Below are 271874 nucleotides of genomic sequence, written 5' to 3' on the forward strand. Positions count from 1 at the left end.
ACTGGGAGAATGGGGTAGTTAGCTGAAGTGGTTGAGGGGACCATTTGTGATAAGTGGGAAATCCGGTTTCGAGTCCTGGTGTGGCACAAACTTTCGTGTGTCACGAATAGGTAGTACATCTGTACCTAAAACAGCTGAGATCAAAGAATTCGCAATCAACGAATAAATTTGGATCATCAATAATGTTTGTTCCTTCACACATGCATATCTGAAGGAAACAACATTGTAAATTAAAATAAGTATTAGAACCCTGTAGCCTCATTCTTCCCGTTACGGGAATTATGTAATTTGTGAACACTAGGGGATATACTTATATGGATATGGTGTCTGTTCTTTCGGACATGTACAGTTTATTCGTTGGTGGAAAATGCTGTTATGAGTTTTATGTTTATTCCATCCTGGTATAAGTAAGTTCAGTCTAGATCTTGTTACATAGTCATAGACAGAGCTGTCTGTGCAACAATTATCAATGTTACTTTTAATGTGAACAGATGATTGATAACATACTCATGCTGTGCAGTTACAATCCCCATGGTTATGAATAGATCTTTACAATGAGCTCAGCCACTGCATTTCGTCATTACTTTTATGGCCCTTTACAGCAGTTTGAAAATTGTGTTCATAATTTGCGCATTTGTTCTCCAGAAGAGAATGCTGTAGCTAAGAATTGAATGCATACATGAATGGTATGTAACGAAAAGACACTGCTGATGCACAATGATGAAGTCCATAATATGCTGATGGCATTCTGTTTGGAACCTGTTCACACCACTTCAAATCAGAATTAATATTCATTGCTAGAAATTTTCGTTAGTTAGACCGTCTGTAGCAGTGGCCTGCAAATTTAATTTAACAGTGTCTTTTTCCTTCTTCAAACTGGAATTCATGGCATTATGTTCAGTGTCTCCGCATTGCTTACTGACCAGTTGTTAACTTCTTCCAGGGTTTAATCTGCTTGTTTTTTCAGTGACTATAATATTGATTGTCTTCAGGAAAGAGAATTTTTCCCCATGACTAACACTACTGGGGAAGTCGTTGATGTATATCAGGAACAGTATTGACCCTAACATGATACCACATGGAACTCCTATATTAATGTGGCTTGGTCCTGGTAAGTGCCTTACTAAAAATTTAGATTTCTTTTGGTTATGTCTTATCTCTAGTCTTCGTGCCCTAACTGCGTGGTATGAATAGAACAAGTCATTAGCTACCTCTCTTATTCCTAATACTTCTAGCATAATTAGTAGATTCTTATGGTCAGTAGTGCCAAAAATCTTAAAAGGATCTAAAAATATATCTGTGACACACAAATATTTTTCAGGAGCATCAATTTTGTGAATTCTACTATGGCTGATTTCGTTTTTTACCACTTCAGAAACCAAACTGTAATTCTCATGCGTAATTTTATTTATTCAAGTAAGTCATTACATGACTTTCATAACTGATTTTTTCTTACTTTTGAGGATGGTGACAGCAGGGAAATAGGCCAGTCATTTTCTTTAGTAGAGGTACAGCTCTTACCTGTTTCAAATACACTGAAAATTGCCTGATTAGAAGAATTCATTTCTTATGTTTGTTAAGAGAGTTTATAAACTCTCTATGCATTGTTTCAGTGCTGATATTGGTGCTTTATCTAAGCCTACAGATTGTTTATTGTATACATAAGACTGGAACATAGGACATTCACAGCTGAGAGGTATGATAATTAATTTAGAGAGATCTGCTTCAGTCAAAGAAATATTTGTTCAAACCACGACTGGTTTCGAGATTTTAAAATCCCATCTTCAGGAATATGAAACTGTAACATAAAAAGCAATATAATGTAAATATAATGCAAAATATTTGTAAAAAACCAAAAGAGCAGACTCCTGAAACAAGGCAAAATACTAACAATATTTCCCAATACATAACATGTGGACAAGCCAGTCAGTGCAAAAGTTATGATCATAGCATGTTGGCAGAACTACAAAAATGCGAAAGGGGGAGCCCAATAATCAAACTGACCTAAAAATGTAACGTCCATGCAGGTGTGACGAAATAAACAGAAGAAGAGAACACATACAGTACTTACACTGTCCACCACCAGGTGGCCACACAGTAGGAACGACAACCATTACTGTGTGGAGTGCCACACCAGAGGTTTGCAATTGTGGTGTGGCGCAGGTGCTAATGGTGTACAAGCAAGTAAACTGATGTTATCAGCGATGTTATAGGAAATCTGGACTGACTGGCCTGAGCGCTTACAATATTTCATTTAAGGATATAATAGAATATGGAAGATTTGTGGTACACCAACAAGCTAAATGACTCTCAAGCATGTGAGAATTTGTAACGTTTTTAGGCAACAGTACATAAGTAAAACGAATAAACAAGGGATAAAAACAGTGATAAAATGTAATGGTAATACAAATCATACAGAGCAAATCGTCACATTTATGATACATTATTGGTTTGAGTAACAAAAATAAAAATTAGTGTATAAAAACCATTACAAATCTAAAATGTGGGTGTAGTAGTGTAAGTATCGAAATAACACACAAAGCTGATTAGGTTGGGCGCTACATGTACACAAATGATTTTTTTTTATATGGAAAGATGGCCGAATGGAGCAGCAACTAAATGAATGGGAAAAGGTAAGTCTGAACCTCACAGACTAGTAAAAATGTGTGTCTTAATAGGAACAGCGCAATGGCAGTAGGCCAAATGACTCAAGACGGGAGTCTATAGTAAAAGCTGTTATAAAAATAATAGTAAGTTAAACTATACCAAGTGAGTCATCACATATGTAGAACACATTATTGGCTCGTGTGAGGTATATAAAAATGTATAAATATAAAAACCAGCATATTTTTTTCCTCTTATGCTGTATCTATTGATTAAATATGACTACTGTTTGTATCGAATATCCATTAGTATATGCTGTGTATCTAATAATTTTCAGTTCTTTTTCATAGTCTCGTATGCTGAGCGGTACATGGTTGGCCCATTGCAACATAGCCCATAATGCCGCCATCTTATGCTTGTGTGGGAGGCTGGATGAACTCTGAATGATAAAATTAATAGTTACTTCCTTTCTATTAGCGACATAATTTTATTGACTTTTAAAGTAACAAGGACATCCAAATACAGCAAGGAGAAGTGTTGTGGCGTATATTCGGATGCATGTTTTTAGATCCTGTTAAAATTCCTGGGCGTGTTCACTGGGACCATTGTACTAGAGCAGTACACCATCAACATCGTGTCAGTAACACACTATGTTGTGTGAAGATTTGGGTAGGACGCAAAGAACTGTATTCAATATGGCTAACGAAAATATTGGCGATTATATTTGCTAAATGGAAGGCTCTAGCCAGTCTGGAACCGCACACCGCGGAATTTGAATCCGCGCCAGACATCATGGACGTCGAAGACCCCTAGAGATCTCTGCACCATCGCGCCATAAACCGTGGCGGCGCGCGCCTCCTGGTCCACACTTAAGTGTGAGGGCGAAACAGTGGAACACATGGTCCCAGCGGCCAGTAGTGGCGCCCCCGATTGTGTATTTAAGCGCCTGCCTCTCGCTCAGCCGGCGAATCTAATCGTTGCGTGCGTCTTGACATACCGCCTCGACAACAGACAACGAGTTTACCGTCCTTGTTTTCATTACTAGTGGATGTCTTGGATTCGTTTGGTTGTCTCTGTCACTCCTTTGCTTCTTGCGTGTTGTCGTCGTAAGGTCTCTTTCGGTCGTCCGTCGTTGTTTCGTGTCCGTCCTTTCCGTTTGTTTGTTTGTTTGCGGGGCGCTCACCGTTTGGTCCCGCCATGTTTTCTCGGTCACCCCGCGATCGTTCCGGTCGCGGTTACAACAGTCAGCTTCTGGCTCTGAGCACTATGGGACTTAACATCTGAGGTCATCAGTCCCCTAGAACTTAGTACTACTTAAACCTAACTAACCTAAGGACATCACACACACCCATGCCCGAGGCAGGATTCGAACATGCTACCGTAGCAGTCGCGCGGTTCCGGACTGAGGCGCCTAGAACCGCACGACCACCAAGGCCGGCAGCCAGCTTCTCAGATTACCTGTAAACAACATTATTAAACTGGAAATAATATGACTCAGTACTAGCTTGAGAAGTGTTGTGATTTCATCAGTAACTTGGCAGTGAAGATATTCTCAATGATGAGGACCATTTCCTTAGTTGGTATATTGGTATACATTTTAGTAATGCCTAAGCTAGCAAGATATGTGTGTTTCATAATGGCAACCTCATCTGGGTGGCCAATGAGCTCATCCCTGGTTTTTTATGATGTCCATAGTTGAAAATTGGAAATATTTGCGGAGGAAACTATTCAACTCTTTAGCTAGCCAATAATTCGGAGAATCATAGTGTTTTTTTTCAAAATCCAATTTAAATTATGCTCAGAATTTAGAGAATTTCACATTTCCATTCGTTTCTCTGTGCACTTGATATCAGTTTTGGTTTGCTATTTCTTTTGAAAAAATCTTATGTTTTCATTTCTGATAAATGTCTTTTGTAATTCTGAAATTTAGGGAATTTTTTCATACCCTGTTTTACTGTTATTATTTGGCAGGATTGGTCTGACAATCGAAGATCTTTTACAGTTACATCACATTTTTCCCTGTCCATATTTGTGGCCACCTCAGCAATTACTGAGTAGTCATTATAGTAACACCTGATGCACTATTGACGAACAGGGACATGTCAAAACTCTGGAGGATATTTATGTGGGTGCTAATGCTTCATCTACGATATTTGTGTTTATATTTATGTTTCCAAACAAAATTGTTTTGACTTACATACTTCAGATTTTATATAGAAGTTCTGTTAATTTATCTGTCACTGGGAGATTGATACACATACAAAATAATTTATTTATTGGCTTTACGAAGCACCTGTTAGTTCAATAACTGATATTTCAAAGTGTTTGCCTTCACTTATTGTACTAAGGTCATGTCTTCATTGCAACTGTGTTCCTTTTTTTATATAAATGCGTGATCCTCCACACTCTGAAGTAGTTCTGCAACAAGAATCTCACCTTTCATACAGTGATAAAACTACGTTTTGGATTTCTTTGCCTCTATGCCAGTGCTTAGACACAACTACTGTCCACCTCAGAGACAGGAGCTCAACTCCAAACTGTTTCATTTCACAGTTTTCATTTATTGTATGTTTTGATAAGGCAGTGTCAAGGCTATGAAATGTCTCATGTTGCTTTTCCCAATGGTTTCCTTTCTTTTTACTTATAGCAAGTGTGTTATTTGTTGTTTTAGAACCTATATTGTGAGTGACTCTCTTAGAATTTTTTGAACTACTGTTGAGACTCTCTAGGCAGGGGAAGCTATTGTTTGGATTTATCTTAAAAATAACTACTTCTCCCACATGTGACAACTGATAATTGACCATGTGTGGCCAAGATCTTCCACCTATAATTTCATGGATCAGCTGTACCAACCTTCCGTTCCCTGTCCAGTATAGGCGTAGGACATGCCTAGTGAAACCCCATCTATTGGTAGTCCTGACAGGCATCAGAGCAACATGAGCAAAGTCAACTGCCAGCAGTGCCAGCTCTAATTCCATGATAATTTGCGTCACTACTCCATTAAAGTGTGACGATTCATGACACAGAAATAACTCAACAAAGTGTACATATATAGGAAGTAAAGTTACGCTAAATATTATAATCAATAAATACAAAAATTCAAAAACATGTTTGCAGTAGTGTACAAAATAATGTAAGAGCGAAAATACTTTGAATTTAGGATATATTTAAGAAGTCAATAAAGATGAAAAATGTGATACAGATATTGTAGGTTACACTGTGCTTGACTGGTGGAACACAGATATGTTTTAAACAGAATTTATAACATAAAATTACTTAAAACTAGTTACAAAACAATTATGAGATCAGAAATGACAAAAAAGATGAACAATATATTACACACATTGTAGTTTATACCACTAGTTAAGTGGTGCATCACAATCATGTTTAAATTATGTACCCTGATATAAAATTAATTGAACCTAGTTCTAAAATAATTGTGAGCTTAGCAGACATGTTAATTTTCTTTCAGAACTTCATCAAACTGTATAAAAATATTTATTCATTAAGCACTCTTTGAGAATTTGTTTAACTTTGTGCAGCTGTTTATGAAGAAATTAAATGTGTGATGAGACTGCTTTTAACTGCTTCATACCAGAGTAATAAACCCCTTTTGGAAACAGATTAGGACCTTTCAGTTCAAGGTGTAGTTTTAGGTTGATGTGGCGTAGTTGTGACATTTGCTGTTTCCTTTGCGGAGAAAAAAGTTATTATAGACGAAAATGAACATAGGAAAAGATATACTGTGAAATGGTGGTAAGGATCACCATCCTTCGAAACACATACCTACAAGAACGCCTAAGGTAGACAGCACTCATTATTCTAGTGTCTTATTTTTATGGAATGAAATTTTTTGGGAGACATTGTGAACAATGTGGAAGTCATAGGATACTCTTAGTAGTGCCAGTTGTGTTGACAGTTCAAGTGGCACGTACTATTGCCCAACGAATTTATAGCAGTTCTGAAACGAATGCCATGAAGTGTTTCCTTCAGTTCACGAATTGAGTTGAACTCATGAGAGCTTAAGTCGGGGAAGTGCTGTAGGTGCTGTAGCATTTAGCAGCTTGTACTGTATGTGCTTCAGCATTGTCCTGCAAAATGATGGACAGGTCCTGCAGAAAGTGTCATCACTTCAGTCTCTAAGCTGGTCATAGGTTGCGTTCCAAAAATGAACGAATTGAGAATTTTGAGGAAGTAATATGTGGACATTTGTGTCTATTTGCTTTAAAATTATTATGCATCAATTATAAGTTTATGATCTTTTGACTTTAATAAATGGACATTTTTGGAAATAAGGCACAGCCTAAAAGTCAAGCAATTAATGGACAAATAATAAAAGATGAATTAGAAGCAAAAATCGGAAGCCTAATTAAGCAATTCCATAAAGAGTTTACATGTTGTCTTTAAAGTGACTAAGGGATCTATTGATTTAGAAGGTAGATCAATTGCAACTATAAATGATCCAGTAATGGTTAAGATTCTGTTATTAAATAATATTTAGAGAACGAATACGTTGCAATACATGAATATACAAGTATTTTAACGCAGTTTAATAATTATGTCAGAAATCTAATCAACTAATTACTTTACAAAAAAGGAAATAGAAAAAGCTTTTGCAGCTTATTTCTCAAAAACAGATTTATCTCTATTCTTAAGCAATGAAGTAACCTTAAAAAAAGTATATGATAAAGAAATTGTTGAATTTACTTTTATGACTGGAGACAAACAAAAAACATAATTTCGAGTATATGTTTATTTATTAAAAAAGTTATTGGTTTAAAAGTAAATAAAGAAGTATCTTTTGATGATTTTGATATTGCAGTAAGTGTTTACTATAATCTTTATGAAATAGCTCCTACTAATCAGTCAATGATGGTAAATAAATCAAGTTATCTAACTATAAGATTAAGAGATTCTGTTAAAACTGTTCAAATTGATGTAAAGATAATTATATTTGTTGAAATAATTTTAATCTTATTAAAATTTTAGTCTATGTACAGGGAAAACCATATCTACTGTTTGAAATGGAAGACAAAGAATTGAAGGTCTTTGTACAGTATTTAAAACTGAGAAGTGCAAATTTTTTAAAAATTTTGTAGGAGAAGGTCTAAATATGCTCTTTGAGGATGTGCTTAGTTCTTCAGGATGTATTTGTGAAAAAATTATTAATGAATTACATAAACCAATGAGAAAAAATTTAAAAGAAGAAACGCAATTATTTTGGAATAGATGATTTATGTCAGGCTGATAACATCGAAATGGGCTCTGGAAAATTAAAGGAATTTCGATAATCAATAAAGAATATAAATATTTACTAACTATTACAGATTTTTTTTTTCAAAATTTTCTGGAACTATTCCCTTTAAGGATATAACAGATAAAAATATAGATCATTGTTTCAAAAAAATATTCATCACCAGAATACCAAGAAATATACAAACAAATAATTTCAAAGAATTTAAAATAAACATTTTATAGAACTGATGAAAAAATATAACATTAATCATAATTGAACTTTTAATAAATTAAAAGCTTCTGATGATGGACCATTTATCAGAACACTCAAAGAAAAAAGGTGGACGAAATTTGAAGAGAATTATATATGGGTTTACTTAGTTTCTAAATTAGTTGTCGAATATAATAACACAAAACATTCAACTATAAAAATGAAACCAACAAAAGTTAATTAAAGGTATTATAAACCCACTACCGTTGTGTCAAATGAAAAAGTGAAATTTAAAAAAGTTGATAAAGTAGGAATATGTAAAGTGAAAGAAATTTTTGAAAAGCATAAACTGCCAATTGTTCAAAAGAAATTTTTGAAACTGAGTCAGTGATTCATTATAATCCAGTAACATATAAATTAAGAAATTTGAATGGTGATGGAAAATAAATTTTTGTGAGGTTGCATTCCAGAAAACAGAATATCCTAATGTTTAACTCATTGGAAAAGTGTTGACGAAGGAATGTAATAAAGTTTAAGTCAACTGGTTAGGTTTCGATAATTCATGTAACAGTTGGGTGTATGAACATAATGTTATCTTTAAAAAGTTAGACCAATTTTTATCTGGATGCAAGTGCAGCTCATGGCTACAATTTAATTCCATATAAATTTAGACCTAGGTCTAACAGCAAAAAAATATTCTTTATTAATAAAAATTTTTATATGTAGATGTAGCAAACAGCACAATAAGAAAATTAACGCCTTCATTCTTTCTAGCCATATTTTATCGAAACGACAATGAAGATATAGACTCTAAATTCCTAAATCAGTAAACAGATGAAAATGTGTATTATGTGTACAGTATCAAGGAAGAAGAAATTTGTATTGTTTATGAATACATTGAAAAGCAATTTACCATGTTAAGTTAATTATTAAAATATATGCTAACTCTTTCCATGTCTTTATCTTCCCATTAATTTTACACTCCATTGATTCTATAACTTCTTTGAATCTTTCTGTAAACACATTATTTTTTCTGTTAATGTCTATTCTTCAAAGATTTCAGAAACAACAGAAGCCAGTTTTTCTTTAGATAAATCATCTAGCACAATCTGCAACTGTACAATAATTTCTTGTTGAATAATAATTGGATAGAACTCTATCGGATCTTTATTTTAACTATTTAATTAAATTGTTTCTCTAATACAATAAAATAGATCAACAAATTTGTTAGTATATTCAAAAAATAAAATAATATTTTAAATCATCAAAATGAATCTGATAAATTTCTTTCTCTTTAGTATCTTTATGTACCAGGACAACTAATAATTTGTCAACTATGTTTTTAACTGGTTTCTAATTATAACATTCTGAAATGTGTAAAAAATACAGTTTGTCATCATCCAAATTACCACTATTATAAGTCGATAAACGATATAACAAATGTAATTTTCATTTAACGCCACCAACTTAAAATAATTTTTTCTGGGGTAATGTTTAGTAGTTACAATATAAATTATTTCTTGCTTTTTCATTTCGACAGTGTAATTTACTGCATTTTTAAATGTGAACATTCTTTCTCTTTTTCTTCTCATTCTAGTTGTAGTCATTTTTCTTGTTCTTCTATTTTTAATTTATTTTCTATTCAGTGGCTAGTTGCTTAGCTTGAATAAGTTTCATACTCTTTTGTGTAGTTATGATAATCAACTAATATATCCTCAATTTCTATATAATAGTCTTTAATTTCATCAGCTACTTTAGTTCTTAAATTCATTATTAGTTTTTTAAACTTTCTAGCATATGGTACATATATTATATTGTGTTATATTTTGTATTCCATTTTGAATACAAACATATTCTAAGGCCAGAGGATCGACATGTTTTATTTCAGTATAATATAATTTATATGTGTTTAAAGATTCAATAAAATTCTTGTTAATTTGATTTAATGTTTCAGAGGTTGGCGTCATGGCCTCTGAAATAACAAGTTTAATAAAACATAAAATATCAATACTTATTAAAATATTTAAATCAAACATTGGGACACAAATACCTTTAAACCAAGAGCCTCATTTTAATTGCTATTTATGCTTTTGAATTAATTTAAAAAAATATTCATCATATGTGTTTCTGAACTAGTGAGAACTGCATTAGTGTCAGCTAAAGCAGACTTTTGCCTCAGCAAGTAGCTCACTTCAGTCTGCGACTAGATGTTGTTGGAATAGCTGCCATTTATTAATAATAAAATTTTATAGATTTTTATTTTTTCAATAAAAATCAGTGACTAAAACTTTTTATATATATTCAAGACTATAATTATTTAAAATTATATGAATTGAGTTTTTTCTTTATGTTTTCTTTTACATTTTTCAATTTCTTTGGATTCAGGATTTATTAAAAACAATTAATTACAAACAATTTTAAAAAAATTATTAATGCTTTCAATAGAATTTTGTAAAAAATGATTAATCATAAATATATCTATTTTTTCTTTTTATATTGTTGACAAAAATCTCAAGCGTTTCTACATGGATAGAAGGGTAATTAGGTTTTTCTTCTGTTGAAGGGACCGATGACCATGGCAGTCTGGTCCCTTTAATCCCCCAAACCAACCAACCAACCAATCTTCTGTTGATGTTAATTGTTCATAAAATTCTAGGGCTTTTCCTTTTTCAAATTCTTTCGTATATATCAAGTAAGTAATAACTATTTCTTCTAATTTTACATAATAATTTCCAATCTAACAGGTAATTTTTGTTTTTAAACTCATTCTTGTCATTTAAAAGAATCCACTTTTTAAAAATTAACTGGCGATACTTTCGAAATCTTATCTTTCATGTATTTATATTCTGATACCAATGGTTTATTGTATTTTATTTATATATAAGGGAGATTATAATTATTAAAACATTTAATTACTTTTTCTTAACAAGTAACTCATTTTCATTGACAATTTTCTATAGTTAATTCGTCACTAAAACACGTGTTTTTCGTGTTAAATCTGGCCTAGTCGATATAGTTTTTCCTTCTTTTTACTATCACTGTCAACTGTATTTTATAGATATGAATCTGTGTTTTCAGAACTGCTTGATAACTTTTTCTTCATTTATTATGCTACCATAATGAATAAAATATAATATTCGTTTTTCATTAAATATTTTTTCTTAAATAAAGGCACCCAAATGTCTTTTAACCAAGTTCCTAAATTTAATTGATAATTACGTTTTTAATAAAAGCCATCAGTTCTATAAATTACAATTTTTTCAAACATTATATTTTTATTTTTTTATGTATTCAATTAATTTATTTTTAAAAGTAATATTTATTTTTTCCATAACTATACTTGAAACCTAATGCATTAAGTATATCTTTAATATTATATTTGTTCTTTTACAAATACATAACATGATTGTTAAAAACAATTTGATAGGAAGATATAGTAAATTATATCCTTCAATTTTCTAGAGCATGGGACACCACTCACTGAAATTCCATAGTTAATGAAGTTTAAATTATCATTTGTAATTAAGAAATTTCTTCTTCAAAGAATGGATTAATTTTTTGAATTTTCATTTTTTTACAAATGTAACAAAAATCATTCTAATAAATGGTAAGCCTAAATAGCCTGAAAGTCAAAGGAATGAAAGATAGAGCGAAAGAATTAGGAGTTAGAGGTTACTCTAAAATGAGAAAACAGCAAATTATTGAGTTCATTAATAATCAAGAAATGACTAACAACAACCTCATTGATGTGAAAAATGTTGCACTGAAGGGATTAAAAGTTATAGCAAAAGAACTAGGAACGAAAGGTTATTCTAAAATGAATAAAGAAAAAATTAGTGCATTGATTAATTTTAATTTTGGAACTTGACATTTTAAGGAATTACATAAAATGTATTTGACAACAATCTAACATATAGATGTAAAATTGTTGTTTATTTAAAAATATTGATTCATATTGAGAATTGTGTGAAATTACATATAAGGACATCGTGAATTATCTGAAAAGTTAAAGCAAAAGAACTAATAGTTAAAGGATATTCTAAAATGGAAAAAAGAAAAACTAAGGACATTCATTAATTGCAATTTTGAACACATACATGTTAAGGAATTACATAAGATGTGTTTGACAACACTTGAATTATACAGAAATAAAATTGTTGAGTATATTAAAAATAATGATTCATATTGTGAAATTGCATGGAAATACATATCAGTACATTATGAATTATCTGTAGGTTTTATGATAGAATTTCAAGATACTCATAAATTAGATTTGGACCATGTGTAAAGTTTAGGATAAAATTTATATGAAGATTTTATTAGAGAAATTCAAGACAAAATTAACTGAGGTCTTTTGTCAAGATATAAAATATTATCTGAAGATTTTATATGAAAATTTCAAGACTATGGTCTCATATCGTATTCAAGAGAAAATATCAAGACAGATTATATTGGATCTAATAACAGAATTTCAAGATAAAATTGACTGGGATACAATTTCAAATCACAGCATAACTAAAAATTTCATAAGAGCATTTCTAGGTAAATTAAACTGGAGTATTATATGATCCACATCTGCTTGTGAAAGAACTTGCTTATGATTAAAAAGCAATAGATTTAATACAAAACAATGATGACAGGTACATTAGTTTTGGTAAGAGAACAGAAAGTTTAAAAATGATATTTATTGACAAATTTGAATTTCAGGCTTCTTCTCATGATAAACTTTCATCAAATTTGAAGAGAGATAATATGAAAAACATTAGAAAATTTTTCTCACAAGAGTTATTTAATTTAGTGGTCAGAAAAGATGTATATCCATTTCATTACTACATTCTTGGAAAAAAATTTGAAGAGACACTATTACCAGCAAACGAAGGACTTTACAGTGAACTGAATGACTGGGTAGAATGTGATGAAGATTATAAACATTAAAAATTTAATTGCAAAAAAAAATTAATATTAAAAATTTAGGTGAATACCATGATTTATATCGTAAAACTGATTTAATGTTATTTTCTGATGTATTTGTAAATTTTAGAAAAACTTGCATAAAAGCATATGATTTAGATCCAGCTGGTATTTTACGGCACCAGGATTACCTTGCGATGTAAAGTTGAAAATGACAAAAGTTAAATTAGAATTATTATATGATTATGATATGATTTTATTTCTTGAATAAGGAATAACAAGAGGAATAGCACATTGTTGTAAAAGACACATGAAAGTAAACAATAAATACTTCATGTATTTCGATATCTAGCATATTTAGATGCAAGTAATTTATATGCGTATGGTGTGAGTCAGTATTTACCGTGTGGTGCATTTGAATGTAGTAATCCAGATTACTATGATTCTACAAAGATTACTATAATGTCGAACACTTCTCCAGTTGGATATATTTATGAAGTAGATTTAGAATATCCAAAAGAATTACATGACTTACATAAAGATTTACATTATCTGCTGAAAATAAAATTGTACTAAACAGAGCAAATTGTTAACTACTTCAGAAAACAAAAATACATGTTAAGTTCATTATACAAATCTTAAACAGTAATTATCATTAGGAATGAAAAGACCAAAAATAGACAGAATTTTAAAATTTAAGCAATTAGACTAATTGGCGAAATATATAGTTTTTAATACTGAATTTAGAACTAAAGAGCAAAATAAATTTGAAATGAATGTCTAAAGGCTAAGGAATAATTCAGTATTTGGTAAGACAATGGAAAATATACGAAACAGAGTTAATATAAATGTAGTATCTGATGAAAGGAAATGTGATAAATTAATAGCTAAGCCAAACATTAAAGCAAGAACTATGTTTAATGAAAATCTTGCTGCTAATCATATGAATAAAACAAAAATCACATTTAATGAACCATTCTGTATTGGAATGAGTACACTTGATTTATCTAAAGAACTGATGTATGATTTTCACTACAGACTAACGAAAGTGAAATATGGAGAATATATTGAATTGTGTTATCAAAATACTGACAGTTATATCTATAGTATATAAGCTGCAGATATGAAATGGATGACTGACAAATTTGATACTAGTGATCATCCTGAAAATAATATTTTTAGTATTCCACAAATTAATAAGTAAGTTGTAGGAAAAATGAAAGATAAATGCAATGGAAGAATTTTGTGGCCTGACAGCAGAAGTGTATGCTCATAAAGTTGGTGATAAAATAGAGAAAGAATCTAAAGGAGTTAAGAAATGTACAGTCGAAATTAGAATAATGTTAGAAGATAATAAAGATTGTTTGTTTAACAATAGAAAACAATACAGAAGAATTAATTGGATTCAAATGATAACACGAAATAACATAGTTGTAATAAACAAGAAAGCATTGAGTCATCATGACGAGAGAAGATCTAGTTTGGAAAATAAAATAGATATATTACCATATGGTCATTCCAAATTATAAAAAAAGCTAATAAAATTTTTTCTGTATAAATAGAGACTAATCAAGAAGCTGAACAATGTAAGTGTTTCAAAAGCTATTAAAAAATTAAGTGAGTTAGAGATCCGTATTTTACATAGTGTTACTGGATGTGAATATTTATATACTAGACATGGAGAAAAATTTTGTATTGAGCTTAATAATGAGTTTAAGATTATTTTACCAGATAATTAATTACTAATTGGTATTTTCAGTTAATTAGAAATGAACTGATGAAAATGAAATGTAAAGCAATGAAGAAACTTAAAAACGGAAATAGTGAATTTCGTGATACTGAATTCATTCTGTGAAAATTTTATGAAAATTTAATTTTTCCTATAAAATTTTATGAGCTTCAAATGGACAATACCAAATGGCTAAAGCAGTGTGGTAACTGTCTAGAGAAAAAGAATATTTATGAATTTCATTAAGATAAGTATCAAAAAGATGTATTTGTTGGGTTTCCAAAGAATGTGTATCGAGACATCAGAAAATTAAAGTTGCTTGTCAATGTGGTAGAATTGTAGGTAAAAAACAGTGAAAAATCATGTACAATCGACAGTTCATAAAAATGTTATGGCTGCTCAAGCAGAAAGAATTAAAAAGGAATAGACTTCTTACTGTATAGGGTGGCAGCCAGACAAGGAATATTTTAGGGGAATTTAAAAAATTTAGTTCAAAGGCCCAGTGAGATCTTTACAAGTTTTCTACCAGGACCTAGTTACGCCCAAGAGAGCCTAGATATATCATCCAGCTCTGTTTCATTCGACAGCACAGATCTACAACCGTTTGTTTATGTACATGGAAAATTAGCATCATGGCAAATTAAAGGGCTTAATCTTCAAGTAAGTAAATAAATGCTTTCCAAGTGGCAAAATATTCTTAAACAGTGTGATAGTAATATCATCCTAGCATTCAGCATCTCCTTATAATCACTTATTTGTAACAGAGTAACACGTGTTAACTTACGTTGGTGGCCGGTCGTGAAAAGCAGAGCCAGAGGCTCTGCCTTCCAAAAACACATCTGTTCTGCTCGAGATCTGGATTACTAGAGAGAGAGGGGCAACTGTGTTCCGCACTGCAGAACATTCCAGCGTCCACAAACGTGACTTGCATCCCACGCATGCTATTGGTTAAAACCAATGGTGTGAATTTGCTAGCAGTTTCAGCAGAGATCTCAGGGCATCTCTTGTCAGCAGCTTTAACTGGACAGAACTGCCTTGGTTTTGAAAGACGGGCAACTTGTGTCACACAGGCACTAAGCTGTGGTCATGTGGTTGAAGGTAGTTATGTACGGGCAAGAGCTCAAGTGTGTGTTGTTGTAAGTGATGTTAAATGGTCTTTTTTATGCTGCCACCCCAGAGGTCAGAGCACAACCATTAACCATGATTCACTTTGCCACGTAATGAGTTTCCTGTTGCGACAATGTTTTTTTAGTTGTCTAAATTGTGGCCTATGGTCCCAGTGAACGCTTATTATAAGGAGAGACTGCATGGTGCAGACACGTGGACTGGCACAGCTGTCGCCTTGCGATAAGCCAGTCACGCTCCCAAACTCTACCACATCCCTCACTCTTCTTTGTGTGGTCTGTCATAAATTAAGTCTAATTTTCATTTGATTTGTAAGTCATTTATTGCGTATTTTTGAGTGACAGTATACTGAGTATAATGTATGGAGTATAAATATGAAGTTCATAGTATTAGGAGATAGATGGTCCAAGTCTATACCTCTTTGTATTATGTGAAAAGTTTGGATATATTTGAATATTTTGAGCTGTTTAAAGGTACCCTCTCCCAACTACTGTATAAGTATTTGTCATTTGATGATATGAAGCTATTTGCATTATTCAGCTTGGTTGCAGAATTTTTGTACTGTACTGTATTCCACTTTAAGATCTCCTTTATTGACGATGATTTTGTTTTGCATTTCGAAGGAATGCATTTTTATCCAATCAAGTTTTTCTGCAATGCTACTTTTTACGAGCATACGTCATGGAACGTTTAGTTTTGTTGTCATACCTAGAATGTGGAGTCCCTCCTTGCGGTGTCTATTCTATTTGTCTTTTATTGTTCAATAGATTGTGATACTTTGGATTTTCATCTAACTTATGGAAGTAATGCTCCACTACCTTGCAGATGAGCTAAGTCTACTGTCGTTTTGGAAGCATTTATTTCCCTGTTTTCTTTCAAGTTGCCTAAGATTAAAAATTGATTGTGAGTGTTTCATTCTCATGCCTCTGACCAGATTACAATTCTGACGGGAGTTTGGAAGCAAGCAACCTCCAGCTGATGTAATGCGAAGTGGAAACACATCGCAATAAAGAAGCGCTCCGTTATGGGGTGTCTTCCCGTGCACCGCCATTTAGTTTGGTGGCGCTTTGTACTTCCAAGCCTCCGAAGTATACTACAACCATACCACTTCTGTCTAGTCTGATGCATCTTAAGAACTGACTACCAGTTCTTTTCCAAATTCTTAAATGGTTTCACCATTACATACCCACCACAGCCCTGGATTATAGATATGTTGCGCTACATCAATAATCCCATTACATAAGATTCCTCTTCAGTCGTGATGCACGATTTCGTGAGTTAGCGATTCCGCAATCCCATTATGCGCAATGTTCGTGCCCAGAGCCAGAGTGGTATGTTAGAAGAAAGTGAAGCACCCGAGTTATCTACACTCATGCTCATAAATTAAGGGTAATTGCAGAATGTGGTGCCACACAATGTGGCACAACATAAAACTGGCGCTAATAGCATAGGCACATAGGGAACACATGACACAGATCTGTAAGTCCGCAGTATTGGTGATAAGTTGAGAAAACCAAAACACGTGTTACAAAACGCCACTGTTTCCTGCACACGTACCTCGACATCAATACGGGATATGATCACCATGCACACGTACACAGGCCACACAACAGGTTGGCATTCTCTGGATCAGGTGGATGAGCAGCTGCTGGGGTCTCCCATTCTTGCACCATTGCCTGTCGGTGCTCCTGAAGTGTACTAGGGGTGTGAAGACGTGCAGCGATACATCAACCGAGAGCATTCCAGACGTGCTCGATTGGGTTTAGGTCTGGAGAACAGGCAGGCCACTCCATTCGCCTGATACTTTCTGTTTCAAGGTACTCCTCGATGGATGGCAGCTTGGTGGGGCCGTGTGTTATCATCCGTCAGGAGGAAGGTAGGACCCACTGCACCCCTGAAAAGGCGGACGTACTGGTGCAAAATGACGTCCTGATACACCAGACCTATTCCAGTTCCTCTGTCAAAGACATGCAGGGATGTACGTGCACCAATCATAATCCCACCCCACACCATCAAACCATGACCTCCATACAGGTCCCTTTCAAGGACATTGTGGGGTTGATATCTGGTTCCTGGTTCACGCCAGATGAAAACCCCATGAGAATCACTGTTCAGACTATACCTGGTCTCATCCATGAACATAACCTGGTACCACTGTTCCAATGACCATGTACTGTGTTCTTGACAACAGGCTTTACAGGCTCTCCTGTGACCAGGGGTCAGTGGAATGCACCTTGCAGCTTTCCGGGCGAATAAACCCTGTCTGTTCAGTCGTCTGTAGACTGTGTGTCTGGAGACAACTGTTCCAATGGCTGGAGTAATGTCCCAAGCATGGCTACTGTAACGTCTAGTAAGAAACAAAAACAACATATTATGTAGTAACGAGAAAATTATATGTATCATATTGTGTTATTGTATAAAATTATGTATTTTTTTTCATTATTTATTTTTGAGAATATCTGCGTCGGCGAGTAATGAAACCGCCACAGACGATAAATGTCGAACAAAGATTAAAATAAGTAACTAGTATATAATACGTGACGAATAGCAATTTCTTTGTCGTCTTAATTTGGAAGTTGTGCGAGTAAGATCTCCTGTTGTTGTCGTAGAGAACGCCAATGTAGCATTCTTTTGTCGAGACTAAGCAATGTACGCCATTACGTGTGAATTCACAAAGGTCTGTAATCACTGAGATATTTAAAGGTTTTAATAGAGGTGTTTAAATGAAAACTTGTATTATTTATTGTTAAGCTTGCTTGCATATTATCCCATCCTGTTGAGACATTTTTCAGTTATATAAATATTATCTGTGGTGCTGAGCTGCGTGGACAACGAAGAGCCGCTGCCGCGGCGTATTTAAACGACTTACAATATAGTCGAGCATACCGCAAGGAAGCGGTAAAATAATAGTAAAATAATATTATTTCTTTTAGCTCCCAGACTGGCAGTGAAGATCAGCAGATTTTATGATGTGTTGCAGATTGACGCGGGCTGCTGATAGGATATAATTTACAGTGCAAAAAATTTAATGTACCTTCAGAATCTGATAGGAATCTTGCTGTGCTCCGATCTGATCTGGCAAACTTTATAGTGACAACGTATTTTTTAATGAGAGTCTCATGTTCTTGGGCTAGTCGTGGTATGAAATAGCATTTTAACGAGAAATGAAATCCACTGCGAACTTGTGTTTTTGAACGATCACACGAACTGTAACATCAGTGTTCATAACAAAGTAATTTCAACTTTTAATCACTATGAAGTAGGGAAGATATATTGATTCTTAGCATGAGTTGCAGTTATGAAAAATCGTTCCTTAAATTGTAGGCCAGATACAGAACAATAAGGCTTCCATACATACATTTTATTCCGCTAAAAGGTAATGACGATAAAGAAAAGCAAAGCACAGCATTGCTAAAAGTATTTCACGTAACTCTTTTCGTAAATGTGTTGTTACAAAGAGAATAAATAAACCAAAGAGCAACAATTTTACAATCCGCGAGAGAGTTGGACGTGAAACTGGCGCCCAAAAACGCGGGGCCCGAATTTGCAGTGGCCACAAATATAAAATTTTATGTATTTTTCTTTCAGTGTTGATTGTTATGTATGTGTAGATATATATGTATTTAGTGATAAATGTATGTATGTATATCATGATCAATGCTATGTTTTAATGAATGTGTAAATACTCTTTCATGACAAACCGTACTACTGCAAACGAGTCTGAGAAGACGATCCTGATAGTACTGAGAAGCTGTAACGACTACGTAATCCGGGGGCAGCCGAACCCCGAGATAAGATAAACTAAAGGTAAGACTACAGTGTAGTTGTCCTTTTGTAGAAGTCGAGCTCCAGTGAAGTGATCTCATTTCGCTAGTGGTGTGCATATTGTGCGTAGTTTGATGTTAGTGTTTGTGACAGGACAAAGTTGATGGTAGATAGTAAATTTTAGTGTGCAGTTAGTGTAGATAAACTAACGTATTTTGTGTGCAAGGGGCAAAACTGTCAGACTTTGTGGTTTAGTAAGCAATTTATGAATATGGTTAAGTTGCGTAGTCAACGTCCGAGCAATATGGATACTGAGGAACAACAATTAATTAGTGCAGGAAATGTGGAACCGGGTACCTCAAGTAGTACTAGTACTCTCTTTGAGGATATAACATGTGAGAATGTGGGGGCAGGGGCACAGGAAGTGGTGCCACCGCCCATTAGTCCTCAAGGGGATGTAGAGAAAGAAGTTGTACCACCACCAGAAAAGCAGGAACCAGAGAGTGGTAATCTGCCTGGTGGGTATTCGCTTCAGGCTATATTAGAGCGCGTGCTGAATTACCAGGCAGAATTTGCGCAACAGCAAGTCGAGCGAGACCGCCAGCAAGCTGAGCGAGATCGTAGGCTAGCAGAAAATTTACTTGCCCAGCAAGCTGAGCGAGATCGCCAGTTAACAGAAAGTTTCCTTGCCCAGCAAGCTGAGCGAGATCGCCGGCAAGCTGAGCGGGACCAGCAACTTGTGCAATCGTTAGAAAACATGAAAAAAGAGATTGCAGATATGAAACAGAATTATGAGTCGATACCTAAGGCCGTGCAGGAGCTGACTGAACAGGTCAACAACCTGCAAGTAGCAAACACTAACAGGGTAGACGAAATAGGTGTATTAGCCAATCGAGTAGAAAAGCTAGAAATAGATTCCACGCAGCTTGTAGAGCAGAAGTGGAACGAACAAGCAACTAAAATTGAAACAGAATTCAACTCATGGCTAGAAGTGAAGGAGTGTGAGATTGACAAGAACATTAATTCCAAAGTACAAGCAGCCATAGCAAATAGAGGCTCCGAATCGTTCAGTACCGCAGTGAATAGTCAGGTACAGAACGACGTGCAAACCATCAAACAAATACTCAGTGAGGATATTCCGCAGTGGCAAGTGAATATGAACAAACGGATATCCGACCTGGAGAAGGGTTTAGCACAAAGCAGAAAACATTTGGAACAGGAACCTCTGTCGCCAACAGCCCATGGTTTCGGCAACGCACAAACTTATACGCGATACAACAATGGGGAATCTGTAGTCGATAATGCGAAGAGCTGTAGCTTCGGTTCGGAGCACACAGCATATGTCCAAGGAGCAAAACCATGTAGTTCAAAAATATTAGTGGAAGAAAGTTTAATCAAAAATAGACAATTTCAAATGTTTACTACTGAACGGAAATCAGTACACCCAGTAGTATTCATAAAAAGCTTTAAAAATATCTTGCCCAGTGTGTGGAACGAAACACAGAAAATTCAATACGTAATGTCGTACATTCAAGGTGATGCAGCGTTGTGGGCTACAGAAGTAGCAGACAGCTGCATGACATATGAACAGTTCGAAAGGGCATTTCTATCGAAATATTGGTCGCCTTGTATACAAGAGCGGCTAAGAAAAGAAGTATATAATCCCGAACCGTACTCACCTCGTCTGGGGAATTTGAGACGGTATTTTGAAAAATATATAAACAAAACACGCTACTGGGACGAGCCTATATCACCAAGAGACATAATAAGACTACTAAAATCACATTTACCCATTCATATCAAAGAGAAATTAATACACGTACCAGAAAGCGATATGGAAAACTTCCTGTCTGTTCTAGATTCTATAGACTTGATACAGGAAGACGCAAAATCAGCGTGTGATCACTCGCGGAATAATGGGTCAGGATGTAAACATGACAAAAATAGTAGTGCACAAAACCACAACCATGGAAATGGTGGGGGTGGTAACAAGCGGCAAGAACATTCGCAAAATGGTAGTAATGGTAGAGGCCAGAACGGGTATGGACAAACAACCTATAACAAAAGGCGTCGATTTGACGACCGGTACGAATCTGGAATGTCAGGGACCAACCGCGGGAAAAATGCGCGAGGTCAGTGGCAGAGCAATTATAGTGATAGTAATCGAAATTGGCAGCAAAATCAGCGAAGAAGCCCAGAGCGACAGGGTAATGACCGGTATGACAACAATAGACCACCGCCGCAAAACGCGCCTATTGCGCAGCCGTGGCGGCCGACAAATGAGAGTGTACATATAGTGGAGGTCGCGGGCAATAGCCTTCCAAGTACTTCACAAGTAACTAATTCAACAAACTAGAATCGGCCTCGATATGCTCTCCATCGATGGCCGAGGGATGGAGTGAGAGCAACACGAGTGATAATAATATACCTGGGATACGTATGCTGCGATACAACGATGGTGTTAGTATGGATAAAGATCTACTGAACGAACCACACGAATGTAAGAAAGATAATAACGAAAATGTGCAAGCTATTATCGAAGCGAAAATCAATGATGTTGCAGTGAATATAATCATCGACACAGGTGCCTCAGTAAGTGTAATGAGTATGGAGTTATTTAAGGCACTGGGAAAAGGACATAGCATTCCGACTTTCCCGGTTAATAATTGTAAGGTGTCTGGAGCCATTGGTGCACAGAGCCAATCAGTTAAGTACCAGGTGCAGGTGGAGATTTGTAAGGAGGGCGAAGCCATAGTGAGCTCGTTCCTCGTGGTTAAAGGATTGAAGGTGGCCTGCATTCTGGGAGTAGATTTTCTCCGTGAGAGGGATGCATTGGTCGACCTCTCCTTGGGGAAATTAAGCATAGTTAATAGGGGTAGGAGGATTGAGTTATCTATGAGGAAATCGAAGGAGGTACTTGTGCCGTGTTGTAATCGAATCAATATCAAGGGTAGGAACCCTTGGGTACTACACCTTGATGATTTGTCACATGCAGCAGACCTCTATTACCCGAATTTAGAGGATCGAAATTTTGAAACAAATGTTGAGGCATTTCAAACCAAAGTGCAGGAATCTGAAGGTTTAAGCGGTAAACAAAAGCAACAGTTGACGCAGCTGCTATCGGAATACACTATGGTATTTACCGACCGACCAGGAATAGTCAAAGGGTACCACTATCACATAGAGGTGATGCCCCACAAAACATACTGTCGCGCAACTTACTCCATCCCTTGGTCGAGGAGGGAATTAGTAGCTAAAGAGATTCGGAAGATGTTACAGTGGGATATCATTGAGCCCTCCTTCTCTCCATACAGTAGTCCTCTTGTAGCAGTGGCGAAAGCCAATGGAAAAATCAGGCTAGTGTTAGATGCAAGGGACATTAACAAAATTATCATACCTGTCCGGACTCGCCCTGAGAATTTAGATGAGCAGATACAACGATTTCATGGAGCACAGTACTTGACATCGGTCGATCTGAAAAGTTCATATTGGCAAATTCCCCTTACACCGGAATCCAGGAAGTACGACCGAGGTGTAACTAACGAACAGAAATATAATGTAGGAGATCGAGTACTTATTCGTAACCACGCTAAATCCTCAGCCACCTTAAAACAGAATAGTAAGTGGCAATTGCTATATTCAGGGCCTTTTGAAGTAATAAGCGTGCCACACGAATGTAGCTATTTGTTAGCACATCCCCATACGGGGAAGATCAAAGGATTGTATCCACGTAAAGATGTGAAGTTATTTATTCAGTGACATATCACATATAAAGAGTAACAGTTGTAAGAAGATTTTAATTGTGTTTTAGAATATAAGTATGTTAGTATTAAGAAAGAAATTTGTGTGTAATGAAACTTGGAGGAAGTGGATTCAGAAAGTAGGCAATAGCTTACACGGGAAAGATTTTGTTTACAGACAATTAGAGCCATTTAAAAATTATAGGCTCATTAAGCAACGAACAATCTTCTTGTTGATAAAGTGAGGATTAATTTCTTGAATCATTATACAAAGGATTAATTTCTTGAACCATTTTCTATGTGTAGTATGTAAGTGCAATTAATGATGCAATCTAATTTAGTAAGGTAACTGTTGTAATTGTATTAGGATAAGGAACCCTGAGAGAGAGAGTCTTGACTAGCCAAACATGGACTCTGTAATATGCAACAATTATGTGATGTTTGCTGCCAGTAGTGATATGAGAACGACACTGGAGCATAAGCTAATCAAAAAACAAGCCCGTTCCGTGGAAAATCCGCTTTGTATATAACAATGCTTCAATTGAAGCCTGTGTACTTGGTACACGCCCTTGAATATTCATTACGCGATACGCGAATTAAGTCAACCAATGTGGAACCTACACTGTGGTCATATAGGAAAAATTATTAAAAATAATGCCAGTGCTAAATGAAGTATTTATTGATCAATATGCCCAAGTCAAGCTGTCATGCACATGGTAAAATCTGTTTGATAGATGGGTGATAACCAGGCAAGCTACACTGATAAGAAAATTAAAAAAAAATTTTACAAAAGGGCTGTATACGCCTAGTAACAATATGAAAAGTGTGTTGTGATAAGGTAAAAACAAATAGACGCCATGTAGATCAGAGTGAGTATGCGAAGAACAGTTAAAAGGTATTAAAAAATAAACTGTGTGCATAAACAATGGAGGAAAGGACGGAATATTGTGTGTAGCAGGGACAGAGAATGACTGTTGTATCTGCACCAATATATACGTCGATAAGTCTAGTGTTGAGTGACAGACTGTCCTAGTGCAGTGCTCAACGAACAATAGACAGTGTATAAAAACAGTAGTTATTGATCCGTTGGGAGTCGAGTTAAACGAACATCGCTCGACGGGGACATTTAGTATGTGTGTTACGAAACATTTTCACGTGTTGAAAGACGCTCTGGCAGTGTACCAACCGTGGAGTGAGTGAAAATGTGTAGTACAATGTGCGTGTGACGAACCTTGAATACCAGTGTCACAATGCCACAAGAAACCTGTTATCACGCCAAATCATCCTGTGCATACCAGTGAAGCGACGGCTTACTGAACAATAAACGCTTTTAACAAGTTGCATCTTCTTCCACAGCTAGTAATCTGTGTCCTTAAAGACAGTACACCGTTGTGGAATGTTTGTTTCATGCGCTACACCGGGGAGCCATGCGGAGAAGCCGAGACGAGTGCCGTGCCGCCAGCCAGCCGGTCGTGGTAAACCACTGCCACTCGCCGACATCGGCGAATGGTTCGCCGCGATTCGCGACTGCTTGGGCGCCACGTCAGCACGACGTCGCTGTTACTGAGAGCCGGTCGTCGAACCCAGCGGCCGTCGGCACGCGGCGTTCCAGACGACGCTACTCAACAATTGCTTCGCGCCGCCAGCTCCGTACAACATTGTTGTCATTCAAATGAACTATCAAATAGGTGTTTAATGCACTAACATGAATAGGGTTTAGTGGACACGAAATGACGTGACAAACATTTGTTTTTTTTCTTGAGTTATTCAATACGGACTCAAAGTATTCATTGGTTCAGTGATATATAGATATAATATGTTTTCGTCATGTTAATGAAGTCTACTCGCATGAATGCTGGACATTTTAAACCAATTGTCGCGAGTAAATGCAAGGACGATTCATGATACTACTGTAAAAGTGTGTAACAAGTGACTTTCATTACAATCCAAAACACAAATATTATATGGGTAACAAAGAGACTAAAGGTTTAACATGCTCTCACAAATAGCCTTTGTTATATGTGAACATTGGATAGAATCTGAACTTTTTGTGATCAAACTGGGTATTAAAACAAACCAGACGAGATGACCATGGCTCCGGCGCAGTTTTCCCAGGTTTTCTGATCGCACGTAGCCCGAATGGGGGAGCCAAATAAATGTAATGACCCTGGGACTAGGTTTATGGTCACCTCCAAAGTGTAAGAACAGTATAAAAAGTGTAATTAAACCTACAGTGTAAAAGAACTAAGAAGTTTAAAGTGAATGTTCTAACCAAGGTAACAGACAATAACCAAACAGACGTTAGTGGCAGCATATTGCCGAACATTCTTAACGTTAGTCAATTGCTGCCAGGGGGCATTGTAACGTCTAGTAAGAAACAAAAACAACATATTATGTAGTAACGAGAAAATTATATGTATCATATTGTGTTATTGTATAAAATTATGTATTTTTTTTCATTATTTATTTTTGAGAATATCTGCGTCGGCGAGTAATGAAACCGCCACAGACGATAAATGTCGAACAAAGATTAAAATAAGTAACTAGTATATAATACGTGACGAATAGCAATTTCTTTGTCGTCTTAATTTGGAAGTTGTGCGAGTAAGATCTCCTGTTGTTGTCGTAGAGAACGCCAATGTAGCATTCTTTTGTCGAGACTAAGCAATGTACGCCATTACGTGTGAATTCACAAAGGTCTGTAATCACTGAGATATTTAAAGGTTTTAATAGAGGTGTTTAAATGAAAACTTGTATTATTTATTGTTAAGCTTGCTTGCATATTATCCCATCCTGTTGAGACATTTTTCAGTTATATAAATATTATCTGTGGTGCTGAGCTGCGTGGACAACGAAGAGCCGCTGCCGCGGCGTATTTAAACGACTTACAATATAGTCGAGCATACCGCAAGGAAGCGGTAAAATAATAGTAAAATAATATTATTTCTTTTAGCTCCCAGACTGGCAGTGAAGATCAGCAGATTTTATGATGTGTTGCAGATTGACGCGGGCTGCTGATAGGATATAATTTACAGTGCAAAAAATTTAATGTACCTTCAGAATCTGATAGGAATCTTGCTGTGCTCCGATCTGATCTGGCAAACTTTATAGTGACAACGTATTTTTTAATGAGAGTCTCATGTTCTTGGGCTAGTCGTGGTATGAAATAGCATTTTAACGAGAAATGAAATCCACTGCGAACTTGTGTTTTTGAACGATCACACGAACTGTAACATCAGTGTTCATAACAAAGTAATTTCAACTTTTAATCACTATGAAGTAGGGAAGATATATTGATTCTTAGCATGAGTTGCAGTTATGAAAAATCGTTCCTTAAATTGTAGGCCAGATACAGAACAATAAGGCTTCCATATATACATTTTATTCCGCTAAAAGGTAATGACGATAAAGAAAAGCAAAGCACAGCATTGCTAAAAGTATTTCACGTAACTCTTTTCGTAAATGTGTTGTTACAAAGAGAATAAATAAACCAAAGAGCAACAATTTTACAATCCGCGAGAGAGTTGGACGTGAAACTACCTGCAGTACTCCGTGGCCGTCTGCAGGCACTGATGGCGAGATATAGGACTTCTTGTGGTGTTGTACACTGTGTACGTCCCGTACTGTAGCACCTGGATACGTTTCCTGTCTGCAGGAATTGTTGCCACAATCTTGAGATCATACATTTGCCGAGGGCCCATGCTATGATGTGCTGTGTTTGACCAGCCTTCAGTCGCCCTAGTATCCTACCCCTCATAACGTCATCAATATGTGTTCTTTGAGCCATTTTCAACACACAGTCACCATTAGCACAACCGAAAACGTCTTCACACTAACTCGCTGCACCGAACTCTGACATGTACCAATACACCTTTGCATGTGTGGACTGCTGCCAGCGCCATCGTGTGACGACCGCAGATCAAATGCACCACATGGTCATACCCGAGGTGATTTAAACCCGCAAACCGACAACCAGAGCGTTGTTTCACCATGTATCAGCATTATCCTTAATTTATGAGCATGAGTGTAAGATACTCAGTAGAGAAAAGTCGAATGCGCCCCTGAAGTTGAGAAGAAGTGCACTACCGTCTCGCTGCAGAGCGATAAGCGAAATAGATTTTATGATAGGATAAAACTAAATAAGTTTCACCCAAGTAAGTGTAGAATTGTAGTTCACACCCCATGTGCATCTTGCACATTTAAGAGTTCACCCAGACGAACACAAGTTTCGTTACTGTTCACCCTACTTCTTAAGAAGTAATCTAATGATGAAGTGAAGATGTTACGAGCGAGCACGGAAATCGGCACTGCTACCATTTGCATACAGTGCTCTGCTGTGTGTTTTATGAAGTAAGAGACACCCGTTTGTTTATTCAAACAATCACAAAATGGTTCAAATGGCTCTGAGCACTATGGGACTTAACTTCTGAGGTCATCAGTCCCCTAGAACTTAGAACTACTTAAACCTTACTAAGGACATCACACACATCCATGCCCAAGGCAGGATTCGAACCTGCGACCGTAGCGGTCGCGCGGTTTCAGACTGTAGCGCCTAGAACCGCCCAGCCACTCCAGCCGGCAAACAATCAAACACATGACGTAATAACATTGAGGCACCCCCTGAAATAAGCACTAGATTGTTGATGATTAACACCCATGATGTGACGTCATCACCCAAGCGCAGGAAATATAGTTACCAAGAGACTTCTGCCCTAATGAATAAAAGTGATTGCCGGCCGCGGTGGTCTCGCGGTTAAGGCGCTCAGTCCGGAACCGCGCGACTGCTACAGTCGTAGGTTCGAATCCTGCCTCGGGCATAAATGTGTGTGATGTCCTTAGGTTAGTTAGGTTTAAGTAGTTCTAAGTTCTAGGGGACTGATGACCACAGATGTTAAGTCCCATAGTGCTCAGAGCCATTTGAACCAATAAAAGTGATTAATGTACAGTGTCTCAGTAGTTCGCACCCCCCTTTTTTCGTAGCTCGCACTGTTACTCGTGGATTTTGGGAATTTTGTAGTAGTTAACCCCACGAGACAAAATCGCCCCTACGGGGACAGAGCACAGTTCCTCCCATGCCCATGCATTGCACTGGGTAACTACCATTGCTCTGATTCACTCGTCTATTCGTTCCAACATCAACCATTACTCTGTACCTCCCTCTTCCAGAGCTGTGTGCCTTCCACAGTGCAGTTACTGCCCACAGAGTGCCCAGCTGATCGGGTTATTCTTTCAGTTTTCGCTTTCATAAATTGATCGCCTACCTATCTCTTTCATCTGTGCATCATTGACACATCACGACGAGGCTTGCCTTCATCTGCACGCTGGTTGGTGGCCAATGCTTTTCAGACATATTGCCTCCCCTCCCCCTTATCGCCTTTCCTCATCCCTTGCGCATACCTCTCCGCTCTTTCCCCTCCCACAAGACGTGCCTTACGCCACAGATAATACCCCCTCCATCAACCTGCTAGAGAGGACGGCCATTTAAGTTTGTCGACGTCACACGCATATCTCTCCTTCCCCACTGGACAAGCCATGTGCTTCTCCCGTCAGTCAGAAGTCTGTTTACAAACAATGCGTGCGCTTCTGTCGCACAGAACCACATTCTAGGTGTGAATCTTTTCGTATTTAATGAACTGATTATAAACCCACTGCATTCTTTCTTTTTTTAAGTGAAGTTTTATGAATAGGACGAGGATAATGTTAGCTGTTTTTTCACTATGGACACACATTTTAATTATCTTTTGTAGAGTTTTGCCAGTGTGTCTCCATGCCTACAACTTTGTTTTACAAGCTTATTTAATGCCATATGACAGTACCCTGACAATCCCAAAACTGTCAACTCTAAGAAAAGTTGATTGGACATATATTTTTCTTGAACTTTGTCATTTTAGAGGAAAAAATAAGGCTGTAACCAATCTTCGCTGTCAATTGATAGTCCAAAAAGTGTTGTTTTGGTCCTGTCCTTCAAAATTTCTTGTTATAATTTTAGTTATAGAGAACAGTTTGTTAGTAATTATTGTAACATGTATGCAGAATATCATGGTTGAGTGGCACTGTTGGGAAAAACATTAAATCTGTGTGTTTCATGTTGAACACTAACTTATGAGAAATATTGATTACAGCTTTCCATTATGAGACCTACTGCATTTGTCGTGCAAACCAGAAACCATTTAGACCACAATGTGGTCACATTTCAACCTTGTTAATTCATATTTGCCTTACTTTTAACTAATTAATTTATGTGTAAAACTAAGTGATGTATATGAGCATTATTATTCCATGAGGTAATTTAAAATTGTTTTTAAATGAATAGGTGTGTCTTATCTTTTACTTTTCTGAGATTTTTCACTCCTATTTGGTTGTATTGGCCATTTCGAATGATGTATCCAATCTGAGGTAGTGACAGCACCTCAGAAGCTCTGGCTACTTTATGTTACAATTTTCACAGTTGAAACTACTGAGTAATTTTGACCCAGGTGTAATATTTCACTGTCTTCTTCTCTTACTCTGGCTCTGCTTTTCACGACTGGCCACCAACGTAAGCTAACATGAACCACTTCCTCTTCCATTGCCCATTTCAATTAATTATTCTATCTCCTAGACTGGCCTAAACCTGGTAACTTCCGACCTTAGGCGTGCCCCTTGTACACCATACATTGCAGTATATCCTCTCTATTGTACCTAATTTCTTGTTTTGTCATTTAACGGCAGCCCTGGATGCTCACTCTCAAATCCTGACCACACGACCTCTTGCATACTGGCGCCACGAGGCATATGTTACAACCTTCTCCCCCCTTCCCTGCCCGTATATATTAACATTGGGGACCAGAAGTGGGATCACATACTAACATTACATTCACGATAATTCATTTTATTTTCTTACATTCACCCTGTATAAAAAATACTAAATTTTATTTTCGTATGCTCCCACTTTATAAAAAAAATATTAAATTTTATTCTCTTAAATTCAACTTTTGTATCAAAAAACTGAATTATTTTTGAAAATTGGTGAACATGATTCGAAAAAATATTCATTTTTTAAGTGAGTTAGACCTGAAGAGTCCATTTTAATAGGATGATTCAGTAGGTTCTGGGTAAGTTTTTGTTTTCTAGTGAAAAGAAATAGTGAAAGGAGTAATTTTCAGTAGAACCTCCCGAAACATCCTACTCCTGTGTATCTCGCACGGTGGTCATCTTGGATCGCACCTATTATGTTGCATATTAAGCCAGGTTTCCACAGACATGAATTTCTCATACGTGCATCTCCCGAACACCACCATTACATACACAGCGTTAGCGTTTGCAGGGCTTCTTACGCTACTTTCAAGATGGCGGCAAGCGAAATCATTCATACTGGAGTTGTGCAGCTTTCAGCTGAAGGGCTATAGTGATGTTGATGAAGAGAGAACGGACCCACAGACGTTAGATATGGAAATGGGTATGTCGTAGGAGTCGTTTGGGAACACCAAATACGCTAATATTTGTTATCTTTCGAGGATGATGTTTCGTTCGAAAATCATTTTAGAATGAGTAAAATCAATTTTTTCCTTTTGAGCCATATTTATGGCTTTGTACAAACGCCTAATATTCTTATGCGAGATGCTGTGCAAGTTCGCATTAAATTAGAAGTTACACTGAAATATCTGGCAGCTGGAGTCACTGCAGTACAAGTGTTGAACTCCGAAGACCACTACTTCTATATTTTTGTATTATCTACATTACACTGAAAGTATACCGGAAAGTAACGTTTTTATCACAACAGTTCAACTTTAGTTTTGTTTTCAGCGTTACTTAAGTTTTGACCGGCGACGGGCTATAAATATAGGTTTGTTTCAGCAGTATGGTAATTAATTTTTTAAGCAAAATTTATACTACTGTGCAGATCAGTCATTACTCAATGACAGTGTCAATACAAAACTGTTATATTTATGTACGATTTTAATGAGGGTCAAGAGTAGTTTTAAATCTCTAGAGCCACCAATAAATTTCTGTCTCACAGTAATAATTACACCCAAATACCAAAGCAAAAAATTACTATAGCTATACTGAAATAACAATTACTTTTACGGTACTGACAGTTCTGCAGCAGTACGAACCTCAGCAAGTTCACACTCTCAGTTCCAATACTTTTTAATCCATTTCATTACTTCAAATTATGGTGTGTTACTCTGTTACCAATAAGTGATTATAAGGAGTTGCTGAATGCTAGGATGATATTCCTATCGCTCTGTGTAAGAATTTGCCACTTGGAAAGTATTTATTTACTCAATGAAGATTAAGCCCTTTAATGTGGCATGACGCTAATTTTCCATGTAAATAAATAAACGATTCTAGATCTGTGCTGACGAATGAACCAGAGCTGGATGATGTTTCTAGGCTCTCTTGGGCCTAACTAGGTCCTTGCCACCATATCATGTCTGGCTCTCTCCTGACAACTGCAAGTGCCTGGAACTGGACTCCTATAGTACTTAGACGCTTATTACGGTACATTAGGAAAATTTAGACTGTTAATATGTAGGTCCCCCCCATGAACCATGGTGGGGAGGCTTGCATGCCTCAGGGATACAGATAGCCGTACCGTATGTGCAACCACAATGGAGGGGTATCTGTTGAGAGGCCAGACAGACGTGTGGTTCCTGAAGAGGGGCAGCAGCCTTTTCAGTAGTTTCAGGGGCAATTGTCTGGATGATTGACTGATCTAACCTTGTAACACTAACCAAAATGGTCTTGCTGTGCTGATACTGCAAACGGCTGCAAGCAACGGGAAACGACAGCCATACTTATTCATGAGGGCATTCACCTTTACTGTGTAGTTAAAATGATGGCATCCTCTTGGGTAAAATATTCCGGAGGTAAAATATTCCCCCATTCAGATCTCCAGGAGGGCCCTACTGAAGAGGATGTCGTTATCAGGAGGAAGAAAACTGGCGTTCTACGGATCGGAGCGTGGAATGTCAGATCCTTTAATGAGTCAGGTATGTTACAAAATTTCAAAACGGAAATGGATAGGTTGAAGTTAGATATAGTGGGAATTAGTGAAGTTTGGTGGCAGGAGGAACAAGACTTTTGGTCAGGCAAATACAGGGTTATAAATACAAAGTCAAACAGGGGTAATGCAGGAGTAGGTTTAATAATGAATAAAAAAATAGGAGTGCAGGTAAGCTACTACAAACAGCATAGTGAATGCATTATTGTGGCCAAAACAGACACAAAGCCCACTCCCACCACAGTAGTACAAGTTTATATGCCAACTAGATCCGCAGATGACGAAGAGATTGATGAAATGTATGATGAGATAAAAGAAATTATACAGATAGTGAGATAAAAGAAATTATACAGATAGCGAAGGGAGACGAAAATTTAATAGTCACAGATGACTGAAATTCGATAGTAGGAAAAGGAAGAGAAGGAAACGTAGTAGGTGAATATGGAATGGGAGTAAGGAATGAAAGAGGAAGCCGCCTGGTAGAATCTTGCACAGAGCATAACTTAATCATAGCTAACACTTGGTTCAAGAATCATGAAAGAAGGTTGTATACATGGAAGAGGCCTGGAGATACTGGAAGGTTTCAGATAGATTATATAATGGTAAGACAGAGATTTAGGAACCAGGTTTTCAATTGTAACACATTTCCAGGCGTGGATGTGGACTCTGACCACAATCTATTGGTTATGAACTGTAGATTAAAACTGAAGAAACTGCAAAAAGGTGGGAATTTAAGGAGATAAGACCTGGATAAACTGACTAAACCAGAGGTTGTGGAGAGTTACAGGGAGAGCATTAGGGAACGATTCACAAGAATGGAGGAAAGAAATACAGTAGACGAAGAATGGGTAGCTTTGACGGAAGGAATAGTGAAGGCGGCAAAGGATCAAGTACGTAAAAAGACGAGGGCTCGTAGAAATCCTTGGGTAACAGAAGAAATATTGAATTTAATTGATGAAAGGAGAAAATATAAAAATGCAGTAAATGAAGCAGGCAAAAAGGAATATAAACGTCTCAAAAATGATATCGACAAAATGGCTAAGCAGGGATAGCTAGAGGACAAATGTAAGTATGCAGAGGCATATATTACTAGGGATAAGATAGATACTGCCTACAGGAAAATTGGAGAGACCTTTGGAGCAAAGAGAACCACTTGCATGAATATTAAGAGCTCAGATGGAAACCCAGTTCTAAGCAAAGAAGGGAAAGCAGAAAGATGGAAGGAGTATATAGAGGGTCTATATAAGGGCGATGTACGTGAGGACAATATCATGGAAATGGAAGAGGATGTAGATGAAGATGAAACGGGAGATATGATACTACGTGAAGAATTTGACAGAGCACTGAAAGATCTAAGTCGACACAAGGCCCTGGAAGTAGACAACATTCCATTAGAACTACTGATAGCCTTGGGAGAGCCAGCCCTCAACCATCTGGTGAGCAAGATGTATGAGACAGGCAAAATACCCTCAGACTTCAAGAAGAATATTATAATTCCAATCCTAAAGAAAGCAGGTGTTGACAGATGTGAAAATTAACGAACTATCGGTTTAATAAGTCACGGCTGCAAAATACTAACACGAATTCTTTACAAACGAATGGAAAAACTGGTAGAAGCCGACCTCGGAGAAGATGAGTTTGGTTCTGTAGAAATGTTGAAACACAGGAGGCAATACTGACCCTACGACTTATCTTAGAAGATAGATTAAGGAAAGGCAATCCTACGTTTCTAGCATTTGTTGACTCAGAGAAAGCTTTTGACAATGTTGACTGGAATACTCTCTTTCAAATTCTGAAGGTGGCAGTGGTAAAATACAGGGAGCGAAAGTTTATTTACAATTTGTACATAAACCAGATGGCAGTTATACGAGTTGAGGGGCACGAAAGGGAAGCATTGGTTGGGAAGGAGTGAGACAGGGTTGTAGCCTATCCCCAATGTTATTCAGTCTGTGTATTGAACAAGCAATAAAGGAAACAAAAGAAAAATTCGGAGTAGGTATTAAAATCCATGGAAAAGAATGAGGTTCGCCGAAGGCATTGTAATTCTGTCAGAGACAGCAAAAGACCTGGGAGAGCAGCTGAACGGAATGGACAGTATCTTGAAAGGAGGATATAAGATGAACATTTTGCTTTTGCAAAACGAGAATAATGGAATGTAGTCAAATTAAATCAGGTGATGCTGAGGGAATTAGATTAAGAAATGACACACTTAAAATAGTAAATGAGTTTTGCTATTTGGGGAGCAAAATAACTGATGATCGTCGAAGTAGAGAGGATATACGAGGTGCATTCAAGTCCTAAGGCCTCCGATTTTTTTTCTCTGGACTGGAAAGAGATAGAATCATGCGCATTGTTTTAAAATGAAGCCGCTTTCATTGTCAATACGTCCCAGAGATGGCAGCACCGTACGGCAGATTGAATTTTACCGCCAGCGGTGAGAATGAGAACTGTTTTAAATACTTAAAATGGCGACGTTTTCCTTACTTGAACAGCGTGCAATCATTCGTTTTCTGAATTTGCGTGGTGTGAAACCAATTGAAATTCATCGACAGTTGAAGGAGACATGTGGTGATGGAGTTATGGATGTGTCGAAAGTGCGTTCGTGGGTGCGACAGTTTAATGAAGGCAGAGCATCGTGTAACAACAAACCGAAACAACCTCACGCTTGCACAAGCTGGTCTGACGTCATGATCGAGAAAGTGGAGAGAATTGTTTTGGGGGATCGCCGAATGACTGTTGAACATATTGCCTCCAGAGTTGGCATTTCTGTGGGTTCTGTGCACACAATCCTGCATGACGACCTGAAAATGCGAAAAGTGTCATCCAGGTGGGTGTCACGAATGCTGACGGACGACTACATGGCTGCCCATGTGGCATGTTGCCAAGCAATGTTGACGCGCAACGACAGCATGAATGGGACTTTCTTTTCGTCGGTTGTGAGAATGGATGAGACGTGGATGCCATTTTTCAATCCAGAAACAAAGCGCCAGCCAGCTCAATGGAAGCACACAGATTCACCGCCACCAAAAAAATTTCGGGTAACCGCCAGTGCTGAAAAAATGATGGTGTCCATGTTCTGGGACAGCGAGGGCGTAATCCTTACACATTGCGTTCCAAAGGGCACTACGGTAACAGGTGCATCCTACGAAAATGTTTTGAAGAACAAATTCCTTCCTGCACTGCAACAAAAACATCCGGGAAGGGCTGCGCATGTGCTATTTCACCAAGACAACGCACCCGCACATCGAGCTAACGTTACGCAACAGTTTCTTCGTGATAACAACTTTGAAGTGATTCCTCATGCTCCCTACTCACCTGACCTGGCTCCTATTGACTTTTGGCTTTTTCCAACAATGAAAGACACTCTCCGTGGCCGCACATTCACCTCAGCGATTTTCCAGTGGTCAAAACAGACTCCTAAAGAAGCCTTCGCCGCTGCCATGGAATCATGGCGTCAGCGTTGTGAAAAATGTGTACGTCTGCAGGGCGATTACGTCGAGAAGTAATGCCAGTCTCATCGATTTCGGGTGAGTAGTTAATTAGAAAAAAAATCGGAGGCCTTAGAACTTGAATGCACCTCGTAAAATGTAGACTGGCAATGGCAAGGAAAGCGTTTCTGAAGAAGAGAAATTTGTTAACATCGAGTATGGATTTAAGTGTCAGGAAGTCGTTTCTGAAAGTATTTGTATGGAGTGTAATCATGTGTGGAAGTGAAACATGAACGATAAATAGTTTACACAAGAAGAGAATAGAAGCTTTCGAAATGTGGTGCTACAGAAGAGTGCTGAAGATTAGATGGGTAGACCACATAACTAATGAGGAGGTATTGAATAGAATTGGGGAGAAGAGAAATTTGTGACACAACTTGACTAGAAGAAGGGATTGGTTACTAGGACATGTTCTGAGGCATCAAGGGATCACCAATTTAATATTGGAAGGCAGCATGGAGGGTAAAATTCGTAGAGGGAGACGAAGAGATGAATACACTAAGCAGATTCAGAAGGATGTAAGTTGCAGTAGGTACTGGGAGATGAAGAAGCTTGCACAGGATAGAGTAGAATGGAGAGCTGCATCAAACCAGTCTCTGGACTGAAGACCACAAGAACAACAACAATATGCAGGTAAAGCAAACTTTCTGCACTAGTGGCATAAGAGGGAGATTTGATAACTCTGGTAAATTTTCGTGAAAGAATAGAATATCTTAGTTGCACCTCCGTGGTAAGCTTGATTATTCCAAGGATTGTGTAAGAAATTTAGACACTGTACAGCGTATAGTTCATTGTTGACAGCCATCTGAATAGGTCAGTTGTCGACTGTGATTGAAAATAGAGAAAACAGAGTTTGTTGCTGCTGTTACACATTTTAATTTGAAGGGTTGGACTGCCACATAAATCAAAACAGAATTGGACGAAGGTCACGTGTGCTCTGCATCATCATTGAAGAACATTTACTTTTCGATTAATTAATTTCGATGAAGTCAGACCCGCACAGAAGAGAAAGTATGCTTCAGCCGTCCAGTCGAGATCATCAAAAAGAAAACCATTGACAAAATATGGTGATGCCAGACCGCTGAATAAAATTTGTGAGATTGCTGGGACTGTAGATGTCTCCACTGAGCGAGTGCATAATATCCGACATGGAGAATTGGCTATGAAGAACCTGTGTACGAGGTGGGTGCCACGATTGCTCACAGTCGACCAAAAGTGCGTCTTGCACAACATTTCAACACAATGACTGGCGAGGTTTACAGCTATTCGTAAGACCTTTTGCGCTGACTTGTGACTGTTGATGAATCCAGGAACCATCATTACGCACCAGAGTCAAAACGGTAGTCAAAACAATGAACAAAGAATGATGAAAGTCCACCAAAGAAACCAAAAATCATTTTTTTCAGCTGGTAAGGCGATGGCCAATGTTTTTTTGGGATTCCCAAGAAATAATCCTCATAGATTACTTGGAAAAGGCAGAACCATAACTGGAGTCTATTATGTGTCATTGCTGTATCGCTGGAAACTTGCTTTGACTGAAAAAAGACTAAGGTTGGAACGCAAAAAGTGTTCTTTCACCAGGATCATGCACCATCTCACACATCAGCGCTAACAATAGCGAAAGTTCACGAATTGGCATCCATTCAGCTCATCAGACTCAGCCCCAAGTGATTTCTCTCCGTTCCGTAACTTGAAACTTTTGACTTTTTGGGGAGAAATTTTCATCGAATGAGGAAGTGATAGTTGCAGCCAACGAGTATTTCGAAGAGTTTGACAGAACTTTTTTCTGGTGGGATGAAAAAGCTGGACGATAGCTGGACGAAATGTATATCCCTCAAAGGAGACTATGTTGAGAAGCAAGGTGAGTTGTTTGTGAAACAAACTTTTTTCGTTGCTTTTTTGCCAGACTTATCAGACAACCTCGTATGTCAAATAAAGTGATAACTAGGTCTGCACTGCCTACGTTAATCAAACACTACCTAAAACGCATACGTAAATAGTAGTTATTATAAATGCAAGGCCGTAAGACATTTTAATATTGGTTTGTAAGCTGCATGGACAATACACTCTAGTAAACAGAAGCTACATACATGTTGCAACGCTCTACAAGAGTCGTACACTGATTCATAGCCAGAGGAACAAGATTCAATACACCTGGTAGTCTGATAGAAATAATAAGATGCTATGCCACTTGAAATTAGTATGTATGTGTTCAGTAAAGATAAGAAAGACATTTGTACATATATGTCGCTAGAACGTTCACTGTAGAAATAGTCTCTTATGGTTCGTTTGAAATACTAAATATTTACCTGTAAGGAATATTTATTTACGCATTTTTACAGTACTTTTGGAAAGATTGGCACAAGAAAGACGTGCCTTGATTACGAATTATTTGTAAATGCATAATGTGTCACGTCGCTATAAGGTAAAGATGGAAAGGTGACTTATTGTTAGTATTAATATTATTGGAAGCCATGTAAACAGTAACTTTATACATGTAACCAGAGTATGAATGGTTACATTTGTTTGGCCACCTCGTTAGTTCTACGTAAATGCTCTGCTCATATTTGAGCGTGTTTCTTTCTCCCCTTTATGTTTTTTCGGTTTTTCTTGTGTGGTTTTGGCTTAACAGCCTTGTACAAATGAAAATACAATGAAAATACAATGTTTCCTGGACTACACAAGTTCTGGAACACTGAGAATGCCAAGGCTTTACGAAATCAGGACAGAGTCGTAAAAGAAAAATATTTTGTAGATTGTAAACTTGGGAATTAAAGCTGTGAGGATGGGTCGTGAGTCGTACTTGGGTAGCTCAATTGGTAGAGTACTTGCCCGCGGAGGCAAAGGTCCCGAGTTCCAGTATCGGTACGGTACACAGTTTTAATCTGCCAGGAAGTTTCATATCAGCGCACAATCCGCTGCAGAGTGAAAATCTCATTCTGGAAACATCCCCCAAGCTGTGGCTAAGCCATGTCTCCACAATAGCTTTTCTTCCAGGAGTGCTAGTTCTGCAAGGTTCGCAGAAGAGCTTCTGTAAAGTTTGGAAAGCAGGAGACGAGGTTCTGGCAAAATTGAAGCTATGAGGACGGGTCGTGGGTCGTGCTTGGGTAATTCAGTTGGTAGAGTACTTGCCTGCGAAAGGCAAAGGTCACTAGTTCGAGTCTCGGTCCGGCACACAGTCTTAATCTGCCAGGAAGTTTCAGATTGTATACTTATTTCTGTACTGGAGTGTGGGTGTAATTTCTATCGAAGGGTGCACACAATTTTTCTATAAACATTTCACCTGTATTTTGCTTTACAAGAACGCTGACATCCGTGGGGGTAACACGAAAGCATGTATGTTACATAATATTACTGATAAAATGTGATGCAGTGAACTCGCAAGGGAAGATCACGATAGTTGTCACGGAGAGTAGGGAGAAAACTATTTATGTTTTGTTACTGACTAGAAAGAAAAACTTCTTATACAGTTTCAACTGCTATCCTGCAACGGTATTGACAGAAGCTGGAGGAATAGGTAGGAGGTTAACAGGTTTCCTTCTCTACAAAAGCAATCCACTTAACGTATCGCTCTGCAAGCAGCGCAGTGGTCGCATGGGTTTGTGTTTGCTATTAGTTTAGCTTTGTGGTGTGGAAGCATGTCTACAGAGTTATTAACAGCTTCAGACAGCAATTGTGAAACAGTTAGTGGAGTACTTTGGCATTGCGGAAGATGTACCTACAGGAGAAGTGCGAGTTATTTATGAACAAATAAAGCAACAGCTACAAAAGAGGATGCTGTAATAGCAGAGGTTACTACACTTTTAATAGATGAAGGGGAATCAGACGAAGAAATTGGCAATTAGGGATGAAACAATGTCTCCAGTGGTGGATTTCATATCAGCCATCACCTCCAAGAAAACAAACGAAGTTTCCAGAAAGATATCTGGCTGATGGGTAAAAGATATTCTCAAAACAACCAAGAGAAAAAGGTGGAAATGTTGATCCATTCCGTCTGTGTCGCCCTAGATTAGCAACTGATATGACACCGCACCTGAAAGGTACAGCAGTGTTGACACAGAAAACCAAAATAAAGGGCAAGACTGTGTTACAAAACTTGGAAAAAAAGGCTAAAACGATCTCACTCGTCAGACCCAAACATTCCGCAGGATACGATAAATCGTGAATTATGTGATCATTTTATAGCAAAGAGACAGGAAAACACAATAATACTTGAGCGCATGTTGAGAGTTCCAGCACTGAAAATAAAGGAACGAACTGACCTTCACAATTCACTGTAGTTCAAACCTTCTATCCCGTAGGCAAAGAAATTTAAATGTGAGAATAAAATTGTCTGTCGCAAAATAACCTACGAAGTTAGCAAGCAGTTGGTTGAAGGAGATTCCGATACTCAACAAAAAGCTTATCAATTCTTGAGAGACATCAGTTTTCCCATTGAGGAAAAAGTCTGTCACCAGACCATGTAACTAATTACGACCACCAATGATTTCATAAAGAGTTGCGATCTGGACGGACTCATGCAGTGAAGGGGAGCAAGCATGTTTTTGGTGCGGCTGGATCCATAGCGGCAAACGTATGCTCTTACGTGACAATACCTGGAACCATAGCGGCAACCGCACATTCTTATATGACAATGCTTGGGATTGTGATGGATGGTACGCTGCTACCCATTTGAGCGTCCTTGTATCGATGCCGATTGACCATTTTCCCGCATATATGAATAAAAATTTACTGAACAACAAGGCATTTGTTAGCAATCCCGCTAATAAGAGGAAGAGGGATTTAAAAGTCTTCCAAGAACAAGTATGTGGCTGGATATGCAAGAGAAAACTAAAGCCCTTCTTTTAGTTGACTCCTGGACAGCCAACAGAGAAGAAGTGTCGAATTCATGAAGAAGCTGATTCCAGCAAAGTGCACAAGCATTGTGGAACCTGCCGACCTTTCTCTCCTTCTCTCCATACAACAATTTTCTGAGGTTTATCACAGAGAGAAATATGGTATGTTCTGACAATAACATTAACATATGGTGTAAAGACCAGTTCTTATGCCTTTAGTCGTTTGTGTATTTCCAGTTCTCAGTGGCACGATTCTCCAACTTAATCAAATTTGCGTTTTTTGTATGTGGTTACACGAAAGACTCTCCTGGTTTATTTCAAACACCCTTGGAGTACTGCTTTGAAGAGAACTGTGACCAACCGACCTTCATCAATTGTGAACACTGCGAGAACCGTCTATGCACTGACTATGCTGTTATTGCTGACTTGCATATTTTTGCCTCCAATAGTGTAGTCAAGTAAACTGTTAGAGCGTGTCGTCATATTAGTGGCTATTTGTCTCAAATAATCCATTTGTGAACTAAATCACTCATACTTAAAACAGTATTCTTATCAGAACTTTGATGACTGTTATCTCCAGTTATAATAGGCCATATCAGCTACTAATTTTATAGTGTATTAATATTTTATTGCTACATTAACTGCGCTATGTACGAATATATTTTGCGCGACAACGTATTGCGACCTTCCCTTGTCAATTTCGAAAATGTTATTGTGTTAGTGAGTAAGCGACGAAAGAATTGGACACTGATGAACACATGGGGTGAAAAGTTAAGGCAAAGACAAACCAGCAATGTGTTACAATATGCTGAAATGGAAAAGCAGAAATAAAAAGCCGATGGTAGAACTATGAAGAATTTTGTGCTCACAAAAAATGAACTAAGCGATTTGTTAACTCCTGTGGCATAGTGCAACAATATGAAGTTTTCTTATATGAGACGGGATGATTTTCCTCACACTTGCACACACTAAGAAACTCAGATGATCGATGCGGTACCGATGCAGTGACTCAGTGACGTGGTTTACAAAATTCTGCGTGCCTCATCCCTAATCTGATTGTCAACGTGTAGTACCGTCCACACCGTCATTATTGATTTGAACTGTACATTCAAAATAATGAAAAATTGCCGACAGAGACCCTTACACAGTGTATGTTGTGGACATGAATTACAAGACTGATTTCGCCCCTAGAAAGTCGTTCATCACAAACATTGATGATTGAAATCATTGTGTACTGGACACTGAGCGATGCTTCATAGATGAAATATAAAAAAAAGGTCCTCCCACACTGAACACAGATCCTTTACTCTTTGTTTTTCTATTTATGTGAAAAATTTTACTCGTATATTAACAAAGATTTTCTTTCAGTACAACCTGTACAGATCATACATTCCGTTGTAGTAATTCGGTTGTAAAACTGTTGCATGTAACCTGATGAGCCAGTCGGTGTGGCCGAACTGTTCTAGGCACTTCAGTCTGGAACCGCACGACCGCTACGGTCGCAGGTTCGAATCCTGCCTCGGGCATGGATGTATGTGATGTCCTTAGGTTAGTTGGGTTTAAGTAGTTCTAAGTTCTAGGGGACTGATGACCTCAGATGTTAAGTCCCGTAGTGCTCAGAGCCATTTTTGTAACCTGATGACGATGGGCTGTATGTTGGCATCATGAGATACAACTAGAGATACGCTGACATGGCCTCCCTACTGTCTGGCTCTCAACCTCTGTCCGTATCCTGGCTACAGAAATGTACCCCCAAAACAACTGAAAATGACGCCAGCTCCTTGTCCTTGGGTCCATTTACTGCAGCACCATCCTACAACCGCCACCATCCACTTCTGACACTTGCTGTTGTGAAACATGAACTGTAATAGTATCTTACTGCACCTATCCTATGTATTATGTGTTACTAGTATGGTGCTGTTTGCGAGAAACAGTAAAAAAATAACAAGGGCATAGCTGTAAATACTGGATGATAATTTTGCTGAACGCTTCATTCTGACGAATTGTTTTGTCGAGAGCTTGTCCTCATGGAAATAGCACTGTAATCTATTCTGAACTGTTTTCACTACTCAGTGCTTCATAATATCTCTAACTCTGTAGGGTATTAGTGTCTGATGGCCCATCGCAGTTTTCTCAGGTTTTCCGTTGACTACGCCTATATGGGTGAGGGGGGCAAATATTCACTTAATAGTCTTGAGCTTAGCAATAATTACACACTTTAACACTACGTCACGATACCTTATCTTTTATACAAAACCTTAAGCAATCTGTTATGATCAAACTGCGTACATTAATATCATGATAAGGAAATCAACACGCTGATTGAATAAAATTTTCTTAGGCTTCCAGCCACGTCAAGTGATTAAAATTACACGACATTTTGCCTGAGCACTTCTTGGCCATTGTCAAGTGGTACGAATTCCAGTAGGCTGTTGGTACGCCCCTTGTATACACTAGCCGCCGGCTGTGACTTCACTGGTGCTAACAGCATCACCGTATATGAGCATACTCTGTGTTCGATATGCCTGCATCAACAGCATGATTGTTGGAGTCCATGCCATGCTAAACTGCAGGCCACCATCTCTATTTGAGGTATTATCAGAATTTCAGAAGCTGTTAGTGCGAACCACAATGGCTGTTTCATCAAATTTTACCCGATGTACATTTTTAAAGCATGGTCAGCTAAAGCCGACTTCTTGGGGTGGTGCAGACGATAAAACCTCTCAAGTACCTTCCTGCGTTGTTCCAAAGTGCAAATTGTTTGTCTGATGTAGGACTGGCCACACTCGCAACATACACTATGTGATCAAAAGTATCCAGGCACCTAGCTGAAAATTACTTACAAGTTCGTGACGGCCTCCATCGGTAATGATGAAATTCAATATGGTGCTGACCCACCCATACCCTTGAAGAGAGCTTCCACTCTCGCAGGCATACATTCAATCATGTGCTGGAAGGTTTCTTGGGGAATGGCAGCCCATTCTTCACGGAGTGCTGCACTGAGGAGAGGTATCGATGTTGGTCGGTGAGGCCTGGCACGAGTCGGCGTTTCCAAGACAACCCAAACGTGTCCTATAGGATTCAGATCAGGACTCTGTGCATGCCAGTCCATTACAGGGATGTTATTGTCGTGTAACCAGTCCAACACGGGCCGTGCATTATGAACTCGTGCTCGATCATATTGAAAGACGCTATCGCCATTCCCGAATTGCTCTTCAACAGTGGGAACAAGACGGTGCTTAAAACATCAATGTAGGCCTGTGCTGTGATAGTGCCACGCGTAACAACAAGGGTGCAAGCACCCTCCACGAAAAATTCCACAACGTTATAACACCATCGCCTCCGAATTTTTCTGTTGCCACTGCACACACTGGCAGATGACATTCACCGGGCATTCACCATACCCACACCCTGCCATCTCATCGCCACATTGTGTACCGTGATTCGTCACTCCACACAACGTCCTTCCAATATTCAGCCGTCCAATGTTTACGCTCCTTACACTAAGCGAGGCGTCGTTTTGCATTTACCGGCGTGAAGTGTTCGACCGCGAAATCCAAGTTTTCTCACCTCCCGCCTAACTGTCATAGTACTTGCAGTGTATCCTGATGTAGTTTGGAATTCCCATGTGATGGTCTGGATAGATGTATGCCTGTTACACATTACGACCCTCTTCAACTGTCGTCAGTCACCGTCAGTCAACAAATGAGGTCAGCCTGAATCCTTTTGCACTGTGTGTGTCCCTTCATGTTTCCACTTCACTATCACATCGAAAACAGTGGACCTAGGGATGTTTAGCAGTGTGGAAATCTGGCATACAGATGTATGACACGAGTGACACCCAGTCACCTGACCTCGTTTGAAGTCCGCGAGTTCTGTGGAGCACCCCATTCTGCTCTCTCACGACGTCTAATGACTGCTGAGGTCGCTGATATGGAGTACCTGGCAGAAGGTGGCAGCATAATGCACCTAATAGGAAAAACGTGTGTTTTTGGGGGTGTCCGGATACTTTTGATCACATAGTGCATCTTGTAGACCCCAGGTGTTTTGAGGTCTGCTGCATCTTTAACTGGTCTCAGTACTTGCCAGATTTTTGTCGGAGGCCTATAGACCAGTTTGAACTTGTGTCTTTTTAACTGGCGGCTTATGTTGCCTGACACAGAGCCACAGAATGGCAAGAATGCAAGTTTCTTTTCTTGCTCCTCTTCGGTGTCTTATTGTGATTCTTGCTTGAAATCACTTCATTTGTTTTATGAACACTATAGCCATTCTTCCTGAAGACCTTGCACACATAACTCGGCGTCTGATGCTATTCCTGCATAATGCATGAATGTTTGTAAAACATTGTGTTTCTGAGCCGAGTGATGATGGTTGATGCGATGCAAGTACACATCAGAGTGGGGGGCGTTTTCTATAGACACTGTGGCCAAGGCATCCATTTCGTTCATGATGTATGAGGATGTCAAGGAAGGGCAATGCATTGTCTTTTTCTACCTCTTTGGTGAATTGGATATTAACATTCATGCTGTTGAAGTGTTCCAAGAACTAGTCAAATTTCTCACGTCTGTGGGCTCAAATGGCGAATGTGCCATCAACGTATCAAGAGAAACAACTAAGATTTAATGGTGTCTTGTCTAAGGCAATGTCCGAAAGAACAGACAGCATATCCATATAAGTGTATATTTCTGACAATACCGGCCATGACCTTCCTCTTCTGTGCTGATGCACACATATTACCCGAAATATTACGGAACTTGGTAACAATGTCTTTCATGAGTAATGAGTGTGTTGTGTAGGGACACTACGAATGTAGTGTGCAGACATGCAGGGTTATTACAAATGATTGAAGCGATTTCACAGCTCAACAACTTTATTATTTGAGATATTTTCACAATGCTTTGCACACACATACAAAAACTCAAAAAGTTTTTTTTGGGCATTCACAAATGTTCGATATGTGCCCCTTTAGTGATTCGGCAGACATCAAGCCGATAATCAAGTCCCTCCCACACTCGGCGCAGCATGTCCCCATCAACGAGTTCGAAAGCATCGTTGATGCGAGCTCGCAGTTCTGGCACGTTTCTTGGTAGAGGAGGTTAAAACACTGAATCTTTCACATAACCCCACAGAAAAAAATCGCATGGGGTTAAGTCGGGAGAGTGTGGAGGCCATGGCATGAATTGCAGATCATGATCTCCACCACGACCGATCCATCGGTTTTCCAATCTCCTGTTTAAGAAATGCCGAACATCATGATGGAAGTGCGGTGGAGCACCATCCTGTTGAAAGATGAAGTCGGCGCTGTCGGTCTCCAGTTGTGGCATGAGCCAATTTTCCAGCATGTCCAGATACACGTGTCCTGTAACGTTTTTTTCGCAGAAGAAAAAGGGGCTGTAAACTTTAAACCATGAGATTGCACAAAACACGTTAACTTATGGTGAATTGCGAATTTGCTGCACGAATGCGTGAGGATTCTCTACCGCCCAGATTCGCACATTGTGTCTGTTCACTTCACCATTAAGAATAAATGTAGCTTCATCACTGAAAACAAGTTTCGCACTGAACGCATCCTCTTCCATGAGCTGTTGCAACCGCGCCGAAAATTCGAAGCGTTTGACTTTGTCATCAGGTATCAGGGCTTGTAGCAATTGTAAACGGTAAGGCTTCTGCTTTAGCCTTTTCCGTAAGATTTTCCAAACCGTCGGCTGTGGTACGTTTAGCTCCTTGCTTGCTTTATTCGTCGACTTCCGCGGGCTACGCGTGAAACTTACCCGCACGCGTTCAACCATTTCTTCGCTCACTGCAGGCCGACCCGTTGATTTCCCCTTACAGAGGCATCCAGAAGCTTTAAACTGCGCATACCATCGCCGAATGGAGTTAGCAGTTGGTGGATCTTTGTTGAACTTCGTCCTGAAGTGTCGTTGCACTGTTATGACTGACTGATGTGAGTGCATTTCAAGCACGACATACGCTTTCTCGGCTCCTGTCGCCATTTTGTCTCACTGCGCTCTCGAGCGCTCTGGCGGCAGAAACCTGAAGTGCGGCTTCAGCCGAACAAAACTTTATGAGTTTTTCTACGTATCTGTAGTGTGTCGTGACCATATGTCAATGAATGGAGCTACAGTGAATTTATGAAATCGCTTCAATCATTTGTAATAGCCCTGTATATGGTGAGAATGTGGGTCTCGCGGGAGGCGTGCACTCGGTGGCTCAGATTGATAGAGCGTCTGCCATGCAAGCAGGAGATGCCGGGTTCGAGTCCCAGTTGGGGCACACATTTTCACATGTTCCCGTTGATATATATCAATGCCTGTCAGCCGATGAAGGTATTAATATAAAATTCTAATTTCGTTCTAGAAGGCTGCAGGTCATCAATGGTGTCTGTTCTTTCGGACATGTCCGAAAGAACAAACACCATATCCATAGTAAGTATATATTTTCATGGGTTCATTATTCTCTTACTGTCATCATTGTGACACAACCTTGCTTCACGATCTTTTTTTATTTTCCTGTACTGAAACATTTAAAAAATTCACACCAATATGATCAAGGTAGCATTAAAATGTCCTCCAACACTGTCGTTCTTAATCTAAGTAGAACTAGGGCATTGCCTTGGATCACGATAATGAGCTACACATCAGGGCAGTTTTGAGCATGTGGTGAAACGATTCTACCATTCCGTTGCTCGCTGGATGGTAGCTTGTAGTGCAGAGGAGGTTGCGGCCATACAATAGTGAAAGTTCATCGGAAAATTGCCTTTCAAATTTTCAAATTGTCTCCGGTGATCTGTATTTATATCTTAGAGAATACAAAACCTGGAGAACGATGCATGAACTATTGCCCTCATGACTTATTCAGCATGTATAAATAATAGGTAATTACAATCCAATTATATTTCATCTAAAGGTACTACATCTAGTCCTCTGATTCTTTAAACAATGACATCTTTCATGTATTTTTCACCCTTTTAAATTGGTTGGAATTGGTCGGATTGGTGACACAATGATCATGCGCCATCGTACTGATATCCGTTTTGAAACGAATAGAATTTAGTACAATTATAACGACTTCTAGCCACGTGGTAAAACGATCGACGATTGTGAGAAAATAACATTGTCCTGCAGAGCATGGTAGTGATGACACTATGATGTCCAAATGTATGTGCAAATACCTCGCTGACAGTGAACAATATCTGTGAAGACATGCGTGCTGGTATTATTATGCTCACATGTCAGGCAGGTACGTGCCCATGCATGAAAATATTTTTGCACTCCTTGTCACATGACTTTGAAGGCAACTAACTTGGCTCTGGCTTGGATTCTGGGGATTATGCAGTGTATCGAAAATATCAGGACAATATTGCTCTGTTCTGTAAGGTCACTGTTTCCCTTTCACTATGTCACACCAAATTCCATCTGGCATATTCAGGGCTGTTCACAACTGAGCTGCAATACTGTTCACTGCTCCTCCATAAGATGGCACAGGGCGGGATCTTCTGCTGTATGAATGACATTTGCACTGGTCCAGTTTTTAACCTTCCCCTTCCTAATCAGCCTATTGGATTGTGATATAAATGACCATGAAAGCGTATGCCAAATGAAATTTTGTAATGAGTAAGGCTGTCGTTACCAAAGGAAAACAATACCGGTTAGTAGGAGGAAAAGGGTACTACAGACCCTTCTGGAGGAAGAATCTATTATATACCTAATCTAAATACTGATAATAATTTTGAAATGGGTGGAATTTAGTTCAATCACTCACGAATCGCACAGAGAGGGGGAGGGGGGGAGGGAGGGAGGCACCATGTAACATTTAATACAAAGTACTGATTTGCGAAAAAGGATAATTGAATGGTCGCCAGCCCACTACGGCAATGAATATACAAAATCCTAAGAAAAATGGCAAAGAAAATTAAGCAAATAGTCACTGGCGGAGCAACAGAAGGTATTCACGCTTTTCCCCAGCACTACAGTTCACAAGAAAATAAATGAATCAGAAAGTACTGAATTAGAAGTTACATTTTCTGGAACACTAAATTTAAAACTCTGTTAAGTAAACAATGACTTTCAGTAACCTCAGTGTAAAGTAAAGTAAAATTTGGAAAAAGGCAAACAATTTACTTTTAATTATTGAAAGATTGAATTGAATTTACTTTAAATAAGTGAGCAACTGATTTACATTTAACGTTAGGACAATAAAATACGTACCAAGTCACACTCAACGTTGCCGTTGAAAACGATCTGCCCTCAAACCACTAACCTGTAATACTATACATTGAGGAAACACTGCAGCACATGGAACAACACAGGATGTTGGACTACGGGCGTGCGAATTGGACATTGTTCAAGGAAACGCTCGATAGCCACATCCCACCCATACACGAAATTAACGAAACAGCACAAATTGACGAGGCAGTAGAAACCCTCACTAACGCCGTCCAGGACGCAATGGCGCGCACCATACCTATCCCACCCATACACGAAATTAACGAAACAGCACAAATTTACGAGGCAGTAGAAACCCTCACTAACGCCGTCCAGGACGCAATGGCGCGCACCATACCTGATCGCACCTCACAACAACACAGTGCGGCCGTGCCCCAGGAAATCCTTGGCCTAATCTCAATGAGGCCTAAGGAGACAATGGCAGCGCACCAGGCGTCAGTACTTCAAACGGCACATTAACAGGCTACAGGGCATTATACAGGATAAAATACAAACACATAGAACACAACAGTGGAACCAAAAACTCGAAGGGCTGGACACCGCGCGGCTTGGCGTGTGGCAACTAGCCCGACACTTCACCAGGGAGAAAATATACATCCCAACGCTTCAAGGGCCTGACGGACCTGCATACTCAGCGGAAGAGAAAGCAGAATTAATGGCCCGCACACTCGCAGCGTCATTTACACCGAACCTGGCACCATCAGATCCAGTGTTCACACTTGCTACTGACCAGGAGCTTACATGCATTTTAGCCCAACCATCGCGCGACGACATTCGACATGCTAGCACAGCCGAAGTCTCCTGGGCTATAATGCATTCCGCTGCTAGGAAAGCCCCTGGTCATGATGGCATTCAAAACTGTGTCCTCCAGGAGTTCACGGATAAAGCTACAGAGTACCTAACACACATAACGAATGCCATACTAAAACACCAACACTTCCCCGCCTTTTGGAAGACGGCCCTGATGTTCAGGAAGCTGGGGAAAGACCACAGCCTCACACAAAATTACCGACCCATCAGCCTAATGAGCTCGCTCAGTAAGAGTGCTGAGAAGGTGATTCCCAAACGCATCACTAGGCTCTGCATAACAAATGACATCCTGAGACCGGAGCAATTCGGCTTCAGGAATCACCACTCCACAACACAACAGCTCTTACGGGCCGTTGAACATATAACACATGGCTACAACGCAAACAAAGCAACAGGGGCCGTGTTCCTGGACATCGAAAAGGCTTTCGACCGTCTATGGCACAACGGCCTCATTCGCAAACTCAGCGACGCGGGATTCCCCGACGGGCTGGTGCGTCTAATACACTCATACCTCACAGACAGGACTTTCAACACTGACGTGCAGGGAAAACAATCAACACGACATGGTATACACGCGGGAGTACCCCAGGGAAGCATCCTAGGGCCCCTACTGTTTAACCTCTACATAAACCATCTCCCATCCACACACAACACAACGATGGCAATCTACGCGGATGACACAGCCATCCTCGCGCAAGATTGGAAACCATCAAACATTACGTCACGCTTACAGACTGCACTCAGAGTGGCTGAGGCTTGGTTGGAGAAATGGCGTGTTAGAGTAAACGTCGACAAGTGCGGAGCCGTTCTGTTCACTAGAAGACCTAAGCAACTGCGCAAACACCGATACTGCAGACCAATAACTCTATATGCTCGCCCAATACGTTTCCATGAGAAAGTCAAATACCTCGGTGTCTGGCTGGACCGGAAATTACTCTGGGGGGGACCACATACAACACATGACCAACCGAGCAAGCGCGAGGCTCAAACATCTCTACCCTATGCTCAACAGGGGTAGCACACTGAACAGAAGGGTGTCGAGGTCCATGTACATGACACTTATTCGACCCCTGATGACCTACGCAGCTCCTGTCTGGGGATACGCTGCGCCTACACACCTGCGCCGTCTGCAGCTCATACAAAACAAAGTACTCAAAATCATAAGCAATACTCCACAATACACACGCATCGCGGACCTTCACCGGGAATACCGACTTGAGACCCTCACGGAGGTAATCCACAAACTCACCACAAGACTATACAGAAACTCCAGACATTCGCAGAACCCGTTTATTCTGAATCAGAGGAACTACGACCACAACCATAGATGGAAACATAAAAGACCAAAAGACATACTTGTAAGGACCTAACATCTATGGCCAAGCACACGCAAACACAATGGTACAGGTGAACCCCTGTTAATCAGACGCCATTACTGGATAGCCAGCTGGAACACACTGCCGAATAACTGGCACCACGCAGGGAAGCCGTACCGTACACTGCATGCAGAGAAGCTCCAAACCCCCCCCCCCCCCCCCCCCCCCACTCCTCACAGTGAGATGATCCATGGCCGCTCTCCCACTACTATATAACGGTCTTGATTGTTCCAGGAATGTAGCGGCTGCAGCAACTGGGATACATCGCCATCGCTTGCCATGGTAATGATGCATGATACCCATACTAACAAACCCAACCTTGCATGAACTATCACACCTAGTAAGCCACTACTGCTCTTACTACCATCCCACTGCCGCAGAGGTTTTTTCCCACGGCACGAGCCTTGGCACTTTTTTCCCTCTGCTCTTCAAATTGCTACCCTCACTCGCGTTTCGTCCACTATCACCTGATGGACCGTCTTAATGCGTAATCGTACCCAGACACACGGATAACACCACAGCCCAGCATCCTGTGATCCACTTACTAGATAACTAACATGTTGACGGAGGTGACAGTAGAACTTTTGGTCTGGTCACCACGTTGTTGCGGGCGTGGAGGGGCCCCATCTCTATACCAAGCCAACAAAAGTCACTTTGTAACGTAGCACGTTATTACGAGATGACATTAGTTGCAATAAGGCACGCAGCCGTTTGGTCCGGTGGCTGCAGGATGGCTACGTTGTTTTTTTTTTTTTTTTCGCTTTGCTCACAGTGCAGTTGACGCTGCCTGCCGTGAGAACTGCATAGAGTAACATTCAGTCGGTACGAAATTTCATACCCTCTACGAATCTAAATAATGCATATTAGTTGCTATTCGATTTTGTTAAAATTTGGTACTAAACCTTTTGTTATTAATAGAATGATGCTGTCAAAATTTCAGATTTTCGTTTATTATAGTTCCGGAGATAACGAAAATTACCTAAAAGCCCTAAAACCAAAGCTTGTTTTTTAAAACCCTGTTAGGAACAAATACAGATTGACTTGCATTATCATTAGAAGCCATTACAAATTGATCAGTGCATAAAAACAATTAATTACAATTTTCTTTTCAAAACTTTAGTTACTTTACATTGTGTAATACAAAAATCGCTCGAAATTATTATTTGCTGATAATTTTTCTGTGTGAGTGCATGAGAATGATTGAGAGAGTGTATGTGGGACATACGTTAAACCTTAATATTTCATTCTATGTAAAGCCTTGTACAAGCGAACCATGGGAAAGTTATGGTGCAACCGTGATTCAGATGACGTATGTCGGTGTGAGCTTGCTCTTGTGTAAAAGGAGCCAGAATGAAAGTTAGTGGCGGAATAAGTTTATTTATCAATTTGGAGAATATTTTGAACTTCGCTTATTTTGATGAAACAATATACTAGAAATTGAAGTTTTAATGAACATTAATTACTATCACATTAGTGATTGGATAAGGCAAGTTTTGCTGCCAGATCTGGAAGGAACATTCTCATTGGTCGTTAGGTCAACAGCCAATCAGAATTAAGTTTTCCCGCACGAATATAGTGAGGTAGGTAGAGACTAGAGGAGCTCGAGATAGTCGCTTGCTAACTGGCCCACGGATAACACCATGTTAGATATCTCCGTAAAAATAGTCTGTAAGATGAGAAACTAGTGAGTTCATTTCGGCTAGAACGTCTTGTGGTGAAATAAATAAAAAAAATTAAATTTATTGCTTTTGAAAAGAGGAAAAATTGTGGACATGGAACTGTAACTTTAGAATTTTTGAAAGGCCTTTTTTTTTTTTTTTTTTTTTTTTTTTGTATTGACCGGCTTGAATGCGGACAAATTCAGTGCTGCGTGAAATATGCCTGTAATATAATTAACCATTCCAATTAATTACATTTTGAATTCTACGTCATTGTTGATTTAATCAGAGTTATCACCTTAGACGTAGAATTAATCCTTCTGCCACAGTATTAATTCATTAGTCGCCATCGGTGTTCTTCTCTTTGTTGACCGTGTGTATCTTCCAGGGTCGGCATCTTTTCACTTCACGAAGACGGTGGAAACCAAGGAATACAATGCTACGTCACTTTAAATAATTCTCGTAAAACTTAGATACTTCTCACTATTTTTTATTCACAACACAATAAAACTTGCTGTGCTCGTCGCACAAACCATAATTACTAACTATATAGCTGCCTTTCCGCACACTCCAAAAATTACGTCCATCCTCCACAAGGCAACAATCGAAAGTGTCCCTTGGCTCCTTCTTGGAGTATGAAACAAAAGAGAATCCAATGTGAACATTACAAAGATTATAGTCTACATGCCTCTCAATTTAATCTTTGGCGCAGCCTTTAAGGTATTGTATGTCTCTGCGTCGGAATGTGTCATTACAACTGCCCCCCTACTGTATACTGTCACTAGAAAATTTTATTTGGTTGACAGGATACAGTAGTCGACCTTGCAATTGATAGGTTTGGGGGTCTTTTATTTACAAACTTCATTTTGACTGTCTCATTTTCATGGCACTGTGAATTCTTTGGTATTACTGAGTGTGTGTCAGTTTTTTGGTATACTTATGCTAATATTTACAAACCTTAATCCTAATATACAAAGTTTTGGTTAATACTAAGAAAACGATATCATGTGGTAAAGTCCGTATAATAAAATATAGAATGAATACAACGTTATTTACAAATGTTTCCTTCCTCATCAGAGGTGAAAATTAAGTCCTTGTATTGCTTTCTGTATTTATTCTGGGTCGACGAGCTTTGTTCGCTAGCCCCAGTGTTGAATATGGGCGGGTGATACGCGCGCCAGATTGTTTGGTCGTCCGTTAGCGGGCGACGTTGGTTGAATGCGCGCGCCAGTGCACTGAATATACACTGACGTGCGGGTACCGTCGAGACTTCCGAACCTCAGCATGCGTGTGCTTTTTGTAGTTCCTTCCAGTCCTTAGACTGGATACGACGAGGTACATTGGAATATGTGCCCCGAAGAACACACCACACTATGTGCGAGGCGGAGGACGATCCCGTCGATGCAGGTCCAGGCAAGAAGCGTGCCATGTCAAACTTGTTTGGCATTGTCCTTTCTTATTGTGACGCCATGGGTCGTTTGACGATACCAGCTTCAATTTTCGATGTCACTTGTTTAAGCTCGCTGACACTTGCAACGTAGCACTACTTCGCACAATTTTAATTTCTACACACACCACTTTAACCGCGAGTATTGCGATCGAAACTTCCTTTTTCACTACACTTTTTTCTTCGCATTAACCCCTTTTACCTATTGTACCTAGATTCAATCCCCTCAATACTTCTGGTCAATGTACATAAGTAATCACAAATTTGTAAGTCACGGGACTTGGCATGAAATACAAAATACATCACATACAATGGAATAACATATAACACATACAATACACTGGTTACATTAATTACAGGAAAAAACTATCGACGAAAATTGAAAAATTTTTGACCACTCATAGTGGCTTCTTCGTCTTGGATTTTACTGACACACACACCTCTTTCCATTTCTGTTAGAAGGAAAAAGTCCTTTGTTCTCATTCCTGAACTCGAGTGTAAGTTAAGGTTTACCTTACGTTACGTATTCTTCATACGCAACGACATGCGTCAGCATCCAGAGAATACACCTGTAGTCGCTCCACTGAAGCTTGGGAAGGGAATTCTCTACCTTCTACATATGGTAATGGCAACGACTACGTGTATGCTACGGTTTTTACGTATAAAATCTGAAAATGCACGAAATAATCATTTATATGTAGCATAACCCTAATATGTACAGTGTTTTGTGTTTAATCACGTTCTGGTGTGCTTGTAAATCATTACCTCTAATAAAACTTCCTACATTAACATGGACATATAAACATAAAATCTTGAAGTTCAGGGTGTAGCTACTATTAGTATATACAGTGTTTCATAATAGCGGCACGCCCTTGTGTGCGTGTATCACCTTCAACTAAAATGCGCTTATAGGTGTCTTGTGTTATCATGGGAGAAGTAATACAGACATTTTAATGCATCGGTTGTCATGAAAATCTATGTACACGAATAATCCGACTTTCATAGCTTCAGTGCAGCATAAATTCTGTATGACGTTTTTGTTCATAATTCATTTTATAGACTATTCCTTTGCTTACAGGTCGTCGATTACACTACTTACCTTTTTCTCGTACAGCGGCGATATCATTTTAATTCTTTGTGACTGTAAATCGTGATATGTATGAAAGATATAATTTTGACATGATTATCATTTCATGTTTCAAGTGTGTAAAGTAATTCATACCTTCCTTCTGCATACATAAGTGAAGCATCGCTAATGTTGCACTGTGTATCAGGTTTTTCATATTTTCTCGTAAACTCATAGAGTCTTACGGTTTTAATTAAGTTGTTTCTTGACGTTAGGTATATATGTTTATACGAGGTTGTCTTAGTGTTTAATTTTCCTTATACACTTCTATGTTGTTTAGGTTCCGTACATGTACAGAGCTTCTTTCGCCTTTCACACATTCTTACATACTTTTATACACACAAAAAATATCTACCACTATAATATACACTTTGCTGGTGGGGCCCTTTTTCGGTACCCTGCACCATTCCTTCAATATTCCAAAATAATTCAGGGTGTGCTGAGCGTCGTCCCCTCTTACTAATAATACTTACAACTAAATATTTCTTCTTGCATACATACCTTACAGTCCATTAATGCGCAATCATTCCATATTTTCCTCCTTTACACTTTTAGCATTCGTACATGTACCCTCGTGTATAGCCTAGATATTCTACAAAGTTGTTTGCTGAGTGCTTTAGGTGTTTCCTAACGTTAATGTGTTTCTCTCTATATAAAGCCTAGGTATTTGTTTTGAGGGTGATTCAGTTCATTACTCACGCTGCATAGATTTGTTTATTATTTTCCAATTTTAAGGCTTGTGTCATTCTCTTCCTTAGTCACAAAAATTAACGCGTTAGCCTTGTTGTTCATTCTGAAAATCGCTCGCTACTGTGTAATGTAAATGTATGCATTATCTCTTTGCTTTCCTCTTTGCTGCTTTTTCCCTGTATGTAATTGTGTGTTGTTCTCGTGTACATAGCCTTTCTTCCGGTTATATATCTGCATTATTTATTTTTTGTCTATTGGGCTATTTTTTTTCCTTCCGTACAAGCTAAGATTTTACTCAATATAATATAATATTACAATACCGTCCATGACCAGTAAGTACTTGTCTGTTCACTTTTATTACATAGTACCAGCTTATGATTAAATTTTCTAAGCTACTATTTACAAGACTTGTGTACCCTTTTCCTTCTTGTTTTTGAATGACTTTCGTCACTGTGTCTCATAGTAAGCGTGGACTGAAAACTTTTAAACGTTCCGCGCATCCGCGCTTATGTACCATGAATGGACTGCAGGCGCGGGGAAAACTCTGCATTGTTGGTGAACATTATTCGTGATAGCCGCCATCGTGTGATATGAGTCACGTGTCGCCTGGACTCGACCGCGCATGCGCCTTCGCGCTTTGTATACACTCAGCTGATCGGACAGCTGCCTACAGCGCGGCCAATGCCCTCGTCTTGCCATGCCGCTATCGCGTGCTCGTCAGCTGAGCGTTGTATTGCAACTTTGACGCGTGGTTTGTTGCTCGTCTCAAGCGAACAAACTCAGACCTTCGCGCAAATTTGTCTTTGTTCCTCTCTCTTAAATAACTGAGTTAAACTACAAAAGTACCGTATGGTTTATTTTATAGTGTTAAGACTCACAGTAACACATGTTTCATTAGGTGTGGTTAACTATGCGTTTTTTAAGCTGGCATATGCCCCCAGTTGGTTACTAGTTTCAATGTTTAATTGAAATTTGAGTTATGTTCTCTAAAAATGTCTCGGTATTCATAAATAAGATCTGCTAGTTCATTTTGTTGAGTTTCTGAAAGACAAGTGTATTTTCCTACTTCTGGTGGGCGGCCTGTTCGTTAATTATTTCCGTTTCTAATTGTTCGGGGTAAGGAATATCTATCAATAACACTTGTGGGTAAACTAATTTTACTTCAGCTTGTTTCTGTAATTGACCATTGCGCTCTTTTGTTGAATTTACAAGATTGACCTTCACACTACGACTGCCCACTCGGAAATAGCAAAGTCCACTGCCTATGTCGATGTTTACTTTATACTGCCGGAAAACTTCCATACCTAAAATACAATTGACTATTAATTTGTCAACGATTAAGAATGTACAGTTTATCGTGACATCGCTAGTGGTAACAGGTATTTGCGTCTGCCACTTAATACTTTTTGACTTGTTACCTACAGCTGTCAAGATTTTACAGTTTTAAGTTGGCAACACTGGTACTTTTAATGCTTTCGAAACTTCTTTAAATAAACTGTTAGAAATAATATTCGTAGATGCGCCTGTATCTAAAATTACGTTGGTAATTATAGTTCCTATCTTTGCTGTTATTACAGCCTGCACGAGGTCACTTAACCTTGTTCAGTGCTTCCATTTCTTCTTCACATGGATCTTCTTCTACGGTAACATCCTGATCATATCTTAAAAATAATTGTTTAAGATGTAATGTGTGCTTGTTTGTGCCCCCTGTTGTCAAATCGGTCGGCCGGTGGGGGCTCATTGCGACCGATTATTGTTTACCGGGGGAGACAACGGCGTTGCTTCATTACTGTCCGTTACCTCTACGAAGTGTACTGTGTGGTTATTCCGTCGCCAATTAGTTTCCGGACCGCTGCGTGCCACATTTTCTTGCGACCGGCCGTCGCTATTTCTTCTTGGTCTGTCATTCCTATTACTGTAACTATTGTAGTTTTCATTTGTGTGCCGCCTTTCATCACACGGGCCTGACCAATCGTTCACGTGATTCTATCATTTCCATACCGGCGTGGACAGTATTCTGTATTATATCTTCGGTCTTCACGTCTCTGTGGCGCCGAATTCCTCCGATTTCCGTAATTCCAGTTTCCATTATTTGGCCTTGTCGCATACGGATGCCAAAAGTGTTGGTTATGTCCACTGCCATTAAAATGATTCCCGTTACCGTTGTTTTATTGGTTACGGAGTGTTCATTCCGATTACTTGTGCTCGGCTATTCTTCATATATTAGATCAATTGAGTCAAGCACGGAGAGAAAGTATTCAAGGTCGTTCTCCGGTATGGTTACCAATTTTTCGCGTAAGTTCGCGGGTAGTCTGTTTTTCAGAATTTTGAGAACATCTACGTGCGGTATTTGATTGTTCCAATAGGGCGTCTTATTCAAATACTTTTCGAAATACTTTCTCAACCCGCCGTTTTTTGGGTTGAACGGTTGTGGGTTGAATACTTCACGTCGCAGTCTTTCTTGGGCCCCAGTAGACCAATATTTCTCCAAGAAAGCCCGTTCAAATTGTTCGTAGGTGATGCACTGTTCAGCCATGTCTGTGGCCCACAAAAGTGCGTCGCCTTGTGTGAAGCCTACTTATCTAATCTTCTGTGCCTCAGTCCAGTTTCTTGGTAAGACATTTTTAAATGCTCTTACGAATACGACTGGGTGAGTTTTTCTGGATTCTGTGGAGAAAATTGGAAACTCTCAATGTTTCAACAGGCTCTAATCGACTAGAATCGTCGAGATGCAAGGCGACACGCCTACTGCCTGTTGCAGCACCGCGTTTGGCGAATAGCCATTGTTTGCCTGCGCCGGTGCGTGCACATACGGCGGACTGAGCGCGTGGAGTTGTGCGTTATTGACATTGTAATCTGGCACGAGCGAATAAGTGTCAGGCTGCCTGTTGCTTGACGTAGGCAAATCATTTGAAACCTTCAGTCTACCCGCAATTTCCTTACGTATTCTGTCCTCGGCTACTTTGATTTCATTACCAAATTTTTCATAAAGTTTTGTTTCCCGGTCAGTTATTGATTCATTTACATTAACGGTTTCCCAAGTTCCATTTATTTTGATAATGTCCGCCTTGATACGTCCAGTCTCCTGTTTCAGAAGACCAACTTCTTCACCGAGCGAGGTGGCGCAGTGGTTAGCACACTGGACTCGGGAGGCCGACGGTTCAATCCCGTCTCCAGCCATCCTGATTTAGGTTTTCCGTGATTTCCCTAAATCGTTTCAGGCAAATGCCTGTATGGTTCCTTAGAAAGGCCACGGCCGATTTCCTTCCCAATCCTCCCCTAACCCGAGCTTGCGCTCCGTCTCTAATGACCTCGTTGTCGACGGGACGTTAAACACTAACCACCACCACCACCAACTTCTTCGTTAACTTTTTTAACTTGGTCAGGTATTTCTTCACATGCGGACTGTACTCTGGTTAAATTTAATTAAGTAGCCTGTACGTTTTCATGTATTTCTTTTTGTACCGTTTGTGTTTGATTGTGTGTTTCTACGATTTCTGACAGTTCCTGTTCCTATTTGTTTGTAAGATCTGACAATTTCTTTTCTAAATCATTTGCCAATACATTGTATAAACTATTGACTGTTTTGATGACTTTGTCTTCGATCTTTTGATCGATTTCATTTGTGAGTTTATTGAATCGTTGATCGAAATGTTTATACATATTTTCAAATTGCGTGTTTACACTTGAAAACTGCTGTTGGAAACCAATTTCCATGTTTGACAATTTTGTGTTCATTGTGTTGTGACTGATCTTTAAATCAGATAATTGCTCGCTCACGTTTGACATCAGGCTATATAATGCCTCAAGCTTGTGTGTTTGTATTTATGCCATTATTTGTAGCCATTGTTTCTCTACCACGGTCTGATTGAATCGAAACCGGACTATGTCACTGATTTCGCGCGAAATATTTTCATCTGATCCGGTAATCGATGCTTCATCGACTGTTTACAAGGTTTCATTTGCAAGTGGTTCGTTATTGTTAATCCCTGTGGAGTGCAATTGAATTGTATTTACTTCTACATTATGTTGTGCTGAAAAACTGATTGCGTCATCATTTATGTCACTATTGTCAGAATTGGTGACGATTTAATCAGAGTTCTCACCTTAGACGTAAAATTAGTCCTTCTGCCACAGTATCAATTCATTAGTCGTCATCGGTGTTCTTCTCTTTGTTGACTGTGTGTATCTTCTTGAGTCGGCATCGGTTCACTTCACGAAGACGGTGGAAACCAAAAATACAATGCTATGTCACTTTAAATAATTATCATTTGTGGGGATTTCAGTGTTGATTCCCTGAAAGAGTGTAATAGGAAGAATGACCTTGTAGTATTACTCATTCTTTCACTTTGAGTTCCGTCATTGATTTTCCTACTTGGATAACAAAGAACAGCAGGACATTGATAGATAACTTTTTTATGGACCAAGATAAGTTTAAGGACATAAATGCTTATCCTGTTGAGAATGGTCTTTCAGATCATGGTGCACAGCTAGTTACAGTACATGACATAGCTCCATGCAGTATATCAAATCAGAATTTCAAAGCAGTGCGTTCAATTAACTATATAAATATTGCAAACTTTAGGGAAAGCCTACAGCAGCTAGACTGGGATGAAGTGTATAAGGAACCCGACGCAAACTTGAAACATAAGTTATTTCATGATACATTTTTAAGGGTATTTGAAAATTGTTTTCCCAAGAAAATAGTTAAACATAATTCCAAGAAAACATATAAAAAACCTTGGTTACCTAAAGGAATAAGAATATCTTGCAACCGTAAAAGAGAACTGTATCTAACAGCAAGAGGGAGTACTAACCCCAAAATTGTTCAATATTATAAAAACTATTGTGTGGTACTAAGAAAAGTTATTAAAAAGTCTAGAAGCATGTGTATCATGTCTGAGATCAGTAACTCTGATAATAAAATTAAAGCGATTTGGAATATTATTAAAAGGGAAACAGGGCAACCAAGAGCACAGGAAGACTTTAGTGTCATAAAACTGAATGACAAGTGTACTAACAAACAATCAGAAATTGAAAATATTTTCAATAATCATTTTTTTAATGTTGTGGAGAAAATAGGATCTAGATCTTCACTAGAAGAGGCAAGGCTACTAATAGAAGAGGCCATACCTGTGCAGTTTGAAACAACTGCATTTCCACTGTATTGGAGTGTGCCTTTCCGCACACTCCAAAAATTACGTCCATCCTCCACAAGGCAACAATCGAAAGTGTCCCTTAGCTCCTTCTTGGAGTATGAAACAAAAGAGAATCCAATTTGAACATTACAAAGGTTATAATCTACATGCTTCTCAATTTAATCTTTGTGCGCAGTCTGTAAGGTATTGTATGTCTCTGTGTCGGCCGTCTCGTGACTGAAGCGACTGAAGTTACGCACATTTTAATGAAAGTTTGGTGTTTCTACATTAAATAGTTTGAAAGCTATGAGCGAGTGAACTTTCAGGTCATAGTAACAATTCCATGTGGCATATTTCGTGCTCTGTATGGAGTACTTTGCCGAGCACTTCTTACTAAGAAGACCACTGAAACGACCGAATGTTTAACTTCCAAAGAGTGATGTGTCTGTGAATTTTAAGATCGTGAAAATTAGTCCGGTCGGGATTGCAAAAATTCTGGCTGCTTTTCGAGTGAAAATTTGTTGTACAGACAGTAAGTTTTGATGGGTAAGGTTTACCATATTAAATACGGACTTGATAGCCATTTCATGTGTTTCCATATGAAAAAAAATCAGATTCAATATAATTTTTAAATGCTTTCTGCAAGTAGACTTCATCCTCCGAACGCCCGATTTTTTTTAAATATGAGCTTGCAGGAACTGACTTTCAACTCGAGTTGCGCCCTCTCTGTGTGGTAGGTATTAGGTAGTGGTTTCATCAACGCTGCTTTACACTGCCTAGCACGTATCTGCTACTACAGAGTGAAGGGACGTCGGAAGGAAGGAATATCGAGGTAGATGGACTTTCGATAATTCAGAGAGAGAACGAAGATGACCGATCCCACCCCGCCGCAACTCGCTAAGGTAAATACAGAATAAATGAAAATTTGCACCCGTAATTTGTGCTGTATCTGTAGTTATTACTTTTACCAGTGAAATTTTACGTTATTTTAAGTGAGTTAAGTTAATATTCAAAATTGCTAAGCAGTTAAGCGTCTTTTATGCAATACGAGAATGAAGTTACTGAGGGAGAAAAATTTAGACTGAAACTGGTCATTAGCAAACAACCAAAACTGGCAGTAAATAGTTAATAAGTTTCATATTTTTAAGACACTCCGTGATTGCATGGAAAGGAAAGGGACCATGCTTGATAGTAAATGTCTGAGGACAATGACAACACAGGTGCCCTACAATTTTAACTACTGAAGATTATTATTCAAGAAAGATAGTCATTAAAGTTTATTGAGGAAATGCAATTGGATAATGCCTGTACAATACTAGTTATACTCTGTTAGTCAACAGTCTTACAATATTGTAGCTGTGCAGACAATGAACAATGTATCTGACGACAGTGCTAAGATGCTGCTGCTGCTATTGGTCGAGCACCACGAGTCGTCCCCAGAGCCACAGATAATTATGGGGCAGGCAGTAATCAGAATTGCAGCTTCCTCCACCTGTCCACTCTCAATACTCGCTAGTTAAAGAAGTAGCTGCGCCTACATTGCCGCGATCATCACTGTACACCGTGTTTGCAGGAGAACCCAACTAACACTTCCACATTCTTTCAAGACTCACGCTGCTATTTACCCTCTGCTCGCAGCGCAGCAGAGACTCCCCATACACAAAGTTACACAACACTACAGTTACTGCCATTTTGTCGTTGATATTGATATATTTAAGCAAAATTCCCTTGACGATTGCCCAGCAATTTAAAATATTTACATTACCATTACATTCAATTATACATGATCACAAATAAATATACTATTACATCCGTTACATATTAAATATAATTTCTGTAATGAAGCTTACAGATTCAGAAATAGCAGTATATTACAAGCTATCAACAGATATTAAACGGCGAAAATTTTTGGATCGTGTAGAAGATTTCTGCATTTTCGGTGCTACAAGATCCAAGGTAGGGAATCTGCAGCCAGGTTGTCTTTTCCTGATATATGTGATTCACATCAGTTGTGAACTGTGCGATATACTCGATCTACCTGCACTGATATGGTGAACTGATGTCTGTCTCACTGAAAACTAACTACTAACGGCTTGTGGTCTGTAAAAACTGCGAAGTGTCTCCCTTCGACAGATGGGCGGAAATGCTTGATAGATAAGTAAATAGCACTCCATTTTTGCTACTGGTGATTCGGGTTCTTAGAGAAAAATCGAGTGGCTGCCATTTGCCTTCAACTTTTTGTTGCAGAGCAGTTCCCACTCTGCTGTTTGGCTCGCATTTGCTTTAAGCACCAAAGAGGCACTCCATCCTGGCTGTCCCAGGAGCGTTGCCTATGATAGACGTCCATTTGGGTCACTGAAAGCCGCTTTGGTATTTGGAGTCCACAGTATTTTACGATTTCCTGTCATATTTCTGCCAGTGGATACCGCTGTGAGTGGCTCTTGGATGGCAGCTAGTTTACACAAGTGACATTAGTAATCCTTAAGGACGCCTAGGAATTTTTGAAACTCCTTGTAAGTTGTAGGAAGGTGCATCTGTTGTACTGCTTCGACTCACTTGGGCAGTGGTGACAGGCCTGCCACTGAGATCAAGATCCCGGGAATTTAACCTGAAGTTTTTCCAATGCATGCTTTGTTACATTAATAATTATGCCACACTCTTGCAGGTGGGGGAAAAGCTGCCACAGGTGTGCAACATGCTGTTCCACTGAATTCATCCACATAGCAAAATACAAATGGTGAGTCCTGAAGCACCTTACGCATGAACCGTTGCTAAGTTTGGGCAGCATTTCTGAGGCCAAGTGGGATAAAATTGTATTCAAACACGTCTAGTTGTGTGATCTCTGCTGTTCTGTTTGTGACAGATGGAGCCATGGAAATCTGGGAAAACGCCCTGGCACAGTCTTTCATACAGAATATTTTGGCATTGCTAATGGCTCTACTAAAATCAGTTACATTGGGCATATGGTAGTGGTCTGGAATTGTTGCGCCACTGAGAACTCTATAGCCTCCACAGACTTTTCTTATGAACCATGTGGACTGGAGAGGCCTACAGACTATTGGATCTGATCACAATACCTGCTTTCAGAAGTCTGTGGAAATTGGTTTGCAGCATAAGTAGCTTCTCTGGAGGTAGACGCCATTAGCAGAATGCAATGGGTGGATGTTGTGTCATGCAGATGTGGTATTGAGTATTGTCTGAGCATATCCTTCTGGCCAGATGGGTTTGGTGAGTGCTGGAAAGTCTTGAAGCAGATTACGAAAAAGTTGTGCCTCAGATAATGCCATGATATTGCCTAAAGAACTCTAATCGTTACATCATGGTTTTTTATGTAATGTGCAAATGTCTGCCTCACATTAATATGAGTTTAGAATCGCATCAATACACTCTTGTGAAGATAATATGATAGAGGTGCGGGACGTTTTCATGCAGAAAGCCACGAGCACATTGCAATGCACTTGTCCCAATGTAGAAGTTGCAGTAGGCAATGTCCTTTTTTGGGTACTGGCACTGATCTGCAGCTGTCCAGATGAGACACAAGTCGATAGTTATGTAAAACATCCACTGCTGGCACCATCTTCGAAGTTTGGGTAGTTGAAGGGCTGAGTTGCGCAGACTTGCCGGAACACCTATGATAACAGCAGCATTGTTCCAGCGAGTTTTATCCATTCTTTCAAACTATGACTTCATAGCTACTGTTGGTGTGTAGCTACTTACACATTGTGGTGCTAGCTCCTCCATGGTAGGTCTTGTCGATGCATGTTGCAGGTGCAAATTATTCATGCTTCTTCCAGGATCAGTGATGTCAGCTTCCACAATTATGCCCATTTCAGAGTCTTTGTCATGGCTGTTGTTGATTCTTGCGCATGTGGAAACTTTACTGAAGCTCTTTGCAAAGGCGTCTGTCTTCTCTGTTAAGACTTGCAATGGCAAGTCTGTTTGCACCACAATGACAGCGCAGATTTTCTCTGAAAGTTTACAAAGCCAATACACGTAAAGATGCTTCAGGCAGAAGTTCAGGTGCTACTAATGTCTGCAGAGCTTTGAGCACTTCTGACTGAATCTTGTCATGCATATTTTCGTCTACAACTTTTTTTGGTAATTATAGCTCTTGTGACAATATGTGACACCTCGATAACTTCTAAATCCAGATGTGAAACCATACTATTAAATCCTCCAGTGTTATTCGACACCCAACGTTTTTGAAATATGCATTCAACCTACATAAACCAGAACTGAGGTTGCATCACCCAGAATGCAGAACGCTTAACATTTCCAAGTCGTACATATGTGCAGCCACCTTCTTTATTTTCACGTATCATTCCATTTTGTTGCGAATTAATAGTTATGGATTGTGATTTTGGTTTGAGTTGTAAGTATTGTTCGTTCTTGATTATGGCTTCTGATGCTTGTGTTAATGAATCCATTATTTCCAACGATACATTCACACTGTTATTCTTTGCCTTGTTTTTTAGGGGTTATGACTGTAGGGACCCATATATTACATTTTATCCACATACAATGATTTCTTATTCCTGGCTCTACAGCCCTTGATGGGCCTACACGTGCTCTAAAGCATCGTTCCATTCATTTCTGTCCAATGTTTTGCATCTCTATCCCCTGACATCAATAACTGTTAGATCTTCTCGTATGTCATCCAAATATCAAGTCTTGGTCTTCCGCTGCTTCTTCATCCCAGTAGGTTTTGTAGCAGCGCTATTTTTATTGGAGTCTCATGTTCCATACGAATAACATGAGCAATCCTCTTCAGGAAGTTATTTTAATGAGCTTTATATAGATTGTTCAAAATTACATCGTCTACTCCATAATTCACCTCCATTAGTTGTCCCATAGGTCTTGCTTAACACCTTCCATTCAAAACATCCTACTAGCTCTTCACACTGTGCAATACTTCCTCGCTTATTTAACAAATAAAGTTAGTAAACAACTGCAAGCACGCTGACTTTGACTAATATAAAACATGGCGCCTATTTTAGATCGGGATATGTTAGTTCCGTACAAAAGTAAAAAAATAATGAGGAGAAGTGTTCAATATGTAACAAATTCTGTGTGTGTTATGACAGTACATGTATGCTGTGTTATATTATCCCAAAAGTAGTTGCCAAAAAAAACCTGGGAACAGGAAAATGTTACAATCAGGCATCTCATCCAGCAAGTACTTCGACTTTTTTGTGGGAAATGGTGATCTCTGATACAACATGCCACTGCAACAAACGTGTTGTAAACGGTGTAATGTGCTTATATTGTAAAACAGTTTTTCATTATTCATGTGTTAATGTCAATCCTAAAAGGAAACTATGGTTCTGCAATAGCTGTTTCAAAGGCGACTCAGGCCAAAATACTAATATGAGAAACACCAAAGACGAAGTTATCAATGCTCTACTGGAAGAGTTTTCAGTTATAAAACATGACGTACACAAACAGTTTGAAAAAGAAGCAAATAGGCTTAGCGATTTACCTTACGATACTATGTGTTGATAACAGCTCTGTTGTTTGCGTTTGTAGAAAGTGCGGGAAAAACACAAACAGTGGTGTTACCTGTAGCAAGTGCGAAACAAAACATCAGTCTAAAACTCCCGACCATTTTCCAAAACTTTACATTTTAGGCTATAGCCAGAGCCGCGGTGTTGTCTTACGAATAAATAAAACTTTAGATATGAAATCGAAGAGCTTTGTAAAGCCTAGGGCTCCCCTCTCAGAAATAAGAAAACTAGTTTTTTCTGAAAAGATAAAAATCTGTCTTCGAAAGATTTTGTAGTCCTCTTTGGTGGGTCTAATGATATTTACCAAAATGATACATCTAAAGACTGCTGCAAATTACAGAAGTGTTTATCTGAGCTAAGTCATACAAATGTTATCCTCGTAAATATACCACAAAGGTACGAGTTGATGACCTTGTCGTGAGTAAACAAGGAAATTAGTGTTGCCAATGAACTTTTTTCCAGTATATGCAAGCACCATAGAAACGTTTTTAATGTTAAAATTAATACCATTGGACACAGATTCTACACTACTCATGGACTGCACTTAAATGGCCTTGGAAAGCAAATGGTACATTAAAGCTAATGGAAATTATTAAGAGGCTGCAACACTTACCAACAACATCATCAGGGGTACCTGTATCATCACCACAGAAAGTATATCGAGGAATGACTAATGCAGAATCAGATACGGTAACAGAAAATGCAGCATAAGTACCTAAAGCAGCAATACTAACAGCAGTAGACTCAACAGCAGCGTCAGAAGAACCACCATCAGTAACAGCAGAAGTAACTCCTCCAGCATTAGAACTAGCTCCTACAGCAGCAGCACCATCTCCCACACCAGCAGTAGCAGAACCAACTCCTTTACCAGTCATAGCAGAAACTACTTCTCCACCAGCAGAAACTAAACCAACTTCTCCACCAGCAGGAACAGAACCAGCTCCTCCTCCATCACCTTCAGGGGTAGAAGAAGCGAATAGATCAGTCACAGTAAGTAAAGTATCGTCTTTGTCTCATGATGAAGTGGTACCAAATGGTTTGGGAAAACATGTTCTTACAAAACTTGTTGACAGTGAAGGGAAACAAACTTCCAACCGTATTTCAAGCAGGCCCAAAAAATTACCAAAGAGAAATGAAGATTTTTTATGGATTATTCCAAGCAAGCCCAACCGCCACCTAACATAGATTCCACAGCTGGAAAAACAATTAAATGTTCTCCACTGCCCCATAAAACTGTACTCCTCCCCTTCTGCACTTAAATATCAGGTCTTGGAAAAATAAAGCTGATGAGCTTGGTATACTATGAAAAAGTAACAAAAAATGATTTTATGGTTAAAGGAAGAAGATATATAACTGTATGTATCATCAGGTTTCAAAGTAGCTACATACTACTGCAGACCCAGTGAATCTTATGGGGGTTCATCCATATATGTTAGCAATGATCTAGACTTAAAGTTTTCTGTTCTTGAAGTTAGTGACTTTTGTATTAAAGGTGTTTTTGAAGCAGCTGCTTTGATTATACCTAGTATACAGCTCATAACTGTATCTTTATATTATACTCCTGAAAGTAATGTAGAACAATTTATAGAATGTTTAGAAAAACTTGCAATCAGTATACAAAATATTAGTTTTTGGGGATCTAAAAACAGACATTAAGGAAAATGAGAGCCAGAAACGTTAATTTAGTAAATATGTTAAGATCCTGTAATCTCTTTTGTACTAATTGAAAGAGCCTTCATGGAAATATGATCTCGCGTTCTTAGCAGATTTAACTAGCCATTTGAATGCTTTGTCATTTCACTACAAGGTAAAGATCTGCTAATTACTCATTTCATAGATAGAATACGAGCTTGTAAAATGAAATTGACACTTTGCGTGAGTCAGCTGGAAACAGGAAATCTAGCTCATTTTCCTAAATTATCATCCATGCAAGATGTACACAAATGCTGTGAACGTTATTCACATAGTTTAGTTGCCTTTAAGGAAGAATTTCATCAACGCTTTCAACTTCTGACAGCACTAGACAGTGATTTTGATCTGTTCTCCTCTCCATATTCAGCGAATATTAAAGAGATTCGTCCTGAGCTGCAACTGGAAATTATTGACCTGCAGTATGACAGAGAATACAGAGACAAATTTCAGAACAAGAAAAACATTTTGGAATTCTACAGACACTTCCCTCATGATAGATTTCCTCGTTAGCACAAACTGGCGGCTACAATAATATCAATGTTCGGTTCCACGTTTGTTTGTGAACAACTGTTCTCTGCAATGAAATGTAACAAGACGCGCCTGAGAAACGCATTGACTGATCGAAATTTAAACTACATGCTGTGCCTACAATGCACAAGAACAATTACTCCAAACATAGACGCAATTGTAAACGGCAAAAAGTACAAGATAACCGAGAATCCCACACTTCAGTGACACCTTTTATTGTGTAACAGTTCACAAATTAATACGAATGTAAAAGGATACACAAAGCTAATAAAATTATGTGGCACGTGTACATTCTCCTTTATTTGTTTCATTTGTTGCAGTAATAATTCGTGAGCGATATCCCTGCAGGTGGCCGCGGATTTACATTGACTGGCGGCAGCTATTGTGTGCCCCACGTGACTCTCCCCACTCTCTGCTCTGGTCCAGTAGTGGGGGTAGCGTACTCGCACTGCTCTGTGTTCGCGCCTTGCTGCTCACAGCTTGCTCCGCGAGCACATATGTTGTGAAGCCCTGTTTTATGGGGTAACTCCCCCAGAGACAAAAAAAATTTCACTTGGCAGAGAAAAGCAATTAGACATCTTTATGGAATCACTGACTACAAGGCCTCATGTAGACCTTATTTTAAAGACTTAAAAATTATCACAGCCCCATCTCTTTACATATATTGTTGCCTATTAAACATAAAAGGAAACATAAACCACTACATTGTAAGGAAAACTGTTCATCAACACAACACTCGACAAACAAATATGATTAATATACCCACAACAAGGCTTAAGAAAACCCAATCTAGCTATGAATACATAGGCATAAAATTATTCAACACTCTGCCCGTACAGGCTCGACTGGTTTCACTGGATATTTTCAAAAATAAAACCAAAGTGTGGATGAAGGAAAATACCTTTTATATTATAGAAGAATTTCAGAGTAGTTGTAAAGATGACTTAATTTATTGATAAAATAAGGCTTACTGTCATGTTAGGAGGTTGTTGGCAACACTGCGCTGACGCGTACTCTTCGAGTATTTGCTGCAATAAATAATTATAAAAAGCGTTGTTATTAAGCTATTTTTAAACGTTTACAAGTGTTATTTATATAATATACGTGTTGTTAAATTAGTGGAAATGTTAGTGAAGTATAAAATTAGATTAAACGGGGTTGAGAATCGTATTTTTCTTCTCGCGCCTGTAGCACGAATCCTAGGCCTAATTTCACGTGCGCGAATCGTAAGTAAGTAGTGAATAAAACTTATAGCTAAAAGTTTCCAGTTGTTATAAATATAAGTGTTGTTACATTAGTGGAAGTGTTAGTGAAGTGTTAAAGAAGATTAAACGGGGTAAGAAGTTTATTTTCCTATAGCACGGATTTTAGGCTTAATTTCACGCGCGCGTATCGTAAGTAAACAGTGACTTAAACTTATATGTAATCACCAGTTTTTTTATTCAGTACTCTTTCAATTTATTTGTATCTGCCTGAATAGTTTCTAGGCTCCTTTGTTTACGTTTTAGTCAGTACTTCAATCAGTTTATACGATTTCTGTTTTTACCATGAGTGAGAAGTGTGTGACATGCCATAGGATAGTTAGTTCCGGGGTATGGTGTGATGGGTGCTGTAGTTTCTTTCATTGGGGCTAATGTAGTGGCGTGGGAAATGGGGACATAAATGAGGCTCACCAGTGGTATTGTAGGATCTGCAGTAGAGATAGGAAAATACTGGAACAGGAAGGGAAAATTGCAGCTTCAAGCTGACCTAGACAAGGCAAGGGAGGATCTGGACATGTTAAAGAGGGAGAAGGGTGAACAGAGGTGGGAAGTAGCAACAGGTAGTAGGGGAACAGGCAAAGGAGAGCATCAGACAGCTTTGTCATAAATCTTGAAAATAGATTTGGCCTGTTGCCTCAGTCAGGATCGGATGAGCCTCATGTAGCTGAAGCTGTAGAAAGGGGACAACAAGATTTCAAGGACTTGACAAAGGTAGGGAAATTTGTAAAGAGAAAGAAAGTTCTGTTGTTAGGTAGTTCCCATGGTAGAGGTGTTGGCCAACTACTGCAGGAAAATCTAGGTCGAGAATACCAGGTCACAAACTTTTACAAGCCTAGTGCAGATCTGGGTCAGGCAACAGAAGATGTAGGTTCTTTATGCAAGGATTTCTCGAAGGAGGATGACTTGGTTATAGTGGGTGGTCCAGGAAATAGCATTGACAGAGACTCTGAGTATCCATAGAGAGTGACCTGCTGAAGATAGCATCAGCAACGAAGCATACGAGTGTGGGTTTTGTGTCTGTGTTGAGACACCATTATCGGCCTCATTTGAACTCTTCCATTGGGAGCATGAACTTGGAGTTGGAGTGGCTGCTTAGGACGGATATAGGGTCCCATATTGGTTTGATTTCTGTGGATACTATCGATAGGTGAGACTACACTAGGCATGGCCTTCACATCAATAGGAAAGGGAAGGGAAAACTGTCTGGGTTGATTGGAGAAAACTTAAGGGTGGACAATGTCACAAGTGGTAAAACACCAGTGGTCACAGGTGCCAGAGGGATGCCTTTTTTAGGATAGGGAAGGGGGAAAGAAAACAAGTTTTAAGAGAGATTGGCAGGTACACCCAGTTTGAGAAAACAGATGAACAGGAATCAGATTTTAGCATACAGCCTCCATTTAAACAATGTTGAACAGAAAGTAATCAGAAACTGCCAGTTCATCTTCGCCATAGCAGTTATAATCCCATTAGTATGCAGTATCAGTTATCTTTATTACACCAGAACATTCTGGGACTCAGAAATAAAGTTGATGAACTACTCATTTGTATAGATTAAATGAATTCATCTAACCAAATTGACATAATCTGCCTCTCTGAACATCAAGTGATCACTGGTATAGATATGTTAGACATTTCAGGATTTAAGCTAGCTTCCTACTTCTGCAGAGTAGATATGGATGGAGGAGAAGTTGCCACATTTATTAAAAACCGCCATAAATTCAAGAACATTGATATTTATAAATTCTGTTTTGAGCAGCATCTAGAAGCATGTGCAACAGAAGTAGAGTTCCATAACAGATCCTATATAATAGTAACTATTTACCGAGCACCTGCAGGAAATTATAATCTATTCATAAACTCTTTTGGGTTATTTAACAGGAAGAAACAAAGAAATTATGATTGCTGGTGACTTTAATACAGATTTTCTAATTCAATCTTCCAGTAAACATTTACTGCAGTTAGTAATTCTTTAGTCTTTCAATCTAACTCACACTGTAAACTTTCCAACTAGGATCACTAAAACCTCAAGGACAGCCATTGATAACATTTTTATAGACAAATCAAAGGAACAAAATCATATCATAAAACCTGTAATAAATGTCCTTGTTTTAGATGTAAATTCTAAGCAGATTATGAAGACTGCTAAATCTGAGTACAGGAGAGTAGTCAATCAACCAAAAATTGAGTGTTTTAGAAAACTGCTCAAAGATATGAGCTGGAAGGATGTTTATAGTGCTCATGACATGAATGAAAAATATAACACATCATGAACAATGTCAGTACGATGTTTGAAAACTGTTTTCCTCTAAAAGTTACTCAAATTAAGCAGAAGTCTATAATAAAACCATGGATTACACAAGGAATAAAGACTTCCTGTAAGACAAAAAGGAAAATGCATCTGTCGACCAAGAATAGCTCCAATGCTGATGATTTGTCTAAATACAAGGAATACTGTAAAATATTAAAAAAGGTAATTGAGACATCTAAACAAATGCACTATGAGAAGAAGATAGCAATGTCAGGGAACAAAATAAAAACAATATGAGATATAGTGAAAGAGGAGACTGGTAGAACCAGAAAGGAACAGGAGCAAATAGCATTAAGGATAGATGACACGTTAGTAACCGATGCGCATAGTGTGGCAAATCTATTTAACAAGTACTTTATATCCGTTACTGATAGAATAGGATTGTCAGGATCAGTAAATAGTGCCCTTGAATATCTGAAACTAGCCTTTACAAATAGCTTCAGGTACATGAATATGTCACTCACTTCACCAAAAGAAATAACTTCCATAATAAAATCTTTGAAAACAAAGCATTCCAGTGGTTATGATGAAATATCAACAAAGTTAATTAAGGCATGATCTTGTGAGTTTAGTACAATTCTAAGTTACTTGTGTAACCAGTCAATTATAACCGGGACATTTGCTGACTGGATAAAATATGCAGATGTTAAGCCTCTATTCAAGTAAGGGAATAAAGAGATACCATTAAACTACAGACCGATTTCACTTTTGCCAGCATTCTCAAAAAATTTAGAAAAAGTAATGTACAGGCAGCTTCTCAACCATCTGACCACAAATAACATATTATCAAGAATACAGTTTGGATATCTGAAGGGTTCTGATATCGAGAAGGCTATTTACACCTACAGTGAAAATGTACTTAATTCATTAAATAACAAGTTACAAGCAGCAGGTATTTTCTGTGATTTGTCAAAGTTATTTGACTGTGTGAACCACAACATCCTTTTAAATAAATTAGAATTCTATGGTGTCACGGGCAGTGCTGCAAAATGGTTCAAGTCATACCTCGCTAACAGGAAACAAAGAGTGTCAGTGAATTAAGTCATCAGTCATCATCAGAATGGGAAGAAATTACATGTGGTGTCCCACAAGGATCCATCTTAAGGCCATTGCTTTTTCTTGTGTACATTAATGATCTCTCATCAGTTACACTTCCAGAAGCAGAGTTCGTTTTGTTTGCAGATGACACAAGTATGTCGAGTGTAGTTCTTGAAAGATCTGCTAATGATATTTTCATGGATATTAATAAATGGTTTAAAGCCAACTCACTGACATTAAACTTGGAAAAGACTAACTATATGCAATTCAGAATCTGTAAGAGGTTTCCACCCAGCATATGCATAAAGTATGAAGAAGAGCAGATAGAAGAGCTTGACAGTGTTAAATTCCTGGGTTAACAACTTGATAATAAATTCAGTTGGGAGGAGCACACCACAGAACTGCAGAAACGCCTTAACAAATCTGTATTTGCAATTCGGGTGTTTGCAGACATAGTCGACATCAAAATGAAAAAGCTTGCATACTTTGCCTACTTCCATTCCATAATGTCATATGGTATAATATTTTGGGGTAACTCTTCAAGTCAAACAAAAGTTTTCAGAATCCAAAAGCATGTCATACGTATTATTTGTGGAGTAAATTCATGGACGTCCTATAGAAACCTCTTCAAAGAATTGGGTATACTAACTACTGCCTCTCAGTATCTTTACTCCTTAATGAAATTTGTCCGAAATAATATATCTCATTTTCCAACAAACAGCTCAGTTCATACATACAATACCAGGAACAAAAATGGTCTGCACAAGGACTTAAAAGCACTTACTTTAGTTCAAAAAGGGGTCCACTACTCAGGAACACTCATCTTCAATAACTTGCCAGCAAACATAAAAAAAATTAGTTACAAATAAAGATCAGTTTAAAAGGAGCCTGAAAGACTTACTAGTGGCCAACTCCTTCTACTCCATTGACGAATTTTTTAATAGAAACAAATGATGTATTGTACATATTCATACTATTAGTGTTGTTATTTCAGCATTAAAAAATTGACATGTTCCACATCCAGGAGGATCTCCTCAGCACGGATCTATGGAACGAAAAACTCATCTAATCTAATCTAATCTCGTGTATAGATATGGGTGTAGAGGCAGCTATAAGCTAATAGGATACAACACTGCTATATATTTTACCATGTAATATTTTGTGATATGAAACATAATGTACAAATAGCTGTAATTCTTCTGATGACATAGACTGCATGTTAATGCTGATAAAATAAGTCTTACTGTTATGTTTAGATATGAGTGTAGAGGCAGTTATAAGCTAATGGGGTACAACACTGCTATATTTTTACCATGTAATATCTTTCTATGTAAAACATAATGTAAAAACAGCTGTAATTCTTCTGACGACATCGATGGCATGTTAATGCTGAAAGATGGATAAAAAATAAATAAAGATACTTTTGTATAGTCAACGATTCATTTATTAATAAAGTATTCTCGTGTTTAAGCTGTGTCAAATGATTAACTGCCATGAGCTTTCTGCAGAGATCTCATCTACCATTGTCAAGTGGTTGGCTGTTGTGAGAATGCCGCTACCATGCCTATATAGCCGCCCCACCACCAGTGACACCACTGGTGCCAGGTCCCACACTGCATGTGGCAATGTTTTGGTGGCACTACCGCTGCGTCTGCTTCCGCTCCCCAATCACGGGATCCCAGGCCGTACTCAGCTGCAATTCACCGTCTTTATTGAGGGCGTTGTCATGTAATTTGAACTCTATTGCTTCATTTGTAGCACTATTCCAGAAAGTGTTGGTCTGTCTAATATTTATCCACTTGACAATGGCAGAGGAGAGCTTTACCGAAAACTTGTGAGCAGTTAACCACTTGACATGGCTTGAAACCCAAAGTATTTTGTCCGGATATCGTTGTGAGAGAGTGCATTCGTACTTAGCGATTGATTCGCTCAGTTATTGTGGCAAAGTGGATCAGTGATGTCGCCATACTTTAAATGGTCAGAAATGTAACATTGCACTCTTCAAAAAAACGAAGAAACATTGTATTCTATGACTGAAATATCAGTGAGTCACAACTAGAATCAGTCAGTTCACACAAACTGTGAAGGTAAAGGAGTCAACAGACCTCACTTCATTGGTATTACTACTAGGACAGAGGAGGTTTATGACAAAACACTCATATGGCTCAGCCTATAATATTGTTCAAGTGTGTGAAATCCATACCACATAGGACTATTAGAGGATATATAATGTACTGGTGCATAAAGAATACCACATGAACGGTGAGGGGTTTGTTTGACCTATGGGCGAACGTCCCGCAGTTGCTGAAGAACTTGAACGTTTAGACGCCTGAAGACAAGTGCCAACTATTTGTGAAAGCCTACTTACTAACTTTCAAGAACCAACTTCAAATGAGAAATCTATGAATATACAATATCCCTTCACATATTGTTTTTATAGAAAATGTGAAGAAAAGATTAGACTAACATCAACACACACGCGCGCATTTAAGCAGTGATTTGTATCGCGCTCGATACACAAATGGAAACGAAGAAGCCTAATACGTTGTAGAAAATAAGTGCGCTCCGCCAAGTACTGTAGAGACGTTTACAGGCAGGTATGGGCAGAGTTTCCTCCATGTAAGTATAATTTTTAATTGTTTCTTGATCTTGTGTTTTTGTTTGTTATAAATATTGGAATGGCGACCCTATCGTAACTTTGCCTCCTATAAAAATCTCTGATTGAGAGTGTTTTAACCATCGGATTCTGGATACTGAAAGCCACTTGAGATCTTACTTGTTACAAACCATTCGTAATGTGCGGCGAATAATGATAGAAATGAACGATTTTAAATATTCTACTACATTTCACTTTTGTCATGAAGTGTCAGTTAATTCTATATTTGATTATAGGCTACCAATTATAGGTTTGTGAAATGGAAAAAAATGGGTATCTATCGTCATCTTTGGATCACTTAATTAAGTTAATCTTGCCGAATCCAGGATCTTTGTTAGAAGTAACTTTGGTTGTGTCAGAATTTGAGCATGGTGGTTGTGTTGTGTATGATGGGGGCGTGATCAAATATTTAATTTAGAACATTATCTAGTTTTTTTTCCAAATTGAGTTTTGTAATTGTGTACAGTAAAATGCCGTCTATCGATGATATAAAAAATGAATATCCTATACATTGGCTTGTGTGGAATAATGACTACAAGGAATTGGACAGAGTACTGTCAAAAGATGCGGTTAGTAGTGTTTGGAGGGCGTATTATTGCTTCGATTGTCTCGTATTTTAGAGCTGATCTCAATGCAGTGTGATACTCTGATTGTGGGTGTTGTTTGTCATCCTGTACCTTAGATGTTTCTCATTTATTCATTGATGACGGCCGTGAATAATAAGCGAATAAATGATTATACCTTGGCATTTTCGTAATAGAATTTTGATGAGCAATTTCAAACCAGAACGGGTTGTCATGTTCACTTTTGCTTTTGGTGCGAGTGAAGAAGCCTGTGAAGTTATGGGATGAAGCCCCGCAAATGACACTACGTGTGTGTTCGTCACTAGAATTGTGACTTGGTTGTAACGTAATGAAATATGATTCTATTCTGCATAATATTAAATGGATCATTAGACTGTGATATGTTTAGAGCTTCGTTCGCTGACAGAGCTACTTGGCAGTAGACAAAAGCACCGTTTCATATTGCGCTTACATTAAAAAATGTCATTGCTGGTTGTTTCATTCTATTCTCATTCGGTGAAAGATTATTAGCACTGTTAACACCCGAATCGAGTGACGCGCGCTCCAGTTTCTAACCCCTCTCGACCTTTTTCGTCCATATACTTTGTGATGTTGCTGTCTAGCACATTTTGCTTTCGTAGATTATCTCCTACTGTTGTTGAGGAAAAGTCCAATAGATATTTATTCAGCTTACCGTCATTTTGATGGCTCTCTTGTGTTCAGCATTGTTTATACTTGGAAAACTAAGATTTACAGAATTAAAAGCATCAGTATAGCTTTACACATGAATTGATTTTTTTATCAGATACCTACATGTAAATCACAATTACTATATGCCAAGCCAAATAAGTTAAGAATGTAATTAACTCCCTTAGAAACAAATACTCTCGTCAAGTTGATAATAACTAAAGAACTAAAAATCTTGTTCTTCACCCATAAGCAGTCCATCACTATCACAGGGGATATGCCAGACAGACTGACATGTGCTGTTGCCAGACTGCTTTAAAGGAAGATTGTAATAGGTATTAATAGCTGCCAGCCTCACTAATTACCTCCTCCTTGAAGATACTCAAAAGAATTCTGTGCACAAGAACCAGGACACGCTTGTCTCAAAATAAGATACCCTCAAATTGGACTTAAAAAGGAGCTAACCATGTTGTTGTTGTTGTTGTTGTTGTTGTTGTGGTTGTGGTCTTCAGTGCTGAGACTGGTTTGATGCAGCTCTCCATGCTACTCTATCCTGTGCAAGCTTCTTCATCTCCCAGTACCTACTGCAGCCTACATCCTTCTGAATCTGCTTAGTGTATTCATCTCTTGGTCTCCCTCTACGATTTTTACCCTCCACACTGCCCTCCAATACTAAATTGGTGATCCCTCGATGTCTCAGAACATGTCCTACCAACCGATCCCTTCTTCTAGTCAAGTTGTGCCACAAGCTCCTCTTCTCCCCAATTCTGTTCAATACCTCCTCAATAGTTATGTGATCTATCCATGTAATCTTCAGCATTCTTCTGTAGCACCACATTTCGAAAGCTTCTATTCTCTTCTTGTCTAAACTATTTATCGTCCATGTTTCACTTCCATACATGGCTACACTCCTTACAAATACTTTCAGAAACGACTTCCTGACATTTAAATCTATACTCGATGTTAACAAATTTGTCTTCTTCACAAACGCTTTCCTTGCCATTGCCAGTATACTTTTTATATCCTCTCTACTTCGACCATCGTCAGTTATTTTGCTCCCCATAGCAAAACTCCTTTACTACTTCAAGTGTCTCATTTCCTAATCTAATTCCCTCAGCATCACCTGATTTAATTCGACTACATTCCATTATCCTCGTTTTGCTTTTGTTGGTGTTCATCTTATACCCTCCTTTCAAGACACTATCCATTCCGTTCAACTGCTCTTCCAAGTCCTTTGCTGTCTCTGACAGAATTAGAATGTCATCGGCGGGCCTCAAAGTTTGTATTTCTTCTCCATGTATTTTAATACCTACTCCGAACTTTTGTTTACTTTACTGCTTGCTCAATATACAGATTGAATAATATCGGGGATAGGCTACAAGCCTGTCTCACTCCCTTCCCAAACACTGCTTCCCTTTCATGCCCCTCGACTCATAACTGCCATCTGGTTTCTGTACAAATTGTAAATAGCCTTTCGCTCCCTGTATTTTACCCCTGCCACCATCAGAATTTGAAAGAGAGTATTCCAATCAACATTGTCTAAAGCTTTCTCTAAGTCTACAAATGCTAAATACGTAGGCTTGCCTTTCCTTAATCTTTCTTCTAAGATAAGTCGTAGGGTCAGTATTGCCTCACATGTTGCAACATTTCTACGGAATTCAAACTGATCTTCCCTGCGGTCGGCTTCTATCAGTTTTTCCATTCGTCTGTGAATTTGCATTAGTATTTTGCAGCTGTGACTTATTAAACTGATAGTTCCGTAATTTTCACATCTGTCAACACCTACTTTCTTTGGGATTGGAATTATAATATTTTTCTTGAAGCCTGGGGGTATTTCGCCTGTCTCATACGTCTTTCTCACCAGCTAGAGTTTTGTCAGGACTGGCTCTCCCAAGGCTGTCAGTAGTTCTAATGGAATGTTGTCTACTCCAAGGGCCTTGTTTCGACTCGGGTTTTTCAGTGCTCTTTCAAACTCTTTACGCAGTATCGTATCTCTCATTTCATCTTCATCTGCATCCTGTTCCATTTTCATAATATTGTCCTCAAGTACATCGCCCTTGGATAGTCCCTCTATATACTCCTTCCACCTTTCTGCCTTCCCCTCTTTGCTTAGAACTGGGTTTCCATCTGAGCTCTTGATATTCATGCAAGTGGTTCTCTTTTCTCCAAAGGTCTCTTTAATTTTCCTGTAGGCAGTATCTATCTTACCCCTAGTGGGATAAGCCTCTACATCCTTACATTTGTCTTCTAGCCATCCCTGCTTAGCCATTTTGCACTTCCTGTTGATCTCATTTTTGAGACGTTTGTATTCCTTTTTGCCTGCTTCATTTACTGCATTTTTATATTTTCTCCTTTCATCAATTAAATTCAATATTTCTTCTCTTACCCAAAGGTTTCTACTAGCTCTTGTCGTTTTACGTATTTGATCCTCTGCTGCCTTCACTACTTCATCCCTCAAAGCTACCCATTCTTCTTCTACTGCATTTCTTTCCCCCATTCGTGTCAATTGTTCCCTTATGCTCTCCCTGAAACCCTGTATGATCTCTGGTTCTTTCAGTTTATCCAGGTCCCATCTCCTTAAATTCCCAACTATTTGCAATTTCTTCAGTTTTAATCTACAGTTCATAACCAATAGATTGTGGTCAGAGTCCACATCTGCCCCTGGAAATGTCTTACAATTTAAAACCTGGTTCCTAAATCTCTGTCTTACCATTATATAATGTATCTGATATCTTCTAGTATCTCCAGGGTTTTTCCATATATACAACTTTCATTCATGATTCTTGAACCAAGTGTTAGCTATGATTACGTTATGCTCTGCACAAAATTCTACCAGGCGGCTTCCTCTTTCATTTCTTAGCCCCAATCCATATTCACCTACTACGTTTCCTTCTCTCCCTTTTCCTACTACTGAATTCCAGTCACCCATGACTATTGAACTTTTGTCTCCCTTCGCTACCTGAATAATTTCTTTTACCTCATCATACATTTCATCATCACCTGCAGAACTAGTTGGCATATAAACTTGTACTACTGTAGTAGGCACGTGCTTCGTGTCTATATTTGCCACAATAATGCATTCACTATGCTGTTTGTAGTAGCGTACCTGCACTCCTATTTTTTTATTCATTATTAAACCTACTCCTGCATTACCCCTATTTGATTTTGTATTTATAACCCTGTATTCCCCTGACCAGAAGTCTTGTTCATCCTGCCACCGAACTTCACTAATTCCCACTATATCTAACTTTAACCTATCCATTTCCCTTTTTCAATTTTCTAACCTACCTGCCCGATTAAGGGATCTGACATTCCACACTCCGATCCGTAGAACACCAGTTTTCTTTCTCCTGATAATGATGTCCTCTTGAGTAGTCCCCACCCGGAGATCTGAATGGGGGACTATTTTACCTCTGGAATATTTTACCCAAGCGGACGCCATCATCATCATTTAATCATAACAGTACAGCTGCATGCGCTCGGGAAAAATTATGGCTGTAGTTTCCCCTTGGTTTCAGCCGTTCGCAGTACCATAACAGCAAGGCCATTTTGGTTAGTGTTACAAGGTCAGATCAGTCAATCATCCAGACTATTGCCCCTGCAACTACTGAAAAGGCTGCTGCCCATCTTCAGGACAGGAACCACACATTTGTCTAGCCTCTCAACAGGTACCCCTCCATTGTGGTTGCACCTACGGTACGGGTATCTGTATCGTTGAGGCACGCAAGCCTCCCCACCAGCAGCAAGGTCCATGGTTCATGGGGGGGGGGGGGGGCTAACCATAGAACATGTGACTTTTAAACTCACGAATCAGATTGTGCAAAATTTAAATGAAAAAAATACTGCAAAGTGTTTTCCTAGAGAAGCGTAAATGTTCCTGTATCGTTGATCTGGTTTTAGTTCTGTCAAATTAAAAGGCTGCAAAGTGTTGCATTAAGAAACTTGGGTGGTGTACGCGATGAAAGAGCTTCAGAACTGGAAATAATTAGCTACTACAGTTATACCACTGCAGGTTCAATTTTGTGTCCATACTTGTTATAAATAAATGATCTTATGTCATATAGCCAAGAAACAGAACTAGGCCTAGTTCTCTTTGCTCATGCCGCAAGTATTATAATCAAGCCGAGTGGAGTAAGTTCAACAACGCAAATATTAATTTTTTTTAAATTAGTAACTGGTTCTCTGTAAGTGAACTGTCACTGAATTCAAACAAAACACAACACATTCAATTCAGTATTATATTAATGCTGAAGGGTAAATCAGCAAATGAAACAGAATTTTCTATATTGTTATATGCTTATATTCATAAGAACCGAAGGTAGAAGTCACATGTTAATGCATAAGCTCTGCAGGTTTTCTGTTGTAGATATTAATAATAATATCAGATTTTTGAGATGAAAATGTCAAAAGGCTTACCTGTGTTACCTATTTTTTTTGTTGTATAGAATCTTTCTGGGGATGTAATCATTAGGGAAGAAAGTGTTTGTTGACGAGAATGTGTAATGTGGATCATTTGTGGTGTCCCTCTAGAACCTCTTGCAGATATCTCTTGAAACAGTTGTGCTACTGACAACCACAGAACAGTACACCTACATACTTCTACAGTTTGTCAACAATCATTCTGAGTTTGGAAGTAACGGTGTGGTATTCATACGGTTGCATACCTAACTCAGTTCTGTGCCATACAAGGCTGATTGATGGATAGCATGTCATTTCCCATTAGTAGTATATCAATGAATAAGTCTGACCACCCACGCCACGAGTTAAGGAAATAAATATATAACAAAATTAATTCCAAACAAAAACCGAAATCATATCAGCTTGACAACCTTCCTACTCAGTAGATAGATTTCGAAGATGTGTGTGTGTGTGTGTGTGTGTGTGTGTGTGTGTGTGTGTTGATTCATATGACACCATCATGAGAAGTCACAGTTATGATCCATGGAACCTGCAGATACTTGACTTCTTTTGCGTATGTTAAAAAATATGTAATCATCTATGATAATTTCTGGTGCAGTGCGATAAAGAGAAGAGAGACACGAGAGGACGAACACCACTGATGTTAGCTGTTACACTTGGCCACCTAGAATCTGCACGCGTCCTACTGCAGCACACCACCAATGTCAACACAGAAAATTGTGATGGATGGACTGGTAAGTTTACATCATTAATAAATTAATTGCATTATTCTATCTGTTGCATGTACTGTGATATATAGTATAAAACGAGCTTTTCATAGTCTCAGGCAAGTAATAGTGGGAATTTGGTGTTTATATGTAAGTTGTTTATCTTAGTAAGTACAATTTTTACCTCTGCGAATCATAGTATGAACCTCCTTGGTTGGTTGTTCAAAAGACATGACTGTTTTAGTTTTTCATCCTTTCCCTGTTTCAGATAGGTTCCTTTCATTTTTAAGTGAAAGATTTCTTCTGGATGAACGAGTCACATTTAATTAATTTGTGACTAAGAGATTGCTGCTCATAAGTACAGTAGCAGATAGTTTTTACCCTATTGTTGCATTTATGTTACTGTGCTATTGTCTAATGTTTCTTACATCCACTCCATTTTCCAAGTTATGCTTACAGTCAAGTTTATAAATAATTTAGGATGAAAGACGACCAGTTACCAAATAACAGAAGCATTGCGTCGTTGAAAGCTCGCAAGAGAGGATGACAGTTGGTTAGTTTTTGGACAGATCCATTAATGAGTTAGAGAACACAAGTGCGCGCACCTCTGCAGAGGAGGTGGAGACTGTTGGGTAGAGGGTTAGTGGAGGATCGATGTTAGGAGGATTACGGGAGTGAAGTGTGTTTTCCAAGGGTAACTCCCATCTGTGTAGTTAATAAAAGGTGGTGCTGGGGGGGGGGGGGGGTGGCAGAGTGGGGGGAGGCAGTGGAGGAATCCAGATACCTAAGGACAACTCCCATCTGCGTAGATCAGAAAACCTGGTGTTACAAGGACGGCGCCAGATGGGTGCAGCCATCCGAATCCTGCCCCCCCACCCCCTCCCACTCCCCCCACCCAGCACCATCTGTTCTGAATTATGCAGATGGGAGTTGCCTTTGCAAAACATTCATCGTTCCCATAATCCTCCTGGCCTCAGTCTCTGCTAACGATTTGCAACCAACACCCTGTACCCAACAGTCCGCTTCCCCCCTCCCCCTCCTCTATGCCATTAACACACGCCATTCTATACCTTCCGTGTGTGCGGGGGGGGGGGGGGGGGGGCAGGTGTTGTAGTTGACATTGGGCATTTATGACTGGGGATAATTTTTCTAACACGTGAATTATTTGCTATATGACTTAATTTTTTCCCCATTACAGGATGTCATACAGTCTGTTCTGAACGAAACATGGCATTGCGACATGAGACACACACATTGAACCCAGCCTTTGGTATATATTTGTGTATATACTCTGCAAGCCACTGTAAAGTCCATAATGGAAGGTACTGCATATCAATTTTAGTTATATTTCGCCCTATTTCATTCACTTGTGAAGCAAGGGGAAAATAACCTTTATTTGCTTCTGAGTGGTATCTAATCACTATTGTGTTGTTCACAGGATGCCTGTACAAAATATATGATGGAGGTGGTAATCTTCCTTAAACAGTTTTCTTAAATACTTTTTCCACCAAATTTACCCTACAGGATTTTGTGAGGAGGAAGTCAATTTTCTTGCAAAGATTTCCGTATATTTTCTGGGCAACTACTGTATGTTAAACTTTGGTGTGGTGGTGGTGGTGGTGGTGTGGGACCAAACTGCTGAGGTCATTGGTCCCTCTTTGGTATGGGCTGTACCTATCTGTTGTATATCATGTCCACACACACACACACACACACACACACACACACACACACACCTCTGGATTAGTTTGAAAGTCAGCTATCATGCCAAAAGTGTTGAAAGAGACTACAGATGCTGGAACAGTACTCTTAGAATTATTAACATCTTGTACGGCATTTCCTTTGCAGGTACATCACACCTTCCACTCCCCCTCTCTGCCCTGCAAATCCTGGCAATGATTTTAATTTTTAATCGTTGATCTTCCCTATGATTTTCAAATGATATGTCGGGCACTAAAACGTTACCACATTTTCCAGTCGGGTATTTTGTATGTTTATAAGTATTTAATTATAGATACATAATTGATCATTATTTTGGCAAGCCGTCACAAATTAGCTTGGGCCGAACACTCAAAGAAATTAAATTCATGGGCTGAGGAAAACTTTTTTTCTTGAAATTGTAGGATTGATATTGAAATCCATTGTGTTTCTTAGCTGTATGAAAGTCCATGTGGAAATTATCTTTCCTACCAGCAAAAGGAGCCAAGGTAGTCATAAGAATTCTGACATATGAAAGCTGCATATTTTGGTATGCGACTGTATGCTTGTTACCTAAAACTGTGGATGAATGTTACATTCAAGTAATTTGTTAAACGGTTGGGTACAAAAGTGGTTGCTCGTAGAGGTACTTTGGATGTGAACACATTTGCTCATGGAATAAATACAACAGCAAGAAAAGCAAAATTTCACAATTTAATTGCATATAGTGATTTTCTTAACGTTCCACTAAATTCTAAAAGGAATATACTGCTTTGTTGGATTTCTTTCAGATAGACCTGGTACTGTACATTCCAGAAGCCACACAGTCCTAAATGTCTAGTAACTTCTGCTGCAGAGTGAAAGATTCATTTAGTTTACTTATAATAAACATGTATGTTGTCTTAAGATACAGATTATAAGGTGAAGCATGCACAGCTGTCTGTATGGCTGAATGTAGTCAAAGACAGTGGTCAGCCTCTACCACTGCCACCCCCCCCCCCTTCCCCCGATCTTGGCTAGTTGGCATGGGGAAGGGAAATTGAGAAGGGCTAACACACATACATTTTTTTTATTACACTACAAATCTGTGTTGAGGAACAGGTACACACAATTAAAATGAAGGATAGTCCATATCAGTTCAGGCAGGTTACGGAAAAGTCTTACCTTTATAGTCTCGGATGTTATTGAATTTAGCATGTGTTAAAATGAAGGACTAGGTAATGAAAACTTTTTTTTTTTTTTTTTATTCTCCAAAAAAAAAAAATTCTGCTCTAAGATGCAGCCCTTCAAGGATGACATTGCAAACACCATTTTGAAGATGCAAATTTTGGAAAAAAATATAAAATGCTGTATCTGTGGAACAGTTTTAGATATTTTGTTTTTTTTCTGTTCTATTTGGTAGATAGTTGCTTTATGATTACAAAGAAATCCTCCATTTTGACTTATCTTCCAAAATTCTTTTACTATAGCATTCCGAACTTTTTTTATAATTTATAGAATTTTTTTTTTTTTCAAAAATGCCAATTCATAAAATTTTGATTTTTTTTTTTTATTTTTTTTTTATTTTTTTTTATTTTTTTTTATTTTTTTTTTTTTTTTTTTTTTGTTGATTAGTACTATATAGTTCTACATTACCTGAAAAGGAGAGCTTCCACCTTTAGGTTGAGCAGATTTTATAAACACCCAATTGAAATTTTTGCCATACATTAAAACCTGTTTTATTATCACATAACAGACTCATAAAAATCAAAACCAAGCCTAATTTAACATGATTTTAGTTTTCAAAGATGAGTAAGAGAGTCATGCTTCAAGAATTTTAAATGGTTCCAAAATGTATCTGAAAGGTCCAGAGACTTAATGGTTTCAATTTATACAGCTTCTGTGCACTCTGTTTTGTACTAAAATTAGCCAGTCAATGAACTAAAAATGTTTTCCCTTGCTTCAGTATTTTCCTTTGATATAGAACGATACCTTCCTGTTGAACCAATAGGAACTGGAGCACTTACAGTCTTCAGAACATTGTGAAAGGAAGTGAGCACTGATTGTGTTGTTGCTGTCCTTCAGCTGGAAACCTATATCCAGCACCTGCTCCATGTGGTAGCATAAAGTTCACTATGATTTCATTTAACTCATAACTGGTGTCTGTAATCTCTATAGTCCACCAGTCACAGTCATACACAGCTCACAAACATCCCCCTTCTCAGGTTGTGAATCTGAATGTTATCCTGCTGTTTCTGAGGTGTTGGCCAAACGAACGAAATTTCTTCTTTCTTGCTCTTTAAAGTGCATGCAGTATGAGTTTGTCCATCACTTTGATTTCAACAATGTCTCTTCTGAATTCCTTTCACAACAGTAGTTTGTTTGGACCATTTTTCTTTTCTCTGCTCACGGACTTCTTCGATTTCCTCTTTGGACAAAACAGTGAGGGCTGTGGATGTGTAAGATTTTATTACCCTCATAAAATCCTCAGCATTCTGAATCACAGCTGTATTTGATCTGGAAAGATTATGCTTTGTTGCATGGTGCTTCAGCAGGCTGCCTACACCATCACAAGGCCACTTCCCATGACCAGTAGCACTGTATACCCTGTCAGTTGGCACAAGTGACTTACTCAGTTCAAACAGCTGGTAACGATTTTTAAAATGACTAGGAACACTATCAGAAATAACGATGATCACCCCTGTTTGCAGTTGAAGAATTATGCGCATTGCTAGCAAAGCATGTGCTAAGTCATGTCCTGTGTCACCCCTTGTAACTGCAACACTTGTGGTCTTGTATTGAAAATTTCACTCATGTAAAAATTGTAACTTGGTCATTAATCCAATGATACCTTTGTACTACCTGTAGGAGAATTACAGACCAGTTGTCAGCAAAATCACAGTGAAGCACTAAACATAGTTCTTCAGCCTGTATACACCCTTTCACTTCTGCAATGTATTGTAATTTCTTCAGATGCTGGTGTGTTACTGCTTTCACTGACCATTTACCAAGTTCATCAATGAAACTGTCAAAAGCAACAGTTTTCTTGATTAACTTATTGTCTTCCCATGTTGCATATGTATTTTCTGCATAGATATCTGCTATCTTTTCCAGGCCAAGTGTCTCCCTTTCCAGGACAGTTACCACATTCTTGAAACAATCAAGTTTCTCACTTTGTCACAGACTACTAATGACTTCATACATCCAACCAAAGTGTCATGTCACATGCTCCAGTAAGTTCTTCAAAGTTACCACACAAAGTTCCAAATTCACACAGTACACACGCAAATGGACAACTCTAGGTGGAGGAGGAACTACCCACTTAGGTCATAGTGCATAAAATTTTGATCTTCCGATATGTGAAGTTAGTTGCTCTTATAAGTTGCAAAAGTTTCTTTAATACTGCGAGTCATGTACCTCTTCACTTTCACAATTTTTTGACCTTCAACTGTTACAGTTACAGTTTATTTTTTGTTGGCACTCTGGCGAGAACAGTCCCGTTTGTCTTCCAGATAAAATGACTGCACTATTTGAACTTGAGCTGCTTCTACAGGATGACCGTAAAAGGGATCTGGTTTTCCAAAGACTCCTTTTACAGATGTCACATTTTTTGATTTATCTACCATGTGCTATGATACTGATAGAATGTGGTTCAAACTTGTTCCTTCAAAATGTCTCTGGAATAATAGTTAAAACTTGCACCTTTTCACAGTGAGATGCACAATATTCAACAGCTGAAATGATATGTGTGAAAAATTCCTGGCCAGAGGTGCAAGACTGTTTTGGTTCATTTTCTTCTGAAGATGAAATTTCTACTTTGAAGAGAGTGGTCAGTTTTGCTGTAGTGTATTCATCCATAGCTTTAGTAATGTCTTTGCGCTTTATGGATGCATAGAGCTTATGACTCAACTACACTGACCACAGTTTCTTAACCTACCTCTGTAGTTGACTTATTCAGGATGTTTAACTCTTCCCCTCTTAATGCAAAATCTGCATCACCTGCACCATAGGAGGTGTCACCTTGTTCAGATGCTATCATTGCTGTTATTCTGTCAAAACGTTTAGAACACAAAAAGTTCTCACTGGAAACATCTTCACTTTGAAACAAGAATCTTCAAATGAGAACACTCATTCCCAACCTGAACAAAGTCTGTATTTTTTGTTTTGTTTTATATGTCACTCTCTTATGGATATTCAGATAGTCAGCACACTTCACACTCCTGTGGCTCCAGTCAGAAGACATTTCAAACAGTCCTTTTCACAAAACACGCTGCAACTGTGTCAACTCGCAAATTCCTCGCAAAAACACAGAACTCACTGCATGGTCTCAGATTTCTTAGAAGCCTCTTCAGTAAACAAATTAGCACTGGACAACTACAACACAGAAACCTGCAATGAACAACCATGACAAAAAACCAACAAGAAACAACAACAACAAAATGTAAGAAATATCTGCAACAATGAAAGTGAAAAGAAATAACTGCAACAAAGACAATAGAAATAAACATTGTAACAAAGAAATTAGTAAAAAACAACTTTAGTGAAGACGTATATTATTCGTGAAAGTTAAAAAAAATGATTTTTAAAAACAAAACCTGTCCTACGGTCGAGGGTCAGTCGTGTGATGCAAATGAGTGACAATGTGTTGATTCCTGGTGAGGTACCATACGGTCCATAGTTCTCAGTGTGCTTCCTGGAAGTCTGGGCTTGTGCTTGATGTTCAGCGTGTTTGCTACAAAGTGTGCAAGCATCGCCTATTTTTTCCTGCACATTGTAAATGTCATGAAGGTTGCAGATGTTGCCCCTGGTCACCATAGCAGTCCTCTTCCCCACCAGTGCGTCAAGTGCAATGGCATACCTCGGACGCCTCAATGATGTAGGAGTTTTCGTCGACCTGGGGGTGGGGGATCTGGATCTACCTCCATTGGCTTGGGATGCGAGTCATGATGACCTGTGTGTGGCTTTAAGAGATATTGGGTTGGCGTGATTGCAGGTGATGGGAAAAGCACCTCATCCCGGGAATCTGGAACAAAACAAGATGTTTGAGTGTCCCTCAGAGGTTCCAATCTATGTCTTGCTTGGACTTGATAGATTTGTCAGCGGTTGCGACCTCCTCCTAGCAGCTGGGCTTCGACCATCACTTGTGTGATCAAGGGGATGAAGAAGGTGGGCTGCCCCTGCAGATTACATTGTTTGTATGTCGACAACAACACCGGATCATGTGGAGAAAACTGAGGCCATCTATTAGTCTTTGATGGTGAGGCACTGTTCTGGGGGTACAGCAGGGATACTTGTGATCTGCTTTAGCGGCCATGCAGTTCTTTTGTTGGTGAGGATCCATCCTGAGGAGATGCACCACAGAACGAAAGGAAAAATGTCAAGTCATTCTCAGTGGAGAGGTGTTGAGTTAATTTTTCCATTTGGGTCTCGAAGGTGCATACCAAGTTTGGTTTTACCATTTAAGGCAGGGTCAAATGGACCTAAGTGGATTAATTTGATCCCATTAGAGGTGCAGAATTCCTGGAACTCTGCTGCATTGGAGCTCTTGTCAGTGATCAAGGCTTCTGGGAGTGCTTCCAAGGCTAACAAACGTGGCAGCACCTGGATCATTTTTAACAACATTGTGGACAGTGTGCAAAACACTAAAGGAAATCAACTGCCCACATTCACAACCAAGAGCCACATAGAGTCAAGGGAAGGACCTGAAAAATCCAAATGTAGGTGGGACCAAGGAGTTGTCGTGGTGGGCCATGGAAAATAATGCTGGCTGTAGGGGGGGGGGGGGGGTGCCGCCCTATCATTTTGACATGTGGAGCACTCCCTCACCAGCTTGGTTACATCTTCATCTATACCCTGGCAGTGGACAGTAAACATGTTGCCCGGGAAGGCACTTCATCAGTCTCTCTCCCCAATGGCTGTTATGGAGAAGCTGAAGGACATTATGTCAGAGGGTGCTGGGAATGATCACCTGAGCATGGCCCCTGGTGTCCTCTAGCCTCACAACGCCATGCAGGACTGAAAGCTCGTGCTGCCTATTCCAGCATGCTTCTAGATCCAGGTATGTCATGAGTTTCTTGACCATGTGCCGTCCCTGTGTTGTATATTGCCAGGCTTCCGGGAGGACGGGGTCATTTGCTGTGTGTTGTCTTATGAAGTGCCTATCAATGGGAAGATTGGATGTGACATCTGCAGCCTCACCTTCCGAATAAAAGCACATTCCTTATCATCATCAAACTCTTGAGTCTTGACAGACAGGCAGTTGTGATAAGAGGTCCACATTAGCATGGGCAGCATTAGGATGATAATGGATATCATAGGCATATCCTGAGAGGAAAAGGCCCACAGTTGCAGCATTCATGCCAGTATTGCTGCTGATGACTTGAAGATCGGCAGTAGAGGTTTATTATCTGTGATGAGAGTGAAATGGTGGCCACAGGTATAATCATGGAAGGTTGAGACCAGGAGGGTTACAGGAATGTAGGATAAATTGCCAGGAGAGTTTCCACCTATGCAGTTCAGAGAAGCTGGTGTTGGTAGGAAGGATCCAGATGGCACAGGATGTGAAACAGTCATTAAAATGAAGAATCATGTGATGGGCAGCACATGCAACTGGGTGGTCCAGCTGTTTCTTGATCACAGTGTGTCAATTGCCATTAATGTCGGCAGACAGCTGGTTGGTTGTCATGACCACATTGAACGAAGCACAGTGGTTGCAGCTTAAGTCCTAGAAGGCATCGTGTACAGATAAATCCAGGATATGGCAATGAGCACACGCACGGCACTATCCTTTGCCAGTCTGTTCAAGGGCCATCTATAGGAACCCTCCCTAAACATCCAAAATCCCTTGTCTGATTCAGATTCATTGATGACATCTTTGTGATCTGGATTGAAGGTGAGGTCACCATATCCACATTCCTCCAGAACCTCAAGATCTTCACCCCCTTTTGCCTTACCTGGTCCTCCTCAACCCAACAAGCCACCTTCCTCGATATTGACCTCTGCCTCAAAGATGGCTGAATCAGTTCCTCCATCCATATCAAACCTACCAACCACCAGCAATACCTCCACTTCGACAGCTTCCATCCATTCCATATAAAGAAGTCCCTTCCACAGAGCCTAGCCACCTGTAGCCATCACATCTGTAGTGACAAGCAGACAAGGGCCTCACTGATGCTTTCACAGACTGTAATTACCCTCCCAATCTTGTACAGAAAACAAATCTTCTGTGCTTTATCTCTCCAGACATCCACCACCTCCCAAAATCCCACTGTCCAGCCACAGAGGAGCATACCCCTCATGACTCAGCACCACACAGGACTGGAGCAACTGAATGACATTCTCTGCCAGCGTTTCAACTACTCCATGTTGTACTCTGAAATGGGGAATGTCATGCCAACTATCCTCCTCCTCCCTCCCCCCCCCCTCTCTCTCTCGCAGTAGTATTGTGCCACCCACCGAACCTACACAATATCGTCGACCATCCCTGCACAACCCCCAGTCTTAACACCTTGCCTCATGGCTTATATCCATATAATAGGCCCAGACTTTTCCCATATATCCTCCCACCACCACCACAACCACAACCTGCTGCAGTCCGGTCACAAGCATCACATGTCCTATGAGTAGCAGGGCTATCTGTGAAGAAACCAGTTGTGATTTACAAGCTAAGCTGCAACCAATGTACTTCGTTCTGTGTGTGCATGGCAACCAACAAACTGTGTGCATGAATGGCCACCCTTCTGTTCCATGAGTGCAGCCACAGACTTTTTACTTCTCTCCTTTCCCATCCCCAATCTGCCTACTGTCTAACCTCCTGACTGCACCTAGCTGCCCTACCCCCTCTACACCTCATCCCTATATACTCTCACAAATAGCGCTTTACCATCTGCCATCTGTATGATGCTCTCCCTCCCCTCCCCAACCCCCAGCCTCCTCCTTACCCCCACCACCCAGATTGCTTCTCCCATCATTTGCAGTAGCTCATCAGCCAGAAACAGTGGTCATGCGTGTGTGAGCTGCATTGTGTATGTCGTATATGTCAGAAGAAGCTGTCCTGTGGGAAGAATAGGCCCGAGGTATTCCTGCGTGTTGTGAGAGGCGACTAAAAGGAGTCACACACGTTTCAGCCTTTATGTGATGGTCCCCTGTAGGGCTTGTCCTCCATATTTCCAAATTTTCGTGAAGGGTGAGCCAGTTAGGGAAGGGCACCGCATTGCAGTCCTGCTCATTGTCCATCTCTTGGGCGAGGATACATTCCTGGGTGCAATTTCCGCCATGAACTATGCAGTGTCGCTGTCTGCGCCTCCGACGACTGTGGACTTCCTTGCACCTGATATCCAGCATGGTAGCCAGTCCGTTGTGGTGGGGCTGCCATGTACGCTGTTGGTTGTAGCCCCCTGACAACACAGGTATCACTCTACTGATGCCTGCTCTGTAACTCCCCATGTATGCCGAGAAGTAGATGCCTATCTCCCTGGGGCATCAGGACTCCCGGCAATGGCCATCCTGCCAGATGGCCCTTGTTGCAGCTGGGTGGCACCCCTGGGGAGGCCCCTTGGTCAGAGTGGGTGGTGTCAGGGCAGATGACATGCAATGAAGTGTGGCACATCTTCTCTTGCTGGTGGCCAGCTGCCAGCAGTCTCTAAGCTTTCGAGGGCTCAGTTCAGTGTGCAGAAGTATGACCCCATATCGTTCCCCTCCCTGGCCACACCATGGAGGAGCGAAAGGCTAAGGATGGCAGCGAGATACTTATTCGCCCTGGTACCTAGTTTGTATGAGAGCTGATGGGGAGTCTTTCATGACGATGAAGCTCAGTTCTTTGTAGAGCATTTAGGGGACAAGTTTGGGGAGGTGCAGGTCTTGTCCAAAATGCGCTCTGGGGCAGTTTTGATAAAAACAGCATCTCTGCCGCCCAGTCACGAGCATTACTCGCTTGTGACAGGTTGGAGGATGTTTCTGTTACCATCACACCCCAAAGAGCTTAAATATGGTCCAGGGCATTATATTCCACAGGGACCTTCTTTTGCAGTCTGATGACGAGCTGCGTGCCAGTTTGGAGCAGCGAGGTGTTCATTTCGTCTGGCGTGTTCATCGGTGTCCGAGAGATAATCAGGTAGCCACTGGTGCCTTCATCTTGGCCTTCGAGGGGGTTATGTTGCCTGAGAAGGTCGAGGTGATGGTCTACCACTGTGACATCAAGCCCTATATCCCTCCCCCGATGCGGTGCTTTAAGTGCTGGAAGTTCGGCCGTATGTCTTCCCGCTGTACTTCCAGCCTCACATGTCGAGATTGCGGACACCCATCACATCCCAATACTCCATACGCTCTGCCACCCGTCTGTGTCAACTGCGAAGAGCATCATTCACCTTGCTCGCCAGACTGCAGGATTTTACAGAAAGAGAGGAAAATCATGGAATGTAAGTGCCTGGACCAACTGATCTACACTCAGGCTAAGCAAAAATAAAAGTGGCTCCATCCTGTGCGTATGACATCAACCTACGCCACACTATGACAACGGTTCTACCATCTCCCATTTCGCCGCATGCTGTTGGCTCTCAGAGCTATCAAACTCCACTTTCCCCTTGATGCTGGGGGGTACTTAGCTCCCTGTTGCTCCTGCACCATCTACTTCGGGAGCAACACCCTCCCCCTCAACCATTGGGGACATCAGTCCCCACTTCTCAGCCAGAGAAGTGTAAGTCTTCTTTGGCTCCTCTTGCCAGGAAGGGGTCCCTTGGGTCACTCCTTTCCCAGGGTCCGACCAGTGGAAAAGTGGACACCAGCCAGTGGCTGAAGCACCCACAGGGAGCTGGTCATAGGGCTTCACGGTCCTCCTCTGTCCCTGAGACTGACCCAGTGAAGCCCTCCCAGCCCGAACCACCGAAGGACCAGCGAGAGACACCAAAAAAGAAGGCACCCAAGAATCCAGATTTTGCAGGGGCACCCATACCACTGCTCTCTACAAGCTCTGTATCTGAGGATGAGGTTGAGATTCTGGCGTCTGCTGAGGACCTGGATCTCACTGGGCCCCCATACACAATGGATATCGATCGTGTAGGTACTCAGTCGGTGGCAGCAGGTGACGCAGCGGTGTAATCTGCCTCCTCGGTCCCTTCATGCCTTTTTCGGTGCGAACAATGTCATTCTCCAGTGGAATTGCAGCGGTTTTTTCCACCACCTTGCTGAGCTTCAACAACTTATCAACCTTCACCCTTTCTTTTGCATTACTCTCCAGGAACTTCGTTTCCAGCGATGCAAACCCCTGCCCTCCATGGCTATCGAGGTTATTAAAAGAATTGGGCAGCTTATGAGAGGGTATCTGGTGGAGTCTGTGTCTATGTCCTTAACTCTGTTTACAGTGAGTGTGTCCCTCTTCAGACACCTTTGGAGGCTGTCGCTGTTTGGGTGTGAACGCCTCAGGCTGTTACTGTCTGCAGTCTCTATCTTCCACTGGATGGTGATGTTCCGCAGCACGCATTGGCTGCACTGATAGCCCAACTGCCGCCACCTTTTCTCTTACTGGGCGACTTTAACACCCATAACCCTTTGTGGGGTGTATTGGTGGCAACAGGCCGAGGCACTGTCATTGAGCAAGTGTTGGCACAGCTCGACCTTTCTCTTTTAAATAATGGTGCCTCCAAGCATTCCAGTGTGGCACGTGGCATGTACTCAGCCATCGAATTTTCAGTCTGCAGCCCTGGCCTTCTACCTTTGTCCAGTGGGGTATGCATGACGACTTGTGCGGTAGTGACCACTTTCCGATCCTTCTGTCATGGCCCCAGGGTCACTCTCCTGGGCACCTCCCCAGATGGACCAAGGCTGATTGGGACTCGTTTGTCTCCATTGCCACTGTTGAGCCTCTTTCTCATGATGCCATTGATGTGGTATTTCAAACGATAACCACAGGCATTGTTTCTGCAGCGGAATCTGCAATTCCCTGTTCTTCCTTCCGGGTCACCTTGGCGGAGGACTGTGCCTTGGTGGTCACCGGAGATCGCCGAGACGATTAGAGATCGCAGCTCCAACATCATAAGTGGCACCCATCACTGGACCAACTCCTTACCTTTAAGCGGCTCCGTGCCTGAACCCGACTGACGCCTTATTCGCCAACGGAAGCAGTAGTACTGGGAAATGTATGTCTCCACCATTGGCATCCGTACCTCTCCATCGCAAGTTTGGGCCAAGATTAGGCGACTCTATGGATATCAGACCCCTGTCAGCGTACCTGGGCTTTCCCTGAATGGAGATGTCTGTACTGAATCAGACACAATGCAGAACTCTTAGCAGAGCACTATGCTCAGAGTTCTGCTTCGATGAATTACCCGCTGGCCTTCCGCTCCCTGAAAGAGTGGTTGGAATGTCAGAGCCTTTCATTCCATACACACCACCCCAAATCATACAGTGCTCCATTCAGTGAGTGGGAATTCCAAAGTGTCCTAGCCACTTGCCCTGATACGGCTCCCGGACTGGATTACATCCACTATCAGATGCTCAAACACGTCTCGGTGGACTGCCAGCGACACCTCCTAGACATTTTCTACTGTATCTGTGTTGAGGGTGACTTCCCATCTCAGTGGTGGGAACACATTATCATACAATTGCTGAAGCCTGGCAAGAACCCACTGGAGGTGAACAGCTAAATGCATGGTGAACTGGAGCTTGAGTTGGCTACTTGAGTCTCGTGTCCTTCTGGCTCCGTCTCAGGGTGGGTTCCGTAAGGGCCGCTCTGCCACCGATAATCTGGTCTGCCTGGAGTCTGCCATCTGTACGGCATTTGCTTGCCGTCAGCATCTGGTTGCCGTCTTTGTTTTTACATGCGGAAGGCATATGATACAACAAGGCGACATCACATCCTCACCATGCTTCATGAGTGGGGCCTTAGGGTCCCGTTACTGATTTTTATTCAAAATTTTCTGTCACTTTGTTCCTTCTGCATGCAAGTTGGTCCCTCCCATAGTTCCTCCCAAGTCCAGGAGAATGGGGTCCTGCAAGGCTCTGTCTTGAGTGTCTCCCTGTTTTCAGTTACTGTCAATGAACTAGCTGCGGCTGTGGGAACATCCGTATCAGCTTCTTTGTTTGCTGGTGGCTTTTGCCTGTGGTTCATTCCATGTCAGTTCAACCAGGGGCTCCAGCTCATAGTCTCAGATTTGACTGAAATTCAGTACACTAAATCTACCCTGTGTGGAACACTCGTGTACAAAGTATTGGTTTCCCCTGTCAATTAGTTCCAGAATTATGACTTGTGAAAGAAGGTGGCATGACCCGGAAATTGCAACCCACATCTGGCAATCTATCTTCAGACCCAACTTTAGGTCTTAATAACTTTGGAACAATTCCACACGGTCCAGTGAAATTTTTACAACCCAGTAACATCCACTTAGAGAACACGCTTCATGAATCAAAATACCAACAACATATTTCTGAGGGAAAATAAAAAATTCCAAAATTAATAATAAAAATGTAATACGTTAAAAGGTACATATTGTAGGTGCCCTGTATGCCAAATATAATTCACTCAAAAAGGGTATAAATTTTTTTGTGGTAAGCTTAATGTGGCCTAAACACACACGGAACTCATCATGCCCATATCAGTCACAAAAACTGAGTTACATGCACACGAAAATACAAAAATTTGAAAAATTACCTGAAAACATGGATTTTGTAAGTGTGGTAGCACAAAAGGGACAAGTGGTAATCCAAGCCAAATTTCACACACTGCATAAGTAGACCATAATGATATATATCTCAAAATTTCAGCTTGTTATTGCAAGACATTTGTGTACAATGGAAGTTGACAGATGTAGTTGGTGATGTGGCCATTATTCCACAACACAATTTTGTGAAAACATATCATAAACTGTTCTGCCTCTTCTTATCCTCTCCCACAACTGTTTAATCACTAAGCAACAACATATAGACAAATTAACACAACCTATCATTAATGTTTACTGCACGTTCTAACAACCCTACCACAACAAAGGTAAAAAGTTAATTATGATTTTAGTGTTGCTCACGCTGCTAAATATTGCATTTTTGGGCAACAACAAAGTGATATTATGTGGCACGTGTCATTAAAGCACAGTTAATAAAGTAATTTCTTAAAATAATGGATAAACTAGGCACTCATCTTTTCGTGTTTCCCATGCTGGTCTCGTTGTGAACTCATGGCTCAATTGTCGAAAATCTAGGTAGTGATGATTCCAAGCTCGGATGCAAAGAGGCCTAGGTGTTGTTCTGCGATATTCAAAAGTTTTATAGATGTGTTTCATAAACCATTCTTGAAGATTAAACTTTTGCAAGTTAGGACAATGGTGATGTAAAAAAGTAATCAGCACTCCGAATTTAAGTTACACTTCTTTTTTATTTCTTTTGTTGCAACTTCACAGTATAAAACATACTTGAAAATATCTTCCTCACTGTTAAAGTTCACATTTCTTAAACTGACTACAACTTGCGTCTTTTCAACATGACGACCAAGACTTGACTCCCTAATAACCGCTTACGTGCCCAAAAATCAGAGTTACAAGTACGTCAGAGATCATAATGACAAAAGAAAGAATACACATATGAATAATATCATTGCAATATAAACATATCAATGTATCAAAGTACCTCTACATTAGTGAAATCAAATCTGAATGTTGTCACAGAAATATGTTAACTAGTTTACAGAAACACAGTAGAATATTGCTGGTATCGAGAGGTTGAGGTGAGGTGCCGTAATGGTTACGTAATTCAAGTACCATTACAACCTTAACTGCTAAAAACCAGTCAGTTGTGCTTCGAACAGAAGTTCTCCCACACTTTAGCTACTGTACTCTGTACATTTAGTGGCAAATTGTACTGTCTTCCTGACACTGTGGTAGGAACTGGAACTGTCATAAGATTATGTTCAAAAGGAATCCAATACCTGTCTGCCAAACGTGGCCAATGAAATGATCTTGCTGGTCCTGCTGGTGCCATGAAGTTCACAGATACATCACCTTCTGCTTTGCAGCACTTTGCAACACATCCTAAGTACCATTTGTCATCATAAACAGCAATAACATAGCAACCTGGTTGTATGTTGCTGCCTTTGCTTCTGAATCCTTAGTCAGACGCACTGTGTAGTAAATCGCAAATGGCTGGAGGGTTGCTTGATTGTTATCCCAATGATATTCTTGGATGGCATCTTGAACTATAAAGGCATAATTTTCAGAAAAGTCTAGTATTACTATAATTTCATCTTGTTTCAAATTATCCTTACAAAACTGGAGGTAAGCTGATTGTGCTGTTGCTGTGAAGCTGTGTGTGGTCAGTTTGTCCGTTTTTTGACAACACGTTTCAACAAAATCTTCCACTGTACTTTGCTTTGTTTCAAGACTTGTGCAATCCATGTGTGTCCATTGTTTATAAGAAACAAGTTCGTCATCCATAAGGAGTTCACCATACAGTTTGTTATTCATGTGTTCTGCAAGATTTGCCTTACCAGGACACTTTTCACACCTGTGTACCATGCACTGGTAGGAACTGATGCCACACACTAGCAGCTTCATTGCACCTTTGTAATCCAGACCAGAATCCTTTATAGCAGCAAACATCAGCTTAGCATTTTGATGGGTGTCACATACACAAACGTTGTGTGTGCCCCTTGCACTTACAGGCACAACCCATTTTGGCCGAAGATTGAGAAATATGATAAACCTACTTTGGTATTGGGATACTTTTCCTTGAATTCTACTTATAGTTCTGATATGTTGCATAGCAACAGTCTGTTTTGCATCTGTACACATACATTTCCCATTTTCACTGTTACGTAGTCTTTTTTTCCAGGCATTATTCAGCTGTAGTCATTATTTTCATAAAACTCCGACACTAGCACCTTTATTTCTCAACTCAATTGCTTACCCTGAGCCTGCTGAAGTCGTGGAAGCACTCCTTGGGTTGCTTTTATTTCCCTAGCTTGCTTTACATATATGTAGAAACATTGAATTCCTTTGCAGTGTAGTCAATAGACCAGCTGGAAGGTGCAAGGGTAAGAATAGCTACTTTTTTCTGGCGTGTTGATATGGCACATTTTTCTTTCAAATCGTGCACAATTTTGTCCAAATCTGACATGATTTCTGTTCCTTTGGAGCAGATAGTTCTTCCTCTTCCACCATTAGTGTGTCAGCTATTTTTTGTTTTAATTCCATTTGAGCTTCTTGTAGTTTTCTTCTACCATAGCTGGGCCTGTCTCTTTTCTCAACTTTGTGTGTATTCATGGGAGACAAGCGAAGAGCAGTCACTGAAGTATTTAATTGCTCATCCGCTGTGGTTGTAGGTGGTCACTGTCATGTAAATTATCAGAATATTCTTCATTTTTTAGCAGTGTAACACACCTGGAACCTAACTTTTGTCCTGGTTTCATGTTAAGTCCCATGCACTGATTCACTTTCAATCTGATTTTATACCAGTTTCTCTGAGGAAACACTTCACTGTCTTCTTATGAATTCGAAATGGATCAAAACAACCTCTTTGTAGGAGAGAATACTTATCCAGAAACACTTTCATATGATGATAACAAACACTTAAGTTTCCTGGAACTGTACTTCTTGTGCCCACAGGGTATATCCCGGATCTCCATAGCAACAAATCTTGGTCTGATTCATCCAGATCATACAGTACAAAGCAAATGCCACATTTTGTTCCATATGTTGTTTTACGACATTCAGATGCTTGTGCTCTACCAATACTGCAACTTGTTTGAACAAAAGCACCACTAGTACACTCTTCTGCCTCCATACTGACTTTCCACAACAGTACTGACCAGTCTGAACTAGAATCTTAAAAACATGAGTAACCTGTAATTGTTGCTTGTTTCCTTTGTTGTTCCTGCCTAACAATAACTCATTCTGTCCCTGAAAATTACCATTGTTTAACTTTCTGTTGCCTAATGGTTCCCAACAATTGCTGCAGCTTTATCTGGAACAAGCTGTCTGCATCATCACTATTACTTGCTAAATAGTGTTAAAAGAAACGTAACCAAATTCATCTCTGTCAACTTTTATTGTACACAAATGCCTTGGAATAACAAGTTGAAATTTTGCCACGTATTATATTATGATCTACTTATGCAGTGTTTGAAATTTGGCTTGGGTATCACTTGTCCCTTTTGTGCCACCACACTTGGAAAATCCATGTTTTTCAGGTAATTTTTCAAATTTTTGTATTTTTGTGTGCATGTAACTCTGTTTGTGTGACTAATATGGGCAAGATGAGTTCTGTGTGTGTTTAGGCCACAAAAAAATTTATACCCTTTTTGAGTGAATTATATTTGGCATAGAGGGCACCTACAATATGTACCTTTTAACATATTACATTTTTATTATTAATTTTGGAATTTTTTATTTTCCCTCAGAAATATGTTGTCGGTGTTTTGATTCATGAAGTGTGTTCTGTAAGTGGATGTTACTGGGTTGTAAAAATTTCACTGGACCGTGTGGAATTGTTCCAAAGTTATTAAGACCTGAAATTGGGTCTGAAGATAGATTGCCAGATGCAGATTGCAATTTCCGGCACGCCGCCACCTTTCACAAGCCATATTTCTGGAACTAATTGGCAGGGAAACTTAAAATTTTGTATATGAGTGTTCCACACTTGGTAGCATTGGTGTGCTAAATTTCAGCCAAATCTGAGACTATCAGCTGGAACATTTTCTCAAATTGGTTGAATTGACATGGAATGACCCCTGTACTATAGCTCTACTGGCATTGCGGTTGCTGAACGGCAACTACAGGGCACTATCTGCAGGCCGCAGTCTTGGGCCATCATACACGGCTTCCAGTTCTAGGCTGCCAGGACTTGCGACGTGCATTTCTGCCGGTGTTGCACTGTTCATCCTGAGCCACAGCTTTATCTTGACGGTGAATCTCTTGCCATGGTGGAGACGCATCGGTTTTTGGGCTGGCTTTTTGATACCCAATTGACTTGGCACCCTCATATTCGGCAGCTTAAACAAACGTGCTGGCACCATTGTAACGCTCTTCGTTGCTTGAGTCACACCAGCTGGGGTGCCGATCCGTCTACCCTTCTACGACTGTATCAGGCATTGATTCAGTCTCATCTCAATTATGGGAGCCTGGCTTATGGTTTGGCTTCACCTACCATGTTGTGGTTGCTTGACCCCATACTTCCGACTCACAACTGTGGCTTTCCTCATAAGCCCTGTAAACAGAATACTTGTGGAGGCTGGTGGCCCTCCATTGCGGATCTGGCACCAACAACTCCTAGCCACTTATGCTGCACGTGTTTGTAGCTTGCCCGGGCATCCAAATTACCATCTCCTGTTCCCCAACTGGGTCGTCCATCTTCCCAAATGGCGGCCCCGGTCAGGGTGTCCGATTGTGGTTCATGTCCGGTCTCTTCTCTCTGGGCTTGAGTTTTCCCCTCTCCCACCTCTTTTCTGGGCCCATATGCATATATCCCTGTGGTGTGTGCCTGAAGGACTCAGTCCCTCTTGAGGCCCTCCGCCGATGCTTTCTTTCCATCCTTGCCGCGTTTCCCGGCTCTGCCGTTGTCTGTACCTACGAGTTGATGGTTGCTGGTCGCGTTGGTTATGCCTTTACTCTTGGGGAACAATCTGAACAAAGCTCATTGCGTGATGACAGCAGTGTTTTCACTGCAGAGCTTGTAGCCATCTCTCATGCCCTAGAGTATATCCGCTCCTGCTTAGGTGAGTCCTTCATTATCTGTAGTGACTCCCTGAGCGGTGTACGAGCTATCGACCAGTGTTTTCCTTGCTCTCATCTGGTGATGGCTATCCAGGAGTCCATCCATACTCTTGCATGTTGCGGCCACTCCTTGATGTTTGTGTGGACCCCGGGTCATGTTGGCATCCCGGGTAATGAACATGTTGACAGGCTGGCCAAACAGGCTATCAGTTAACTGGTGCTGTAGATTGGCCTACTGGAATGTGATCTCCAGTCGCTATTGTGGCAAAAAGTCCTTGGTACCTGGGGTGATGAATGGCACACCCTGTCTTCACCCAACAAACTTTGTGTCATCAAGGAGACTACAGGTGTGTGGTGCTCTTCCATGCGAGCCCCTCGAAAGGTCTCAGTTATTCTCTGCCGGCTACGCATTGGCCACACCTGGCTGATGCACAGTAGTTTATTGTGCCGCAAGACCCCACCTCTACGTTGCTGCAGATCAGCGTTGACAGTGGTCTGCATCTTGTTGGACTGTCTGCTTTTAAGTGCGCTCAGGCAGACTTTTGCATTGCCTGATACGCTCCCTGGTCTTTTAGCGGATGACGCTGCAATGGCAGGCTTAGTTTTGAGTTTTATTCGAGCAGGGGGCTTTTATTGCTCAATCTGAGGGTTTGTCTCTCTTGTGTGTTGTGTCTGGTCTTTGGCCTACGTTTTTAGAATGGTGTTTTTAATGTGTCTCTTGGTGGTTGGCTTTTCGTTTTTTTGTTTCCATGTTCGTCCAACCACTGTTAAACTCTGTGTGCTTTTAATTCCTGTTTTTTCTTTGTCTGTGTCTTTCTTGTTCTGTGTCGTCCCTTGTCATCTCCGTTGGTTGTGTTTATTCCCTGTGGGTATTTCATGGTAAGGGAAAAAGGGACCTATGGCCTTTGTAGTCTGGTCCTTTCAACCCCATAAACCAACCATCAGAAGGAGGCCTTCTGGTAAAAAGTTTATGTGTTAATAGTCTTTTTGTTGTGCCTGTCTGTGACTCAACATCTCCGCTGTATTGTGAGTAGCAGTCTATCTTTTTCATAATATTGTCAGTATTATTATTATTATTATTATTATTATTATTATTATTACTACTATTACTATTACTACTACTACTACTACTACTACTACTACTACTACTACTCACTTACTTATGCCAATTTTTAAAAATATGTTTCGTGTACTTCATATTAACCTTGCATAGATGTTCTACACAGTTAAAATTATGCACAACTTTGTGTTGTGTAAATATTTTCACATACCAGACTACACTACACTACTCTGCACTGCTTTCCATCAGCACTAGGCTCAGGCAGCCATTTATGTAATTAGACAACACTTTTTTCTCTCTGCAGTAGTGATTAATACATGCTGTGTTCTCTGCAGCTTTATACTCGAGAGCGCAGATATTGGCCAGAGCTATCCGACCTACACATCATGTTGCATAGGAGACTGTCATAGCATGAGGTACTCTGCATTGTTTATGAAAGGATACAGAGTTTGTAATTGGGTGTAAAGTGCACAGTAATAACCGTCAGTGAGAACAACACACTAGAAGATCAGTTTGTATCCAGAGAATAGATTACTACTCATTGAGTATGTGAGACATTGATAACAGGCAGGCACAGTGAAAAGTATTATTATGAGTTGTGTTTTCAAATTACATTGTCAGAGAGCTGGTAACAGCTAAAGCTCACAGACTTTTAAGCCTTGCACTTATAAATTTCCGACTGCTGGGGGCCAGCTTTAGTGAGTATGTTCAGGCACAGAGAAGTAAAGCAGCCGGCACCTATGCAGAAAGTCAGGAGGCATGTTGGAGAATGCTAAGAAAATGTATTCTGTAGGACGATTCAAGGATAGAATAATTTGAAAAAATTTATGGGGAAGTTTGTGAATAGTGTGCCTCAGAGAGGTAGTTTAGAGGTTGAGATCCAGATATACAAGGGCAATACTATGTTTAAATGCATATGTTGCTGTACTTTGTATTTATATTAACTTTTTTACTTTTAGAAAGAGATTTCTTCGGGATTAAGATATTTATTATGCTCAGTAGAACCTAGTCTGTCATTTCTGCATCCCATAGTAGCTATGTTGGATGACTTCTACATGTAGACAATTCAATGTAGGACTACATTTTTCTGGGGCTGAGTTTGGAAGCAGGGGAATCGGGTTTGAAAAAGGCTGCCTCAACTATTGTTCTGCACATTTCCCTTTGGCCGTATGTGTGTGTGTGCATTGAAGACTGGTTCTCCTGAGAACAAATAGCTTCTTCATGATAATATAACACTGGTACATATGATAAAACTCCAGTTCGGCATAGACTTCACATGAGAAGGGTTTGGTTGAATGTTACAACAGTGTAGACAACTTTCAGTTCTTTTATGTGCCATCTTTCAGTTTGAAACAGCTGCTGGGAAAAAACCTGGGCAGATGTGCAAAGAATATTAGTTTTACTTTTCTGTAGATCAAATTATAACCATTTGTACCAACTTTACAGTATACCTCACTTCCACATGATGAACGCATCTTTTGATCCTTGCATTTGCAAGACGTTTTATTTGACTTCCACATTTGAGAATATTTAATTTAAACAATAGTATTCTATCAGAGCTTGCAGGGCGAGTATTATATATATATATATATATATATATATATATATATATTCTTTCTTAGGGGGGTGGGGGGGTGGGGGAGCAAGCAAGCTTCACCGAGTAAATGCATTACTGCAGCACAGGAAATGAGGGATGTAGCTGGGGCAAGCTCTTCCTTCCTGATGCAGAACGACCACCGTACTTGTGTTTTATGCTTTATTATGAGCATATACAAAGTAGAGGAATGAGTGTAGGGGGAACAGATGCAGGAATTCTGAATTACTGCTGTTCATGGCAAGGTCCTAGTGGAGGTGGTTTGCTGTTGCCGTCCTCTGACTAGTTCGGAAGTGTAGAGCGTTTATCTGTGTTGGGTGGATGACTGTGACAAGTGCTTGTACAGTGTAGTGTTGGGTTTACGTTGGTATGGATGAATCTGAAAATTGTGAATTTGTAATTGTTTGGTATCTGACTTTGAACTGGAAATTAAAACATTGTTGAAAGATTTGGAATCTCTGGGACTGATACCTTGCCTGTACCAACATTGGTAACAGGCAAAATTCCTCAATTGTCAGAACTGATGAACTGTCTATATACATAACTAGCTGATCCCAGCCAGTCATTGCTGTGGGTCAGTTTGATGACATAGAAAAGAAAGAAAAGAGAAAGCACATGTGTATGGGAATTGGACATTCATCCTCATCTCCTCCCCACCCACACCCCCCTCTGTCTCTGTCCATCTCTTCCTCCCTCTCTCTCTTTCCATCATTGTCTGCCCCCTTTGTCTGTCCATCTTCTCCTCCCCATTTCTCTGTCCATCTTCTCCTCCCCCTTTCTTTGCCCATCTTCTCCTCCCTCCTCTCCCTCTATCTCCTACTAACTCGTCTTCCTCCGTCTCCTCCTATCTCTTCTATCTCCTCCCCACTCTGCCTCCCCTTTTCTCTGTCCATCTTCTCTTCCCCCCTATTGATGTCCATTTCCTCCCCTATACCTCTCTCCATCTCATCCTGCCCCTTCTCTCTATCCATTTCTTTCTTTCAACTTTGTATGTCCATTTCCTCCCACCCCTCCCCCCATCTCCTGTTCCCCCTCTCCTAATCTTGACCCTTGTTTATTGTTATGGCAAATTCGGATTCTGTGTTAGTATTCTAATCCTAAGCTGGTGAGTCATTAATACTACTTTCATGTTTGCTAATGTGTGTCCATACATTTATTTACAGCAACATGTGAAAATTTGAAGTGAATCAGTAGAGTAATTTTTAAGATTTTTAGTAAAAATGTTTCCTCTTGTTCTTCTGAGTATTATGTAAAAATTGGTTGTCTTCAGTCGAGAACTTACTGAGATTTTCGGTAGTAAAGTTTCCCCCATATATCATATATATTAAAAATTGAGTCTATAATAATGTGCATGTATTCTAATGCCACGTAGCATCAAAACTTTGAAGCAATTGGTGACGAACTCTCGGAGATTTAAGATTTTGAAGAAATGAAAATTTTATGTTTTTGTTTATATAGATGTAAATATTTGTTTGTTCAAAATCTTAAACCTCTGAAGGTTCCTCGCCACTTCCTTTGAAATTTTGATACAGCATTGCATTTGAATAAAAGTGTGCTTTTATATACCTACAGGAGCATCATATAATATATATGTTTATATATTTCATTTTTATTTATTTTATTTATAACATATATATTTATAACTATATGGTACTCCGTGCACATATTCGAATGAAACGGTATCAAAATTTGAAAGGAATCAATGAATAACTTTTGGAGATTTAAGATTCTGAACAAAAGAACATGAGATTCTTGCTGACAACATATCTCCTTTATTATATTGTCAATTATATATATATATATAATAAATTATATATATAATAAAAACCTTCAGAGGTTTAAGATTCTGAAGAAACAAATATTTACATCTATATAAACAAAAACATAAAATTTTCATTTGTTCAAAATCTTAAATCTCTGAGAGTTCTTCACCAATTAAGTTTATATACCATATGGGGCTCCAGTAGGTATTTAAAAACATGCTCGCGTTTGAATGCAGTGTTGTCAGAATTTAAAAGCAATCAGTGAATAACTTTTGGAGAGGTATAATTTTGAAGAAATCAACATTTACATTTTTATTTATATATAAGATGCGTTAAGTTTGTACAGAACTGTGTGTGCATGAGTCCTACTCTCAAATGGCCAATTTTTGTAGGGCAGTACCTATTTACTTTCAGAACAAGGGGTAACACAAGCTCTCATTAGAATGACAGGAGAGTTAATAAATGAATCAGATCATTCAGATGGTAGGTGGAATTTGCTGCCACTGGCTCAGAGCCCACCAAGATTGTACAGTACTCTTAAATACACAGAGAAAGCGTACAACCGAGACCCATCCATTAGCTCTCCAACATACAGATTGCACAAATATATAACGGAATTAACAGCATTGTTTTGCCTTATTATAAATTCCCAAATGTTCGTTGACTTTATCAAAAATGATAGGTACTGACAAAGTTATGAAAGTGCCTAATGAATATCCACCAAGTTTACTCAACACTTTTCTTCATAATTTGCCAGATTACTCCATTATACATTGAACACAAATTACATAATTGTATAGTGGCAAATTTGGTGAAAAGATCAGTGGAGTTGTCACATGTCCGCCTTTGTCCCTGGCTGTAGCTAGTTTCATCGTGGAGAATTTTTGATGGTCATGCCTTAAACGTTGCTCCATCTTCGCCCATCCTGTTCTGTCACCATGTTGATACCTTTTTGAGTAGGCCACATTTAAAGGGAACATTGCATGTAAACAGCATACTTCCCAACTAAGTTTAGTATGGAAATAAGAGATGGAAAGCTGACCTCTTTAGATATTATTGTGGACCACAGTCTACTTGACCACTCATTCTTTTGTAAGCTAACCAGCACAGACTAATGCTTCAGTGGTTACAGTGTCCATTGCCCTGTCCAAAAGACACTCTGATATATAGAGCTGAAAGCATATCGGATGAGACACTGAAATAAACCATCTAACTTGAGTGTTCAGACAAAATGGCTGTCGGGGACATGCCAGCCCTCTGTAAAATAAATCTCATAGCCAGTCAGTCAACACAAGTAGTTCAGCATAAAACCTAATTTTTGTTCTGTGAAGCAGTGTCGAGTAAAATTTGGTAAGTCTTAAACGGATGTGGGATTAAAACTGGTCTTTGGTTACCTAAGAAAAGCTGAGAGATGGTGTGCTCTGTGAAAGAGAGTAATGATCTCAATGCCGGAGGTGTTCACAATGTTCCAGGCAAATTCCAGCTATGTAAGACAGTCAGCTTGAAACATTTGTCAGTGCTGTAACGAACATTAATGGCATCTCGAGTTCAGAAATCTAGAAAAATCTGCTGTTGCTGAACATGACTTAATATATTAGGAAAAAGATCTCTTTTGAGCAAACATGGATTCTAGTCCACTATTCAAACTTCTTGGAATCAATCATATAAGAAGCTATTTAAATTAGAGTAGGTGTCAACATTAATAGAGCTATGAGAACACATACAGCATTGTGTAGAAGCGGACATTTTACATTGGGAGATTGTGTAGGAGTATGCCTTGTATTATACATCATAATAGAAACAGACTTAATCTCTGTATGCAGTGGGAACTGCATCATTTGGAGCCACATGATTCTGTTACTTGTCCAGCAGTTAGTTGCTTTACTCATAAGGCAATAGTGGATATTGTTAAGAGGTCATATCTTGGATTGGTGTGATAAGTGCACTGAGAACATTTGATGCAACAAATCTTGCATGGAAACAGTCATGGTTATAATAGTGCTTATTGTTATAAATCACACACTAAGCTCTGAAAAATATGGCATTCAGTAACAATGGCTACTACAGCCCTATTACAGACCCCATTATTTGATGTTAAGATTGATAGGTTTTTTGTATAAAAGATTATTAGTGCAAAGTTTCTTGAGGAAGGAGGTGAGCACTCAAGATGATGTTTGCAGTTAGCCTCTGTGCTGAGGATGGAGAGCTGACATAATGAATGAACAGGGTGTATACGACCCGGGACAACCGGGAGATCCAGATAAAACCCAGGAATTTTTTCATCCGGGAGGAAACCGAGAAAACCCGGGAATTTTTTAGAATTATGGGTATTTTTCATTGTTTTTGTTTTCAGTTAAATTTTTGTAATTTTGACTGGTAAGAACCGATACTCTAACAAAAGATATTACTGTATCCCACTACTGCAGAATAATAATGCAGCAATAAAACATGAATGAGAGAAAAAACGAAAATAAAACTTAGGTTGCAAAGGAAATGCGCCATATACAGCAACAAAACATAGTGCTCATACAATCATCTACCAACAGCAGAATGTGTCAAAGGCTTTAGGGAGACTATGCAATGCTGCATAATAACAAACTGCCTCCAATGAGCGTGACGTCACAACTGTTCACATTAGATTCGTTTTAGCAGTTACGAGCGGGATCATGCGCATGCGCAGTTGAATAGTACCGTCTCCCGCTTCTAGAGCTACAGAAATGTGGCTGTTGGCTGTGTAAGCAGTCGCAGCAAGCAGCTAAATGCTACCGGGAAAAATTTTACTGGAGTGCCCAAGCTGCCAGACTCATGCATGCACAGCAGGCCCAGACCTGGGGGGAGGGGGGGGGGGGGAGGGGAGGAATTCATATTCTTGAGGGGGAAAAAAACTTTGTTTCACAATGTGCCTAGCATCTAACGAACTTTAGTGTATCGATTATTCATATGACTTTGAATCGCATTCCTGTTGGTTTTTGAACACATTCTGAGTTGATTTCTGAATGAATCATAAGTTGATTCGTGAATGCGTGCATAGTGTACATGAAGTCTGTCAGGGAATCCTCGTCGTATGTAGAAACAAACTTTCTTACAGGCAAAAGGGGCTATATGAGCTGAGCGGAGTAAGGCCGAACGGATGAATGTCAACCGCTGTGTGATTGTGTGGTTGACTGGGTTTGCGAATGATGAGCGTTTTTATAATTACTAGTGTAATCCGTAGATTCAGACTACCAGAGTGGAAATAAATGAATAACAGGTAAGAAAGATTACACATTACATTCTCGGTGTATCCAAGAAAATGAAATTTTGACAGAAAATTCTTGGCCAGATCGCTATACTAGTAAGGGCCACTTGTACAGTCCCCGGCTAGCAGCTGCTTTAAGTTATATTCTGGAAGTAACAAGGAAAACGTGTTGTACGAACATGTAACAACGCTTAACCAGATAATAATTGCGGGACAACTAAACCGGTGATTCTGGCAGAGGTAGTGAAGTTAACCGGCGAATAAGCTTTGACATTGGCAGGAATAGTTACAGAATTAGTGATAACGAGACTGTTTGTTTGAACGAAGAAGGAGAAGAAACAGGGATATCACACAAATTATGGAACAATATGGTGATTCAAAGTTTGTATAAAAATGTCCTACTACTTCTTTTTGATCTCATGATTGAGAAACTGGATCATATGAATGAAGTGTGAAACTATTTCCTAATGTAAAGTGTTTTGCTTGTAGTAGGCCTAATAGGCATTTGATATTGGTACTTTGTGAATTATATTCTGTCGTTATAAAAATGACCGTTTGTGCCAAAACAGTCTCGTTTATTTGGTGTGTGTTACAATTGTTGCAGTATTAGAAAGGCCTAGCAGACAGTGACAAAATAGACATAATCAGATCGAGAAACCACACCAGTCTTGGGTCCTTTTATTTTAACAGCTTTTTCAGTATTAGACAACAACATTTCGATTTTTCGTGTAGCAAAACGTTTGACGAACTTTGATGAGGTAAGAGATTCTTTCGCAGAAAGGAAAGGATGCCTTGTAAAGCTGTAGCAAGATTAGAGAGAAAAAAATGTAGGAGCTAAGGATTGAAGAAATGTGTATTGTCTTGCTTGTCTCATGTCTTTACTGGTTTTATGTATCCTATATTTAATTTTATGTCACACAAAGCAGCAAGTTGTTAGCTGACAGGGAATAAAGAGTGCAAATTTTCTGAAGAGGGTGTTTTTTTTTTAAAAAAAAGGAGGGGGGGGGGGGGGGGGCAGGATGTCAAACTGGCCGACTGTAGGCAGGAGAGGCACCACAAGACATTTTAATTTCGACTGTCCTTAATATAGTTTGATGGCATCTAATACAAAATATGTCCTGTGGGGTCTCTGCATCTTAGCTGCATTACGCTGTAAAATTGTAAAATTTTTGGCTGAATTACGCTACCTTATGTAAATACTGCACTGCACTTTGGCGCAAACAGCTTGTCTTACATTTCCTAGAACACATGTTTTATGCATCAGACTCTTCAGAAACAATACCAGAGAAGGAAAGTTGCTACTCAGCATATAGCGGAGATGCTAAGTCACAATAGGCACAATAAAAAGATTCTCACAGTTAAAGCTTTCGGCAATTAAGGTCTTTGTGTACGCGCGCACACACACACACACACACACACACACACACACACACACACACACACACACACACACAAATGCAACTTGCAGCTGAGACCACACTGCGAGCAGCAGCACCAGTGCATGATGGGAGTGGCGACTGGGTGGGGATAAGGAGCAGGTTGGGGCAGGGCGGGGAGGGGGAGGGATAGTATGGTGGGAGCGGCGGACAGTGAAGTGTTGCAGTTTAGATGGAGGGCAGGAGAGAAGGTGCGGAGGGGGGAGTGGGGTATGTAGTGGAAAGGAGAGAAATAAAATAAGTTAAAAGACTGGGCGTGGCGGTGAAATGACGGCTGTGTAGTGCTGTAATGGGAACAGGGAGGGGGTTGGATGGGTGAGGACAGTGACTAACGAAGGTTGAGGCCAGGAGGGTTACGGGAATGTAGGATGTATTGCTTGGAAAGTTCCCACCTGCGCAATTCAGAAAATCTGGTGTTGGCGGGAAGGATCCATATGGCACAGGCTGTGAAGCAGTCACTAAGATGAAGGATATCATGTTTGGCAGCGTGTTCAGCAACAGGGTGGTCCACTTGTTTCTTGGCCACAGTTTGTCGGTGACCGTTCACGCGGGCAGACAGCTTGTTGGTTGTCATGCCTACATAGAATGCAGCACAGAGGTTGCAGCTTAGCTTGTAAATCACTTGACTGGTTTCACAGGTAGCCCTGCCTTTGATGGGGTAGTGACCGGACTGGAGTAGGTGGTGGTAGGAGGATGTATGGGACAGGTCTTGCATCTAGGTCTATTACAGGGGTATGAGCCATGAGTTAAGGGATTGGGGGTTGTGAAGGATGGACAAGTATATTGTGTAGGTTCGGTGGACGGCGGAATACCACGGTAGGAGGGGTGGGAAGGATAGTGGGCAGGACATTTCTCATTTCAGGGCATGACAAGAGGTAATCGAAACCCTGGCGAAGAATGTAATTCAGTTGCTCCAGTTCCGGATGGTACTGAGTTAAAAGTTACTGTACATCAAAGATCTTTCGAAAACATGTTGTTTTCCCATGTTTCATTTTCTAAAGTGCCGGGAAATTCTACGCTCGTGTATAAAACCATAACCATTCAAAGGACTGATAAGCTAAACAGTTCCCAGAGAACATATACTCTCAGTTAACAGGGAAAACGTATGTTTTCACCTGGGAGAAAGTGTGTTTTTAATCAGGAAATCCGGGAATTTTTTTCCTTATCTGCGTATACATCCTGAATGAACCATTGCTCTCTCACGATGGCAAGCATATGAGTCTCAATCAGTAATGCTGTATTAAGGCATGTGCCTGGCTATGTAGTGCTCATTTTTCTTATGATTTAAGGTTTGGTCTCTGGTGTGTAATGCATACAGGTAACAGTTAGTTCCACTGCACACCAAAAAAATTAAGTTCCATGTAAGATAGTTGTAACAGAAATGAATGTCCTTGATTGGGAGTAAGTTCAAAAACAAATTTCAAAGAATGCACAGCCCAAAAATCATTATAGTTTAATTACACTGTAGCACTGGGGCCCAGGAAGAGTGCTAGTGTCTCCTGGACAGCATAGTGGAGTGATGCCGATTTGGCTGTGGTTCCAACAGATGGGGCACTGTAGGCGACTGCCGTGAGTGTTCTGGAGTGGAGCTGCAATAGCAACTAACTGCTGGAGGTTGGGCCACAGCTTATTATACTGTGGTGGAGAAATATCCACGTGCTCTTGAGAAACATGGCTCGCAGACGCGAGCTAGTCCTTAATAGCAGTGCTGCCATTGTTGCCACATGTGCTGCATGTGGACGATGGTAGCAGTCCCTGGAGGTGCCTGCTAGTATGAAGTCTGTTAAGAGGATGTTTATTACCAGCACACACTATGTACTGGTGAGATGCATAAACCATCTCCATAGGGTGAGTACCTGCAGGGCAAGGTCCGGCAACTCGCAGGGGCATACATGTTGTGCTGGAAACATGTGGCCAGGTATGCAGGAGTCGAGCCCTGCATATACTACTATTTCTAATGCACTGTAATACATGAGAGTATCACACACAATACTCTGTTAGTCTTATTGTTCAACTTCAAGGAAGGAGCGTCAGTAGGAAATCCAGTTTTTTATTTTGTGAGGCACTTGCAGTTCTAAATGATAAGTTGAGGATGGTTGTAATGTCTTTGACCTATAAAAACATTTGATAGGTGGACAGTGCTTTACTTCTGCATACCTTAGGTCAGAACGTAATTCGAGAAAAGCTCGCAAATTGATTCATTTCGTATGTAACAAATTGGAGCCATATGGTTGCCCTTCAGTGGCATGAAACGAAATATATCTGCTCTTACATTGTTTATGGAAAATTGTCAGTACATCAGGTTTTGATTCTAGTTCCACTGCTTTTCTTAATACATGTTAATGATTTGCCACTAAGTGTAATTTTTAGGAACGACACAAATTAATGTAATTTTGAAAGGTGTGGATTACAATTACTCCCTTTGAAATTCGAAGGGTATTAGGGGTGAAATGCAGAGCCCGAAAGGCTATTTGACATTGTACAGAAACCGGCCGGCTGTTACAATGAGTCAAGGGGCATGAAAGGGAAGCAGTGGTTGAGAAGGAAGTGAGACAGAGTTGTAGCCTATCCCCAATGTTATTCAATCTGTACATTGAGCAAGCAGTAAAAGAAACCAAAGAAAACTTATGAGTAGCAATTAAAGTCCAGGGAGAAGAAATAAAAACCTTGAGGTTTGCCAGTGACATTGTAATTCTCTGAGACAGCAAAGGACTTGGAAGAGCAGTTGAACAGAATAAACAGTGTCTTGAAAGGAGGATATAAGACAGCCACCAGCAAAAGCAAAACAAGGATAATGAAATGTAATAATTAAATCAGATGATGCCAAGGGAATGAGACAAAGTAGTAGATGATTTTTGCCATTTGATTAGCAAACTGACTGATAATGGACAAAATAGAGAGGATATAAATTGTTGACTGACAATGGTAAGAAAAGCATTTCTTCAGAAATTTGTTAACATCGAGTATAGATTTAAGTATCAGGAGGTCTTTTCTGAAAGCATTTGTATGGAGTGTAGTCATGGATGTGAATCATGGATGGTAAACAGTGTAGACATGAAGAGAACATAAGCTTTTGAAATGTGGTCCTTCAGTAGGATACTGAAAATTAGATGTATAGATCACGTAACTAATGAGGAAGTACTGAACAGAATTGGGGAGCAAAGAAATTTGTGGCACAACCTGACTAGAAGAACGGATTGGTTGGGGGGACATATTCTGAGACATTGAGGAATCATGAATTTAGTATTGGAGGGAAATGTGTGGGATAAAAATTGTAGAGGGAAACAAACTCCCATAAAACCGAAATTTCATTATCACATAGTGTACAGATAACAATGAAACTTGTTACTTATGTTTCGTAGTACTGAGGATAGATGAAAAAAACTTTTTAACATATGACATTTGGAATCTTGTGCAAGGACTAAATGCATCTATCTTCACTGTAAAAATAATCTCTGCTGTCACTGACACTGAAATGCAAAAGCTTATGTACTTTGCTCATTTTCAATCTGTTTTCTCGTATGATATCGTATTTTGGGCGGTGAACATCTTAGCTCAAGAAACAGTGCTCAGAATCTCGGGACTCCATGCAAGTCACTGTGAAAATATCTCTGAATTCTAACTGTGCTTTATCTGTATGTATACTTCTTCACGGGATTCACAGTTAATAATAGAGATCATTCTGTAAGAAACTGCAGCGTTCACTCTCTGAACACTAGCCAGAAAATAGATTTGCTCTTGGCATCCTTTCTTTAATTATTGTTCAGAACAATGTGCACTAATCTGCCCTTTCCATTTGTTTTCACCAATTTTCCAGCAAAACTGAATGAATTGGGTAACAAACCCCTTGATTTTCAAAAGTTGGAAGGCTGCCATGTGTTATTTATTTGCACATTCCAAAACTGTTTCTTCATTTCTCAGCATTTAGTAGTGACCTTTGCTAACATATAGTTTCTTTGGCACAAATTGTGGAATAGTTGTTGTGCTCAAATAATGCTCAGAACTGAGAGCTGAGTGAAACCTGAAGTATTTAACGAGCTGTGGAACATGTAGCGAAAAGACAGATTGGACGTCATAGGAGGGTGAGTGTTCATTGCAACTGACAATAATATTATGTCCATTGAGATCGAAATTGTGCTCAACTGTGAAATTATCTGGAGGCAAGTAACCATCCTAAGTGAAATACATGTCAATCATTGTGTGTTTTTTGCCTCTGGATTCCTCCATAACAGCTATAGCTCAGTAGCACAGAAATGCCCCAGTCAAGCAATGTTAGTTGGATGTGACTTGAACCTACCACATATAGACCAGGATGTATATGGAATCATTGCATGTGACACAGACTGAGTCTTGTGAAGTAATTCTGAACATGTTCCGCAGCAGTACGACAACCCATACTCAGTGGAAATATTTCAGACCTTTTAGCTACAAACAGGCCTAATCTTATCAACATAGTTACTATTAGTGATCATGATGTCACATAGTGACAATGGCTACTAAACTTAATAAATCCATCAAGAAGGGTAGGAGAGTTTCTATGCTAGAAAGAGCAGATTATTATGTAGATAATGTGTGGACATAACTTAATCCCAAAATGGTGACCATAGAGGAATTACTTCAGAAGTTTAAACTGATTGTAAATGTTCCTTTGGAAAAGAATGTGTGGAGTAAGAGGATTAAGGACAGGAAAGACCCTCAAAAGTTTAACAAAAAAATGCTGAGGAATCCAATTGTTGGTCCTCAGGAGGGGGAGCGGATGCAAAAATGTCAACAAGCAAAAATAGTAGAATTTTGGGCCTCCAAACAAAGATCTACAAGAGAATCATATAACAACTTCTGCTGTCATACTTTTGCGAAAGATCATGCCAAGAACAGCGAGTTGAAGGCTTCTATTCAGTCATGCATTTACCAATGTGATGTGGCAATAGAAGACAGCTAAAGGAAATCTTAAGTTTTAAATTCCGCATTTAAAAAATCTTCAAGCAAGTGGATCACACGGACATACCATTGTTTGACTGCCACACAGACTTGCGTATGGAGGACATAGAACTAGGCATTCCTGGTGCTGAGAAGCAGCTGACTGATTTGAAAACAAATAAGTCACGAGTTCCTTGAAATCCCAGTTTGGCTTTACAGAAAGTATGCTCGTTATCATGGATGGCAAGTGTTCATCGGAGATAAGAGTATCATCAGGACTGCCCCATAGAAGTGTGATAGGTGGAGATAACATTTTTATGGAACCATTCCATGGTCCCATTGTCACAGATGGTAGGTTTTCATTTGACTGTCCCTTATAGTACTTCACTACATTCTGAATGATACTTTTAAATGAAAGTGGTTCTTTCCAGTCTTGCATTGGTGCCAACAAATTATAATCATAGTTGAAAAATTCAACTCAAGCTCAACTCTACATGACCTTAAAAAAAAGTGATTATGAATATATAAATCCATAGGAACTGGAATACCAAGACATAAAATGAACACTTATTTCTTTAAACATTAAAATTTGGATACTACAATCTCCTAGAATATTTAATTTCCATCATGAGAAAGCATGTATAATCTCAACACTGTCATTGAGTTGGCTGACTGACTTTATAGTTACATAGTTACATAGTTACCTCTATGAATATTTTCACTTGTACTGCTTCTTTTTATAGTTTTAATTTTGAATCATCAACACACTAAACCTGTTTTGATTTATCTTAAAAAATATGCATGAGACAAGGAGGAATGATCTTTTTCAGAAGTTTGTCGTGAAAACAGTGAATTGAAAGAAGGAGAATGAAAATTACAAGTGAACGCTGTGTGACAAGTGTATTAGTGTGTCACAGAGTTTCTGATGAAATTTTAGATGCGTTTAGAAACAATTACCAACTCAACATCACCCAAATTTTCTTCTGAAACCTCGGAAGTAAACTGCATTTAGAGGGTAACATCAATCAGATTTGAAACTGCCAATGGTTCTTTCATACAACCATTATATGAAATTTATGATTCTGTTATGTTCCCTGCAATCTCAGCCCATTATGAAAAGGTAGTTCAATGCTCATGACAGCATTACTAAGGAACAAACAAAATGTACAATATTCACATCACACATTATACACATTCTTCTTCCTTTGATTGTTTGCATCACATTCTTCTACTATAAAGTGGAATGTGATTTAAGTCACTATTTTAATTGGGTTTGCTGAAGGGCAGGTTGTATTCATCCTTAGGATCCTTATTGTACTAGATGACTTGCTCCTCACATTGAGGCAGCTTGAGTGTCCAGTTAAAGTTACTGCTGTCATGAGAAACAAACCACAGGGTCGGCTCTTCAAGTAATTAGCCCATACTTGGGATCAGTGTGTTTGATTTGGGCAACTTCACATGTCAAATTTCAGGGTTTAAAGTAGCAACACATACATCCAAGGTGTGTCTCAAAAGTCATGAAATACTTCTCTTTTTTTTTTAAAGTAACTTATCATCAATATCTGTACAAATGGTCAATATTCTTCAAAGTACTTTCCACAAGCATCTACATATTTTTTTCCACACACTGTCCTATGCCTGATATGCCTCCTGGAAGGCCTTGAAGAGAATCTCTTTTAAATTGGAGGTCACAGCTGCATGGATAGTCTCAGTGCTGTCAAACTGGGATCCTTTGATTATGTTCTTGATCTTAGAGAACAAAAAGAAGTCTGCCAGAGTGAGTTCAGTGCTGTAGGATGGCTGCGGCAACATTGTCAATTTATGCTTTGCCAGGAACTCTCAGATGCAGTGAGACACATTGCTGGGTGCATTGCCATGACAGCAGCTAAGTAGCTGTGATGCAGATTACCCTTTTCTCTAATCTGTCCAGAACATTTACACAGTAGGTTACGTTAACTGTTTGTCCTTGAGGTACAAACTCTTGGCATTGAAAAACACCAATTTACTCTAAGCAGCTCATGAGTTTCTGCAGCTTTTTTTAAACATCAAGTTTTGGCAGAAACTGGTCACAAAACATTTTGGAAAGTTCTGTCATGACATTGTGTCGAAACAGTTGTGCACAAAATCACCAGTCCCGACTGACCGAGGGTGAGTTACAAATCTGAGGGTTCACCCCACCACCCCCACACCATCACCACCTGACTTGGATAACTGTTAACATAACACTAGATTGCTACGTAGCAGTAAATTGATTTTAATTGAAGAACACATTGTGTTGTTGAAGGATATGTTCCTGCAGCCGAATGCTTTTTATTATTGTTATAATAAGCAAATAAGTTGATGGGAGAATTGTTCGTTATTGTGATAAAGATAAAATAAAGATAATCTGTGATAATTTTATCGAACGAGAATAAAAAGTTAAAATGTTTTAGTGAGGCTGTCCTGATTCTTTTAGATTCCAAAATTACTGAAAAAATCACACATCCTCAAACTGCTCATAAGAAAACGAGTTCCCTCAGAAAATTTCAAACAAAAGAATAATCAAACTAAAGACCAGAGCTCTACTGGCTAAAATGATATTTGTTTAACTGCTAACTTTCACCAGAAATGTAAGCCACTTCAACTACGGAACTGAATTTAATTAAAATTTGTGAGACAAATCAATCCAATTTCAGACCAATTGGATATGTACATTGATAAAATAAACACAAATTATATATAAACATTGTATTCATCATATTGCACTTGTATGTCAGCAGTGTAGGAGCTCACAAGTAAATTGTAGGAGTTAAATGTTTGATCTTCACTAATCTTCATATGTACTTTGTAAAATTTATAACATAGTTATACATATTCTAGACTAGCTGGCAAACCTGGCATTGTCCAGGTATTTATTGATAGCTGTGGTCGAGACTTCGTACATTTGGAATTTATTTTTGACTTACAAAGCTTCTCTATATCTGACGATTGGAGAAGTGTGATTGGGGACATGGACGAATAACTTGTGTGCTTCATAGCACTGGAGAGAACTATGTGCAGCTGGCCATGTGAAAAGCAGCTAACAGTAAGGTCCAAGACCATAACATGCAGCATCTCTGCTTGTTCATGGTCACTTCACAACATAGGCTAATTGGGAATTATACACATTTAAAGTGAAATGGTGTATGGTTACAAATAAGCAGGATTTGCCCACATGTGCCTGTTCCCATAAAAATTTCCACTTCTGTGTTGTTAACGTATGACACTCTCGATTAGAGTTACGTCACATATCCTTTTTGGAAGGAGTTTCCAAAGAATGATTTAAAACCTGATGTTTTTGAGCCGCAGCATGTCTTGCCTCATGATCTTCATTCTATTCTTGAGACTGCATAGTCCTCAGTCTATTAGCCATTCTGGTGTATTCAGAAAGCCTCGACTGTTTGTAGGCATTTTGATTTGTAAACAAAAGAAGGTCAAAATGTAATGAGTGATTAGTCAGATCACAAAGCAAAATTAAATAAATTCCTCTTTCTCTGTAAAGAATACAAATAAGACCTATCAAAACATGTAAAGCAATGTTGTTCAGTATTTAATACCTATGAACTAACAGCATCATCTGTTGAGTCTATGGTGTACTGTACCACAATGATTAAACATTTGAACTACTAAACTGAGCAGACGGATTTTCGATAACATTTTAAATTATGAATTTATTTATTTGTGTGTGTGTGTGTGTGTGTGTGTTTTCTGACTGATGAAATAAAGCCTAAACGTTGCCTCAAGCTGTGCTCAAGTTACCAGTAAAAATCCCATGATCATTCATCTGGTGGTTTTTTATATCAGCGTGTTAAAAACACACACACACACACACACACACACAGTAGTTTTGGTGAAACTTTTAAATCATGTCATCTTTGTTTTTTTTTCCATGATCGGATTTTGATGAAATAAAGCCCATTCGTTGCCCCAAGCTACATTACAATTACCAGTGAAAACCCTATGAAAATTCGTTACTAACATGTATTCATTTAGTTAAGTATGATATGGTAAATACTGGTGTTAATAAATTTTAATTGACCTTGTGCTTGTGTTGATGGCTTACAATCTATAAATAACTAAAAAATGCATCAAATACTTGCAACGATTGAACATGAACATTGTCGATGACTGTAGCCTCTGATGTCCTTAGGCTGGTAGTGAGAAATTTTACTTTGACGTAACTTCTTAATCATGTAGCAGTATTATAATAGGAGGTACAGTTTGTATGCAGTTCACTGGAATTTCGTTCTTGGTAGGAATATAGCTTGAAACCATTTTTGTAAGTTGTTATTGCTTTTGGGACATCACGTGATGTTCAATTACTCATGACTCCAGCTCAGTGTTTTAATTTGCCATCTGCAGATTGATTTTGCCATAGTCTCAGTTCAATAAGAGTTAATTATTGCTGTTACACAGTGGTTTCATCAAAAATTTGATTCTCACCATGTTTGACATTTGTGTTACTGGTTTCAAGTACTTTGTAAGAGGAGGATTCTTATGACTTTTATCATATACTGAAATCTTGATTCCTGAGTGAACATTTTCAGTACACTTTATAATGTTATCCAGTATGTCTAAAGGATGGCAAGGAGAAACAAAATGCCCAAGGTTGTTGCCTGTATAAAAAATGTGCCATCTTTACAGTTGTCCAAGAAGCAGTGGCCACTGGTGACCCAGAGATGCTACAGTTAGTCCTAGAAAGGAGAGACTTCCAACGATACTCAAGTCGAGTTGGTGGTATACCTGAACTGCTACAGAAACTGAAAGAGGTATGTTGGATTAACATTTATTTAATATAAAGCTCCTACTTCTGCTCAAGGCTTGTAATAATGAAATGCAACTGAAATTTGAAAATGTGCAAATTATGCTTAACAAGTTAGAGTTGGTAGATTTTTTATTCCATGGATCAATAGTGAAGAGGTCCTCAAGAATGTAGACAATGTCGTGCTCTCACAGTCTGTCTATAGTATTTGCATGTCATATTATACCTGTTGCATTTCATTCCGATAAGAATGATCACCTTCAGAAAAATTGTACCTTTTCATTCTCACTTCCCAGACCATTACATATTTTGAATGTTTACACAGATCTTAAGTATTGTTACATATATTTTAAGTAACAACATGCTTACAAAATACTGTCCTTCTTGTGCCATGAGAAGGATTTCTAAGTTAATTTATATTATGAGATTTCAGGTTCCAAAAATTCTATTTTGTCTGTCATATGCCCTCATAGCGTATCTAGTCTTACCAATCTTAGAAGGATCCAGCAATTTAATTTCCATATCCCCTTTGTTACTTGAGACCATAACAAACCACATTTCCAAAGTAAAAAAGAAGATTGACTAATCTGGTCCCTCTTTCTACATTGCAAGAAGGTATTTGTCAGGTTAAGAAACATATTCTGAACCGAAACACAAAAGCTTGGCAAATCGAATGTTCATAAACATATCTCTGAAACTTATTGAGAGGACAGTCATTATGATCAGACAATGACAATAAAACCATTACATTTAAGAAATGAAATAAACTAAGCTCATTTCATTTCTCAGATGGTAGCATCTCCCCCTGTCGTGCATGTATTAGTATTCTGTCTGTGCAATATCCTTCTTTCTGTTTTTCTGCTGCACTCTCTTTCATTTGACCAGTTTTTTCTGTACCTTCTTTTCTAGATTATCCAAATTCTGCTGTCTTATTTTTTTTTCATTCCTGTATTTCTTGAATCTATTACATTGTCTTTATAGTTATAGTCCTCACTATGTGTCAATGATGACAACTCCTCTTCCTGTTTCCACCTCCGTTATTACAGTTGCTCATATTTTGTGATTTTTGAATTTAACTGTTGATATCCTTTTAAAGAAAACCAAAATGTACCTTTTGTAGGCTGTTTATTCTCTTTACACATATTTAACTGTACTGCCCAAATTTGTGTGACATTTAACTGTCAAACTGGAATTCAGGAAATTTCAGTATAAAAAAAAAAAGAGTGGTAGGAAAGGAATTTTGTATATGTTTCTATGGTAACGCCTCATTGTTGTTGCAGCTCTGTAGATGACTATTGTTTTACCTGCAGCCATTAGCACTTGACAGTTGAAAGCTGGCAATAGCACTAATAGTTGTCAGTTATCTTCTTATGCCACTCAAGCATCACCAGAGATGTGCAAGCATGGCTGATCACCAAAGACACCTGCTAAACACAGAAGGTGTTACAGCAATATTTTGAAGACAGAGAAGCATGTGAGAAGAACCAAGAATGGGAAAGAGCATCCTCTGAAAGAGTAATGACAAAATTCTTTGCAGGCATTGACACTTTCCCAACCAAGTCTTGCCATGTTTGTAAATGCCAAAAGTTTCCACATCATTTATCTGAAGTAGGAAATAAACTACATCAAAGAAACATTTGATTTTCCTTTGAATGATGATCGAAATCATTTACAGAAAATGAGGTGCAGATTGAAAAATTAATGTCCAGTGTTTAATTTATAAATTTAGAATTTTAAAGAGTACTAGATGATACTTGTATGGTGCATAAAGCAGACTGCGCCGTCTAGTGTTGTGTGGCCTTGACATATTTTTATCATTTATGCTTGAAGATGTAAAAATGTTACAACAATTTTTTATCTCAAAAATGTGTCGGTAGAGAACCCTTCAAATATCAGAAAAGAGAATGTGTGTGGTACAAAAAAAATGTCTCTCTTAAAAGCGCTGTTGTCATCATTGGTCTTGTTCACTCACTTTTCTGACTAATGGACGGTGCACAATTTCGAGCATAATTCCGATATATTTAAAGCATTTCTCTAATCTGTTTTATTTCTTGCTTTTGTACAAATAATTTCACAAAACATTTAACCTTATTCAAAAGCTTTTTGAAGTGTTATGATGAAGACAAAACTATAGCTCAATTACGTTGTATTCATTGTGTATCACACATCGCCTTTGTTTCCATTATTGGAAAAAAAGACACACTTACATTGAACCCATTGAATCTAATTTCTTAAAGAAAAAAAATAACACTGCAGTTAAACATTGCTTAAAGTTTCTCTAAAGAATGCGTTGGTATAACAGCAGAGTTATTGTCAGAGACATTATGCCACTGACCCATCAACACTTTGCTATACTTTGAAAATAGCAACTTGGATTCTGTATCAGAACATGGAAACCAAACTACCTTCAATGCAACAGTAGCAAATTTTGGGTTATATATTGACAGCAAACATTGGCAATGCTCACACTGCAGAGACCTTCCATGTCAGGTATAGATAAGTCTGACATGTCATCACTGATAGTCTGATTATCTTCCTACTGTCGAAACAAGAACCCAGGGCTGAGAACACAAGACTTTCATGGCTCTGTGACCATAATAGCAGGCATCCTAGATTGAAGGTCCAGCCTGATATGATTCACTGTTTCCTTCACCACAGTCTGAAGTATTCGTCACTTTGTGTCTTTGAGAGATAGCCAATCTCATCACCAAAAATTCCTTCTCCGACACTAATGCGTCCATCTCCAGGCTGTTTAAACTTGTAATAGAGTTAAGTTTTCTTTGCCGATGTCACATAACTTGCTACTTTTGCACTGTAAGTTGTACCAAAAAGATGTGTTTTTGAGAATTCTTTAATGTGATTCATCAGTTTAACTGCTTATGTTCATAGATGCAACTATACGTGTGAAAACTGTGAAATGCTTCTCCTAGTGTCACAAATACGTAAATGAACATGAAAGTCAGCATATATAAACCAATCACATCATATGTCACACTAACATGTTGCAGATGATACAACAGAACATTGAGAATTTTTATTTACTTGTTTACTCAGATCTTTTTACTTTCATGAAATGAAGTTTGTGGTGCCAACCTGATCAATTCTGGCTCTAGGTTAGGTTAAAAGGTAATAATTTGGTTGTGTGTTGGTGAAATCAGTGAACATGGTTGCATTAGAAGCTGTCATACTATTCGTACAGTATGATATAAATTATTCCCTCTGTCATGTTTGTGTTTGCGTGACATCGTGTATCCTGAGGTGTGATGAGCAATCTGAGCAGACACTATATTTATTTACATATCTGCAAACATAAAGTGCTGTATTGATGGTTTTATATTTATATTTGCACACTGCAAAAATATGAAATTCATCTGAGACACCAAATTGAAAATGTCTCCAAACTGTGTTTTTGATACGACTAGTTGTGCATAAGTGTCGGGATGTGTGACTCTGCCAGATAAAACTGTTAACACTTACCGTGCGGCTGCCGTAATATTACGTCACGGGCGGAAACGAAGAAAATGCAGCTGCCGTAATATTACGTCCCGCCGCATTCCGCATTGTTTTAGTGTTTCAAACGCTTTGTTAGCGTTCCCGCTACAACCTGTAGATCCTGTAATGCTTGTAGTTCATCGTATTAGCGCTAGATCGCAGCACCTAGTGAGGTAATGCGATACATTCGTATATATTTCCGAACGAATTCACGTGTGTTTTTCACGCGTATGTTACGTGTTCTGTGGTGTCCTGTCGATTGTTTACCGTTGATTTTGGCGCTAGTATTTTGGTTTTAGCTTGTTTATCTTCTTTTTATTCACAATGGTGAGTGATGAGGATGCAAAACTTCGCAAAATGATTGAAGAAGTACTTGCTGAACCTACTGATGATGATTTTTCAGATTTCGATAGTGATAGTGATTACGAAATGCCGGAAAATAACGATAGTCCAGGTAAGTCTAACATCTTACTAAATCGATGCAGAACAAGACAGTTCATGTTGCGATTTGTTCTGTTACATTCTGTATTATTTCAGACACAGATTTGTCATCAGATGAAGATGAGCCTCTGCCTGTGTTCCCCCCCACTCATCATCAAAAGAGGCCAAGATTGAGTGACATTTCACAGGATGACTGGACTATAGTGGATCAAACACCAAACATTTTGTTATTTACAGGGTCTCATGGTGTGCTAAATAATGTAGGACTCGGTCAGTCTAGTGAATATTTAGATTTTTTTTTTTCTCATTTTATAAATGACAGGGTTATTTCAATTATGAACAAACAAACCTATATGCTAGACAGAAGCTGGCCACAATGAGAGCACAAAACAAATTAGGGCCCAATTCTAGATTCAAGCAGTGGAAGACGCTAACAATTGCTGAAACAAAGACGTTTCTGGCTATTATTCTCCACATGTCAATCAGTGAGAGGCCAAGTATGGCCAGTCACTGGTGTAATGATCCAGTGGTTAGCTGCAATTTTTGCCCCAATATTATGCCAAGGGACAGATTTCTAAATATTTTGTCTATGTTCCACATAAATGACAATTCAAAGCAAAAAAAGAAAGGTGAAGTAGACTTTGATGCCCTTCATAAGGTCAGGCCTCATCTGGATGATTTGGTAAGGAATTTCAAAGAAAGTTATCAGCCAGGTGAAGCGCTAACCATTGATGAAGGTATGTGTCCTTTCAGAGGGCATGTAGGTTTCAGAGTTTATATGGCTAATAAGCCAAGCAAATATGGCATGAAGCTATACATTCTTGCAGAATCCAAATCTGGGTACATATACAACTTTGAAGTTTACCACGGAAAGGACAATAAACTGGACAACACTGCTTCTGCAGTGGTAAAGCGATTGCTCGGCTCACTCCAAGGTAAGGGCTGCACTGTATATGTTGACAGATTTTACACCAGTGTTCAGCTAGCCAAAGAACTGGCTAGAGCCAACACTGGTCTTGTAGGGACTGTAATGCCAAACAGAAAAGGATTGCCCAAGGCTCTCAAAGAGGGTAAACTCAGAAAGTGTGAACAATTATTTCGCCGCAAGAACGATGTGCTAGCATTGCAATGGAAAGACAAGAGGGATTTGTGGATCATAAGTACCAGGCACACATCCTCAATGTTGCCTGTTGCTACAAGAGAAGGCAATGAGAAGTTGAAACCAGTGGCAGTGCTGGATTACAACAAACATAAAGCTGGTGTAGACCTTTTTGATCAGCGTCTTTCATATGGAGCACTTGATCACAAAACAGTGAAGTGGTGGAGAAAGCTTGCCTTCCACTGTATAATTATGGCAGTTTCCAATGGTTGTATTTTGCACAATTGCATCAATGAGAAGAAACTGAGCACTCCTAAGTTTATACAGGAGGTTGGCACTGCGTTAGTGGTACAGAGAGGAGAGAGAATTGAGGATTCTCATGGATCTGCAACGATTGCTCGATTGTCACAGAAACATTTTCCGAACCGTGTGGAAATGGCAGAAGGGAAGAAGAAAGCACAAAGACATTGTGTAGTGTGTAGTGGAAAACAAAAGAACATTACTGGGAAAGCTGGGAGGAAAGATACTTCTTATGAGTGCAGTGAGTGTAATGTAGGTTTGTGTGTCACCCCGTGCTTCAAGCTTTATCACACTGTGTTTCACTATGCAAAATAGCTATGTGTATGTAGCTATGCTTTATGTGCAAATGGTATAACAAATGTCTTTTCAGTGTCAAATGATCACTTTCCAAAATTTATTTCTTCTTTAAATTGAATAAAGTAGTAAAAATAAATTTTTGACAAAAATTTATTTTCGCAAAATCAAGGAGAAATCCGCATCACTTCTTGGAAACAGTATATGCCCCATACACGTGACTGTTGTAAAGTTGAAACCTTAAAGTTTTAAACCATACCTGTAGTTTTTATGTATCTCTAACTAAACGTCCTTGACAGCTATTGAAAGTCTGTTGAAAATAGAAAAAATCAGCCAGCACACAGGGAGTGGCATGCAGTTAAGGGCTTAGCATGGTAAGTGTTAACAGAATGGAGATCGTTGGCATAGGTTATTTTTGTTTGCTATGTCAAAGGCATAGTTCTTTGCATGGGAAAGGAGTGGTCATTTTAAGGTTATCCAAAAAGCTTGGTCTTGGGAACAGAGGTCAAGATTCAATGCCAATGTTAAATAATTATCTGTTGGGGCAGATCCAGGATAAGGTAGTGGGGGAAGGGGTTTACAGATTGTAACAATCTCTCTTAACACCCCCCCCCCCCCCCAAAAAAAAAAAAAAAAAACAAAAAAATAACAACTCTGAATGTGCTACTGACATCTAGAATTTTAATTATAACAGCCATTTCTTTACATCAGTACTTAATACATTGTTTACAATTGAGAGAAATACATCATCTCAACAGCACTCAATCAAAAATTTTAGAGCTACATGTACCATACAGTTGAATTAAGAACAATAATAGCAACAAGCTTTTACAACTCTGAAAATTTTGGGAATTTTGCAGATTACTTGCAAATGATACACATGAAGTGCATGTATGTCATGGTGCCTTATATTGATTTTGTTTGCAGCATTGACAACAATGATGACAAAAGACGAATGTCTTCCAATGATGAATTTAAATGTATATATATAAAAAAAAAAGAATTATACCAAACTAAGTGTTTGTCCTGATCATAGTCCTTTTCTGACATTTTGTACAGTATAATTAGAACAGGAAATCATCAGTCAGTTTTGTACCAAGTTCCGAATGACAATCCATGCAACTCATAAAATCAAGATTCGGCAGTAAATGATATTACCAACAGAAATCTAAACCACTTTCCACAGCACACAATTGGAATTAACTCCTGCCGGGTAAGAATTACTCCTGCAATTAACTCCTGCCGGGTAGTGCACTGGCTTCACTCTACCCTAGAACTCTACTGACAAGGTTCACCATTAGCTGGCTGCAAAGACTTACAAAACATGTAAGATGTGTCGTGGCAGCAGATATGGTCATCTTGTGAATTGTTGCCATTTTCTAACAAAGTTCTCTACAGGGAGTCAGGCTGGCAGCCCATGCATTTGGGAAAGTCCTCAGGCAAGCAGCTGATAAAGATCCTGTGTTGAACGTGGCTAGTAATATTATAGAATTTCTTGTTGCTGTTGAGACATTTGGTTCTAATTTTACAGTATCCTCCAAAAGTTAGTACAAAATTTCAAAATTGTTACATGCAATAATATAAATGCTTTCAGTAAAATCTTCGTGGTGAAGGCAGGAGGAGAGGGGGTTATCATGACCCTGCCCCTCAGGCTTGGATCTGCACCTGCTATTAGTTAACAATATTCGTAAAGTGCTGCCTCCAGATTTATGGCAATTTTACAAGAGGTGGGAAAAAGGCAAATTTTGTGACATTTCATGAAAACTGCCAATTTAACGCTATTATTCACATCATCGTTTATGCCAAATTTTGATGTGCGTATCCATGAGTAATTTACTTCTTGTAAATGGAACACGTCCTCCCACATGCTGAAAAGTGCAATTATCTTTATTTGCGTGTAGCTATTCTGTAAATTTGTCAATACTTGTTCTTGTCATAGACTTCCCTGCTCCAAAGCAGATATATTGTAGTTCTACTTTTATAACCTGTCTATATATATGTGCAGGAGATATCTCATAAACAAAACTATCTTCTCCATTTCCCTTTCCTCAGGCTGTTACATTTTCCCTTTCTTCCCATCATCACACTTCCCCTCGAAATAGGTCTTTTTATGCAAGAACTGAATTACAAAAATTGCTCTGGTCTTAATGATATCCTATGTTTTTTCCTGTTTTTCTGTAAAGTTTATTTTTTATTTATTTATTTGTATGGAACTTATTACAATTTCTTTGTTGTTTCTAGGCGCCTGACTTCTATGTTGAAATGAAATGGGAATTCACTAGCTGGGGTAAGTAAAACTCTTATTTTCCACTTTTATTTAAATGTTCTTAAAGATTGTTCCTTCACCTGGGCTACTTGACTTGGTCTTTAGTTCTTCAGCACTGTTAGTAAATCCTATCCAACATGTGGTGTTTCTGTTTTAAGGGCAGTAGGCCATGGTGTAAGGTATGTTACATTGCTTAACATTTCATCTCCTAATGTACAAGCCATTCTCAGTGGCTATGAAGGTATCTGTATAGCCTCTGAGGATGCCTGCAACATTATGGGATGGAATGTTAGGCAGTGATGTTAGGCAGTGAAACTAGCCTTCATGCATGGCATAATGCCCATAAAACACAAATCACTATGAATGTAAATACTGGCCATGAAACCTTTTTCGTACGATGCATTTGACATTGTTTGTGGGGTTGATTTAGCTGTTCTGCAGTAAGTGGTGTACTCATGAATTAAAGCCAGTACTTTTGTTGCACTTAAAAACCAATTATTTTGTTCTTCCTTCAAACTTACACTTAATTTGTGTTTATCATATGTATTTGCATGCTCCTTAAGTGGTTTAGTTAGTAATTGCTTGTTGTTGGTTAAATTGAATCTTTATTTTAAGAAATTATTTGAACCTCTGAGAAGCTGACCTGTGTGTTACAGAACATACTCAGAAGTTGCTTAGAGAGACAAGAGATACAAATTGAATGTCTGTGCTGGTTAAAAAAAATTGTAGTAACACTGGCCAGTTTGAAGTTAGTTTTTTTGTTGATGGTAATTTCCTGCTTAAGTGGGTGGTGGAGAGTAGGTGTGACTGATGGGGATAGGAGCCACAGCAGACTGTGGTTACAATGGTAATCATCTTCTATGGAACAGTGTCATCACAGTTTTCACATTAAAGGCCCCTGGTTTTAAAAGCTCAAAATTATTTATTTGACTTTAGTCTAATTTTGAAGAGTGTTTTGATTGGTTTTCAGAGAAAGGGCAATGAGCGATGAAGATATCAGACATTGCGCTGAGTTGTGTAGAAACCAGCATACCACCTGAAAAGTTTTGATAGAATATTAACAGATATATCAGGATCTACATCTACATCTACATACATATTCCGCAATCCACCATATGGTGCGTGGCGGAGGGCACCTCGTACCACAACTAGTATCTTCTCTCCATGTTCCACTCCCAAACAGAACGAGGGAAAAATGACTGCCTATATGCCTCTGTACGAGCCCTAATCTCTCTTATCTTATCTTTGTGGTCTTTCCGCAGAATGTAAGTTGGTGCCAGTAAAATTGTACTGCAGTCAGCCTCAAATGCTGGTTCTCTAAATTTCCTCAGTAGCGATTCACGAAAAGAACGCCTCCTTTCCTCTAGAGACTCCCACCCGAGTTCCTGAAGCATTTCCGTAACACTCGTGTTATGATCAAACCTACCAGTAACAAACCTAGCAGCCTGCCTCTGAATTGCTTCTATGTCCTCCCTCTATCCGACCTGATAGGGATCCCAAACGTTCGAGCAGTCCTCAAGAATAGGTCGTATTAGTGTTTTATAAGCGGTCTCCTTTACAGATGTACCACATCTTCCCAAAATTCTACCAATGAACTGAAGACGACTATCCGCCTTCCCCACAACTGCCATTGCATGCTTGTCCCACTTCATATCGCTCTGCAATGTTACTCCCAAATATTTAATCGACATGACTGTGTCAAGTGCTACACTACTAATGGAGTATTCAAACATTACAGGATTCTTCTTCCTATTCATCTGCATTAGTTTACATTTATCTATATTTACAGTTAGCTGCCATTCTTTACACCAATCACAAATCCTGTCCAAGTCATCTTGTATCCTCCTACAGTCACTCAACGATGACACCTTCCCGTACACCACAGCATCATCAGCAAACAGCCACACATTGCTATCCACCCTATCCAAAAGATCATTTATGTAGATAGAAAACAACAGCGGACCTACCACACTTCCCTGGGGCACTCCGGATGATACCCTCACCTCCGATGAACACTCATCATCAAGGACAACGTACTGGTTTCTATTACTTAAGAAGTCTTCGAGCCACTCACGTACTTGGGAACCAATCCCATATGCTCGTACCTTAGTTAGGAGTCTGTAGTGGCGCACCGAGTCAAACGCTTTCTGGAAGTCAAGGAATATGGCATCCGTCTGATACCCTTCATCCATGGCTCGTAAGATGTCATGTGAAAAAAGGGCAAGTAGCGTTTCGCAGGAGCGATGCTTTCTAAAGCCGTGCTGATGCGTGGACAGCAACTTCTCTGTCTCAAGGAAATTCATTATATTCGAACTGAGAATATGTTCTAGAATCCTGCAATAAACCGATGGTAAGGATATTGGTCTGTAATTTTGAGGATCCGTCCTTCTATCCTTCTTATATACAGGCGTCACCTGCGCTTTTTTCCAGTCGCTCGGGACTTTACGTTGGGCAAGAGATTCGCGATAAATGCAAGCTAAGTAAGGAGCCAATGCAGTAGAGTACTCTCTGTAAAACTGAATTGAAATCCCATCAGGACCTGGCGATTCATTTATTTTCAACCCATTCAGCTGCTTCACAGCCCCAGGGCTGTCTATCACTATGTTCTCCATACGGGAATCTGTACAAGACTCAAACGGCGGTATGTTTGTACGATCCTCCTGTGTGAAAGATTTCTCAAATGCTCAATTTAAAATTTCTGCTTTGGTTTTGCTGTCTTCCGTTGCCAGGCCAGACTGATCAGTGAGTGAGTGGATGGAAGCCTTCGACCCACTTACTGATTTTATGTACGGCCAGAATTTCCTTGGGTTTTCAGCAAGATCTTTTGCTAAGGTATGACGGTGGTAGTGGTTGAATGCTTCGTGCATCGCTCATTTTACAGCAGCACAAATCTCTACTTACTTTTACCTGTCCCCATTCTCCCAATCTTTCTTGTACCACGAGTGCAACTGCCTTTGTTTCCTGAGCATTCTCCGAATTGCGCTGTTAAACCACAGTGGGTCTTTTCCGCCCGTAACCCATTTTTTCGGCAGATACTTGTCCAATGCGTGATTTACAATGTGTTTAAAATTTGCCCATAATTCTTCCACGTCCATCGTACCGGAAGTAAATGAAGTTGATTCATTTACTAAGAGGGATGCTAACAACTGCTTATCTGCTCTTTCTAGTAAGAATACTCTCCTAGCGTTCTTGACCGACTTTTTAACTTTCGTAACCATAGTCGTAATGACACCATCATGATCACTAATCCCTGTCTCAACACTGACACCGTTGATGAGGTCTGGTCTGTTCATGGCTACCAGATCTAAAATATTTCCATTACACGTTGGCTGTCGTTTTAGCTGCTCAAGACAGTTTTTGGATAATGTGTTCAAAAGTAATTCACACGCCGGCTTGTCTGTACCACCTGTAATGAATCCATAGACATCCCAGTCTATACTAGGTAGGTTGAAGTCGCCTCCGAATGACATATACCTGATTCCTCAGTGGACACATATTGCCCAATGTGGTTTCCGAAAGCATCGTTCTGCAGTTGACCATCTTTTTGCTCTCTCCACTTGAATCATAACAATTTTCTCAGAAAACTCCAAATGGTAGCAATAGTTTTTGACATGGAGATGGCATACGATACCTGTTCGAGGACAGGCATCCTCCGCATACTGTTCTCTTGGGGCTTTTGATGTCGACTACCCCTTTTTATTCATGAATTTATGACAGAGCACACATTTAAGGTGTGGGTGAACACTACTCTCTCCCGCACTTTCTCCCAAGAAAATGGGGTGCCCCAGGGCTCCGTGCTAAGTGTTGTACTGTTTGCCATCGCCGTAAATCCAATTATGGATTGTCTCCTTCCCACCTTCTCGGGCTCCCTCTTTGTCTAACATTTTGCAGTCTGTTACTGCTCTCAGTGGACCAGCCTTCTTGAACGACATCTTCAAAAATGTCTCAATCACCTCCACTCATGGAGAATCGAAACCGGCTTCCGCTTTTCTCCCAGTAAGACCGTCTGTGTAAGTTTTTGGCATTGTACAGAGTTTCCTCTGCCTTCCCTACATCAAGCCGCTGTCGACCTTCCGTTTGCAGATGTCGCTAAATTCTTGGGCCTTGTGTATCACAGTAAACTGTGTTGGTCTTCCCACATTTCATATCTTTTGGCTCGCTGTCTGTGACCCCTAAACACCCTCCGTGTTCTGAGTGGTACCTCCTGGGGAGTGGACTTACTGGTCCTCCTCCTGCCTATATCGTGCCTTAGTGTGTTCAAAATTGGACTATGGAAGCATAGTTTACTCCTCTTCACGACCGTCTATTCTTCGGCATCTCGACTACCCCCATCAACAGCCTTTACGCCGAGACTGCTGAGCCTATGCTGTCCAATCGGCAAGCTGTCCTACTGAGTTGTTACGCTAGTCGTCTGTCTTCCATGCCTACTCATCCGACCCACACCCTTTTTTTCGATGCCTCCTTGGATTTAGGGTATGCAGGCCGCCTTTCCTCTCTACAATCACCAGGAGTCCACTTCCGCCAACTGCTATGTTCTCTTTCATTCCACTTTCGTAAAACATTGTGGACAAATGGGGTATGGTGCCACCTAGGCTCTGTCGCCGGACCAGCCTGCTCTGTGACCTTTGTCAGCTTCCCAACTGTAGTTACACCCCCTCCCCCCCCCCCCCCCCCCCCCGATAGTTTATATTCGGTCATTTGCTGCTCTATGCGCACAAATGGAGGATGCCACATTTATTTGCACTGATGGGCTCAAAAACCACATTTGGTCTTGGGAGTGCCTACATTGTTGGCAACACCCCTAATAGATTTTGGCTTCCCGACCAGTGTTCAGTTTTTACTGTGGAGCTTTAAGCTGTTCTCCAGGCTACCCAATACATCCTTCGCCATAAGCAGCTACAGTATATTATATGCTCGGATTTGCTCAGCTCTCTCCTCAACCTCCAAGCTCTTTATCCCGTCCACCCTCTGGTCCACCGTATTCAGGACTTGCTCCACTTGGGAGGCGTCTGTGGCATTCCTCTGGATCTCAGGGCATGTTGGAATCCGTGGAAACGAGGCAGCCGATATAGCGGCCAAGGCTGCAGTCTCTCTTCCTCAGCCCACTGTTCGCATGGTTCCCATAGCCAACCTACATAGCGTTTTATGTCGCCATATTGCTCTTTTATGGCATACACAGTGGTCTTGCTACCCGATAATAAATTACGCGATGTAAAACCTCTTCCCTGTGCTTTGACCTCTTCCTCCCGGCCTTGTTGTTGGGAGGAGGTAATTTTAACTAGGCTTCGGATAGAGCGCTGTCTTTTTAGCCATCGACATTTTTTAAGTGGCGATCCTCCCCCGCTCTGTCCCCACTGCTCTCAACCATGGATGGTGTAAAGCTTTTTGAGTAGAGTGTGAGGGATTGTAAATAAGTGTTCTTGTCAGACCCGTAGCAAAGTGGTCTAGTGCAGTACTTGCCAATTCACTGAGTTGAGTTCCATTCTTGCTTCTCACTGCTTTCTTCTTCTTCTTCTTCTTCGTCTTTTAATGAGATATGTTTTTGCTGATTCGTGATTTTGACTATTTTCCAACATATAATGGTGGTCTCTTTAGTTGTGAAAGGCATCTCAACACATGCCTGTGGTGATTTTTTAATAAAAAGTATTGTATTTTTGGAAAACAGAAATGCTAGAAGAATTATCACAAGTAAAGTGTATCATGAAAATATCAAAGCTGCAACTTTAGATGAAGATTTAAAAAAGAATTTCACGAACGCTTTTCATGACACTTTTTCAGTTAAAAAGGCATGATCACCAAAAGTCCTGTGTTTGGGGGTCCTCTAGCAATAGCTATGAGTCAAACAATTGCAGAGCAGGTTATTGAAATTATTCATATTAATTTCAAACAATGGAAAGTCCATGTTAGAACATCAACAATTACGTGAAGGATAAAGTGCTACTCACCATGAAGATGACGCATGAGTTGCAGATAGACACAATGAAAAGACTGTTACCCATTTAGATTTTGGCCAAAGTCTAAATCAGAAGGGAGGAAAACACACACACACACACACACACACACACACACACACACACACATACATTCTCTCAAGGAAGCACACCTCACACACACGACAGTTATAGCTCTGGCTGTTCAGGCTAGACATAAACTGAAACATGTAAAATGGGAGCAACAATCCATAGTAGAGTGCAGAAGGGGGAGGGATAGCAGGATATGGGTGAGGGAAGAGGAAACAGTGCTGCCTGGCAGAGCATGCAGGGTTTAGAGGTGGCAGATGGGGATACCTGGTGCAGTGTGGGAGGCTGTTGGGGAGGGTGGGAAGGGAAAAAAGGGAGCAGAAAGGAGAGAACCAGAGAAGGGGAAAGGATTGATGCCTGCATTGATGGAGAACAGTGTGCACTGAGAGTGAGGGAATGTGAGTTGGGAGTAGGTGATGGCACAGAAGGAAGATGTGGAACTAGGTTAGGGGTGTGGGGACAGTAAGTTACCATAGGTTGAGGCAGAGATAATTTTGGGAGTGGAGAATGTGTTGTGTAAGGATAACTCCCATCTGTTCCATTAAGAAAAGCTGGTGGTGGAGGGGAGAAGCCAGACAGTCTGGGTTGTGAAACAGCCATTAAAATAAAGCATGTTATGTCCAGCTACATATTGTGCAACAGGATGATCCAATTTGCTCTTGGCTACAGTTTAGCAATGGCCATTTGTCATGGTGGATAGCAAGTTAGTAGTCTACCAGTAGGAAAAGCTGAGCAGTGATTCAAGCAGAGCTGGTATGTGACATGGCTGCTTTCACAGGTGGCCCGGACATGGGGTAGGCTAAGCCTGTGACAGGACTGGAATAGGAAGTGTTGGGTGGATGGATTGTGCAGGCCTTGCACCTGGGGCTTCCACAGGGATATGATTACTGTGGGAAGGGGTTGGGTGTGGAAGTGGTATAAAGATGTGCTGGGATGTTGTGGAGATTGGTTGGATGATGGAACACTACTTCCAGAGGGGTATGAAGGATCTTGGGTAGGCTGTCCCTAATTTCAGGGCATCTTGATAGCTAATCAAAGCCCTGGGGAAGAATGTGGTTCAGTTGCTACAGTCCAGAGTGGTATTGGGTGTTTTTTTGGGTGGGGGGGGTGGGGGGGGGGTTGCACTCATTTTGTAGCTGGTTCTTGGGAATGGTAGGAGGATTTGGGGTGTGTGAGGATATGGCACGGGGAATGTTCCATGGGGATAGTGACGGTGGAGCCATCAGAGAGGATGTGGTCATCGTCCAGGAAAATTCTCGGAAACAACATTAAAATAATAACAAATTCCTTCATTTAAATTAAAATACCTTAATTTAAAAACTTGCATGAAGTTTGCTTTCCACTGAAATATTTTGGAATAAACATTGTAACTAAAAGAAATGGTTTCATAAAATGTGCATGGTGTGAACACTATGTATGTTTCAAATGTTTTTCTTCAATCTTTATCACCATAAAAATATTATGTAACTTTTAATAATAAATAAAAAGCAGATAATTAACTGCTACAATTTTCAGAATGTTTACTTTCATTTAAATCTTTGCCCAGTTATGTAAATTGACTTTTTAAATATATTAATTAATTAAGTATTGTAATGAAATTGAATATACTAATTTTACATATATAAACTGAGTGCTCTAAATACATTTAATTTTTTTAAGTTACAGACTAACAGTGCAAGAATTAATATAAAATGGGGGGGGGGGGGGGGAGAGGAGGAAGCAACCACAATTGAATTGAACACAAGCCTGTGAATTGACATTCGATGCTCTTGACCATTGTTGCACCACAGCACTAACAGAAACATTGTTGCTTAAAATCCCTTACATTGTACTTGAATATCTTCAGAGAGCGTTTTCTCTTTTCCTGTGACCCAGTGAAGTGAGATACTCTTTTGGAAGGGTTGTCTGCCTGGTTCTATCCACAGTTTGAACCAAATTGGTGAGATCTGCCCCAAGCCCTCCCCTTGTTAGTAAAACATTTTTATGATATTTCTGTGTGTGTATGTGAAGGATAACAAACTGAAACCTTGCCTAAATAACCCCTACGTGTATTCCACAAATACTCTATTTCACTGAGTAGCTGCTTCCTTTGTGTAGTGCACCCCCTGACCTATGAAGCAGCTTTTGTAGTATATATTAATGGAGACACAAGTGGCACTGTGTTCACCAGTTATATTACTCAGCACCGACTATCAACACAAGTATTGGTTTTGTTTAAAATTAGTTCATTTCAATGAGTACTTGAATAAAAAGTTTGTTTTTTTGCAGTACCACTGGTATCTCGGATGTGTCCAAGTGATACCTATAAAGTGTATAAACAAGGCTCAAATGTACGGATTGATACTACTCTTCTTGGATTTGACCAGACTAACTGGCAGAGAGGAAATAGGAGCTATATATTTAAAGGACAAAGTAAGTTGTCCACATTTGACTTATGACAATAGTTTATGCATTTTGTAGCTTTGTTAAATGTAGTAATTCTGTAATAAATTTGTTGTTGAACTTGTTACTTTTACTGCATTATATAATAATGTTTTGGTTTCAATAAAACTTAGTTTTTCTGCTTAGAAGACTAAATGTCACTTCTTTTTTTAATTTGTTTAGAACCAGCTACACATCGTGCTCTTATGTTTCATTAATACTTGCTACATCATTACTGGCTGAAGTTAAAAGCAAAAAGTACAGTGTTGTAAATGAGCAGGTTATCAAGGAGTTGGATCTTTATTCCACTCTCTGTCTCCATACAACTTTATTTCTTACAGCTCTGTTATCTGTAAAAGAGTTTGTAGATATTTCCACAAGCTTCTGATTATGTTACCATCATTGATAAGAATCCAGCTAAATAGGAGTTTACTGAAAATATTTCACGTCTGCAAACTAATCCCATTTTACATGTGATCTCATTCGTTTTGTTCTGTAAAAGGGAAAGCAGGGAGAAAATGTCCAATAAGTAGTGACTTATCCTTGTTATGGTAATGCAATGAATAGAAATATAACACTTTTCACACATCATGTTTTTCTTCTACTTGGACTTCCTGATCAGTTATTTCAGTTGCTGAAAAAAGGGAAGTATAAAATGAATAGCTAAATTGTTGACATGTATTTGGATGCTGGATAGACTTACTGTATGTGTTATTTCTTAATTTCAACAGACATAGCAACTCCCACAGTGATCCGCTGTGATAGAAGCTATATTTTCAAACTGCAGACAGCTGAAACAGGTGATGAGAATTTCGGCCAAATACATTTTTCTTTTATTTTTGCATTGAGTTGCTTCTTGTACTCTTTGTAGCACTCTAGCTGTAAAGCACTTTCCTGCAGAAGTTGTTGAAATGTCTTAGAAAGTAAATTTAATTCAGTTTGGTTCTCTGGCACTGGAAGTTTAATTTCAAGTATTAATCCCTGTAGATTGTATGGAATTTCACGATGTGATCAAAGTTTTGGTTCATTACAGGTATTACCAAAGTAGCCTCATCAAACGTAAATGTTTGCTTGATTTTCCTTGCATTTCTCATTTGTGCTTCTTTGGTGGTTTGATGGGCATGTTTCAATGAAGTACATGTGATATTCGTTTGTTCTTTTAACTGTGAAATGGTTTGTAATGCAGACTGAAGTATCACCAGTCTCTGCATACAAGAAACAAATTGTAAGAAGAATTTTTAAAAATTACATTTAACACATCAGAAGTTTAGGTCTGTTCATGTATTGGGTTTCTGTAATCACTGTTGAAAAGTGTTGTATTTTGTGTGTTCTTTGCAGGTATTTAATTGGTTCTGATTCTGTCCAAGTTGACCATTGTTTTGGATATGGCTTTTCTTCCATTTCTTATTGAGTATAATTTTTACACAAAATCTTTGTTGGTCATTTACTCGGTCATTGCCCAGGGTTTCAAGTAGTTTTTAAATCTAAAAGACAAAATACATTTTGAAGTGCATGAAACTGCAGGTTTGCACAGGTGTTTAAGTTGTTTTATACAGTAAAGATAATTCGATGAAATGTTCAGGAACTAAAAGCCATGAAAGAAAGTAAATGTTGACACATGATGTAAATAGATATTGCTTATGATTTTTGAGAGTTTCAGCATATTAAATCTGTGTTGATGACTTTATTTTCATTTGTATCTTCAAAAACTGGAAATTACGGGAGCAAAGGTTTCATAAGTATTATCTTTACATTTTATTTGTCCTCAGACTTACATATAACTGTTTTCATATACTAAATGCAGTTTGCTGAACTGTATCTATTGTGGGATTGAAAAAGAGGAAGGGGATGCAGTAACACATTGGTTCTAGTGACATTAATTCTACAGGTTCATCATGACTGGCTGAAATTAGCATTATAACTCTATAAATTTGGCTCTCTGAGCAACATCAATCCAGTCTGCTTTCAGTTCAGCCTTCTCTTTTCCAGTTATTGATGAGGAGACCTGAGATCCTGTACATGGTGTCAGATTGTGTGTGTGTGTGTGTGTGTGTGTGTGTGTGTGTGTGTGTGTGTGTGTGTGTCAGTTGTTCCCAGAGTGGTCTTCTTCTCAAGCATAAAATTAGTGAATTTTTCAAAGATATAACTCTACTACAAACAAGTGTAGGTAGTGGAATTCATTAGGAAGTAGTAGTATTTTCAGTTCCTTTATTGGAGGTCCAATAATATCTCAGCCTTCATCAAATTTTCTTGTTTACCTTTTGTTTTCATATTAGTATAATGTTTACAATTTAACATTATCACTGTTGCATAGAGTAAAAATGTTGCATTAATGTAATTTATAGGCTGCCCCTTTTACGAAGAGTGGTTGTATTCGTATATTTGCAGAATGTTGCATCATTGAAATGTATGATAAACTTCTCTTCATTGTGTTGTATTAGCTTTCCTATGATTCAGTGCAGAAATTGTTGATATCTACAATAATCAATTTTTGTTTGTATAACTGCTTGTATCAAATTATTAAAGTTACGTGTGTGTGTGTGTGTGTGTGTGTGTGTGTGTGTGTGTGTGTGTGTGTGTGTGTCGACTAATACCCCAAATTGAAGAAAATCCATCTTACTCTAAGGCTCATATGCAAGGATCAGTCAGTGCCCAGTGAACCACTGGCATGAATGTAATTTGAGACACTTTTAGGGAGAAAGGGATTGAACTCTCCAACATTATTATCAAAATATATAATAGTGATGTGATGTGGTCCTTTGTAAGGTTTAATTGCTCTTAAAATCTCGTCCTACATATCTAGACATGTTTGGTTTGGTTTTTAGTTGGCTTAAGCCTTTGTAAGAAGGAAGGTGTATGCTCTGACATCTTGGTTAATGGGAATATGTTTAGATGATTTTCCCCTCCCTCATAATAAAATAATAGTTTTCCCTTTCATGTTTTTCCTTATATTCTATCCACACAATTATAAAGTGTTCCACATTTTGATAAGGTCCTTTTTACACCCTAGAACTAATATTTCTGCTTCAAATTTTTTGAAATCAACTTCAGCAGTGGTCATGAGAAGATATTGCCACTCACTGTTAGATAATAGGATATATTTTGACATTTGTTATGGGCATAAATTAAGGCATGTACAGTAATAAATGATTTTTTAAAAATCGTTGCACCATGGAATTACTAAGCAAAATGATGTGTATGGACAAATAGTTCTGAGATGTACTTTTTCTGTTTGATTGCTTAGGTCAGTAATTAGGTGCTTCTTATGTACAGCACTAAAGAAATACTATGCTGCTACACGATGAGTTGAGTGTGCATACCTTGTAAAATTTACTTCGATGATTTGTTCTGATATTGAAAGTAGCATAGTTTTTGGTGCTACAATGCTTCAACTGTATGTTAAATACATGTGATATTGGATTGCACGTATTTCATAGTGGTAGAAGCAAGTTTATGTTTGAGAGTTTACACTGACTTTACAGTGCCGCAAAACTGATATTTGTGCCCCTTGATTCTAATCCGCAAGTAAGCAAATGCAAAACAATAGGATATAAAGTTCAATTGATTTAGTCCATCGTCAAGTTAAACCTGATGAAAAAAATTTTGCAATGATATATTTGTTTTGTGAGATACTTTTGTGTATACTACTGCTAATTACATAAATCCATCGTTTGTCTCTAATACATTAAGTTTCTTGATGAAATGTTAAGTGTTTTTTTTGTGCTATGTACAGTGTGATTACTTGCAGTGCTGCGAAAAAGGATATGCAAAAATATGCGGTATTTATAAAGTAGTTTTTCGATTATCCTCGACCCTTCCAGATTCAACTACAGATTTCCTTTTTGCTATGATGATATGAGGTGTTCCTTGAATCATACATAAATTTAGTATCTAATTTATTCCTAGGTATTCAGAATCTTGATTCCTTGTTAGGCATTAAGAGCAGGAGAAAGACAAATTGATCGTGGAAGAGTAGTTATAACATGTTGGACTTAAATAACTCTATCAGTATTGGAGTTTACATTACCTTTATTTAAATCATTTCACACACACACACACACACACACACACACACACACACACACACACACTTCTGCGTTCCATCTCCTTCACTCTTTTTCATCTCCTCCTCCTCCTCCTCCTCCTCCTTTGGTTCCTGAAAAATAGATGTCAAACTTCATAGCTTCTTGTGCACTAGTGCAAACAAAGTGATCACAGGCTCTGTCTTTGAATATTTTATCAGGTGATTCTGCTGTTATGATGGAAGTGGATCATGAGACAAAACAAGTCTATGTTGAACAGATGCGTATGATATCTCCAGAAGAACTTCAGTTCCTACAACCGTCAGAAGAAGCAATTTCGTCACGTCTTACAACACCTATTGTTACAACTTATATAGATACGGATAAAATTAGTTTTGAAAGGTAGGTGATAGTAATGCACACTATCAGATAATAACTTTTATTATCAGTAAATGTAAATACAAGATCAACAGATAGAATAGATATTGCAGGAAATGCCAGTAAAAGAACATCAAATGTTTCAAACTGCCGCCTCATCTGGCTGTCGAGTCCCGAGGTCACCTTAGCCGCTCCCAGTGCGGTTTCAGGCGTTACCATTCCAGTCTTGACAACTTAATTCACTGGAGATGGTGATACAGGAGTCCTTCTTATTCACTGGAGGTGGTGATACAGGAGTCCTTCTTATGCTGAAACCATTTAGTTTGTGTGTATTTTGACCTTGAAAAGGCGTATGACACTACTTGGAGGTACAACGTCCTTTGCCAACTTCAAGAATGGGAACTACGTGGACGCCTACTGCTTCTGATCCAATCCTTTCTCGAGGACCGGAGTTTTCGTTATCACATTGGTGATGCCATGTCTGATTGCTTTGTTCAGGAGAATGGTGTGCCCCAGGGCAGTGTCCTCAGTGTACAATTGTTTGCCATCGCTATCAATGGCATTTCCTCTGCAGTCATAAACCCTGTCAGATGCTGCTTGTTTGTGAATGACTTTGCAATCTTTACTCTTCCTCTGATCTTATGGCGATGACGAGGCAGCTACAGCTGACCATTAGGAGGCTGGAAACTTGGGCCCAGACAACTGGTTTTCAGTTTTCACCTGAGAAGACTGTGTGTGTCAATTTTAATCATGCTTGTTGGAGTTTTAGCCAACCAGAGCTTACAATGGGAGACCGTATTTTACATTTTCAAGACACTGTGCGCTTTTTGGGTTTATTATTTGACTCGAAATTAACATGGTTCCCACACCTGAAAGATCTACGAACAAAGGGCTTCCAGTTGTTGAACATAAGGCAGAAAAACATGGGGAGCTGACAGATTCCGGCTCCTGCATTTTTATAGGGCATTTGTTCGATCACACCTAGACTATGGCAGCATGGTCTATGGATCGGCCTGACCTCCTACATCAGGATGTTAGATGCTGTCCACCATGAGGGCATTTGGGTATCGACTGGAGCCTTTCGGACCAGCCCAGTTCAGAGTCTGTGTGCAAAGGCTGGTGAACCACCCCCTTGGATTCGGCACCATATCCTTTTGGCTTAACAGGCACCGAAAATCTCAGCGTCACCTCAGTCATTGGCATTAGTTCAGTGGTTCAACCCACCTTCAAATGTCTGTTCAGGAATCAGCCCCAAGCGACCCAGCCGTTTGATATACGTGCTACGGACTGTCTCAAGGATCTGGATCTTACGGGCATGAAAATACACACCCAGGGATGGCATGCACTGCTGCCTTGGTGTCTTCAGAGGCCCAAAGTGATTTTAAGCTTGACACAGTACACGAGAAGTTGTACTCCAGATGTGGTTTTTACAACTTTGTTTTCATCTGTTTTAAGTACGTACCACAGTTTTATCATTATTTATACAAATGGATCCCAGCAGGAGAATGCTCTCGGTTGTTCTGTGGTTTTCCCTGTTGGGATTTTTAAAGTGCGTCTTCCAGAACAATTTACAAATTATGATGCGGAGTTGCATGGCATTCTGCCGGCACTGGAGAAGGTTCACAGACATCACCGTACGAGTTTCTTGTCTGTTCCGACTCTCTTAGTGCACTGCAAACACTTCACCAAATGTATCCGATAGATCCACTGATTCAGCTCATCCATGACTCCTTACAGTGGCTCCAACGCTGTGGCAAGGAGGTGATCTTTTGCTGGGTACCTGGCCATGTTGAGATATAGGGTAACGACGTGGCTGACAAAGCTGCCAAGGAAGCACGTTGGGATGGTGCTGCCCATCAGTGTCCCATCCCGTTGCAATCTCATTTTCTGACAGACGCATTGTGCGTCAGTGGGAGACTTATTGGTTGCAGGTGTCAGACACAAACTGCGGTCGCTCAAGTTGACCACAAACGCTTGGTGGATTTTCGTGTCAGGCTCGCCACCGGAAGGAGGTTTTGCTTACCAGACTGCGCATTGGGCATAGCCCTTTCACACATGGCTTCCTCCTCTGGCAGGAGGATCCACCATTCTGTGAAATTTGTGGCGTGCCACTTTCAGTTCAGCATATTGTGGCTACATGTGTCCTGTATACTTATATTAGGGCAGCCCTCGGTCTCGCTGGAGATCTGCCCACCATCCTCGCAGATACTGATACCAGTGGTAGCAGAGTGGTGAAATTTTGTGAACCGTCAGGCCTCATTCCTAAACTGGTAAGGAAGGGCAGCAGACTTTAGTACATTATAAACTGCTCCGCAAGTGGGGACAGACCCATGAGATTTCATGTTGACTTTTCGTCAGAACGGTGATGGCCATGATGTTGAGCACTCCCTCAACCCAAATAATCATAACCATCATTCTGTGGATGACTGCTTTCTTTCTGATGTTCTTAGGTCCTGTTGGAATTTATCTTATTAACACGCTAAGACACTTCTAATAGATTTTGGCCAGATTATGTTGTTTTATGTACTTTAACAACAATTTTAATGTGCAGGATTGAATTAATAACCATTTAATTATTGCTCATTCTTTGAATATTATTGTTCATCTACGATTGGAGGATGCAAGTATTTGTTAGCGAAAATAAAGGAAATTTTTGCAATACATCGTAGAGTGCTGGTGGAGAAAATTGTGCATCTTAGTTGTTCATATTTCTTCTGTTTAATACTGTTTAACTTAAAATCTGTTCTCAGGAATAAGTCAGGTATTTGGGGATGGCGATCTGACAAAAGTGAACCAATCAATGGGCATGAATGCAAGGTCTTTGGAGCTAGCAATGTAGAACTCGTTACCAAAACTCGGACAGAACACCTTACAGAAACAGATAAAGCAAAAGCGAGATCGCCAAAGACACCATTGCAGTCATTCCTTGGAATAGCAGAAGTGGAAGAAAAACAAGTGGTACCAGAAGCAAATAATGTAAGTAGCCCCATGAGATTTATGTAAAGACATTATCTTATAAAACTACTACATAAATTTTAAAAAATTAAATGTAGAAAAAAGGAATAGATAATTCATGATCGTCTTGTAGCTGAGGATGACTCTTGCTTGTCTCTTGTATTTAATGTTGTTTTTCTTTATAACCGACATGTAGGCATCTTCAGTGGTCTACAAAGGAAACAGCTTATAATAATTATTTGCTTAATTATTTTGTTTTGAATTGTGTGATTTACTGTTGCCATGTTTTTCTTCATTCATTGCGCTGGTTGTGTTTAATTGAATGAAGATACCACAAAAGAAATAATGGAAGGAGTGACTGTAGCCATTCAGAGTGTTGGGTAGTCAACGAGTATATAAAAAAGACTGAAAAATTTGTAAAATGACGTTTCTTGCCTAACACCTATTCAGCCACCAGACAACTTATAATTAGACACATGTAGTAAGTAAACAAAAGACTCTAAGGCTAGGCATATACTGGGCTGTAGTGCAGCACAGTGAAGGAGAGGCAGGTTGGCTAAAATAAGGCAGGGTAGCAAAGTGCAAGTCAGGTACGTGTAGCTACAGTAGTCATAATTCCCTACTGGAACCTGGTGGTGGTGGCGGTACTGTTCCTTTGTTGGTGCAATAAATTAAAAATGATTGACTACAAATAAACCTTCTAAATCAGCAGGGCTTAAAACAAAAGTCAACTGTACTAACAGCAACATTTGATGTGAATCACAGATTTACTGCATTTGATATAGGGCTAATGACTGTTTATTGATGGGAATGTAAATGTAAATACATTGTTAGATGCAAATAGGAGGAGTGGAACAGCTGAATTGTCTGTCCAGATCAAATAAACTATTAAGGGGTAATAATGCTGTGTGTTCTAAAGGGGGTTGAAGTATTTCCGTTGCTTGAAAATCTGATGTGACGTGCAGTGGCCAAGTTTCTGGTAATTATGGCAACGAAGTGTTCATTACAGACAGGTGTAACCACTACAAACAGTAGAAACTGCCAACAATCCAAATGCACATTGGTTTGGAATATTCAGGAAACTTCTTGAAATTAGTCGGTAAATGATGTGGTAAAGTTTGGATATGTAGTTCACAACTACACATCAGTAAATATGCTGTTGTAGGAAGGTGACAGAGGCACTGAAGAGTGACAAAAAAAAACCTAAAAACTAACTTTATCCATTGCAGCAAAAATGCAAGCCAGAACTGCAATGTAAGCTTTTATAATAAGAAACAGCTGTAAAATTTACTTGTAATGTCAGGCTGCAAATTTCACCAAAGGCTGCTACTATGTTTATTTTGTTGGCTGGTACTAATTTATTTTTAAGGTAATTTTCTGTAGCAGTACTTCACTTATTTCTTCAGCTATCCTCTCACACACTGAATTTTTAAGAGTTTTGTCCGTACAATTGGGATAAGTCACGTGGTACAGAAGAAGATTTCTGCACAATAGTTCTATCGAATCTTCTGAAATCATAACAATTAGCTGTAGAATGAATTCACTGTACAGCACGTTGCCACTGCCACAAGCTCTATGCAGGAGTTGAAGTAGGTGGCAGGCATGCTTGACAGTGCGTGCTGCCCCTATTAAAAAGCACATGACACAGAAAACAGCTTGCCCTACCTATATTGACTGTGTCCCCGTACACAACCAGCCTAAAAGTAGTAACTGAAAAGGGAATGTTGCCCAGTCATTGTGAGTCAGTTGACATACAATAAGCAGTCATAGCACCATCTAACAGGTATCTTGCCACATGCAGTAGTAGTTGTGTATGGCACATAGAGTGGAGTTGGAGGTTTGGGAGCGGGAGGGGGGGGGGGGGGAGATAGGTGGCTCAGGAGAGAAATATGTGGTTAGAGACTAATGAATTGAAGTCAGAGGCATGAGAAAAGGTATAGAGATCAGAATAGAATGGGGGCTAGTTGATATCGACGCCATGAGGAATGCGGGATTGAAGGATGTGTTGTAAGGACAATTTCCATCTCTCTAATTCAGAGGTGCTGATATTGAGAGAGGGGATTGAGATTTGGAAGCAGGCATTGAAACTGAGCTTTTGGTGCTACAAAACTTTGTTCTGCAGTTTCCTAGCCCAATGCCTCAAATAACTTTTCACGTGTCTTTTTACAGTCATCTCACATGTCAATTTTTCTATTTTCCTTTGATATGTTTCTCACTTTTTCCTGTTCACATTGACATCCCAGCTTTATCTCTGTTGTTAGTCTACAGTGTTTTCCTCCCGATATCACTTGCTGATGTCTTTTGTATTTTTTCCCCTCCTTATAGCTAAATCCCATTACTAACTGACCCCTTCACTAAAAACCACCCCACATCCTGATTCTGAAATACTCTGTTTATCCATGGAATCCCCTCTCAATATCCTAACGATAAAGATTCCATTCTTCAGATGTCAGCCTCTTTCTTTAACGACATCTTGCAAGTCTTCAGTTCATTCCAGTCCCTGTCCTCACAAACCTAATACTAGAAAAACAAATTTTCATAGTACAGACATCCCTGACCTGACTCCGTTCTCTTCTTAAGATATACTTCCTGTTATGTGTCTCAAATACTTACCAACAATGTAAGGAAGACATAGATTGCTACCTACCAGAAAGATGACATATTAAGTTGCAGCAGGCACAACTAAAAGACAGTTACACATTAACTTTGGCCACACCTTGCGTCAGAAAAGGAAACATGTTCATTTACACAACCAAGCACACCTTAAGCACATATGATCGCCTTCTCCGGCAGTTCAGACCCTAATGCTTCATGTAAAATGGAAGCAGCAATCTGGAGAGGTTGGGGAAGGGAAAGGGATAGCAGTGTACAGTTGGTGGGACAGAAGAGCGCCATATGGAGGAGTGTGCAGGGACTATACTAGGAACAGGTGCAATGATTGGAGGCTGTTGGGGGTGGGAGGGGGGGGGGGGGGGGGTTGGCAAGGAGGCAGGGATGGAGAGAAAGGACAGGAATGGGTGAAGATGGGCAGGTGCATTGGCAGTAGGCTGCACACAAAAAGTGGGAGAAGTGGGAGAGACAAGCATAGGTAGGAGGTGATAGGATAGAGGGGGTGGAAATGGCATGGTAGAGGGTGTGGGGACAGAATGTCACTGTAGCTTTAGGCCAGGATAATTTCAGGAGCAGAGAATGTGTTGTTGTAAGGATAACTCACATCTGCTCAGTTCAAGGAACCTGGTGGCAGTGGAGGAGGAGCCAGACGTAGTGTAGCAGCCGTTGAAATCAAGGATGTTATTTTCAGCTGCATGCTGTGCTACACGGTGATCTACTTCTCTCGTTTTTTGACCACCAACTAGCTGTCCACCATGACGATTATCCACTGCTAAACTGTGGCAAAGATGAAAGTAGATCATCTTGTGGCACGACACACTGCATGAACAAACATGCTTTATTTCAATGGCTGCTTCACTGCCCAAGCTATCTGGATCCTCCTTTCCACCACTAGCTTTCCTGAACAATGCAGATCTGAGTTATCCTTACCAACACATTCTGTGCTCCTGAAATAATCCCGGCTTCAACCTACGGTTGACATACTGTCCCCACACCCTCCACCCAACAGTTTCTATCCCCTCTGTCCTATCATCTCCTTCCTATTCTTGTCTCTCACCCTCTTTGTGTGCTGCCCTCTGTCAGTGCAACTGCCCATATTTCTCCACCCCTCTTCTTTTTTGCTCTGTTTCCCCCCTCCCTGCCCCATAGCCACCTGACACCGTGTCTGTTGGCAGTCTAGTCCCTGCATATTCCTCCAGACAGTGCTCTTCTCTCCCTCAACCCATACACTGCTGTCCCTTCCCCTTCCTTGCCCTCTTCAAATTGCTGCTTCCATTCTACAGGGCAGTTGCATTCTGGTCTGAGCTGCCACAGATGGCAGTTGTGTGTGCGTAAGGTGTGCTTGCTTGTTTGAATGAATGTGTGTTCCTTTCCTGACAAAGGCCGCGGCCAGAAGTTAATGTGTAAGTGTCTTTTAGTTGTGCATGTCTGAAACTTAATGTGTCATCGTTACGGAAAGTAGCAGTCTATATTTTCCTTCCATTGTTTGAATTTCCATTGTTCAAGTACTTACACCCCATTTTCCAAATTGAAGTCCTTGCTGTACGATTGGAAGAGCACTGCAAACACTATCTCCAAAAGGATGTCTGTTGTACTTCTGCCTTAGAAAAACACTACCCACAAATGCCTATCATGTCCTTAGCCAAATCTCTGTCAGCCTCTGTTAGTCCTCTGAACCTGGCTTGCTGACATCTGCCACTCCCCCCAAAATTCACTCCCAATGTCACACAAAATTCAAACCTCAGACAAGCCCAGAACACTGTTGACAGCCTATCCACTTCAGTCCCATGGAATATTAAGTCCCTACAAAGGGTCTCACCTGCAGCTCAACAAGTAAGTTGAGTCATTCTCGGCCTTTTTGTTACTAACATGTTTGACCAAAACTGCTGAAATCTAACACTAAACATTGCCTTTCCCATTGCATAGCTCTGTGCAATGGTGAACCTCCTACACTTATGCTGATCCAGCCTTAGGTTGCTGTTCAAGAATTCTGTACCTTTGACTTGATATCACCTTTCTTTCCCAGGTCCCTTTCCAAGAACACAAACCTCTTGGCAGAAGAAAGAGCTGCATCCGTCGTCATAAAACAGATTCATATTTGATCATCTCCCAGTGGATAAAGGCTCCATCAACTGATGGAAGGTATCTGTCAACTTGACTGAATCTTCCATTTACAAGCCCTGCCATAGTGACCCCATAGCAAAAGTCCAGCATTACCTCAAATCCCTTTTCAAACTTCCTCCCCAAGGGCCCAGGGGTTAGAATAGGCCTGAGGTATTCCTGCCTGTCAAAGAGGCGACTAAAAGGAGTCATACATGTTTCGGCCTTATGTGATGGTCCCCTGTCTGATTTGACCTCCATCTTTCTAAATTTTCCCGAAGAGCGAGCCAATTGGGGAATGGCACTTTACATGGTGCGTTGTGTCCATTGTGCACTGAGATCTTTAGCCCACTTTCTCGTCACCGCATTGCAGTCCCGCTCATTCTCCATCTCTTGGGTGAGGACACCGTCCTGGGTGCATTTTCCACCATGCACTATGCAGTGTCGCTTTGTGCGTTGACGATGACCATGGACTTCTTAGCACCTCACATCCAGCATGGTAGCTGGTCCATTGTGGTGGGGTTACCACGTACCCTGTTGGTTGTAGCCCCATGACAACACTGGGATTGCTCTGATGATGATTGCACCATTAACTCCCCACGTGTGCCGTGGAGTAGATGCTCATCTCCCTGGGGCATCGGGACTACTGGCAATGGCAATCCTACCAGGTGGCCCTTGCTGAGCTGGGGGGCACCCATGGGGAGGGCCCCTGGTCAGAGTGGGTGGCATCAGGGCGGATGACACGCCATGAAGCATAGAATGTCATCTCTTGCTGGTGGTCCGCCGCCAGCAGTCTCTAAGGGGGCAAAGTCTAACTTCAATGCTAAGAAATATGACCCCAAATCGTTCCCCTCCCTAGCCACACCATGGGAGGAACGCCAGACTAAGGATGGCAGTGAAGCTTATTCGCCCTGGCAGCTTATATGTATGAGAGTTAACAGGGAATCTTTCATGTCCATAAAGCCTCAGTTTTTTGTGGAGGATTTGGAGGACAAGTTTGGGGAGGTGGAGGGCTTGTCCAAAATGTGCTCTGGGTCACTCTTGATAAAAACAGCATCCTCTGCCGAGTCACGGGCATTACTCGCTTGTGACAAGTTTGGGGATGTTTCTGTTACCATCACGCCCAATAAGCGCTTAAATTGGTCCAGGATATTATATTCCACAGGGACCTTCTTTTGCAATCAGATGACGAGCTGCGTGCCAATTTAGTGCAGTGAGGTGTTCATTTCATCTGGCGGGTCCATTGGGGTCCGAGGAATAATCAGGTTGCCACCGGTGCCTTTATCTTGGCTTTGAGGGTGACACATTGTCAGAGAAGGTCAAGGTGATGGCCTACCGCTGTTACGTTGAGCCATACATCCCTCCCCTGATATGGTGCTTTAAGTGCTGGAAGTTCGGCCATATGTCTTTCTGCTGTACTTCCAGTGTCACATGTCGAGATTGCGTATGTCCATCACATCCCAATACTCTGTGTGCCCCATCTCCCATCTGTGTCAAATGTGGAGTGCATAATTCACCTTGCTCGCTAGACTGCAGGATGTTACAAAAAGAGGACGACGGTTCAATCCCGTCTCCAGCCATCCTGATTTAGGTTTTCCGTGATTTCCCTAACTCGTTTCAGGCAAATGCCGGGATGGTTCCTTTGAATGGGCACGGCCGATATCCTTCCCCATCCTTCCCTAACCCGAGCTTGCGCTCCGTCTCTAATGACCTCGTTGTGGACGGGACGTTAAACATCACTAACCTAACCTAACCTATGTTACAAAAAGAGAGGAAGATCATGGAATATAAGACCCTGGACCGACTGACCTACACTGAAGCTAAGAGAAAATTTTAGCGCCTACATCCTGTGGCTATGACCACTATTACGGCAACTGTGGTCTAGGGGTAGCATCTTTGATTCATAATCAAAACGTCATTGGTCCCGGGTTCGATCCCCACCACTGCCTAAATTTTGATAAATAATCAGCATTGGCGGCCGAAGATATTGGCATAAGAAGTCACCCTCATTCTGCCAACGGCTTTGTTAAAGAGGGCGGAGGAGCAGATAGAGGTTCAGGGCACACTCTTATCCTAGGGGTGGGAAATTGCCCCTAAAGGCGGAAGAATCAGCAATGATCAACGACATGAGGATGCAGAAGGCAATGGAAACCACTGCATTAAAGACACTGAAATATGGTATCCCGGTTGAGACACAAAGTTGAAATATGCTCACTATTTTTTATTTACTTAAATTTGGCATATTTCGTGGCAGTACCTTTTCCATTAGATGTTTAGAAGGCGATATTGGTCTTGGCTTCAGTTGTCTAGTGGAAGTATGATTCCACAACTGCACATTGTTCTACCGTCAACACACACCAAGAGTTAACTGCCGACTGACTACGGTCAAAAGCAACTCCAGTGTCAAAGACATTTTGCACAACACACAAGCTTCCACTTGTAATCAGTCTCTTTGCTATTCTTCAACACATTTACTAATAGTAATCAATATGCTTTCACTCTCAAAAATATAAGTTAATTAACATATAATAATGCAAATTATAATAAAAACATTCTGACAAAAAATATAAGAAAACATTCACAATTTGGTATCGACAAATCCGGTAAAAAATAACACATCTCCCAGATCCATTACAACTGCTCCCCAGGGCTTTTGTTGTTATGGGCATATACAATAAAATCCCGACCACACTCAGTAATGGATCTGTATTACACAATTAGTACATTAATGATGCAGTCTGATAACCTCTTCCAAATTTGGACTCTGAATCTGTGGACTTGTTACTGGCTGTTGTTGCAATGATACTTCCCCGTCAATCTCATACACAAAAAATTCAAGTAAAGAAATTATTTAACATGACAAATATACATGGTATAAAACATACATGAGAAATATTCTAACATACAGCATACAGATTGAAAATAATAGAAAGATAAAACTCATTTCCTAGAATAAGATTTAAATTTTTTTTTATATTCATGTAAATTTCATTATGCTTACATACTGTACAGTAAAAATGATACTGGACATATATAGTGTAGTGGTTTTTTTTAAATTTTTTTTACTCATGTTTTTGTATTTTTTTTTCCTTATGATTTTCTTCTTTTAGTACAGCAAAAGATACATCAGTATTATCTAAATTTTTTGAAATTATTTATGTACACTTGCCTCTCTACTACAATATTACTACAAGTCACATTCTTGTGAAGAGTACCTTCACTCCCCACATCAGTATAAAGAACAATAAATTGCTCATATATCATGAGGCTTTATCAAAAATTGGTTTTGAAACTTATACCTTTGCATGCATGTCCTCACATGCATGCCTTCACCCACAGGAAAGACTTAGCTTCCAAAAATTAGAAAAATTCAGAAATGCTCACTAAGGAGACTTTTTTTTTGTAAAAAAGTAAAAATAAATCTTTCTCTCATTTTTTGTTACAACAGTGTTTTGTCATCAGTTTCAATTAACATGTGACTTCAAATTATTAATTTATACATGCAAATATACATACTTGGTTGTACAGGTAGTTTTGTTCTAACAAGCGTATTCCAGTGGAGGACTTTTGTTTTACATGATAATAGGTTATTTAAATTTTTTAAAACTCTGCTCCAAGCCCATAATTACTGCTATCAGTGTTCAAACAAAATGGTAAATTAAAATCAGGTCTGCGTAATAAGTGTTGCTTCCTCAACTCTTGCTTAATTTCATCAAACTCTTCCTGACAACTTTTATCCCAAACCCAAACAGTGTTCTTCTTAAGTAACTGACTTAAACATGGTACATTCAGACTCTGATCACTTATATGTTTTCGGTAATAACCGCATAACCCAAAGAACGACTTTAATTGTTTTTTAGTCTTAGGAATAGGAATTTCTAAAATTGCTTTAATTTTTTCTGGATCTGCCAAAATTCCCTTGTCTGTGACAACATGACCCAAAAATTTTAATTCAGAAACTGCAAATTTACATTTATCTAGTTTCACTGTCATCCCCCCTTTTCTAAGTTTTTCACAAACTGACTTCAAAATCGAAAAATGTTCCTCCCAATTTTGCCCTGTAACCAAAATGTCATCTACATAAATTATCAGTTTAGATGCAAGTTCTTGCCCCAGTTCATGATCCAAAGCTCTTATAAATTCGGAAACAGAAGAATTTAACCCAAATGGCACAACACAATATTGGTAACTCTTACCATTGTACAAGAAAGCAGTATATTTTCTAGAATTAACCGAAAGTGGTACCTGATGAAAACCCGAAGTTAGATCCAAACTTGACATATATTTTATGTCTGTAAATTTATAGAGTAACTCATCAATATTTTCGGGATGGTCTGTCTGTCTGAACAAAATTTTGTTTAAGTGTCTAGAGTCCAAAACCAATCTTACTCCACCATCTTTTTCGAAACTACTACTAGAGGATTATTATATGCACTGATACTCCTTTCTATTATATTACATCCTTCCATCTTTTTCAGCTCTTTCTCAACAGCAGGTCTTTTTGATATTGCAATACTGTATGGTTTTATGAAAAATGGTTCATGAGGTTTTACCTGAAGCTCATACTGATAACCCTTTACCCTACCAGGTATGTCACTGAAAACATCATTGTATTCCCACAGCAGATTTTCTAACTGTTGTTTTTGCTCCCCAGATAAATTTTGTGTTTCTGAAATTTTCAAATTTACTACATTCCCAAATTCAACTTCATCAGTATCAAATCTATGAGTTTCAATATTCTCCAATCTATTTTCTTTTAGTAAATTGATACTGTCAAAATTTCCATTACTCTAATCACCAAGTGTGTTCACAAAATTTGTCTGAATGTATTCCCTTTCACTAGTTTCTATCAAAAGTTTTCTTCCAACCCAGTCAAATGCTGTTTTTACTTTTACTATCCAATTCATACCCAAAAGAAAGTCCTCATTAAATTCCTGAATTACAAAACATCCATGTGTGAACAACTTGCCTTCAATTAAAAATGTCACTAAAGCCTGGCTTTTTACCAATTTACTGCTCTTCCCAGTAGCACCTTTTACCCCAACAACTGGCATTTCAACAAAATCTTTCCCCGCTTTCAATTTCTTGTTTAACCTTTCAGATATTCTCGAAATCTCACTTCCTGTATCAATTAAACATTTACCAATCCATGACCCAATTTGAACTTTTATATGAGGACTGCAAAATTGATCACTTTTCTCAGAACCTGTATCCTCATGTAATAAATCACTTTCAATTTCCCCAAATCTATACTTATCAGAATCATATAGTATATTATTACATGTATTATTTGTCACAGTTATAAAATTTGCACAAGATACAAAATTGTCATTAGTACTCTCTATTATCTCAAATAGCCAAGAATTTTCATCCAAATCACATTGTATACTATTGAAGTACTTATGCTTCAGCTTTTCAAAAATAAAATATCTCATCTGTTTCCACCACTCAGGACATACAGTTTCACATACATTAATAAGCATCTTTCTAAAGTTCTTGTCAAAAAAAATAGTTTCACTGTTCAGCCATAGATTCATGAGAAATGTGTGTGTGTCATTAGTATCTGTAAAAGTTTCACTTAGGCTAGAAGTTATACATGTGTCATTATTATTTGTGTAGTCAGATTCCTTAGCAACAACATCAAAATTCACACTTTCACATACACCCAGCTTGTGAGCCTTATTCATCCTGGTAACATCCCTGGGAATTTCTATAATATTCTCACTATTTAATCCATTTTCAACCATGTGTATACCCAACTCTCTATTTAAACTAATGAAACACCTTTCCTCAACATCATCATCAATACCATTACTATCATAATCAACTTTATCATCAACATCATCATTATCATTACACATATACAGGTCATACACATTCAAATTATTCCCCAAAATATATTTTCCCCTTTCTAAAGTTACCAGATCCCATTCACCAATATTTTCATTCTCACAGCATGCATTCTCTCTTTCATTCACACACGTCTCTGAACTACTACAAATTACATCATCTGACAAAGTGTTGTTCTTTTCTGCCCAAGTGTAAAACTCTGTTAAATTAAATGAATCACAATTATTTTTACCTACTGTATGTTCTTGTGTACTGAAGTTTTTAACTGTATCAATATCATCATTATTTTCCTCTTGAAATTTCTTCAATAAGTAACAACTAATGACCTCATGTGATAGCTTAGGTTTGGAACTGTCATGTTTGGGTTTATGATAGTCACATCCATTGGTCCTTTCATCATGCTCACCTTCTGCCTCAACCTTGCGGACCTTCAAGGGGGCGTCTACTCGTTTTTTATTTCCTGAATTACAACTTGTTCCTGCTTGAACTGCTGATTGTGGTTCTGCCAATGTCTCTGATCAACATTTCTGTTCCCATTCCTATGCTAAACATTACCTGATTGTTGGTAGTTTCTATTGTACTGATCTCTAGCAAAATTTCTGTGATTTTGATCCCTAAAGTGTTCTCTATTTTGTTGATTATTTCCATGAAAATGTTGTTCTTGTTTTGTATAAAAATTATGGTCCTTCTTTTGAAAATTGTTATATCCCCCTGAATTTTGACTGACACCATGATAATTGTTTTGTTCCCTTTTTGAAAGTTATCATTTCCCCAATTTTGATCATTACCTTTCTGAGTAAACCCACTGTGTGTTCTTGTTGTTACCCTATCCAACTTTTCAATATAATTCAGAAACTGCTCTACATTACTATCAGGACAATGAACTAAACTCAACTGCATTGCTGATGGCAATCTTCTCTTTAAGGTATCAATTTTGATCATGTCATCCAAAGGTTTTGTTAATTGAATAAGTTTTTGAAGTTCACTTTTGCAAAATTGTTTCATGCTCCCATCTGATTCTCTATAGTTCCTCCCATAAAAAATTCACTTTTGATTCTAGTTTGTTTAAGATCATCCCAAAAATCTTCCAGAAATTTTGATTCAAATTCTGAAAAGGTCATCCCCAAAGTTACAATCTGGTTTGCCCAAGTCAAAGCTTCCCCTTCCAAGAATTTTTTCACAAATTTAATTTTCATATCATCTGGTGAGTGAGGTAAAAAACAATCCTTACAGTACTGTATAAAATCAACAGGATGTAAGGGTCCATCTACCGAAAAGTGCTTCACTGGAATATTAGATACAAGATTGCATGTGTTGACATTGTAATTTTTGCTTTGAAATTCAATGTCAAAACTTTCAATTTTTTCGCTAAGTTCTCGGACAGATTTTTTGTTTTCTAAATCATTGCACTCTACTTTTTTTTCTAGAGTAACCAAATGATTGTCAGTTTCTTGTAGTACATTTTTTACCTAAACTTTTGTGTTCTCATCCAAATTTTTAATTTCCCTTTTATCTCATTAAAATCAATTAAATTTCTTTCCCTATCTGCCAGTAACTCATTTTTAACGGTATTAATTTCATCGCTCAATTTAGCATCAATTTCATTTACTTTTGCTTCCACAGCTTCAATTTTTTCCTGAACCCTGCCAACTCTGTTCGAAAGATCACCCATTTGCGTATTGACTGCTTGGACTTGCAACAAAATGTTATCAATTTTTTCATCCCAGTAAGTCTTATTGTCGTCAACTGATTGTTTAATTTCTTTCATGAAATTTACAAGAAAACTTTTTAAATCAAATTGATCGGTTCTTTCTGTTTCATTTCACCTGTCTTGATTTTCGAAGTCTATTAAATTACTATTTTCTACTTTAGGCACAATACTCTCGAAAATCTCATAAGTCATTGTGAAGAAAAAGAATTTATACACAATAATACAAAACAAGATAAAAAGATTGTTTTAACAAAATACGAGGGTTTCGTGACTTACCTGGAACACTCTTCTACTGTTGCAAATCCACATTTTCCATCCATATGATTGTTGACCAAAATTCTTGAAGTACTTTCTTCTGTCGAAAATTATATTTTTTGCCGAAACATTTCTTCTCCAAAACTTTTACTTCCCGATGAACACACATACTGTAGCACACATTCTGAAAAAACTGGTATTAACACACAAAAATTTTCTTCCTCGTAGCACTGTTGAAGATCTCGTGAACACAATATCCCGCCTACAGTCCGCAGTTGAAATACGGTATCCTGGCTGAGCCCCCAGTTGAAATATGGTATCCCGGCTGAGACACAAAGTTGAAATATGCTCACTATTTTTTATTTACTTAAATTTAGCATATTTCGTGGCAGTACCTTTTCCATTAGATGTTTACAAGGCGATATTGGTCTTGGCTTCAGTTGTCTAGTGGAAGTATGATTCCACAATTGCAGTTTTGTCGGCTGCAGAAATGACCTGGTTCAATGTGTTTGCCTCATTTTTGGTGCTTCAATTACCATTTCTTCGAATGTAGTTTCTTGTTAAAGTTTATATAAAAAAATAGTAACATAATTCAAAATTATTTATGACGGCGACCTGCACATTGTTCTACCGTCAACACACACCAAGAGTTAACTGCCAACTGACTACAGTCAGAAACGACTCCAGCGTCAAAGACATTTTACACAACACACAAGCTTCCACTTGTAATCAGTCTCTTCGCTATTCTTCGACACATTTACTGATAGTAATCAATATGCTTTCACTCTCAAAAATATAAGTAAATTAACATATAATAAGGCAAATTATAATAAAAACATTCTGACAAAAAATATAAGAAAACATTCACAATTTGGTATCGAGAAATCCGGTAAAAAAAATAACACATCTCCCAGATCCATTACAACACATAACGTGTATCCACAGGACATGTGGCCTGTAATTGAAGAAGTGTCATGATGATCTCTCCATTGGCAAAAGATTCCGGAATAGTCCCCCATTCGGATCTCCGGGAGGGTACTGCCAAGGGGGAGGTTACCATGAGAAAAAGATTGAATAATCTACAAAAGGATAACGTTCTACGAGTCGGGGCGTGGAATGTCAGAAGCTTGAACGTGGTAGGGAAACTAGAAAATCTGAAAAGGGAAATGCAAAGGCTCAATCTAGATATAGTAGGGGTCAGTGAAGTGAAGTGAAGTGAAGTGAAGTGGAAGGAAGACAAGGATTTCTGGTCAGATGAGTATCGTGTAATATCAACAGCAGCAGAAAATGGTTTAACAGGTGTAGAATTCGTTATGAATAGGAAGGTAGGGCAGAGGGTGTGTTACTGTGAACAGTTCAGTGACCGGGTTGTTCTAATCAGAATCGACAGCAGACCAACACCGACAACGATAGTTCAGGTATACATACCGACGTCGCAAGCTGAAGATGAACAGATAGAGAAAGTGTATGAGGATATTGAAAGGGTAATGCAGTGTGTAAAGGGGGACGAAAATCTAATAGTCATGGGCGACTGGAATGCAGTTGTAGGGGAAGGAGTAGAAGAAAAGGTTACAGGAGAATATGGGCTTGGGACAAGGAATGAAAGAGGAGAAAGACTAATTGAGTTCTGTAACAAGTTTCAGCTAGTAATAGCGAATACTCTGTACAAGAATCATAAGAGGAGGAGGTATACTTGGAAAAGGCGGGAGATACGGGAAGATTTCAATTAGATTACTTCATGGTCAGACAGAGATTCCGAAATCAGATACTGGATTGTAAGGCGTACCCAGGAGCAGATATAGACTCAGATCACAATATAGTAGTGATGAAGAGTAGGCTGAAGTTCAAGACATTAGTCAGGAAGAATCAATACGCAAAGAAGTGGGATACGGAAGTACTAAGGAATGACGAGATATGTTTGAAGTTCTCTAACGCTATAGATACAGCAATAAGGAATAGCGCAGTAGGCAGTACAGTTGAAGAGGAATGGACATCTCTAAAAAGGGCCATCACAGAAGTTGGGAAGGAAAACATAGGTACAAAGAAGGTAGCTGTGAAGAAACCATGGGTAACAGAAGAAATACTTCAGTTGATTGATGAAAGGAGGAAGTACAAACATGTTCCGGGAGAATCGGGAATACAGAAATACAAGTCGCTGAGGAATGAAATAAATAGGAAGTGCAGGGAAGCTAAGACGAAATGGCTGCAGGAAAAGTGTGAAGACATCGAAAAAGATATGATTGTCGGAAGGACAGACTCAGCATACAGGAAAGTCAAAACAACCTTTGGTGACATTAAAAGCAACAGTGGTAACATTAAGAATGCAACGGGAATTCCACTGTTAAATGCAGAGGAGAGAGCAGATAGGTGGAAAGAATACATTGAAAGCCTCTATGAGGATGAAGATTTGTCTGATGTGATAGAAAAAGAAACAGGAGTCGATTTAGACGAGAGAGGGGATCCAGTATTAGAATCGGAATTTAAAAGAGCTTTGGAGGACTTACAGTCAAATAAGGCAGAAGGGATAGATAACATTCCATCAGAATTTCTAAAATCATTGGGGGAAGTGGCAACAAAACGACTATTCACGTTGGTGTGTAGAATATAGGAGTCTGGCAATATACCAGCTGACTTTCGGAAAAGCATCATCCACACAATTCCGAAGACGGCAAGAGCTGACAAGTGCGAGAATTATCGCACAATCAGCTTAACAGCTCATGCATCGAAGCTGCTTACAAGAATAATATACAGAAGAATGGAAAAGAAAATTGAGAATGCGCTAGGTGACGATCAGTTTGGCTTTAGGAAAAGTAAAGGGACGAGAGAGGCAATTCTGACCTTACGGCTAATAATGGAAGCAAGGCTAAAGAAAAATCAAGACACTTTCGTAGGATTTGTCGACCTGGAAAAAGTGTTCGACAATATAAAATGGCGCAAGCTGTTCGAGATTCTGAAAAAAGTAGGGGTAAGCTATAGGGAGAGACGGGTCATATACAATGTGTACAATAACCAAGAGGGAATAATAAGAGTGGACGATCAAGAACGAAGTGCTCGTATTAAGAAGGGTGTAAGACAAGGCTGTAGCCTTTCGCCCCTACTCTTCAATCTGTACATCGAGGAAGCAATGATGGAAATAAAATAAAGGTTCAGGAGTGGAATTAAAATACAAGGTGAAAGGATATCAATGATATGGTTCGCTGATGACATTGGTATCCTGAGTGAAAGTGAAGAAGAATTAAATGATCTGCTGAACGGAATGAACAGTCTAATGAGTTGACAGTATGGTTTGAGAGTAAATCGGAGAAAGAGAAAGGTAATGAGAAGTAGTAGAAATGAGAACAGCGAGAAACTTTAACATCAGGATTGATGGTCACAAAGTCAATGAAGTTAAGGAATTCTGCTACCTAGACAGTAAAATAACCAATGATGGACGGAGCAATGAGGACATCAAAAGCAGACTCACTATGGCAAAAAAGGCATTTCTGGCCAAGAAAAGTCTACTAATATCAAATACCGGCCTTAATTTGAGGAAGAAATTTCTGAGGATGCACGTCTGGAGTACAGCATTGTATGGTAGTGAAACATGGACTGTGGGAAAACCGGAACAGAAGAGAATCGAAGCATTTGAGATGTGGTGCTATAGACGAATGTTGAAAATTAGGTGGACTGATAAGGTAAGGAATGAGGAGGTTCTACGCAGAATCGGAGAGGAAAGGAATATGTGGGAAAACACTGATAAGGAGAAGGGACAGGATGATAGGACATCTGCTAAGACATGAGGGAATGACTTCCATGGTACTAGAGGGAGCTGTAGAGGGCAAAAACTGTAGAGGAGGACAGAGATTGGAATACGTCAAACAAATAATTGAGGACGTAGGTTGCAAGTGCTACTCTGAGATGAAGAGGTTAGCACAGGAAAGGAATTCGTGGCGGGCCGCATCAAACCAGTCAGTAGACTGGTGACAAAAAAAAAAAAGCATCTCTATGAGAACAATTGTCACCCCATCAGTTCCTCGCATTCCTGTTGCCTCACAGTACCAGAAGACTACACCTGCCCCCTTGACAGTGGAGGCACTTCCTTCCCTGTTGCTCCCGCACCACTTACTTCAGGAGCAACACCCCCCAACCATCGGCGATATCAGTTGCCACTTCTGATCCAGAGATGCATAAGTCTTCTTCGGCTCCTCTCGCAAGGTAAGGGTCCCTTGGGTCATTCCCTTCCCAGGTTTGTGCTAGTGGGAAAGATGACACCCACCAGTGCAAAAGAGTCCAAAAGCAGCTGGTCATAGGGCTTCATGCTCATCCTCAGTCCCGGAGACTGAATCAGTGATGTCCTCTCAGCCAGGGAAACCCAAGGAGCAGCGAGAGAAATCCTAAAAGAAGGTCCCTAAGACCTATGGAATTGTGGTGGCACCCACACCACTGCTACCTAAAAGCTATGCGTCTGAAGATGAGGTGGAGATTCTGGCATACACTGAGGACCTAGATCTCGCTGGACCCTCAGACACAACTGATATAGACTGCTTAAGTAAAGAGTCAGTGGCAGCCGGTGACCCTGAGACATGAACTGCCTCGTTGAATGTTCAATGCCTTCCCAATCTGACAATGACATCATCTGCCAGTGGAATTGCAGCAGTTTTTTCCACCGCCTGACTGAACTATGGCACCTTTTAAGCTGTACACCTGCTTTTAGCATAGCCCTCCAGGAAACATGGTTCCTGGCAATGCAGACCCCTGCCCTCTGCAGCTATAAGGGATACTACTGTAACTGTAGTGACTATAATCGAGTGTCAGGTGGAGTTTACCTTTATGTCCTAAACTCAGTCTGTAGTGAAACTGTGTCCCTCCTCCCTCTTGAAGCTGTGGCTGTCAGAATAAGGACGACACAGGAAATAACTGTGTGCAATGTATATCTTCCTCCAGATGGTGCAGTACCCCTGAATGTATCAGCTGCACTGATTGATCAACTCCCTAAACCTTTCCTACTTCTGGGAGATTTTAATGCCCATAATCCCGTGCGGGGTGGCACCGTGCTTTCTGGCTGAGGCAGAGATGTTGAAACTTTACTGTCTCAGTTCCACCTCTGCCTCTTAAATACTTTCAGTGTGGCTCATGGTAGTTACTTGGCCATTGATTTATCAATTTGCAGCCCAGGTCTTCTCCCATCTATCCACTGGAGAGCACATGACGATATGTGTGGTAGTGACCACTTCCCCATCTTCCTGTCACTGCCCTGGCGTCAGGCCCACAGACCCCTGCCTAGATGGGCTTTAAACAAGGCTGACTGGGGAACTTTCACTTCTGGTGTCACTGTTGAATCTCTCCCACACGGTAACATTGATGTGATGGTTGAGCAGGTGACTACAACAATCGTTTCTGTTGCAGAAAACACAATCTCTCGCTCTTTACAGTGCCTCTGGCGAAAGGCAGTCCCTTGGTAGTCCCCGGAAGTCACCAAAGCAATTAAGGAGCGTCGTCGGAGAGCTCTACAGCGGCATAAGCAGCACCCTTGCATGGAGCACCTCATAGCTTTTACGTCGGAGAGCTCTACAGCGGCATAAGCAGCACCCTTGCATGGAGCACCTCATAGCTTTTAAACGGCTCCGTGCCCGCGTTCGCAAACTTATCAGGCGATGGAAGCAGGAGTGTTGGGAGAGATATGTTTCGACCATTGTGTGCCATACATCACCTTCCCAAGTCTGGACAAAGATCAAATATGTTTTCGGGTGCCAGACCCCAACAGGTGCTCCCGGTGTTAACATAACATGCTTGAACCTCTGCGTCAGAAAATTACCCCCCCCCCCCCCCCCCCCCCAGCCTTTCGCGGCTGGAAGGGAAACTCTACTCGTTCACTACACACTACAATGAACCCTATAAAGCCCTATTTACAGAGTGCCCTTGCACATTGCCCCGACACAGATCCTGGGCCAGATCGGATCCACAGTCAGATGATTAAACATCTCTCGTCTTACTACAAGCGACATCTCTTCGTCATCTTCAATGGGATCTAGTGTAATGGTGTCTTTCATCACAATGGTGGAAGAGTACCACCATTCCAGTGCTCAAACCCGGTAAAAACCCACTTGATGTGGATAGCTATCGGCCCATCAGCCTCACCAGTGTTTTTTGTAAGCTGCTGGAATGTATGGTGTGTCAGCGGTTGGGTTGGAATCCTGGAGTCAATGTTGCATACTGGCTCCATGTCAGGGTGGCTTCCGCCAGGGTCGCTCCACCACCGATGATCTTGTGTCCATCAGTTTGTCAACACACGGTGCCGTCTTTTTTGATTTACAAAAAGCATATGATATGACCTGGTGACATCATATCCTTGTCACATTATACAAGTGACGTCTTTGAGGCCCGCTTCCAATTTTTATCCAAAATTTCCTGTTGGTTTGTACTTTCCGTGCCCAAGTTGGTGTCTCCCATAGTCCCCCCCATAGTGCCCCCCATGTCCAGGAAAATCGAGTCCTGCAGGGCTCTGTATTGAGTGTCTTTCTATTTTTAGTGGCCATTAATGGTCTGGCAGCAGCTGTAGGGTCGTCTGTCTTACCTTCTCTGTATGAAGACGACTTCCGCATTTCGTACTGCTCCACCAGTACTGTTGTTGCTGAGCGGTGCCTACAGGGAGCCATACACAAGGTACAGTCATGGGCTCTAGCCCATGGTTTCCAGTTTTTGGCCGCAAAGTCGTGTGTTATGAACGTCTGTCAGCATTATACCATTCATCCCGAACCAGAACTTTACATTAATGACCATCCACTCACTGTAGTGGAGACATCTCAGTTCCTAGGACTGGTTTTCGATGCCTGATTGACTTGGCTTCCTCACCTTTGTCAGCTTAAGCGGAAGTGTTGGCAACACCTCAATGCCCTCTGCTGCCTGAGCAACGCCAACTGGAGTGTAGATTGCCCTACGTTGCTGCAGCTCTACAGAGCCCTTGTTCAATCCTGCCTAGACCATGGGAGTCTGGTTTATGGTTCAGAGGTGCCGTCAGTGTTGCGTTTACTCGACCCAGTGCACTACTGTGGCGTACGCCTAGAGACAGGAGCTTTTAGGACGAGTCCGGTGACCAGCATCCTTGTGGATGCCAGATTCTCTCGATTGCAGGTTAGGCATGCACACCTGCTGGCCAGTCACGTTGCACACGTTTGTAGTTCTCCTGCGCATCCAAATCACTGTCTCCTTTTCCCACCCACGGCGGTTCATCTCCCACATCGGCGGCCCAGGTCAGGGCTGCCAATTGCATTTGGTGTCCGATCCTTTCTTTCCAAACTGGAGTCCTTGCCTTTACCATCTTTACTTGAGGTCCGCTCACGTAGAGCGCCATGGTGTACATCTAGGCCGCGGCTTCGCCTGGACCTTTCACATGGCCCTAAGGACTCGGTAAACCCTGGGGCTCTCCGCTGCCACTTCCTCTTGATTCTTGACATGTACCGAGGCCACAAAGTGGTTTACACTGATGGCTTGATGGCTGATGGTCATGTTGACTTCGAGTATATCCATGGAGGACATATTGAACAGCGTTCCTTGCCCGATTGCCGCAGTCTTTTCACTGCCGAGCTGTTGGCTATATCTCATGCTCATGAGCAGACTCGTTCATGCCCTGGGGAGTCGTTTCTTCTGTGTACTGACTCCTTGAGCAGCCTACAAGCTATCGACCAGTACTACCCTTGTCATTCTTTAGTAGAGACCATCCAGGAGTCCATCTATGACCTGGAATGGTCCAGTCGTTCATTGGTGTTTGTCTGGACCCCAGGTCATGTTGGAATCATGGGCAACAAACTTGCAGACAGGCTGACCAAACAGGCTACACGGAAACCACGTATGGAGATCGGCTTCTCTGTGATTGACCTGCATTCAGTACCACGCCGGAAGGTTTTGACAACGAATGTGTGGCAGTCCTCCATGCAGGCCTCTTTCAGGAACTCTCTGGTTCTATGACAGCTCCGCATTGGCCACACTTGGGTGACACACGGCTACCTCCTGCGCCGTGATGACCCACCTCAGTGTCGTTGCAGCACCTGGCTGATAGTGGCCCATCTCTTGGTGAGCTGCGAAGGACCCATCAGTTACCGGACTCGTTGCCACTAATTTTATCTGACAATGCCTCATCGTCTGATTTAGTTTCATGTTTTATTTGTGAGGATGGGTTTTATCATTTGATCTAAGTTTTAGTGCATGTCCTTTGTCCCTCTGTGTCCTCCACCCTATTGCTTTTAGGGTGGAGGTTTTAATGTGTTGCAGGGTGGCTGGCTTCTCCTTTTTATTGTCATGGTCAGCCAGCCATGGTAATCTGTTTTTTTGTTTTAATCTCTTCTACCTGTTTCTTATATTTCTTCTCCCCTTTTGTGTATTTAAGTGTTTGTTGCTCTTCTGTTGTTGTTGTGGTTTTTCTTTTCTCTCTGTTTTGTGTTGTCAGTCTCACTTGTTTTATTCTTACCCTTGTGGCATTGTTTTATTCGGAACAAGGGACCGATGACCTACCAGTTTGTTCCCCCCCCCCCCCCCCCCTTCTTTTAAACCAACCTCTCTCTCTCTCTCTCTCTCTCTCTCTCTCTCTCTCTCTCTCTCTCGCAACACCAAGGCCCTTCTCAAACTTGTAAGCCCATCCCAGAATTTCTACGCTGAATCTGTCTTACCTTTTTGCCTCCTCTCCACACCTTTCAAACACACCTTTTACATCCTTACAAAATCCGTAAACTGAACTGTTCGGGACACCTTATTGAAAAAAATAATTGTAGAAAATAACTGTGCTCCCATGAAAAGAATCTCAATTCTTCTTGACCCACGCCTCCAAGTCATTTTATGCTGCCAAACATCCAATATCAAGGAAATGAACAATTTGCTTCATTGCTTCTCAAACATCTGCACCATATTACCAGTTGGATCCTTGTCTGTCAGTGTTGACACCACCTCCAATACACCAAAATCCCCCTATGCACATAACCTAACCACTGTCAAGCACTGCCTCTCCCAGTACCCTTCTGACTCAAAATTCACCACTTCATTTGTTATATACCTAACCTAAACTAATCCTTAGTTATACAAACAGATCTGTGGCAGGGGTATCAAATGATATTTTCATATGCCAACCTGTTTAAGGGCCATCTAGATTGAACCTTCCTAACCACTTAATAACCTAATCTTGGTAAAATTCATTAATGTTATTTCTGTGCTCTGGATCCAGGGCCAAGACACCCTTTTCTCATTCCCCCACAGCTTTAACACCTTCCCTTGCATCTGTTTCACAGTATTTCTTTGCTCAGTGTGCTGGGATGGCTAATGCAATTCAATAATAACTGTCTAACAAAACAGTAGATTTCTGCAACCAGGACAAGGATCATTGCCGTACCGAAACATAGTAAGCCAGCTTGCAATGCCAAGAACTTTAATCTTTTATCTCTTTTGTGATATCTTTATAAAATCCTTGAATAGTGTAGCTAAATCATTTCAGCCTTGCCGTTGAGCCACGTTTGATCCCATGATGAGCTCTATTTAGGCCAAATAAAAATTGTACAGCCCAAATCCTCAATCTGACACAGAGTATTGAGGATAGTTTTGAGTGGGGTTCGGTTACAGGAGCAGTGTAAGTGGATATTGTGTTGCACAGACTATATCAATTAAGGAGAAACTATGACATGACCAGATTCATAGGAACTCTTTTTCAGAACCATGGATTGTGTTTGTCGAACTAGATGGCAAGAAAAGTAAGACAAAAGGCTTCATCTATGCTGATGATCTGGCACTAATATCTCAAGCCAAAGGTTTTGAAACAGTGGGGAGGCATCTAACAGTTTCACACTTTTCATCTACGAAACAAAGATGTCAACAGAAAAATTAGTCATATAGGATGTCATGGAGCTGGATCTCTGTTATAATCTAAAATATCTGGTGCTCACACTGGACCCTGTGCTGACATTAAGGAAGCACTGCCTAAACACAAAATAAAAAGTAATCACCCACAATGTCATCATCAGGAAGCTCACAAGTAGCGGATGGGATGCCCAACTGACAGTATTCAGGACATCAGCACTTTCATTATGTTACCCTGCCGCTGATTACACTTGCCCTGTTTGGTACAGTTCTGTTCACACCAGGCATGTGGATGTTGCCCCTCAATGAGACATATAGAACATTAGGATGCTTGAGAGCAACAGCTACCTGCAAACTTTCCGGCCTGGCAGTGATAGCCCCACTAGATATAAGGCAGAAAGCTGCTGCAAACACTGTGAGATGCAAAGTGGAACCAAACTCTGCTCATCTGTTTCATGGACACAGCCTTCTCTGAGCAGCGTGAAATCTAGGGGACCTTTCTAAAAACTTCCATCAATGATAGTGCATCACTGTCAATGGCATGACAAAACCTGTGGACAAACAGGAATGCAGATATCTCATCATGGATCCTACCTTTAGAGTCCAGCCGCCCTCCCCCATTTCCACACACACACACACACACACACACACACACACACACACACACACACACACACACACACAGCTGAAAATTTGCAATGGAAAATGTTGAAGTCCCTCAACAGACTAAGAAGTGGGTTGGATAGATAGAATAAAGGATAATATGGCCAAACGGAACTATTTTGGGGACCTATCAACTTGATGCGAATGTGGAACCAAACAGACCACCAAGCACGTGTATAATTGTCCTGAGTGCCCAGTTTCCTGCATGCAAGAAGACCTATTGCGGGCTACAGAGAATGCCATTGAGATAGTTAATTTTTCATCTGCTTATACGAGGTACATTCAAGTTCTAAGGCCTCCGATTTTTTTTCTGATTAACTACTCACCCTAAATCGATGAAACTGGCGTTACTTCTCGACGTAATCGCCCTGCAGACGTACACATTTTTCACAACGCTGACGCCATGATTCCATGGCAGCGACAAAGGCTTCTTTAGGAGTCTGTTTTGACCACTGGAAAATCGCTGGGGCAATAGCAGCAAGGTTGGTGAATGTGCGACCATGGAGAGTGTCTTTCATTGTTGGAAAAAGCCAAAAGTAACTAGGAGCCAGGTCAGGTGAGTAGGGAGCATGAGGAATCACTTCAAAGTTGTTATCACGAAGAAACTGTTGCATAACATTAGCTCGATGTGCGGCTGCGTTGTCTTGGTGAAACAGCACACGCGCAGCCCTTCCCGGACGTTTTTGTTGCAGTGCAGGAAGGAATTTGTTCAAAACATTTTCGTAGGATGCACCAGTTACCATAGTGCCCTTTGGAACGCAATGGGTAAGGATTACGCCCTCGCTGTCCCAGAACATGGACACCATCATTTTTTCAGCACTGGTGGTTACCCGAAATTTTTTTGGTGGCGGTGAATCTGTGTGCTTCCATTGAGCTGACTGGCGCTTTGTTTCTGGATTGAAAAATGGCATCCACGTCTCATCCATTTTCACAACCGACGAAAAGAAAGTCCCATTCCTGCTGTCGTTGCATGTCAACATTGCTTGGCAACATGCCACATGGGCAGCCATGTGGTCGTCTGTCAGCATTCATGGCACCCACCTGGATGACACTTTTCGCATTTTCAGGTCGTCATGCAGGATTGTGTGCACAGAACCCACAGAAATGCCAACTCTGGAGGCGATCTGTTCAACAGTCATTCGGCGATCCCCCAAAACAATTCTCTCCACTTTCTCAATCATGTCGTCAGACCGGCTTGTACGAACCCGAGGTTGTTTCGGTTTGTTGTCACACGATGTTCTGCCTTCATTAAACTGTCGCACCCACGAATGCACTTTCGACACATCCATAACTTCATCACCACATGTCTCCTTCAACTGTCGATGAATTTCAATTGGTTTCACACCACGCAAATTCAGAAAACGAATGATTGCACGCTGTTCAAGTAAGGAAAACATCACCATTTTAAGTATTTAAAACAGTTCTCATTCTCGCCGCTTGCGGTAAAATTCCATCTGCTGTACGGTGCTGCCATCTCTGGGACGTATTGACAATGAACGCGGCCTCATTTTAAAACAATGCGCATGTTTCTATCTCTTTCCAGTCCGGAGAAAAAAAATCGGAGGCCTTACAACTTGAATGCACCTCGTATTTAGAATTTTTAATCTGTTGATATATAACTATTATTGTATGCCCCTAACTGCCTCACATTGTATGCATATTTCCTTTGCGTGTATTAATTTTATGTATTTAGTCTGTTTTTTCGTCTTTTCTCTGCTTTGTATTCAGCACTTTTGATATGAATAAAGTAAGTGTGCTAACCCCCTGAACGTTGAACTCCACCTGTCCAGTGGCCCCACAGAAACCTTTGTCCCACACCATACCCACCAAGTGTCACGTAGTATTTCCTCTTAAATAATTGCCAACCTTTCCATGCTAAAAAGTCTTTCTTATATGGTGTGGTCATCCATGGCATGGACAATACATTTACTGAGACGAGCAACCTTTGGCCAATATGTTGAAGGTCTTTAAATAGTGCCTTCCCATACAGGCAGTAAACTATAAACCAAGTCCACCAAAATATCTTCCATGCCATATTCTCACATGCCCTAACTATCCAACCACTCTCATGAGCCAGTTACAAAGGAGCACATCTCTCATTACCCAATATCACTTTGGACTGGAACAACAAAGCCACCTACTGTGCCAGGGCTTCGACTACCTTTCGTTGTGCCTTGAAATAAGGAACAACCTTCCCAACTTTCTCAAATTGCTGTTGTGTCACCCATGTAACCTACGAAATACCCTTCTCCATCCTTGTATAACACTGAATTCGCACCATTTGTTACATACAAACTTTTCCATAACCTCTGCATAGCCTTTTATGTGGGCTTACGTAACCATCCACCAGCTATTCCGCCAAAAGAATCATCACTATGGCCGAGACCAAAGTTAAGCAACATGCAGAATATGCTCCTGAGCACTATATGCTCACCTCAAAAGCTACTTCACATGTGGTGAGATCTGGATCCCTCTCAAGTACCAGCTTATGTGAATTATCAGGGTGGTAACTGTTCTTACTTACACACTATACAATCTTGGAATCCTTCTGACATCAATCTTTTTCAAATTGTACCTCATACCATTCTTTACCACTGTTCATACACTTTCCACTACTCTGCTTTAATTTACACCCACACTTTTCCCTCATTGGTTTCCCTAGTCCGGTGTACCCCGTCCTCTGTATACCTTGACCCACTTCTCCAATTCATTGGATGCTTCATGCAACTTCTTGTGCTGTACCAAGACAGAATCTCTGGTGCCACATAACTACCCCATTTCTTTGCTGCCTCTCTCTCCCAGTCATCATCCTCCCCTCCCTCCACCTCTTCTTTTCCCTCCCTGCCCACTTCACCTAATATCAGTGTCTGAAATTGGTCAATTGGCTGGGACAGTGCAGGTGTATGTGTCTGGGTATGTGTGCTCACGTGTGTGCAGGTATCTCTGAATGAGGAGATTGAAACCTCAGCAATATTGTTTGTATTATCTTCTTTTTGGCTATCTTGCATTACTTGTAACCCACCCAAGAATTTCAGTTATGATGCTGGTATCACGAAAGAGTTGTTGTGTCAGAAGAGTGTGTAACCTACTCAGAAATATGAGCCTGCAGATTTACTCATTACTTGAATTCAAACCAATCTATCAAAGATAGTTTGGAGCCCGGTTGCATTTTGGTTTGAGCCCAGACAAAAATATTTAAGTGTATCATTTGCAGCATCTGAGAGAGATCATTATATGAGTGATTTTTTTAAAAAAATTTCAGTATCTTTCAGTGCAAGGCGCATCCTTACCACGGCATTATTTTTATTTACACCAGATGCTCCAGTCTGAGAACAGGTGTACTTCTGTAACATTCTTCCATACATAGCTTTCAGTGTAGTGGTACAGGAATGGACAGACCTCATTTTCTCCGTTTTTCACTTCACCTTCATGATACTAGCACACCATGGAATGCCTAGCATTTGTATCATAAATGCAGAAAAGATTAACTCACAGCTGACATAGATAGAATGTTTCCTGCACTGGGAGGTTTGGCAGAGGAGAGTTTTGCATGGAGTTGAAAGTTAGTCCAACCGTGTCATCCCTGCCTGTGCATTCTTGCTTAGTTACATTAATGAATTTATAAGATGTCCTGCTGCGCCATTTGTGAATATCCAGTTCAAGTTGTGTAGCTCTTTTACTACTGTAGTTCTTGCCTCATGTTTGCCAGATATATCAATTTGGGGATGACTGAAAGGGAAATTGTAAATTTCGTGAAAATGTTTCCTATAGAAGGCTGTTTCACATTTACTTCTGGGTACTTTATAAGGCATATTGCCTGCATAGTTTTCAGATCCAAGTGCATATCTAGGTATTTCATTTCCTTCCCAGCATAATGAGTGTCTTTGATTGGGAAAGATGTGATGTGGCTATCTATCAAATTTATTACATTTTCTGAAATTTTGGTTGTGCATGGATTTGTCCTGCCCATGTCCCGTGAAATTTGATCGTTAACTAGTAACTGGCAAATACGAAAAACACATTTCTGTGATACAGCATGAAGACTGAGAAAAGTATGTTTGCAGACACGAACTCTTCTACTACAGACAATGGCATGGTAAACAAAGGAATATTGTTTGTTGATGCTATCGATGTTATTGACGACTTTTCGTGGCCTTCTTTTCATAAAGTCACCTGCCATAATTAACCCTAGTAGATAAATATCCTGACTATTTTTTTTTCCATGTTTAAAAAGTTTGAAAGCATCTCAGTGCAATCATCCTCACTGATATGTTGGAAACATTCCATTGGGCACCTGGAATTTATTAAGTAATCGCAAAGCATGTAGTACATTCTATGGAATTTAATTACACTGAATTTGTTGAATGGGTAACTGTCAATACTGATACCTTACCAGCAATCAGCACTGGCAGATTTTCCAAAAACTGCTTTCCCACTATAGTCATTATATGGCAACCTGTAAACTCTGACTCCTTGATTCCCTTCTTCTTGTGTTCACATTCATTTCGCTTTCATTTGGGAGACGTCTTGAAAGATGGCATTCTATAACTTACAACAACAATCAACAATAACCATGACTCATCACTAAGTTGGCACCAAGTTAGTGTTTTGTTACACTTTCTGCACCTGCCTGGTACAAGCCAACACTACGTAGTTTGAAGGTGGCATAGTGCAAGCTCACTGGCAGGACGCAACATACGGCGGAGAAAGGAACTAAGTCACTGACTTGATTACTTTCTCTCGGCATATAACAAATTGAACTCGTGTTATTCCCACAGGAAGAAGCCAAACATAGTTCATTTCGTAACAGTAAGGTGTGTCTTGGTCTGTTTAATACATGTATGTAAAAAAAGTGAAAATCGCTAAAAAGTGTCTTAGTTCTTTTCCCCACTGACCGATTTCATTAAATGTAAGTACCTCTGCCAATAACAGCAGGACATAAAGGATGTATCCAAATTCAATGTAAGCATATCACAGTTTTGTATTTCAATCTTGTCCAGTTTTTATAGGTATCAACTTTTATCGCTTAAACCTCTCTATACTGATTACGCATTCGCCAATGCACAGTGAGTACTATGTAAACATGACTCCCTATGTGTCAATAGTTGAGGGGTAGCTTGTCCAATACAGAGCTATAAACTCTGTGAGAATTTCATCAGTGAAAGACTGCTAGATTGTAACAAAAGAAACAAACAGAGAAATGGTAGAGGCTTTGAACATACCAGAAAGTATAAATTATTAAACATGACTTCATTTTTAGCACGCAGATATAGAAACTGTCTGAGCCAGCACAGTAAAACTGAATGTCAGGCTTTGCGTTTCTCACTGGTTTTAGAAAAAGTTATCACTGTAAATACTAAAGAGATGTAGTTTAAAGAAATCCTACACTTCAGGCGTTACAGATTTTTTTTAACATAAGGAAATCATTTATGACAGAAAAAGCAAGAGGTTCCTCCTGCCCCCCACCCCCCACCCACCTCCCCCTTCTCCATTTTTGAGGAGAAAATGTTTTGTTATTGTAAGAGGGTGGTGTAAAAAACATTGACTTTTAGGATAAGCTGGTGAAGTAACAAGTTATATGTTATATAGTGGTATAGCTGTATAACTATGATTTGTTAGTATGAGCACTAACAAGTTTTTAGTCAGTAACAGAACTGCCCCCTGCGGGTCCAGGGGTAATTATAGGCCCGAGGTATTACTGCCTGTCGTAAGAGGCTACTAAAAGGAGTCTCACATGTTTCGGCCTGTGTGTGTTGCAAATTTCTGTTGCTAGTGCGTGCCATTTGGGGAAGGATACCTTACGTGGTGTTTTTTGTTTGTCCATCATGCGCGAAGATCTTGCATGCCACTTGTTGTCATGTAGCGGGCTTTGCACCCAACATCTTACAGGTTGCCTACTTCTTGTCTCCTGCACTGTCCCATCCTTTGTGCCAAGATAAGGTATCTCTATGGGTATCAGATCCCTGTCAGCGTACCTGGGCTTTCCCTGAATGGAGCAGTTTGTACTGAATCAGACACGATTGCAGAGCATTATGCTCAGAGTTCTGCTGCTATGAATTACCCGCTGGCCTTCTGCTTCCTGAAATAGCAGTTGGAACGTTGGAGCTGTTCATTCCATATGCACAACCCCGAATCATACAATGCTCCATTCAGTGAGTGGAAATTCCAAAGTTCCCTAGCCGCTTGCCCTGATACGGCTTCTGAGCCAGATCGCATCCACTATCAAATGCTCAAACACCTCTTGGTGGCCTGCCAGCGACGCCTCCTAGACCTTTTGAACCGTATGTGGGTTGAGGGTGAATTCCCATCTCAATGGCAGAAAGCATTATCATACCAGTGCTGAAGCCTGGCAAGAACTCACTGGAGGTAGGCAGCTACGACCCCATTTGCGTCACCAACATTCTGTGAAATTTGCTCGAACACATGGTGAGCCGGAGGTTGAGTTGGCTACTTGACCGATAATCTGGTCTGCCATCCGTACGGCATTTGCCTGCCGTCAGCATCTGGTTGCCGTCTTTTTTGACATACGGAAGGCATACTATACAACATGGCAACATCACATCCTCACCACACTTCATGGGTAGGGTTTTAGGGGCCCGCTCCCGATTTTTATTCAAAATTTTCTGTTGCTTTGTTCTTTCTGCATGCAAGTTTGTCCCTCCCATAGTTCCACTTGAGTCCAGGAGAATGAGGTCCTGCAAGGCTCTGTCTTGAGTGTCTCCCTATTTTTGGTTGCTATCAATGGGCTAGCTGCGGCTGTGGGAACATCTGTATCAGCTTCTTTGTATGCTGATGACTTTTGCCTGTACTATAGCTCCACTGGTATTGCGGTTGCTGAATGGCAACTACAGGGCACTATCTGCAGGGCACAGTCTTGGGCCATCACGCACAGCTTCCAGTTCTCGGCCGCCAAGACTTGCGTCATGCATTGCTGCTGGCATCGCACTGTTCACCCTGAGCCGCAGCTTTATCTTAACGGCGAACCTCTTGCCGTGGTGGAGACCCATCGGTTTTTGGGCTTGCTATTTGCTACCCAGTTCACTTGGCTCCCTCATATTTTGCAACTTAAACAAACCTGCTGGTGTCATCTTAATGCTCTTCATTGATTGAGTCACACCAGCTGGGATGCCAATCGGTCTACCCTTCTCCAACTGTATCATGCGTTGATTCAGTCCCGTCTTGATTATGGGAGCCTGGATTATGGTTTGGCTTCACCTACCATGTTGTGGTTGCTTGACCCCATACTTCCGACTCGCAACTGTGGCTTTCCGCATAAGCCCTGTAAACAGAATACTTGTGGAGGCTGGTGGCCCTCCATTGCGGATCTGGCACCGACGACTGCTGGCTACTTATGCTGCACGTGTTTGTAGCTTGCCCGGCCATCCAAATGCCTTCAGCATTGCCGTTGCTTGACCCCCATCCTTCACTGCGGGATCCGACTCGCAACTGGGGCTTTCTGCACGAGCCCTGTTGACAGTCTACTTATGGAGGCTGGTGTCCCTCCGTTGCAGATCCGGCCCCAACGACTGCTGGCCCCTTAAGCTGCGCATGTTTGTAATTGCCCGGGCATCCCAATTATCATCTCCTGTTCACCAACTCAGTCGTCCATCTTCCGGAACGGCGGCCCTGTTCAGGGTGTCCGATTGCGGTTCGTGTCCGGTCTCTTCTCTCTGGACTTGAGTTTTTCCCTCTCCCACCTCTTTTCCAAGCCCATATGCGCATACCTTCAGCTGGATTTAGCACAGGGTCCGAAAGGCTCAGTCCCTCCTGAGGCCCTCCGCTGATGCTTTCTTTCCATCCTTGCTGCGTTTCCTGGCTCTATCGTAGTCTATACCGACGGTTCAATGGTTGCTGGTTGAGTTGGTTATGCCATTACTCTTGGGAAACACTCTGAACAGCACTCATTGCTGGATGGCTGCAGTGTATTCACTGCAGAGCTTGTAGCCATCTCTCGCACCCTGGAGTATATCCGCTCCTGCTCAGGTGAGTCCTTTGTTAACTGTAGTGACTCCCTGAGCGGTTTATGAGCTATCGACCAGTGTTTTCCTCACTCGTCTGGCTATCCAGGAGTCCATCCATACTCTTGCCTGTTGCGGCCTCTCTGTGGTTTTTGTGTGGACCGCAAGTCATGTCGGCATTCCGGGTAATGGATGTGTTGACATGCTGGCCAAACAGGCTATCAGTGGACCAGCACTGGAGATTGGCCTTCCGGAATGACATCTCCAGTCAGTATTGCGGCAAAAGCTCCTTGGTACTTGGGGTGATGAATGGCGCACCCTGCCTTTCCCCAACAAACTTCAGGTCATCAAGGAGAATACAGGTTTGTGGCGCTTCCTCTTGCCATCCTCTCGGAAGGACTCAATTTTTCTCTTCTGGCTACACATTGGCCACACCTGGCTGACACACGGTCATTTATTGCACTGGGAAAACCCACCTCTATGTCGCTGTGGATCAGCATTGACAGTGGTCCCCATCTTGTTGGCCTGTCCGCTTTTAACTGCACTCATGCAAACGTTTTCACTGCCTGATACGCTCCCTGCTGCAATGGCAGGCTTAGTTTTGAGTTTTCTTCAAGCAGGGGGCTTTTATCGCGCGATCTAAGGGGTGTTTTTTTTTTTCTCCTTTTGTGGGCCTATGTGGTTCCACCCCCCCCCCCCCCCCCCCCAGCCGCCCCTCCCATGATTGGCCAGCCACTGTAACACACTGTGTGCTTTTAATTCTTTTCTGGTCTTTGTCTGTCTTCCTTGTTCTTTGTTGTCCCTTGTCCTCTCCATTGCTTGTTTCTCTTCCTTATGGGTGTTTCATGTTAGTGGAAAAAGGTACCAATGGCCTTTCTAGTCTGGTCCCTTCAGCCCCCAGAAATCAACCAACGAGTAACAGAACTAACCAGTTAGTCACTGCTTCTGCCCTCGCCAGCCCATCATATCTTTTTTGTGTATTATTGTCTTTACTTTCCATGTTATGACCTTACTTAGATGATGATGTGTTGTGCTTATATTTGTTAATCAAATAACAAAATTTACTTGCATGTGATAAAAATAGAGGCAATTTTCACCATGTTGTGTTGCTTGCATACAGGGTGACAATTATTGAACTGTAGGGAAAAAAAAGAAAAGAAAAAAAAGCGCAAATTAGTTATGAACTACTACACGTACATACATTATTCAACATGTAAAGGTCACTAAAGATATTCAGTTTAGATTATGACATGTTCGATATGCCTGCCATCATTGACAATGATGTGGTGCTGATGAATAGCGATATTCTGCTTGACCCACTGAAGTGTCAGAATGTCAGTGCTGTTGATGAGCTCCTGAATGGCTGTTTTCAGCTCAACATTGGTGCTGGGTTTATTGCTGAACACCTTGTATTTAATATAGCCCCACAAAAAGGAATTGCATGTGTTCAGATCCAGAGAATATGGTGGCCAATCGAGGCCCATGCCAGTGGTCTCTGAGTACCCCAGAGCCGGAATGCGGTCCCCAGAGCACTCTTCCAGGACATCAAACACACTCCTGCTTCAGTGGGGTCAATCTGTCATGCCCGAATCACATCTTGTCAAAATCAATGTCACTTTGGGTGATGGGGATGAAATCATCTTCCAAAACCTTCATGTACCTTTCAGTAGATACCGTGCCATCCAGGAGAACTCACCCGTTGAGGGTGAAGAGACTACTTGATTGCAGAATGCGGATTCTCTGTCACCCAAATGCGCCAACTTTGATTGTTGGCAAACACATTCAAGTGAAAATGGGCTTTGTCGCTAAACCAAACCATGCATGCACATACTAATTCCCATCATGCCCTGTGCCCAACTGTGCAGTTTAAGTATTATAATGCAAACTGTTCAGAACTCATGACAGTTTTATTTCATATAGTTTAGGAATTGTGACCCTGTAATTTCCAATCAATTTTGTTTGGAAATGAGACACTGGAACAATAAATAAAGCACTTGTAGGTACTAATGTGATGATTTAATGGGTGTCACAAAATAATTTCCCATTTTAGAATGATAACCGGGTAGTAATTATTCACAGTTGATAAAATTACTCATGTAGTTTAGATCTAACTTATGTTTTGCTGCATATAATCTGCCAGTGACTGTATTTACTTAACTTCGTTTTCCAGGAGGAATACTGTCATGTGGGGAACCCATGTAACATAAGCCCTGAGGAGTACTTCGACAGTGAAGATCTTCATGGAAGGGATATAGGACGTCCTAAAGAAATAAACACAAAAATACAAAAGTTCAAAGTAAGTGCATGAAAAGTCATCTCAACTATTGCACTTTCTCTTCATAAAAACAACCTGATTTGCTGCACAGTAGAAATTAATAACCAACTGCTTCACTTTCGTTTGCTCTTTATATGTAAATGTAATAGGATCGATTGGTTGTTTTGCTTGCATTAATTTGTTTCATTATGCAGTATGCACCATATCCCGATTTGAATGTTTCACTATAGACCGTGGCTTCGCTTTGATGTACTTAAAAACGTGCAGTATTAAATACGGTGTGTTACTACAGCGAAATGAACCTGTGACCAATGGAGACAGTGCCACAAGTTCCTCCAAAAAATCTTGACACAACACACACACACAAATGTCATACTAACTAATGTAAATCCACCCAATGATGGAGGTTTAAGCCTTTGAAATGCGTCTTGGAGATAAGTAAAACGGAGACTGGTAACAGTAAACTTGTTTCATTTAATGTCAATGACAGTCACGGTAAAGCCTAACCTAAAATGTTCGTATTTAAAGTTAATGTGCAGTATTGTTGCATCCTTTTTGTAGAAATTGTATGTAACACACATTAATTATCATTCAAAATCATTTCTGTATTAGTTACAACAGAAGAAATGTTTCAATATTATTTATTGCAATTTTAAAATTTTGTGGATGATATGTTTAAAGGTCAAAAGTTATTGACATATAGGGAACTTTGTCAAAACTCTCATCTTCATTTTGTACATTAGACAGAGTTTGTTAATGAACAGCAGCAGCAACTGTACTTTTCTAGTTGCCCATAGCCCAGTCTTGTTTCATTCCCAGTAAAAATAAGAAAACTTGTCAGTTTGCTAGATAGATTCTAAATTTCAGTTTGTAGTTTCTGTGTTTGTGGAAATTTTGTTGCAACAAAATAATAAAGAAGGGTTCATATTTTTAGCTGCTGGCTGTATGAAAGAAATCAGTAACTGCTTTGTAAACGTTTGATGACAGTCATATCCTTATTCACCACCACACTTTGTTTGGTAGCAGCAGCAGCACTGTGACAAACATAAACGGATAATTAAACTATCTAGATCTCTCTTTCAGACTTGTTCTTGAAGACAGAATTAGAAACATCTTTGTATTTGTTGACACACACAGCCTGTGACTTCTTCACATTTTTGGATAAACAGAAGGAAAGTTTGTTAAAAGGCTTGCCCCTCTATGAGGATGTCGGTGACTTCTGCTGACATGAAAACAAACTCATCCAGTTCCAACACACCTGGGGGTACAAATGGTGGGGGGGGGGGGGGTCTCTCTAACTGGTTTTGCTTGCCGCTTCTTGAGCCCTGTCCACGCCACGTACCTGATAATCCCGCAACGGTCGTACTGTTCTGCTCCACACTGCTGCTGGCTTGCCTGAAATTATGTATCTAAATATGCAAGCGAGTTTAAGGGAGCACCAGACATAGTCCTATGTCTGGTATGAACATCTATATTCTGAGTCGATATGAAAATCACAGGTCGCACTGTTTACACTCTATAAGTCATAAGTGACTATGCCAATTAAGTACTTGGTGATTATCTGTCCACAATATCACTTGGACGAGCATACGCGCAACTGGCACGAAGCGGGTGATTGTTGATGATGCGGAAGCGAACGATCAAACGAAAGTTCTTATGCTCATCACGCATAGACAGATATCTGGTACCAGTCCTCCTTGACACTAGTAATAATATAACACTGTTCATAAAGTTAATTTTTCAGTTCTCGGTTCTCACTTGTACGAGCGTGCCCGTAACAGTCGCGGTGCGGCTGATTGTTGATGATGCAAAAACGCGATGACTGAACGCACGTTCTCACACTCACTACAAGACACTGGCACTTGAATACTCTCTTTTGTGGCAAACTATATTGCTGATCGACATTAGTTCATTCTGAGCGGCCGAACACAGCGCGGATGATTGATGTACAGTACGACACGCAACGAAAGATACACAAATACGTTATCAACGGCACTGCTCATTTTTAATTACATCATTATGCACTTCCCTCTGAATCACTTTCATGTCTCATCACTTTACTGTAATAGCACTTGCTGTAACACTTGAACTTCCATAGTAACAAAGCCTCTCACATGCAGAACTACCACAACACAACATAACAGTTCAGTGTCCCATGCTCAACTCTGCAAACACACTGCCTGCAAAGATACTCCGCAACTAAGCCAGCAATATGACAATATGCTTACACAGTTTATTATGGTGAAATGGAGTGAGATGGTGCAGTGGCACTCTGATCTCGCATTCAGGATGGTGACGATCCAAATATGTGCTTAGCCATCCTGTTTTCAATTTTCCGAGATTTTGATAAATCACCCCAGGCAAATGCTGTTATAGTTCTTTTGAAATGTAGGAGGTGAGCGGATGGCAGGCCAATGGGTTGCTGCCATGAAGCAGGAGGTCCAACAATTGAGAAAGGCGGTTAAGGACTGCAGTGCTACTTTATTTACGGGTATACATTGATTCCGCAGGGCTGGATGCATTGGACCTGACTGCTGACCAGACACTCGCAGCAGCTGCTATTGCTGTGTCGTGGGAAGGCCCATAGTGCTGGCTCACACCATTGCAGGCTGTAATGATGGAGGCTCTGGCAGTGTCATGCTCTGAGCCCAAGAGTGCCGGAGATCCATGTTATATTCCCAGTGAGGGCAGGGCAGGTTGCAACTCCTCGTTTCGTCCCCTCATCTGGTGGCATGGTGGTTCGCAGCTCCCTGAGCAGGCACTCAGGTGGTAAGCAGGGATTTGGGGCTCAGCAGTGGCAGTGACAACTGCGTTATGTCCATGGGGCCGAGCATCAAGGACTGACCATACATCACAGTCCACGATCGCTGGTGAATGATGGTGGGATAGGACTTAAATGCGATGCCATCTGCCGAATGCGCGAAGGCAGCATTATTAGCGCATCATGCCGAAGCCTCTTGTTGTGACCATATTTGTTAAGGTGTTGGTATCTTCCCAAAGGCAGCCGGGTGTCGTAACTGGCAATAGGTCATTTATAGTAACTGTTCTGGCTGGCCAGATGCGCAGTATGATGTAGCAGTGTACTCGGCAGGGTGACGGCTGTTGTGATGTGTACTCATTACCTCGCCCAGTGGCATCCTCGGCTCCACCCAATGTTCTGAGTCTTGGGTTTCTATATTTTCCTCCCTCATATGGAAATCTGCTCCCTAGATCTGGAAAAACTGGGACACAGTCACTGTTGTTTTCAGTGACTTGCAGTACATTTTTTCAGTCACAGTCTCTGCTGAATTATGCCTGCTCACACTAGGTGTCCTGTTCAATTACATTTTATGCTTGGTTTTCTTGTTGGGTTGTTGCTTAAGTGTGATTCTGTCCATTGCCTTGGATCCTGCTTGGAATCTGCAGGCTAAAGGTGTGCAGTGTCAGGATTTGGGTGACCTTTCATTTGAACTGGTAGTCTACAGTGCCAATAACAGAAATAATTACACAAATATCTGAGGTAAAAGTCCTTGTCATTATGAGTTGGCGGTGGTTCTCTGTCCTGTATTTTGTCACATGATCCAGATGATGATCTGTGTTATGTGGCCATTCTGAATAGCTATCATTTCGTCTAGAGAGGCAAGCAGGGTCGGATCTGTCATATTCTCGAAGTATGTAAGGTTCTGGAAAGGTAGGATTTCTAGATTTTGGTCGGATAAATAAATTGAGGTGTGGGTAAGATTCAGAATAGAGGTTCCTGTATAGTAGTGGATAGCCATAAAGTGGGTCCAGAAATGTTTCACTGGGTGCCATCAATTAACACTCCCTGTCTTTGTAATTCCATACTTTGTGCGCCTCCCCATTGTTTGTAGCAGGTGATGATTATAACTACAGGTTGTGCAACTGAGTACATCCAGTGTAAACGTTCTTCATAGTAGAATTCCGTTTTTCCTACAGTTATTTCCAATGGGCACATTGTCGGGACATCCTGGTGGTGGAATAATGAAAGTTTGCATGACATGGGTACGGTGTGTATCTGGTATGTTGGGATGGGTGGCAGATAGCAACTGGCCCAGCTCAGCAAAACAACAATTTTTATGCTAAGAGCAGGGTTGGAACTGACAGTTCAAAGTTACTGACAATGTCTTATGTACTTTTTTTTAAAATTGTACAAGACTCCTCAGAGCTTCCCAATACACAGGATAGGTGTGCAGGGCCTAACATTAGAATCTGCAATCGTTGCATGACATTGGTAATTGAATTTGAACCCAGGTGGACACCATAGTAGAATGGTAAGGACTCTTTTTCAGGTGGCTACTAAAAGTTCTAGCAGTGCAGGCAGCTTCTCCTTTACCTTTCACAATCCAGCTATGAATTGCTCAGGTGGTGGTAATATGGATGTTAAGTGTCCCCAAACTGCATGTAATATTGCACCCTGCAGCTCAGTATTTCCTACATGGGTGTTGGCAATAGTATCCAAAAGAGTGCAGAGTAGCCCAGCAGTTGCTAATTGTGTATCCAGCCTCAATATGATGAACATGGGGTTCAAGGAATTCGCTGCGTATTTTTTGCATGGGTCAGCACCTGCCAAAGATTACAGTTGCCTGGTGTTATTTATCCTGTCATTTTCTGTGCTGGCAAGCTGGGTGATATGTGAGTTTATTGCATTCTGAGTAGCATTTTCATCGGCTTGCAGCTGTTTCAAGATTTCATTGACCTACTCAGTGTCATCTGAGTCAGATGTTGTGAAGATGTTTTTAGTATGCAGCAGCCCATGCCTGTTCAACCCCCCCTTTCAGGACTATCTCCAGGGTCTGGCGAAGCTGACTCTGTAGTTGAGTAAAAGCTGATTTCAGTAATTCACCTGGACATCTCTGAACTTTGTGTTATTACCTGTCATAACTTGTAGCCTGTCAAAAGTACTGTACAGCCACCTAATTTAGTATTTTACTTCCCACATATTGAAATCTAGCCTTAAAGTCCACTAATTGTCTGATGTGATCACGTCTGGCTGTTGCCTGAATAAGACTCCTCCTGTCAAAGGAAGTATGTCAAGTGCTTCTGTCATTCCCAACCAGCTCAGCAATCTCATTAGGACGAATATCTGAATATCTTCATGCTCCTTTTCATTACTACCCTGGGCTCGATGCCTGGCGCTGGGACTGCCTTTCATTGTCCTGGGATTGGACCACTCCATTCTGTAAGGGAAAGGAAACCTAGTGTTAGTTTATTGTTCTGGCTTTCGGCCAAAGCTTGTAGTGATGTGTTATGTTAGTGACTTACTGCCCTGATTTCCCTGCCTTTTTATGTTTGTTTCTCCTACTAATCTCCCCCCCCCCCCCCTCTCCCCTGTCATTTAGCAGAAGTTGCTGTCAGAGAGAGAGCAGATCTGACACACCTCCAAAAAGGGTAGATGTGACCGTTGTGAACAATCGTGGTAACATTTGGAATCTTCACCTTTACCAGGGTGGCCGTTCTTTTGGAAAACCTGGAATTCTCTAGGAATTACATTTATTTGGAAAAAGAGAAATATCAGTTAATTTCAAGAATTTCATTAAATCTCAAGGAGTTCGGTGTTTTTAATCTAAAATTGGAATTTAGTGTGATTGAGCTTCATAAATGAAATATAAGAATATTAGCCAATATAAATTATTGATGTTTAAAAACTATGGTTAAACTACAGCCGAGAGGAGAGAATATTTATTTTGAGGTACTCAGTCGCCCCCTTCATCCTTCCTGCGCTCACCATTAATTTCTCAGGAGCTTCTTATGACATTGTTATCCTCTCCATGTGTGGTATTCTAAGGGATTTTTTTACTTCTTTTTATTAAGTTTGCGTAGCGACACTGTTTACACTTGCTGGTGATGGCATCTGAAACAGCCCCTGATAACACATCACGAATTTCTTTGTCTCCCCTTTAGATGTGTAAAGGTTGGTTAACATGACCCACTGGCCTATACAGTATTTTGGTAATATTGTGTTTTGTTATGAACTGTATCCTGCTACTTTAAAACTTTTGTGTTCACTTTCTGTACCTGGTGCCAAATCATTTTCAAACATTTGGAAAATCTTTTACTTATGAAACATCTCCTCCCTGGGTCACTTGACAAAGTCAAAGATTGAAGGCATCTTTTGACCAAAAATAACCTTGTAAGTATACTGCCCCATACTTTGATGAGCTTTTCAGTTGTATGCCCCAATTACAAAAGGAAGTAGACTGCCCCAATCCATGTGTTGTGAATTAACATAACTTAACATTTTACTTGTCATTCTATGAACCATCTCAGTGTGGCCATTCACCTGTCAGTGGTCTGTAGCTCCTTAATATGCAGTAAATGGCACAAGCTACAAAACACTAAAATGATTGAAAATTTTGAGCATATATCGTGTTCCCACTGGTGTGTGGTCAAAAGACCTGCACACATTAATTCCAAGAATTTGAAAAGGTTTACCAGCTTCAGGTAGTTGTTGCAATGCAGTCTTTTGGCGGCTTAGATCTGCTCTTTGGGCAGATGGAATGCATTTCTTGATGTAATGCTTGCTATGTTATTTGGGCATCATCCATTTGTACGTCTGTCTACACCTGGGACTCGTGAGTTGATGACTATCCTTCACAGGGTGCGAAATCTCCTTGATCTTAGGCAACCTAAAATGTTTTAATACCATGTCTTTTTAAAATTCATCTGAATTTACTCAGTGTTGCTCCACAGAAATGAAGGAATGTCGTGAGCTGATCTTGTAGCGTTTCTTGAATATGTTTGAACGGATTGACTCAAAAGTGATTCTTGTCCAATATTCTTTTAGCTCTTTATATCAAAATATTCTGCACAGCTCTCTATTACGCAGGATTATGGAAAATGTGCTCATTGAGATGTTGGTATGCATGGGTCAGTTCATGATACACCAAGTGGTCAAGCCAGCTGTCTTACCTCCACTCAGCTAGAACACCTAAGAAGGGTAGCTCTCCTTCCTTCTCCATTTCTATAGCTAACTTAATGTTGGGATGTAGGCAGTTTATGTGGTAAATAAGTCAAATCAAAAAAGGTATCCATATCAGTGAATTTTGCCTTCCATTAGTTACTTAGACAGAAAAGCGGTCTCATATTGTAGAGCAGCTGGGGTTTGGAGGAAAATTTGGACCATGTCCACTTCGTACATTTTCATTTCAAGAAGTTTTTTAAGGAAATACTTTACAGACAGCTTACCCAAACATTTCCAAGACAGAGCACTTCTGTCATCTGCAGCAAAGAAGAGCAAATCAACAGCAGCAACATATCTCTCATCTGCTTCTTTACATTTATACTTAGATGTTAAATTCAGGTGCAAGACTTGGCACATGAGAATTACTGAAGGAAGAGGTACCTTTGGGTTCTTCAGCTATGCTTGAGACACTACTTTGCTGCTTCTGCCTTCTGCATATGCAGGTCATGAGCATTTTTCAGTGTTTCCCTTCATCCTTTATTTGTAACATGGTTGTTGTTGTTGTGGTGGTGGTGGTGGTGGTGGTGGTGGTGGTCTTCAGTCCTGAGACTGGCTTGATGCAGCTCTCCATGCTACTCTATCCTGTGCAAGCTTCTTCATCTCCCAATACCTACTGCATCCTACATCCTTCCAAATCTGCTTAGTGTATTCATCTCTTGGTCTCCCTCTACTATTTTTACCCTCCACGCTGCCCTCCAGTATGAAATTGGTGATCCCTTGATGCCTCAGAACATGTCCTACCAACCGATCCCTTCTTCTAGTCAAGTTGTGCCACAAACTTCTCTTCTCCCCAATCCTATTCAGTACCTCCTCATTAGTCATGTGATCTACCCATCTAATCTTCAGCATTCTTCTGTAGCACCACATCTGAAAAGCTATTCTCTTCTTGTCCAAACTATTTATCATCCATGTTTCACTTCCATACATGGCTACACTCCATACAAATACTTTCAGAAACGACTTCCTGACACTTAAATCCATACTCGATGTTAACAAATTTCTCTTCTTCAGAAATGCCTTCCTTGCCATTGCCAGTCTACATTTTATATCCTCTCTACTTCAACCATCATCAGTTATTTTGCTCCCCAAATAGCAAAACTCCTTTACTACTTTAAGTGTCTCATTTCCTAATCTAATTCCCTCAGCATCACCCGACTTAATTTGACTACATTCCATTATTCTCGTTTTGCTTTTTTTGATGTTCATCTTACATCCTCCTTTCAAGACACTATAACATGGTTATAAGTTATATATATGTCACAGATTTGTCAAATATTTATTTTTGTTTTATTTATTTACTTATTTATTTTTAGAAAAGACATATTAAATTCTTTAAAACACTGTCAGTAGTACTACTTCTCAGTGTGCAACAATTCTCTTTTCCATCAAAAACTAAGTGGAGATATTTTCAATTTGAAGTGATATGCTGAAATTACCTGTATAGCTGATTCCCCCTATATGTAAAATTTAACTTAAAACTTGTAATATGCTAAAATGTAATAGGGCTGTATTATTTTTACCTATTTTTGCCTCCAGAATTACTGCAAATGTGAAACTCCAAATCACGGTGCACCACGTTCAATGCTCAGTGACTATGGTCCATTATATTACCGAATAGAGATATCTCACTTCTGTTGATAGATTTCGGGGAAGTATTCTCTCCAAGTGATGGTCCATGTTTTCCTTGACAGACTTCTATCTCAACTACAAAAAGCGATGTCTGACTAAGAAAAATTGCAAATTTGGATATGATCCATCGTTTTTACTCAAGCCTTGATATGTTATCAGATCTTACTTGTTTAGGCCATTGCTGTTCTAATGTTTTAGATTACATTAGTAGATCAGTTACTCCTGTTTAGTTTAATTGCTGAGACAATCTTTTCTGACTCTGATATTGTCATGTCGTAACCATGTTCAGGTCCAAATCAAAAACACCGACACTGAAAGGATGTTTGTTATGAACACCTGTGTACAGCCACAACAGAACTGAACTAGTGGGCAGTGTGTGCTGCTATTTATACAAAGATTACAAACATAAGATATTTAGAGGTTCTTCCAGAAATTATTAATACTAAATAACAAATAATTCCTGGTGCTTGGGCTTGGGCTGCAGCATGCCACACTACATGCATCTCAGTTCTTGACAAGGATCACTCTCATGGAGTGACCCACTGATTCAGAAGTTCTCATTGAAGAGGACTGCAGTGCCGTGTATCTAGATTTTGTCGGTGATATACTGTACGGTAGTGCTATCAGATACTTACATTCTGGTCATGTTGTCACAGCCTCCTCACCGTTATGAATATTGAAGGTAGCTGCTCTCATCAAAGGCTTGCGATTGTCAAGTGGATCTTCAGTTTTTTTTGAATGAGAAGCCCTCACCATCAATCTGTACCTCAGGACTGTAGTAGGGCTTCATACGAAGGACATGGACAACCTACACTTTTATTGTCTTGATGAAGGGTCATAATCCTCAGCTTCATATGTGATGTCCAAGAAGCAAGAAAAAGTACGATATGGCCCAAAGTAGGGCTTTAGTAACTTTGCTGATAATCTCACTTAGTGTACAGGTGTAAAAATCCATACAAAATCTGTATGGTGCTGGCCAATACTTGGCATTAAAGTGCTCTTGGTGTTTCTCCTGGGCATCCAGGATCCTTCTTCTTTAGCCCTGATGATGAAGTATTTCACATAATCATCCCAAGTACTGTCTCGTTGGAACAGGAACAACGTGTCATTGTCATTTTAGCCTTGCGACTGTGAAGCAGTAAAAATGCTATGAATTGTCAGGGTTGCCACAGTTCTGGAAATTGGGGAATATCAGGGATTCAAACATGCCAGGGAGATCAGGGAAATACCAGGGAAAATTGGGAAAAAAAAACTGGAAAAATCTCGTTTTTGTCTCGCTAGATGAAATGGTTTGTTTACTGAGGTGTCGTGCACCATCGTTGGCTGGGTGCAGCTGAGTATGTATGTCGCTTACCTACTCCCTCATTAGTATTGCTTCTCTCCTTTGTATCACTCACCTCAGCTTGCAGCCAGTGCTGTCACAACTTCTTGCTAGAAGCCTAGCAGCTGCCGACAAGAGGCAGGGAAGCATGAGGAGTGATTTGTTTGGAACTGATTCTCAGAGACTATAGACACAGTTGCTGGGAGATGGCAGTCGTGTGCATGAGTTGTGTCTGAGTGATTGTGCAAATGTGTATGTGTGTGCTCTCATTTTCTGACAAAAACTATGGCTGAAAATTTAGTTGTGAGGTTGTGATTGTCTTTTCTACGTGCCTGTCAATGGCTCCGCAATCATCTTTACAGTGAGTTGCTATCTATCCTCATTATTATTTATTCTGTTGCATGGATTGATCACCGTGGTCTCGTTTCATCAACATGTCTGTGGTTCATGAATAGCTTGCCAAATGCATGGATTTCTGCGACGGGCCAAGCCCGCGGGTATCTGTAATGGATCGGCTCTGTCGAACTGAAGCCCTTCAGTTCTTACTAATGTGCAGGCCCTTCCAATTGGCTCTAGTCCCACCAATCTGCCTGCAGACTGGGTATGTTTATTTGTGGTGTAATGCATTGGATTTTCATACTTTATCCTTGGACCCAGGACTGTGATGCTCCTCAGCAGGCCAGATGCCACAGGCAATGGATTTCAGGAATTGTGACACTCTTGTGGCAAGTACATTGTACAGAGTGGTGTTTTATAGACATTTTATTTGTTCTAGTATATTCTGGCACTTCAAAAGGGGTTTATATGTTAAAAAGTAAGAATGGTAAGAAGAATAAAATTGTCAGCCATTGGCAGTTTGTACACTATGTGCTCATATATTTCTCAAAAGAAAAATCAAAAAATACCTGTAAAATAATAGAGATACCACAGTGTGTAATAACTGACAGTAATGAACATAGTAGAACCAACATTTTTATTGGCGGTCATCTACAGTGTTGGTTTACACGGTTCTTCCCCACCTTGTCCACAGCTCGTGGTCTAGTGGCTAGCATTGCTGTCTCCGGATCCTGGGTTCGATTCCTGGCCAGGTCGAGAACTGCCTCCACCCGGTGGTGTTGATAACTGCGCAGTTAAGTGCCCCACTAACTAAATATCATCATCATCATCATCATAATATCCTCCACCTTTTACTCGTCTTTCAAGAGGCCTACTTTTTTCTGATATTATTTCTGAAATCAGTGAAGGTATTTTAAATCTGTCCTGTGACTCCAAGAAAATACGTATTTTTGTCACCAAACGTGTTTCGTTTTGCTGAAATAAAATAACATCATTGGTCTTAATGAAACACATATATCATCTGGCTTGCTATCTCCATCTAAAAAACATTCACTACAAAAGATGTTAAGTTAGTACTTAAGATTTTTGCTCACGCCAGGTAGCGTCATCTGCTTGCAAGTTTTATTTAGACATTTCCTCATTTGAACTATTGTTTCTTGTACCATATCTGCAAAGACAGATTGTCAACTTACATCTTAACTTACCCTTGAGATCTCAAAAATTTGTCAGGGAAAAATGCTAAAACTTGTCTGGAAATCGGGGAAATATCAGAGAATTTCACTTGGGAAACTTGTGACAACCCTGATTCTGTGTTGTCTGGCTTTGCTGTGTGTGTGTGTGTGTGTGTGTGTGTGTGTGTGTGTGTGTGTGTACTCCACTGTGTCTTGCTTTGCTGTGTATGCGAATGTCACAAAGGCAGTATTGTATCATAATCTCTCTGATCAACTTGAACGTACATTGAGAACATATCTGCCAGCATGTTATTAAAGTATTCTCTGAGGCCACACATCTTTGGATGTTAGGCAGTTGTCATCCTTTGGGTATGTTGGAATGTGAGATTATCTCTGATATTTGTACTGGAGTGGAAAACGTTTTCACAATCAGAGATCATCACACAAGGTGCTCCTTGCTTCAAAATTATGTCCTCTACAAGGAACTTTGCAATTTCCAGGGCTTCAGCAGTTCTCACAGCTTTAGCGACAGCATAGTGGGTGAGGTAGTCAGTGCTAACTATTACTATTCGTCAATTCCCATTCTTTAACTTCAGGAACTTCCCCAAGAGGTTCATTCCAGGAATGGCACTGCTGCAAGTGGAACTGTCGTTTATCGACTAATAAAGTCATCAGAAGATCAAAACAAACTGCAAAACGATTTAGAAAAGATATCTGAATGGTGCAAAAATTGGCAGTTGGCCCTAAATAATGAAAAGTGTGAGGCCATCCACATGAATGCTAAAAGGAATCCATTAAACTTTGGTTACATGATAAATCAGTGAAATATAAAGGCCATAAATTCAACTAACTGCCTAGGAATTACAAATATGAACAACTTAAATTGGAAGGAGCACATAGAAATTGTTGTGGCGAAGGATAACCAAAGACTGCGTTTTATTTGCAGGACACTTAGAAAATGTAACAGATCTACTAAGGAGACTGCCTACACTATGCTTGTCCATCCTCTTTTAGAATACTGCTGCGTGGTGTGGGATACTTACCTGATACAACTGACAGAGTACATCGAAAAAGTTCTAAGAAGGGCAGCATGTTTTGCATTATCGCGAAATATGGGAGAGAGTGTCACTGAAATGATATAGGATTTGAGCTGGACATCATTAAAAGAAATGCGTTTTTCATTGCGATGGAATCTTCTCACGAAATTCCAATCGCCAACTTTCTCATCCGAATGTGAAAATATTTTGTTGAGACCGACCTACATAGGGAGAAACTATCACCATGATAAAATAAGGGAAATCAGAGCTCGTATGGAAAGATATAGAGTTTGTTTTTTCCTCGCGCTATATGTGATTGGAATAATAGAGAATTGTGAAGGTGGTTCGATGAACCGTCTACTAAGCACTTAAATGTGATTCGCAGAGTATCCAAGTAGATGTAGGTACAGATCCCATAGGGGTAATTGTGGCATATGCTTCATTGTTGGTTTTCCTAACAGTGGCTTGCAAAATACCTAATGGATTGATAGTGACTTGGCCAGTAATGCTTGTGTCTGATTCCAGCTAGAGTCTTCTTGAATCCCACATGACCAGATGTTGGAACATTGCGGAAATACTTCTGGATAGCTGGCTGTAGATGAGCTGGGGTGACGAGCAACGATCCATGACCAATTGGATCATAGCTCCTCTTATACAAAGTTCTGTTTATTAATTGGAATTCTCCTTTGGTGAGTTTCTTCTCCAAGACTTCTGTGGTTTTGAGCAGTTTCTCTGTTCAGCAACAGTGTCATTTAATGCAGCAGTGACCAAAAATTCATCCATGCTGTTATGTTCCCCCAAAGGATTACTTGAAAGACAGTCAAAATCATTGTGTTTGCATCCATGTGTGTACAGCATTGTTATGTCATACTCCTGAAACCTCAGTGCCCATCTTGCCAGTTTACATGAGTCTGCCAGCATAGAGAATGGTAGTCTGTCACAGTGGTGAATTGTTTGCTAAATAAATCGGCCAGAACTTGTTGATGGACCAATCTAGTGCAAGGGACTCCTTCACAGTTGTAAAGTAGTTTATCTCGTACTTGGAGTGTACTCTGGTAGCATAAGCTATCTTATTTTCATCCCATTCCGAATTGGCACTAGGACTGCTTCTGTCTCATAACTGCTAACATTGGTGTGAGGTTCCATCTCAACATAAGGACAAGGAAGGAGCTTTCTTCCCTCTCATTTCAGGAAAATTTGGCGTCTCCCTGCAATATTTCTTGCAAGGGACGTGCCATGGCACTGAAGTCTTAGAAATTGTCTGTGTATGAACACAGTCTGAGAAACTTCTCACAACACGAATATGCTGAGAAGGTGGAAAATCTTTGATTGCTCTTGTTTTCTCTGAATTGGTACAGAATCCGTTGCCATACACTAAATACCCCAATATTTTTAATTCTTACTGAGGGGGCACAGTGGTTAGCACACTGGACTCGCTTTCTGGACAATGGCAGTTCAAATCCACATCCAGCAATCCAGATTTAGGTTTTCCATTATTTCCCTAAGTCACTCCAGGCAAATGGCAGAATAGTTCCTTTAAAAGGCACGGCCGATTTTGTTCCCTATCCTTGACACAATCCAAGCTTGTGTTCCATTTCTAATTACCTAGATGTCAATGAGGTGTTACTCCCAATCTTCGAATTTTTATTTCTTGGGTGGCAAAGAGACACTTTATGGATTCAGGTGGAGGCCTGCAGCCTTTCAGTTGGCTTAAATAATCTTCAGATGTCTCTAAAAAATGAGCGTGTCATGCAGATAGCAACGACATGTCATCAGTTTAAGGTGTAAAAGTGTGTTGCCCCATCATATGAGGGGCAGTCAAATGAAAACCAAACACTTGCCACAATGGGACCATGGAATGGCACCATTCAAAGTAATCACCATTCACATTAAGACATTTATCCCACTGGGAGACGAGACAATCAATTCCTGTTTCATGGAACACAGTCGGCTGCTGATGGATACACAACTACACCCACTTTTGCACTTCCTCATCCAACTGAAACCAATGTCCTTGCATGTCTTCCTTCAGGTCACCAAAGATGTGAAAATCACACTGTGAATGATCTGGGCTGTATGGAAGATACTGCAGTATTTCCCGACAAAATTGCTGAAATGTAGCCTTTGTCTCATTGGCAGTGTGGGAACGAGCATTAGCATGGACAGGATAATTCCATCGGACAACATTCCTGGGCGTTTTGCCTTGTGACTCTTGGCACGTCGTAGTTTCTGAAAAGTGTCTCCACACTTGAGGAACATCTACACCTATGTCTACATCTACACTCTGCAAACCACCCTGAGGTGTGTGGCAGAGGGTATGTCCCATAGTACCAGTTATTAGGGTTTCTTCCCATTCCATTCACATATGGAGTGCGGGAAGAGTGATTCTTTGAATGCCTCTGTGCATACAGTAATTATTGTAATCTTATCCTCACGATTCCTATGTGAGCGATACTTAGGAAGTTGTAAATTCCCAGAGTCATCATTTAAAACCAGTTCTTGAAACTTTCTTATTAGACTTTCTCGGGATAGTCTACGTCTATCTTCAAGAGTCTTCCAGTTCAGTATATCTGTGACACTCTGCTACAGATCAAAAAAACCTGTGACCATTTGTGGTGCCTTTCTCTGTATACTTTCAGTATCCCGTGTTAGTCCTATTTGGTACAGGTCCCACACATTTGAGCAGTAATCTAGGATGGATCGCTTGAGTGATTTGTAAGCAATCTCCGTTGTAGATTGATTGCGCTTCCCCAGTATTCTACCAGTAAATCGAAGTCTACCAACTGCTGTACCCATGACTTTGAGTCTATGTGATCATTCCCTTTCCTATCCCTATGAAGTGAAGTGTCACATCAAGGTATTTTTATAAGTAGGCCAATTTCAACAGCTGATATTGTCGTAGGGTGCTATGTTTCTTGTTTTGTGCAGTGCACAATTTTACATTTCTGAATATGTAACGCAAGTTGCCAGTCTTTGCACCACTTTGAAATCTTATCAAGTTTTGACTGAATATTTATGCAGCTTCTTCCAGATAGTACTGCAACATCTACAAAAAGTTTGGTGTTACTATTAGTATTGTCTGCAAGGTCATTAATATATGAGAAGAACTGCAAGGACCCCAACACACTTCCCTGGGGTACACATGCAGTTAGTTCTACGTCTACTCTCCATACAAGATACATGCTCTGTCCTACCTAGCAGAAGTCCTCAATCCAGTCACAAATTTTGCTTGATACTCAATATGGTTGTACGTTTGACAGTAAGTGTAAGTGTAGTACTGAGTAAAATGCTTTTCAGAAATCAAGAAATACTGCATCTATTTGATTGCCTTGATCCCAAGCTTTCAGTATGTCATGAGAAAAATGTGAGTTGGGTTTCACATGATTGATGTTTCCTGAATCATTCTGGTTGGCATTGAGAAGTTCATTCTGTTGAAGTTAACTCATTATGTTTGAGCTCATAATACGTTCTAAGAGTCTACAACAAATCAATATCAAGGACATTGGACAGTATCTTTGTGGATCACTTGTACTGCCATTTTTGTAGATCGGTGTGACCTGTGCTTTTTTTCTGAGAACTGGCCACAGCTCTTTATTCAAGGAATCTACAATAGATTATAGTTAGAAGAGGGGCTAACTCAGCTGCAAATTCAGTACAGAGTTTCCATTTGGAGCTTTGTTCAATTTTAATGATTTCAGCTATTTCTCAACTCCATTGACATTAATACATACTTCATTCATCTTTTCAGTGGTATGAGGATTAAATTGGGGTAAATATCCTGGATTTTGCTTTGTAAAGGAACATCTGAAAATGTGTAACACATTTCCACTTTTGCTTTGCTTTCCTCAGTTTCAGTTCCTGTCTTATTTGCTAGGGACTAGACACCAACTTTGGTGCCACTGACATCCCTTACTTATGACCAGAATTTCTTTGGGTTCTGTGAAAGATTATTTCACAATATTCTGCTATGGTAGTCATTGACGGCATCATGCACTGCTCTCTTGACATCCAAACGTGCTTTATTCAGTATCTCTCTATCTGTAATTTTCCCAATTGACTGTTGGATGATTGAAGTCTCCACCGATGATTATGGTATGATTGGGTAACTTACATACAAGTGAACTGACGTTTTCTCTAAAGTTTTCGGTTGCAGCAGGAGATGAGTCTAGTGGGCAGCAGAAGGATCCAATTATTTTATGCCCACCCTTGATACTGAGTCTTGCCCAAACAATCTCACAAGCAGCTTCAGTTTCTATCTCGGTGGATTTGACAGTGGTTAACACACTGAATGTTGGTTCAAACCCACATCGAGCCATACTGATTTCCCTAAATCGCTTTAGATGAATACCGGGATGTTTCCTTTGGAAAGGGCACTGCTGGCTTCCTTCCCCCATCCTTTCCTAATCCGATAGGACAGATGATCTCACATCTTGGTCCCCCCCCCCCCCCCCCCAAACAGACCAATCGGTGGATTTGAGTTTCTTGTCTACTCTGACAAATACAGCACCTCCATTTCCCATTTGCCTATCCTTTAAATTTTCCCCAAAAATCTCATTACTATCAATTTCAATTTTCAACCAACATTCTGTGTACAGTATTATGTGAGCTTCACTGCTTTTCAGGAGTTCTTCAAACTCTGGCACTTTGTTATGAATGCTTCACCAGTTTACCTTTAGGATCTTAATACTCTCACCTGTTTGAGGCATTTGTTTCGATCTTACGCTGATACTTCTGCATTTCCTACAGCTAACATTATCTGGACTCAATGGAGAGTCACCTAAACTAAGAAACCCTCCTGTGCATTCCACACAGAGTCAACTACCTGAGTAGCAATAATTGCTAAAGTAACTAATCACAAATGCTGATATACTACCCTTTGTTTGTAAATTATGCAAAGGACAAAGGCAGCTTCCGATAATTCTCAAAAACGCACATTTATTTGCACTGGTATGAGTTCAGTTCAAAAAATTTGGAATATTAATAATTTCATGTCAATGGTGTGTCGGAGTGAAACACAGTTGGATCCCTGCACATACCTGTGTTTAATGTGTAAGTGCTAGAACTTTCATTGTTATATGCCTTTTAGTTACTATTCAGTGCTGTATTGAGTAGAACATTGTGTCGCACAATTTGCGAATTTCAAACTGGCATAGTTAGAGAAGCAACTCGTCTGTATTAAATATTGCATGAATCTCAAGAAAACCTTTACAGGCGCACACCAAATGATGCAGAAAGTGTATAGTAATGAGCACTTAAGCCGTACTCAGTGTTAATATTGGTTCACATGGTTTAAAAATGGCAGGTCGGAAGTTAAAGATGACCCTCATTCAGGAAGTCCTTCGATGTCTACCGACTGCACTAATCTCAGCAACATCAATGAAATTGTGTGTGCCAACCAAAGACTGACTGTCCGAGAGATTGCAGAAGATTGTAACATTTCAGTTGGATCATGTTGTGAAATCCTGACATAGCATCTTAGAATGCTTCGTGTTGTTGCCAAGTTCATCCTACGGCTCATGAGTCATGACCAGAAAGACCTTCGCCTCACAATCTGTGTAGAGCTTTTGGATCGCACAAATGAGGAAGAGATGTTCCTTAAGAGAATCATAACTGGTGATGAGGCATAGGTCTGTGGTTATGGTGTTGAGACCAAGATTCAGTCTTCACAATGGGTGGAGAAAGATTCTCCAAGACCAAAAAAAGCTCATCAGTTGAGGTCAAATGTCAAAGCCATGCTGATAGTTTTCTTCGACTTTGGAGGATTAGTTCACTGTTAATCAATGGTAATATCAGGACGTATTGTGAAGCCTGTGAGAAAATTTAAGAAGGAAATGGCCTGAAATGTGTCGAGGCAGTTTGTGGCTCTTGCATCACCATAATGTACCTGCGCATTCATCCCTACTAGTGTGTGATTATTACATGAAACATGAAATCACTGTGCTATCTCGTCCTCTGTACTGTCCAGACGTGGCCCCTGCGGACTTTTTTTTTTTCCACAGTCCAGCAAAGGGTGCACCAAGACTGCTTCCAGAAGTGGAAACAATGTTGGGAGCAGTGTATCAATTGTGGAGGAGAGTATTTCAAAGGAGATAACACAAATGATGGGGAAGTTCTGTGAATATGATATAGATCTGAGTTTCCTGTTCACCAGCTCCTTCGAACGAGCCTTTGACAGCATAAACTGGCAAGAACTATACAGAGTACTGGAATAAGTTGGTTGTTGTTGTTGTTGTTGTTGTTGTCTTCAGTCCTGAGACTGTTTCGATGCAGCTCTCCATTCTACTCTATCCTGTGCAAGCTTCTTCATCTCCCAGTACTTATTGCAACCTACATCCTTCTGAATCTGCTTAGTGTATTCATCTCTTGGTCTCCCTCTACTATTTTTACCCTCCACGCTGCCCTCCAGTATTAAATTTGTGATCCCTTGATGCCTCAGAACATGTCCTACCATCCGGTTCCTTCTTCTTGTCAAGTTGTGCCACAAACTCCTCTTCTCCCCAATTCTATTCAATACCTCCTCATTAGTTATGTGATCTACCCATCTAATCTTCAGCATTCTTCTGTAGCACCACATTTCAAAAGCTTCTATTGTCTTCTTGTCCAAACTATTTATCGTCCATGTTTCACTTCCATACATGGCTACACTCCATACAAATACTTTAAGAAATGACTTCCTGACACTTAAATCTATACTCGATGTTAACACATTTCTCTTCTTCATAAACACTTGCCTTGCAATTGCCAGTATACATTTTATATCCTCTCTACTTCGACCATCATGTTTCCTTTGCTTCTTGCTCAATATACAGATTGAATAACATCGGGGAGAGGCTACAACCCTGTCTCACTCCCTTCCCAACCACTGCTTCCCTTTCATGCCCCTTGACTCTTATAACTGCCATCTGGTTTCTGTACAAATTGTAAATAGCATTTCGCTCCCTGTATTTTACCCCTGCCACCTTTAGAATTTGGAAGAGAGTATTCCAGTCAACATTGTCAAAAGCGTTCTCTAAGTCTACAAATGCTAGAAACATAGGTTTGCCTTTCCTTAATCTTTCTGCTAAGTAAGTCGTTAAGGTTAGTATTGCCTAACGTGTTCCAACATTTCTACGGAATCCAAACTGATCTTCTCCGAGGTCGGCTTCTACCAGTTTTGCCATTCATCTGTAAACAACGCGTTAGTATTTTGCAGCTGTGGCTTATTAAACTGATGGTTCGGTAATTTTCACATCTGTCAACATCTGCTTTCTTTGGGATTGGAATTATTATATTCTTCTTGAAGTCTGAGGGTATTTCCCTGTCTCATACGTCTTGCTCACCAGATGGTGTAATTTTGTCATGACTGGCTCTCCCAAGGCCGTCAGTAGTTCTAATGGAATGTTGTCTACTCCCGGAACCTTGTTTCGCCTCAGGTCTTTCAGTGCTCTGTCAAACTCTTCACGCTGCATCGTATCTCCCATTTCATCTTCATATACATCCTCTTCCATTTCCATAATAATGTCCTCAAGTACATCACCCTTGTATAGACCCTCTATATACTCCTTCCACCTTTCTGCTTTCCCTTCTTTGCTTAGAATTGGGTTTCCATCTGAGCTCTTGATATTCATACAAGTGGTTCTCTTTTCTCCAAAGGTCTCTTTAATTTTCCTGTAGGCAGTATCTATCTTATCCTTTGTGAGATAAGCCTCTGTATCCTTACATTTGACCTATACCCATCCCTGCTTAGCCATTTTGCACTTCCTGTCAGTCTCAATTTTGAGACGTTTGTATTTCTTTTTGCCTGCTTCATTTACTGCATTTTTATATTTTCTCCTTTCATCAATTAAATTCAATATTTCTTCTGTTACCCAAGGATTTATACTAGCCCTCGTCTTTTTACTGCCTGCTTCATTTACTGCATTTTTATATTTTCTCCTGTCATCAGTTAAATTATATATTTCTTCTGTTACCCATGGATTTCTACTAACCCTTGTTTTCTTACCTACTTTATCGTCTGCTGCCTTCCTTCACTACTTCATCCCTCAGAACTACCCATTCTTCTTCTACTGCATTTCTTTCCCCCATTCCTGTCAATTGTTCCCTTATTTTCTCCATGAAACTCTCTACAACCTCTGGCTTAGTCTATTTATCCAGGTCATATCTCCTTAAATTCCCACCTTTTTGCTGTTTCTTCAGTTTTAATGTGCAGTTCATAAACAGTAGATTGTGGTCAGAGTAGACATCTGCCCCTGGAAATGTCTTACAATTTAAAATCTGGTTCCTAAATCTCTGTCTTACCATTGTATAATCTATCTGATTCCTTCTAGTATCTCCAGGATTCTTCCATGTACACAACCTTCTTTCATGATTCTTCAACCAAGTGTTAGCCATCATTAAGTTACGCTCTGTGCAAAATTCTACCAGACGGCTTCCTCTTTCATTTCTTACCCCCAATCCACATTCACCAACTGTGTTTCCTTCTCTCCCTTTTCCTACTCTCGAATTCCAGTCACCCATGACTATTAAATTTTTGTCTCCCTTCACTACCTTAATAATTTCTTTTATCTCATCATAAATTTCGTCAATTTCTTCATCACCTGCAGAACTAGTTGGCACATAAACTTGTGCTACTGTAGTAGGCATGGGCTTTTGTCTATCTTGGCCACAATACTGCGTTCACTATGCTGTTTGTAGTAGCTTACCCGCACTCCGATTTTTTTCTCATTATTAAACCTACTCCTGCATTACCCCTATTTGATTTTGTATTTATAACCCTGTATTCATCTGAGCAAAAGTCTTATTCCTCCTGCCACCGAACTTCACTAATTCCTACTATATCTAACTTTAACCTATCCATTTCCCTTTTTAAATTTTCTAGCCTACCTGCCCGATTAAGGGATCTGACATTCCACACTCCGATCCGTAGAACGCCAGTTTTCTTTCTCCTGGTAACGACGTCCTCTTGAGTAGTCTCCACACAGAGATCCGAATGTGGGACTATATTACCTCCAGAATATTTTAACCGCCCCCCATGAACCATGGACCTTGCCGTTGGTGGGGAGGCTTGCGCGCCTCAGCGATACAGATAGCCGTACCGTAGGTGCAACCACAACGGAGGGGTATCTGTTGAGAGGCCAGACAAACGTGTGGTTTCTGAAGAGGGGCAGCAGCCTTTTCAGTAGTTGCAGGGGCAACAGTCTGGATGATTGACTGATCTGGCCTTGTAACACTAACCAAAACGGCCTTGCTGTGCTGGTACTGCGAACGGCTGAAAGCAAGGGGAAACTACAGCCGTAATTATTCCGAGGGCATGCAGCTTTACTGTATGATTAAATGATGATGGCGTCCTCTTGGGTAAAATATTTCGGAGGTAAAATAGTCCCCCCCTTCGGATCTCCGGGCGGGGACTACTCAGGAGGACGTCGTTATCAGGAGAAAGAAAACTGGCGTTCTACGGATCGGAGCGTGGAATGTCAGATCCCTTAATCGGGCAGGTAGGATAGACAATTTAAAAAGGGAAATGGATAGGTTAAAGTTAGATATAGTGGGAATTAGTGAAGTTCGGTGGCAGGAGGAACAAGACTTTTGGTCAGGCGAATACAGGGTTATAAATACTAAATCAAATAGGGGTAATGCAGGAGTAGGTTTAATAATGAATAAAAAAATAGGAGTGCAGGTAAGCTACTACAAACAGCATAGTGAACGCATTATTGTGGCCAAGATAGACATGAAGCCCATGCCTACTACAGTAGTACAAGTTTATATGCCAACTAGTTCTGCAGGTGATGAAGAAATTGACGAAATGTATGATGAGATAAAAGAAATTATTCAGGTAGTGAAGGGAGGCAAAAATTTAATAGTCATGGGTGCCTGGAATTCAGTAGTAGGAAAAGGGAGAGAAGGAAACGTAGTAGGTGAATATGGATTGGGGGTAAGAAATGAAAGAGGAAGCCACCTGGTAGAATTCTGCACAGAGAACAACTTAATCGTAGCTAACACTTGGTTCAAGAATCATAAAAGAAGGTTGTATACATGGAAGAACCCTGGAGATACTAAAAGGTATCAGATAGATTATATAATGGTAAGACAGAGATTTAGCAACCAGGTTTTAAATTGTAAGACATTTCCAGGGGCAGATGGTGACTCTGACCACAAACTATTGGTTATGAACTGTAGATTAAAACTGAAGAAACTGCAAAAAGGTGGGAATTTAAGGAGATGGGGACCTGGACAAACTGAAAGAACCAGAGGTTGTACAGAGTTTCAAGGAGAGCATAAGGGAACAATTGACAGGAATGGGGGAAAGAAATACAGTAGAAGAAGAATGGGTAGCTTTGAGGGATGAAGTAGTGAAGGCAGCAGAGGATAAAGTAGGTAAAAAGACGAGGGCTGCTAGAAATCATTGGGTAACAGAAGAAATATTGAACTTAATTGATGAAAGGAGAAAATATAAAAATGCAGTAAGTGAAGCAGACAAAAAGGAATACAAACTTCTCAAAAATGAGGTCGACAGGAAGTGCAAAATGGTTAAGCAGGGATGGCTAGAGGGCAAATGTAAGGATCTAGAGGCTTGTCTCACCAGGGGTAAGATAGATAGATACTGCCTAAAGGAAAATTAAAGAGACCTTTGGAAAAAAGAGAACCACTTGTATGAATATCAAGAGCTCAGATGGGAACCCAGTTCTAAGCAAAGAAGGGAAAGCAGAAAGGTGGAAGGAGTATATAGAGGGTCTATACAAGGGCGATGTACTTGAGGAAAATATTATGGAAATGGAAGAGGATGTAGATGAAGATGAAATGGGAGATATGATAGTGCGTGAAGAGTTTGACAGAGCACTGAAAGATCTGAGTCGAAACAAGGCCCCAGGAGTAGACAACATTCCATTAGAACTACTGACAGCCTTGGGAGAGCCAGTCCTGACAAAACTCTACCATCTGGTGAGCAAGATATATGAGAGAGGCGAAATACCCTCAGACTTCAAGAAGAATGTAATAATTCCAATCGCAAAGAAAGCAGGTGTTGACAGATGTGAAAATTACCGAACTATCAGTTTAATAAGTCACGGCTGCAAAATACTAACGCGAATTCTTTACAGACGAATGGAAAAACTAGTAGAAGCCGATCTCGGGGAAGATCAGTTTGGATTCCGTAGAAATATTGGAAGACGTGAGGCAATACTGACCCTACGACTTATCTTAGAAGCTAGATTAAGGAAAGGCAAACCCACATTTCTAGCATTTGTAGACTTAGAGAAAGCTTTTGACAATGTTGACTGGAATACTCTCTTTCAAATTCTGAAGATCGCAGGGGTAAAATACAGGGAGCGAAAGGCTATTTACAATTTGTACAGAAACCAGATGGCAGTTATAAGAGTCGAGGGACATGAAAGGGAAGCAGTGGTTGGGAAGGGAGTGAGACAGGGTTGTAGCCTCTCCCCAATGTTATTCAATCTGTATATTGAGCAAGCAGTAAAGGAAACAAAAGAAAAATTCGGAGTAGGTATTAAAATCCATGGAGAAGAAATAAAAACTTTGAGGTTTGCTGATGACATTGTAATTCTATCAGAGACATCAATGGACTTGGAAGAGGAGTTGAACGGAATGGACAGTGTCTTGAAAGGAGGGTATAAGATGAACATCAACAAAAGCAAAACGAGGATAATGGAATGTAGTCAAATTAAGTCAGGTGATGCTGAAGGAATTAGATTAGGAAATGAGACACTTAAAGTAGTAAAGGAGTTTTGCTATTTGGGGAGCAAAACAACTGATGATGGTCGAAGTAGAGAGGACATAAAATGTAGACTGGCAATGGCAAGGAAAGCGTTTCTGAAGAAGACAAATTTGCTAACATCGAGTATAGATTTAAGTGTCAGGAAGTCGTTTCTTAAAGTATTTGTATGGAGTGTAGCCATGTATGGAAGTGAAACATGGACGATAAATAGTTTGGACAAGAATAGAATAGAAGCTTTTGAAATGTGGTGCTACAGAAGAATGCTGAAGATTAGACGGGTAGATCACATAACTAATGAGGAGGTATTGAGTAGAATTGGGGAGAAGAGGAGCTTGTGGCACAACTTGACTAGAAGGGATCGGTTGGTAGGACATGTTCTGAGACATCGAGGGATCACCAATTTAGTATTGGATGGCAGTGTGGAGGGTAAAAATCATAGAGGGAGACCAAGAGATGAATACACTAAGCAGATTAAGAAGGATGTAGGTTGCAGTAGTTACTGGGAGATGAAGAAGCTTGCACAGGATAGAGTAGCATGGAGAGCTGCATCAAACCAGTCTCAGGACTGAAGACACACAAACAACAACATATTTTACCCAAGAGGACGCCATCATCATTTAACCATACAGTACAGTTGCATGCCCTCTTGAAAAATTTACTGCTGTAGTTTCCCCTTGCTTTTAGCTGTTCGCAGTACCAACACCGCAAGGCCGTTTTGGTTAGTGTTAAAAGGCCAGATCAGTCAGTCATCCAGACTGTTGCCCCTGCTACTACTGAAAAGGCTGCTGCCCCTCTTCAGGAAGCACACGTTTGTGTTGGTATATATGCTAAGCTAATAAGCTGACCAGAATGACAATTAGAGAGACAAGAGCAAAATTAAAGGTCCTTACTAGAACAAGTGAAAGCTTTGACTTTGATAAGATCGTGAAGCTAGGTGATAGGTCTCTCCCCTATCCTATTCAATGTAGCCCTGCATAGTGTAGTGAATAAAATCAACAAAACAGGCTATAGTAGGGAGAAATATCAAATGCACCCCAAGAAACATAAAGGGCAGTAGAAATAGAAGCCTTAAAAATTGGCCTCTCAGTAATTGAAAACAATATACCGTAAAACAAAATATATGGTAATGTTACAATCTGAGGCCTGAACACCACCTAAAGACGTAAACATCAATGGGAAGTGTGTTCTCTTTTAACTACTTGGGAAACCTAATAACAAATAACAGTGTTAGAAAGGCTGTAAAGGAAAGAATACAAGCAGGAAACAACTTACTTTGCAAATAAGCAATTTTTCAGAAATAGCCTTGTTACAAGAAAAACAGAACTGCTAAAATATAACTCCATAGACTGTCCAGTTATCGCGTATGGGTCAGAGGTATTGACATTGACAGAATACACTAAGACTCTTTGAGCAGAAAACACGAGGTATGTCAATTATTATCTTCAAAGTAGTTATAAAATTTTATTGTAATCAAATAGAAAACTTACAAGAACATCATTTTTTGACATAGTCTCCTTGCGTTTCAACACACTTGGTCCATCATTGTACAAGCTTCCTGATGCCCTTGTAAAAGAAGGTTATCGGTTGAGCTGCAAGCCAGCAATGCATCGCTTGTTTCACTGCTTCGTCAGACGCAAATCGACTGCCGCTTAATGCCTATTCCCGAGTCGACCAAACAAGTGATAGAAGGGACAGAATCGGGACACTATGGAGGATGATCCAGTACTTCAAATTTGAGTTTCTGGAGTGTTTCACCAGTATGCGCAGCAGTATGCGGACGGGCATTGTCATGCAGCAACACAACACCTTTTGACAGCAATCCTCAGCGTTTGCTTCGAATTGAAGGCCTAGCAGTAAGCATCTCACTGTGATGTACACTGTTTATTGTTGTGTCCCTTTCCCCATAATGTTCCAAATCAGTTTTCCTGTGGATGGTTGGGTCTTGAACTTTTTCTTGCCCGGTGAATTTGGATGTTTCCATTCCATGCTCTGTCGCTTACTCCCTGGCTCCTAATGATGGATCCGTGTTTCATTACCAGTAATGACCCTGTCTAAGATGATGTCCCTTTCATTACCATAGCAATCCAAATGTTTTTTGCAGATGACCACGCACATTTGTTTATGCAACTGTGTGAGTTGTTTTGGGATCCATTTTGCACAAACTTTATGATATCCAAGGATGATTTCGTAGGCAGAACCATGACTAATTTGCAGACGATGTGCCTCTTCGTCGATAGTTAACCATCTGTCTAAGAGAATCATTTCACGTGAACGCTCAATGGTTTCTTCATTTGTGGCGGTAAACGGTTGTCTGGCTCCTTGATTGTGTGTAACACTTGTACGACTATTTCAGAATTTTTCAATCTGTTTGTAGACACTCCATTGTGGCAAAACACTGTTCCCATACTGTACCGAAAGTCTTCGATGAATTTCAATCCCTGATACGCCTTCTTACCACAAAAATCAGATCACAGAACATTGCCCTTCTTTGGTGGAAATAGACAGCGGAGCAGCCGTGATTAACAGCACGGCAGTGATAACGGAACTAACCTAGCAGCTTGCAAATTGCAAATATATACCAACAAATAAACAAAACATGTATCATCAACATAAAACAGCAGTACTACCAAAATAAACAAAAATATAACGAAATTGCAGATAATAATTGACTTTTAATTGACTTACCCTCGTACTATGCAAAATCTATGGTCCACTAAGGGAGGAACAATGCTGGAGAACATGCTACAGTGCCAAATTAAAAGTGCCAATACAAGGTAGGGACATGTAAAATTTGTGAAATCACAGCAAATACGAAGACTAGGACACATGGAAAGAATAACAGAGGATAGAATTCCAAAGAAATGATGGAAAGAATAACAGAGGATAGAATTCCAAAGAAATGATGAAAGGTGTGATCCATTCAGCTAGGCGAAAAGGGAGACCTGGAAGAAGATGGATTGATGTCATGAGAGTGGATCTCACCAGTATGGGAGTCCGGGGGTGAGAAGAGCACCAAGCAACTGAGAAATGTGGAGGAACAGTGTTAAAGAAGCCAAGGCTCACAATAGAGCTGTAGCAATGTACAATAAGTAAAAAGTAAGCATACAAAAATTTTGTTAGCAAAGTTCTGGATGTTTTGAACAGACCTCACACAATGAGAGTCAGGTTTGATGTATTCTTTGACAGAACTGTGAACCACAAAAGCTAATTTGCTACAAAATAAATTACGCATCCAAAACATTCATACCGGTAACTTACAAAAATATAGTTTTGTATATGTCCAAAAATCCTCCAAAATAACCCGATTCTCACATAATTGTACAATGAAATTAGAGGAGTATTGTTTTGAATGACGATAGGCCTACTGTTCTCAAAAATTTTAATATAGCACAATTGAATTTAAGCTTATAATTGACGATAACAGTGTGAGTTTATTGTGGCACTCGTAAATGTTTGAAATTGCACAATATATAATGATACAAACAGTTATTGATACGCTCAGTGAAAGATTATGCAGAAGTGACACGATCAGTAAAAAATGCGAATCTAGATCTTCAAATCGGCATATGCGTATCTTTTACAAGTTTTCCTACACAAAGGAAAATTCTGAAGTTGGCTTTGATATGTAAATAAATTTACATATTGCATGTAGCTGATTCTATGCACACTTCTACACTGGCATGTTGGAGGAGAACACTGCAGAATGAGTTTATCTTAGTCAAAATTGCTGCCTGTTGTAGCTATCAATGCTAACTCCTCTAGCAGACGAAGCATCCTGTTGCACTATTAACACCTGCTCCCACACTGCCAATCAGACGAAGGCTATGCTTCAGAGATTGGGTTGGGAAACAATGCAGTGTTCTCTGTACAGCCTGGATCTTCACCATGTGATTTTCACACCCTTGGTGACATGAAGAAAGACGTGTGGACACAGATTTCAGTGGGAGGTAGAAGTGCACACATGGTTGCGGATCCGTTAGCAGCCGACCGTATTATACGAAACAGGAATTGACCGTCCCATCTCCCAGTGGGATAAATGTCTTAATGCTTGTGGTGATTAATTTTGAATGGTACCATTGAATGGTCCCATTGTGGCGGGTGTTGGATTTTCATTTGACTACCACTTATACATACAAAGGCGGCTGGAGTGTTACACAATCCAAATATTTCTTTAAAATTAGTACCGCCATTAGACTGTTGTTTATTTATAGTGTTACATTTACACATACACAATCATGATTTTGGCTTCAAAGTGCCATTATCAGGTGTTTTCTGAAAGCAGATTAGACAATAACAGTGAAATACATAACAAGTGATATAACCATATAAGAATCCATATTTATAATGCTTACTTACAAGTGTTATACATTCCCTAAGATTGCATACTGTCGTATTAAAATACACTATTAGACACATTGTCTAAGAGTCACTATTGCTGGCAGAGGCTACTGCTTTGTTTCTTCACTGAGTATACCATCTTGACTGAATGACAGTTTTTGTTTTACTCAGTGTTCGGTAGGATAGGAAAGGTTAGGAGCAATTTATTTTGTTTGGTAGTTGCTTGCTCATAAACAGTAACAAACCTCTCGATAATATTCGCTGCATCCATAAATATAACAGTCCAGCTAATCATTGACGTTGTTTAAAGTACATTTTAGTAGGTAAATATTCAGCTTTGTACATGAAATTAACACATGGCCAACTAAGTTATGTAATTTTGCCTCAATTCAAAATTAATACAATACAGTGCAATTACTTATTCTACTCACTCATTAATTAACTGGTGAGGTTTGAAGCAATATTTATGATGTACGTATCATCAGGCATGTAAATCCTGTTATATGTGGTAGAACATTACTTAGGAATAAGTGCAAATAACACAGGTATGTGAAACTTGTCTTGTACATAAAAGCATTTAAACAAATAAAAGAATCAAACGATTTCATGTTAAACAGCACATTTAACATAATTCAAAATATGAATTAACCCACTTGGGGCGCTCATATGTAGTAGCTGATTAAGTTGTTAACATTACTATGTCATCTTTACATCATATAAGTAAGATGTCACTACTATAACATGTAAATATAATTTATAGCACCAAGGTTGCAGCCATATGTATCAATACCATGGTGCACTCATGTTTGTAATTGTATCTCATCAACCATTAACAAATACTAGGATATCCCTGCTCCTTGTATTATGTTAAATTTAAATGTGCTGTTTAATCTGAAATCATTTGATTCTTTTTTTAGCTTAAATGTTTCTCACTATCCTCGTATAACCTAACATGTGGCAGAGGAGAGGTCATGATGGTCTTCCACAATCACATAGAGACCACATTCGGGAGTTGATCATACCTCTTTCATTTGGCAGTTTCCTGTTGAATTGTCCTTGATGCGCTGGTACCACCAGATGAATTCTTTTGTTGTGACATCCTTCTGTGATTCATTTCACCAAATGTGAAATTTTGTCAACTTCAGTCGTGCTTGGATTCACAATGTTGCAAAGGGCCAAAACATGCTGTATGCATGGCTGTGTCATTGGGCCCTGTTCTTCAGTTCTTCTGCTAAGTGGACTTGCTGTTAATTGTCAGCAGATGTTTCCTTCGGCTCTGTGTGGAATTTTTCCCAGCTATTGGGCTTCTCTTCATTGTTCTGAACTGTTGCTGGGCTTGCTGACCAAGTAAAAGTGTGTATTTCCCAAACACCTCATGTAATTACACCTGTTGTATTTGATGACTCTGTCCTGACCAGCATTTTCAAAAAACATTGATGGATATCTGATGTGCAGCTAGCTTTCTGCTGTCTTGGAGTCCATTGATCTCCTGAATATATGGATTGTCAGGTACAGCTCAATTTGGGCTGTCCGACTTTTGCAAAACGTGAACACTCTGAGACTGAAGGTTTATTGTAGCAAAATACTTTAGCACGACAACTGTATTTAGCAAACACAATGAACAAGGAGCACAGCAATTATTACTGTCCATCACACACTAATCAGACTGTAACCTCTAAAGTAAATAATTCTTGAATTTATGGATACTCGAGAGGATGTCCGTAAGCAATTACTACTATAACCTGGAGTGACAGTGTCGAGAATGGAACACAAAACACAGAACATACAAACCATATACAAGTTCAAAGCAAGGAATAAACAGTACACAGAGATACAAAAACCTAGTAGAAAACACTACACCATTGAACACACGAGCTTCACTGGTATGACACGAACTTGAAATTCAGCTGCAACATAAACATGCAGATGCTACAGGATCTCTGGAATGATGTACCTGTCTGATCTGTGTGTTAGCTGATCACACATATCTGTGACTCCTGCAGTTTTGGAATGTGCAATGTTGGAATGTGCGGACACTGTAACTTGAGGTGATCGACATATCACAAACAAACACCTTGCAGCACAACTAGACATGTCTGTTGATATTACTGACACACTTGTCCACCTGTTGGGGTACTCAAATGTGTGTAGTGCAGGTGCCTCGCTGCCTAACAGAAGATGATAAAGAACAATAGGACCATCTGTGCAGAATTGCTGCCATGTTACGAGGCAGATTGAACATTAACAAAGGTGATCAAATGTAGGTTCGTCACTTCAAACCAGAAACGAAGTCGTGATCCATGAAATGGCGCCACACCACCTCTCCTTTGAAGAGAAAGTTCAAAGCTGCATGCTCAGCTGATAAAGTCTTAGCGACTGTTTTCTGGGACTTTGAAGGGCGTATTCTGTTTGATTTCCTCCCACATCTTGCAACAATCAACTCTGAAGTGAAGTGTATTGTACTACACTCAGGAAATCGAAGAAATGATTTCAGCACGTTTGTCACCACAAAAATGCAAACAAACTTCTCCTTCTACCCTACAACGGAAGGCCTCTCACAAGTCAGTGGATTCAAGAGGAGCTCACGGAACTTCATTAGACTGTTCTTCCTCATTCACCTACAGCCCAGATCTCAGACCTTCTGACTTCCATCTTTTTGGCCCAATGAAGGATGCACTCTGCTGGATGCAGTACTTGTATGATGGGGAACTTATTGATGCAGTAAAACATAGACTCCAGACATTGACTAGTAGAGTGGTACCATGCCCTCCCACTAAGGTGGCCTAATGCTGTTGCATTGAATGTAGATTATGTTGAAAATTATTGTTTTGTAGCTGAGAGAGTGAGAAGTAATGCTGTGTATTGCAGTCCTGAATAAAATCCAACCTGTTTTCAGAAAAAAGTGTTGCATACTTACTGTTTGCCTCTCATATTAATGTTGGATGCTGTTTACATGTAACAGTGATTTTTCGATGTTATTAGGTTTCATCTTTATCTCTGATTGCTTCAAATTTATGCTAAGTTGATTATTCATTTTTGGCACTGTTCTATCGTCTTCCGTAGTTCATCTTTTGTATCTACCAGCATATTGCAGATGGTTTAATTCCTTTCCTACAATTTTAATTCTTGTATCTCCCTCAATCTTGTTTTCTAAAGGCATGTTCCAAAGTTGTTACAGAAAATTTTGGTGATTAGACTTTCCACTTCTCCCATTGTCTGTTTAATTCAAGTACAAATTACCAGATAACAGAAACAGTTCGGAAGAGATCATTCGTTTAGGCAATGCTTTTTTTCTCCAAGTATGTGCTATACTTCTAAAACAGTCTGTCAACTTGTTTTAGGCACTTTAGTCTCATTTTGGAGAGTTTGTATTAAAAATATTTAGATTTTCTGAGGCTTGCATAGAAGAAGGCAAATGCCAGGTGGTACCTAGGAAAAGAACATTTGATTTCCTTCTTCGATATTGTGTGATTCTTGAATTATGCCACCATGATGTGTAATAACGACCAATTCCAGTTGGCAGTTCTGCACTTTTGCTACTCAGAGAAAGGTTATACAAGCATCTCTTGTCCCATCAGGCAGACAGATTCTTGCTTTCCTCCTGATGCTTTATTTCTGTACAACAGCGTACATACGCCACATATAACATCATGAAACATTAGGCTATCATATCCATACAATTTCCTTACACGTGACTGTAATTCTATCCGTAATGGGCTGAGGCGACACAAGACCCTTAACATGCTGTGTAATATTATTTTGGCATGTCACAACTACAACAAAAACAACTCATTTGGGAACCTTACATTTGAGTTGAGTCAGATAATATTCTTGCTGTTAATATAAATCACCTCAAAATGCATGGTCCACAGGATAGTTTCAATACTGCTCTGATATTTATTACATGAATCTCTGCTGAATACAAAATCTAAAATATGGATGCTTTAAGTGTTACTATGTGGGTGAATTTTCTAGGCTACATTGTGGCTTTGTGAAGACTATCCTCTCAGCTTGCAAGAACAGATCATGCCAATAGTTGACCTGATGGCAATTTCCAGTTCACATTTTGCCAAGCTGAAGGATTTCATACAGATGCAGCTTCCTGCTGGATTTCCAGTTAAAATAGGTATTTTGTGACCTCAGACTAATGATGATTCATCTTAATATGGATTTTTGTTTATTATATTTATGTACAGTTTTATTTCTTTCTAGAAATTCCGTTGTTCCATGTTCTGAATGCAAGAATTACTTTTGGGAACATATTCGGAATGGATGAAGAAGTTGGGGGAGTATCGATCGTACGTGAAGAGGATAGAATAAGTTGTGTTGTGGAGGACAATTGTTTTGTACCACCACCATCATATACAAAAATGGGTGAGTCCTCTCAGAATTTTGTTAATGATTATCTGAATAAGTTGAGTTTGGTTCAGTGTTTCATTATTAATTTTATGAGGGTGGTTTTTTATATCACTAATATAATATTCTTGCCTGTACTTAGTGCATTGGTGTATTTCAAAGAACTTCGATTAGAGATTGAATGGAAATTTGGCAATGTGTAATGTAAATTGTATAGAATATGCTTAAAGAAAATTCTGTGTGGAATACAAATATTCGAAGGAGTGAAGATAATAAGTCAACAAACAGTTAAGGTGCTGAGTGGTTGAGAGGTACTTACACAAGATCGAAAATGGGCAAAGTTTTTGGATGACCTCCTCCTCCTCCTCCTCCTCCTCCTCCTGGCCAGCTACATTATATGGGTGCTATAGCTCAACAGGGATCAAGGAAACATCATTAACAATGAAAAAAACAGAGGTTTAAAGTGTAATGAGCAACATTTATGCAAATTATGATAAGGCAGTTACTGAAACAGCATTTAGTCTTTATCGCCCATTGCCAGGTTGAGCTGAAAAATGTGCTGTTAATTGAGTTACATGAGCAAGAAAATTGAGCAGGAGGGACTAACTTTGAGATAGAAACTGTTTGTTTTCTAGGTAATAATACACAAGCAGATGAAAACATTAAAATGAGTAGAGATCAGTAATACAACAAATAAAGAATTTCACAAATGAGTCCTACGTACTAGATTATCAACATACCACCGCTCAGCAAAGAAAGTCAACATGTGACACGAGATTAGACTGAAAGTGTTCATAAATACGGAACTTTGAATGAAAATGACAGAACAGGTTGGTGAAAAGATTGTGCATTTCACCATTGATTAATTAACATCAACTCTTTCCCAAAGCATTTCCAGGAGATTTGGTAAGACAGATTACAAAAGTGGAAAATTATTTGATGAAGTCAGGTTGTTGTTTTGTTCTTATCTGTATAAGAGTTAAAAGATATTTTTTAAAAATTGTGATAAAATCTTCTAAAAAATTAGCTTCCACTTGTGGCTGTTAAGCCTCATTTATTGTGAGTTCTAGGTACAACTGGTTTTTTCGATATCTTCTAACTATGCATAGATTAAGCAGTGTTTACCCACATAGAGACTTGTATGTGTAGAACTGACATCCTTTTGGACTGTGCTCAGTCAAGAAGCTGCAACTCAGAGCCTTCCTCCACCAGGAGATACATCCCGTTTGCATAGATTATGGAGCTGAAGTATGTGTTTGCCCTTGTGGCACTGCATTAAGAGAGCTGTCACATCAGAAAATTTTTCATATGCACTGATTCTGCGCTCTTAAAGCAATAGATTAACTCTTTACCAAAGGCGCAATGTATAATGCCACTACATGTATACATTTTTAAAACAACCAAGTAGCATGCAGTCTGATGTGATTTTAAGAATGTGTGGTACTAAGAACAAGAAGACTGAAATTGATTGAATGGAGAACAGGGATGGGGTAGAGGATGGTGGATAACTAGGAAGGCATGTTGTGAGACTAAAAAACATCCATTTGAGAAAAGCTGGTCTATAAGTTGGATTTGGAGAGGACATAATCTGAAATGCCCAGGATGGAAACACTTGAAGATGTGCAAAGGACAATGAGCTACATGCTCTTCAGTTGAGTTTCATGCTAACCTTTTGAGTACAAGTTGGTAATAAAGCCAATAGAAGTGGGGAGTTTATTTATGATCATGCCCACACTGAACGATGTGCTATGGTTGCACCGAAGTTGAGAGTAGATGCTTACAGGTTACATTTTCCTGTCTTGACTTATGTTTTACCAGTGAGGAAATATGTGGATGGGTAGTTTCTAGATCCAGGCATAGACAATGTTAGTGTTTATCATGTCTTTGAAACAAAACAAAAATCTGCTGTCCTAATTTATGTCAAATTGAAGGACTGTCATGGGATTATTTAAAACATTTGAATGAATTCAAAAATGAGTGTATGTAAAAATTTCTGATAAACGGCTTGTGTTGAGATTCATAATAAATGCATGTAAATTGCCATCAAGTGCAAATAATGTATTTCAGTGATGTGTGTATTTCCAGGTGCTGAGGTACGCAGACAGTTCAGTATGGAAGAAGAAGATGAACTGCTGCAGTTTGCAATTCAGCAGTCTCTTATTGAAGCAGGCAGTGAAAAAGATGAGGTACATTTAAAGAAATATAAAACCTTTCGCAGGAATCAATTTCTGTGCATGCAAACACTTGAAGACACTGTATGAGGAAAAGTTAAAATCTTTTTTTGACTGGCATGTAAATTTTATTATGATGAGTCATGGTAACATAAGTAAAATTTCAGTTTAATCTCCTTAATAGTTATATTTACTTAACTTTTTAAAAGTAGTCGTATTCTTTCAGGTTTACTTAGTTTCTCACATTGAGATGAGATGGCTCCAGATTTTCTTGTCTAAGGGTCTGATTCTCGAAGCTGAAAATCTAACATCAGCTCCTCATGGTTGGTTTGAACTAAATAAATTGGGAGATAGTTGTTGCAGAAGTTTTTGATGTAAATATATTTTTCACTGAATTTTCTCACATGTTAGGATATCATACAGTAGTTTGATTTTTCACATTAACAAAGCCGAAGTTACATTGTTCGCACCTGTTATACAAAAATATGGCCGATCACGTCAGAGGCAAGCTAACCACTCCATCACTCTGCAAAAATAACAGTATTCCAAAGGAATTACAATTTTTATTGCCAAATGAATTCCTACTACTTTTTGTTGTCTTATTAATTTTTGTTATTATTTCATAAATGATTTCAGAAATAAACATAGTAAACAATAGAGAATTGTGTAATTAATAAAAGAAATTTTAAGTGTGCAAATAATTCATAATTTCAAATGTTTATAAAAAAGATTTTAACTGTATATTCAGAACTAGTACTTACTGATTATCACATCAAAACTAAAATATTTTATAAAGTAATTCCTTTTTGTAAATTTTAGCTGGAAATATACCGTACTGTGTATAAAAGTATATGAAAGTTTTCAGAAAAGCTGTTGAGATAATATTAACCTGTCCAAAATTCGAAAAATTATACTGGAATCGACAACTACTGCTGAGGAAAAGTAATGCTAGAGGAGAATGTCCTGTTACAATACTATACTGTGTCATCATAAAATTTTATTGAAATTCATTCAAAGCAGGTGGAAATTTATGAGTTAAATACCTCATTTTCAACAGTTAACAAATTGTTGCTGACTTCTTACATGCAATAATATCTTTAGGAGGATGAGCCACATTAAGGAACTTGTAAAGTCAAGCTACAGCCATTTCAGTAGGAGCAGCATGGTACATCTTACATACAGAATAAACCATGAGATAGCTTTGTACAGGACAATATGTTGAATGTTGATGAAGCCAAATGTAAACACAAATTTCTCAGTAGTGTTAAAAGAATTAACTGATTTTATTTGCCTGCACAAAAAATGTGCCTGTCAAATTAAAGGTTACAGTCAGTACTTTCTGGGATGCAAAAGTGATACTTGAGACTGATCTTTCCAAGGATAAAACATAGTCAGTGAATACTACACAACACCTCTGGTTGTTTCAGATTGAAAAATACATGCGAACAGGCCTCCGTTGCAAGTTAGCTCTGTAAAATATTTTACTTTCACTAACATCCCCCCGCCCCCCCTCTGCAGAGACTTTATTTGTGAAACTATCATCAAACAACTGTGTACCTGTAAAATCACGCCGGCCGGAGGGGCCGAGCGGTTAAAGGCGCTACAGTCTGGAACCGCACGACCGCTATGGTCGCAGGTTAGAATCCTGCCTCGGGCATGGATGTGTGTGATGTCCTTAGGTTAGTTAGGTTTAAGTAGTTCTAAGTTCTAGGTGACTTATGACCACAGCAGTTGAGTCCCATAGTGCTCAGAGCCTTTTTTTGGTGTAAAATCACAACAGACTGTTTACAGTCCTGTATGGATTATAACAACCTGTTTTGGCCAAGACAACTTCCCAAATTATGTTCAGTACTTTACTGTAATTGAACATCAACTTATGAAATATCCCATGTAACCTCAATTCTTTCTTAAAATCAATAATACCAATGATTGACTCATACCATCAAGACTGGCTACATCTGGAATGTTTAAGAATTATGGTCATATAACCATTCTCAACTTCAACTAAAACAGTACTATTACTAAAACTACATTTCAGAACCATTAAAATGAATAAATGAATAACTTTACCACCAATTTTAATAATTATTTCATTGTTTTCCTTGGCTGTCGGGACGCTGCTTGCAGCCAGCTGCAGTGTGATATACAATCTTTGCCACTTGGTAGACTTCTGATGCTTGCAACTCAATCGCCTGTAGCTATAATGCCCCCCTTCCTCTGTCTCACTGCAACAGTTAACATACAACAACCTACAAAATTATTAAATAACTCATAATAATCGTATTTTAGCCAAATATTCTTCCAATTATGAGGTAAGCCAATACCTTGGTACATGACGTTCAACACAGCACAATTTGACACAGTACAGTTCTTCCCAAGTGGACTGGCTGTCAGCCCATTCACTTTGGCAGGTCTTCATGCAAGCAGGTGAAAAGTATCCTGTGTTATACATATTTTGTAATTTCTAGAATCCTTGCCATTTTTTGAGACTCATAGTTCTCTGAAAGTTAGCTGAGAAATTTGGAAATTGACATATGTAAAAATACAAAAACTCTAACTGAAGGAGGTTCTTTTTTTTCCCTAGTGAGATGGACTTACTTTCTAACTTTCTGATCCCCATTAGCCTCTCCTACCCACATTACAAGGCTTCATAACTGCTCACTCCTCCACAGAAAGTAGTATTTGAACATTTGACCATTCTTTCTGATTACTTGCCACCAACTTAGCACCTCATCATCAGTGTGAGTAGTGGTCTGACTTCATAATTGTGTATTTTCTATTTTGGGTATTTAATTCCCTTCGCCATGTTATTGGCTTAAAATACATTGATGCATATGTAATGATAATGATCTAATTCTTTTTTAATTTTGTTAAGTAGGCATGGGCCCTAATTTTTCGTTTTCTAAATCACCAGTTTCCTTATGTTTTGAATGTTGTTAACAGGTGGATATCTGGGAGGCCTTAAGAGCACAGCGTCCATCCCGGCCTACCACTCCAAATGTACAAGCTGAGGAGGAGCGCCAGTTACAGAGGTAAGACAATATCCACCCAAATACTTTCAGTACGTGTGAAGAAAGTTTTATTTTCCTGGCGGTTCTACATTTGCAGTGCCTACGAGGGTGTCCAGAATGGATTACTGAATCCTTATAATCTCCCACACTGATCCTGCTTGGAAATTGTGATAAGAGACCTATTTGTATTACCTTTACTGTAAATGAAAGATTGTTGTGATCTCAGAAAGTCTTTCCATGCTCACCTAAAGAATAATAGTGTTGCAGAATAAAATCTGTAAAAGCATATGTAAGGATGTCCCAGAATCAGTAGCATTAATAGACTCTTAGTATCTATCAGTGCAAAAATATTTCTAAGCTTAACAAAAAACCTGATGAGCTGGCCATAACTTAGCTTCAGGAGGGACAATTCCCAGTACTACCAATATAAACACGAAAATAACAAAAAGCAGAAAATTAAAAAAATGGAAGAACTAATCCTATCTTTTGCATGTTTTGTGTTCAGAGAGGTTGTTTGAGGAAGGTTGTAAAAAAGGGGGTGGAGGTTAGTTCACTCTGATGCTAATAAGTTGAGAGGAAACCCCTCTGTATTTACTAATGTGCTTAACTACTGCTCTCTGGCCTAAATTCCTTCATCTTTGCATTCTTCGCTCCTTACAACACCTGGGTCTGTTTCGAACTACGGTGTGCAACCCCCTCCCCCCCCCCCCCCCCCAATCCTTTTCCAACCCTCCACAACGAATACCTCTTTCCTTCTGAAGAAGGTGCTTGTAGTTGCAAAAGGTAGGAGTGCTACTTTCTGTTTTAAGTGTTTGTTGGCAATACTGGGAGTTGGACCACCTTCTGAAGATAAGTATGGCCAATTTTTCCTTTGTCTATAAACTGAAATTTCTATTTTATACAGAGTATTTCTGTATGCATTTGTACCACACCTTAACAGTTAATAGCAGCTATCCTGCCAGAGACTGCATCATGTGTTGAAAAGCGACAAATCTTTCTTTCTATTCCTCTTGTATTTTATTTCCTGTCGAAAATTTTACATGCCCCACTCCCAACTTGAAACAACAAATTTCACTGAAGGAAGTTAATGCATAAGTTCCATTTTCACAAAAGATATTTTTTCCTTTTTGTCCACGTTTGAAATTGCATAATCTATATCCATAAAGAGTGAAATGTACAGTAGCTCCTTCTACAAACTTAGGGTTTGAAAATAGTACATTGATTTTTCTTATTGCAGGTTGTTGTTCCTGTTAATGTAACTGAGATACACTTAATCACAATACAATTTACATCTGCCTTGCTAGGAACTAGTAGTAGTTTTGTTGCTTCTGCAGTAGATGCTTTGCTTTGTAGGGCGATCCAGGCCAGCTTAGCGTTGTATCAGCACAACCTATCAAGCCCCAGTCCTGAGGAATCATCACCCACTGTGGAGTGGACACCACCTGCCAATGTGACAGAGAGGGCGCCTGATGGACGAGTGGAGCGTGAACTGCAGATCGCCTTGGCCTTGTCTCAGCGCGAGTCTGAAGAAGAGCAGCGGCAGAGGCAACAAGAAGAGGAGACACTGAAACGTGTGCTAGAATTATCACTTACTGATAAGTGACACCTGTTGGTGTTTGTTCTCCACACTGTTGGCCAAGTTCCACAGATTAACAAATTATTTTCAGCTGTCTGACTTCTACATTACTGACACGTTTTATGTGTGAGACCTTGCTGAGACCTGTGTAGCATATGTGCTTCGAAAATGGTAATCTTTTCGTGGTTATGTTAACCTTTTCAGTTGTCAGTTGCATCAGTTTCTTCTTCCTTGAGGAATGATAATGAAACTGCAGAATGGTGTCAACAGTTTATGCAGGATATGTGCTTACTCTCAGTAAAGCTCTTGTACTGAAAGAAACTGCAATTCACTTACAGAATAGCCATCAAGGCAAGTGGAAAATTTTAATTGCAGATGTGGCACAAACTAATGAAGATTTGCTAAGCAAACTCTCAGAATTTTTTTTTTTTTTTTTTTTCCGCGAAGTGCTATCTGCCACAGAACTAATTGTACATGTATTATTTAGCACCATTAAAGTATTTACTGCCTGTACAAACAAGAAAGAGATGTATTTTATCTTTACTTTGTTATGTCTAGCCAGAAATAAAAGCTGACTATGGCATAGTTATGTTTTTTAAATAAGTTACCCGTCAGTAAGTATTTACCCTACAGCAACCTATTTCAATTCAAAGTTAGTTTCAGGTGTGCTTCTCAGTGCATCAGATACTTTTGGCATATTTAAACCTTGAAATTTCATGTAAAAAGTGGACTAAAATACACGGTATGTTTGCTCTTCTCCTTTTCACCCATTGTGTAGTGGGTGATTCACAGTGACAATATCTGAAAGGAAAGCTGCTTTGCAGAAAATCGTATATTCCTTCTCATAACAAACCACAACATTTGAGTTATGTCAGAAGATATGCTGGTAAACTTACATCATAGGAGGATGCATTCATAACATATAGTCACCACAATATAAAAAGACAAATATTAAAGTGAAAGATATTCACAAAGATTTATGTATGTATCATATGGCTTTTTGACATGCTGAAAAAATAATACATCGAATGTAAAGCATAACATATACAACATAACACCTTGCAAGTATACATCTTCGTTATTTATGTATAATCTATCGACTTTGTAGTTGTCAGCAGAAAATCTTCTGGTCTGCTATTGTATATGGGGCATTCTTCTTTGATGTGTCAGTGGTTTTCTGCAGGCACAAAGTAGGGATGGTTGGTATCCTATTTGTGTGTGTGTGTGTGTAACAATAAATAAAAATGGCACACACCAGCCACACTGGATTCTAATTCAATTTTGCATTGACCACATTTTGCCTGTCAGGTCGAATCCTGTCGATTTTGGGCGCTGCATATGATTGTCCAGTCCATTCTCCAGTTCCTGTGCTCTGTGTTGGCAAGCTTGAACTCCTCTCCCACAGTGACCTTTGCCTCCCCCCCCCCCCCTTTCCAAGAGGGGATTTGGTTACTGTTTGTGGCATCAGTATCTTGGTAGACTGATTTGGTTTTATTATCCATGCTCAAAATGTTTGTACTCATTAGTGAAAGCATTTACGCAGTGCAGTTGAAGAAGATGGAGTGTGGAGTGCAGCTTTTTACTGGCAGTCATTGCATAAAGACTGATTTGATAACACCAGCAATAATTCTCGTGGTGTTATTCAACTGGACATTTTTTTTTCCATGTGGGCTGTTAAGCCAAATGTATTATATAGTACAGTCAGACTGGTTAGTTTTTTTCTTTTCATTGCTAAATCATTCACAGGCCTTGATTGGACTGTATCAAGATTAGTTCGTGTAAGAGTTTGCTGAGTATTGTACTGCATCATAATGTAAAAAAACTATAGTGGACAAACCAACATTTCAGTCGCTACTCAGTAGACCCAGCAGAAGGACACTGTAACTGTGGCCAAAACATTGGGTTCTCGTATTTTTACATTATGACACAGTATGATACTTATAAAACTCTTATGTCAACTGACTCTGGCCATGGAAGCCTATGCAGTTATATACGTCAAGATTAGTCATGTAACTGTGTCTAGAATATAGCTATAAGAAGTAAAAATTAATACATAATAAACATTTCAAATTTCATTAACACCAGGTGTTTCTGCAGTTGTAGCAGTTCAAGCAATAACAAGGTTGCCACAAGTTCTGGAAATCAAGGAATTTCAGATGTATGAGGGAAATTTGAAAAAACCACTGGAAAAATCTCATTTTTGTCTCTGTAGATAAAATGGTTTGCTTGCTGAGATATCATGCATAGTCACTGGCTGTGCACAACTGAGTACGTGTGCCATTTCCCTACTCCTTCATTCTTACTGATTCTCCCCTTCCTACCACTCCCCTCAGCTTGCAGTCAGTGCTGCCACCACTTCTTGCCACTAGCCTAGCAGCTGCTGGCAAGAGGCAGGGAGGCGGGAGGAGTGATTTGTTTGGATCTAATTCTCAGAGATTGTTGATGCAACGGCTGGAGATGGCAGTTTTGTATGCATGAGTTGTGTCTGAGTGACTGTGTGAATGTGTGTATGCTCTTGTTTTCTGACAGAGGCTATGACCAAAAATTTAGTTGTGAGAGTGTGATTCGTTTCTATATGCCTGCCTGCGGCCCAACAATCACCTTTACGGTGAGCACCGATTATCAGAGTATTTACGCAAGTTATCTGTTGCATGGATTGATGAACGTGGTCTCATTTTATCAACATGGTGTCTGTGACACGTGAATAGCTGGCCAAACGAGTGGACTTCCACGATGGCCCAAAACCACAGGCCATATCTGTGGTTTTCTCTAACGGATCGAGCCTGCCTATCTGAAGCTCATCATTTCCCACAAATATACAAGCCCTGCCCATCAGATTTAGTCTTACCGATGTGCCTGCAGTTCGAGTCTGTTTGTGTGTGGTATAATGCGCTGGATTTTTGTGGTTTATCCAAGGACCCAGGATGGCAGTGTTTATCCAAGGACCCAAGACGGCAGTTCTCCTCAAGAGGCCAGAGGCCACAGGCAATGGATTTCAGGAATTGCAACTGTCTCACCATAGGTACATTGTGCAGTGTGGCGTTTTATAAACACTTCATTTACTCTAATACATTTTGGCACTTGGAAGATAATTTATATATTCAAAATTATGGACGATAAGAAGAAGAAAATTGTGGCAGTTGGTGGCGGTTTGTTCGGTATGTACTCTTATATGTCTCAAGAGAAAAATCACACAATACCTGTAAAATAAGACATTACACAGTGAATAATAACTGAGTAACGGACATAGTAGAACCAACATGTTATTGGTGGTCACCTATAGTGTTGGCACAATTCTTCCCTGCCTTATACACTTCTTTCAAGAGGCCTGCTCTTTTCTGAGGTTATTTCTTAAATCAGTGAAGGTATTTTAAATCTCCAAGGACACACATTTTTATCACAAATGCGTTTCGTTTTATTGAAATAAAATAACAACAGTGGGCTTAATAAAACACATACAACATTTGCCGTGCTTTTTCCGTCTAAAAACAGCTCATTAAAAAAGATGTTGGTGTTAGCAGTTAAGTTTTTTGCTCACATGGGGGAGAAATCTACCACGGGACCCCAGGCTTCACAGCATCTTTTCCCTTCCGTGCTGCATCTCTATCCTCTTGCTATTCTTTTTCCCATCCCTTGGGGAATATGTCTGGGGTGTTTTTGGGAATGTTCCGCACAGTCTGTAGCTGACATAAGAACAGTCTCACCACTGTTTTTCATTCCTTTTTCCTTTTTTCGTTCACCTTCTCCTATCCTTCCTCTGCTTCGGCATTTGAGGCAATTGTGGGGGATTTTCTCGCAATGTGTCAATCGCCTTCACAATCAACATCTACAAAACGGAATGAGCCTAACGATTGAAAGACCCTTCCAGCTGCACCACATTCCCTCGTGGTTTCACGTACTGAAGACGGTCAGTTTTACGCAATGGTAACTCTGTTTATTATTCAGAAAGGTGTTGATGCAGTTTGCCGGCCCTGTGAAATACTGCTCTTGTTTACATAATGGCACTTTGCTATTGGAGACTACTTCCGATTCTCAAGGACAACTGCATGCCGCTTCACTTCTCCATGGCTATTCTATTTGTATTGAGACCCATAAAACTCTGAATGCTTCCTGTGGTATTATTTACACTAAACTGTTCAACAGTCTGTTTGAGGCCAAAATCCAAACACACCTCTCTGATCAGGGTGTCACTGCCGTCCATCGGGTGATGAAAAAGGTAAGTGCTTCTTTAGTGCCCACATGCACTGTTTTTCGCACCTTTGATAGAGAGGTGCTTCCATCCAAGACCAAAGCAGGCTATGAGATTCTCACAGTCCGACAATATTCTGAACCTGATGTGCTGTTACCAACGTCATCCTTTCAACCACACACTAATGTCTTGTCGGCACCCAGCCAAATGTGTAATGATGGTAGGGATGTGCATGAGGGTGATTGTCCATCTCTTTCTCTTTGCTGTATCAGCTGCATTGGCGACCATGCCACCTCCTCTTGAGATTGTCCCATATATCTCAATGAGCAGGCTGTCCAGGTAAATGAAAAAGTTCTTTACCCAGTCGCTCGCAAGTTATTGGCTAGTCGCAAATCCTGCATTCTACTGTCTGGCACTTACAGTACTGTTCTTATTACATCTTGCTCCATGAATGACATGGCCACGCAAACATGAGACTTCAGATTCAGCTCTGAGGTTGTGAAATCACCCAGTGTTATGGTAGCATTGCAGTCCCCTTGTCCAGCTGTGCAACAAGCCCTCAAACTCTCGCATCATGGGGTGAAGTCACCAGCTACACAACTGGCAGGCCAGAAAGGAAAGAAGGAATACTCCTGTGAAGACTTTCTACATTCCTCCAGCCAACCAACACCTGAATCTTCCTCTGCTAATCAGAAAGGCTTGAAGAAGTCCAACAAAGGCAAATGGTCTTTACTTCACCGACACAAAGATCCTCTTTGACGGTGTCGCAACAAGGTACCTTCGCCTGGCCAGCCTCTGTGTCACTGGTATGCACCACCAACCATTTTTCCTTGCTGGACTCTGCAGACCGACAGCAGAAGAAAGCCGACATGTCTGTGGAATTTTTAGAGCAGAATCCTCCTGCCTCTGTGCCGTATAGCAGCGAGTCTTTGCAGACCGGGAGTTGGCAGCTGCCGAGATGATACCCCTTCATTTTTTCCTCATCATGACTCTCCTCCAATGGAACATTCGTGGCCTTCGATTCAACATTAAGGATTTACTGCTGCTTTTAAAATCACAACGTCCACTTGTACTCTGCCTTCAGGAAATGAAATTGTGTCCTCATGATTGTCTTGAGCTTTTGAATTTCTTCCTAATCCGTTTTGATCTTCTGCCCAAGTTCAGCATTCCATCTCATGGGGGAGTCATGTTGCTCACACAGGATGACATTCATAGTCAACCCATCTCCCTGACTACACGTCATCGAGCTGTTGCAGTTTGCCTTTTCCTTCCTCACTTGACCTTTTCCCTTTGTACCAAGTACATCCTCTGTCGTTCGATGTCACTGGGACCAACTTCCTCCAGCTTATTGGGCAGCTACCTCCCCCATTTCTGCTGCTCGGTGACTTAAATGCTCACCATCCTATTTGGGGTTCTCCCAGAACCTGTCTGAGAGATGCCCTCTTGGCAGCCTTTCTTAATCAACTTAACCTCTTCTGCCTTAACACAGAAGCACCCACGTTACTTTCAGACTCCTTGCACACCTTTTCCCATTTGGATGTATCCTTCTGCACTGCACATCTTGCCAACTGTCTTGAGTGGTCCATTCTTCCTGACACCTACTTGAGCAATCGTTTCCCATGTGCTATCCATTTGCTGACTCCTGCCCCACCTCTGCGCATACGCAAATGGTTGCTTACTAAGACCGACTGGAGGCTTTACTTTTCCCTGGCGACCTTTGACGAACATGATTTCTCCAGCTGTGATGACTAGGTGGAATACCTTACAAAGTTATCCTTACCGCCGCAGAACGTTCCATTCCTGGCACTTCCTCTTTACCACGCCGTGTCCCGGTCCCTTGATGGACTGAGGAGTGGCACGACGCAATTTGCGCTCAGAGATGGGCCCTCCGCATTTTTAACTGTCATCCTATGATGGCAAACTGCATTCATTATAAACAGATGGGTGCACAGTGTCGTCGCGTTCTTCGGGATAACAGAAAAAAATAGCTGGATTTCATTCACTAATGTTTTTAACAGTTCCACCCCCTCTTCCTCTCAGACGGTTCTCTGGGACCAAGATCCATTTCCATTTTCCAGCCTGACAGTAGCACACGGTGTCATCGTGGACCATATTGCTATCTCCAACACCTTGGGCCGCTATTTTGCGGAAATTTCGAGCTTCTCCCACTATCACCCTGCCTTCCTCCATTGGAAACGAGTGGAGGAGGCTCAAATGATACCCTTCTCTTCTCAGAATTGTGAGTGGTACAATGCCACCATTACTATAAGGGAGCTAGATCATGCTCTCACTTCATCCTGATCCTCTGCCCCAGGGCCAAACACTGTTCACATTCAGATTTTGCAGCACATTTCTCTTGGGGGCAAGCACTTTCTCCTTGAGACGTACAACCACATCCGAGCAGAGGGCACGTTTCTCAGATGCTGGCGTGAAGCCTCTGTCAGACCCATACCTAAGCTGGGTAAGGACAAACATCTTCCTTCTAGCTACTGCCCCATCTCTCTCACCAGCTGTGTTTGCAAGGTGATGCAACGTATGACTCATGTCCAGCTGGTGTGGTGGCTCAAGTCTCATAATTTACTAACCACTGCACAGCATGGATTTTGACTGCGCCGTTCTGCAGTTGACCATTAATGAATGGTTTTGTGTGGAAATCCCATACTGTGGCCGCGTTTTTCGGTTTGGAGAAAGCTACAACAACTGCGGGAGGATTAGTGCTCTCCGTACTCTCTACACATGGGTCTTCCGTAGCTGCCTGACCTCTTTCCTTGAGGTATTTTTAAAAGACTTGAGTTTTCAAGGTACTTATGGGTTCTATCTTGTCGGACACCTTTATCCAGGAAAACAGTATGTCTCAGTGTTCCGCCTCGTCTGTTATCCCTTTTGCTATCGCCCTCCCACCGGGCATATCTGGCTCTCTTTTTGCCATCTATTGCAGTTCTTCATGGACATGTTTCATTGAGCGGCATCTTCAGTGATGTCTCGATTGTCTTTACGCATGGAATGTTGACAATGGGTTTCGTTTCTCCACTGACAAAACTGTTTGTATGAATTTCTGGTGCAACAATTGGTTTCACCCAACATCTTTATATCTTGGGCCTGTTACTCTTCCATTCATTGAAACTATGAAATTCCTGGCTTCCTGCTCGGTAGGAAACTCTCTTGGTCTTCCCACGTCTTACCTGGCAGCGTACTGTACGCAGCCTCTCAATATTCTACGAGTCCTCAATGGTACTTCTTGGGGTACAGATCGAACCATTCTCCTCCGGTCGTAATGGTCCCTTGACAGTTCAAAAATAGACTATGGGTGCTTTGCTTATGCATCTGCATGTCTGTCCTTCTTACACCATCTCAATACCATCCACAGTCATAGCCTCCATTTGGCCGCTGGCACCTTTTACACTAGCCTGGTTGAGTGTCTGTATGTAGAAGCTGGCGAACTACTGCTGTGACCTTCTCCTCAACATGTATGCATGCCTTTTGTCTGCCATTCGTGGCCACCCAACGTATGCCTCCTTCGATGTCTCCTTTGATCGCCAGTACAGGGCGTGTCCCTCTTCTCCATTACCTCCTGGAGTTCGCTATACGTTCTTGCCACGGCAGATTAACTTCACGTTGCCTGCAACTTTCCCGGTGGATGTGAGCCATTCACCACCTTGGCTGTATGCGGCGGCCCATGTTCACCTTGGCCTTCATTTGCTTCCTAAGGACACTACACCAGCCTCATTCTATCACCTTCAGTTTCACGACCTTCCCACAGAATTTTGCAATAGTACCCTTGTGTAAACTGATGGCTTCGGACTGACAGTGGGGTCAATAGTGCCTTCGTCATTGGCGCCGATGTCTTTCGGTATTGGCTTCTGGCACACTGCTCGTTATTTACGGCAGAGCTCTTTGCCCTGTATCAGGCCACAGAATACATCCAGCGACACAGGTGTTTCTGTTGTATCATCTGCTTACTCTCTCTCAGCGCCCTTCAAAGCCTCTGTGCACTGTACAGTGTCCATCATTTAGGGAAACGGGTCCAGGAAAGCTTTCACTTGCTCACCCTTGATGGAGCCACTGTGATGACTGTCGGTTCCTGGTCATTTCCGTCTGACAGGAAACGAGGCTGCTGATGCTGCAGTTCTCGTACTCCAGCCCACTAGTTCTTACATTTTCTCTGATGATCTCGGTGTTACCATCTGTCAGGAAGCGGTGTCACTTTGGCATCGCCATTGGTTCTGCCTTCATGGGAATAAGCTCCATGTTATTAAGCCTCTCCCAGCAGCTTGAACGACCTCCCCTCGGCCCTCCCACTGTGAGTAGGTCAGTTTAACTAGGTTGCGTATTGGGCACTGCCTTTTTAGCCAGTGCGATTTCTTAAGTGGCGCTCCCACACCACTCTGTGGACAATGCACCCAACTTTTAACTCTCTGCCAGAATGCCCTTTTTTTGACCGTTTATGTTCCTGTTTGGGTTTGTCGTCTGAGTTATCAGCTGTTAGCAAATGACATGCAGGCTGTTGACTGTGTTTTAATTTTTATCCGTCGTAACAATATGGCGAAGGCCATTTAATTTTTTGTTCTGGACATCCATTCCTCTATTGCGTGTTTCACAAACCTTTCTCCATGTCCTGTTTTTAGCTGTCTTCTGTTGTTGGGGATTGACATTTAGTCGTTTTTAACTCCTCTTTTTGTCTTTGTGTTTCACAGTTTTGACATGGTTGTGTATGATCGTAGTTGTTTTTGTGCCGTAAAACAAAACAAAATAAAACGGAGGAGAGATAAGGAAGTCCTTACATTTTTTTTGTCACCTTATGTCTTTACTTACCCTTGAGATCTCAAAATTTGTCAGGGAAAACCGCTAAAACTTGTCTGGAAATCAGGGAAATATCAGGGAATTTCACTTGGGGAAACTTGTAGCAACCCTGAAAACATCCTGTAGTGTTTAGAGAATTTCCACATAAATTCTAGAACCACTCGGCCTTCCACCATCTTGAACACACGATATTTTAGATGTGAGTGGGAGAAAGGAACTCTATCTACTGTGCGTCACCTGTCTGTGTGTGCAGGTGTGAAATCAGTCGCAAGCAAAAGGTCGACACGGAGGTTGAATGGCACCGGCAAGTACTTGTCGGGCGATCCATGGAAGTTGTAATGAAAGCACATAGAAGAACCAAGGAACTTCTGTTTGTAATTGTGACTATTGTTAGGGACAAAAGAACAATTGAGATTCTGAATTGTGAAAAAACTCTTTATCTTGGGCTTGCTGGAGGCTAGACGTATTTTACGATTTGTTTGTAATAGAGTTATGGTTGTTAAGCCAACTCTTTGCTAAATGTACTTAAATATGTTTCTAATGTGAGACAGTACGAGTGACTTACAAGAAGTCTAATGTTTATGTGCGAAATGTGAATTTTGTTCTTTATGAAGCTCAAATATACCGTTAGTTGTTGAAAAGTATTCTTCGAGTACCTAATTATTTCGCAAGTAGAGAGAGAGTCTTTAAGGTTCCTGTAACTAGCACCATTCTTCGGAGAAGAAGCTTATAGAGATTCCAGGAGCCGGCTATCCACAGAAGAAGATCGGCTGTGTACACCAGGTAAGTCAACTCGTACAAGAGGAGTGGGAAGTTTGCACATACACTTCACCACTCTGAGTCATCAAAAACATTAGAACATGGCGACAGGTGTGAAAGGACAGAAGAAAATGGTAATCTTGAGACAAAAACGAGATAAGATACCAAATGTTGCCATAGCAACTGAGCATAATGAGACAAAAGAATCATTTCAAGAAATTGAATTAAGCCCAAAATATCAGATGGAGAAAATTTGTGAATGTAAAAAAAAGATAAGATCCAAGAAAGTCACAACGTTAAAAACCAGAGAGAAGATCTTACATTTTGGGCTAAGAAGAGATACGCCTAGTACGATAAGACTAAGAAGACCTGGTGCAGGGATTATACAGCTTTCACACACATCACGGGGACGCAGGCATGGAAACCAGCCTACATCCGATGTCGCCAGCACCAGCTGCTGTTCACTGGTGCTGACCTACCATCACATCCGCTTACCTACACTGCGAGAATTATACGCCGTTTGACCGCAAAACAGAACTTTAGTGCCTTAGCAAGAAGTGATACAAACTATTTAATGAACTTCATTAACCCATTACTGGCCAAAACTCTAATCGGATCATTTTTTGCAAACTTTTATACATGAATACGTTACATTGAGTGATTAATTGAATAAAAAGTTGTTTTGAAAATTTTCATTTTATTAGAACAAAAACTACAGACTGTCCCATTTTTGGGACATTGGCCAAATGCGCTATCAAAATTTACAACCTTATTCTCCATGCATAATATTGTAAGAAACAACACAAACAATAAATAAAGAATGTTTTAATATTATTGAATGTTTATTCAGTATGAAATGAAGTAAAACACTTGTCGTGTACACCAACATTGCACCTATCACAAATTTTTGTTGTTTTTTTCTTGCAGTAAGAACATCTCTTCTGTGTTTTACTTGGCACAATGAACTGATTTTCTGGATCTAGTCGTACATATGTGCTCACCCGTCCTCCCATCAATTTGCTTCCTTGTGGTCCTCTGCGTTTTGGTACTGATCCTGTTTTCTTTGATAGGTAAAGCATCACTATTCTCCTTCGGACATCCAAAAGTGAGAGCTTCTCATTAGAGTTAGCAATTTGGTATGCACGCCATGTGTTTACTACGCCGATATCTATCATCTGTGTGAATAATGTCTGCCACCATTTCTTTGACCTTATCCTGGTCCTATAAAGTGATATCTGCTTGTCCAGTAGATCTACGCCACCCATATGGGCATTGTATTCTTCAATGAGATGTGGCACTGTAACAGATATTTCCTTTTTCTTTGCCCGTGAGTATCTTTTAGTAGAACTCAGAGGAGTAATAGTACTGTAATTTGTCGCTGAACATATTGGTTTGTTGTCACTCCATGTCACAACCAGAACTTGGTTCTCTTTGTCAAACATGTAGTCATAGAATCCTCGTTCCTTTTCTTTTGCCATTCTTTTCGAGTCAATCAAAGGACACGCATTAGTTCGGATCTCTCTTATTGTTCCTGCAGCTTTCATTTTATTCTTTCTGAGTGTGATCAGTGTGTCAACACTGGTGAAAAAGTTGTCAAAGAAAAGCTTATAATTTGGATACTCTGATTCTGGAATCATGCTGGTTAGTTCATTTATTACCCTTGCACCTAAAGGCTCCTGTTTGTTGTCATTCTTGCCACAGTTTGGTGAAAAATTATAAAGAAAGCCATTGGAACTTGTAAGACACCAAATTTTATATCCAAATTTGATAGGCTTTCCCCTCAGAGACATTTTAGCTGAATGTTTGCCATAATAACATTCCATCAATTGAGAGTTCTGAATGAAATACGCCAAATTTACCAAATTTCTTTTTCAGCATTTCAAAGTACAACCTCAGTTTGTACATCTTGTCATTTCTGTCTGTTTTGGAGTTGTCGTTGAGATGAATGAATCTCTTTATTTCCCGAAACCTATTTCTTGACATGGAGTTGAAGACTAAAGGAAAACTGACATCAGGGGCCTGTTCCCAGTACATATTCTCATGGGGAAGCTTATGATAACCACTCAGAAGTAGTATGCCAATAAATGATTTTAGTTCTTCTTTGGTTAGCAGAAAATTTATTTTGTTGTGTTGGCTAGCATAGATTTGCTTTGTTCAATAATAGTATCCATTAGTTTCTAAAAAAACCCTCAAACACCTGGGGCACTGTCTTATTTGCTAGACATTCTGCAACATAATGTTCGTTGCTTTTCCATGGTTCACTAGTGTTTGTGTACGTTGGTTGACATTTATACCACTTACATTTATATTTTTTGTAGATAATGTACCACTTTCTGCTCCATCTCCTAAAACTTTCCTTCTTTTGGCTTTTGGAGGTACAACTGTAGCATTAGCTTCATCTCGGATGGTTATGAGCTCTAAAGTACCAGCTACATCTTGTACAACAGACTCATTGTTCAGTACATTTTCGTCAATGCCTTCTTCATCTGTTATTACATCTGCATTGGGTGGAATAATCGCCAATTCTACGTCATCATCTTCATCATCACTCTCTTCTCTCTAGTTCTGCTAGAATTTCTTCAAATGTAAGTCCACGCAGCATGTTTTTAACCTGTTGGAATCGTAAAATTCGAATAGAATATGTAAAAAAGCAGATAAAAAGAACGTAAAATGCAATTCTTCTCTGTATAATACGTGTATACAAGAATAGGGCACATCAACAATAAATGATAGTGTAACATGCCATTGTCCCATTATTGGGACGCATAAAATATATTGATATTGCACTTACTTGAAAAAATCTGAAGTATACTTCACCTTACACGGACGTCCATATGTTCATAACAAACACGCCAAGACAACTAAATCACAGCTTATTGTTGTCCAGGAACTACCAGCAGACACAGTTCTGCCAAGTGCGAGAACAAAAAATCGCCAAGTTTATAATTTTCCTGAAGTGAAGTACTTAAAAAAAAGTTATTTATTTTACATTTACAGGCATTATAGCAGTTAATTGAACCTACAGGTGCAACAATAAAGGCTAAAAGCTCCATTGCTTACGTAGAAATAAGTAAAATATACGTGTCCCAAAAAAGGGACAATGGCCAGTAATGGGTTAATGTAGTTATTATACTTAAAGATAATTTTTAAATGCTCTCAAGGTCTAAAGCATGTAAAATCATGGATCCCGTTCAGCAAGTTGGTTGGAGAGACGTCAGAACCAGCCATGGCTATGAGAATTACTAAAGAAGGGCCTGGCTGGTCTGAGTTAGTAAATCTAATCAAAGCTCAGAATCTTAAGTTAGACTCAGTAAATGCGCAATTAAATGAAGCCTTAAATGCTCAGAGTCTGCAGTTCAATGCTATATTAGATGCACAGAGTACAACTTTAAATGCTAAATTGGATGTTCGGAATGAAACTTTAGGATTGTTAAGTGCCAAGGTAGATTCACAAAGGAAAGAATTTAGTAGTCTGTGTGAAGGCATGGGAGATTTGAAGACTGAAATCGATGCTTTAAATACTAAAGTATAAGATAGATTTAAAGGATGAATTGACTACTCCCCTGCACATTCATGTAAATCACATGTTCACTGACCTTAGCAGTAAACAGAAAGATAATTTCCAGTAGATATCAAAAAAGTTAGAATTTGAGACTGAGGACAGATGCAATAATGTAGAATCAGAAATCAATGAAAAATCGGGATATTTCGAAGAAGTGTGTAACGTTAAATTTAATGCTGAAAATCAGGGACTGACAAGGGAACCTCCCCATCGCACCCCCCTCAGATTCAGTTATAATTTGTCACAGTCGATAGGCCTTGTAAAACTGAACACAGATCAATCGAGAAAACAGGAAGAAGTTGTGTGGAACTATGAAAAAATAGCGAAATGTACAAACTGAGTAGTCCATGGGTAAAACAGGCAATATCAAGGAGGAAGTGAGCATAAGTGGGCCGTGGTCTTGTGGTTAGCGTGAGCAGCTGCTGAGCGAAAGGTCCTTGGTTCAAGCCTTCCCTCGAGCGAAAAGTTTAATTACTATTTTTGCAAGGTTATGATCTGTCCATTCGTTCATTGACGTCTCTGTTCACTGTAATAAGTTTAGTGTCTGTGTTTTGCGACCGCACCGCAAAACCTTGCGATTAGTAGACGAAAGGACGTGCCTCTCCAATGGGAACCGAAAACATTTGATCGGAAGGTCATAGGTCAACCGATTCCTCCACAGGAAAGCACGTCTGATATATTCTATACGACACTGTGACGGCATGTGCGTCACATGACAGGAATATGTTGTCGACCCACCTACCTTGCACACTTGGCGAATGGGTAAAAAGATTCTTCTACCTTGCCCGATTTAGGTTTTCTTGTGGATGTGATAATCACTTTCAAAAATGTGATGAAAACATAAGAGTGTGTCACATAAACTGCAACAAATGAATGCAACAGTTTCACAGTCGGACAGTTTTCTCTGTGCTCTGTCAAAACATATGTTTTTAACGTTTTCAAATTTTCCCGTGTGTAGACCGTCAAATCCTGCATATGTCCAAGCAAATCTGAACATGTCCTGGAATTTTGGAGAGCGATGTTGATTATGTGTGAGTGCCTGAACTTTGATAATTGTCTGAAAATAAAAAATTAAAATGTTTACTCGAGGGAAGACGTGAACCAAGATCCTCTCGTTCCACAGCTGCTCACGCTAACCACGGGACCACGGCGCTACTGAGCTTACAATCTCCTTGATGTTCCCTATGTTGCCCATGGACTACTCAGTTTGTATATTTTGCTTATTTTTTCATAGTTCCACACAACTTCTTCCTGTTTTCTCGATTGATCTGTGTTCAGTCTGTCAAGGCCTATCCACTGTGCCAACTTATAACTAAATCTGAGGGGTGTGGGGGAGGTTCCCTTGTGAGTACTATAGAAGAAAGTGTTGATAAGCAGAGCGAGGTAATGCCGGTCATTCAATCGCAAATTACAAGCGTAAGTACACGAGTGGATAATGTAGAAAGAAACTTTAAAGAGAAAATAGCAAATTCTGATATCGTAAATGTAAGTAGTTTGGAAGAACAAGTCAAAGAAATTATAGAAAGAAAAGTTACCGAGTGAATAACTTTCGGGAACGTGTCCCCTATGGCTTCTTCCAGTCTTACTGATACCAGGAAGGCAGTAGACAATCTCAGGAGAGAATTCAAACTTATCCAGGACAAAGTGGAAAATCGGACAACTTCACCCAATGTTGTGTTAACTAGTGAGATAGTTACTGACTTTCAATGGGGAGCGAATTCGGGGTTATTGAGATAATTCCCTAAGTTTAGGCTGGATGGGGATGTACATCCGACTCATTTTTTGAAAAGATTCAACCAAGCTTTGCCAAAGAACTGGGAGGATTTTAAAAGATTGAATTTGCTATGGGTTACCTTCTAGGAGAAGCCTCCAAATGGGGCACAGTAAATATTGAGAACTTTTCCTCTTGGGAAGATTTTTAAAAGAAATTCTTAGAAGTATTCATCTGCAAGTGCCCAGGAGATGTTAGTATCAAATTTGTGGGACCCAAAATATTACAATAACACTTGGGGTACAATGAGGAAGTATTTTGATTGGCATCTAACGCATGCAAAGTACTTAGATAAGCCGATGGAGGAAGAAGGTTTACCCATATATGCGAGAAAAGATATGTAACGCATGGAAGACGGTAGAAGAGTTGTTGTCCTTTGTAGATGCACTTGATGCCTTAAATAAGGATGGCAATGAAAACTTGCACCAAAGTGAAAATCCGAACTACAAAAGGAACAGTGGTAACAATTTTAAAAAACAAGGCTAGCGAGAGTACACCAGCGCAACGGGGAAAATGGTAACGACAATTATCAGAAAAAGCACCCACCTTCGAATTTAGGTCCCGTAACTTCACAGGAATTTATACTGAGTAAGAATACAGAGTGATAACGTAGTATCTCGATTCGATAACCAACCTGTGATTACTAATAATGAGGAAAACAAAGTGTGATCTGGATCCAGGGCCGGGGCCCAGGTCATGGAAATACACTAGGAGGCCTTATTCCGTACAAGTATGTTAATTTTGCCCACAAAATACCTACAAAGGAATGGTAGACACTGGAAGAACCAAGCTTGAATACCAGTAATCCACAACCTGTAGTAACAGGGACCATGGAAAATTCCAAGGTTAACATATTTATAGGTTCAGGGAGTGAGGTATCACTCATCTCCAACACATTCATTAGTTCATTACAGACTAAACTTCATATACCGTTATTACCAGTGACCAGAGTTTACGTAGTTGGAATAACAGGAACAAACATTAAGGTTGTAAAGTACGAAACTCAAGTGAACTGCAGTATTTGAAATATATTATGTCGTGAAACACTGTTAATAGTAGAGAATATCATTAGAGATGTATTGTTTGGTTTAGATTGGCTATTAGAGTTTAAAGTTATTTTGAACTTTGGTGATAATCTTCTATGTTTTGGTAAAGGGGACAGTAGATGTTGGGTTTCCTTTGTGACAGATAACTACATTGGAAAACAAACAACTAAGTTCCAGTGTTTGCGATTAATAGCTACAACACAATTGTCACCAAAGATCGATAATGTAAATCCAGGAACACATCGAACTGATATACAAGACAAAGTCAATGAATCCCAAATTTTAACCGAACAAGAAAGAGGAGATTTATATAAAATTCTAATGGAATATGAAATAGTGTTTTCTGATCGTCCAGATAATATCAGCGACTACATATGTAAGTCCAAAATCAAAGATGACACTCCATTTTTTTTGTAAGTTTGAAAGAAGAAGTTAGGGATGAAATCAACAAAATTATTGTCAATAATTTTATAGAGCGGAGTTCTAGTGTAATGAATAATCCTTTGGTTGTGGTAAAGAAAGCTACAGGAGGAGTACAATTAGTGTTAGACGCCCGTGCACTGAATAGACACGTAGAGGCAGAAAGAGAGAGACTGACTAACATCAACGAATTGTTATCCAGATTTGAAATGGCGAGGTTCTTAAGCGCGAGGGATCTGACTGCAGGATATTGGCAAATAACATTACACCCGGAATTCAAAAAAATATACAGCATTTTTGTTTGATGGTAAATCTTATCATTTTGATATGTTACCGTTTGGACTAAATATCTCTGTCTGTATTTATACATGCACTAGATGAAGCACTAGGGAGAGATCTGCTAAAGGGGTTGACAATATATGTAGATGATATCCTAATAATATCAGCTACTTGGGAAGAACATTGTCGAGCCTTGAGTAAGACACTGAAAAGATTTAAAGAGAAAGGCATTACGATAAAGCTATCTAATTCATATTTCGCGCACAAAGAGGTTAAGCTTTTAGGTCACGTTGTAGGGGTGCAGGGAATTAGACCAGACCCTGAATGCATCAAAGCTATTAAAGAATGTCCACACCCTAGAAATGTAATACAGTTAAAGGGAGTTATAGGTATAGCCAGATATTACAGATGGTATGTACGAGGGCAAGAACTAAATGACCCAAGAATTTTATGTTTATTAAGAAAGGGAATACTGTGGGTTTGGGATCAAGAGGCAAATGATGCGTTTGAAACCATCAAAGAGCTTGCTGAATCATCCATATTACATCATCCGGTTATGGGTGAACCATTTAAATTGTCAACAATGCATCTGATTACGGTATTGCTGTAGAACTGTTCCAAGGAGAGTGGGCTCTAAATAATGTAGAGCACCAAACCATAGTTTTTGCTAGCTGTAGTCTAAATAATCATGAATTAAATTATATAGCTACCAAAAAAGAACTGTTAGCAATTGTATGGACCAAAAAATTTGAACTCTAGTATGGGGATCAGAAATCTATGTTTATACCGATCATCAACCTCTATCCTTTCTAATGAGTAGTTCCGTGTTGCACAGTAGGTTAATGCGATGGATGCTTTTCCTACAGGGATATGATATTAGGATACAATATGTAAAAGGTTCCAAGAATATTGTACCTGATGCTTTGTCTAGGCTACCCACAGGAATGGAAGAATTAAAACGTATGGAAGGACCCGGCGTTATTTTTGCCATTAATTTTATGTCAGTAGAATGTCTGAACATCAGAGTAAAGGGAATGGCGCAAAGAACAACTGAAAATATCCATCATGGTCCCTACTTTGCAGAAATATTCTCTATGTGTATCCAGAACTCCTTACCTCCAAATTAAGTGGGAAGATGGAAAATTATAGGTCATAATTTGTTTTGGAGAGACAGCGTAACATCGCAATGTTGGCGCTTATGCATTCCAAAGGTAATGGAAGACGCACTTGTGTAGCATGTTCATGCAGGATATGGACACTTCAGAATAAAAAAGTGTATAGCCCATATGAATAAGTTTTATTCTTTTTAAGAAGCTAGGGTATAACATAGCATCTTTGATGAGAACTTCTGAAATTTGCCAGAAAATGAAAGAGAATAATACTCATATGAAGTACAAAATGTATCCAATTATCCCTAAGTCGTTGCACGATCTCACAGCAGCAGATTTTTTTGGACCAGTTCCAAAAGGAAAGGGAGGAGTGTCATACATTTTGGTCATCATAGAGAGTTGTTCAAAATATGTTGCACTATATCCAGTCAAAAGAGCCAATACACAGACAGTTATACACTGCTTACAACAATACTTTCCAGAAGTAGGTAAACCAAAACAGTTCCTTATGTATAATGGACCACAATTTGTGAGTAACGAATTTAAAGAATTTTTAGCATGGGAAGGTATTTGTTAAGTGTAAATATCCAACTATAACCCATCCTCGAATCCATGTGAACGAGTAATGAAGGAAATTGGAAAACTATGCCGTACCTACTGCCATGAAAAACATACTTCTTGGGCAACGAAAATTAAAGATTTTGAACTTATTCTAAATGAATTACCACATTTATCGACTGGGTTGACACCATTAGAAGTAATAGGCAAACCCATTGTAGGAGAACCTCTGATTAAATGTTTTAGTTGGCCCGAACAACCTATTGCCGATTATGAACTGAATCAGGAAATAATTTCTAAGAACTTAGTTGAAAATGCACAACAAAGAGCAAGTAAACATAATGAAAAGGCTGTGGAACATCAATACCAAGTTGATGACCTAGTTATCATAAAACATCATCTTCAAAGCTCGACACTAAAGAAAGAAACTCATAAATTTTTCCAAAAATATGAAGGACCAGTCCCAGTACAAACGGTAAACTATCCCAAGACATTATTTTTAGTGGATCCTACAAGTGGATCAGAAAAGGGAAAGTACAATGTAAAGGACATAAAGTTATTTATTCCCCCAGGGATGTTAACATTATGAGTTGACGGGCGGAGTGACGATCCTTGAATCCTGAGTTGTTTTCAGTGTTTCTTCCAAAATAGTTTTCTTACACTGAATTCCCTTACAGTCTTAAACTATTTGTCATCTACTCCTAAAACCTTAAACTATCCTGCAATCTTAGTACTTAGAAAACTGGATATGGCAACAAAATAAAAAAAATCCAAGAGAATCGCAGAATGAGAAAGTGATATTCTCACAAAATAAAATGAATAGACTATTTTATGTGAGTATAAAACATAAAGCGACTAACTAGATAACTATTATGCTGTAGTGTATAATTTTCTACTTTGTACAGAATATTTTATACCTTTTATGAAATGTGATGTAGATGAGAGGGTTGGTATCAGTTTTGAAAGGGGTGGGTATTGTGGATAAAAACATGGCTTACGAAAACACACAAACCGTGACTAACACAAAAAACATACCACACCTTTCAAACAACCCTCGCAAATAAGTATGCCTGATTCTTCATCATTTGCTGTTTCCATAGGGTTGCTAAGATTTCCTTCGGCGACCTCAAGGGTGAAGGTGGGAATGTCCATTCTGTAGGAGACAATTTAACACCAAACCTCCTCTGGCGTCTCACTCAAGTACCTGGGGAAGGGGGGTGGGAAGGATTTCCTGTCTTTGGGGCTGTCTTCTTTCTCTTCTTCGATCTTAGCAACTATTTCTATTTATTTCCTTTCTTACTTTTCATTTGAGGACCTATCTATTTTCTCCCTGTTTCTGTACTCACATAATTCTATTGCAGAAGTCCTTCCTAGTTTCCGTGGTTTCGAATAACCTACACCGTATCTTTCAATAAGAAGGCTGAAGAATCAGACTACACGAACTCACATCCGCATACACACAAAAATACATTTAAACACAAACATTAAAATTACAGAATGAGATTTTCACTCTGCAGTGGAGTGTGCGCTGACATGAAACTTCCTGGCAGATTAAAACTGTGTGCCCGACCGAGACTCGAACTCGGGACCTTTCCCTTTCACGGGCAAGTGCTCTACCATCTGAGCTACCGAAGCACGACTCATGCCCGGTACTCACAGCTGCCAGTATCTCGTCTCCTACCTTCCAAACTTTACAGAAGCTCTCCTGCGAAACTTGCAGAACTAGCACTCCTGAAAGAAAGGATACAGCGGAGACACGGCTTAGCTCAGATGGTAGAGCACTTGCCCGTGAAAGGCAGAGGTCCCGAGTTCGAGTCTCAGTCGGGCACACAGTTTTAATCTGCCAGGAAGTTTCATTAAAATTACAGATTGGAAACCTATCACGATGTGAGAACCACCAGATGTGGTAGGGGAAACGTAGGCAACCGTACACATACATACGAGGATGAGTCAAATGAAAACCTTAAATGTTATTTATTGTGTGGAAGTGGTACCAAATTGTATCACTTTTCAACATAATCTCCCCCACACTCAATGCAAGTCCTCCAGCGCTTACAAAGTGCATAAATTCCTTTAGAGAAAAATTCTTTTGGTAGTCCGCGCAACCGCTCATGCACTGCATGGCGTACCTCTTCATCAGAACGGAATTTCTTTCCTCCAATTGCGTCTTTGAGTGGTCTAAACATATGGAAATCACTTGGGGCAACGTCTGGTGAGTATGATGGATGAGACAGACACTCAAAATGCAGGTCTGTGATTCTTGCAGCTGTTGTACAGACAGTATGGGGCCTTGCATTGTCATGCTGCAAAAGGACACCTGCTGACAGCAATCCACGTCGCTTTGATTTGATTGCAGGCCGCAGATGATTTTTTAGGAGATCTGTGTTTGATACACTGGTGACAGTGGTCCCTCTAGGCATGTAATGCTCCAAAATGATGCCTTTTTTGTCCCAAAAGAGAGTCAGCATAACCTTCCTTGCTGATGGTTCTGTTCGAAACTTCTTTGGTTTTGGTGATGAGAAATGGCGCCATTCCTTGCTCGCTCTCTTCGTTTCTGGTTGGAGGAACTGAACCCAGGTTTCATCCCCAGTAACGATTCTTGCATTCTTCTCATTCAAAGTGCTGAAGAAGTTCACAAGCATCAACACGTCGTTCTCTCATTTCAGGAGTCAGCTGCCGTTGCACCCATCTTGCAGACACTTTGTGAAACTGGAGCACATCATGCACAATGTGGTGTGCTGACCAATGACTAACCTGTAAACATGCTGCAATGTCTTTCAGTGTCACTCGGTGCTTTTCCTTCACTATGGTCTTAACTGCTTCAATGTTCTGTGGAGTCACAACTCGTTGTGCCTGACCTGGACGAGGAGCATCTTCTGCTGAAGTGACACCATTTGCAAACTTCCCACTCCATTCGTAGACTTGCTGCTGTGACAAACATGGATCACCATACTGAACCTTCATTCGTTGATGTATTCCAATAGGTTTCACACCTTCACTAAGCAAAAACCGAATAACAGAATGCTGTTCTTCCCTGGTGCAAGTCGCAAGTGGAGCAGCCATCTTTATACTGATACTGTCATGGTATGTGTGCATCTGCACTATGCTGCTACCTAAAGGCCATTCTGCATAAGCCAGAGAGGAACTGATTGTTATAATCATTAAGTAATGTCAGTTTAACTGTAGTGGTTAATAAAAAAATAAATGGAGAAGAGAGACCGTGAAAAAGGGAAAGAATGAAAAGCAAATCGGACTTCGTATTACAGAAAAGCTATAGTTGGGATGGTCCTTGTGGCGTTTTTGAGCAAAAGTTAAACCAATTTCCACTACAAAACTTACTGAAAAGAAACAGAGAATAACAAAATGTAACTGACAGGGGGAAGTGGCATAGATAAATCATCCTTTACCAGGTTAACTTGTCTTCTTTCGTGCGGCGTCCAGGTCTTCAAAAATCTCCTTCTTTTCTGCGTGAAAAGTCTGCTCCGAAATCTTGCAATAAGTTTCATTGTCCAGGAATTTCTAATGTACACAAAACTGTCTTGATATTAAATGCAATTTATTTTACGTTGCTTCCCTCCTCCAAATTTCATAACAACCTCCTCAATGTGTCTACACATTAAAATCAGATCAAGACTAGCTATTAAGTTTTTTACGTCAGCATCAGGTCACATCTGCCTTAAGCTTCGGCTATCAAGAGACAATTGAAAATGGATAGAAAACAAAAAAAGTTACAATTTTGGTATTTTCTCTGCCGTCGAGCGCTCATACCGCTGCGACGGGATATTTTTATCTGAGGGAACGAGTGTAGTGCGGCGAAATTCAAAGTCCTGCTACATAACAATTACTCTGATGAATTGTAGTATAGTGGGACTCGAATAGACTAAGTGAACATAATATTTACTGAATAGTGTATATAGACATAGTATCTATTAAGAGTATAGAATTGAGTAGTAGAGGAGGACTCTAGGGATTAAATGATGTATTAAGAAGTGAATGCAAAGTGTAGAGTAGATTTGTAACTTTACCAGAAAATGCTTAATTATAGTATACATAGAAAAGTATACCGGGGTAATGAACCATCAGGCCTACTCAGAAATGATAAGGAGGGGCGTACCTTGGCATTTGCTAACAAGGGAACCTCCCCATCGCACCCCCCTCAGATTTACTTATAAGTTGGGCCAGTGGATAGGCCTTGAAAAACTGAACACATATCAATCGAGAAAACAGGAAGAAGTTGTGTGGAATTATGAAAAAAAAAATAAGCAAAATATACAAACTGAGTGGTCCATGTGCAACATAGGCAACATCAAGGATAATGTGAGCTCAGGACCGCCGTGGTCCCGTGGTTAGCGTGAGCAGCTTGGGTACGAGAGGTCCTTGGTTCAAGTCCTCCCTCGAGTAAAATTTTAAATTTTTTATTTTCAGACAATTATCAAAGTTCAGGCACTCACATATAATCAACTTTGCTCTCCAAAATTCCAGGACATATTCAGATTCACTTGGACATATGCAGGATTTGACAGTCTACACACGGAAAATTTTTAAAAAGGTTAAAAACATATGTTTTGACAGAGCACAGAGAAAACTGTGCGACTATGACACTGTTGCATTCATTTGTTGCAGTTTATGTGACAAACTCTTATGTTTTCATCACTTTTTTGGGAGTGATTATCATATCCACAAGAAAACCTAAACTGGGCAAGGTAGAATAATCTTTTTACCCATTCGCCAAGTGTACAAGTTAGGTGGGTCGACAACATATTCCTGTCATGTAACACACATGCCGTCATCAGTGTCGTATAGAATATATGAGATGTGTTTTCCTGTGGAGGAATCGGTTGACCTATGACCTTGCGATCAAATGTTTTCGGTTCCCATTGGAGAGGCACGTCCTTTCCTCTACTAATCGCATGGTTTTGCGGTGCGGTCACAAAACACAGACACTAAACTTATTACAGTGAACAGAGATGTCAATTAACAAATGGACAGATCATAACTTTGCAAAAATAAAAAAGTAAATTTTTCACTCGGGGGAGGAGTTGAACCTAGTACCTTCCGTCCCGCAGCTGCTCACGCTAACCACAGGACCACAGCACTCCTGTGCTCAAATTATCCTTATGTTGCACATGGACTACTCAGTTTTTATATTTTCCTTATTTTTTTCATAGTTCCACACAAGTTCTTCCTGTTTTTTCGATTGATCTGTGTTCAGTTTTTCAAGGCCTATCCACTGTGCCAACTTATAAGTAAATCTGAGGGGGGTGCGATGTGGAGGTTTCCTTGTAAGTATAGGGGGCAGGCGTACCTACTCGGAGATAGGACGACCTGTGGCCTGAAAAATAGGAATGTTTAATAAAGGGGCATACCTACCAAAATGGAAAGAGGAAGTGCTTTCATATGGTCTACCCACAGGCAAAGTATAGGTACTGATCCTAGGCAAAAGGGACTGTACTGTGACAAAAGTCACAAAATTTTGTAGGGACTATTCTGGAAAGTTTGAGTTCTATGCACAACGAGCATTATTACATTTTATGTAAGTTCATGAGTGTCAAAAAGAACACTTTCACTTTGTCCAGAGTTCCTCCAAACTACAACAGATAATGAAGCTTGTACATACTAAAGAAAAAGCAGTACAAGGGATAGAAATAATAGAATACTCAATGAACACCTGCAGTTTACGATTGGAAATAAGGAAAGAGTCCTCAAAATTCTTAAATATTATAAAAGATGACTAAAAATATGAAAAAAATGTTCAGGTCTTGATGTCAAGGTGAAATAAGAACAGAATAAAGAAACGCTCAGCTAAAGATTGTTCTAGAGACAAAAATGATTGTTGTTGAAGTGAAACATGTGTGTAGAAACAGGTATGAGAAAAGTATATTGTCATGATATGAAATGTTGTTGTGAGTGATGTTATGTACATTGTGATTATGTATAAAATATTGTGTGTGTCTGATCTGAGGGGGGGATATGTAGTGTTTCGAGAATTTCCGTGTAAATTGTAGAACCATTCAGCCTTCTACCATATCAAACACATGATATTTTAGATGTGAGTGGGAGAAAGGAACCCTATCTACTGCGCATCACCTGTCTGTATGTGTGTGTGTGGAGGTGTGAAATCAGTCGCGAGCAAAAGGTCAACACAGCGGTTGAACGGCACCAGCAAGTACTTGTTGGACGATCCATAGCAATTGTAGTGAAAGCACACGGAAGAACCAAGGAACTTCTGTGTTATTCTGTGCTGTTTGTAATTGTGACTATTGTTAGGGACAAAAGAACAACTGAGATTCTGAATTGTGAAAAAACTCTTTATCTTGGGCTTGCTGGAGGCAAGACGTATTTACGATTTGTTTGTAATAGAGTTATGGTTGTTAAGCCAACTCTTTGCTAAATGTACTTAAATATATTTCTAATGTGAGACAGTACGAGTGACTTACAAGAAGTCTAATGTTTATGTGCGAAATGTGAATTTTGTTCTTTATGAAGCTCAAATATACCAGTAGTTGTTGAAAAGTATTCTTTGAGTTCCTAATTATTTCACAAGTACAGAGAGAGTCTTTAAGGTTCCTGTAACCAGCATCATTCTTCGGAGAAGTAGTTTATAGAGATCCAGAAGCCGTCTATACAGAGAAGAAGGTCGGCTGTGTACACCAAGTAAGTCGACTCGTATAAGAGGGGTGGGAAGTTTGCACATACACTTCACACATTCTTAGTCATCAAAAATGTTTGAACCCCCACCTTTTTTTCATCCATTAATCACTATCTTTTGTCTAGCACCACTGTGATACATTCCACAAATAATTGTAAAATGCCCATAGGCAGTACACTGGGTCTTCAGTAATAAACATCTTGGCCTTACTATGCTCTCCTTACTCAGAATATTGCATACAGATCTGCTGTGGGAGATTTCTTTATTAGGTTTACATGAAAGAGACAGTTGAAGACACAGTAACATAAAACTGCCATTTGAAAACATAGATTGCGGTCTTATGACTTCATTTTTGAAAAAGCAGCATAGTACTGCAGCCTTCAGAAGTAGTCAACAAACCGCAACTATAGGGCAAATTTCTGTGGACTAAAGTATAATGTAGTGTTAACATTTGAGTTTTCCTAGGAAGCAGACATCTGAGAATTTGCTACACAGTATAGTGTGTTGTTCTTTTTCTAATCTACAGTTGAGACAGTACCCCTTTGTCCATTGTTGTCGAGACTGCATACCATTTCCTCTGAGTTGTACTCATTTCATGTTTTTCCTTCAAAATCAAGTATTATTTTTTCCAAATAGGATATCAGTCTCTTAGGCAATGATGTCTGTATGAGAAACAGTGTAACCTTCAGAGACGAGATTAGTAGCAAATATAAGATCCCCCCCCCCCCCCCCCCTCCTCCCTCTGAGCTGGAACTTATGGTCATATGAGAACGTGACATGTTGTTGTTGTGGTCTTCAGTCCTGAGACTGGTTTGATGCAGCTCTCCATGCTACTCTATCCTGTGCAAGCTTCTTCATCTCCCAGTAACTACTGCAACCTACATCCTTCAGAATCTGCTTAGTGTATTCATCTCTTGGTCTCCCTCTACGTTTTTTACCCTCCACACTGCCCTCCAATACTAAATTAGTGATCCTTTGATGCCTCAGAACATGTCCTACCAACCGATCCCTTCTTCTAGTCAAGTTGTGCCACAAATTTCTCTTCTCCCCAATGTTATTCAATACCTCCTCATTAGTTATGTGATCTACCCATCTAATCTTCAGCATTCTTCTGTAGCACCACATTTCAAAAGCTTCTATTCTCTTCTTGTCCAAACTATTTATCGTCCATGTTTCACTTCCATACATGGCTACACTCCATACAAAGTTTCTATTTCTTCTCCATGGATTTTAATACCTACACCGCTTTTTCTTTTGATTCCTTTACTGCTTGCTCAATATACAGATTGAATAACATTGGGGAGAGGCTACAACCCTGTCTCACTCCCTTCCCAACCACTGCTTCCCTTTCATGTCCCTCGACTCTTATAACTGCCATCTGGTTTCTGTACCAATTGTAAATAGCCTTTCGCTCCCGGTATTTTGCCCCTGCCTGACACCTTCAGAATTTGAAAGAGAGTATTCCAGTCAACATCGTCAAAAGCTTTCTCCAAGTCTACAAATGCTAGAAACATAGGTTTGCCTTTCCTTAATCTAGCTTCTAAGATAAGTCATAGGGTCAGTATTACCTCACGCGTTCCAATATTTCTACAGAATCCAAACTGATCTTCCCCGAGGTCGGCTTCTACTAGTTTTTCCATTCGTCTGTAAAGAATTCGCGTTAGTATTTTACAGCCATGACTTATTAAACTGATAGTTCGGTAATTTTCACATCTGTCATCACCTGCTTTCTTTGGGATTGGAATTATTATATTCTTCTTGAAGTCTGAGGGTATTTCGCCTGTCTCATATATCTTGCTCACCATATGGTAGAGTTTTGTCAGGACTGGCTCTCCCAAGGCTGTCAGTAGTTCTAATGGAATGTTGTCCACTCCCGGGGCCTTGTTTCGACGCAGGTCTTTCAGTGCTCTGTCAAACTCTTCACGCAGTATCATATCTCCCATTTCATCTTCATCTACATCCTCTTCCATTTCCATAATATTTTCCTCAAGTACATCGCCCTTGTATAGACCATCTATATACTCCTTCCACCTTTCTGCTTTCCCTTCTTTGCTTCGAACTGGGTTCCCATCTGAGCTTTTGATATTCATACAAGTGGTTCTCTTTTCTCCAAAGGTCTCTTTAATTTTCCTTTAGGCAGTATCTATCTTACCCCTGGTGAGACAAGCCTTTACATCCTTATATTTGTCCTCTAGCCATCCCTGCTTAACCATTTTGCACTTCCTGTCGACCTCATTTTTGAGAAGTTTGTATTCCTTTTTGTCTGCTTCACTTACTGCATTTTTATATTTTCTCCTTTCATCAATTAAGTTCAATATTTCTTCTGTTACCCAAGGATTTCTACTAGCCCTCGTCTTTTTACCTACTTTATCCTCTGCTGCCTTCACTACTTCATCCCTCAAAGCTACCCATTCTTCTTCTACTGTATTTCTTTCCCCCATTCCTGTCAATTGTTCCCTTATGCTCTCCTTGAAACTCTGTACAACCTCTGGTTCTTTCAGTTTATCCAGGTCCCCATCTCCTTAAATTCCCACCTTTTTGCAGTTTCTTCAGTTTTAATCTACAGTTCATAACCAATAGATTGTGGTTAGAGTCCACATCTGTCCCTGGAAATGTCTTACAATTTAAAACCTGGTTCCTAAATCTCTGTCTTACCATTATATAATCTATCTGATGATACCTTTTAGTATCTCCAGGGTTCTTCCATGTATACAACCTTCTTTTATGATTTTTGAACCAAGTGTTAGCTATGATTAAGTTGTGCTCTGTGCAAAATTCTACCAGACAGCTTCCTCTTTCATTTCTTACCCCCAATCCATATTCACCTACTATGTTTCCTTCTCTCCCTTTTCCTACTACCAAATTCCAGTCATCTATGACTATTAAATTTTCGTCTTCCTTCACTATCTGAATAATTTCTTTTATTTCATCATACATTTCTTCAAATTCTTCGTCATCTGCAGAGCTAGTTGGCATATAAATTTGTACTACTGTGGTAGGCGTGGGCTTTGTGTCTATCTTGGTCACAATAATGCGTTCACTATGCTGTTTGTAGTAGTTTACCCGCACTCCTATTTTTTTATTCATTATTAAACCTACTCCTGCATTACCCCTATTTGATTTTGTATTTATAACCCTGTATTCGCCTGACCAAAAGTCTTGTTCCTCCTGCCACTGAACTTCACTAATTCCCACTATATCTAACTTTAACCTATCCATTTCCCTTTTTAAATTTTCTAGCCTACCTGCCCAATTAAGGGATCTGACATTCCACGCTCCGATCCGTAGAACGCCAGTTTTCTTTCTCATGATAACAACGTCCTCCTGAGTAGTCCCCGCCCGGAGGTCCGAATGGGGGACTATTTTACCTCCGGAATACTTTACATAGAGGACGCTATCATCATTAAACCATACAGTAAAGCTGCATGCCCTCGGGAAAAATTACGGCCGTAGGTTCCCCTTGCTTTCAGCCGTTCACAGTACCAGCACAGCAAGGCTGTTTTGGTTAGTGTTACAAGGCCCGATCAGTCAATCATCCAGACTGTTGCCCCAGCAACTACTGAAAAGGCTGCTGCCCCTCTTCAGGAACCACATGTTTGTCTGGCCTCTCAACAGATACCCCTCCATTGTGGTTGCACCTACGGTACGGCTATCTGTATTGCTGAGGCACGCAAGCCTCCCCACCGACGGCTAGGTCCATGGTTCATGGAGGGAGGGAACATGACATAGTGCTGTCTATTACACTGACCAAAGTCATATAATGTATAGACTCCTCAGCTGAACCTGTGACACATGAAACTTTTTGTTAACCTGCAAAAATAATATTTTAGAGCAATTTTCAAATTAAAGGCCTTCGGTATTAAAGGTTTATTATTTAATTATATGAAAGTTGACCATACAGTTTTTGGTTTAATGAATGAGATTTAAAAGAATAATATTGAAATATAATGAAAATAATTGAATCAATCAACACAATTTATTGATACTATGACCAACTATTTCTTTTTAAATAACAAAAAAATAAAAATATGTAAAATAAGGGAAAGGCAATCACTCACCTGTAGCAGATCAATGTGTGGAGCACAGAAACATGTAACAGAGAACAGCATTCAACTAGCTTTTGAGCACTCTCTCTTTTTCAAGTAGATGTACACTCATGCATACGACAGCCAAACATACACTATGATTTGCTGTCTGTGTGAATATGTGTACTTCTGCTAGAAAAAGAGCTATTGCTCGAAAGCTATTGTGAATACTGTTTTGAGTGCTTGCCTTTCCCTTATTGTACTTATTGATCCATCCAGGAATTTCCATTATTGTTAAAAATTTGATATTCAGGTACAATTGAAAATAAGCAAACATGTTTTTAGACAAATGCAAAAGGGATGTACCCAATTTTACTTATGTTTAATTTAAATACCATACTTCCCCAAACAGCAGCCTGAAAATGAAAGTTTCAGATAATCTTATTGGTTCATTGGTTTGCACCTACACTTTGTACTAATTTATAATTTCTTCATAAGTTACATCACTTTCAATAACAAGCAAAGTAAAACTTTGAGCCTAAAGCATTGAGGCTCGAAGCCTGTTTTTTATCAAATTCAATTTTGAAACTGAACTCTTCCATCATATTTTTGTGACCATAAGTGACAAGCATATTCTTCAGGTGACCTCAGTGGAAGGAAAATCTGAAAACCATATTGCTCTCCTTGTATCATGCCCTTGGGTACAAACAGTGTTAAAGAATGAAAACAGTTCAACGTTCATCCAAGATAAGATTAAAGATGACATTATTACACAACAGAAAGAAGTGGATTTTCTACTCACTAGAGATGCATGAAAGCACATTATTACTTCATGGAAATGCAAGCTGGTTACACCATGAATTGCTCTTCTATCTGCAAATACACCCCCACCCCCACCCCCGTTTTTCCCTGTCCTCTTGAACCATGGACCTTGCCATAGATGGCTGTACCACACAAGATGGCGGCGTGTGAAGATATCCGCGATTTTACTCCAAAAATAAGTTACAGTGAAGCCGTTAAAAATTTGTGTGTAATGTGCAAAAGTGAATTATTAAAGTATAATGAGCGTATTGCTAGTTTACAATGCGTAATCAGCAGTCTAAGAATAGAAATCGACAGCCTGAAGTCCGAAAATATGGAACTGAAGTCGAAGCGAAACATGGATCCATTGCTTCAAGACAGACAGAAGGACAAAAGCTTTCGCCAGAACATGGCTACATTGGTGCAAAATGATGCTGATAAATCATCAGAATGGAAGGTAGTACACAACAAGCGTCAAGCAATCGGCACTCAAACTTCGTCTACAGCAAATGTTTCGAGGTTCGAGAATGTAAACAATTTTGATGTACTTTGTTCTAGTAATAGTCCCACAGAAAGTGAAAACCATCATAAGAAGAGTGTACCGATAAACTATCGGAAAAAGGTTAGGTTTGATCTTCCAAAGCCACAACGTTCAGTTAACAGCAATGAAAGTGGCAGTGGTGTGATCCAGCCTGCTGTGAGTGAAACATCAACAAATCGTTTTCACATTTTCGCTGATAGTCATGGTAGAGGCATGGCTGATATAGTGAAAAGCAGTTTTAATGCTGCCGATGTTTGTGGAATTGCGAAGCCAGGTGCTAAACTTCAAGAAGTTGTAGCGGGGTGTGATCCTGAAAAAGTAAAAAATGAGTGTGTGATCTTAATAGGTGGCTCAAACAACGTTGCCTGCAACGAAGGGAATGATGTCATACAGTCGCTCAGGAAGAAAATATCGGCGCTTCCTCAGTCTAAGATATTTGTTGTGAACATTTCAGAGAGACATGACTTAATTCCACAGTCCTGTGTAAATGAGGCTATTTCACAAACGAACTCTAAGTTAGCAAAGTTGTGTAAGCGTTTTAAAAATACTTGTGTTCTAGATATAAGCAGTTTTGGACGAGAATTATTTACAAGACACGGTATGCACCTGAACAGATCAGGAAAAAAAGCATTAGGTACCCTCTTAAAAACAAAAATATTGGAAGAAGTCCACAAATGTACCCCAAAGTTGGAACCAATCGCACTTAAATGGCTCCAGCCATCAAGTCAGACTCGGCTTCAAACTCAAATGTTTCAGGAAATTGTTAGTAATGAACATACTGTGTCTGTAGCTACAGATAATTTTTTACGCAAAAGTTTACATCTGTCTCTAATTCCAAAGAAATGACGATTTTTCACCAAAATGTGGGAGGACTTGGTAATAAAGTAAATGACATTACTGTTCTGTTACAGGAACCACAAGGAATAAAAGATACTGATGTATTACGTTTTAGTGAACATCATGTGAAAGATATTGAAAGGTTACAGCTAAGTGGTTACTGTCAGGCAGCGCATTACTCCAGAACCATCATGGAAAAAGGTGGAGTGGTAATTTATGTAAAAAACAACATATCTTACAATGCATTAGATTTAAAGAGCCATTGTATAGAGCAACAAATTGAAGTATGTGGTGTTGAGATTACTGTAAATGACTTCACAGCTGTAGTGTTAGCACTGTATAGATCTCCCTCGGGGAATTTGAATGTATTTCTTAAGCACTTAGATTCTTTATTATCCATACTGTACTCAAAGTCCAAGGACTTGATAATTACTGGTGACTTTAATGTTGATTTCCTAAATGAGAGCAATAGTAAAGCTGATTTAGTACATTTAATGGAGTCTTATAATCTGATGGCAATAGTAGATTTCCCAACTAGGGTTACTGTTAACAGTAAAAGTCTGATAGATAATACATTTATAGATAAGTCTAAATGCAATGAGATCACTGTGCATCCAATCCTTGGCCTTTCTGATCATGGTGGTCAATTGCTTAGGCTCAATTACATCAGTGTGTGCAACAGTTCCGAGGATTCTTGGAAATCTTTTAGGATAATAAATGAACAGGGCCTTAAAAAATTCAATGATAGCCTAAAAGAGATAGATTGGACCCCAGTTTATAGGGAAACAGATGTAAACAAAAAGTACAATTCATTTTTAAATGAATTCATGTCTGTATTTGAGTCCATCTTTCCCAAAAAAGTAGTTAGAAATAGTCATATAGTCAATGCCAAGAAGTCTTGGATCACCACAGGGATAATAACATCTTGTAGAACAAAGAGGATGTTATACTGTTTTCTCAGGACTTTTAATGATCCAAAGAAATGACAACACTACAAACTTTACTGTAGCATTCTCAAGAAGGTTATAAATAAATCTAAAAGTATGTGCATAAAATCAGAAATTGAAAGCTCAGAAAATAAAATTAAAACTATATGGAATGTAATAAAGAGGGAAACTGGCAGGACAACAGGGAACATGTCTCAGGTAGTGATTAAAACATGGGACAGTATCATAAAGACTGTAATGCTAAATGGCTCTTCTGGAGAACCTGCCTCATCTGAATGGGGCACGATAACATGTGGTGTGCCTCAAGGCTCAGTTTTGGGCCCACTGCTTTTCCTCATCTTTATTAATGATCTTCCTCTTTGTTCTGAGACAAACAGCAAATTTACCCTGTTTGCCGATGATACCACAATTCTAATTGACGATTTGATTGATCATGATCTTGAACAAACTACAAATACTGTTTTTAATGACATCTTAAATTGGTTCTCCTCAAATGGTCTCTCACTCAATGCAGATAAAACTCATTATATGAGGTTCCATACATCACAAAGTAATCCCGATGAAATTAACATAAAATGTAGAGATCAACCAATACAGAAAGTTTAAGATACAAAATTCCTGGGTGCTTACATAGACAGTAAATGTAATTGGTCAGTTCACATTCTTCATCTATGTAAAAAACTTAGCTCGGCAACATTTGCATTACGGGTAATTTCTTCAGTGGCTGAAGTTGACAATATTAAGGTTGCCTACTTTGGCTACTTCCACTCATTGATGTCATATGCTATCATATTCTGGGGGAACCAACCACTTGCAAAAAAAGTTTTCTCCATCCAAAAAAAAAGCAATCAGAATAATGTGTGGGGTCCATCAAAGACACTCTTGCAGGCACTTGTTTCGGAAGATAGGTATCCTAACAACTGCCTCACAGTATATTTTTTCCTTGCTGACCTTTGTGTGCAAAAATTATTCCATCTACCAAGACAACAGTAAATTCCATGGTTATAACACCAGAAAAAAAGACAATCTACATTTCGAAATGAAACGTCTCACTCTGGTACAAAAAGGAGTTTACTACTCCAGCATTACGCTGTTCAATGCTCTACCACTACATATCAAATGTGTTCATACGGAACTGCCAAAATTTAAACAAGTTCTCAAAGATTACCTGACAGAGAAATCTTATTATACTGTGGATGAATATCTGAAAGAAAATGTGTACCATCACTAAACTTATTGTGTCTAGAAGTAGTTCAATTGATTTTATTGTGCATTTGGGCATTAGCACACTTTTTGTAACAACACATTGGCTGTACATGTATTTACTCTTGTAGGCCTAATATCTGATTTAACTTTGTGCTCTTATCTTTAACCTTTATTTGAAACTCCTTTTTCTGTTAAATGGTTGTTATGTTATCTAGCTGACATTGTATCTGTTACTGTATTTATAGTATGTCTTACTTAAAATATGTACAATTTGCCATTGAATTGCCCTTGTATTTATTGTGGAAATACGGAAGCGTCCGATCCCGCCCGCCTGCTTTGACCCATGACATCACAAATGTGGCGGAAACAAAAACAAACACACACACTTTCCACAAGAAGCCTATTGACACTAACGGGACAAGCGCGGGGAATGGGGTGTTTTGGGTGGGGGGCAAACTAAATATAAACAAATTTAGACGCCTTGCGTAGCTAAAACGTGTAAGTGGAGACAGCCATGCATGAATACCCACCCACCTCCCCAGGGGTCGTAATCCCTGCAACCCATAGAAGATAAAGATGGATCAGAAGCTGATTAGTGTTTTTTGTCTTTTTTAAAAAAAAAAAAATCTCACGGGATAGAACGAACAGATCAGAAAGATAAATATTATAAACTAAAACAGAAATTGGAGGAAACAGATAATTAAAAGAAAAAAAATCTCACGAGATAGAACGACCTGATCAGAAAAGTAAATACAATAAGATAAAACAGAACTGGAGACAGCCACACTCAAACCAAACTCCGCGCCGTCATGACGTCACACACGACAACACCCTTACGTCACGGGTCAAAGCCGACGCATGGGATCGGACGCTTCTGTCGACCCTTTATTGTAAGTTTAAATTGAAACCTGTACAATTTGACACGTTCCATATCCTTGTGATTGACTCACTAACTGGATCTACGGAACAAGAAATAAATAAATAAATAGGTGCAATCACACTTGTGGACTATCTGTGGAAAGGACAGACTAACATGATTTCTCAAGAGTGGCAACAAACCTCTCAGTAATTGCAGAGGCAATAATCTGGATGATTGACTGATCTGGCAGTGTTGTGTTAGCCAGAGTGGTTTTGCTATGTCAATACTGTGAACATTTGAAAGGGGGAAACTCCAGCCATTATGTTTTCTGAGGATATGAAGTTCTGCTCTATGGCTTAATCATGTTGGCATCGTCCTGGGTAAAAGAGCCTAGGGGGACATCTCCATCATTTGAATCTCCTAGTGGGGTCTGTTCCAGTGGATGCTATCACCAAGAAAAACAAAACTGTTGTATATTGCATCCCTTAATAAGGTAGATAGAATACAGAGTTTAAAAAAGTGAGAAGATGACATATAATAAGGTAAATACAGAGTAATTAACACAGTTAAATAGGCATAATGTTTCTGTGTTTCACTTTTGTACTCAGTGCAAACTGCTACCAGTACATTCTTCAAAGCAATCCTTATTTTTATATGAAGCTCATTAGGGATGTCAATGCTGCTGACACTTTGTTCTTACCCACCTAGGGTTTTGCATTCATCAGTTTTGTTTATTTGCCCCTTACAATTCCAAAATACTTTGTAGATCCCCATTCCTATACTTGACATATTGCTGTGCACACTTGGGACTATAACATGTCTTTGTCCTAACTCTTCTTTGTTCTCTGCAATTTCAAAAAGTGAATTCTTCATCACCTCAAAATAGGGGTTTTGCACCATGATTGAGAGGATGCTGTACCTTTTTGGAATGCAACATAGTATTAAAACACACTTTTTATTTTAATATTTTTTTTTCATCATGCGGGCTGCAGCATAGATAAACAGCGAATAAATGCCATCCAATATCTGACAAGATCTTTACTTTTTGTGATGCAGTTTTGTGAACTGATTTCAAATCTGAAAACCGTTTTGCTCTCCTTATCCCAAGTTTAGAAGGTGTCAACAAAATGTTTATTCTTTGTAGAACACCACTCAACAGAAATTATAATGCTTTTGTTTTTCCATACAATGCCATAAACAACTATAACACCTTGTGAGGAACTCCAGTGAAACTGTCCTTCAAATAAGATTTTTCAATGCATTGAAATACTGTCAAGTTTAATTACCATCATAAATCAAGCCCTTGGATACAAACAGTGTCAAGGAATGAAAACAGTTCATCATTCATCCAAGGCAAGATTAAAGATAATATTATTACAAAACAGAATGGAGTGGATTTTCTACACACTAGAGATGCATGAAAGCTTATTATTGCTTCATGCAAATGCAAGCAGGTTACACCAAGAATTGCTCTTCTATCTGCAAATATCCCCCCCCCCCTCCTTCTCCCTGCCCTCTTGAACCATGGACCTTGCCACAGCGGGGTGGTCTGCAAGCTTAAAAAATAGATACCTTTACCATACGTGCAATCACACTTGTGGACTATCTGTGGAAAGGCCAGACTAACATGGTTTCTCAAGAGTGGCAACAAACCTTTCAGTAGTTGCAGGGGCAACAGTCTGGATGATTGCCTGATCTGGTGTTGTAGTGTTAGCCAGAGTGGCTTTGCTATGTCAATACTGTGAACATTTGAAAGGGGGAAACTCCAGCCATTATGTTTTCTGAGGATATGAAGCTCTGCTCTATGGCTTAATCATGTTGGCATCATCCTGGGTAAAATAGCCCCCCTAACTCCCCCCATTTGAATCTCCGAGTGGGGTCTGTTCCAGTGGATGCCATCACCAAGAAAAACAAAACTGTTGCATATTGTATCCCTTAATAAGGTAGGTAGAATACAGAGTTTAAAAAAGCGAGAAGAGCACATATGATCAGGCAAATACAGAGTAATTAACACAGTCAAATAGGTGTAATGCGGAAGTAGGTGTAATAATGAATACAAAAATAGGAATGTGGGTAAGTAACTGTGAACAGCATAGTGAATGCTTTATCACAGCCCATTGCAACAGTATCAGTACTAGCTCTGCAGATGAAGAAGATATTGAAAGAATAAATAACTGGCAAAAGAATTATCCTGTTTGTCAAGGGAAACATAAATTTGTTATTCGAGTGTGGTATTTGATAACAGAAGAAGGAAGAGAAGGAAAACCTTGACTGCTGGAAAGAAATGAAAGGGGAAGCTATCTTATATAATTGTGCATAGACCATAGTTTACTCATTGTTAACACTTGGTTTAAGAATGATGAAGGAAAAAGATAGTACAGATGAAAGAGACTTGGAGACACTGCATAGTTTGCCTGCTCACATAATGGCGAGACAGATTTTGAAACAAGATTTTAAACTGCAAAACATTTCCAGGGATGTGTGTGGATTCTAATAATATTTTATTGGTTATGAACTGTGGAGTAAAACTGAAGAAAGGGAGGAAATTGAAGAGATGAGGAGGATCTGGATAAATTGAAAGAAGCACATTATTGTGAGTTTTAAAGAAGCATCAGACAATGATTGACTGAAACAAGGAAAAGGGAAATATAAAAATGAAGCAGGCAAAAGGGATTACAAATAATTTACAAAGTGCAAAATGGCTAGAGGAGAAAAACAGAGTTGTAGAAGCTTGTATGACTATGGGAAAGAAGGGCATCACAAAACAAACTTGAAGAAAATATTACAAAAAACGAAGAGGGAATACATGAAGATGAGATGGGAGATACGATATGGCAAAAAATCTGATAGATCATTGAAAGACCTAATTGAAAACAAGGCCCCTGGAGTGGACAACATTCCTCAGAATTATAAAGATGCTTCAGCTGGAGCACTGATGCCAACCATCAATTTGTAGAGCTCTTGTGACAAGATACCTTTGTTGCCATATCTAAGAAAGCTGCTGGTAGAAGTGCTGGCAGCTTGAAATACCTCAGCTGCAAGACTTGGTAGCTTGTCTGCAAATGTGCAACACCTTTCTGTGACCTCAGCTTGACTATGCATGTATGGTTTATGTATCAGCAAACTTGTCTTACTTAAGGATTCTAGTTACTGTGCATTGTGTGTGGGGCTGGTAGCAAGTATTTTATGAGCATCTTCTTTCCCAGTGTATGTCACAAATTATCAACCAATTGTTACTAAAATAGTGCATTATGCATATAACATTTTTTTATTTACAACAATAATCAAAATACAGTTCTTTAGGATCTCTCTTAAACCTCAAGCCAGTGCACTTTGTACTTTGTACACATGTCAAGAACAGCTGTCTTTATGTTACCAAGATAAACACGTGTATCAGCAGTATTACAGTTAAGTTAAAGTTTAATGAAACAATGATAAAATAAACTTACATTATATGAGCTAAATTAAACAATATAAAGTAAACTTTCATGATATTGCCCTATTACTGCATACATGTGTTACCTCATACTAATGACCCACCCACAGTATTAAACAACACAGTTGTATCAGATAGCAGCCAATCAACTTATTTGATTGCTAATGATCTTGGAGACAACTGCATCATTGTGGGATTGTGGCACTAGCTCGGAATCTGACTTATTTTCTTGCTCATATTGTAATTTTTTTCTCGCCTAGCTCTGTTTATTTTATATTACTGCTTCTGTCTTGGATTTATGACAACACACAATATTGCAATATTGGCTGAAACAGTTATGAAGGAATAGATACGGGCTTGCAATCGTAAAACAATAATGGAATATTACAACACAATGTTATTTGTGCTTGGTGTAATTTATACATAAGCATGCCCACTTGAGGGTTAATAAGAGGAAAAAGTCATCTACATCTGTAGTGTGCAAACCACCTTACAGTGTGGGGCGAATGGTACTTCCGGTATCACTATCTGATCCCCATTTCCCTGTTCCATTCTAAATGGTGTGCAGCAAGAATGATTATTGCTAAATCTCTATATTTGCTCTAATTTCTTGAATTTTCCATTTCGTGAGATGTGGGAAGAGGTAAAATGTTGCCCCAGTCTTCCAGAACTGTACTCTCTTGGCTTTTCAATTGTAAACCCCTCCATACTATACAACACCTTTCTTGTAGAGCTGATCACTGGAGTTTGTTGAGCACCTCCTAACGCTTTTGCACCAACTAAACGATCCCATGATGAAACATGTTGCTCTTCATTGGATCTTGCTTTTCTCTCTTCTACTGACAGACTGATGAGCAATAGTTGAAAATTGGTCTTTCAAGTATTTCATTAGCCACTTTTTTTGTGAATGAATTACATTTGCCTCAGACTTTTCCTCTTAACCTCAGCTTGGCATCTGATATTCATGCTATTTATTTCATGTGGTCATTCCACTTTAGGTCACTCTGAATCATTACTCCTAGGTAGTTTATGTAGTTACTATTTCCAGAGATTTGTCACCAATAGCATAATTGTATACAGCAGTGGATTTCTTCTATATATGTGCAATATGTTACACTTGTTTACATTCAGGGTCAACTCCTAGTCTCTGCACCATTCATCGATCATTTGCAAGTCTCCAGTCAGTTCATTAATCTTTTGAAGTTGCTACCTTCTTATAGACAACAGCATCATCCACAGTCGGCCTCGGGGATCTTCTGACTTCACCCACAAGATCATATAGTCCTGTCACACTTCCTTGGGGTACGTTTGAATTGATATTTTATATCTCTTGATTTTATACCTTTAAGAGTGACCTGTTGAGTTGTATCTGCAAGGAAGTCTGGAGCCCAGTCACAAATCTGGTTGAATACTCAGCAAGCTCACATTTTGCAATGAAATGACAGTGTGGAACTGTATCAAATGCCTTTTTGAACTCAAAGAGCATGGCACCAACCTTAGAGCCAATGTATATGGTTCTCTGGATCACACCGATGAACAGAGTGATATTAGTTTTGCAAGTTCTCTATTTGCGAAATCCGTGATGATTTTTGTTGAGATTTTCATTTTCCAAAGAAATCAATACCATGACAAAACCTGTTCCAAATTCTACAACAGATTGCCATCAGTGACATAGACCAATAATTATGTGCATCTGTCCTAAGACCCTTCTTGAAAATGGGAATGATCTGCACTTTTTCGAGTCACTAAGTACCTTTTGATAAACTGCTGTTAGAAGGGGAGCCAAGTTCTTTCATATAATCTCTGTAGAATTTTACAGGTATCTCATCTGGTCCAGATGCCTTTCCATTACTAACTGAGTGTAGTTGCTTTTCTATTCTGCCACCACTTACCTCAATGTTTGCCATTTCTGCATTTGGTGGTGATCAAAACAGTATTACAGTCTCCTGAGTAAAATACTTACAAAAGACCGAATTCAGTATTTTGGCCTTCTCTCTGTCATTTTCCATTTCGGTGCCAGTATGATCACTGAGTAACTAAATATATGATTTTAATCAGCTTACTGATTTTTACATAAGGAAAAAATTCTTAATGTTTTTAGTCAGATCAATGTATAAAATTTGACTTTCAGATTTATTGAATGCTCCTCTCATTGCTCTCCATACACTTATTTTCAGTGTCAATTTTGTTTGTGATCTGCATTTTGACTTCACTTAAATATGTGATGAAGCTCTCATAGCTTCTGCTGGAACTTTTTAACAACTTTTCTACTACATTGGGTCTTTCCCATCCCTTATAACCTTGCTCAGAACATACCGGCCTAAGGCATACTGAATGATGATTTTTGAATTTTGTCTACACCTTCAGCCTCAGAACTGAACACATAATCTTAACTTCTCAGATATTTTGCAGTTTTTATCCTGTCATTCTTGCTAAACAAAAACATTTTCCTATCTTTCTTAGCATTACTTACAACATTCATTGTCACTGATGCTACCATATCTGTATAATCAATGATGTCTTCCACTGCATTAGCTGATTCGAAAAGTTCAGGTTAGTTTGTTGCTGTTCCCCTGATGAGTTGTTTATCTATCTGCTCGAAGCAATTTTTGGACAAGACATTCAAGATAATGTCACACTAATCTCTGTCTCTGGTATTAGTTTTGATCATGTGAGTCTCCTATTCTGTAGTTGGCAAATTGAAGTCTCCTTCTATTACCATAGTGTGATCACGAGAATTATTCCTGGCATTATGTAAGTTCTCTCTAAAGTTTCCTACCACTATAGCTCCTGACACAGGCCACCTATAAAAGCACCCAGTTACCATCTCTGATGCCTAACTTAACCCAGATTATTTCACATTCAGAATCCCTAATAATCTCAGTAAATTTTACTGAATTCTTTGCTGCAATAAATATGCCACCACCAGTGGTGTCTAACCTCTTCTTGTAATAGATATTCCTATCTGTATTTAGGATTTCATTGCTATTCAGTTTGATGTGTTTCCTCTTTCCACTTTCTCTAAAGAAGTGAAAGTTTTCACAGAAGTGACTTAACTGAATTAATTAAATTAAATGACATACATAATAAATGCACATAACAATCGCCATGAGAGTACAACATTTTATGTTGATAAGTGACTCTGTTGTCACATTAGGTTCGTGTTTCCTCAAGAAGGTACATACGTTCAGTACAGAAAGCTGTATGAGAATACTTGACTTTTTTCTTTTTTATCGCCATTGATTAAAACAGTACATCAGGGACTATGCCCGAATGGTATTGAAAATCAACAGTGTCATTGTATGAAGATCAGTGACCTGTCAGCATGGCTTGTTCAAAGACAAATTAATGCCCGAGCACAGTAAGTGTTTGGTCATTACTTCTCCCAAGAATTTGTTGCAGAGTTTTGTGTTATGGCCATGGAATATTGCAAAAAATAGTCAATACGAGCATATCCATGTCAAAAGCCAAGGAAAGGAAAGTATTTTTTAAGTGATAAAATTAGTATCTGTTACAAACATGAGTTTAGTCTTACTAAGGCCACCAAAAAATAAGGACAGAGGCAGACACTTACAGAATAACTCAATTCCGCAGTGCAGAAGACACGATAGAAGTGAGCTAACACTTAAAAAAGAAAACAATAGAACTACAACATCATTGCCGAGTGTCCAGAAATTTCTGATATGAAATACAGATCACTGATGTTTTCATAGGATACTTGTGTTTTACAGAATCAATTTAAATGAAATATGTGTATATATATAATTAAAAAAGGAAAGATGTACATATGCACTAGAGCTAGGGTACCCTTAATATCACTAAGAAAAACGTGTCTACTTTATAAACAAACATCTTAGCTACCAGTTACAACCAGCTTCCTGTTCTTAATGCTATTTGGGCATTATTACTGTAAACAAGGGATGACTATAGGACTTAATTATTGATGCTTCATGACCTAAAAAAAGATCCATGTGCAAGTAACATGTATTCTGCTACCCTAGGAGCCATTTCCTGCATGCAGTGCATGACTGATCTATTAAGTGAGATTAACCACCTAACAGCACAGGTTGAGAAATTCCCACCCATTATTGTTTGAGCCTCCCATTGTGCTCCAACCCAGAGGATCATGACTGACTCTGGGTACGATGCAACAAATAGCAAGCTGAGCTCCCATTGCATGTTCACCAAATTAGCCAACTGACAAAAGCAACTGCAGATGGCTTCAGAACCCATCCCAAATAATTTGGTCAGGTCCTGCCTGCAATAGATGCGAATCCATTAAACATTCTTATTCGAGATCAGCTTTTCCATCTGTAAAAAGAGAGAGAGAGAGAGAGAGAGAGAGAGAGAGAGAGAGAGAAGGTGGTGTTTTTTTTTCTGAGTACTACTACATATGACACTTGTGGGTGAATAAACTTGTAGATATAACAAAGGAACCTCCCAGGCCTCAAATGACCTCTGTATTGACACAGCATGTAAGACATCTTTTTATTTAATAGTTGCTGGTTTTACATATGACCTGCACCCAAGAAACAATTGCAAGCTTCTGTTTCATAGTTATTATTGTTGTTAAAATCCAGAGTGCATTAATAGAATTTTTCCCTTCATTTATAAACAGTTATCTGTACAGTTGTGAAGTGTACCACCATATTATACCAAATAACTAATTAAAAATAAGAAAAAGTAGTCATCATCATCATCATCATCTTGGACAGTTTCCAGCCTCTGGCCAGGTCTGTATGGAACGTATGCCTCTCCATCATCTTCTGTCTTGCCACCATCTCTCCGTCTTCACCTTGGTCCAGTCTTCTCTTTTCTTCTGGATGCATTCCTCCACTCCTTTCAGCCATCTGTCTCTCGGTCTTCCTCTTGGTCTCTTTCCTTCCAGTTTCATCTCGTGTACCCTTCTGGGTATCCTCTTCTCCTCCATTCTCTTAATGTGTCCATACCGTCTCAGCCTTGGTTTCTCTATCTCATCCTGTAATGTTTCCACCTTCATTAACTCTCTAATCCTATCATTTTTAACCTGTCTATCTTTGTCACTCCAATACTGTTTCTCAAGAATTTCATTTCACTAGCTTGTACTCTGTTTTTCTCTCTTCCTTTCATAACCCAGGTTTCTGATGCATATGTCAGGATTGGGACATAGTATGACTGGTATATAACCTTTTTACTGATTTGGGGTACATTGTTGCTCCATATCAGGCTTCTGACACTCTTCTGAAATGCTTCTGCTTTTCTCCCCTGCTCATTTACTTCTCTGTCGTTTTTTCCCTCTTCCTGTATCAGGCTTCCAGGGTACTTGAAACTCTCTACCCTTCTCAATCGTTCCCCACCAATTGTTATGCCCATTGTTCCTCTCTCTTTCTTTCTTGTTTTGATAATCATGTCACTCTTACTTATACTAAATTTCATCCCATATTCTTGGACTGTTCGTTCCCATACGTCCAACTGCTCTTGTACTTCCTCATCCTTATTCCCCCAAATCATCAGATCATCTGCAAACACCATAGCTTTCATATTCCTTTCACCAATTACTTTTGCTAATGTACTCATTATATCATCCATCACTACAATGAAGAGTAATGGTGAAAGTGCACTTCCCTGCCTCAAGCCATTCTTCTGTTCAATCCAAGCTAATCTCTCTCTCTCCTCCTACTTTCGCACAGCTCACACTTCCATGGTACATTTCCTTTATCCTCCAAATAATCTGTTTTGCTACTCCTTTGTTCTCCAGGGCTTTCCACACTTTGCTTCTACGTACACTATCATACGCTTTTTCAATGTCCAGGAAGGTCATTAGTAGATCTATTCCATATTCATAGTGCTGTTCCTGCAGTTGTCTTACGGCAAAAATTAGATCCACCATGGACCTTCCTGTTCTGAAGCCATATTGCTCTTCTCCCATTCTTCCTTCTAATTTTGCCCGAATTCATGCTTCCAAAATTTTCTCAAAAATCTTTGTACAATGACTCATCAGTGTAGTAACAGAAATAAATTGAACTTGGGAGGAAAGATGGGCAGGTGGGAGGGGGGGGGGGGGGGGGGGGGGGGGGGGAGAGAGAGGGAGAGAAATATGCAGTGTGCTACATAATAAACATATGTTATAAATAAAGAATGCAGGCTATCATTAATGGCAGGAAAAAAGGGTACAGAGATCTATGAGATACTGCTAGACATAGGTAATAACTGTTTCCGATTCTGTTATTTTATCTGTATGTGGTGGAGGGCAATACACCAATAACAGTCCATTAAGAATGGTAAAAGCCGACTGATTAAAACCAATACGATATTTTAGTTGTGAATAATTGGTATTCTTTAGTATTTGTTTGGCATGGTTATAACAGATGTTTTTCAATTTTTACTAATAACCAGGTAAAAAAAAAAAAGAAAAAAAAACAACTATCAGTTAGCCATAGTCGTGGAGACAAATTTTATTTTATTTTATTTATTTATTTATTTTTTTTTTTGTAAAATTTCTATTGGTTTTATGTACTGCATTATAATAGAAAATGAGAAAAGCAATCAGTGCTATTTTAATAAGAACTGGTACAGCACTTCTGAGACAGTAATGTTCCTATTACAATGTAGCATGGCCTGTTAGATGGTATGCGTGTATGAGTACATGCAGTGTGCAAGACATGTCCCATCTAGTCTATATGATAGTTTCTTGCTGTTGTCATTAGACATGAGTTGTATTACAGAATGACACCATTCCCAGTCTGAAACTATTTTACTAAATGTGGTGTCAGTGAAGTATAATGTTCCATTTGCCTTAAAATGTTAAAAATGGGAGGAGCTGCAACAAACTTTTGATGACATGCAAGGAGTAAACTTAACAATTCACTCATAATTTACAATAAAAATATAAAGTAGCTGTTTTGGTTTCTGTGTGTACATAATATGCCTTTATTTTTCGTGTTGATGTGTTCATTTTCAAGGCCTACAAGCAGATAGTGTTTTTCAACTTCAGTTTTCACTCTTTAGCACTGACTATTTGTAATGCCCAATTAGTGATATGGCCCTCAGTTACAATATGATTTTTGATCAGAGTTTCAAAAAATTAGAATCAGTTGAATACCCGTGACTTCATTGTAACATTCAAATACTTAACATTTTTTGAGAAAAGCAGCAAATGTTGGACAGACAAATTTTTCTTTTATTTGCCTATTTAATTTAATAAAATTGGTTATATCAGAAACTGGTTGTTTCAGCGATAATCTCCATCTCCACGGTCCATAACTCTGTATCTGGAGTGTTTCAGAACATTTGGCATGAAAAACAAGGCCTTTCCCATTCTGACAAAGTTCACATTGGTATTTATGTATTTGGCACTGTGAGTGTCACCACCGGATGCAACTGTGGTCCTCTTCAGACACTTGACATGATGTGCTTATTTTCCACTGATACTGGGTTTACAGTGATGCAGTGTACCAACAATCATGATCTCTTCCTCTCTGTGGATTACAATAGTTTTGTAGTACTCCCCTGGAATACTTGCCCGACAATTTGTGCAGAAAGACACATGCTTCTCTTCCACATATAATATCATTCAAACTATGACCTTGGAATAATCTCTTTTTGTATCACCTGCAAACACTTGATTGAGGGATCCTATCATGACACGTTCATGTGTTCCTGTTTCTCCACAGATATATTCATCATTGTTTCTTACACTGAATATAGAGAAATAACTTGGATATTGTCTGTGTCCTGTCAGCATATTGAGCATCCCCATCAAAGGATTTAGATTCTCTAACATCTGATATGATACTGTACAGTCTTTTTCGTGTATTGGTAGTGCCCCAGAGTCACAGTTCGTCACTCATCCATATTTTTATCTCTCTTGCCAATTTATTTTTCCAAAATTGCCTTTTCTGAACAAACATTCAACACCCCTTCCACTAATCTGTAGGTCATTTGAATGCACTCCAAGCAACACTAAGAGATGTTCTACTGACACTGTGTGGTAGGCATCGGAGATCGCTGTAAGGACATTAACACTTTGCACTTGCACGAAGCTCTTGTGGCAGCTAGTTGTGTGGGGCATTGAGATCCTACATGAAAGTAGCAATTTGTTAAAACTACCTTATTATTTTATGTAAAGCAAACAGTGTATGATTATGTGGGTAATGAAGGAGATACAGTACTTCAAAATCATAAATAGATGACTGCAGAACAAAATAGTGATATAAACTTCTCCAGTTTTTGGAAATGGGAATAAATTCCTGGAGTGCATTGTGGTATGCATGAAAAAATGTAACTGGTGCAGCGTATTATTATTATTATTATTGTTATTATTATCACCATCATCATTATTATTAACCACATTACATTTAAGGGAAGCTAATGGTCATCCCATTTCAGATAAGAAGGTTTTACTGACTAATAATGTTGACAATCTTGAGGATGGCTTTCACCATCACATGTGAGAATGTCAATACAGGAATGATTCTTACTGGGGAGCTCTTTGAAATAAGGTGGAATAGTTAGTGCACTTGTATTTACAAGTAACTGACAATGACAAAAATGCAGGTGAAGAAACAGTTCGAGCAAACTACAATGTCACTTACGAGTGATAAACTTTCTGTGATACCTCTCATAAAATGTGCTTGGTAGCACTTGCAGAATGTTTGTTTCCAAGGGAGTTGAAAGCATTTGAAGAAGTTTGTTTTTTGAAACAGACAATGTCTTACTGAATTAAAAGATATGCTGTGAATTTGGAGGGATATCAGAGACAAAGAGCTCAGGTTTGTAGCACTTTTGGTCACACGTTATATAAGCACAGGTGTGTGTTACAGTACGCACTGCGCCCTGATCACAAGAACTACACAGCCAAGATAAGATTTTTGCTTTCAGTGCTGTTTTCCAATAGTGTCAGCAACAGGCTCGACCAGTTGCAGAAGTCCCAAGTCTCTCTCTCTCTCTCTCTCTCTCTCTCTCTCTCTCTCTCTCTCTCTCCCCTCCCCCTCCCACTCCTCATATTCCCACAAACGTGTTTGGTTGAGTGTCATGCTGATGTGAAGCTGCATGTTTCTGAGAAATACCTAGAGATGACAGTCCTTGATATTTCAGAGGCTGTTTGTGAATCTGTGGAAAACAGCCATAGGAAAAGCTCCATTCTGCAACCCATGATGGTGCACTATTAAAAAAAAATTCTGTTATTTATGAAGATGATTTGGAGTATTTGTTACTTTATTCACTCAAACATCATATGCCGAAACAGCATATAATGGAAGTAATTACGAATTCTATAAATTTTGAGCAGTTACAGCATAAATCACTATCAGTTCAAAGAATTTCCAAAAGATACACAAGTGAAGAATGGGGACACATCTTATTGCCACACAGTGCAATGCTTAGTTGGAGAAAAGTTTGTGACGTTTTCTTTGTCATTCTTGAGGAACTCTGTTTTTCCTTGAAATAAAAGTGCAAATGTTACCATGCCTGTAAAATCAAAAGTAAGCATCCTGCTTATTTTCCCAAATAAGCATCTGAAGCACTCGTATTTGTCACTACACCACAAAGAGCAGCTAATCTTCATATATAAAAGGAAATATCCTGACTGATTCACTGACTCATCATCACCGAGTCCAAACCACTGAGAATAGAAACTTGAAATTTGGAGAAGGTATTGATCTTATACTGTAAGCATCATTTAACATGGTAATTTTTTGAAAGTCTACCCCTAAAAGGGTGAAATAGGTGATGAAAGTTTTTATGGAAGTATTTCATTAGACTAAGAAATGCAAAGTCCAGGTTGGAATATCAACAGTATTATGAAAAGTATAGATTGCTATTCACCGTAATGCTGACTCAATGAATTGCAGACAGGCACAATTAAAAGACAGTTACATTCAGCTTTTGGCCAAAGCCTTCTTCATAAAAAAAACACACACTTTCACACAAGCAAGCACATCTCCAGCACACGACTGCCCTGTCCGACTGCTCTGACCATGGTGCAGTGGTGTTGAGTTCAATACAAGTACTGAGCTAGGTAAGGGGGAGGGATAAAAGGCCATGTGGGGGGAGAGGGGAGCAGTAAAGGAGACGAGCACACAAGTGGAAAAAGAAGAGTGCGTGCATTGGCAGAGAGCAGAGCATAATGAGGGTGAGTGAATGTGAATCGGGAGGCAGTGATAGGACAGAGGGCTGGGAACTATTAGCTGGTTGATTCGGGGAAGGGGACCAAACAGTGAGGTCATCAGTGAAGAATGTGGAACGAAGTTGGCAGTGTCCTTTCAAAGGGCTGTCCCGGCATTTGCCAAAAGCAATTTAGGGAAATCAAGGAAAATATAAATCAGGATGGCCAGACACAGGTTTGAACCATTGTCCCCCGAAATCCGAGTCCAATGTGATAACCACAGCACCACTGCAATTGTTGGGTGGAGGTTGTGGGAGCAGTAGCTTACCACAGGTGGAGGCCAGGATGATTTTGGGAGCAGAGAATGAGCCGTAAGGATAATTCCCATCTGTTCAGTGGCCCAGGTTGTGAAGCAGCCATTGAAATTAAGCATGTAATGTTCAGCTGCATGTTGTGCCACAGTGTGGTCTACTTTGTTCTTGGTCACAGTTTGACGGGTGGGGTGTGGGGGATTATTCACCCTGGTTGGTAGTTATACCAATACAAAAAACTGAGCAATGATTGCAGCAGAACTGGTATGTGGAATGGCTGCATTCACAGGTGGCTCAGCTTCTGATAGTGTAGGATAAGCCTGTGACAGGACTGGAATAGGAAGTTCTGGATGGGTTGTTGGGCATGCCTTGATCTTGGTCTTAGGGAACATATTCCTGTGCCAATAGGATGGGATTGGAAGTGACATAGAGATGGACTGTGATGATGTGGAGATTGGTTGGGCAATGGACCACCACTTTAGGAAGGGTAGGAAGGATCTTGGGTGGGTGATGGACCACCACTTTAGGAAGGGCAGGAAGGATCTTGGGTAGGATACGTTTCATTTCAGGGGACAATGATAGATACCTAAAGCCCTGATAAAGATTCAATTGTTTCAGTCTGAAGTAGTATTAGGTGATGAATGGGGCACTCCCTCAAAGCTGGTTCTTGGAGGTGGTGGGAAAACTGTGTGTGTGTGTGTGGGGGGGGGGGGGGGGGGTATGGTATGGGAAATGCCAAGTAGTTCTGGGCGGTACTAACTGTCTGTGAAGGCCTTTGTGAGACTTTCAGCATACTGGGCAAGAGAGTTCTTGTCACTGCAGATACACTGCTGACTAGGTCGGTGGAGGAGGGGGAGGGAGTGGAGACAGTGTCTGTGAAGGCCTTCAGCATACTGGGAAGAGAGTTCTTGTCAAGGCAAATATGCCAGGCTGCATGGGAGGGATTTTTATAGTGTGGAAGGGATGTCAGCAGTAAAAATATAGGTACTGTTCATGGTTGTGGGTATAATGTAATAGAGGTGTGGATGGAACTGTCTTGAGGAGGAGGTCACATCCAGAATGGTGCACACTGGGTTCAGAAGGACCAGGTGAAGTGGATAGCAGAGAAGGTGTTGAGATTGTGAAGAATGAGGGTAGGGTGTCTTAGCCCTGAATCCTGATCATGAAGATATCATCAATGAACCTGAAACAGACCATGAGTCTGTGGGATTGGGAGGCTAGGAAGGTTCGTGTAGATGGCAAACAGGTTGGCATAGAAGGGTGCCATTTGATTGCCCATGGCTGTGCTGTGGATTTGTTTGTATACCTTCCCTTCAAAAGAGTAGTAGTTGTCTGCTAGGATAAAGTTAGTAAGGGATATGAGGAATTAGGTAGTGGGTTTGGAATCTGAAGGACATTGAGAGAGAGTGTGTTCAGTAGCGGCAAGACCATGGACACAAGTGATGTTGGTGTATAGAAGAGTGGCATCAACTGTGATCAGTAGGAATCAAGGAGATAAAAGGAGGGGTATGGTGGAGAGTCAGTGAAGGAAGTGATCAGTATTTTTGCCATTGGGTGACTAGATTTTGGACAAGTTGTTGGAAGTGTTGGACAAGGAGAGCCGAAATTCTTTCAGTGGGAGAAAAATAACCAGATACAATGGGGCCTTTACGATTGTTGGGTTTGTGGATTTTGGGGCACATGTAGAAGTCAGGTGTGCAGGGTGTCACAGGTGGAGGATAGAGATGGATTCATGGGAGAGCTTCAGGGAAGGGCCTAAAGCTGTTGGCACCCATGCCACACTGGGGAGTCTTTCTGAAAGTGCACAGCAATATATAGCATGTCAGAAATTCTGAACGTGCATATGAATGTAGACCAATGAGACTTCACACCAAACAACTTGACTAGCATATGGACAAGGAAGGAAATGTGAGTTTTAATAGAGTTTATTTGGGAATTTTACACCGCCCGTTTCATAAACAGTGCAATATGTGAGATAGATACAGCTGACAACAGTGAATGGAGTGCACTGTCATCATGTATACCACGTTGAGGCACACATACCATACACACAAGTTGCATCATTTCTGAGCATTCAATGTTGAACTCGACACACTCAATGTTGACGTTCAAAAGCACCGTCCTTGTACGATGGCTTAAGGCTTTAAATGGGGTTTGGACGTTATGTTGGACATCTGGGATGGGATCACTATGGAAGAGTTTATATGTAGAGGAGTCAGACAACTGGCTCAGACCTTCTGCCAGGTAGTCACTATAATTCATAATGACAGTTGCGGAACCTTTGTTTGCAGGTAGGATGATTAGATCTTCATGATCTGGCTCAGGACCACGACACCCTGTCCTCATTCCTTAACAACCTAAATACCTTCTCTCATACCTAATTCACCTGGTCATCCTTAATCCACTGTGCCACGACTTTGGAAGTTGACACCCTCCATCTGATGGGTCCAGCCACTCATCTGTCTACTTTAAACCCACCAACCACAGGTGTCATCCCTCCCACATCAAAAAATCCCTCCCATACAGCCCGGCCACCCTGGGGCAGTGTATCTGCAGTGATAAGAACCCTTGCCCAGTATGCTGAAGATTTCACAAAGGCCTTCACAGACAGGCAGTAGCCCCCAGACCTAGCTGGCAAACTGATTTCCTATGCCATATCCCCACACTGAAGAACCAGCTACAACAGAGCACCCCCTTTCATCACCCAATACTACCCCAGACTGGAACAACTGAACCACATCCTACATCAGGGCTTTGATTATCTATCATCATGCACTGAAATGAGGGATGTCCTATCCAAGGTCTTTCCTACTCCTCCTAAAATGGTGGTTTGTCATTCATTCAACCTCCCCAAAAATTCTAATCCATCCCCATGCCATTTCAACCCCAACATAGCGATCATATCCCTGTGAAAGACCCATGTGCAAGACCTGCCCAGTCCACTCACCCAGCATTTCCTATTCCAGTTCTTTCATAGGCATACCCTACCCATCAGAGACTGGGCTGCCTGTGAATGCAACCATGCCATATATCAGTTCTGCTGCAGTCATTGCACAGCTTTGTATTGGTATGACTGCCAACCAGGTGCTCACCTGGATGAATAGCCACTGTACAACACTCGCCATGCATTAGCAAGACTGGTAACAGTTTCTGCTTGTATTAATGCCACTGTACATTGTGGGGTCATTGCTGGAGATGTGCAATTCCATCACATCTCGCAGTTGTTTCACCACTGACTTGCTTGTTTCAAATGATTTTCCTTTCATTGCAGTGCAAGCACTAGTCATGGACTCGCTGGATCTGGACACGGAGATATGGCTGGAATGGTAAATTGTGAACGGAATCCTAAACTACTGGTTCTTGTCAGTAAACACTGCACATTTTAAAAGGGGTGTGATATAATTAACTAATCATATTGTGGTGTTGTCACATACCCACAATTGCATTCCAGCCTGCAACTATAGGCAGATTATCTAGAAGACACTTATATTGCAAACATCTCACAATCACAGACTGACTGCAAATATACAATACGAATCATGAAATTGACAATACTTATCAAAAACCTCTTCTGATAGTAAATACAGAAGCCATGATAACAATCTAACCTTTAATGCACTTCATTCAATAATTATAGTAATCAGCAGGAGCTACAACTGACACATGTCCACTCCTTCTAACTTTCTGCAACACACGGTAGGGACACCTCGTCTCAGCCAGTCAGCACTGCAGAAATTTTGTTTGACTATATACACTGCTACCTGGCTCTCACAAGCCATGTCACCAATTCCACATCATAAGAAGCTATCTTCACTCTCCACCCCCGCCGGCTCTCTCTCTCTCATTCTCACTCAATACGCTGGCAACATATTGCACAACATTATGAAATATTAGGAGCCCATTATTTGACATAAATGTTGTGCATTCCTCTCCTTCATTGTTTTCAAAATGGGAAGTTCTCAGAAAACAGCGACAATTTCAAAAACTATGAAGAAGGTAGCAGATCTCTTGTCTGCGTCTTTCTGAGTTATAGATACATAGAGGTCATATTTTAAGGTATTGCTAATAATTACTTGGAATATGCCTAACTGTACCATCTGAGTTTGAATGATTTATCGTTTGCTTACTGTATCAACTGCAGTGTATTGCTTGCCATTTATAAGCACTTAAATAATTATATTTATTCTAACAGTCATGTTATATATGGCTTTTCAGCACTCTGCCATTCATTTTCATATCACTATATGGTTGACCATATGCTGCTAATGGCTTTCTATCTAGTAATGTTAATCCAATATGTAATCCTCATCTGTAGTGTGGTTCCTGCAAGGCTGGCATGCGTCATCCATTTCCTCACCTCTTCATAGATTATGTCAACACGAAATGAAATTTTACAGAGATTAGTGATAAACAATGGTAATCTGGGAAGTAAGGACAAATTTGAATTTTGCACTATATTGTCATATGATGGTTGGTAGTCATGGTTTTTTCATGTTTGTTATTTGTGATTGTTCCCGTTAGTAGCCTGACCACTTTTGTGTGGTGAGCATTGTTGTTTGATGTTTATTTTTGTCATGGAGCAGATGACACCTGAGTAGCATATCCAAGTGATAAAAAGTTATTACAAGAACAGTGAAAGTCCCACAGCAACTGTCTGTGAATTGTGCGTGACACTTGGACGTAATGTTGCTCCAACTGAACCATCAGTACGGAAGTTGATCCGGAATTTTGAGGCTGCGGGTCTTGTTTCAAACACTGAAAAAACAGGACAACTGTCTCTGTTCGAAAGCAAGAGAACATTGCTGTTGTGCATGACAATGTGACTGTAAGCCCCCGAAAATTGGTTCACCAACGAGCTCAACTGTTGAATTTATCACCAAGTTCACTGCGTGAAATCCTTTCAAAACATCTGAAAATGCATGCATACAAGATTCAACTTACACAAGAGTTGAAGCCTGCTGATCATAGACAGGCACACGATTTGCTCATTGGGTCTTGGCTCAAGTGGGGAATGAGAACTTTGCAAAAAGACTCACTATTTTCTCCTTTACATGCTTTCTTCTCTCACTTTTCCCTACCTTAAGAATTTGAGCAGGCTGCTTCAGCTGGTTTCCCATCAGAACCTATCCTAGCTAATTATACACTTACACAGTTTCTTTTCTCTTTCCCTAGGTTGTTTACTTATTTGCTGGCTCCTGTTTTATTATGATGCCCATCATGCGTTGTTTGAATGCTTATGCAGCTTGTGTGTGCCTAGCGTTATAATAATTTATTATCCTTGTGAACCCATAATATTTTTGTCGTGTTTTGTATTCATTACCCTTGACAAACATTCTTTCCTTATATATCCTTATTTGTGTCCGTTTTCTTGAAGAATATCTTATTGGGCTCTACAATGTCTTTACTGTATTTTTTTCTGTAGCTATACAATTGTCACAGTTCTCCTGCCATTTGATGGATAAAGAATACAATTGATAGATTTATAGACAGTAGAAGAGTAGACAATAGCGCAGAAATCTAAATGAGGAAACAGCACTATTGTAGCTTGAGGTCCTGTAATCACTAATTACCTACTCACAAAGGTCTGCAAGTCCTCTAAGGTTGTTTACTGTCAGCTCCATACTGTGAGTTTTCTCCCTTGTTCGTGTAGTATTGCCATTCACGATTACCTTAGGGACTGTTGTGTCTTGTTGACCACATATACGTTGTTCATTATATCGTGCTCATCATTGATCTCACTTTATTCCTTTTGTAACTCTAATCTTATTTCATGAATTACTTTCCAAATTAAATCCATATTCTCGTCTATAGGTGTTATGTTACCATAACTAGAACTTACCTACTGTTCCGTATTGGTATTTTCTTTATTCTCATCCTTGCTGCCATTGTCATAATCATTAATTTCCTATGAACTTAAATTTGAAGATTCGTCATTCCAGGTATCTACTCTTGGATTTCCAAACTGATCAAATTCTGCTACACTTTTACTGGAAAATTTAAAATTATATCTTATTTCCACTTGCAGTCTGCTTGATTATTGTGGTGTGTGATTTTTGTTTCTGCTTTACAGCTTTTTGTTGGAATGGAGTCCCAGTGTTCTGCTGGGCTATGTTGCGTTCCAAAGGATGACTTTCATTTTTGTCTTCATCTGCTGAGAGGGTCACCCACTGATGTGTGAGGCCCCCAGTGTGTGCATCAGTCTGTGCTAGGTGTCCCAGTGCTCAACGTTACTGCATCTACACTGTGCCACCTGCCTCTGCATGTCTGCAAAGTGAAGTACCATCCCATATTTTTACCATCTTCTGCTCTTGATGTCAGTCTTTAATCTCTCATCTTTCCATTATATACCTTCACAATGTTACACCCATGTAATCTGCCACTGCTCGACACAAAATGTGCCAGTTTCCAAATTTGGTTGAAAGCTGAATAGGTACATGTGGACAGGTGGAAAATGGAAATAATAATTGCTTGAATAATTGGAAAAACTGATTGGAAAGATAGTTGAAAGAAATTTGAAGGTTAT

At 39.8% G+C, this 271874-nt stretch overlaps 2 protein-coding genes across 4 annotated transcripts; one reads left to right on the forward strand and one right to left on the reverse strand.

The window, feature by feature from the left end:
• Positions 1-76430: 76430 nt before the first annotated feature.
• Positions 76431-217683, forward strand: LOC126411582 (ankyrin repeat domain-containing protein 13D). 3 transcript variants are annotated; one of them, XM_050081374.1, is made up of 14 exons: positions 76431-76656; positions 82355-82490; positions 120501-120625; positions 128486-128531; positions 136799-136942; positions 137683-137751; positions 141195-141375; positions 144102-144327; positions 177440-177565; positions 210024-210174; positions 210261-210422; positions 212490-212590; positions 215519-215607; positions 216940-217683. In XM_050081374.1, exons 1-14 carry the CDS (start codon positions 76558-76560, stop codon positions 217187-217189), a joined length of 1905 nt encoding a protein of 634 aa, XP_049937331.1. In that variant the 5' UTR covers positions 76431-76557; the 3' UTR covers positions 217190-217683. The 3 variants fall into 3 exon arrangements, with proteins under 3 accessions (XP_049937331.1, XP_049937333.1, XP_049937332.1); XM_050081376.1 differs by lacking the exon at positions 216940-217683 and adding an exon at positions 215684-216288; XM_050081375.1 differs by lacking the exon at positions 137683-137751 and having other exon boundaries at positions 216940-217682.
• A 10069-nt stretch (positions 217684-227752) lies between these two features.
• LOC126444566 (piggyBac transposable element-derived protein 2-like) lies at positions 227753-228700 on the reverse strand. The gene has a single exon (XM_050090966.1). The coding sequence runs from the start codon at positions 228698-228700 to the stop codon at positions 227753-227755; it is 948 nt and encodes a 315-aa protein (XP_049946923.1).
• Between the last annotated feature and the right edge of the window lie 43174 nt (positions 228701-271874).

This window comes from Schistocerca serialis, chromosome 1, assembly GCF_023864345.2.
Source record: "Schistocerca serialis cubense isolate TAMUIC-IGC-003099 chromosome 1, iqSchSeri2.2, whole genome shotgun sequence".
Taxonomy (NCBI): Eukaryota; Metazoa; Arthropoda; class Insecta; order Orthoptera; family Acrididae; genus Schistocerca; species Schistocerca serialis.

What these genes read in the sequence shown, in the direction of transcription:
- LOC126411582 (XM_050081374.1), top strand. Translation starts at nt 76,558, where the DNA reads ATGCCGTCTATCGATGATATAAAAAATGAATATCCTATACATTGGCTT. An exon ending in TGCTACAGAAACTGAAAGAG is followed by an intron (nt 120,626 to 128,485) that starts GTATGTTGGATT and finishes TGTTGTTTCTAG; the next exon opens with GCGCCTGACTTCTATGTTGA. An exon ending in ACTGCAGACAGCTGAAACAG is followed by an intron (nt 137,752 to 141,194) that starts GTGATGAGAATT and finishes ATATTTTATCAG; the next exon opens with GTGATTCTGCTGTTATGATG.
- LOC126444566 (XM_050090966.1), bottom strand. Translation starts at nt 228,700, where the DNA reads ATGTCTCTGAGGGGAAAGCCTATCAAATTTGGATATAAAATTTGGTGT.